The sequence below is a fragment of the Mercenaria mercenaria genome, chromosome 8 (genome assembly GCF_021730395.1).
Source record: "Mercenaria mercenaria strain notata chromosome 8, MADL_Memer_1, whole genome shotgun sequence".
Classification (NCBI taxonomy): Eukaryota; Metazoa; Mollusca; class Bivalvia; order Venerida; family Veneridae; genus Mercenaria; species Mercenaria mercenaria.
Genome location: NC_069368.1, coordinates 34,436,246 through 34,724,603, shown reverse-complemented (window position 1 = coordinate 34,724,603; position 288,358 = coordinate 34,436,246). Strand labels below are relative to the sequence as shown.

General features: G+C 32.9%; 1 protein-coding gene across 2 annotated transcripts; it reads left to right on the top strand.

The window, feature by feature from the left end:
* The first annotated feature begins 70,716 nt into the window (after window positions 1-70,716).
* On the top strand, window positions 70,717-234,599 carry LOC123566604 (collagen alpha-1(X) chain-like). Of its 2 annotated transcripts, none has more exons than XM_045360871.2 (13): window positions 70,717-71,752; window positions 189,480-189,518; window positions 217,929-218,127; window positions 219,537-219,617; window positions 222,960-223,040; window positions 223,393-223,575; window positions 224,234-224,305; window positions 224,524-224,550; window positions 225,382-225,462; window positions 231,941-231,991; window positions 232,507-232,596; window positions 232,933-233,038; window positions 233,623-234,599. In XM_045360871.2, the coding sequence occupies exons 1-13, from the start codon at window positions 71,204-71,206 to the stop codon at window positions 233,642-233,644; spliced, it is 1,581 nt and encodes a 526-aa protein (XP_045216806.2). In that variant the 5' UTR covers window positions 70,717-71,203; the 3' UTR covers window positions 233,645-234,599. The 2 variants fall into 2 exon arrangements, with proteins under 2 accessions (XP_045216806.2, XP_053405689.1); XM_053549714.1 differs by lacking the exon at window positions 70,717-71,752 and adding an exon at window positions 152,670-153,693.
* The last annotated feature ends 53,759 nt before the right edge of the window (window positions 234,600-288,358 follow it).

The window sequence follows — 288,358 nt, the reverse complement described above, 5'->3', positions numbered from 1 at the left end:
AATGATGATGTTACATTTTGTGTCCTGGGTAAATTGATATACCAATGATCAAAACATGATACTAGACACTTTAGAGAATTAACTAGTCCGCTAGAGACTCTCGAATATCACGAATATGGAAATGTTTCAACAAGAGTGTCTGTAACTCATAAATTACATTTATAAATATATGTATTACAGCTTGTTATTCAAAATATGTGAAACCTGTAAGTTAGTACTTATTATTTACCAATCATTTCCAGTCACGCTGGATGTTATAATTAGTTTGTATTTTTGTAATACATCCGGTTTCGGTTGTGTCCTTGCATGTCAATAAAAATACGGAATTTATCAACGTCTACATGTGGGTATGCAATGCATACACCGTATGTTAACTGGAATGTTTCTTTTAATAAACTGCAAGTAAAGGAAAAAACCATTGTCGGGTATATTACCATTACACGTACATCAGCACCATTGACTGTCGTAATTACTAAGTCCAATAAAAGTTAACAATGACCAAAATGAAATCCCATTAATTTATGATTTGATTTCTTGAACGATTAGTGAGATATAGTTTAAAAGGTATATCTAAGGAATTATAATCGTGTCTTAAAACAAGCATGTGTCAACCCCTTACCTTTAATCAATCGAACTACGGAAAGAATATAAAATCATTCGTTATTTTGTCTACCTTATGTTGGTTAAACAATTAATCTTTATAAGTAATTGGTCACATGGTGATTTTCCAGCTTTTGATAGTGGAGGAAGGTCTCCCAGGTGTCATTCTAGGCATTATTTCAGGCACAAGCTAGCACCTAGGTATACCATCTGCTTAGGAAGCAAACCCGAATGCTTTTTCACTGATAAGATTCCCTACACCTTTAACAGTGTCAACCCTATGCTGCGGCGGCAATATTTCAAGTCAGCAATACAAACACTGTCCACGGATGGCTCTATATCTACCTGAATCAGTTATCAAAGGCGCAGGCGCCGCATGAGAAACGGAAAAGAAACGCATGCGAACGGACACGAACGGATTGAAAATTTTGTTATACGTTGGGCGTCCGTTAACACTATACGGTATAGTGTGACTGAGACTTAACATGAAAGGCATTAGATGACGCGCCTTTATAAATTTAACGTAACGTTGTACATTGAACTACGGTTTTGATGAACAAGTTAACGACAGTTTTAGATATGGAGTCTATCTGCCGATAAATAAAGACAAAAGGCATTTTTTGTCGTAAGGGCACATATAAACACATGTTATAGTAGGCTATAAATGAGATTTTAGAGCAGAAGGACAAAAATACTAACAAATGTAGTATAATTTTGTTTTAGACATTTTATGTTGCTGACGTAGGTTTCTTCTTTACTAATTTTACTAAATTTATATATGCATTTCGAGTTGAGAACTATCAAGAAAACGTTCTTGACAATGCATGTACTTATTATTTCTTCTTCCATTAAAGACTGTTTCAGAATTATTCGCTGAAACGATTCATTTATAATTATGTTAAACAGCTTCTAATGTGTTTGTTATCATCAAGTCCAAACATCTCGCTGTTGTTCCATAATTATGTACACACAAGTAAACGGTTTATCTAAGTCAGAAACCACGCCCTATAAATTTTTTTTAGTTTCAACTTCAAGTACTGGAAAAGAAATGGTATCATTTTTAAAACACTTAACCAAAAGTAAGCTGATATAGTCTAAAACTAAGTAAAGTTTGAGCTAGAACAGTTCAGTGCTTCCAATATGTCCACCAAAACTAAAGTAATGGAACCGCTTCTACATTAGATATGCAAATGAAAAATAAAATCATGTTAAAAAAGTATGAACAAGTATACTTATGTCTGCCAACATTTTGTCCCAACTAAATACAAAGAGATGCGTATGTCAATGAATTAACGGAAATTACAATGTAGAATTGATCTTTTACTTCTTAATAAGAATATGTTCATACAGGTTATAATCAATTTTTCTAACAATAAAAGTCAATTTATAAATCACACAAAGGGTACCACTTCTTACCAGACCACATGTGCTAATAGCTGGATCAAAGGAATGAATTGTTGTTGTGAATAATAAACATTCTAACTGTTCAATATTCATCACCAGTAGAGTAATCAGCATTTCACTGGTCACTTTATGCTTTTTTATTATTACACTGTTGGTATTAACTATGAAGACGCCTTTTATGTTTGTCAAAGAATTCATATTAAACGATGTTTAAAGGCATAGAACGACAATCAAAACGACTTTTTATACTTTGCTTTATCAAATTTCATTACATCTAAATGGCAGAAATTGAATCCTGCTAACTTTTATATACATTTTAACATGAACATTTTACGCACAATATAGAACATCTTTTAACTGTGATACGGAGTGCTGCTTAGACCTTCTTCGTTTATAGTAAATAACTGTCTGTCTGTAATGACAGAGTGAATCTGATTAGCTGCTTGAAATGCCCTAACACTGCACAGACACAGACACTCCCCCACATGTCAACGCCGCGCAATTTGCTAAGAAAATTGCATATAAAAATGAATGTTTTATTCAGTTATAAATCACATGTTGATACGACTTCAGTTCCTTCTGAAATATCCTTTATTATAGTTTTCGTTTTGGTAGCAAAGCTTTGGACACTTGGAATCACTGATTCACTTTACAATTAAGTGTGTATGTTTGTTTATTTGAGATTTAACGCCGTTTTCCAGCAGTATCTGAGATATGAAACGGCGCGCATTTAACCTCACCAGTGCTACTGGATTCTCTGCCGGTAAAGACCAGTTCGTCAAACTTCCTTACATGAATCAGAGGTGGAGGACGAATGACTTCAGGCACAATGTATTTTATCAAATCGTCATGGAGAACATACGTCTCGCCCGGGGATCAAACTCACGACCCCGCGATCCGTAGATTTGCGTTTTCCCTATTAAGCAACCCGGGTGGGTTGTTGTTAAGACAATTAAGACTCAACTTCCAAAAGGAAATACTCTACGGAATATATAAGTGAATAAAAACAACTGCGTGCGTTTGTGTTGCAGCATACACTCAAACTTTCCGGTCTCTCTCTACGTCACTATCTGTGATAATAAAAGTAATATTGGTCTAACAGTGTTATAAGCTACTTTAAAGAATGGAACTATTGGTATTTATTAATTATTCATAGAATAAATAAAATACGTCTCCTTTTTGCAATTTAGAACAATAGTGTGAAACTTTGTAATTTGTGGTATTATATAGTTTGATAGACAATAGAAACACTTAAAATAAAAGCGAAACATTTTACGGCCCCAAACAAACATGCTACATTATGCAATGCCGGTGCATTTGCTACACGTCGACGTTAGATTACTAGTAATATACACAAACTATTTAATTATTAGGTGTAACAAGCCTTTGATGTCCTATATTAATTGGGACAATGTTCGAAGGAGAATACACATTTGAGTAAACGTTTAGATTGGACAAATATTTGGGAACAAGTTCCTTCATATTACACCCGCCCATGGTACATACTGCCCTCAACCGTAGTAACAACGTACTGCCCACCAGTATGGTAATGACATACTGCTTTTGCCGTGGTAAAAACATTTTACCTCATCCATGTTAATCTGACCCATGCTAAACACAAATTGTCGTCACCAATGGTTATATGTTTTCACATAAATTTTATTATTAAAGATACCCTTATCAAAAGAAAACCAGTGTGATATCTCGTAACTGCGTTGTTGTCGATTTTCAATGCTTGCTCCTACCATAATAATGGTAATAATTTGTACATGGTTTATCAATGTATAAGGTAGAATAATTGTCAACAACTATGGACCAGACATATTTCATTTTCCTTTCATTAAATGTCAAAATATGAAGGTCGAAGGTGGTTGAATTAGTCTTAACATAAACTCCGTGAAAAAGTGAAATCTGTACAATTGATAACAAATATTTATTTAAGAGACTACAGTGACTTTTAAAATCCGATCAAGGATAAGCCAATGATTTGTTAATGGAAAATTACTGAGGGATTTGACTTATTAATAGAAATATTTAATCATATGCAATCGTTGCTAAGCGTTACTGGCCATATTGTACATGTTGTCATACAGGAAACCTTCCACATTAGTCAACACATTTCTACAAGTTTCCATCCAACAAATATGAGAATAACTCCATGCATTTCACAAATTTCGTTTTTCCACATTTTATGCGTTAACACTAATTTAGCCTAAACAAGATAAATATATAGATAGAGGAACTTATTTTGTGACATTTAATTATATATACAATAACCCACACATACAGTTCATGTTGTGCATGTTGAAAAAATACACAAAAAATTCTTTAAATCAACAAATTGCTACCATTGACCACCGCCAACTATAACAATAAAGCTCAAATACACGCCATTATTTCCTGTGTGGTCTTTTGCAAAGGAAGTCACATATTTCAATATTTGGTAGGACAAAAATATCGTATATGTTTTATTCTTAGGGTCGTAAAACACTGCATCCAGTTTTAATATTGTGATAGGTTTTAATATCGTACAGGTTATTTATGCCTAATTAGACCAGACTTTAAGAAAGTTTTTGTCTATTTACGATCAAAATTGTTTAATTAAGAAAGCGGTGAAAGACAGATATATTCGTGAGTCGTTTATGAACTATTGAACTAGTGTCCTTCTAATTGCAAACATATTTTGATCTTAGCACAAATTCTTACGCTACTTACATGTAACATTTGTATCAATACTCAATGAAAGCCTAGTGACATATTCTATTCTTTATAGATTCACGGCGTTCACCAGTTATTTCAGATGATTAATTTGTAATGACATTAAATTAACACTGTAAAGGATACTTATCTGTACTCGCCGTTTTTCGTGAGACTTAATTATCGCAAGACGAAGATGGATATGCCGCATAGACAATATTCTGCTATAAGCACTAATGTGCGCTAGTGTTATAAAAGGGACTCTAGGATGAAACAAACACTAACAAATGTAACATGTCTAGACGTTTCAGTTTGCTTGCCAAGAGCAAGACTATAATAACTATAAATACTATTCTGTTAATAACTTTCACATTCAACCTTTATTAAGCGTATCTTGTTTTGGTGATTAACGTGTTTTCCTGATCGGCATTTAATCTAGTACGGCATTAACGTTAACTTCAGGCAACAAAGTGTCATATAAAGAGATATATGCACAACTGACTACAAAAATATTCCTTGTTTATAAACATACAAACATATAAAATAAAACATTTTTTTCTCGACATAGATTACTAATAATAACGATTGCAGTAACTTCGAATCTCTTGTCTGTGTATATACCGGTTTCATACTAATTTCTTACTTGCAGTGCCATTATGCAAGTGTTCTTTTGAAACATCAAGCTTGGCTGAAATTCACTTCGTATCTTCGTTCTTAACTTATTTTATGATCAATAATTAGAGACAACACCTGATCTTTAAAGGGTATTTCATCAGATTGTGGTAAAGTAACAGATTTTTTCGATACTTTGTGGATTCGCCAGGCAAGATCACACTCGGCGCAAGCACCTTGTCTGATCCATGCATGACAAAATCCACTCAAGCTGAATGCAACATTGCAGATCTAGATACCGTTAAATAAATCCTACATAACTTTAACTTGGTTGTCCCAAATCGTCTCCCTACACAGGAAAATATGTTCTTAATCCGATGTACATCTCTTCAGAGGTATAGACTAGAAATGCCAGCCGTAGTTTCCAAACAGAGATGTATCAGACCTTGTTATATCAAGTGTTATATGAGAAGAGCAAAACAAAAACAGACAGAATGATAAAATATACCAGTTGAAAAGACTTCTTAAACTGGAATGAACTGTGTTAACATATTTATAAAGAAGTTTTAAATCGGTTGGAAAGTGGAAATGTAACAGAAAATCTGGACTTCATTTGTACTGTTAATATGTTAATAAACACATGTTCAAATTAATGTGCAATTTACTGGATGTTGCTGATTGTATATTAAATGCCTCGAAATATTAATTTGTATTATTGAAAAACTTGTAATGACATTTGGTTATCTGATATCTGAAAAGCCAAAGGGAAGTTCTGCTAATACGTATAAATACTTCTATCACTCCCTGGGTATTAACTGTTGAAAACAGATTCATTTGACAGTTTGTAAATAATTTTTGAGGCAGTCTACACATACAACGTAGCTTGATTGAATTTATATCTGCTTAAATGCATAACAATTTTGATTGTCTTTACAATTCCAATACATAATACTGTTTATAATCAAATAACCCAGATATGAAATTTGTTTTCTAATACTCTTGTTTCTTGTAGAATGGTTACACACGCTTATGATTGCTTACTGTAGGACACCACAGTTTCGACTACGATACCATAAAACATAAAAGCTTATCAATGCTAACTGTAGAACACCAAAGTTTGGATACGCATAGGAAAGATACCTGTATGACACCAAAGTGTAGAGACGCATAATACTAAAATGAAACTATTTGCTGTAGGACACCACAGTTTTGATACGCTTATGTTACCTTAGACACAAAGTTAGGACCATGTAACTGCTTACTGTAGGAAACATAGTTTAATATGTTTATGATTGCTTAGTAGAAAACCACAGTTTTGATGCTCTTATGATTGCTCAGTAGAAATTCACATTTAAGCCACACTTATGAATGTTTACAGTAGGTCACCATAGTATGGCAAGTTAATAACAAAGATTAGCACGCTTATACTGCTTACGTTTACACAGATTTACAGCTTTCGATGCTACGTAATACAACACAGTTGAGACGCGCTTATGACTACTTACGGTAGGACACAACCTTTTGGACACTACAGTTTAGACACGCGTTTAAATGCTAACTGTAGGACACTGCAATTTAGATACGTTTATTGTCGCGTATTGTGTACACTACTGCATAACCTTAAGACATGCAAAATGATAAATTCTGTAATAATACATCGGATTAGCAAGATATATTATCTAACTTACTACAATCAAGAAAAACGGCTCAAGATAAGTTTTCTCAAAAAGTATGTATAAAGGTTTGTTTAGGCATGTATAATTATATTTTATATGTAGGGTATTTTATTTCCGATAATTTGGGATTTGTTACAGAAAAGTATACGCCTGGGACATGTTAAACTCTTTCTCTCTGTCCTTTATGAAAATAATGAAATGAAACATCATGACATGGTGCTTCCGTAACGTAATACAAAATTATTTTTATTCGATGAAATTTATTATAATGCATTGTTTGTTATAATGGATGCACGATGAAAATAGTTTAAGCACATTGCACTGCAGGACAGTTCACGAAAATAACAATAATCATATATGTTGATCATGAAGACCATTTATAAACGCTGTACGGAATGACGTTTAGCATTAAATAACCAATAGATTTTTCATATACAAATTCTGATCATGTCACAATGAAAAGGCTCATGCCATGCAAATAATGGCATATTCTGTCTAAAACTATAATAATGCGTTGTACCTAGCGTAATATAATCAATTAATATCTATAATTAATTTTCTAACATGCTAACATGTGACAATTAAATTCTGTTCTAGATTGTTATTATTTAATTTAATAAGCTGTTGTACATAACATGTTGTTCCGTCGGATAGCATGTCTTCAAGCATTTTGCTATATTGTATGTGTTTATGTATTCACCTTTGATATGTATTATTGTCCTTTTCGCAAGAAATGTTCCCTTGCTTCATTAATTATTAAGCTGTTACAGACCGAAAAGTCCTTTAGGTGAAAACTAAGCACAGAGCAATTCAGTTCAGTCCTTTTATATATTTCGCCTTTTAGAATTCGTGGCCTCGATGTTCATTTTTATGTGTTGTATTCATTAATAAATAGTTTTATCACGTGACAAATGGACATTTACTACCATCTGCATACTAGCAGGTACTCAGTACACTGTTGATTCTAGGTTCGTGAATTAAAATAGCTTCAAGTTTTTCCTCCATCTCATCATAAAAACTGAAACTCTTAACTGTTAGATATTACATATGATAAAAGAACGCATAACAATGAAAGCATTTTGAAGGCTGTACATTATAAATACTTACACATGTTCTGTTTTGATTGCACATTGCACAATTTTCTTAGCATGAAATTTAGTGAATAAAATGTGAAGTTAAAAAAGTTCAATGGAATGTAATCATGTTAATGTCGTTGTTTATATACAGCATAACAATACATCGTAGTCTTCATTTGTGTCGTTTTTGTCCAAGATGTGTCATTTAACACCCTAGTGTTACAGAGTCACACGAGGTCTGATACGTCTCTGTCTGGAATCTATTGCTAGATAGAAAGTAATAAGATTTCCATTATAATATAAGCTTGTCTCTAGGGGAGATGGGTTGGTGTAACAGGCAATTGTTCTCTAACATTTAATCACAATTTATGTCACAATCTTACAAGTTGATCTATGTGCTCATTTTGCTTACGAGGCACAGAACGTCTTTAGTCGATACAAAATAATTGCATAGCTGTTTGTCTAGATTTTAAAGCAGACTCAACTATGGCTTAGTTTTTCACCAGATTGTTGGCTGTTACCAAATGTAGAGAATTAGAAACATTATTCTAGTCGGCTACTTGTTACTTTCTGTGAAAGATAAAAATATAAATACAGAGAAGTTTGCCGTGTATTTCATATTGTAATAATCGTAGCAAATGACTTTTCTTTCAGTAGCAGGTAAGAAATAAGTATAAAACGGTTCTTATATGAACCGACACATATTTACTCTCTTCATATGTCTAAAAAATGACACCTTTGGAAATTAAAAGTCTGGCATATTTCTCCCCACCAAGATTTTCTCAAAACAATGAATGTAAATGTACATGAGTCTGCATATCGAATGGGAGCTTCCATATGACCTAATGTTCAATATGTTACAAACTGTTTCCAAACAATTCTAACTAATGAGTTCATATTTTACGTCTGTCACTGTAACCTTTTAAAAAAGATGCCTTATTGGAGGTAGTGCGACATTATTTTAGTTGCACAGACAACTTGTCATTGAACCCGGCATTGAACGAAATATGTCGTATCAAATAAATTGATCTATTTTGTTGGGTTTAACGTCGCATCGACACAACTATAGGTCATATGGCGACTATCCAGCTTTATTTTATGGAGGGGAAAACCCCAGGTGCCCCTCCGTGCATTATTTCATCATTAGCGGGCACCTGGGTAGAACCACCGACCTTTCGTAAGTCATCTGGATTGCCGTATCAAATACAGGACAGTACTGATCATTGATCAGAGTAATCAAAAAAAAACTGACATATGTATCTGCCTTCACTTCCTGCAGATGTAATACACATAACAGTGTTAGTTTCTTATTTCACGTAATCTTGCTTTTGGAAAAGAATGAAACGAAACATTTGCAAAGTTATCTTCATATGAAAGGAAATTTCAGTACTGATGTAAACAGTTAACACATACAAGACGTTATTTACATTTTTAGGCAATTAGGATTTATGTACATGTTAATTACTTCTCAAATACTCTCAATTCACATGATAACAGCCTTCCGTCAGGACGATTTTTCCACTTCTTCGCCTTCTAGTTGGTGCGCCAAGGCAAAAATTCGACAATGCGATGCAAACGCACGATAATACGATGCGAAAACGCAACAAGACGATGCAAAAGGGCGATATAAATATCACACTTTTGCAATAGAAATATTTGTCCTCGACGTAAAAAAAAAACAAAGAAAAAAATATCAAACAGGGAATGCCACGTACCAAAATCGCAGCCTCTTCAAAACGAAACTCGCGTACACCACAAACACACACACACACATACACGCGCACACACACAAAGCCAACACATTAGGACAAAACGAACAAAAAATGAACACAGTGGGGTACCGCCTTGGAACGGTCAGTGGCAAAAACACCACTGGGGAGCTTAAACCGGTTTATTGTGTGCACCCAACCTCACTCTTGCCCCCACCATGTTCCAAAGACACAGGACAGTGTAAATAAAAGTAATCCCCTCCAGGTGAATCTCTAACACAGGTAATGGAAACAAAAAGGCATGGCATGTAAAACACAAAAATGCTCGTGTATAAATATATAAAAAGCAAACCTTTAGAACCAAAAACGTATGTACTCAATGCCTTTTTCAGTAGACAGAGCAATAAAAGAAACACCCTTAAGGGCCCGACGAAACAGGCCAGAAGACAGATATCAAAACAGTTTAGTCCTGGTAGGATTTAAAAACTGCTTATTATAGAGTCCTCCCCCTCTTCCGTCAGACACAAGCTCAAAATAACGATATTCCAATGCGTAAATTGACACTATTAACCTCGCACTATCGTACTTAAAGTGGCGATTGTTGATTTATATTACTATGTATGCTATCATATTAAAATTGGTTATAATATCTTAAAGGTCCATTACTAAGGGAAAGTGAGTTGGCAATTGTTTTCATAGCCAGTGCATAGACTTCTGCAAGACACTAAATAATGAAGATTGGCAGGTCAAAATTTACAGAAGGTCTTTGGAACTCAAAGAAATGTATGTGTATTATGTTGAAATTTCAATGAATCGACAGAATGACCCCCAGGTCTTTTTAACTTTCTTCGTACTTCATAGAAAAATAATTGTACATATACTGCGATTTATTTCGAATTTCTACATACCAGCTTTCATTTTCCAATAAAATGAAATAGTTTCTGTGCTTTTTAAAAGAAATTAAAATGTTCACTTTCCTTAGTATTGGACCTTTAAAATAATACGGTAATATTTGTGACAATTTTCTACTGACGTTGTCTTGTAATCAATATAGTGATAACTGTGATGAAGACTGGTTAATATATTTACTACAATATGAAGAATGATAGAGGTTTTATCGTTTTAGTACATTATTTCTGAGCACAGTTATAGGCGGCATTTCAGCTAAACGGGCTTTTTCAGAATTTTATGTTTACATCTTACAAGAGTTGTTTCTGAATGTTTTATATTTATATAGAAAAAACTTGACCAAACATATATCGTAGGTCTGTAGGAAATACATTTATGAGTGACTTGGCTTGGCGTGAAAACAAATTAAACTTGTAGTTGTAATAGGCCAGATAATGTTCATCTGGCCGGGGGAATATTGCTATGCTTTTAAGTGTAACTATGTTCTTGTAATTTTGTCAATGTACATAACGAATATGCATCTTTTATATTTCGGTGAATTGATTGAAGTCTGTGGAATCAATTCAAGCTGACTCCGTTCTATTGAAATATTTAGATTTAACGTAGCAGTCAGTGGCCTTCGCATCATCAACTTCATCTCGAAAATCTGCAGTCAGTTTCCCTGACATTATTCTCAGAACTGTACAGATCTTATATGTTTAATATAACTGTGTCCTAATCTGCTTTGTTATATTAGGCTCGAGTAGATTTTGCCAGACCTGGATCCCACGAGTGTGATCCGGTATAGAAAAATCTACGAGCCTAAGAGCCGAATTCATGAGCAGATCAAGGTTACCTTAATACTTTAATGACCTTTTTATTAAATACAATATTCTATTTCTACCGTTTAATCAGTCACAACAATAGAGAGTTTGTATTGCATAAGGTACAGTTCTACGCGCTTGGACCACCGGCAGCGTACTTGTAACATTATTTTACCAGATAATTTAGCAATATCAGTTATAAAGAAACAAGATTAGATGAAACAGAAAATTACTTATTTTTGTTATCCATCTTTTGTGATACTATTAGTCTTTTTATGATTTTATATCTAGGAATTACATAAGTCTTTCATTATTTTTGTGATATTTCTTACCATGTCATACCATATTATATACCACACAAGGACCACAATTGAAATAAGAGTTGTTTTTCATCTCTTTTTTTGTCATCCTTTGTGTTATAATGTATATGACTTTATGAGTTTATTTTACATGCATACTTGTTGATTGTTATCTGTATTTTATTATATATATTGCCATGAATATGTACATTGTACACAAAAATAAATCTATCAATCTATAGATTCAGACAGATAAGCCGGAAAACTTGTTTGAAACGGTGAAATTTTTGATGCATGGAATGCCGCAACTAAACACGTAGTCCAGTCATTGGATTTATTTTCGTATCCAATGGGAGATGAATGAAGTGTTTTGTATCCATTGCTGAGATACACATTATATTTCAGACAAAAATTTGTAGGTAAACGATCTGCAAAATCAAATGCGACCTCATAGACAAGCATGGGTTAATCAAATACATGTATAAAACTTTTGATTTACATGTATCATTACCTATCAGTTTGCAAGACTTAATCAGTTAAAATAGGGGCAAAATGTAAGAAAGTTTTAACCGAAAAGATACTGCTGAAGGTGTTTATTTACCGTTATCATGATACAACAGCTGTCAAAGATATTACAACATTTAACAAATATATTTTCATTTTCATGACGTAAATTATTGGCTTTCATTTTGTATTTGAAATAATCAGCCTTGCCGTGACAAAAGAAAACTAGCGTTAACCAAATAAAGATGGTATTACAATCTACAACAGTTCTATACTTCTAATACCAGACTGATAACCAAGCAGTGGACGATCTAGACAATAATAATTATGTCAACTCCTATAGCAGCCATTGTCTAAATATATTAGTAGGGAATCAATAACTTAGAGCTGTTGAAGTCGCACTTAGATAGAAAATAACATTTTCTTCACACATTTGAAATGTGAAGCCCTGTTTTTCGAATTGATACTTTTTGATCATATATAGTAGGAATCAGATCTATATATTAAATTGAGAAATGAAAATATACTGGGAAACTTTTTGGCATTACTTTTGAATTTGAAAAAGTTCAATTTCACAGTTGTTGTTAAATGATGAACAACACAAGAGTTTATCATTAAAGCTTTTAATAGTAACAATGTAGATATTACTAAATAAATAAAATACGTTTTGCGTGAAGGCATTGTAGTAACAAAATACTATTGCCTACACTATTGACAGTTGTGTCATAGATTATTGGCGGATATTCCTTTCCATATTAAATGGATCTCTGCAAGTATGCAATGCCTGCTCCGACTGCTTTGCTACTATCTTTTTCGTTCTTTATCCCGAGACAAATACTGCTGGAAAATGAAACTATTTGGATCAACAATTCTTATAAAAGTAGTTTAATGTCTTAGAATTTATATACATCAAAACAATCGATAGTTTTAGGCTACAATTAAATATAAGTTATATTTAAAGTATGCATAATTATGCTATATGTAAGGCATTTTTCGCAAAATAGAATATGTCATATTATTATGACATATTTTATTTCGCAAAATAGTGTGTCTGCCAGATCGGTTTGTAAAACAAGTCTGGTTGATATGTCGTTTTGACTGATTTTTATTAATTCGAAGTCGTTAATGTCTTTTTACATTTTCATGGATATTAAATTCAATTATATTTGAGTTCTGCCAGTTTAAATATTGTTGTACTTTTACATTATGAAACTCCATTACGCTGTGTTTGTTTCAGTTTAGCAAATAACCATCTCTAGAAAACCAAAGCTAAATTAAATAGATGTGCAGACATACTTGCATATCGGCTGACAGTTTTGATTTGCAAATAGAAAATTACGTTGGAAGCCAATTTAGGCGCAGGTGCTTTTCCTGGCAAATGTAACACTTAGTACGCAGTAAATTGAAATAGCTTTTATTTATTTTAATACAAATTGTTGAAGTCTGAACTTACACCAGTTTGAGAGTATGTGACACGACGCACGTAGATGCAGGTTTTCCAATTACATTTTGAAACTCTAAGCATGATGGTTGAACTTACTAATTGACTATTACATTGTAATAAAAAGATATTGTTGAATGAAATGACATTTTAAATGCTTAAAAAATCATCATGTTTAGTTTATTCTAATTTATTTTAGCTCGATTGTGATGAAAGATTAAAGCTTATTTGAACAACTGTCGAGTCCGCTTCCTGGAAAAACCAGTACTAGTATCATATGAGAAGTCATGGTCGTGACCCCAGTAGGGCTCGAACACGCGACCCTCGGGTTGAGCGGCCGACACCTTAACCACTAGACCACCGCTCTCCTGAGGTGTATCATGTTTGAAGTATGTATCAACGGCAATTCTTCACTGCGAGATCAAATGCAGTAACCAATGCATTTACACATCATGAAAAATACACAACCATTTTTAATTAACTTCGATTGTTCCATATACTTTATTTTCTCCTTTGAAATCGTATCTGAAAATATTGGCATCGATTCTTGTCGTTTCTATTCCAAGATATGTCTCTGTAATACTATGTGGCTTTATTTGCTGGTCTTTTATCATTATAATGTTTGTCAACAAAACCCCTTAACAGTTACATGTGGTGTGAAATTATTTGGTTTTATGTAACAGTCTGCGGAAGGAGAGAAATGTTCAAAATTCTGAAAAAAAAAAGAACCACACACACACACACACGCAAACATGGTATATGTACTTTGTATCGAAGTGCAGGCCTTAAATTGCATGGTACCTTCCTCTTTCACAACTGCGTGCCTTTAATCTCAATGTCATTGATATATATTATTACAATAACTTCTCTCTTTTAAGATTTTAAAACTGCACGAACTTTATAACAAACCTGATGTAAAAAGCTTGCAAACAATATTTTTTTTTATTTTCTCTCTAAAACAATTGACAAACTGAAGTGAATATTCCACATAATCTGATTCTTAATTCGCTTTCAAAAACATGATTGTTTACAGGTACCGTTAAGAAATAAAATCTGGAAAGTAGATCCCTCGGAAGCACCGAGAACAAAGCAAACAGTGAAAATTGCAGACTCGGTTTGATTGCGTCTGTTCATGAGCAATAATGGAAAATGCAACACTGCCCACGCCCCCTAGCACCGGCTTATTAATAAGCAGTATTCAATCTTCAAATCTAAATGAGTTGAAATCAATGATCCCAAAGGACCAGAAAATATAACAACACTGAGATGAAGTCGGGGCGACTTTTTTACGGCCGCCACCCAGCACTTAACACCCGCTGTTGTGAAGTAAATACAATCTGGAAAATAGATCCCTCGGAATCACCGAGAACAAGGCAAACAGTGAAAGCCTCTTTAAAATGTGGAATAGTCAGCCTTTGGATTAGATACAGAACAGAGACATGGTACCTGTTGTGAAGTGATCTTAACACATTCAAACAAAACAGATTATTCCAAAAGCTTGAACCAGAAGAGATAAGCTGGGAGGTTGTTTCTTCTGACTTATTTTACGTAATTGACAGTACTTTGTATTCACATTTTGTTCTCTTGCATTTCCAGCCTTGGTTCTGCCTTTTTTATTGTTTCGAAAATGCGTATTAATCTCTCAAAAAGAAAAACAACATTATGAAAAAATAACAATTAAAAAATGAAAAATGTCTGATACATATTTGCAATAAATTCATGACAGATTGACAGAAAGTTAATCTATAAATTCGCTATTTTCAATATAAAGCACCAGGTCCTGTATATTGCCAAATGTACTTTAAGGTAGCATTAGAGTAAAAGTAAATGTGTGAAAGCGAAGACGTATAGACCATAATCAGCATATACACGTTGAAAAAACATTTAATTTACATAGTTTGGATAATGTACATTTAGTTCTATTGAGACAATGGCCAAAACCCCCATGATACGTTATGACTTGAATGGTTATGAATATTTCATGATAATACTGTTTTATTGCGAATGTGACCTTTCTGAAGAACTAGTATTTTGACCTATAGGAAGGTTTAAACAGAAAGGATGTTTCTCACTTCAGCTGACCTTTACTGATAACTGTAATACTGAACATTGCAGGCAAAAGAAAACATACAAGAAATGGTATGTGTTAAAAAGGAAACTTTCAAGCATGCAAACGAGTCTTGTCTAGTATTTCGAAGCATTATGGTTTTAACGCTCAAAGTAAAATTAAATATATCTTGATATAAAAAGCGATTGTGCAATATTTTCTTGCACTTACCCTATTCTCAACAAGTTAGACAACACAACGTAAGTAAAATCTGAGAAAGGCTCTAACATTAGTGAAAAAATACCAGATCATATTAAGTAAAACATAAAATCTTGGTAAATCTAAGGTAAAATTACACCAATGCAACTTGTCTGAAGTCAGAGCACCAAGAACCTAACTTTTAAGGGCACGACTAAGAAAGTTGCAAGACAATATTCCATTCCCTCCGTCCGTTTTATGTTGGATTTAGGAGAGAAGCATCAAGGAGTGTCTCACACTTTACCAGTCAACGCACCATCAAATAGGAAAGCATAGCGATTAACTGTAGAGGCGTCAGTCACTAAACATGCACTGTGCTTCACGATTTTCGCATTGTATCTTCTTTTGATAAACATTTTAACACAGTTTACAAATATATGATTTCTATCATTAAAATCCACTAACTTTGAGCAAGCTCTTGCAAAACGAAAATGTTATGAAATATAGACACAGTATGATGTTGCTCGAGGGACATCTCTATCAAGGTGGGGGAAGTTGACAATTTCAAAATTAAAACCGTCTCTTTTATCATATATTTTCGTTTCTAGATTATTTATCACAATTGTTAAATCGCATTCAAAAAGGATCGCATTCAAATTACACATAATAAATATTGTTACACCTTAAAGTGCTTTTATGGTAAAGGAACGAGTTTTGTTTTGACATGTTTAAATTAAAATCTTTAAAGTTTCCACTGTAAGACAAAGAGAGAGCACTATCAAACATTTTACGGCTGCATTAATGTTTAAATTGTGAGGGATGTTGAAGGAACAAAGAATTTTGAAAGGTAGCATTTTACGTTCAGACTTGTTTATCATTAATTTATTGTTACCTAAACGTGAATTGTTAATATTCAATTAGTCATACTAATATCAAAACAAACAAAATATCTAGCACAATGCAAAGTTTTAAAGACCAGATAAAAAACTAAAGCACAACTGTGAAAAATACAAACAAAATGGATAAATGTCCAAGAAGAAAAGCTAAATTCGAATAACGAAAGCCCCTCTTTAAGCATCCCCGCATGGAAATAGTGGCGTGTGTAAATGTATACACACCGATTGAGCACATGTATTCATACATGTTAACACATATGAAAGCAATAATGAAATCAGAATATCAGAAATACATAACATTGAATACAGACTTTGAACTGTTAGTTTGGTTACGCCACTACTGTGGAGTTTTAACTAGTCCGTGTACACGTAACGGTAAACACTATGTCCTGGAACATATAGTAAAACAAAAATATGCTAATGTAACAATTTAAAAATCAAGCCCTGTGGATAAGTAAACGACTGCAAGAGCAGGGCACCAAGTGAAACGCTATAAAGGGTCCATCGATACAGACCAGAGTAGAGTTATCAATTTGAAACACGTCCTTCCTTTAACGGTAACCAATTTTGTTGCATCATTCCAAAAACTTATTGCAAAAGATTCTTGTAAATAACAATAAATACCAGAATATGAGAGGCTGTATTCGATGTTTTCATTTCCCAGTTGCAGAATAAACAAATAAATGATTCCTACTAAGTCTTATCGAAGCATATTTGTTTGAAAACACCAAACGTGTAGAGAATCTAATGTTCAGTCTACTACAAGAAAAACATTTCAAGCGACATCTTGTAGGAATGCCTCAATTTTCTTCGTCTGATAAATTATTTGTGTGAATTATCCAGGAAACTTTCCACATCTAGTTATTAATCTTTTGTCTGCGTTAATACGGGGTAATCGTTGAGTAGAGAGATGACAATCATAATCCCTTTATCTTAATAATTTTCTGTCTGGCAAAACATCTTGTATCGGCGTTTTACTGTTTCTACCTTTTCCGTTTAACACATCTTTCATGTCAGGGCAATGGTTATTTCAAATGCAATATGAAAATCTGACTGTTTCAATGAATAGATCTTTCAACGTATTTCTATTGTTGTTGTATAATGTTAATATTGGGGTGAACGTCTTTAGAATATAGTTTTGATGAACATATCTGTCATTTTGTACAAATAGTGGGGTCCTAATTCTTGCAATCTAATTAGCTTTTTGCTGTCTTGCAAACAGTTGTCAGTAATGCTACATATGCAACTATGCATAGATGTCGCACGTTATGTGGCACAAGGTTTGTACCATTTGTCTTAAAACATAACAAGTATGACATATGCACATATACATTCACTAATTACAGTCTTGCACTTTGTAATTGCATGCTACATATACTTCAGATAATTAAATACATGTTGATAGTATTCTAAGCTTTGCCATTTTAAATGTTGATAATTGGGGAAAACTCATTTTACCATGAAAAAAAAAAAAACAACAACATTTTACATGAATAAATCATATGAAGTCACATCATTTTAGAGTTAACAATTGTATTTGTCTATCTTAGTTTTAATCGTTTGCATAATAAGCGTTGGTTGGACACTTTATCAAACTTACGAAATTCGACATTGTTAGACTATATACTAATACTACCAACACGCAGTTAGGAACTTTAAGTAGTATATACTTACATATATCCAATCTTTCCATCTTATTGTTTTCACCTCTTTAATCGATAATCGATCCAGGTGTTCTTTTCAAGGTATTTGTCATTTGACCAATTCATGTCATCCTACATGACAAACGCCGATCATACTAGTTGCAAAAATCATTTTCACGCGAGCATTTGAAGTAACTCTTGCTCCGGTGTACTCCTTTATGAGAATGCATCAAAATCAAATTTTATAAATCATGTATACAATTTGCAAGACTGGTGCACATCTGCGTTCTGTACAGAGCTGGGAAGCCACACGAACGCCTACCTGGCTGCTTGCAAAAGAAATAGCAAATACCGCAATGCTGAAACGAACTGGCTTTTTATCCTTTATTCTAAAATATTCGATTTTTATATAAAATTGAATTCGGGAATTGCATTTCTAAATGCGCGTATAGAATAAATAGATAGTTGAGGTAAAAAGTTTATTTAGAACCTTTTCCAGCTGTGGCATAAGAAGAACAATTTACATCCTAGTACAAACTATCAGACCATCAATAAAAGTTAAGTAAGATTACAATATGGATTCAATGTGCACATAGAGAAGAAGATATTGTTGAGACATTTCCATCTTAAGTTTATGTGTTTTTTCGTTACACTAATTATGCTTGTGGTATAATACAATACATTTGGCTGGCTCTGCCCGGACCTGTTCTCGCACTGCTGACACCTTTATTCCGTCCACTTCTTGATGAGAGTAGTCGTTCCACACAAAATGGAGATAAAACAAAATAGCCATATAATTGATTGGATTTGTTCAATTATATGTTCAAATGTATGTTAATTATTCTACTATACACCCACTGGGAGATGTGATGAAAGAATTGTTGAAAACTGTCATTATAGTAAAATGTTATAACTGGAATAAATGGTCGCATTTTAGAATACATCTATTGCACGGACTCACTTAACCTGTCTCAGTAAATTATGTCGATCTGAGAGATGTTTGTCTTGAGGGATTGGTCTATAAGAGTGTATTGCATAAGCTACAGGACATTTGTTTCAAATACGTTACATTTCTATAAGCCCCTACTGGTATCTAAATAGACGTTCTGTTTAAGATACACTGTACAATTTCCTAAAATCTCAATATCACCATAAATTCACTGATGAGTTCAGCTTTGCAGGCAGTTTGCTTTAATTTGAAAGTTATCTTTCCTTTATATAAAAAGAGATTTAAAGAATTTTTCCTTCCTGATCAGGGTCTTCCGCGACCGACCGGAGTAGTTATATAAATACCGCTTTTGGCCCTATTTCACCTAATTTAATATTTAGTCTTTGACCTAAACCAACCAATACCAACCAATTAAAAACCCACAGGTTTTAACTTTACTTTCGTTTTCTCATATTTTCAGAAAACCTGGTTATAAATAGCTGACATATTTTCTGAAAATGTTATATTGGAATTAACGTTGTATTTTCTGAAAATGACTATATGGAAAACCACAAATTCAACCAATCAAAAGCCTGCCATTTTTCTGCCAAGTTGACAGACACTGCCACATTCCTGCCACTTGGCAGAACTTTGGCAAACTTTTGGCAGATTATTTTTATTGATAAAATGTAAAGATATTTAAACTTATTTTGAATTAGTAAGTACATTATTAGTCTTTAAATAATTTTAAATACATTTGATATAGATGAGTTTACAGAATAAAATATATTGTTTGAAAGAAAGAAAATTTACTGATAATATAAACCCCCATTATATTATAACAAAAAATGGGAGAAAAATGATAAAAGCTACCTGTTCGTCTTGTGGAAAAACGAAATCAAAATTCGTTAAAAGTACTATCAAAGCAGGTAATTTAGATATTCACAAAGGAATGTTACCTTTATTACCTAAAAAAGGTTTAACACTTCCAGGATATAACTATTGTGGACCAGGAAATCCTTTAGATAATGGACCTCCTATCAACGAACTGGACGCAGTATGTAAGACCCACGACTTTTGCTATGACAGCGGTGTAAAAAAGGGTATATGCGACAAAAAATGCTTTCCAACTTAAATAACACTAAATCAAAAACATTTGGAGAAAAGATTGCAAAACATTTAGTTGTAAAACCCATAATCAAAACGAAATACAAACTTGGTCTCGGACAAAAACAAAAGTCAAAAAACGGGAAAAGGGGGTAGAGTATACCCCCGGAATCACTGCAGAGCCGGTAACTCTGAGCTACCGCTGGAGCGATGAATTAGCAGAAGAATTACACAAACCAATTAAAAGGAAATTTAGGAAACGAAGAGTGATAGTTAATGATATTGATGATACTTGGTCAGCTGATTTAGTTGACATGCAAGCTTTTTCAAAATATAATAAAGGAGTAAAATACTTGTTAACCGTTATTGATATATTTAGTAAATATGCTTGGGTTATTCCATTAAAGAATAAAACTGGAGAATCTGTTACTGAAGCATTTGAAAAAATAATTTTAGAAGGACGATTACCCCGTAAATTTATGGGTAGATGAAGGAAAAGAATTTTATAATAAAAAGTTTGAATCATTTTTGAATAAAAATAAGATTAATATGTATCATACATTTAATGAAGGAAAGGCTGTAGTAATAGAAAGATTTAATAGAAGTTTAAAAAGAATAATGTGGAAATATTTTACAGCAAATAATACTTATACTTATTTAAAATAATTTGCAGGATATGTTGATAAATATAACAAAACAAAACATTCTAGTATAAAAATGACACCAACCGAAGCTAGTAAAAACTTAAATAAAGGTACGGTTTACTTTAATTTATATGGTGATTTAAAGATACCAAAGAGTAAAGCAAAATTTAAAATTGGTGATCGAGTTCGCTTAAGTAAACTTAAAAGACATTTTGAAAAAGGATATACACCAAACTGGACAGAGGAAATATTTATAATTTATAAAATTAATAATACAAATCCCAGAACATACACTATTAAAGATTTAAATGATGAAATAATTCAAGGTTCATTTTATGAACAAGAACTTTTACCTACTACGCAAGAAGTTTTTAGAATAGAAAAAGTTATTAGACGAGACTATAAGAAAAAAACAAGCTTTAGTAAAATGGAAAGGTTACAATGAAAAATTTAATAGTTGGGTTCCGTTTAGCGATCTTGAACAAATTTAATTTAGAAAATAAAAAGTTTAATTATATAAATGAGTAATAAAAATCTTATTTCTAATAATAATGGAATAGAAACAATAGATCAATTAATTATTCACTTAACTAAACTAGCTGCTGCTTACAGAAAAAGTTATAAATTTTGCGGGAGAGTAAGTACTGGATTATATATTACAGCAGGTATTTTTGGTTGTTCAGCTGCATTAGTACTTGTTCCAGCTATTCCTATATTTGTAGCAGTTGCTGGTGCTGTTCCATCAGTAATTACCATATTTACTAACAGACTAAAACTTGACGACAAGAAATTTATTTTAAAAACACATCATCACAAAATAAAACAACTTATAACAAAAGCACGGATTGCAGCTTTAGCTGTTCATGACCCTAATGATCCTGGAAAAGTAAATAAAGAAGAAGATAAACAAGTTATTCAGGATATTTTTACAATACTATTAGAAATGCAGAAAGAAAAAAATTATTCAACACCTCTTGAAATGCATATGAAGGAATTTAAACTTAATGGATATAAAAGTAAAAAAGAAGAAGAGTTGTATTAACTTTAATTAAAGATTTTTTTCTATAAGTATATTATATATAGATGGTTAATAGAAAGGTAGATAGAATGATTATGTCAAAATTATCTAGCACTTTAGGAGAAATAATGAATCCAGATAAAAATTCATATAAGAAAGTTCTTAAAAGAAGAAATGTTATTAAATCAAAACTTGATCAAATAGTTAGCGATGAATATAAAAATCACGTTATTGATAAATTACAAAATGTTATAGATCCTTATCTTTTAAAAAAATAATTTATTTGAATGGGACTGTGGTTGTCTATTAACTGAAGAAGAAAAATGCTGAAAGATTATGTGATTGCCCCAGACCAAATAATTATCAAAACCCAACCCTAAAAAGTTATTTTCCGATTGTGATACTAATGAAAAAAAAAACATAAAAAAAAGCACTAACAAAGCATCTAAAAAATTTTGGGTTTTAAAATTTTTGCGGGGGTTAAAAAAAATTTTGTTGTGAAGGGAAAAACCGGGGTAAAATGTGGAATATAAAAAGTTTTTAAAAAAAAAGGATAAAAAATTTAAAATTATTTTTTTTTTTTAAAAAGAAAATTTTAAAAAACTTTTTTTAAATTTTATTACTTTTTTTAATTTTTTTTTTTAATTTTTTTTTAAACCCTTTTTTTTGCTTGAAGTTTTTTTTTCCCTAAATTTTAATTTATGGGTTGGAAATGGGAGGATCTAAAAAAAACAATTTTATAAGAAATTTAAAAATTTAAAATTAATATAGACAAGTCCAAAAAATAATTATATTTAATAAAAAGACTCTTATGAAATACTTAAATCTGAACTTAAAACTTTAAAAGGTATAAAAAATAAACGTTTTTTTTAAAAATAACTTTTGCAAAAATGGTTTAAAACTGATACAATATATAAATAAAGCTTTTTTTCCCAATTTAAAAGGGCTTTAAAAAAATTTTTTAACACATCCAAAAAATTAAAAAAAAACTTACATCAAGTTTTTGATGAAATATAAATAGAATTGGAAATTGGGAAATTTTAAAGGGAAGCGGCTGGGGGAAATAGAGTCATTTGATCCCTCATTATAAAAATAGATATAAGTATTTTCCTTTGGGTCCCTTCAAGTTTTTTGGGAATTAAAAAACCCTTTTAAAAACATCCAATGAAAGGTTTAATAAATTTTAAGAATAAATGAAAACGAATGTTTTAGAGGGTGTCTTTTGCTTAAAAATTTTCCCTGTTGAAAAAAATCCTCAAAAAAAATTTAAAAAATTTTAAAAAAAATATAAACGATCTTGTTTAACTGGAAAAAATTTTCCCCTTTTAAACATTAAAATCAATTTCCCCTAAAATTGAAGTTTTAAATGAAATATAAATTTAATATATTTGGATATGAAGAACCTACGGGAATTTTCCATTGTAATATCAAAATATCAATACGAAAACACTGGGGAATTTTTGCTAATTACAAATGATAAAAAAAATTGAAAAAATAAATGTTAAAATAAAGGATAAAATAAAAAATTTAAAAATAACTGATGATGACTGTAAGCCTCAAGAACTTTTAGAAAAACTTTATGGGGGGAAATAAAAGATTTTAAAAGGTTTAATGTTTAAAAAAACCCAATTTTTCCATAAAAAAACATTTTTTTTAAATCAGGTTAAAAATTTTTTTCCACAAGAAAGAATATTAAAAAACCCATTTCCAATTTTTTTTAGCTATTAATGGTACCCAAAGGGTTTGGTTAAAAATGCCAAAAGGGGGAAAAGTAAATTTAAATTTTAAAAAATTATCAAAAAAGGTTTGCGGGTACCTTTTGTAATTTATGTGTTTTTGGAATTTAAAATAACTAAAAAAGTTTTTAATGCTTTACCATCAATGAATCTTCATTTAAAAACCATTTTAAAAAACATAAATTGTGGTTACGGCTAAAAAGGGTTGTTTTTTTGGTTAGGGACGTAAATTTTCCAAAACCCAAACCCCGATTTATAGAGGTTTCTAATGCAGTTTATAATTTTATTAAAAAAATTGCTTGAGGAAGAGGAATTTGTAAAGAAAATATTTGTTTTTAACTTTAACAAAGAACAAAAAAATGTCTAAAAAAGATGAAATTTGGAATTTAAAAAAACAAAAGTTTTGTCATATCTGTGAAAAAAAAATTATTTTGAAGGTGAAGTGCCAGCCCGGGGGATCATTTTTCATTTAACGGGAAAATTCAGAGGAAGGAAAAACCAGAATGTAATTTTAATTTTAAACTAAACAAAAAAATTCCCTGTTATTTTCAAAATTTTAAACGGGGTTTTTGGGACGGTATTTTATTATGCAAAAAAATGGGGAAAATTAAAAAAAAAAGAAATTAATTTTTTCCCTAAAAATATGGAAAGATATAGGGCCCATTTATGATTTCGACTTGGTTTTTATTGATTTTTCCCAATTTATGTCTCAAATCATTGGAAAAACTTATTTAAAAAATTTTCCGAATTCAAATTTTTATCTCAAAATTTGTTTTACATAGAATTATTAAAAAAAAAAAAGGTGTTTATCCATTTGATTCCCTGGTTTCTTTTAAAAAAATTAAAAAAAAGAATTCCTTCTAAAGAAGGGGTTTTTTTCAATTTTTAATAAACATTATATCGACAACGAATATGGGCTTCCCAAAAAAATATCGGGAAAAAAATTTAAATAAAAACAAGGGGAGAATATAACGTCTATTTTAAAAACTGAGTTTTACTTTTAGTGGGGTATTGGGAAAATTTTAGAAAATTATGTTTAGAGTACTCCCAAATTAGATCCTTGTCTTTTTTTTTGTAGCCCTGGTTTAGTTGGGTTTGAAATTTTAAAAAATGACTGGAATTAAGTTAAAATTTAAAAAATTTTTATTGATATGTATTTTTTATTGAAAAGGGTTGAGAGGAGGAATAATTTATTTTTCCCAAACAGATACATTTAAAAAGCAAAAAATTTAAATATTTTAAAGGGGTTTATAATTAAAAAGAAGAAAGCTTTTTCATTATGTACCTCGACGCCAAAAACCCTTTTAAACGGTTGGGCTTTGTGTAAAACCTTTACCCTCGGGAAAAACTTTAAATTTATATCCGAAAAAAAAAATTTTAAAAAAATTAAATTGCAAAAGGAAAAAAGTAACTTTATAGTTGAATGGATTTTAAATTTCCCAAAAAAGAATTACAAAAAACCCACAATGATTACCCTTTTAAGCTCCTAAAAAAAATTAAAATACCAGTTCAAGGGGTTTCTGACTATAGTAAAACTATTAAAACAGAATTTAAAAATTGGAAAAAGTAAGAAAAAAAATTTATTTCCCAAATTTTTAAAGGGAAAAAAAAAAAATTATGTAGTTCTTTAAAAAATCTTAAAACTATATACAAAATTTGGGGTTTTAAAAGTAACAAAAAAAAAACAAAATATTAATTTTTGACGAAAGTCCGGGTTTTAAAAAAAAAATTTTGATTTTAATATTTCAAAAAAGATCTAAAGAAAAAAATTCATTTGAAAAGGCTTTTTTAATTTAATGAACAATTCTGTTTTCCCGGAAAGACGGTGGAAAATTTACGCAAGAGGTTTTAATTTTTAAATTTAAACTCATGATAAAAAATTTTTTTTTTAAAATACATACCCAAACCCTTTAAAAATTTTTTTTTGTTAAACAATGTTTAACTCTAACCTTTTTGGTATTATAGAAAAAAAAGAAAAAGTTTGTTTTTTAAACAGACCTTGTTTTTTTGGGAAAATTTTGAAAATTTTAGTTTTTTAAAAAATATTTAATGTATGGTTTTTTCTTTTAAAATTTAAATTTAAAAGAAAAGTACGGGGGTTTAATTTGTAAATTATATTCATAAACACTGATTCATTTATGTTTTAAAATTAAAAAACCCAAAAGGGAATGGCTTATGAGGATTTTTAAAAGGAAAAAGATTTATTTGTTTAATAGTGATTTCGATAGTAATTAAAAAATTTTATTTTGATAATAAAAAAAAAAATTTGGAAAAAATTTAAAAAAGGAAGCTGCCGGCTTTCCCCTTTTTTGAATTTGTCGGAAAAAAGAAGTAAAAATGTTTCATATTTATTTTTTTTGGGGGAAAAAAAATTTTTTCATAAAAATTAAAAAGGGTTACTTTGTTTAATTAAAACCCAAAGAATCACCCCTTTTAAAAAGGTTATTCGTTTGATAAGAAAATTTTTTCAGTTATGTTATAAAAAAAAAACATCTTTATCATTTTATGAGTAAAAAGTTTATATTCTTGATAATGGTATTGTTACATTAGCTTATTTTTAAAATTTAAACCCTTAAATTAACTTTTTAAATTTTTAAAACCAAAAATTTTTTAACTGAATTTTTTTTAATTTTTAAAAATTTAAATTTTAAAAGGGAAATCATTTTTTTTAAAATTTCTTTTGGGCATAATTAATAGAAATAGATTCATTTTTTCTATTATTTTTTACATGATAACTTTGAAAAAATTACCTTTTTTTATTTTTTTTTGTAATTTACCCTTCTCCTTTTTTCAAATTTAAAATTGCATCAACAAGAAAAATTTAAAAATTTGAAATTTAAAAAAAATTTGCCAAAATTTTACCCCCCGAAAAAAACCAGGATAGCATTTACATTTTTCCCATTGAAAAAATTTCCCACCATCGGTTTTTTGGGGTTTAAAACTTTTTAAAAAACAATGGAGGTTTTTTTTAAATTAAAATTGCCTTTTATTTTTTTTTCTATTTTATTTATTTTTTTATTTTTTTTAAGGGATTTTCCCCATTATATTAATTATTCCAGAAAAAATTTAAATTGTCCTTATTGGTTAAAGTTTTTTATAATAGTTTGTTCTTTTAATTTTTTGATTTTTAATTTTTATTTTTTTATACAAAAAATTTCATAAAAAAACCGGGTACTTTATCTTTTTAACTTTTTAAAAAATTTAAAAAAATAATATCCGCCAAAGCATACTTTTTTGGTCTTGTATTGAACTTGTTGTATTTTACTTTTTGGTATTTTAATTAATTACTTCTTTTGGTGGAGGAAGCCCAAAAGGGAAACGGAAAATAAAAAGAATTTCTCAAAAAACCTCGGGGTTTTTTTTAAAATTTTCATATTTTTAAAGTAAAAAACCCAATGTTTTCCAGGCCCAAAGGGATTTCGCCCAAAATTGATTATTCCCCCACTCGTCCTTTTTTTTTAATTTTTGGTAAATTTTTTTCTACAAAATTTAACCCCAAAAAGTTTTTTTTTTTTAATTTTTTTTCCCCTTTGTTAAATTTTTAAAAAGTTAAAATAGGTTTGTTTAAAAATTTTATTTTTTTTTTACTATAGGAATTCGTCTGAAAGGTTTCCCGTTGTGAATCAATCTGTAACCCTTTTCCCTCAAAAAAAGATGTAATCAAAGGTTTCCTGGATAGCACCCAACAAAACCTAAAAACCCCCCGTCTTGTTTTTGTTTTTGTTTTTAATTTAATCACCCCGGGTTTCCTACTAGTGCTTTCTTTGTTTGGGTGTAAGATATGGGGGATATCATATTTTTTTATCATTAGCTCCCGAAATCATCCCTTTCCCCAAGTAACTTATGACACCTTTCCCTGGTAGCCCAGACAAAAGCCCCAAATTCCCTAGAGGGGAATATTTTTAGTTTTTTTGCTCCCTTTGGAAGAATTTTTTTTCCTAAAAAAACCAGCTAAAGCCTTAAAAATCCCCCATTTTGACCTTGAGGACTTTTGTTTTTTTAAAAAATTGTAATTTCAAATCCCTTTTTATTTGCAACAGCTTTTTAATTTGTTTAAATTTTGTGTTTTTGTTAAAAGAAAAGGGAAAGTTTCCTGTAATTGTTAAAGTTTTTTTTCAAAAAGTATGGGGAAATTTTTTATTATTTTTTTAGTTGTGGCAAAATTTTTTCTTTTGTCCATCTGAAAGGGTTTAAATTTTTTAATATTAAATAAAATTTTGATGTGTGGTTTTTTAAAAAACCCCCAGTTTTTTTTAATACTCATTAATATAATTTTATTTTTATTTTTTTTAAAACAAAAAAATTTTCATTTCCTAAATTTATTTATTCAACGTTTTTCATACAATACAATTGCGTAAAATACGTATTTTGCGGCGGGATGGTTTTAAACTTAATTTTTAAAATTTTAATTGTTTGGAAATTTTTCTGTAGTTATTTCCCTTTTTATTTCCTTTTTTAAAAAATGAAAAAAATCCATAAAAAATATTAAAGTTTAAATTATTTAGCAGATTTCCCAGTAGTTTTTTTATTTTTTTTTAAAAATTTAATAATTAATTAATCTTTCTTATATTCTTAAATTTTTTTTGTGTTTTCGGTTTCTGGAAAAAAAAACCCCCTTTACCAATTTTCAAGACGCAAGAACTCAAAGTACAAGAACCCCCTACGCATTAATTTTAAATGTATCTAAAAAAGGGTGGTTTCATTTCTTGTTTTTAAATTTTATAAGGTCGTTGAAAAATAAAAAAATACTTGTTGTGGTTTTGTTACACCGGGCCGTTTTTCTAAAAGTTGTATTAAATTTTTTGGGTTTCATTTTGATTGCGTCATCTTTCCCTAAGGTATTTCCATCTTTGCTTTTGAAAATTCTTTCGAAATTAGTTAATTTCAAAATTCCCTTTAAAAAAACCAAACGGGAAACCCCATAGAATTTTTTTTTTTAAAATTTTAATCTCCCTGGATCGGGCAGCATTAGCTCAAAAAATTAATTCTTTTCATTTGTCAGCTGCAGTGTTATTTAAATTTTTGGCCCTTGGGGTAAAATTTTATTTCAAAAATTTTAAAAAAAAGGGAAAAATTTTTTTAAAAATGGATTTTAGCTTTAACCTCATTTTTTTTATTGATTAATTTCCTTTTCTTAGCAAAAACCCGAATTATCATCAGCAGCAGCGGGTAGCAGTAGTATCTAAATAGAAAAATTTTATTTTTTCCCATTTGATTTTGCATAATTTCGGTTTAGTTAAATTTAAATTTTTTAAATTTTAAATAATTTGTAAAAAAATTAAAACAATCATAAAAAATTTTTTTCCATTTTTTTTTTAAACCCCAAACCCTGATCAATTAATGGCTGCTTTTAATTAGAGCAATTGAGCCCCAAATATCCCAGCACCTCAGAAGTTTATTTTATTTTAAAATTTACTTAAAAAAACCCTTTTAAACAATCAAAATATAAAACTTTTTATCTTTAAATTGTAAAGTGATTTTCCTTTTTTTTTGTTGTTTAAATTTTTTTCCCGGACAGATATTAAAGTGTATCTAAATTTAATAGGAGGGTTTAATTTATTTCTTTAAAAAAATTCTTTTGTTCTAAACATGTATATATTATTTTTTTATTTTTTTTTTATTAAAGTTAAAAACTTTAGTTTTTAAATTTTTGTTTTTATTTTTTTATAAATTAAATTTTTTAATACGTTTTTGTTGAGCGAAGTTCCACACGGCATTATGTCCATAGGGAGCTAAAGCTCCAGATCCGACCCCAAAATTCTATTTTTCTCATTTGAAATCCTCCTCATTATCTTTATTTTTACTATTATTCTTTTTTGTTTAAATTTCCCTTTGGGAATTTTAAATTTTCCAACGCTGGGGAAATTTTTTTTTTAAATTTTTTTAAACCCCAAAAATTTGCTGCGCTAAATTTCCAACTTCTGTTCCACCTTTTTTTTTTTCACTTTCAAGTGCTGCTTTTCCCGCTGTTTCCAAAGCTTTTTTTCCAGCTGTGTAATTGAAGTGCAACTCGCTTGAAAACCCAAATTTTGTTTAAATTTTTTCAAAGATTTCCTGAGCCTTGTATATTTTTTTTTCCCCTGTGAGCTCAACATAAAAAAAATTTTCCTTTATTTTTTTCATTAAAAATTTTTTGTAAAATTTATAAAAAAAATAAAATTTTAAAAAAAAAGTTTTAATTAAAGTTTTAAAATTTTGTTTTAAAAATTTAATTCCTTTTTAAAATTAGTGTAAAAAAATTGTTTCAAACCCCAAATTTAAAAATTTAAATTTTTATACCCAAAAACATCTGTTAAAATATATTCTAAATTTAATTTATATTTTATTTTTTTGATTTCAGAAAATCCAACTTTTGGGGGTTTTTTTTGTAAAAAGGGTAAGCTTTGGTTTTTTAAACTGCATTACTTAAAAACTTGATAAAATTTTACTGAAAACCATCAACAAGTGAAAATTTCAATTTAAAATCCCCAAAAGAAGGGAAAATTGGGATCCCCAGAGTTTGGGTTTTATTTTGGTGTTTTGTTTCCCCCTTCAGTATTTCTTAAAAATTTTTTTTTCAAATCCAAGCAATGTATGAAAATTTGAAAATTTTTTAAAAACCAACCTAAAAATTTTTGTAATTGAAATCAAAATCTTTTAAAACTACTTAAATCAAAATTTCCAAAATTATTGGAGCAATTTTTTGATTTATAAAATTCTAATTTACCATTACTTTTTATTGGGTTTTCCCCAATATAATTTTTAATATCTGTGTAACTGTAAGAAAAAAATTTGGAAATTTGATAATTTTTTTTTTCCAAACCTTAAAATTTTTTTAAAAGAATTTTTTTATTATTTATATTATCACAATATTTTGCCAAGAATGGTCATAGGGGTTTTTATAAACCAAACCAAACCTAAGTTTTTTTTTTTATCTAAAATTTTAAGAACGACTAAATTGATTGTAAAATTTACCCCGGGTAATTTTTTATTATCTTTAACGTTTCAGAATTAAAAACATTTTTTGTTACCATTTATAATTAAAGAAAATAATTTTTTATAAAATTTTTATTTTTGTTCTGGTAAAAATTTTTTCTTTTTTAAATAGTTTTACAATTATTCTAATACCTTTTTTTTTTAGTTCTTCATTATTATTTCCGCATCAATTGAAACCCCAAATTTTAAATCCAAATCATCAACCAATTTTTTTGGATTACATGGCAAAAGTCATAACCTTGTCCCCCAATTACTTTTTTTAAAATTTTATAGATTTTTATTGATAAAGGGAAACCTGACTTTTCTGTTTTTTTTTTAAATATTTTTCTAGAAAGAATTGAATGCTTTTTATTTTTGTTTTATCTTTTTTTAATCAAATCAATTTAAAATCATCCCACCCTTTTGTGTAATGACTTCTTTTCAGTTTTTCTTCCCTTTGCAATTAATTTTTTTTGACCTTTAAAATTTTTTTAAGTTAATTATTAAATTACCATATTGTCCATTTTTTCGGAAAAATTTTTTATGGATTATGATGTTTATTCCTTTTTTCGTATGTAGGGGCCTTTCCAATAAATTTTTTTTTAAACCGGGGCTTTGTATTTTATGAGTTTTTTTTTCGAAAAAAATGTTTTTTTAAAATTTTTTTTGTTACTTTTTTTTTGTTTATTGGGGTTTTTTTGAATTTGATTTTCCCGCTACTGAAACCCTTTATTTTCTTAAAATCTTCAGTAACCTTTCTTTTTTTGCTTTAAGTTTGGTTTTTTTATCTATTTTATCTGGATTAGTTTTTATCTGCAGTAAAAAAGTTAAAAAAATTCAGACGGTTTGAAATATTTAATTCTTCTAAAAAATCATTATCAAAATAAACATCAAATCTTCCATTAATGTTTTTTTTCCTTTTTTTTTCCGGGGCTTGTCTCAAAAAATTTCAGGAAATTTTTTTGATTATTTAGGGGGGGATTTCCCCTTTTTCTCTTCCCTAATTTTTTAATCTTTTAAATTTTATCTTCAGGAAACCCTCCGTGGTTCAAAATTTCCCCAAACTTTGATGTTTAAGGAGTCCCGGTTTTTTAAAAATTTGGTTTTTTTTTTAAATTTCTTTTGATTCCTTTAGTTAATTCGTAAAACTTGTGTCAAATTTTTTCTTTATATACTTTTTGGAAAGTAACGCTAAATTTTTGTTTTTTTCCCCGGTAATGCTTTTAACTGACTTGATAATTTTTCTTTTTTACTTTCTATTTTTTTTAGTAATTTTGGGTTATAAATTTCAGTGTAAAATTTTCCCCCATTTGTAGCTTTTTTAAATTTTTTTTCTCATTATTTTTTTTCTTTTAAGAGCCCCTATCTTTTTCCGACTAAGTTTTTTCTTATTTTTATTTCATTAAATTTTGATTTATTTTATAAAAAAATGTAAGATAATGTAAAATAATGTAAGATAATGTAAAAAAAATGTAAAATAAAGTAAGATATTGTAAAATTTAAAGTAAAAAAATATAATATTTTAATGGAAAAAACCAAAAAATTTTGATACAAAAAATGTTTAAATTTCCAAAAAAACTTTTTAAAAAAATTTTATCCTTTTATGCCAGAATTTATGGGTTTTTGAATGTTAATATGTGGATCTTCTGGATATGGAAAAAAAAAAAAATTTTAAATTTAAAGATTTCTTTCGAAAAAAATCTTATTTAAAATTATGATAAATTTTAAATTTTATGTTTAAAAAAATTTAGAAAAATCTAAAATTTTCAAGATTTAAATTTAAACCCAAATTAAACCAATTTTCAAAAAAAAAATTTAAAATTAAAATCCAAATGAAATACTTGGGAAAATTCTGCTGATCCCAAAACCCAAAATTTAAACCTTTGTTGGAATCTTGAATCAGAAAAAAAAAAAAGTGTAATATTTGGGTGATTTTGTTGTGAAGATAAAAAAGTTCCCAAAAAGAAAATAACAAAATAAATTTATTCATGGACGTCACAAAAAAAAATGTTTTTTGGTTTTTTATTTAAGTCAGTCTTTTTATAAAACACCAAAAAATATTGAATTAAAAATGTTCCAAATTTTAATTTTTTTTTGAAAGTCCCGGGTAAATGGAAAAAAAATTTGGATTTGTTTCTGCACAAAATATAGTTTGTGATTCTTTTTTTAAAACAACAAAACAGAAGTATGATTTCTTTTTATATTGCAAACCAAAGGGGTTTTAAGAAAAAACCCTTTCTGGGAATATATAATAATTTAAAAAAATGGGATTTTTAATAAAATGGGCAAAAAATAAGTGAACCCGAAAGATAATTAAAAGTTTTAAAAATTTTATATTGATTTAAGTGATTATGTACTAAAAAACAATACAAAAAGTTTTGAAAGGGAAAATTTGGGGGATATTTCACAGAAAAAAAGGAACTTGATAACACAAGGAAAAAAGCATTAGAAAATGGGAGGTTTAAAAAAATAATAAAACCCAGGAAATCCAGATAAAATTACCCATGTAGTTTAAGACGATTTTTGTTTTAAAAAAATTCAAAGTGTAATAGAGACTATAATCTTGAAGACTTTAAAACTATAAAACAAACACTAGAAACAGAAGTAAAAAATATTTAAGAATTTTAAAAAAAGATTTTTTAAAAAAGAAATTTATTATTTAAATTTAAACAATTAAAAAGGTAAAATTGAAAAAAGAAATGAAAGCTATGGTTGTTCTTTAAAAAACTTGAAGAAATCTGATTTTTCAGATGAAAACATTTAAAAAAAATTATTTCGAGTTAAATTTTAAAAATTTTATTCACCCAAAATTTAAGAATTAAAGATTTAGGGTTAAAAATGAAAAACTAAAAGACAAGTTTTTTGAAGCTGAGAAAAAGTTACAAAAAAATTTTTATCAGTTAGAAATAAAAACGAAAAAATAAATAAATACTGAAACTGAAAAAAAAGGGATAAGATTTATTAGAATTATTTTCAAAAAAAAATTTTCAGAATTTTAAAATTTGAAATTTGGGAAAAAGGGAGTTCACAAAAAGGTGTTTATCATGACACAGCCCTTTGGAACTTTAAAAAAGGGGCTCAATTTTAATATAGATGATTTTTTAAAAAAAAAATTCGAAATTGGTTTTGTATTGTTGACAAAAAGTTCCCCAAAATTTTAAAATATGCAGATTTAAATAATTTTTACAAAAAAAAAACAAAATGATATTAATGAATTTAATGCTAAAGTTGAAGAACAAAAAGAAGGGAAATGGACTTTTTTAGTTGAAAAAAATTCCGGGTTTAAAAAAGGAGAGTTAATTTCTGCTAATAATGAAACCCAAAAAAGATAATTAAAAGATCAAATTTTTAAAAAAAAAAAATAAAAAGATTTAGAATCTGTAGTTAAAATTTTCAGGAATTTAAAAAAGGAGAATTTAATCACTGCTTTAAAATTTTAAAGGGATAACCCCTAATGTTAAAAAAATTAATAAAAATACCCAAAAAATTACCCAAAAATAAAAAAAAGTTTTCTTAAAAAAAGAAAACACAAAATTTGCTAGAACAAAGGGTGTGTTGACAATTTATTGCTTCTGAAGTTGTACAACAAAACGAAATTGATGATTTGCTGAAAATAATTCTTAAACTTAAAAAGGGAAAAACAGGAAAAAAGAAAAAAAAGGTGGGGGAAGTAAAAAAGTGGTGTTTCTTTTGAATACTATTATAATCATTCTTTTGATTATTACAAATGAAAAAGTATTTTTATCGTCGTGGTGCCTGGAAAATATTAAAAAATATAAAAATATGGGCGATTTTGACTATTTTAAAATATATTTGAAAAGACCTGGAATTATCTTAGATTTTAAAATTTTATACTCATAGACCAAAAAAATAAAAAAGATGTACTAGATATGCTTTTTGGGGTGGTGTGTTTATAGGGCAGAAAAACCGGAACTTAAATTAAAAGTTTTAAGATTTTATTAAAGGGGGCGAGTCCCATAGGTGAACCGGGAAAAAAACCCACTAAAAAGGCCCCCAAAAACATTTTTTTATTTAGGTTGGGGGAAAATTTTAAAAGGCCCCAGGATTTATGTTTTATTTTTTTTAAAATATTTGATAATGTAAATAAACCCGTTTAGGGGAGTGAGGACTTTGACACTGATAAAATTAATATTATGTATAAGAAAAAAAATTTAAATTTTATCTAAAAAAAGGGGGCCCCTGTTTTATTTTTTCCCCCCCCCCCCCCCCCCCACCCAATTTAGCATCTACAGGAAATAAATTTAGCTTTTTTTAAAAAGTTACTTTAGTTTTTACATTGGTTTAAACGTATCCCATGATAGAAACGACTTTTGGATTTTAAAGCTTTTTAAAGTTTTAATTACTTTGTTTCCCTTTAAAAATTTTACTTACTAATTTAAAAAAAAAATCAAAAAAAATTAATTTTATTAATAAAAAAAAATCTGGGCCCAAAAATTTTTCCCCAAAATTTTGCCAAGTGGCAGGAATTTGGCGTTGGGCTGTCAACTTGGGGAGAAAAAAGGCCCGCTTTTGAATTTGGGTTTTAAATTTTTGGTTTTCCATATAGTCATTTCAGAAAAAAACAACGTTAATTCCCCCCTTTAAAAATTTTTAGAAAAAATGTCAGTATTTTAACCAGGTTTTTTGGAAAAAATTTTAGGGGAAAACGAAAGTAAAATTAAAAACCGGGGGTTTTTTAATTTGGGTTTGGGTTTTTGGGGGGGGTTTGGTCAAAGACTAAATTTTAAAATTTGGTGAAATAGGGCCAAAAGCGGTTTTTTATAAAAAACTACTGACGGTTAAAGGGACTGACGTTTAAAAAGCCTCACCCCATTGGGTTCGAGCCTTACTTTGGGGGGGTAGAATTCTTCAATTAAATTTTTTGAAAAGCCATCCAGCTGGGCCCTTTCGAAAAGGGCGGTGGTTCTTTTCCAGATGCCGCCGTAATGAAAAAAATTTCCCGGAATGTCGCCATATAAACTATAAAATTTATCGGAGGGGACGTTGAATCCAAAAAATTCCCCCCAAAAACCCTAAGGGTCGTTGATCATTTTGAACATTGTGATTTAGGGAACTTTGTCATTTATATTTTGTGTTTTTTAAAAGTTAAAATGGCAGGTATAAACCTTGGCGCCAGAAAAGGTGAAGTTTAAAATGGAAATTACCCAAAATCAAAAGTTTTACTTAAATGATAACTTTTTTAAAAGAGTATGACGTTTGTAATCCCCAAATTTTTTCCCTTTGACCTGTTTTTTTTGATGTTGTCCACAAGAACAGCAGAAAAGTAATTTTCGAAAAGATATTAATCAAAAAATATTTACATTCGCCATATTCTTTTCCACTGAAATTATGACGTTCATTTCGTATGAACAGTAAAAGGAAAGGCGCGAAAGTTACGTCAACGCTGCTTAGTGATACAGGCCGCTGCTTTGACGACGTCCGCGTATTGCCAGGGAGTACGTTCCTTACATGACAGAATGGCCGGGAAGCTGATTTTAATGTTAAATGCAACAAGATATATGTTATTTATAATATAATCTTGTTTACAAATGGAAAGAAAATATTAAATGTAAATATAAGAAATGAAATATTTTTTCGGTGTTCATGCGAAATGAAAGACAGAATAGGATCGGTAAATCCATGAATTGCGCTAGTTTGAACACCGAAAAAATCATCTCTTAAATGCGAATTTAATATAATCCTAGTCTATTATTGTTTGGTTAAACGTCATACCGAAACAATTACAAGTGATATGGTGACTTTCCACTTGTTCGTGGTAGAGGAAGATCACAGGTGCCCCTGCATGTATTATTTCGGATACGGGGCTGAGGGCCTCTTGGTAGATCCATCGACTTCCCGCTAGAAAGGCTGATAGTTTTCTCACATTAAAGAACTTTACAAACATAGCACAATTTTAAAAATATTAACTGCCATAAGGGGTAAGTGACAAAAAGAAGCGTGGCCATGGAGGCCTCTGAATCAAATTTTAGTATTTAAACTAGGAACTATGAAAACTCCAAAATGTATCCGGCCTCTATAAGTAGTGATAAAGTAAACTCCTTTTAATATATTTTTTAAAAATACAATGTAAAAGTTTCAGCTTTATACGTGAAACGTGTGCGCCTGACAGAAATGTTTTATCATATATCATATTTCATTTCTAGTGTCAGTTTTCTCCCTATTTATCTTACTACTAAAATAAATATGTTAAACATACGAAGAGCTGGTCACAGACTAATGCAGTTCATTGCCTTTAATACAATGTTATGGTCGATATAAAATATGCATAGGAAGGAAAGTTCCTCATCATTCAGTGACGTTATAATATCTTGTATTGCTAATTTAGTTAACAATAGCGAGCAGAATTCAACCAAGTGTGCCATTTATTTGCCTGATTTTGTCCTGTGCTTTAAGAGTATCTTCGTACAGGTATTTTCCTCCAGATACTAAATTTATAATTAATATCACGAACTCTTGGTTTTCCTTTTGTTCTGGTTCTATCATTTAAGTTTTTTTTTTTACTTTTTCAATGCGTAAACTAAGTGTTGATAGTTTTAGGCATATTCTTGAACCTAACCTCTGTCGAAGAAAGATGTCTGACAGAAAATTGTAAATAATGTATTGAAAGCTAATGGATCAATGACGGTTTCTTTAAACATTGCAGCTGTTTTAGTAGCATCGTCTAGGGATTTGATGCTAATGCCTTGCATTTATTTAAGCTGTGTTATATCTTTAATTTAAGCTGTAGGTATCTTTAATTTAAGGTTGATAATGACTTTTACCTCTACATGCTCGTAAACCAAGATAGACTTTATCAACATAGAAAAATGATATAACGCTACTGTTGACAGTAATTAATGGGATACTTCCACACTGAGCAGAGGAAATTTATATGTTATTGTATCAGATAATGGACCTGAGAATTATGAAATTTATTCAGACAGAACGGCATATACATTTCATGAGATTTTAAGGTATGTACCATATTTCTCTTGGCATAACACTTAACCTGAATTTGCTTTCACATGGACGTTCTTTCGTGATAAATATATAGTTTGAATATCAAAATAAAGTTGATGATCTAGTTTACCAAACAGTAAAACAGAGCATATTTTCATTCTAACAAATCTCGTAGAGGGATTTCAAAAATAACAGGGCACATATATTAACCATAGCAAAACTATTTGTTGCGGCCAAAGAGCTCGAACGTAAAGGTAAAGGTGTTAGAGTGGTTTGTATATATATGATTCCTGCCACAGTGCTATTATTCATAAAACATAAACGCCTGTACATGTTTTCACATTGAAACTGCAATTACGCAGTAGGAGATTAAAATTTAAATGAATTCATAAACCGTTGCATGAAACCGCAAGTTTAAGCGTTGATATCAACCTTTTCCCAAGTAAGAATGCGATATACTTCAATTAAATCTACTGGAATGGTACGTATTATTTTTTAAACAGACAGTATTAACACCAATGATTGTTCAGTGAATTCACTCTACCTGAACGGTTAATTAATAGCTTTTAAAGCTGATTTTAATCCGTTTTTTATCGATACTCTAAAGGCTGGGTGCAGTAATCATTTCTGAGTCAAAATGTAAAAAACCTCTTCAATTTGAGTTTTATGACACATAAATATAAAGCAACAGATCTGAATTGTTTTAAGGCGAAGTCATGATGGAAACGGTCGCAACGAAACTAATAAAAACAATAATTCTGAGAATTGCCACAAATTGTGACAATAACAATTTCATTCAAATCCTTTTTCAAAAGTTCAGACAAAACAAAAATATTAAAGAATTGTTGCCAAACGATTATTTAAATCGTTCTGCAAATTTAGAAAATGCTTAAAAGATCCTGTGTTATTAATATTAATACTGAAATTTATGAAATTTACCATAAATTCTACGGGAAAACATTTTAATACATGTACCTCGACACTGATAAATGTAAGTTCATGAACGGATAGCACACACAAACAGATAGTAAGTGCTATCCAAAAGTTTGTTTTGTTTCGTTTAATATAGAAATGTGTTAGAAGCTTATAATTAAACAAGAACGAAATAAAACCCCGTCCGTCAAATGGCAACTTTTTCATTTCGACTCGTTTTAAAGGCAACAGTAGTTAATTATATTACATTTTGCGCTTGTGCTACATCATGTAGCAGATTAAAAAGATGCAGGCAAAGCCGTTATAGATTATTGTTCAATAAATTTCTCACAGGAATAGACAGAAGAGGTATTTATCGTATAAGAAACTTAATTAAAACGCAAAAAGCAGTTTTCTCCACACAAGAAAATAATTAAGAAACTATAGGAGATCATACAAATAATGAAGAGACTTTCGATTCCATCTCGGAGTCTTCCTCAGGACTGTGATGTCACGTGGCGGTGGTGTTCACGTTACACGACCTTCCGATAGACTGGCGGTAGGTCGTAGCCTGTAGTCTCTGTGGTGCTCTGTGCTTCCGTAAAATCTACCCTGACCTATTATCTTTTGTTCAGATCGGAATACACTGGAGTGACTGCCAGTAATTGAAGGGTACGGGTAAACGACCACATGAGTACAAAAAGAAACCGTTTGACCTCAGTGGGAAAACATTGCAAAGATACTGGGCACTCAATATCATTGGATAACATCCGGGTTGTCGGCCATGAATATAACACCGTGACACGAAAGATCAAAGAAGCGACTGAAATCATGGAGGGGGCCCCAATCTGAACGAGAATACTGGCTACGACCTACTGCCAGTCTATCGGAAGGTTGTGTCACGTGATCACGATCGTCACGTGACGTCACAGTCCTGATGGAGTCGAAAGTCTCGACTAGAAGTCAAATCAAGCCCCAGAGAGGTAACTATCTACGTTGATATGTTATATAATTTGATATGCATAAATAACGCTTCCGATTTCTTTCAGATACATATACCTGTTATTAGTGCAATATACCTGGTCCGTTAATTATTCATTTCATACAATATGTTGGTTAGTGACAAACACTTTCAATTGTAATACATGTATTTCAACATGATATGAATAATTGTCACTGGTGTGGGGTTGTGTCCCATTTTAATGTCATATGCAAATTTGATTTGTATCTTGATTTAATTTACGTACAAATTCCTTGTATAAAACCTCTCGTTGGAGTTTAGTTGTGTCCCATTTTAATATTCTATCTAATTGTGACATATCTTGATTTAGTTTACCTACAAATAACCTTTTTTTTTTTTTTGCTGTATTTACAGATTTTTGCTCGTAATGTATACCATAATTATTTTCGAATTTTACAATTTACAATTTTGAAAAAGACAAAAAAAAAAAAACAGTATGACAAAATGTCCAGAAAAAAATATATCAAAGACCTTTAAAAGAACGCCTACCATTAAATTGATTTTTACGACAACCATAACCATCGTCAGTCCTTTCATAACGTAGGTCTGTTTTAGTCGGATCCCTATAATTGCTTAAGGCACAGTAGTTTGAAAACGACTTACTTGTTTCAATAAACTGAGCAAAATTATAACAAGAAAGCAAGAAATATGTTTTAAAAAGATAAACGGTGTAGAGGTAGTGATGTTTGACTTATAAAAGTTTGCAATTAAACAGAGATTAACACAACAGTAAGTTGACGTTTGGATAGAAACGATGAACATCCATGAAGCAGTATAGTTATGACATTAAAAATATATTAATTTAAATATTTAAACTAAGCAGCAGATTTAAATGAACAATTGAATCATATTAGTGATAGTTAGTCAATCGTCCAGAGATGATTCCGGTTTTTGTCTTCTTCGGTTTGAATTCCATATAAATTAGCACAATGTCAATCCATGTATGATTAGCTAGACTACAGGACTGTGTAGCTTGTCACCACGAATCAGCTAATACTCTGTGGTCTCCGACCAGCTTAGGAACATTCCGTTTCTTGCAAGCGTTGTACGAAAGGTGCAACTAGTTTACTTTCGAAGTTTCTAGCGTCGGTAAATTATTTTTAAACACTTAAACTATTAAAATCATTTTATTTAAGATTTAAAGTAATTTATCAGATGTTTGATGTCGCGGGAATGAAATAAAGCCATTACATAAAAAGAATGATAATACACTAGTGTAATAAAGCTTTGATGTTGACGTCGTTTAAAGTATAGGAGGCGTTGGTCAAATTGACTCCTTTATAATAGTTAAAGAAAGTAGATTTTTTCCTGTTTCAGCAGAAAAAAGCTAACATGTGATAAAAAGAATATTACATTTGTGACTTTCCACATTGAATTTATTAAACTCGTTGAATAAAATTGATAAAATGCTCTTATTTTATAATTTTATTCAACTCGTTTAACAAATTCAGTATGAAAAGACACTCATGTAATATCCTCTATGTAAAAAATAATTTCTATTCGTGAATTCCTTATATTACAACATGTTAAGAGACTGCAGTATTTACCCAATAGAGGTTTCGATATTTATAACTTAATAATTCATGAAAATAGCACAAAAATCGCAAATGGTAATGTGTAGTGTGTGAAATACAAGAAAGAACTTATTACTTGTACACCAATGGCAGTAACTCTTCAGTTGATTATGAAATGCACGTTATTCACGTGTATGTGAACAAGAAAGCATTGTAATATACTAGAATATCACGGATTACGTTTTCTTAAATATGCAAAGTGTTAATTGATTTGTATCTGCCACAGTAGTTCATGGGCTGCATGTGGTCGGCGAAAACGTCGCTTTCTTAACAAATAAAGAGAGAATATCAATTGAAAATGGAGATACTCTTTAAAATGTATCGCTGGTAAATTAGTTATCACATTTTACAGGTCTGTTAATTTTTTTGCTTACCGAATTTTACTGAGAATTTGTTCAATTTTTCCTTTCTTAGAATTCGTTGCTGCATGATGATATAACAGCGATGCGCTGAGAAACCAATGCATCATGATAAATTTCATCAGAAACACATAATTTCCAATTACAGAGGAAGCATGCCATGTTTATTAGCTTTAGTAATGTAAGATATGAGAAGAGAGGGATATCTTACCAGATCAGTGGAAAAGTCACAAAACGTGTCTTCAAAATTAGATTACTTACGATTTGAGCGTTAAACAATATTCGTATATTCATTTGTAGTATTTCGTTTTCGCTCACTATAACATGCAGTAAATTTTATTAAATCTAATGCCGTGCTGACTATCTATATAAGTACTGGAATTTCAAAAATATGAAAAACTGAGCATTGAGCCGCAAAACAGGGCACTCACAAGTAGATACTGTAGTGAAAAGATACTGCAGTTGGAATGCTTAAAATACTCTTCAACAAAAAATACATTTTTATTAATATATAAAATGTATCTGAAAATGTCGGAAGTACTGCATATTCCCGTTTTTATGGAACAAGTTCAATAATTTACTCAAATGTAATATTCCTTTTATCACAAGTTTCCTTTTCCTGGTAAAACGTTGTTTTTTTTTTCACCAAGTTCTTTCTTTTATAGTTTTTTATATGGCTTCATTTGTTTTACTGCCCCACGTCAAATATAAGATATAAGATAAAAGCGTTACGAACGAGAATGAAGTTGAAAACATCAGAAAAATATGGATTGGTGTGTAACATTTGTACATTGCCTAACATGCATGATACTATTTTCCAGTCAAATGTAAAAATGTTTGTACCGCGACATACACCTCAACAGACTATAGCGAGAGGTAAAATATATTGAAAGCACCTTTAGACTGACTAAGCAACTGAGCCATGGTCCAAATTTAGGCATCCGATACCGCGGATGGGGTGGGGGTGGGTATTATGCGGTCTTTCGCTGGTTTTAACTGAAAGGTTTACAGGTCAAGAGCTAATCGGCAACGTAACACACTAATTTTGTCCATAACGCGAACAAGTTTGTACCGCGGCATAATTTTTCAGTATTTTATAAAATTCATCTCCATAGTATCAGACATTTGCAACACTAACCCAGTTTTAAGAATCTTTTAAGGATGTAAGGAAAATATTGTATGTTTTAAATGTTTGGACGATCTGTGATACTAGTTTGGGAAAGCCTGCCATAGTTTGTGATAGCAGTAAAATGCTGTAAAAGCTTATTGGTTATTTACTGAACTGTTCTTATTTCGAACATGACAAACGTATATTTTGTGATATGTATACCCCGTGAGATGTTGCATTGAATATGTTCTGGTAGTTCATAGATCGCCTCTTTAATCACACATTATTAATGCAAAGCCCTCTTGCATTTACGTCTTTTGGCAAACGATGACTTATGTTTATCAATTTACCACATATAATGATTTTGCATTCTATCTTCGATCAAATCATCCATGTCCCCATTGAACACTGACTATTAAATTTCTAACGCATTTCAATTTTAACAAACCACACAAACATAGATTATGGCTCGTCATTTGATAACATTTATCCATCGGGTTGATGTAAACATGTATTGTTTCTTCAGATAAAAATACCAGCTTGGTGTTCTTGATAAACTTTGAATATTGAAAAAAGAAGCATAGGTACCTATCATTTTTATTTTTTATTATAACTTGTGATACATCAATCTATAAATATGCAAAGTTAGAAAATTCTGTCCGCTAAAGAAAATTGTGAAAAACATCTTTGAGTAATCTTAGCCAAGTTATTTGTCCTTTGGCAGTCGTATTGGCCAAATGCCTTTGAACAAAACGGCAACCCTCGGACATGTTACAAGGCCGACATGAAACGCTTGATTAACATTTTAATATTGGTTTCTGAAAAATGTTAATTGTTATTGTTAGTGGTGTTTATAATCAACTTAAAACCATTGATGTGTGTACATAAATATTCGAAGATATATCAACAATACTTTTACAACATAAAACTACTGAAATTTAAAGGTTTGTTAGTTCTATTTGGTATGGTCTTTCATTTGAAAGATCTTTCGTAATGTAAGTAAAAGTTGCACCTTTGCTCCTTAGTGCTTTCTAACTGTTATAAAATCAATTGTCGGAAATAGCATTCGCTCGCCCCAAGACCTGGATTACATACAGATAGGTTATTTCATTCTAGGTAGATGGTACTGTATAAGTTTTGCAATTTACAATTTATATCATTCGATATTGAACTTTTACGTAGCAGCGTAAATCTGCGAATCATAGGGTAATTTGTTTTGTTATAATGAACCATATATAAATAATCAAAGATATTACTGTATATTATGTAATAAATAAAAATGAAATTAACTGTTCCGGCTAAGTCTGATTTTCACAAGTGTTATACAAGATTTGATTCAACAAATTCTCTCTAAATTAGTCTACACACGTACCGAATATTCCGCTTTAGATAGAAGGCTTAACCAGATTAATAAAAGAGTATATTACAAATTGATAAAAATTAAAGTATATTAAAAATTGATACAGTGCATCCGTACTGCTATGCCATTAGCGAAAACAAATGCACGCCACATGTAGCATTAAGCATTAATCGATCAAAACCCACAGAATTTCACAAGGTTAAATATGTTGAAAAAAGCTATTGCTGGAAAGAGAACAATCTCAACTACTCATACAGATCAGCTCACGGTTTCTCTAATTGCAGTAGGCTTTAAAAGCGAACAGCATGGATCCTGACCAGACTGCGGTCTGGTCCTGATCCATGCTGGTCGCAAACCCATTATGTTGGTTTTCTCATGGCACGGCTCATTTATCTTTTTCGTCCGTCAATGTCAAAGGTTCAAACAAACACAGATTAAGTTTTCATTGTATCCAAAGTGCAATACCAATATTATTATCTATAGAACAAGAAAATTGATTAGGCATTTGTCTTCAATCAAAATCCATTTCTATTTAAATATTCGTGTCGTAAATGCTATGGAAATCCCTCTACAATTTGCTTTAATGGATTTACTTTAAAATGTCAACACATGGAAGCTCATAGTAAGGAAACGGGCCTTAACGTTTTGGAGTGCCAGTCTTTCCTAACAAGGGAACGATATTTACATATATTCGATGCGTTTCCTTTTTCAGTGCACTGTGATGTTGCTGCTTTTTAATCAATGCCACTGCAAAACTCAAATCGAATTTCTCTACATTTATTTACATAAGTCAGTATGTATCTCAGATCAAATATAATATTCTATATCACGCGTCTAACGTTACTTGACCCAATCTTACCTAGTCTGCTATAATTATTCTTCTTGTTTTCATTGATCTTTTTACATATTTTATCAAAACTAAGAAGACTGTGATAATGATTGCGATGGGTTACATGTACTCTATTTGCCACAGACATGCGTTGTAGAGGATAGAAGGTGGGTCCGTCTATAAAAACAATCTAAGTATTTTTTAGAATATAATGATGTCTCATATAATATACATGTCAGTAGGACCTAGATCTTAGTCACACATATGACCTGCAAATACGAAAGTTTAGTTGACAGAAACAAGTTATCAAGTTATCGAAACATGTCCGATACATCTTGTATTCAGGGACATAAGTTTTCCAGTTTAAAGGTAGTTGGAAGACCGGAATAAGGCGATGCACAATGTCATTAAAAATGGACTGCCTCTTCGGTAAATTAGACTTCTAGTTTGAGTATTTGTGTCTTTTCGTATCCTAAAAATTAACCTTGATATGGTTATAAGAAAAATGTGCAGTTTTCTGGTAGTCCGGTACAAATGCCATTCAATATATTTGCTCATGTTCGAAAGCGTTCATTTAAAATAAACAATGTGAAGTCGATTACTTTTCCCATATACAATCTACACGCCAAACAAATACCCTACAAACGACATTTGACGTGATTATTAGGTTATTCTCAACTTTTTTTTTCTACAGAGCTACTGGTATGGAAATCGATACACATGAATGGGTGTTATGAAGTATATCAATGCATTATTACTCCCACAACGGCAAATAGGTTATGCGATACATATGAATGAGTGTTATGAAGTATATCAATGCATTATTACTCCCACAACGGCAAATAGGTTATGCGAGGTTAAACTAAACTCCCCTTCAATACACCGAAAATCAAAGCCTTGAATTGTCTGATGGTTGCGGGTTCTTGGTAGATTTATTTTCTCTTTAAATGCCAGTCTATGAATATACATGAATGAAAAACAAATACAAATTTAATGTGCCTCATATCTAAGATGAACCCTGCCTGACCTAGCTTGTAATGTAACCATGGGCTGGAATACCTTATTATTGATAGATCTCATATAATCTAAATGGTCAGTGTGAGTGGATACAGGTTGAATAAGAACTGCTTGTTCATTGATAATTCATCCGCACTGTTCATGAATGGGACTATTTTGTGTAGCACATGAACATCCTTTGGATGTGATTCGGAATAAAATAAAGATGCTATGATTGTCAGAAATACACTTTAACTTTGGTAGCGGGATAAACCCGCAACCAAAAACGAACACAGTATTTCAGTCATACGTTTTTATTAGAATTTATTGTTTAATTGTCTCACAACGATGGTGATTGCTTTATTTTTTATTTAAGGAATTAAACATCAAAGGACATTATTTGTTTTACATTTATCTCTACGTGCTATATCAAATGAGAAAGTTGGCACTCAGGTTAGGTAAGGTTGTATTTCAGTTTATTATCTCAATAAAAATATGTTAAGGTAAACAAACCGATAGATTATGACCTTACATATATTGATATTATACATCCACTAATCTCAACAGAATTTGGAGTAAATATTTATAAAAGTTTATGGTATAATTCGCTCAAGAGAGATCAAATTTCAAATTACTTGTGGTAAGTTAATAAATTTTCCTATTTCAAATTAAGTTTCAGACTAAGATAGATTGTTAGTGTGATACCTGAAAAAAGTAAAATATTTTGTGCGTTTTGGAACCCTCCACACAGACATATGTTGATGTCAAAACCACTGGGACAGTGTAATTGATTAGACTTGTGTTTTCAGCCGAGGAATAAAATAATTAAGGCAACGTAATCCGTCTAGTCTCTCGGGTTTTGATGTAATTAACAAAGTTATCAAGGCAATAAAGGAATGGATGAACTTTGCATGCGATGAGCTGTATAACTTGAGAGAATGTTTTTTTTATCTGTGATTACTATGTTACGCCTCAAATAGTTTCAGCTTACATTTATTCACTTCTAATCACTCTTTTCTTCAGGTGAATCGATTTCAGGACCTATCACATTCATAACGCACCAGTATGAGTGCTTAGCTAAATATATCGAGTTATGGATTTACATGTCAAGAATCAACTAACATTTTAGTAGATTTGTTGCAGAGCAGGGACCGTATTAAGAGCTAACGTGTATGGGGTTTCAATACTTGGCAAATGAGGGGTATCTATATCTCCTCCAGAGGATTTCTCTCATATCCGTAATCGGTAGTTTTATAAATTACCTCAGATACACAAATATTTATAACAAGTGTTGATTCTTGTATGCTTTCCAAGTGTGCATTAAATGTTAATTCTAGTAATAATATTTAACATATAATATGATAACAGAACCATATGTAAAAACATCGAAACAATACGAAGTGGTTATACGACTGCGGAAAAAATTCCCGAAGGCGTACCATGAGTGAATTATACACGTAGCATAAGATATATTTAAAAAAATGGTTCTACTGTATATAATTTCGATTCTTATATTTATGTTTACAAGTAGATTGAATGGGACGCACTATTTCACAGCGCATCTATGGCACCAAATCTAGTACGTCGACGTGGCATCAACGCGTACGCGTGTTTTAACAGTGTTAAAATACGGGAAGTGATACTTTCCGCGGAATATATTAGGAGTGCGTAGATGTCTAATGAGATATTTTTCGTGCCTAATAGCCTGTACAATTTGTGTGAATTAAAAGTCGTGATGACATTCAAATTTCCACGTTAACGGAAATATGCATGTTTTTTTAATACTAAAATATTATTGTTTATGTACTTAATATAAGTAAAATGAACTTGTTGATTAGTATTTGAAGCGACCCGTCAGTATGTCTTTACCTATTGTTAGAGTACTTTGCGATGTGTGGCTCTGTGTTTTCTGTGCTCCATGCTTCCAGGGAATCTAAACTTACCTATAATTTTTATAAGATCTTCTATTTGTCTTTCTCTCTTCATAAATTAAAATTTATTCCCATATTCACCAGTCTATCGAAGAAAATGTCTTCTAATCAGTCGTTGAGGTCTTAACCTAAATTATATTAAGAGTTGTGGGGTTTTAAGAATGTAGGTTTCTCAAGACATTGTGTAATTTAGATAATAGCAATTCCTGATTCAAATGACATTCAATGTTACAACCGTCGTACGCTTTATTTTCGAATAAAGACAATCATGTCATGTTGGTAGTATAGCCAAAAAGAAGAACCTTGTAGCTTATCTCCTAATAACTAGAATTTAGTTATAGATTTGTTTGGCCAGTAAAATTAGATCATGATACGAGAAAGACCGAAAATAACATCCACAGTATGTCAAGTACAATCCTTCGTACTTGCCAGAGGTAAGACATTTATCATTCAAATGAAAATATCAGAAATGTTAAATGAAAGTGTCAAATGCCATCTAAGTTTGATGATCTATGCGGTTTGGCACAATGTGAATTTCACAAGAACAAGTCAAACGGTTACTTAAAACAATAATGAATAGCATACTTCATATGATCATGCTTTTTACATTCGTCAGACAGACAATTTAAGTTGTTTTGAATATTTTGATAGATAAGAATATAGTACAGGATGCGTTTGTCTACCCGTCTAGGAAATGATTTTCAATTTAGGATCTGAAAGACTACTTCTTGTGTGTGTAAGTAAAGGGAGAAGCTATCAGACCAGAATTGACTTCATTACAAATACGAGTTATATCAATATCAATATTAAAATTTCACATACAACCGGAGTAAAATTCCTAGGTATCACAAGGTTCATTAAGTTCTATATTTATTTCAGTTGGTGAGTTTGTAAGGACAACAAATTAACAGCGTATACGATATTGATCCCCAGTCGCATATTCTCATGAGGGTGGATCGTGGACAGATAATGTTATATCGTTAACGCCAATATTCACGTTAGTTATTTATGAGACCTAAGGGAGAACAGCAACTGACTAGCTTAACATCTATTTTAGATATCCGAACGTTTATATTTTGCTTACATATTTTGCAGTTTTTAGACACGAATATTATTACATGTTTTACTGTAACTCTTAACTTTTGCGGAAACATGTACGTTTCTTAAATTGTGATCAGTTTGATTCAATTTTAAGGGAAGGAAACTGCCTGGGTCAATGTAATTGATTTAAAAATCATTTCAGATATTGGAAAAGAGCTGATAAAAAACGGCTAAGTTTGTACAGTATTTCGCCATTAACATTGGAACCATAAACAGGAAACAAAGTAGGATTCAGTAATTTATATTATAAACATATATTAAAGTAATAAAATAATATAATATTGGAATCATATTTTGTTCTATAATATTTCCCGGTCCAATAAATTTTAGCCTATGGCTACTGAATTGAAAGAACATAAAGGTACACCCCCATATCCAGAAACGTACATTTAACAATGGAAAGCAATTTGTAAATACCAGATTCCTTGCCAAGTAAAAATTTGAAGAGTAGACTAATAACTTTAAGTAAGACTACTTTAAAAATTTCGACTGATCAATATTTAACTAATAACCGGAATTTCGTTTCCATCTTTACTGCTGATATTGGCATGGAAGATGTATTCAGAAAAAAACGACGAATAAATGATTAAGAGAATAAATGATTAAAAGGTTTTGAACAAAACAGGCAACAAAACCTGTTTCTTTTACATGTATAATTCTAATTTAGCCTTAATTGGCGTATTTCATGAGATATCATCTACCTCTAGATTCTATCATTATATGTAGCTAGTTGTATTACATGTTTACTGGTATGCACGTATTGAATCGCTTGCCAGCCAAAACCTCGGGCCAATAGTTTTGACGATCTGTCGGCAAGTAATTCATTATGTGTTTCATTACTTGACATCAGAAATTGTATATTTTACAGTAACTGTTTTATTTTTAAACGTTTGACTTATTAGTCCATAAACATGTGCTGAATATGGACCGGTCCTATAGTACAAAATATGGACATGTGATTTACTGTATATAGAATTCATCTTATGATATGTAATTCAATGGTAATTGAGTAACGTGTATGCCAGCTACTTGGTCTGCTGAAATATGTGTGTAAAGTTTACTGATCAAAACCAAGAACATGTTTACTGAACAAAAATATTTATTTTCACTATCAAATGAAATATAAAATGTTTTAAATATTTATTAAGATTTGTAAAGAAAATATTTTAAGCATAGAATGTAATCAAGCAAAATAATAGCAGACTCAGTATAAAGGTAGTGGAACATCCCTAGCACCGGCTTTAGCGGAACACTATTACATGTACCCATGAACACCGAGTGGACTCCATGATCCTAAAAGACCAGAAAATATAACAACACTGAATCTAAGTACGGGGAGACTTTTTACGGCAGCCACACAACACTTGAAGAAGAACTTATTTCGCTTTAATATTTTTATAAAATATAAAGAGATGCTGAGGACCATAACAAAAAAGAAACGCGATAATCTTTTTGTACTAATCTTGTGACCGAACAGTCATCATACATTAAGATAGGGAAATCTTATATACAAGAGGGCCAAGATGGCCCTAGGTCGCTCACATAAGAAACACACCATAACAGTGTAAAACATGTTTGACCTAATGATTTCATGGAAACAAATATTCTGACCAATTTTCATTAAGACTGGACCAAAAAATTGGTCTCTTGAGATTAAACAAGCATTTTCTTAGATATGACCTAGTGACCTAGTTTTTGACCCTAGATGACCCATGTTCAAACTCGGCCTAGATTTTATCAAGTTAATCATTCTGACCAAATTTCATGAAGATCAATGGAAAAATACAGCCTCTTTCACATACACAAGTTTTTTCTTTGATTTGACCAAGTGACCTAGTTTTTGACCTCAGATGACCCATATTCAAACACGACCTAGATTTTATTAAGGCAATCATCCTGACCAAATTTCATAAAAATCAATTGAAAAATACAGTCTCTATCGCATACACAAGTTTTTTCTTTAATTTGACCTAGTGACCTAGTTTTTGACCCTAGATAACCCATGTTCAAACTCGACCTAGATTTTATCAAGGATATCATTCTGACCAAATTTAATAAAAATCAATTGAAAAATACAGTCTCTATGGCATACACAAGTTTTTTTAATAATTTGACCTAGTGACATAGGTCAGATAACCCATATTCAAATTCGACATATATTTCATCAAGGCAAACACTCTGACCAAATTTCATGAAGATCAATTGAAAAATACAGCCTCTATTGCATACACAATGTTTTTCTTTGATTTGACCTAGTGACCTAGTTTTTAACCCCAGATGACCCATTTTCAAACTCGGCCTAGATTTTATCAAGGTAATCATTCTAGCTAAATTTCATGAAGATCAGTTGAAAAATACAGCCTCTATCGCATACACAACGTTTTTCTTTGATTTGACATAGTGACCTAGTTTTTGACCCTAGATAACCCATGTTCAAACTCGACCTAGATTTTATCAAGGATATCATTCTGACCAAATTTAATAAAAATCAATTGAAAAATACAGTCTCTATGGCATACACAAGTTTTTTTAATAATTTGACCTAGTGACATAGGTCAGATAACCCATATTCAAATTCGACATAGATTTCATCAAGGCAAACACTCTGACCAAAATTCATGAAGATCAATTGAAAAATACAGCCCCTATCGCATACACAAGGTTTTTCCTTGATTTGACCTAGTGACTCAGTTTTTGACTCCAGATGACCCATTTTCGAACTCGACCTAGATTTCATTAAGATTATCATTCTGATCAAATTTCATAAAGATCAGTTGAAAAATACAGCCCCTATCGCATACACAATGTTTTTCCTTGATTTGACCTAGTTACCTAGTTTTTGACCACAGATAACCCATTTTCAAACTCGGCCTAGATTTTATCAAGGTAATCATTCTAGCTAAATTTCATGAAGATCAATTGAAAAATGCAGCCACTATCGCATACACAAGGTTTTTCCTTGATTTGACCTAGTGACCTAGTTTTTAACCCCAGATGACCCATTTTTGAACTCGGCCTAGATTTCATCAAGGTAATCATTCTGACCAAAATTCATGAAGATCAATTGAAAAATACAGCCCCTATCGCATACACAAGGTTTTTTCTTGATTTGACCTAGTGACCTAGTTTTTGATCCCAGATGACCCATTTTCAAACTCGGCCTAGCTTTTATCAAGGTTATCATTCTGACCAAATTTCATGAAGATCAAACGACAGACAGACGACGGACGCCGGACATCGAGCAATCAGAAAAACTCACCTGAGCAGGTGAGCTAAAAACTATAATTAGATATTTTTGTAATTTGTACAAACATAAACATGAATATTATCAATAATGACAAAATGTTTCCAAAGAGGTTTACTCATTTCATCTTTTCCACACATCCTATTATGTGATCTATCTACATAGGATAAATCAAAATTCATTTGAACTTTACTAGACTACAAAAACGGAAATGAAATTCGCTAAAAGTCATTCACGTTTTTAACAGTAGTTTAAATTAAGTGTGCCTGTTAGAGTGAATATCAGTGTAGTCAGTACATCCGGACCAACTAGTTTCGTTTAATCATCACCATGATAGAAAGTATTCTAAATCCAGCTTGTGGAGTGTTCATTTCATACATAGTTTGTTGCGATCACGACACAAACTGGTCATGTAGCTTAAAAATGCAGCTATCCAAAACGTTTGAGCAATATACCTATAAGTGCGTTAAGATCGAGACGTTATATTGACAAGACATATGAATTATAACTTGATAGTAATCAAATGCTACAGACGATAGTTTCATCTATTTAGGTATTTGATCTAGCTTACGTACAGATGTGGCCAAGCGTTATTTGAGAAGTACTGCAAAGGCATCGTAGATATGATGTACCTGCATGGAAGCTGAATGCTAGATATGAACACGTAGCATATATACTCAGTTCCAAAAGAAAGTGTGCACTTTTTAAGTTTAAATATTTCAAAAAAATCCCCGACGTTTTGTTTCATTTTTTCATACACTAGCTCTCAGGTATAACTCAAAATCTAAAATGCACACCAATTTGTTTACGAACTGATTTAAATTTTGGTACCAAACATTATAAGTTTTCATGAAAATAACCGAGAAAAAATAACAGAAAACAAAGAGCACACTTTCTTTTGGAACTGAGTGTATGTCTAAGCTATGCATCAAGTAGTCGAGGCAAATAAATGAAGTTGCAACTTTAATTAGGAAAACGTAGAACGAAAATCAAGACGATGGGGCTCGTATGCGGCTGAAAGACTCAAATACGTTGTCTGACAGAAACTTAAAACAAACAGGCCAATCAAGTAAACAGTTCCAGCCTATAGTAGAGTAAACTGAACAGCAATATTACTGAGCTTACAACCCAAGTCATTTGAAACTTATTGGTCTACGAATAATTAGGGAAACTTTAAGGTGACCAGAGGACGTGTTTTATATACAATTCAGCGATATATATAACTCTGTGGGGAACAGAAGACGTTAAGTCTAGTTTTGTCAGCTAATTTACGACACAGTCACTTTAGCGATTGGGTCAGTACCATTACCTGAGATGAAAAAGGCATTGGCATTCTCCTGGGTTATATAACTAAACCCTGACGCACTTCTTACGGATCCGTAAATTTAGTTTCTCGAGAAAAACTACGTACATGTTCTCAAAATCGCTAAACAAACGGGTAATTTCACGCCAATACCAGCAACACGAAAACCAAACTAACACGGTACTCTCACATAGACAAAAATGTTAATCACAGCAATTAAGAAGTTGAAGGTAAATTGTTTCTTCTAAAGATTGTCCCTTTGAAAAGCTTGATATTGTCATAACGTCTAAGGTTTTATTAATAAGTATGATGGTAGAGTTTTGCTATTTAAGTAACATCAGCTACACTGGAATATATTGTGCTTTCAAATTAATGACGCAGACAGCTTGTATGGAAATCGCTACTTACGATAGAGACTAAACTAGTGCATCAATGAATAATTACTTCCCAAAGGCCAAATTGTATTATGTAAAGTTAAATTACCAACAGTTTTTGTCATTCCAACTTCATTGTCAAAGAAATGTTCAATATTAGATGAAATAAACAACATGGGATTAAGATAATGTCGATTACTCTACTGTATGTCACACGGTAAAAAGAGTTTGCAGTCAACTCCGGGCTAGAACCCAGACCACTCGCTAACAGGGCGAGTGCACTACCAACTGAGCTAAGTGACATAACAAAACTTTGCTACCATCATTATCTTTTCTCATACACCATGGCTGCATTCCTAAGGATTGCGAATTTTAGGAAGTTTACCCTTATTTAATTTAATTCATTTGCAAGGACAATAAAATCAAATCATATAGGATGTTGACTTGATACTGCAGATTCTCATGAGAACTGACCATTGCAAAATAAGGAATAACATGTTGATAAAACTCTATTCTATTATTAGCACAAATAGTAACGCGCGCGCGCGCGCGCGCGCGTGTGTGTGTGTGTGTGTGTGTTAGGAAGACCAGTAAATGTCAAGTATGATAAAAATAACTGGAGAGCCAGACGAATATTAACTACAAAATTGCTGTTTAGGTTATGAATACAAATACTTGACTCTAAAAGCATATAACTTGACGCCTACCAAACTGCTACAAGGTATTTACTACTTATACCAGTTTCTCAGTTTTTATACTTGCTTACAACAAATTGTATTAAGAATGATGTAAACAATCTATAAAATAATCGTTTAGAAGCATAGAACGCTAGCAAGAAAAAGTAATAGACGCGATGTGATTGAGTCTGTTCATTAGAGGTAATGAAAAATGCAACATAGGACTGTTAAAGCGGACATATATTATAATAAAATTGAATGGAAGCCATGGTAAACAGCGTTAAACAAAGTTATATACTGGTGTTTTACATTCTATATATTATATTACATATATCAAAGGTACACTCACTAGAAACATTTAAAGAGTTTAGAAAATCAATATAGTTTCGCATTTACTCATTTTAATATTTTTATTGTCCAAAAACAAAGGCAGTTCTTATGTATTTGTATTACTTGATCTTTCATGTTACATCAATATGTTAGAATGTCAAATAATAAAACTGGATCTGATGATGGTTGTATTTTTGATATATCTCATATTATATTTTCTTCTAATGTCAAAATGTCAAGGTAAACAAACCGCAGATGACATTTATAGGTAGTCTTAACCAACTCAGCTCGGTACAGTTACGTTTACAGATAGTATTAATTGAGACGGATTCACTTTTTACTGACTTTCGCCGTTACTGGCAATGTTGTACGTACAACTTGCTATTTTAAAACGTTACTTTTAAAATCAGTTTAAAACATTCATTTATCCATACAGGAACGCAGCGAACTATTGCATCCAAGTCAACTTGTTCCACCATTCCACAATCTATGTTTTTATGATCATATTTAATTTGAATCTCGGAACAATAGTAAGTGTAAGTCAGATACTCTGTTACAGTTATAAGCATTCACATACGATAGGCCTTGACCAACAATAGATAAAAAGTAGAAACGTGTTAAAAATCGGTCGCTTTTTAAATCAATTGTCCATAGAAAAAGTGCCATAAAGTAAAAGGGAGGATGGTTAAAGAGCGGTGTTTCAGTCGCCGATGAATGAATTCATTAAGGTCAATTACGGGCATTGATGCAATAAACGGAGTTACCAAAACATACTATCACAGATGAATCTTCTGGCGATTATCTGTGTAATAAAGACATTTGATACTTCGTAATTCATTCGTCTATTGATACCGTATTAAGATCAAAATCCTTTCAAAGTATCTTGATTCACCGTGCATCAACAAGCTCTAATTGGAAACATCGATTTCAGGATGCATCAGACCTACAGAGTCCATCAATACGTACGCAACAGACAGATGAATAGACAATATTGTGTGAATTAATTAATTTGTATTACAGAGTCTTAAATATTCCACATTGCACTTATCGCACCTTCATCAGAGAGTAGGCACCCATTGTATTTCCAGTGCATTTACTGACATGAATACAACTGATCTCTGACCAAGTGGTGAGAGCCTATATTACGATACAAGTAAATGGATTTTCAAGCCCTCACTCATCCAAGTTGACCTACAGGAGAGCTTCAGATCACCTTAGTTCGAGGTCTTAGTAATGAGTCTCTACCCTTGGCAAAACAATTTATGGAATGTGGGAGGTTTGTGTCGTGCACTGTCGTCTTTTGAAGTCATTCGTATCAGTAACCAGTAGAAACTGTAAAAAGTCTCAGAAACACACATTTTATCATGATTCCTGTTGCTTTCTGATTAAGTTTCAAATATCCATTTATTATTTTTTGCTAAATGTTTATCTCTATTATTTGCAATTATTTGTTGTTGTTTTCCCAAGTTGCTTTGTCAATATATATCAATTGATAAGATATGCTTTTAGTTCTAAAAAATATATTTTTGATAACATGTTACATATGTAGTTAAATGAATATATAATATTTATCACTTGACGTTTTACTGTGGTCGGATTCAAACTGAAGTAAACAGTACACAGTCAATGAAAGTTTGCTTTAAAAACCTATTTTACTGCGTATGCTAGTTTAAAATGATAAGATATTATGTTAAAATGATTAAGAAAAAGAAAATGAAGATTATTTATACTTTTCTTATCAAAGTTGAAAAATTGAAAAGAAAAAAATGAATGTTATATGTTTTCATTGACAAAAGCTTTAATTTTCCGCTAATGATGGTATGGCAACTGTTTCTTCGGTAAAACAAGTGAATGAATAATAAAATCTGTAAAAATATCCTTCAGAAGCAAAGAATGCAACCATGAATATTAATAGCAGACTCGGATTGATTGAGTCTGTTCATGAGAGGTAATGCAATGTGCAACACCTCTCACGCCCCCTAGCACCGGCTTAAGCTGACCTCTATTATACATATGTTGAAAGGACTCCATGATCCCAAAATACGAGAAAATATAACAGCACTGAATGTGCAATACAAAGTCACCTTCTGGAAGGCAACTAATTTTCTCTACTGCGGTATTACATAATGATCTGATATCTGTCAATAATGTTTAAGCAATATTGTACTATATTTATACAATATGTAATAACACAACGTTTTTATTTAAATTTGCATATTGAACAAACATCTACAGTTGTTGATTGCTTATAACATCTAAAAAAAATCAGTTTGGTGGGAAAATATGAGAAAAAGTGTAAGAAATCATTATATCGAAGGGAAGTAATTCTGAAGAAAGTACATCAATATCTTTAATTGGGTGCATATAACAGACTGAACAGGAAAAGAGCAATGTTGACTTTTGAACTTCTTTGAGCTAGGGGTCCAGGTATCATATATGACCCACTGTCTCATTATGGAGAACATTTGTGTCAAGTAATCTTAAAATCCTTGAAAGGATGGCAGCGTTCAGAAACAGAAGGGTAAAAACAGCTACTGACATTCGACCTTTGACTGTGACCTTGCCCTTTGAGTTAAGGATGCGGGTGCTGCGTAAGACAATTATCTTATTATGGAAAACAATTGTGCCAAGTAATAATAAAATCCCTTCATGGATGACAGAGTTATGGACCATACCATCCCGATTGACTTTAGACCTCCAAGTGTGACCTTGACCTATGGGTCTAAGTGTTGCGAATGACACGTCTTCTTATGACGGGTACATTTGTGCCAAGAAATATTAGAATCCTTTCATGGATTGTTAAGTTACAGACCCGACAGGAAAGAAACCCTGTTGACTTTTGACCTCCAAGAGTGATTTTGACCTTTGAGCTAGGAGTCCGGGTTTTACGCATGACATGTCGTCTCATCATTGGTTTTGACAAGTAAAATTAAAATCCCTTGGTGAATGACAGAGTTATGGACCGGGCACGAAATTGCGGACAGACGGAAAAGCGCAATCCTGTTGTCCCCGAAACTGGTTTTCAACCGATGTGAAAGATATCATTAACCAATAAATTCGAGTATCATGAATCTGAGCCTTATTCGACAATAGTGTCTGTAACTCATAATGTAGTACTTCATCAATTTGTCACTATCTGTAAAATCTATGACCAGTTTCAAATTTTAACAATGTGATATTCTGTTAATTCAATCCCCGGGTGCTTTTTATCGGCATTTTTCGTATGTCGTGCAGACAAATCAATTATTTTAAGTGGTAGTTTAGGTTGATAACTTTTGGATGAATCTGATTTTTTCTGAGCCAATAAATCTCTTAAATATGAGCAAATATTTTTTATATTAACGTCAGAAATTAGTGTCAATAGCATGCATTTCCATAAATGTTGTGATATTTCTTACAACCCCAAATTTATTCATGGATAAAACCACTAGCAAGTACTATCCATCTTTTTCGTAAAGATTTTGCATCTTGCAATTATATAACAACTATTGTTAACATCCAACAATGTGTGCTCAGTTTTACAACCCTAAACAGTCATGTAACTTTTTATTTCACCAAAATAATTAATTCAAATTAGCATACATTATATGGCTCTGTTTTTTTTAACAGTTGCAAAACATATTATTTTATTTTAATATTAATCGGTTGAAAATCGTTTATAGTGATTTTTGAGGAAACCGATGTTATCTTAGAAATCGTTAAATACAGGTACAGGTCATTTCTGATTTATAACGTTATGCAATAAGCTTAATTGATTCATTTATAAGGGCGCCAAACTCGCACTTTATAGGTCATTGACTTGCTATCGCAATTTTGCTGATGAGATGTGACCAATGCAAAAGAAAGATGGATATGCCGGATAGACAAATTTCTGCCATCATTGTAATATCCACGTACGTTATTAAAGAGACTTGAGGGAGTACAATCAATTACAGGAATGACATATACGGAGAAAAATGGAGACTTTTTATTTTGCCAACAAATGTTTGCACCGCAGGGATATCTTTAATCATTTTTGTCATTGTTTAGTTTGCCTTTTAATTTTAACAATTCCATACTTAAAATATTAAATCTGCTCTACAAGGAATTGATCAATCGTTACATTTGTACAAGAATCTCTTTGACCTCCACATTCATAAGAAGGCTTTCCAAAGTCATCAATGTGGGTCAACGGTCTTTTTCTCTTGTCCATTTTTTAGTCCTGCGGTTATTCATTATATCTGCCAACTGCCATTTCTCATCAGTTTTGAGCTGTTTTCTGAGACATTACCCTGTCTGTGAAATCAATCAATTTCTGTTGCATTACACTTTGTGTGGACATAACCTTGTGGATTTCAAATCTAAATTATGCATTGAATTGCAGTATTGTGTGTATACACTACCGTTTATATGCATTTAAGAAGTCGACAGTTCTCATTTACAAGGGACGTGATTTTCAACTGCGTTGAATTTGGTCATACAGACTGTGTAAGAATATTCATAAGATATTTTGCTATTACATATTTGTTCTGTTGGGTTTAAATCACACCGCAATAGTCAAGTCGTATACGTGTAGCGACGTTTCGAGCTTTAGGAAGACCCAAAGTTGACTTCTGGGTATTATTCAGTACCTGGGTAGAACCGCAGACTTTCTGTAACCAAGATAAATGGTTTTCTCACAGGAAGACCTCTACAACCCAGGTGATATTTCGAACAAACCTCTGTGAAGGGCAAGTGATTTGAAGTTAGCGAGTCAAGGAGACCCCTAAAATGAGAAGTTTTACTTCAAGGATAATACTATTACATCTGGTTTTTCTTGCATATTTCCAGTAAGCTTCCAGTAAGTTTTTCATTCTATATGCCAATGCCGCCATCGAAATATCAGTGCAATTGCCAGAATAAGATAAACATTTATTTGCCAAAACTTGTTCTCACCATAAGATATACATATACACTGTTCTAGTTATTATTAATATTCATCGAGTTAGATAAGAAAAATATATATAGAAAAGAGATGAAAATTTGTTTTTAATTTCAATGCTTCTATTTCGAAACCGAAACCGTCGAAACCGTATTAACTTTTTAGCAACTTCCACTTTATATAATGATGATAACAAAATCAGTAAGTAGGTACGTTGAAAACACAGAACGTAACCAAGCAAAAATAATAGAAGATGGATTCAGCTTGATCGAGTCTGTGACGGAGAGGTAATTAAATGTGCAACACCCCTTTTTCCTCTTGAAACTTTATTATTCATTAACATTGGAGTCCTTCCCTCCCATTACCCCGACCAAGAAAAGAAGTATAAAAACATGGAGTCTAAGTACGAAGAGACATTTTCCAACCGCCACACACTTAACTCACTTGAAGACTGCTGTGTTGGTAGTTGATAAATTTATACAAAGATCCATTGAAAGCATAAACCTTAAACGATAGTAAATTAGTTGGTCTGTAACTAAAATCTAGTTTGTCGTTTGTATTAAGAAACGAGCAACAAAGCCGCCAGAATTAAAAACAATGACATAAGCTTAACATACTTTACGGGAAAATCAGAGTTGTACTCATGTAGAAACGTATGAGTAAAAGAAAATGATGATAACTCTTTTAGGCTAAAGAAGATATCTGAACTATGTGAAATTGTAATCAAATGTAAGCAAACAATAATTGAAGTATATACATGGAAAAGACAGTTACTCTACAAATATATTTTGATTTGTTTATGAAACACAATTTATGCGGCAAGATCGCATGCTATAACTATGTGTGTGTTTGCTGTCTGTTGTAGAACAATAAATCCTTATCTAAGACAGAATTTAGCTTTATTGTTTACATTTAAGACCACGTTGTGAAATTTCATTAACCTGTAGACACATAAATATGCAGAACATCTTCTATAAAACAATTTAATCTTCGGTCGTATAAAACAGATATCTACGTTTTAATTTTCGCAGCGAAAAACATTCATTCATTTTCTGCCAAACAAATTTAATAAAAATTCTAACACGATCCGCAGCAATTGCTATATAAACATATAGCAAAATCGCCTATACATGAATCTACGATAAAATATGGTTGGCTGTTACATTTCACCTCCTATGATTGTGGCATAAGAGATTCTACTTCAGTTCCATTACATACAAATTATTTCAGGGCTAAACGGTTGAAAACAGCATTTCAAAAACATAAATATGATAAAAAGTCATACTGACTTATGTGTAGGACCGTAATACAAAGTAAAACACGTTTCGATCGCTACGAGCGAATTCAATTAGCTTAATTAAGATTCAGCGGTGATGTCATAAATGTATGACATAAAGTATGACGTCATGAAGATGTGACGTCATATAAAGTTAAAATCGTAACTTGTAACACGGGGTCAACTCGCCTAATTTGATGATTCTCTTCATAATTAGTTTGCGAGCTGTTAGATTACTAAATTATAAATACTTCTCAAAATTCTGATAAAAAGAAAAAAATATCTATACTTTCCATTGGCTATGCAACTCTTTCTAACCATAGGGGGTAAATTGTAACAGCATATGACCCGAATGACGTATTACGCTGAAAATGTAGTACTGTAAAATGCGAATTATTTGCGATGTTAGAATCGAAATAATAAATATGTTCCAATAATTTTATCAATTAATAAAACATGGGCAGTCGTTTGGATGCGAATGATTAAATCACTCGTGCTACGCACTCGTGATTAAATTATTACGCATCCGAACTCCTGCCCATATTTTATTAACTGATAAAATATAGGAACAGATTTATTATTTCTTAAACAAAATTGGACCACGAACATGCATAAAGAATCAAGCAACCAAGCTGTCAAACTGATACGCACAAGCATATACAACAACAAACTTCAGCACGAGTAACTTATATATGTGCATAATAAAACTGCAATACTAACATGTATATTTTTTACAACGAAGCTTCAACACAAATTGGCAGAATATATCAAATTTAGCATGTAAGCAACTTTAACATATGTTCACAAGCAAACTGTAACACGAATATGCACACACGTGTACGACCACAGATCACAGAATCAAAAATGCTTGTATTACCGATCATATTAAGCCAAGACAGTGAACATGCCTATGAATATGCGGCCTTATGAATATGGGGCAAACACTTTAAACGGGAGAAGAAATGATCTTTTCTTCTCTTATTAGATCACTTTCTTTATATTATATCTATTTTCTTACATATGTCTCGACCTGCTAAATATCAATCTTCGCGTTGTAACTGTAAAATGAACTTTTGTTTCTCGATGGTATTGTTGCGATATTGTCTTAAATTAACTTAATTTAACATAACAAAACTGGATGTATGGGTTGGCTCTAATGGCTCAAAAAGACAGTTTTTCATTCTAAGGAGACTTCGTGAATCAAATTAGCAACTGTTTTGTGCTATTTTAAGTTGTTAACTACATTTGGAACACTGTTTTTCCATTCACAGTGTCTTTAGATAATTATTGCAAATCTTACAAGCAAATATGTATAATTTGAAACTATTTTTCTGTCAAACAATACTTCAATTTGTAAAAACGACAGTAATTGTGGGAACACTGATGTCACTTTTCCAGTTTTTTTTTATTTTCGCTAAGTTTACCAAGTTAGAGATTCATGACACAACAGTGTAAGATGCAAATAAATGTAATATATGAATATTTAGATTTCAATCAAGATCTCATTACTATTCTAATGAACGTAATATGATCATTTTACCTCAAGTAAATACTAGACAAAATTTCTGTTAACCGACAAAGAGTTATTTGAATACTACATACCAAACTATATGAAGGTAAGGACACCCGAGTTTACCATAAGGCGACTGAGTATGTACCTGCTTGAATCTTCTTTTTTGTTTACCAGCAATGGCAACAAGTTGTTCAGGCGACTGAGGCACACACTTTTCGTAACAAGAGGAGACTCATAAATAGCGTACGAATCCTACTTATATATTAGGTAGCATTCCCTTTCTAGGAGAAGAAATATCCCCTTTCTCGAAGAAACAAAACGTGACAGTATAATAAAAACAAGGTCAACAAGACTGCTCGGGTGATAACATAAATAACTACAATAACTTTTTGTGATAGAGAAATGGTTGAGCACTTGTTAGTAAGCTTATTGGTCCAAGGTTTTATTAGACAGATAGAATGATTTCATGCGACGTCAACATGATGTCAATGACGTCACTGATGATGTCACATGTTTTCAGTATTTCCAAGATGGCGGAAAATGCAGAAATTGTGAAAATATATTATGAATTAGGTAAATCTCAAAAACTTGTTGTACGCAAATTGAAAAAATGTACCGAGAAGCTTGCAAATAAGAAGATTAGTCTCAAAATCTGATGCAGAAAGAACTGTTAGAGACAGACGCAGTGAAAACACTGGTAGACCAGCAAGCAACTTTCGACGTCGTTTACAGCTCGTTTTGCAAAATCGATTGGCCATTTTGAACATCTATTGTAACTGATGAAAGTGACATATGAAAATGATGTTTTATTGTAAAAAAAAAATTACATGTGTATGCTAATATAATATATATTACAACACAGATTATTGTAAAAACTGATAATTTGTTATCATATATTATGGATCACACTGTATCATACTGTTCACCTTCTAAATTGTTTTATCCTCAGTATCTTATATCACGCTCACTAAGCGTTGCTTCTTTTAATTTAATTGGTATTCATTGATATGTCAAGGCAATGACCAAAGAATATCGCTTTTTCATACATACTTGAAAACATGATTTTAACTTGTAATATCCGACTTTTACCTTTTTTTCTTTCTACTTTTGTCTCAGTATGCTCTATCTAATCACGTATATTTCCAATTTTTGACAAATTAAAAAATTAATGACAAAACTTTTGAAATGTAAAATGAAGGACATAGGTGTTAATGTTTGCAATATTATGAAGACTCTTTGGAAGTACAAAATGCAAACATGCAAAATAACAGTTTCATTGAGGGTGTTCTTACTGCCACACTACTCACCGCCTGCTTTGTGTGCGGGAGGTCGTGGGTTCGATCCCTGGCCGTGTCATACCAAAGACGTAAACAATGGTACTAGTCGCTTCCTCGCTTGGCGCTCAGCATTAAGAGGATAGTGCTATGACTGGTCAGCCCGGTGTCAGTATAATGTGACTGGGTGGGATATCATGCCGCTTGTCTACGGAGTGATATTCGATTGATGGAGCACTATAAAGTTGGACATTGTGCTCACAGCTACAAGTAGACACCGTCGTTTATATGACCGACAAATTGTTGAAAAATACGTTAAACCCGAACACACGCACGCACGCACGCACGCACACACACACACTACTCACGCCCTTCATGTGTCTATCTGGCATTTTGCATACCTAAAATTCTAGAACGATTGTTTATACATACATGTACACATACATAATCAAAGGATATGAAATCTAGGTCTCTTTCAAAATCATCTACAAACTAAACAATTTTTTAACACAAACCTTCATTTGGCACAAATTTGTGCGTTATAATCGGTGACACTTTTCAAGAGGGATATAATATAAAACACTGTTGAAGAAACCATGATCAGAACCCAAATATCTACATGACTGTGCACATGATGTATTGCTGGAACGTCTGACCCATACTTCATAAAATATATATCGCTCAAAATGGTTTACAGTCAATTTGTTAGATGTTCATTGACATTTTTGTCTGCAAAGACACCTCTCTGTCTGTTTGTCTAATACGGTAATCCCTTATTTGCTATGCTATTATTCAACAGAATGTAATGACTTTCACGACCCAGGATGAGCAAAATGCACTTTAACAGTCACAAAAGGGAGAGTAATCAAATTAATGGATAGGCTGCGGGTACAAGGTTCTACGTTTGGCACCATCACATGAACGTTTAAAATTACGTAAGCGCCAAGTTTGCAAATAAAATCTGGAAAGTAGATCCCTCGGAAGCATCGAGAACAAGGCAAATAGTGAAAATTGCAGACTCGGTTTGATTGAGTCTGTTCAAAGACTAAATAGCAGATAAATAAATAAATAGATAAATGCAAAGTCGCATTTATCTTACATCGTAGGAAAAACCGATCAAATTATTTTCAGACAACGACAACCGAATCGATATTATCCGAATAAAACTAAACTTCAAAAGTGGTAGTCACGTTTCATTTAGCACATAAAATTACCACTGTAATATCTGTAATGCGTTTCAATAGATAAAAAGCATATGAATTCTGAAAAAGAAAAGATCGTATCAAATTGACCAAATTCCAAAATAAGTCCTTAAGTGTATGAAGGCCTTTTTTTCGAAATTTTGGGACAGCTATTTATTCTTCTGGGATAGGTAAACATTTCCCCCAGCCTTGTATGTCAATACATAATAATAAAAAGTAGGTGTACATGTGTTCAGTGTCGTTTATTATGAAACAATAGTTCATCACCTTACTGTATTTATAACAGAAATTTGGCCGGCAAGAACGTAAAATATATCTAACTATTGTCATTTATTTCTTCTGAAAACTATGCATTTTACAAATAACCTTACTTTTCACTTCAGAAATATGTAGAATGACTTTTATACTTTTTTGAACACATTTTTCATTTATGCATGTAACATCAGTTATAATTATCTGCAAGACATAGTAGTGGAAATTCTGTTTAAACTCAATTTGTACATTGCATGTTCGTGTGTTGTTCTGTCGTTCAATGTCATTAAACTACATGTATCTGCTAGCTTTGTTTTCATTCGAACATGTGACTCGTATATTCTGCCCTGAATTTACTTACCAATAGCTGATATACACACCATCTTATTTCCATAGAATGACATGCAATGTCATGCCAATATTAGGATTCGAACCTTGCTGTATCTTTATGTAGTGACGTCTGGTAGTATACACGTTTCTCATTTTCACACTAACTTGCATGAATTATTAAGTTCTAACAGATCAAAGAGCCACCTGGATGAAACAACTGCCGAAGGACGTCGTTAAGAATTCATGACTTCTGTTTTAATTTACGAATGTTGCTTTCATTGATAGATAGTTTTATCTCATGACGAATTGATATTTATTACCTTTAATTCGTATGGCGATACTCACTATTTTCCATGTTAGGGAATTTACATATTTTCCAGTTCTCCAGTTTATCATTCCCTAAAATACCATACATTTCACAGTGGGAATTGGAAGCAAGTACATGCAATTTTGATAGAATTAGAGCATACTTTTTCTTCAAAGTGCGTTTCTTTTTCTTGGTTGTTTTATGTAAGTACGGTGCAACTTTTATAACAAAATGGTACAGTAAACATAATTTGTTCTTAGAAACACAAAAGAAACCAAAAATGTGGTCTTTATGAAAGGTGTCTCTTAATAGGCACGCTTTCTCGAGTATGCAATTTTTGACACATTTGAAATAAATGAATCTTACATTAAACGTGCACAGGCAAACTATTAATTTAAAACTAGATTTACATGTAACAGTATTGTTTTCATACGAAAAATAAACACTTTATTTAAAAAAATACACATCTCGTTTATTTGACGTAGGCGCGATCACAGATTACCAAACTGTCATTAGAAAAACGATGAGTGCGTTATGCTGATAAAATAGTGGTCTTTAAGATATGGACATAAATTCATAAGGAGTGGCAACAGCCCGTTCCCATGAAACCATATCACAATATATGCATAGGTAAATGTGCATACAACTACACAGTCAACGTAATTGATAAAAAGAACAAATGAGCCGCACCATGAGAAAACCAACATAGTGTATTTGTGACCAGCATGGATCCAGACCAGCCTGCGTATTCGGTCAGGATTCATGCTGTTCGCTTTCAAAGCCTATTGCAATTAGAGAAACCGTTAGCGAACAGCATGGATCCTGACCAGACAGGCTGGTCTGGATCCTGCACTATGTTGGTTTTCTCATGGTGCAGCTCAAATGGAAAAAACTTTGGGTATCGCCTAGGAAAGATTAGGCAAACCATCACTCTTTTATTACATCAGAAATATAGTTACATATTTTTCTTCAAAATGTGACTTTATGATCATAGTTGTAGTTCCTCTTTTTTAGAATAATTCTGTCTCTGTCTGTTGTCTCTTTCTCTTTAGGGTATTTTTACACTGATATGTATATAGCTGATGCAGAATTTAATTTCAGATAAAAGATCTGCAAATATTACTACCTAATAGCAATTAGTTGACTAGTTTAGCTCTTGCAATAAACAATTCGACAAAATTAAATTGATAAGAAATATCGAAGGGCTCGAGAATCGTTTTTTTATTTTTCTGTAATAATTGATGTTCTTTGCAGGAAATGTCTACGCTCATAGACTGATGATATATCTCTATTATCAGTTGGAAGTTGAACAAAAATAAATGTTATTTTTACCCTCTTTTTCTTTTTTCTACTCTTACGTTGGGTTTCGTTTTTGTAATTGTCTTTCAAACAACCTAATAAAAGCAATCATTTTACTGATTACGATAAACTGTCTACGATTTATATGAACATTCAAATAACAATTTCTAAATAATGAGTATTTCTTTCGTAACAAATGCAGAAAAGACGTGTTTCTGTAGTGCCCTCTCATATGTTTATTTTCAAATATATGCGTTGTCCATAACCACAATGTCATTGCTCTTTCAGGTCACTATCCGAAGTTATATATTTACGTGCAACGTTTAAAGAATTCTTCTTTAATGTGATAGACTCCCAAGTGGTTTGATTTGTCTCTTTGTGAAAATTATTGCAGACATTCAGCTGGTAGAAAATAATAACACTAGCATTATCATATAATCTAGTCTCATTTCCCAAAGGGGACCGCTTGTTTTAGTGTTCTCTAACATTTAATCACAATTTCGGGCATCATCTCAAAAGTTGATATCTAGACATTTTGTCGCAGACGAGATATTTAAAGTCTTTAGTTCATACAGAAAACGTAAGCACAGTTTGATCAGATTATAAACAAGTTAACATTTCAGTCCAATACAAACAAAAAAAAAAAGAAGAACTAGAAACAGTGATTCGTTCCTAGTTTTTAATAGAAAGTTGGTTTGAAACCTACATTAAAGAGAAACCTGAAAAAATGACATATTCTGGTTTCTCTCTGAGATAACAAAATATAAACCCGAATAGACAAACATATTAAAATGTATTATCATCTATTTTTATATTACCTATAGCCAATATATTTTGTTCCTGGGTGTAGGGGCACAGTTGTAGATGTAACACTGACTACAAAACCAGAGGTCGTGAGTTCCCTGCCCCTCCAACTAGACATACTACTCACATATAAGAGTCCCGCGTGTTGGTACTTTACACCTGGCACACTAAAGGCCCACAGAAACTCTTGAATCGGAGTGGCTTACTGTATCTTGCACCATCTTCCAGCTTAAGTTAATAACAGCCTTCCGGACGTGTAACCCTTAAGACTTGTAAGCAGCTATTATAAGTTAGTCTAAATGCAAGTAATTACTATCAGTAATAGTCTTTGAGTGCTAAGCAAAGGGTACATAACTGTTGCTCCATATACGCATATATATTTTCTGTATTGGTATATATATAAAAAAATTGTCATTGTCCAGAGAAAATTACATGTTTTACAGAAGATATGTATCCTTCATTTCCTGTCAATCGTCTATTATTACCACAGCAGACGCAGCAGACGAGTTTCTTATTTCACTCCGGAAGTTTGTTTTGTTCTCGAGATCGCTCATACCAGTATTAATATTAGCTTTGGGAAAAACAACTTAAACATAACGAAATTAGCATCATAGCCTAAAAGTCAATGAACTGTATTTCATTAATAATGTAACCCGTTATAAAACTTGTGTTAGATTCACATATTTCGCTAAATGCGGTTTTATAGTGAACAATCTTCAATTGGAAAATATTGAAGCGTCTAACGTGAGTACTTCAGGCTACTTAGTTTTTGAAAAACTGGTATTTGGCAATTGCTAAATTTCGTGTTAATTAGCATAACAGTACCATATATATTCATGTTTTAATGAATTTATATATGAGCTGTGCCATGAGAAAACCAACATAGTGGCTTTGCGACCAGCATGGATCCAGACCAGCCTGCGCATCCGCGCAGTCTGGTCAGGCTCCATGCTGTTCGCTTTTAAAGCCTATTGGAATTGGAGACACTGTTAGCGAACAGCATGGATCCTGACCAGACTGCGCGGATGCGCAGGCTGGTCTGGATCCATGCTGGTCGCAAAGCCACTATGTTGGTTTTCTCATGGCGCGGCTCATATAAACTATGTAAAATATTGCACAATATATCTCTTCAAAACATTAGTTCTAGAAATAAATGATTCAAATATCCTTTCTTTAAAATTTTAGATACCTTTAAAGATTTCAGAGACCCACCATTACATTTACATAAACAGTGTTAAATTACCTAAAAGGAACATCCAAAATCTCCGATTGTGGTCATGTTGATATAACCTCTCAGTTGTTTACCCCTTGATAATGTCTACGTAAACACAATACATGTATTTCTACTGACAAAATCGTTTCTCGAAATATAGAAAATATACCCGTATTTAAATAAAACTCTGCTCAGTGTTTTTTTTTTTTTTTTTAAATTTCTGTATGAATTACACTGGATGTGTATAAAGTGTGTGCGGACCGAAGACAGCTTCCATTAAAGTACGAACTTCAAGTTTGTGGACACCGAAGACAGTTTTCATTAGAGTATGAATTATGCTGGCTATGATTAAAGTACGTGGATATCGTCGAAAGGCTGATTGGAATAACAGGCTAGGCACATTTCGCTAGTGAAGCAAAGCCTAGTCGATGTACAAATCTTTTAAAAGAAATCATAAATCATAAAAGACTCAAATGGTGACCAGGTACAGTGTGAAAGCGATTCCTTTTCTATGTCGAAGCTTTCTATTTGTCAAAAGACAGTATCATAATATAAATTACGCTGGCCATGATAGACGTTGGAATTATCACGCTTTCCTACGAAGGCGACGGCCTTGGTTCTATTCCTGGCTACTCCCATTGCGGTTTGTCCTTTGGCTAAGCAATTTATTACGATTGTCTCAGTCAACCCAGCTGTAAATGGGTACCAGCAAATTGGGGGAAAGGGTTAAGGTATAATTGGTTTTAACTGCTCTTAAAATGGGATCGCTTATAAAATCTACGGATCTTATGTTCATTGTTTCACAAAGCGATGGTAAATTAGTTTACCATTACCTTTTCCTTTATCTTTACCTTTACATTTTATATGAAATACGCATTTTGGGTAGAAAAGTTGCATATTATGAAAATGCAATCAAGAACATCGAGACATGGAAGAGAAATCGTTTTTACCTGTTCATTATTTGAGTATTTCATGGGTTTTTTGTTTGACTTTTAGCCCGGTCGGGCTTAAATACCCTGAACGGGCTAAATTAATCCATACTTACTGGAAGCTAATACGCTTACTATATCAGTTTAAGTGTCTGTGACTTTTAATATTTAAAACTACGTAAAAAAGCATAGCAGATCGAATTATGCAATAGAGAAATGTTGACTTTCTGAAATAGGCCATTCCATTAAGTCTTTGAAAAGAACTCTGGTGAACTGTAAACAAGCTATGCTTTCATCTTGCTATCAATTACTTCTATCAATCAATATTATCTCAGACCTTTAGTTCTTACAAATTGGTTACATCAAAAGCAACATATTTCACATTGATAAAATAAACAGATATTATTGCCTATAGAATCGCACAGTGTCCACTTAATTTCACAATCACCTTGCTCCGATGACTATTTTCAATACTATTTTGTAAGCGCTTCAGTAAACAGCACCGAGCTTTGCGTTGATATGTTTCCTATGACGGTGTGGGAGCTAACTATTGGATTATCACAGACTGAAGTAACGATGTCCGCTACGGGATGCAAGCTTTCATACTTCTTGTGAAGTGAAATGGAAAGGAGATATGTTACACTCTCATGGCGTTAAAGTTAATGAAATTAATTGATGATGAACTTAATTGCTTATAGATCCATGGCAAACGGTCATAAAAGGCCTTCCAGCGGATCCATATAGATATCAGAAGTAATAATAGATGCTTGGGGAATACGAAATTAATATATAGCAACTGCTTAACATCATGTGACGCTTAATGGAAATTTGTTTGAAAACACTGCAATCATTTTATCCATAATAATTAATTATCCCTTACGAATAAAATCATTGTCTGTACACTGAAAATAAAACGGAAAAGGTATGAATTCATGTAAGGTTTGTGTTAGTACCAAAGTTGAACAGAAGAAGTCTAGAGTGAAGACATCAAACGTGTCTTCCAGTAATGGAGTTAATACAAAATATAAAACAAATGAAAATAGTTCAAATGATGGAAATATGTCAGTTTTAACATCTGAGGAGAATAAAGATAAATGTTGTATCAGTGATGTTTGTTCAGCTGCAGTTAGAACTGGTGTAGGAGATAGCTTCATCTCAAATCAAAATGAAAAAGAAGCATTAGAAACCAAAGTAATTCTTTCAAAATTTCAAACAAGCATCAACCTTCTATATGGAATTATAACAACGCTTGTTTTTATCATTATTCTTGGAATTTTGATTCTTCAGAGCGAAGTAAATGTAATTCGAAACGAATGCTTGAATGCTGTACCAAGGAGAACGTTGGATATTCATAACTATGGATATATTTTTAATAAAAGTGATTTTCAAAATAAATTACTTTCAAGACGAAAACGTGATAGGAGAGGAAAAAGAGAAAGTCAGAATTATACACCGAGAACCCTAGAGAAAGAGGTAAGCGCTTTAAACGTAACTTTGATTTTGTTTGTACATATTCTAGTTGCCGTATCCAATTAAAATGAAATTATTCCCTTAAATTTCGAAAAATGCCACTCCAGTCCTCTTTAAAATGTGTTTAAAAGCTATTTTATCCAATGAATAGCGGCAAAAAACACCAACAACAACAAAAAACAACAACAAAAAACAACAACGTGAAAGATCAATTCAATTAAGGGTAAATCCGGTGTGCGAAATTTAATAAAGGGATGGGACAGACACATTTCTCTGTCATTTCTCTTATTTTGTAATATGTGCTCAAATATTCTCTCTAAACTTGGTATTAACCTTAACGGCCCTGTCATTTAACTGTCAATGGCACGTACTGTCGCTCCGATGAGATTTTTAATACTACCAAAGCTGTCTTGAAACTATTAATAAATTCGAATAGACTTTGCATTCTGGCTTACCGTAAAGGTTCTCCGTCTCTGGTCTATAACATGACGGGAATAATAAACTTTTTCCGTTTTATTTAACAAAATATGCGCATGCCAGTGACATAAAATGTGCTACGACCAGGTCAATGTAACGAGGAAATAATCATTTCTGGAGAAAGGTTCCAGTAATTATTGTGACAGTGTTTATTTTCGTAAAGCAATTTGCGAACAAGGCACGCAGTAAAACCAAATTAGACAATAAAGCAGCTAGACCTTTGTTTTTGCGGGTAGCATTTATTGTCACATTTGGAAGTATGCATGCATCGTCCCGTCATTTGAATATTTAAGGTTCAAGTTTTATACTAATACAGACCATTAATGGCCACTTTTTCATCAGTTTTTTTTTTTTAGAAACAAGAGCTGTCAGAATGAAACTCTATATTGCCAGAGTTGAAATCGGCTCGAAACTTGACTGGTAAAATAGCTATAAATTTGAAATGATCACCCATTCAAATACAAAATATTGCCAAGCCAAAATGAATCAAAATCAATCACCTTTTACTAAACAACAACAGTTGTATAGAGAAACATCTGCCTGAACCGACGTAAATTGGTTCCAGTTAAATGTGCCGGTTATGCACATTGTTGCATTTGCCATTTGTTTAGTTTTCTGTACCTGGCTGGCAATGTTATTATCTTTATTAATACTGACCAGCATTATTCCTTATTTGTCAGCCTATCACACACAAACACGTAACAATGTCAGCTGTTCTTTTCTGGTTACCTGCTCTTCTCTGTATGCTCGTCATTAAATTTACGATACATGTTGCAGTTTGTAGAAGCAAATGTGTTAGTGTTAGCCGTATGCAGGCTACAAATTAGTATATCAGTTATATGAAAGTTTATTCTAAATAGGTAGTTATAGTTCATGAATTATGTCAAAATTGCATATACAGTGTACTTAACATATAATTGTATGAAATAAAATAAAAAATATCTTTATTTTTTACTTTTGTCAAAATTGTATATTTTTTATACATTACTGTTGAAAATATCTCAATACTTTATAGTTTCAGGGACATCAGTCATTGCCAACACCTTTGGTTTTAGCTACAATTGTTTTATCTGGCAAATAGTCATAACGAAATGTCCAATTACGGAAAATGATATTGTTTTACAAATATATTAGCAATGTTTGTATATCTGTCTTTATATCTTTAGAGCTGAATGTATTAGTCATGTTATGTTTTTGAATGACGGCAAGCTAAACTTTTAGGAAGATTTCGATAAAATGATACATGGTAATGATACATGGTAACGCTTACATCGAAATTAAATGTTTTGACTGAATGAACTATTTTTTAAATGATCAATAAGTATTATCCGTAATTGTCTGAGAACTTCATGAGTAGTTTAAATTTCAACTTCTTGCTGTATGTGACATGAAAATTACAATTGATGCATGTGCTACATGTGCCCATTTTCAGGCAAAAAATAGAAGGAAGCGATAATACATTGGCTTATTAATTTTTGCTACAGCACTATGTGTCTTACTTTTGCTCATGAACAGACTGCCAAACAGAGTCTGCTGTTATTCTGTTTGGTTGCATTCTATGCTTCCAAAGTATATTCCTTCAGATAGTATTAACTATGACAACAGCAATTTTAAGTGCCGTGTGACGGCCCGTACTTGGATTCAGTGTTGTTATATTTTTTTACCTTTGGAATCATGGATTCCACAGATTCTTGGGGGTGGGGGATTCCGTGGCCAAGTGGTTTAGGTCGCTGACTTCTAAGCACTTGCCTCTCACCCTCACCAATCTGGGTTCGAGCCACACTCGGGGCGTTGAATTCTTCTTGTGAGCAAGCAATCAAGCCTGCTTACGGAAGGTTGGTGGTTCTTCCCAGGATTTGTCGGTGCGATGTTAAACCCAACAAAACAAACAAACTTCTTACAGATTTTGTTGTTCTACTGCTTATAAAATTGTTTTGAGTATTTCAATGTTTTCTTTTTGGTGAACGTTTTGGCGTATTAGTAGAACGGTGAGGAACCAACATAAATTTAAATTACGGAGATATAATGTCATGTTTATTAGTTTCAATGTTGTCAGTCTTGACAGACATGGAGGTTTACCTGACCTAGAGGAATACTTAAATGTAGTGCTTCCCAAATGATTGGTAATAAAACATGTCCTACATATCCATGTCAATATTTAACATACTCCTATGCATTTCTATGACGTTTTACTCTCAAAAGAGAGCTTACGTCAAATAATTTTAGATTTCAGTAAATTCGATTGAATTTTATGTCTTACTGATTTGATTTATACAATGTCACTTTCTCCTTGAACTAGGATCTTGGCGTAATGAGGATCGCTTTAAGAACTCCGCTCTTGGGAAGATTTCAACTTTGTGAACCATTGTGTATAACTAATGTATTGTTTTTGTCGTTAGGGATGTGGTATTCCTTGTCGTCTTAAAAGTTTCTGACTTCCGTCTTGGAACATGGCAAATCACAGCGATTCGTGTACATGTCAGTGTTGGATATACTTTTTTATCTGTCTTCGTCCCTTTTATTACAATTTCACTACGTGAATGGAACGTGATAACCATAGATACTTTGCATTGCAGTATGGAGAAAAACATGGATCTTTAATACACACTAAAAGCAAGGAAGAATATCCAACAGGGAAAGCCACGTTCTAAAAACGCAGCCTAAAAATTACGTACTAACATGTAACAGAAAAGTAATAAATACTTACTAAAATGTACAAAGTCAAGGCTGCCATCTACGTATTGTCTTATCTTTACTACTTCTTGCCAAATCTTACTCTATCTTTTGTTAAGTTTATGTGGGTATTCTTTGGCATTACTTAGTATTAGTACGTATTACTACGAGCAGCTACAGTAACTTGTATATCTACGTTTTCCGCATTTAGAATTTCGATAGGTATTGCTCGATATTACTAAAAAATCAAATCTGAAAAATAGATCCCTCAGAAGCACCGAGAAAAAGGCAAACAGTGAAAATTCAAACCCGGTTTGATTGAGTCTGTTCGTGAGCAGTAATGGAAAATGCAGCACTGCCCACGCCCCTAGCACCGGCTTAAGCAGTATTCAATCTTCAAATCTAAATTTGTTAAAATCAATGATCCCGGAGGACCAGATAATATAACAACACTTCGATGAAGTCGGGGCGATTTTTTACGGCCGCCACACAGCACTTAATACCCGCTGTTGTGAAGTAAATAAAATCTGAAAAATAGATCCGTCGGAAGCACCGAGAACAAGGCAAACAATGAAAATTGCAGACCCGGTTTGATTGAGTCTGTTCATGAGCAGTAATGGAAAATGCAGCACTGCCCACTCCCCTGGCACCGGCTTAAGCAGTATTCAATCTTCAAATCTAAATGAGTTGAACTCAATGATCCCGAAGGGCTAGATAATATAACAACACTGAGATGAAGTATTAGTATGTATTACTACGAGTAGCTACAGTAACCTTTATCTACGTTTTCCGCATTTGATTTTCGGTAGGTAGGTATTGCTCGATATTACTTAGCATTAGAATGTATTACTATAAGTACCTACACTACAGTAACTTTTTTCTACGTTTTCCGCATTTGGGTTTTCGGTGCGTATTGCTTGGTATTACTTAGTATTAGTATGTATTACTACAAGTACCTATAGTAACTTTTATCTACGTTTTCCGCATTTGATTTTCGGTAGGTATTGCTTGACATTACTTAGTATTAGTATGTATTACAACGGCCTGCGTTTAACTACTTTTTAGGTAATGGACTCTGCCTAGCAATTTGTTGTAAAAATGTACTGAACCATAGTTAAATGGAGCGAATCCTGACAGACACCTAGTAAAATCTGTTTATCCGTTATGGTAGTGAGCCACTTTGTAAACTGGGTTGTCGCATGTCAGAATGTACAAAGTGGAAACTTATTAGAAATCTAGATAAACCCAAATGTCCCCAAAACGGAGGGAAAACAAGTGAATGAAGTATTGCCATGCAATACAAATTCCCTTACTGGAAGGCACCTATTTTTTTCTATTGCAGTATAACATAATGAACTGATATCTGTCAATGATGTATAAACAATATGGTACCTGGTATCATATAAGTTATTTATAGTAACACCAAAGGAAATTAATCCTTCGAAAAAATAAATCTATTATAAGTCCACACAAAACTCTTTACCAGGTAGAGATAGGTAAAAATACACCTAAAAATTTGATGTAACATACATGTTGTACCACAGAAAAGTGGTCTCGATTTTTCCCTACGGCAAGTAATAAAAAAGTAACAATATAATATATTTATTATTAAACAAAGGGATGTAATACTATAAACAAGGTTGCCTCATGGTGATGAACATTTGTACCAAGTTACATCAAAATCCATGCATGAAAAAGAAATGTTCCAGACAAAGTCATTCTTAAATTTAACCTTTGACCTCTGAGTATGACCTTGACCTTAGACCTAGGGACCTGGTTCATGCACATGACAATCCGTCTCATAGTGGTGAACATTTGTGCCAAGTTACATCAAAATCCCTTCATGCGTGAAGAAGATATGCTCCGGACAAAGTCATTTTTGTATCTGACATTTGACCTCTAAGTGTGACCTTGACCTTAGACCTAGGGCCCGGGTTTAGCGCATGACAAGTTGTCTCATCCACGGGAATTTTTGTGCCTACTGATACTTTAATCCTGTCTTGCATGACAAAGTTCTGGACCGGACAGGAAAAAAACCATATTGACCTTTGATCTCAAAGTGTGACCTTGACCTTTGAGTTAGGGTTCTGGGTGTTGCTCATGACACGTCGTGTCATCATTGGAAACATTTATGCCAAATAATATTGTAATCCGTTGATGGATGACAGAGTTCTGGACCGGACAGGAAAAAAAGCTATTGACGTTTGACCTCCAAATGTGACCTTGACCTTTAAGCTAGGGGTCCGGGTTTTGCGCATGACACGTTGTCTCATCATGGGGAACATTTGTGCCAAGTAATATTAAAATATCTTCACGGACGGCTGAGTTATGGAACGGACAGGACAAAAACCCTGTTGACCTTTGACCCTCCAATTGTGACCTTGACCTTTGAGCCAGGGGTCCGGGTTTTGCGCATGACACATCACCTTATCATGGGGAACATTTGTGCCAAGTGATATTAAAATCCCTTAATGAATGTTAGAGTTATGGACCGGACACGAAACAGACCCTGTTCATGCCATGTTAATATTTGACTGCTAAGTGTGACCTTGACCTTTGAACTAGGGGTCTGAAAGTTGTGCATGACATATCGTCTTATTATAAGGTACATTTGTACCAAATGATATTAAAATCCCTTCATGTATGGGAAAGTTATGGATCGGACAGTAAAACAACCCTGTTGACCTTTGACCTCCAATTGTGACCTTGACCTTTGAGCTAGGGGTCCGCGGGTCTTGCGCATGACACGTTGTCTCATCATGGGGAACATATATGCCAAGTAATATTAAAATCCCTTCATGGATGACAAAGTTATGGACTGGGCACGAAATTGCGGACGGACGGAATGACAGAATGACGGAAAAGCGCATTCCTATAGTCCCCGAAACTGGTTTTCAACCAGTAGGGGACTAATAACAATCAGCGGAAGCGGGAACGTAGAAATACCTGACTATGTGACAGTTGATTAATGGCCAACTTAGTGAAACAAGTACTGACCAAAAAAGCTTATTGTTTCTAATGTAAGTCTAGTCCTCATGTGTAATCTTATAACGTAAATTAGTTAAAATGGGAATATTAGACACTTGCTGAATAAAACAGAAAAAAAAATCCATGTTTGCAAAATAATTCTGTTTGCAGTTTATTATTTCTTGGATACGACCCGCATGTCAAAGACGACAAGTGCACAGTTTTTTTTTTAGGTGGAAAAAATGTAGTCAACATCGTAATTGACTGACTCTATAAAACACAATCAACTATTTAAATGTTCTATAAAACATCGGTTCCATTAAACTGTCTTATTATGTTATAAAAACAAAGATTCCACTCAACAATTTCATTGTTCTATAAACAGACTTGATGGTTGTGCTATGAGATAGAATAAGATAAAAGCAGGGATAAGAAAAATATTTTTGAGTCGGCTAGAAGCTTTCTGAGCGGCTTATATAGCATTTAATCCGATATCGCATTCCATGCTGCTAATTAAGATAACGGCATTGCATGTTTTGAAGCATAAAATGCAAACCCCCAAAATGAATGTCCTAACGTAGTATTTCCTGATGAATATGTATAAAAATTTCCATTGCATATGTTGTAAAAGAGATATTTCTGTATGGCTATAAATTTGAAATGATCACCCATTCAAATACAAAACATTGTCAGGCCAAAATGACTTAAAAGCAATCACTTTTTCCTAAAAGTTGTATACTGAATAATGTGTCTGACCCGACATTAATTGGTTCCAGAACAATATGCCGATTATTGAACGTTGTCACTTGAAACACTTTATAAAGAATTTGCAAGTAGTAGTATTCTGTAATTGTGAGTGTTATCAAACATTGAATTTACTGTTCTGCAATTTATTGTTTGATTCAATAAAAATTATACATTGTTTTGTTTAGAATATACAGATTTTTTAAAGATAAGTTTAGATAATTTTGTAGCAATAAATATATGCGTTTAATTAAATTATTATTTAATACTAGATGTATGATTTAATCTCCAAAGTCTGTTACATTAGTTGTCAAATTAACATAAAAAAGGATGATACTGAGATACACTCGGAATTTTTTAAACGGCGGCCGTAAATTATGTGCATTACTTTTACTCATGAACAGACTCATGTCTGTTATTATTTGGCTTGGTTGCATTCTATGCTTCCAAAAGCTATAATAACTATCACATCAGCAGTCTTTAAATGTCGTTTGGTGCTGTAAAACGTTTGCGTGCATTTGGATTCAGTGTTGTTTTATGGACTTTCGGGATCATGGAAACCGTGCTTGAGCGATATTTTCATTACCTCTCATGAACAGACTCAGTTAAACCAAGTCTGCTATTTTTGAAATGGTTCATGGTTGCATGCTGTTTTTCCAAAGGATCTTTTTACAGATTTTATTGTTTTACTATTTATCAAAGTGTTTAATTTTTTCAACGGTTTTTTCTTGTGATTTTTTTGCCACATTAGCAATTCGGCGAGAAAACAATGTCATCGAGTGTACATAAATTGAAATTACGGAGACAAAATGCCATGTTTATTAGTTTCAGTATTGTCAGACATGACAGGCAGGAAGGTTTACCTGACTCAGGGGAAAACTTAACTGTAACAAGTCCCAAATGATTGAAAGCAAACAGGTCCTACATATCCAATTAGTAGAATGGTAGCGGGAATGTCAATATTCCACATACTTGCTTGCATGCATTTCTATGATGTTTTACTCTCAAGAGAGAGTTTACGTCGAATTATTCTTCTAGATTTTATAAATTGGATTAAATTTGATGTTTTGCTACTCTGATTTATACAACGTAACTTTTTCCATAAACTAGGATCTTGATGTAAAAGCACCACTTTCAGACCTGCGTGGTCGGGAAGACTTTAACTTTGTGAACCGTTATGTATACACATTTTTTCGTCGTTAGGGATTTATACCGAACTTAAATCAATGTATATGTTTATATAATTATAAAGAAGCCGCCCGGCTCGCTTTTTCGTGTAACGCATTTTCACCTTAAAGTTTTGTCTCTATCGTATCTCAATGGTTTTAGAAGTCAGGGCATTCGGGATGATTAAAACATAATATAAATTTCAGTTGTTCATAATTATTTTCTTAACAAATAAGAAATAATTTCACTACGCTTGTTTCATGAAGCTCAATAAAATTTATTTTTGAAAAAGATAATATATATATATATATATATATATATATTTTTTTTTTGATTTTCATTCGTCTGGACAAATATCAAAGTTCATAGTATTTGCAACAGGGTTCTTCGAATGACTTTTATATAGAGAATTGTTTTATATGTTTGCTTTCAATTATTATCTTCGTAAACGATTTTGAAGTACAGTTCAATATCGATAGCTCGATATCGGTCAGCTCGATACTCCGGTTAGCACGATGTGTTTTAGTCGGTCCCGATTTTTCCCTATATATTTCAATGTAAATATTTATCATTACCTCGATATGATTAGCTCGATATTTTGCTTAGCTCGATGAGATTTTTCAGTCCCGTCAACTTACCTGTACTGTTTTTACACCTGGTTTCGCCGATATCATAGCTTGTCAAAAAAATATCCATGTTATGTGTAAGGTGTGAAAATCAACCTATTGTTGTCCGGCGATGTATTAACCATAATCAAGTTGGTTTGTGTGTTTGTGTTGTTTGTTATTTAATCTTTAATCCAATTTAAATACCAGGAAGTTTGCATTTAATTCCCAATAATTAGTCTTATAAAACAGCATCCAATATAACAATTAATTTGGATGAAATATTTTTTTCTGTCTGACGGAGTAAAGATCTGCCATTTAGGGTTGTCAGTAACAATATGCGTATTTAACTGTCAAATTTAGTTATCGAAGCACAGTCAAAATGACTGCTCATCTAGGAACATTACCGCTACATTCAGACCTGTTTAGGGGAGGAATAAAAATGCTAATGTTTACACGTATTTTTTGAAAAATTAAAAAGTTGTATGTATGTATGTATGTACTATTTAAATAGGGTGTTTTATTTGTCAAAATTAAAATTGTATTTACGTTTTATATTATTTCTTTCCCCTTCCAAACCCTTTGAAAATGCATTGGATATAATGACAATATAGACGTCCGACACAAGTACAAAGTAGTCCCAGATAGTCGATATCGTTACGTCGAACTTCGGATACGCCGATGAAATTTTTACAGTCCCTTGAATATCGAGGTAACGGTATTCGACTGTAGTTAAGAAGCTATAACGTAAAAGGTTAGCATCAATGTCTTTGAATTTTTAACCCGTTTTCAGATACATTCGCGGGATTTGTTTTGAAGGAAACATTAACTCAGTTCACATTACCAGTATTTGTTTACATAAGTGCAGGCAAATATAGCATTATATAAAGAATATAAATAAAACAAAATTAATGTCAATGACAAAAGTAGACGATGTCTTAATAATCAAACACATATTTCATATTGAAAGGGAGGGTCATAATTAGTTTTCAGCCGACTACTTTTCATATTAAGTCAGTCATCAGTTGACTGTTTCATAAATTTCTCAGTACATTTCAAGAACATTAGATACAAATAGCTGAAACGTGTAAGGGAAGGTTCAAACCAAAGCATTTTAGTAAAATAGGGATGTTTGACGTTAACTTTAATGAATAATGAAAGTCTGAACAAAAGCACAAATTTTCAAATATAAACTATTAACTTAGACGTAACGTCACGACGTCGGTGACGCCACACTATGTCAATGGTATTTTGTAGCGTTCCTGTTTTTGAAACTATTTTAGAAAACAAACCAAAATAATGAAACCACCAGACATCAAAATGTGCAGATATTTTCATTAAAGAGCTGTCCGAAAAGATGTTCTTACATTTATTTTGTCGTAAACATGGGCCTCACTTCTCAATATCTCCTTTCTATTGGACGTTTGCAACTTAAAATTCTAGAGTATGCCAAAGCCTTAACTAGCAATAAGTAATATTTATTGAACAAATTAGTGATGTTTGATACAGACTTGCAGTTATATAAAAATATAACCTTAGGACATCTGGCACATATTTATGCAATCACATCTCGGAAGTAAAAGAATTGAAAATACACAGGTTAAAGCTGAAAACGAAAGTCGCATTTGTATTGGTCTGTATTCAGGGTTCACGCGCAGGGATTATAATTAGCCCGTCTAAAAGTACGCGCGTCGACTTAGTTTTGGCTAATTTGAAGCGAAGTTTTTTCAGTTTTATACGATTTGAAAATACTTGGGCTTTAGCACGACATGCAACTTTTCATCCACAAAAAAATATTTGCACGCGGAAAAATACAAATTCCAAAGGGGTCCGTAACGGAGAAAGCTTATATGAAGATTTTTGGAACTTCTTCAGATCGGTCAAAATACTCTTTTTAAGGTGTCTAAAAGTGTCAGTATATGTCAGATATTTCCACACTTGAGAGCTGCAGACCTAGACATTTCAGTCTTTTAGCTCAATTTTATTGCGAATTCTTTGACAAAGATGAAATATTTGTTCGTAATCAATAACAATAGAACAACAAACAGACATAAAGTGGCAAACTAAATGCCGATTACTCGACTTCTGTTGAATATTAAACAGCAAAAATGGTTCAGTCCTTTGATCTAGCTATCAATAAAAGAAGACTTACAAATGGATTGATACTTTGCCTGCTGTAGAAACTAGTTAATATTACTAGTTAGAAATCTCTGAATATAGGGATGTACATTGCTTGATTATGAAATATACAAACAGTTTTTTTGAATTCAGTGGTCATATAAATCTACATGTATTTGAAGAAGAGCAAAATGTTGTAATGCAAGAGCATATCATAATATTTAATTTAGCAAATATTTCAGCAACTTAAATCTATTCTGCCTATTTGAAATTAGATGACAAAGGGAAGGTACCATATTATTTAGAGTAACGCCGCTTAGTGATAAATACCGCATGTAGTGTTAGAGAGAGTGTTCCTTAGATGTCGTCGCAGATGCTCTGTCTGTTGAACTGAATGATCGGGAATCTTCTTCCAAAGGTAAATACAATAAAATGTGTAAAATGAAGGGAATTTAAAGGAAATATGAATTAAATATAACCAATGAATCTTTTCTTTTGAGTTCAAGCAATGTTCGGAAAATATGATCATTAAATCAGCCATAAGTTGATTGGGTAATTCATGGTTTTGTCCCCTTTCTAAATTCTAGTTTGTTTAGTTCTGCCCATTTTCTCGTTTAGGGCAAACCCATTATTTTAACTGGGGACAATACGCCGCTTTTCATGGAATTACACGCTAGTGTATCATTAAAAGTTCCATGTGCACCGCCGTATGAACATATCTGCGGATGTCTCTATATTGTTTTTTTTTGTACTTCTAGCATGTGTAAATGTTGAGTTCTGCTCAATCCGGGGCTAGAGGGCGTGGACGGTAGCATGTATTTCCACTACCGTCCTTGAACATGCTCAATCAAACCGAGCCTGAAACATTTTCGTTTTTATCGTGTTGAGTGACCTATGGAGTTTCCACTTTTGCCATTTGATGATGACAGTCTGTCGTTAATTTCGCAAGTTCGTATGAATTTATTTATATGCTCTGATTTATTTCACCAATCTTCCATCGATTAACATCATTGCACTTATGCTCAAAGTAGGTTAAGTTTTAAACTAGACTTATTAATTTTCTGTCAGGTTTTATTTTACACTTGCAACAGGTAGTAGCTGGAATGGAAGTTCAAAAAACAAAATTGGCTGGTTGGTGTTAGGGAGTTTAGATATGCTGCATTGTGTGTGAGTGAACAATTTACGGAATGTGACGGACACCATTAAAATTACCTTTATATTCTGTGAAAGCCTACTGCACAGTTTCATATGTTACTCGAACCGATACAATGAATAAATACAGTTAGCTTTAACAAATTTATCACAACCGTGTATATCTATCTAATCGAGTAATACTTGGCTTGAAAAAGGCATTCGGTTAAGTGCTCACACTTTTAGATTAATACATCTTTTTGTGTACATTTTGGGTATCTTGAATACAAATGATTGCAAAAAGCTTCTAGACATCTAGAAAAAGTTTTATTTGTTAGTGAATGTTCTAAGTTTAAGTCTCGTTTATACACGTACATATTGATTAATATCAATCTTAATTTTGCAATGGTCACTTATAAGGCAAGTGCAGGTCGTTTTTCTGTCAAGTATTACTTTTAAGCATATTAAAATGTCTTTAGAGAAGGTTCAGTTGAAATAAACTAGAACACAAACTACGGATTGTTTTGTGAAACTGATCTTGGAATCAATTTTTATGAACGTTAGTACTGGCTGCACGGTCAAACGTTGCTTTTTTAAGCTGATGTGTCTGCTCTTACAGTTCATGAACGAAACCCAAACAAAACAGGTGAGCTGAACGGTATGTTACATCGTACAGCTTAATTGTGTAAGTGATTTTCGTTCGTTAAAATGTTCAGAGCTGCAGCATTGGAAAAGGTTTCGTAGGGTTGCAATTTTGTTTCGTTTATCCTTAGACGAATAATTACAGCAATAGTTTGATGAAGATTCATGAAGCGGTTCATGAGAAGAGGTCATTAAACGTGTTTATATTTTTAGCTAAATTGGTCACTATCCACATTTGTAGCAAAATAGCAGGAGAACTTACGATATTGTTACACATCGAGTTTGATAAAAATCCATTACATTTTAGTGGTTAATGCGAAGAAAGGCATATCTACTTTTAGCTATAGTGGTCCCTAATAGGGCCCAAGTTCCTATATAAATAGATTTGGAAGAGGACCCTATAATGATGCTCCAGACAAAGTATGACAAAGATCCACTAAGCTGTTCATGAGACGCTGTATAAAGACATTTCTAGTTTTAGCTCTAGCAGCCCCTAAAAGGGGTCAAATGTCCCAGCTGAACAAAGTTGGCTGCGAGCCTAATAAAGATGCTACAAATCAAGTTTGATTAGAATACATGAGAAAAAATCAATTAAAGGATTTTTTTATTTATTATTTTTATTTATTTCTAAAATAGGCCAACTGATCCCGCTTTAACAAATGCATATTCGCTATTAAGAATCTTTGGACAATGACGTCACACCTATAAAAAGTGAAGGTCAAGCAAAACATACAAATGTAATTATTTCAATATTTCTGTTTCATAAACAAATGACAATGTTTGACCGTAGTCATATCACATAGATAAACTGTATGCAGCGTACCTTCATTTCAGTGTAATGCGATTCAGTCATTATATAGCATATATATAATAAAACAGATTTCAACTGAGTTCAATATTTGCATACCATACTAAAGAAAAATATTCATATATAATAAATCAGTTAAATAATTTATAACAAATATATCAAAGCAAACAAGTACTCATTTTAATATGCAATCTGGATAAGTCACAAAAGCAAGAAACCTTTTCATATACAGACGACAATTGTAACAAGGAAAATCTTTTAAAAAGCACTTCTCTACATAAAAGACTCTTATCACACCCTATTCATGTGATACGCAGACCGTATTCAGCTTTTTCTTTAATTTGATATATGTTGGTATTTGAACAGGTTTTTATCATGTTTATTAAACTTACTTATCTTTTACCGATATATCAATATTCTTGCTAAATATACTGAGCCAAAGTTAGCTTTAAAACTGTGAACAGCGTCGTTTAAGATAAACGCTTTGTCTACATTTCACTCAGCGTAGCACAATCAACAGAGTGAAAGAAATTGACACTCTCGTCCAATCAGGCAGAGTGTTGCATAAATCTTCCATTTTGATAAATTATCTATAATGCGTTATCAAGTAGTTTGATTTGCAAACTGAAGTCACGTGGCATAGGTAACGAAAACGAATTTAGACGGCGTTCGCCGAAAAACATTACCACTTACCAAGTTATCAGTATTTTGAAGAAGGAAGAGAGGACTTGAAATCGTATCTGTCATATTTAAAGTCAAAATTTCGAAAACCAAGATTTTTTCTGAGTTTGCAAAATGGTGAAATTAAATCTGCTTTCTTAAACTTATAGGTAGCTTATAGCATAGGATCGTTTAGTGTTGACGTAGATACCGTAACAGTTGTTGCGCCGAATGTCATTGTCTGCAACAGCTTGTATAAACCGTTTACTTGTGTGTGATATGAGTTTATTGGCCTCCACTGGAACACCCGATAATAGATGTATCAGAGAATTAAATAACATACATGACCAATGAACAAATTTGAATTGTAAATTACAAATATTTTAGTTAATTACTGGCGATAAATTACCGTATAATACGAGTGCCTGAATGCACGAGATATTATGATTAGAATTAAAATCCATATAGACAGTAACAAGCTGATTCATTTCTAGATTTGTTGAGTTACAGACGCTATTGTTGAAACTTTATCATACTGACAATGTTATACACGAGACACTCATGCGAATTAGTCAATTCTTGACATTAGACAGTAACATGTTTTGATGAAAACCATATCAATTTACTGGGGACACAAAATATAACATTATTATTACAGAACATGAATAGAAATTAATGAGCGAGCACGATGTATTGGAAAAGCCACACTTCTGCTATTATATTTTATATTCAACTTTGGCATCAGAACATTGGACATGATAAAAATTACTGTTGTCCCCTTTCTAAATTCTAGTTTGTTTAGTTCTGCCCATTTTCTCGTTTAGGGCAAACCCATTATTTTAACTGGGGACCATACGCCGCTTTTCATGGAATTACACGCTAGTGTATCATTAAAAGTTCCATGTGCACCGCCGTATGAACATATCTGCGGATGTCTCTATATTGTTTTTTTTTTTGTAGTTCTAGCATGTGTAAATGTTGAGTTCTGCTCAATCCGGGGCTAGAGGGCGTGGACGGTAGCATGTATTTCCACTACCGTCCATGAACATGCTCAATCAAACCGAGCCTGAAACATTTTCGATTTTATCGTGTTGAGTGACCTGTGGAGTTTCCACTTTTGCCATTTGATGATGACAGTCTGCCGTTAATTTCGCAAGTTCGTATGAATTTATTTATATGCTCTGACTTATTTCACCAATCTTCCATCGATTAACATCAATGCACTTATGCTCAAACTAGGTTAAGTTTTAAACAAGACTTATTATTTTTCTGTCAGGTTTTATTTTCACTTGCAACAGGTAGTAGCTGGAATGGAAGTTCAAAAAACAAAATTGGCTGGTTGGTGTTAGGGAGTTTAGATATGCTGCATTGTGTGTGAGTGAACAATTTACGGAATGTGACGGACACCATTACAATTACCTTTATATTCTGTGAAAGCCTACTGCACAGTTTCATATGTGACTCGAACCGATACAATGAATAAATACAGTTAGCTTTAACAAATTTATCACAACCGTGTATATCTATCAGATCGAGTAATACTTGGCTTGAAAAAGGCATTCGGTTAAGTGCTCACACTTTTAGATTAATACATCTTTTTGTGTACATTTTGGGTATCTTGAATACAAATGGTTGCAAAAAGCTTCTAGACATCTAGAAAAAGTTTTATTTGTTTGTGAATGTTTTTTGTTTAAGTCTCGTTTATACAAGTGCATATTGATTAATATCAATCTTAATTTTGCAATGGTCACCTATAAGGCAAGTGAAGGTTGTTTTTCTGTCAAGTATTACTTTTAAGCATATTAAAATGTCTTTAGAGAAGGTTCAGTTGAAATAAACTAGAACACAAACTACGGATTGTTTTGTGAAACTGATCTTTGCATCAATTTGTATGAACGTTAGTACAGGCTGCACGGTCAAACGTTGCTTTTTTTTAAGCTGATGTGTCTGCTCTTACAGTTCATGAACGAAACCCAAACAAAACAGGTGAACTGAACGGTATGTTACATCGTACAGGTTAATTGTGTACGTGATTTAGGTTCGTTAAAATGTTCAGAGCTGCAGCATTGGAAAACAAGAAATATCTTTAAAAATGATGGTCGGCGAATTGTAATAAGGAAAGAAGTTGATGAATTTTTTATCTAACATTCACCTTTCATCTAACATTTTTCAAATTGCAAAACTAAACACCGCACTTTAACAATTTAAATGGTTCTCTTTTAATTTTTCGCAAAGGTTTCGTAGGGTTGCAATTTTGTTTCGTTTATCCTTAGACGAATAATTACAGCAATAGTTTGATGAAGATTCATGAAGCGGTTCATGAGAAGAGGTCATTAAACGTGTTTATATTTTTAGCTAAATTGGTCACTATCCACATTTGTAGCAAAATAGCAGGAGAACTTACGATATTGTTACACATCGAGTTTGATAAAAATCCATTACATTTTAGTGGTTAATGCGAAGAAAGGCATATCTACTTTTAGCTATAGTGGTCCCTAATAGGGCCCAAGTTCCTATATAAATAAATTTGGAAGAGGACCCTATAATGATGCTCCAGACTAAGTATGACAAAGATCCACCAAGTTGTTCATGAGACGCTGTATAAAGGCATTTCTAGTTTTAGCTCTAGCAGCCCCTAAAAAGGGTCAAATGTCCCAGCTGAACAAAGTTGGCTGCGAGCCTAATAAAGATGCTACAAATCAGGTTTGATTAGAATACATGAGAAAAAATCAATTAAAGGATTTTTTTTATTTATTATTTGTATTTATTTCTAAAATAGGCCAACTGATCCCGCTTTAACAAATGCATATTTGCTATGAAGAATCTTTGGACAATGACGTCACACCTATAAAAAGTGAAGGTCAAGCAAAACATACAAATGTAATTATTTCAATATTTCTGTTTCATAAACAAAGTTTGACCGTAGTCATATCACATAGATAAACTGTATGCAGCGTACCTTCATTTAAGTGTAATGAGATTCAGTCATTATATAGCATATATATAATAAAACAGATTTCAACTGAGTTCAATATTTGCATACCATACTAAAGAAAAATATTCATATATAATAAATCAGTTAAATAATTTATAACAAATATATCAAAGCAAACAAGTACTCATTTTAATATGCAATCTGAATAAGTCACAAAAGCAAGAAACCTTTCCATATACAGACGACAATTGTAACAAGGAAAATCTTTTAAAAAGCACTTCTCTACATAAAAGACTCTTATCACACCCTATTCATGTGATACGCAGACCGTATTCAGCTTTTTCTTTAATTTGATATATGTTGGTATTTGAACAGGTTTTTATCATGTTTATTAAACTAACTTATCTTTTACCGATATATCAATATTCTTGCTAAATATACTGAGCCAAAGTTAGCTTTAAAACTGTGAACAGCGTCGTTTAAGATAAACGCTTTGTCTACATTTCACTCAGCGTAGCACAATCAACAGAGTGAAAGAAATTGACACTCTCGTCCAATCAGGCAGAGTGTTGCATAAATCTTCCATTTTGATAAATTATCTATAATGCGTTATCAAGTAGTTTGATTTGCAAACTGAAGTCACGTGGCATAGGTAACGAAAACGAATTTAGACGGCGTTCGCCGAAAAACTTTACCACTTACCAAGTTATCAGTATTTTGAAGAAGGAAGAGAGGACTTGAAATCGTATCTGTCATATTTAAAGTCAAAATTTCGAAAACCAAGATTTTTTTCTGAGTTTGCAAAATGGTGAAATTAAATCTGCTTTCTTAAACTTATAGGTAGCTTATAGCATAGACTGGATCGTTTAGTGTTGACGTAGATACCGTAACAGTTGTCGCACCGAATGTCATTGTCTGCAACAGCTTGTATAAACTATTTACTTGTGTGATATGAGTTTATTGGCCTCCACTGGAACACCCGATAATAGATGTATCCGAGAATTAAATAACATACATAACCAATGAACAAATTTGAATTGTAAATTACAAATATTTTAGTTAATTACTGGCGATAAATTACCGTATAATACGAGTGCCTGAATGTACGAGATATTATGATTAGAATTAAAATCCATATAGACAGTAACAAGCTGATTCATTTTTAGATTTGTTGAGTTACAGACGCTATTATTGAAACTTCATCATACTGACAATGTTATACACGAGACACTCATGCGAATTAGTCAATTCTTGACATTAGACAGTAACATGTTTTGATGAAAACCATATCAATTTACTGGGGACACAAAATATAACATTATTATTACAGAACATGAATAGAAGTTAATGAGCGAGCACGATGTATTGGAAAAGCCACACGTCTGCTATTATATTTCATATTCAACTTTGGCATCATAACATTGGACATGATAAAAATTACTGTTACGCACGCACTTTGAATGGACGTTTCCGTGCGATAAACAAAAGCATCTAACAAACAGACCGTAATGACTTTAGTATTGCTGTTTGTACATGTTATGGTGCATAAAAGATTATTCCGAAAATGTTTTGTTTTCCCAAAGGTTCATTAATTGGCATATAACATTTGAAGTCGTATAAGAAGTATGTCCAAAATTGCGTTTTGAATGTCAAATTAATGACTTGGTACTAAACAATTTCCTTTGGAGAAATGGAACCGGCTACGTGCTGTTCCGCCCATGTTTTTATAAACGCTTGTAACAGGTTTCATTCATATAATGGGCGCAATGTATTTTCTTGACATGAAGTAGACCGTATAAGCCTTTTGAACAGATGCATCTCATATTTCGGACCTAGTCTTGTGAACAACGTACAATGATGCTGTGGCTGAAACGTTTGATTAACCTGGACCCATCTTATATTTTCTGCAAATAATTTGTATAATATGTCGACTGCAAACAGATGAACACATTGCGAAAATACCCATCTTCTATTTAAATGTAAACCTATAAAAGACAAGTGATAAAGCTAAGGTTCGACACTATAAATAGTAAATAAAATTAGTAAAAAGATCCCTTAGAAGCATAAAACGCAACCAAAAAGGAATAATAGCAGACTCGGTTTGATTGAGTCTGTTCACGAGAGGTCATAAAATGCGCAACACCTCTCACGCCCCCCCCCACCCACTCCCCACTCCCGGCACCGGCTTAAGTGGAACTCTATAACACATCTATTGAATGTACTCCATGATCCCAAAGGACCAGAAAATATAACAGCACCTGTTTGATATTTAATAAACTAAGTAAATACCTAACAGAGGAATGTCCGCTTTTTTGCCGACAAAATGGATTTGATTGTTAAAGTATTGTAGCGGCATTGATAAAAAGGTAAACATAGATATCACAATGGAATCACAAAGGAAACGTGTTGAGTTGATGTAAATTATGTTCTCTTTGAACATTTGAATTTTGTATGAATAGGAAATGCCCGTTATTACTATACGTTAAGTGCAATGACAGAACCAGTGTTAGGTCAACAATAAACATACAGAACCACGATGCATTATATCTACTGGTATCACGTACTGATGCTCCTTTGATTATCATTTGAAACATACATAATATGAGCCGTGCCATGGGAAAACCAACATAGTGGCTTTGCGACCAGCATGGATCCAGACCAGCCTGCGCATCCGCGCAGTCTGGTCAGGCTCCATGCTGTTCGCTTTTAAAGCCTATTGGAATTGGAGAAACTGTTAGCGAACAGCATGGATCCTGACCAGACTGCGCGGATGCGCAGGCTGGTCTGGATCCATGCTGGTCGCAAAACCACTATGTTGGTTTTCCCATGGCACGGCTCATATAATGTGAAAAACGTGATATGTAGACATTTTATAACATATATAGTCTCTTGTATTTCAAATTTGAATGGCCATTTACTTGTGTTTTATTATGTATATATCATATTTATATTGTAAGCATGCAAATGGAAGGGAATAAACGAATAAATCTACTGAAATGTGACTTATTTCTCGTGCACGTACAATACCTACCCATCAGTCTGTGACTTATCTCTTTGTTTTCTCTAACTTACCTTTTTTATTGTTCGTTATTCAGCTTATTTTAATTGTGTATAAGTAAGATCTAACACATCAGCTTATTATTTTTGATAATTTGCAAGTAAACACATTTTTATTGTTTGTGAATCCGATACAATATTTTACGTTTTATATCTTAATGTATATATTTGACTTTAAACATCTATATTATAATTGTTTGTAAGTAAGATAAACTGTTCAGTCCATTTTTTTATTGTTCGTAAGATCAAATTCTTCAGCTTTTTTAAAATGTAAAAATTAGGTAAAAATACATAATGATTTTGTAATGTGAATGCAAGAAATAGATTATCAGTCTGAATTTGATTCGTCCAAAAATCTAAATATATAATGAGTATAAGTATATGAGAATAAAGCTAAATCAGAGATCCCATAGGATAATAAATTAAAGGGAAAGGACATTCATGAATGTATGTGTTACATATAGGACATTCGTGATGACTTTCCGATCTATCACTGGGAAATGTTACCGATACATCCATCCGTTTGGCTACAAATCTATCATAAATGTTTTAAGGAAACTTTAGTAAAATGTAAAAAAAAAGACCTGCAACATCTAAGAATTACTAAACTGTTAAACCATTAATTCATTTCCTTCCACAATGTATTTTCAAGTATAGTATGATAAAGAAATTGATTCAAACACAGTTTAAAGCTGACAGGAAATGTCAGACAATTAAATGCTATATTCCTTGCATGTTTGCATTTTTTCAATCTGAGGTACGTGTGTTGGAAAAGCACAGTTGATTTATTGATATATGTAGAGAAATTTTATACGTATCAGATTGATCGAAATGATATGATCCTGAGATATACTACTTGGATGAGCGAGTTATAGCAATGAGCTTTTTCAAGGCACATTGATCCCAAGCTAATACGTTTGTCTGCGTCAATTGTAGAAAATTGTTTGGTATAAGAGATTACATGGTCTGTTTTTGTCTATTTTTCTAGATAATGTTTCGTCTGGTAATCGCGCTGTAAAATGTTTTGACTGCGTTATCTGTTGAAAGCTTGTTTTCATTTGCAACGACCAACGCTTATTTTTTTTTAATACAAAGTGTAGGCCACTAATTCTTTCTCCATGAACAGAAAGATATGTTGGGCGTTATTTTAACATTTTATTGCTGTCACATAATGGAAGAGGAAGTTAAGGTCATAAATAAAATCAAAATGTGGTAACAAACAAAGTCACAGTCTAGGGGAAAGGTATCATTTATGAAAACGATAATCTAATTAAACTATAAACGAAATGACTGTAAACAAGACCATGATGAGACATGCCTAATAGGTTGATACTTAACACTTTAACCTTAAGCCTGCTGGAGGCATGCGACCAGTGCAGACCAATATCAGCCTGAACATCTGTGCAGTCTGATCATGGTCTGCACTGTTCGCTATTCAGTCAGTAAATTTTCGGTGAACAACCCTAGTAATAATAAATGGTATTGCTCAAATTGAATGATGGACCAGGCCATGTTAGTAATTAAGCAGGCTAAGGGTTAAAGAAATAAAGTTTCAAATGATACTGCAAGACTGTCGAGATAACTTTTGGTATCGCTGAAGAATGTTTTGGCTGCGTTATCTGTTTAAATCCCGTTTTCACGGGCAATGCAGGCTATTTGAAATACAAGCTGCCACACACATAATTATATATACCTGTTTTAGAGTTCAATTCCGAACCTCGTTTTGAAATATTATTCTAAAACTGCCATTGAACGAAGACATTCTGGATTGTTTTTTTTTTTAAACAGTAGAGAAGTTTTGATTTATGGATTTGTAGGGATATCTTCTAAACTATTATTCCTACCCAAATGTCAAAAATACATCTACTTTGGACCTCCTCTGTGGCCAGTCCAGTTGAAAAATTAATCTTCATGTTCTACTCTATTTGCCATTAGGCGAATAGAATAAATGCGCACCCCAACCCCGCACCCCCGCGATAGTTGTGTCAATAGGTTCCTGTTTAAATACACAAAATGTTCTAATTTAAATGGATTTATAATATCGTTGATCGAAATAATATACCAGTTTCTCTAATATAGGCCTACCCCTAAAACATAAATTGCCATTTCCGTGCATTGTAAACAATCACGAGAACATCTGTTTTGAAATAAGCTGTTTATCAGTTTATTACCACACAAATTAATCTTTCTATGCCCTTGGGATATGGCATTTGGAAATAAATCTTTATGAAGAGGTATGCATAATAAAATACTGTTTTCTTTCACCTATCTGCAAAATACAGATAAAGTATAAAAGTATATGAAAGCTTTAGACTATAAAAATAACATTTAATCTTATTCTGAGTTATTTAGTAAATCTGAACAAAGTCAAATACAAGTTGGCTTATTTCATCACGCAATGTCAACAATGTTCTAAATTGAGATAACATGTGCACGCACATTATCTAAGTATGAATATTTATTTGTTTACTCATATTCACCTATCAAGAAATATGACGCAAGAAAGATACAGTGTAGTAGTTTATATGAAAATCGCGCATTATTTTGGTCATTTCGATACTTTTTTCATTTCGCGATTTTTCTGCACAAATATAATGCATGGACAACTTTATATGTCTTTTCGATTTTCGTTTGCAATAAATAGATAAAATTCTCTTGTTTTTTTTTCCATTTATGTACGCAAAAAGTCTGCCAAAGATGAAAATGTTTCACCATCCATATCTTTGTCAGTTTTCTGTAAAATTATGATAGACTTTATGCTCAGCATATGTTCAGAGTTCACACATTCTCACTGTTCATACATGCATGTTCTTAAACAAGGTAATGGTAGACAAATAATGGGCTTAATATTTTCCTCAAAGGCTTTACAGAGGTAAACCAAGTTTTCGTCGTTTGCATTCAGCACTTTCTCCTGCTATAACAAAACAAATTCTGATAGTTTATGCGTCTCAAGAAAAAAAATAGAATGTAACGTTTGTGGTTTGTTTACTATAAGTAAACATTAACCACAGGAGGTTACAATGGTTTAAGCAAAATGCTCAAATTATGAAGTGTTTCCAAATATATAAAATATAAGGAAAACTGACTGGGATCGCATGTATTGTTCGAGCCAGGCACATTTAACAGTATCTCAGTTATCTCCGAGCAGTTTAGCAGAGTACAGTTTTTACTGTATGTCTCATCTCGAGACAAATAACTGCTTACACAAATACAAACTTTTAAGATTTTTGTTTTTGTTACAAGAGTAAATTAATGACTATAACTTTAGTGATTCCTGGTTTTTCATTTAAGCGCTTTTGTAGAAAGTTTCTTAACTCTTGAATATAAATGGATCCATGTAAAATTATATCAAATTTGATGCTGTTGTACGTACATTGTCTAGGGATTTTATTTCGTTACTATATATCTTTTTTAAGCTGGATATATTATGATATGAGCTTTTGATATTGTTTTGTTCCTCACAGAAATATGTTGATTTTTTGCTACGTGTGACAGCCAAGATTGCATGATATGTTTTAAAAAGAGAAAACATAATGTTATTACATTTGAGAATATCTGTTGTAGCAGGGATATAACAATGAGTACATTCCTTTAATTGAACAGTGCATGTAGACATTCCCCAAGATTGTTTAGTACAGCTCTCTCTCGACGTGATGATCAGTTTTCATTTCCTTTCAATGTATGTTTATTGCAGCATTGTTTATTTTTAGTTAAATCAGAACCTATATAAATGGGTGACATTTAATATTAAAGGTTAACAAGGAGGAAAACTTGTTTCCGTTTTAACAAGGTCATTCTGATATAAATCATAAAATATGGTAGTTCAAATTATGGATATTAATTTTCAATTTATTTCTTTTTGTTAATTAGATGTTAAAAACAAAATGTAGTAAAGAAATTTGAATTACTTGTTTTTTGTTTTTCATCTACAAAGAATTGCATGATTCTAAGGATTATCTGTACTGTCCTTGTGTAAAGGCACACCATATATTTATTGTTCTTTACCGACATAATAAAAATTGTAAAAAAAAATCTAAATAGATTTAAAGGCATCTGGATGTCTTTTGTTATTGCTTCTAACGTAATAGTAAGCTATGTGAGTATTATTCTACAGTTTTAGTGATATATATTTGCGGATCATTAAATACATATACTCAGCATGTTTGATAAACACAAATCTATTTTTACATAGTATTAATACAAACGTTTGTATATGAAAAGTATAGAAAATTATTTTTAACCAAATAAATTTATTTTATTTTGTTGGGTTTAACGTCGCACCGACACAGTTATAGGTCATATGGCGACTTCCCAGCTTTGCTGGTGGAGGAAGACCCCAGGTGCCCCTCCATGCATTATTTCATTACGAGCGGGCAAGATAATGAAAACAAATAGTGCAGTAAAGTCAATAAGCATCAGCTGGACATCAAAATTACCTGAAAAGTCAATGATTCTTTTTTATTTGTATTCTTTTCCTCCGTTTTAAGTTTAAAGGATACCTGTTTTTTATAATTCTGTCAGTGTTGAGTTTAGAGTCAGTTGACCTGATAATGCAGACAAATATCGAGAGGTGCCAGACGCATCAAACACTTCTTGTTTCCGGTAACCTAAGAAAGTATTTTAGATCATTATGACATTGTTATGAGTGTGAAGGGTAAATATGCCACTGTGCTTATTGGTAGGATCATCCAAAAGTAATAGCTTTTTTATTATATCTACAACGGTACAGATAACACAGACGGGAACCTACTAACTTCTTTTCTAAAAGTACAGCCATGTCTGTGAAGGACTAGGAGTGTTACCTTCCAACATATTCATTTCTATTCTTTGCAACAGTCTAGTCTTTCGAAGAGAGATAAGTGTAATTTTCTACTATATTATGTGATTTATCATGTTCTTTTATGATATCAGTCATGAAACTGCATTGACTCTGCGAACCGTAGTGGTAGACTTTACGAAATATTATACCGACATTGTCAAATGATTTATTTTCACGGGCTTTAACTTTAATGGTTTTGCTCTAAGGGGGCTATGCATTCGTAGTTTCAATAATTGAACGAAAAATAAAGTGGAATAATACTTGTTCCTGGCAATTAAGTTTCGTGGATTAACACCACCATGAAATCCACGAGAATCATTCCCCCTGAATATTAATGGTTTGACAGTAATGGTGTATTGGTAAGTAATATGTGTTTGATTTGGTTTCTATGCTGCAAAAGGCAGATTGTTAGATTCTGTGGTTACTATTTAACTGACGTTAATAGTACTCCTGTGCACAACTGCTTTAATAACAACTCCCTTGAACCCTCTGAGCTATTCTTGATATAATTCCAGTAATGATTGTTGCTGGTCTTCCGCCTAAAGCATAGGCGTTACCATGCCAACAGCAAAACGTTTCTGATATCAAATAGTTTAAAGAAATATTTGTCTGTTGAATTTCTTATGAATTAGCTAAATTGAATAAAAAGTTAATCCACTGAGGAACAAAACCATCTAGAGCAGACTGTACTTCAAACGGAAATAGATCAAAGCCTGTGGACGACTGTGGTAGTCTCTTCTGTTAAATTGTGAAGCAGAGAATACGAGAATTTACATTTTTGATGAAAATGCCATGACATTTGACAGAATACAAGTTAATACAATCTATCAGACGATAATTAATTTTTTTATCTAAAGAACGAAAAGACATAATCAGAATGTAAAAAGAAACAAATTGTTTCAAACTAAAACATGTACATTCTGCAGCTCAGCTTAATGAAGGTTGCACAATAAATTGTGCTATTACCACTGTGTTTGTATAAAATCAAATGACAAAAAAATATCTATATATTGCCAAAATCTACTTCTAATAAATAGTAAACAAATACACATGTACCTCAAATCCAAGCTGAACTATTTATGTCCTCACATGAATGAGGGAATTATATAATCTAAATAGGCAGCTGGAATGCAGTGCTGTAACCGAGGGCTGGACTGTTTATCGTTTTGTAATGAACTTCGGCCAGCTGTTTCTAATTGATTTTGCATCCATGATGTTTATGAAAGAAACATTTTTTGAAGTGCATGGCTAGCCTTTTGATGGGCTTATGAGTATATTACGGATCCTTTGATTTTCAGAAGTATGCGCCAAATGTTGTCCATCCAGTTCTATTTAACTTAGGATAATTTAAATCAGGGTTATGATATATCGGACCTGATAATCGTATTGTGATGGAATGTATAATTTCATCTTTAAACATTTTCGAAGACATGCAGTCAATACATTTATTCAGATTATGCTTTCTTAACCGAGTAGAGCATTTTACATAACTGTGCCTAAAATTTGTGTAAATTGGCGTATGTTTTTGGATCAGAACTTGCTATTGTAGCGTATTGGTTTAGCGTGCTGCTTGTATTGGCGTTAAATTAGCCGCTTATTTATTATTAATTTCTAACGAACTTTGATGAATGCGAGCGATTCCAATTGTTACATCTTTGTTTCGTATCTTTCCCAATAGTATAATTAATACTATAGAATTAAAAGAAATGCCCTCAAGACAAATAATATGATGAATACCAACACGATCTTGATTACTATAGTACGCTTTTTCCCTCTTTGTCCTTACACATATAGACGCATGACTTTATATACATAAAGTTATAAAGCAAGCTGTTTAACGTGCGTTTTATACTTAGTCTAGTAGCTCATTGTATTATTTTGTGTTTTCTTTTTTCATACCTTTTTGACACAACACTTCTTAGGAGACTGCAGGTAGAGACAAAAAGTCTATTTTTGATGCCGCATTGTGTGATAACAGTCATTCTAACCCTTTTTAATGACCCTTTTATTATATACCTCCATATTTTTGTTTGTTTATTTGTAATCGAACGAAATCTTAAATGTTTGTTGATGTTAAAATGAAATGAGTGATGTTTTTGTGTGCGCTACTTATATAACTGTGTCAGCTCATGCATATTAATGAAAGTAGTCCGGCATCATACAATACGGAAGGTGCAGTACGGGATTTTGGAAGGTACAATACGGTATTTTTTCAGCCTGTTCGTATTTCCTTGTGAAATACAAGCTGTATTTTTGACAGAATTTATAAAGGTATGTAATAAAAGACGATATCGTTCTTGTTGTTATTGTTAATTCCGTCCGCTATGATTTCTTAAATCAGTTACAGAAGTAAAGTAATTTTCAAATTCGGCATGAAAATGAGAAAAATACGGCCATTTCAATATTTGAAAAAATATCTTGTCACTTTGTTTCCTTAGCAACATGAAGCAAATGGCAAATTTGTTGAATTTTTAGGTGAGGTTTTGTGATCGCTCGATGTGTGGCGTCCGTCGTCTGTCTGTCTGTCGTCTGTCAACATTTAGCTTGTGTATGCGATAGAGGCTGTATTTTTCAACTGATCTTTATGAAATTTGGTCAGAATGATTAATAAAAATGCAATAAAAAATGTCAATGTAGAAACAACCTGCTGGAGTTACTTCCCTCTTAATGAATAAACTTATATAGGCCTTATATGTAAATAAGGACAAACATAGGGACGGGAGCCAGTCTAACATTAATATATCATGACGTAATTAACCGCACGTGTCTCAACAAATACAGCTATGGCAGTTTTGGAATAGTTTACGGCGTAATACTTCATAAAACTAATTAAGTACTCAAATCAGAGTGCTGAAACAGGTTTCTGATGAATCTGTTTTCGACAAAAATAAAAATAGAAAAAGCAAATACGAAAACAAGCAACGATTTCTGTTAAATGTTCGAAACCACAAAAATGACAATTAAAAAATGATAATTCTGGTTCCGCATTTAACAATATAGACAAATACTGTTTTACGTGTAAGTTTGCCTGATATGCATGTGTACATGTATCTTATGTTGTTTAGTCACAATTGTCATTTTTAATGACTCTATAGGGTGATGAAAGTATGAACTACATAACAGCTAGGTATAGTGCTCTGAATACATAGATATGTTTAACTTTAGTGTCTTTGTTCTGATAAATAACATAAATGACTCTTCAAAGTACGAGATATCGTACGCACGAATACAATGTACTGTACGTCATACGTACCTAAAAAAGTACAGGACGTTATACATACGTAGACAAGATAGTGAACGTCATACGTATATGTACCTCGAAAAAATACAGGACATCATACGTACGTAGATTTGTTTGTTTTGTGTTTAACGCCGTTTTTCAACAGTATTTCAGTCATGTAACGGCGGGCAGTTAACCTAACCAGTGTTCCTTGATTCTGTACCAGTACAAACCTGTTCTCCGCAAGTAACTGCCAACTTCCCCACATGAATTATCAGAGATGGAGGACGAAGGATTTCAGACACAATGTATTTTATCAAATCCTTACGGAGAACATACGCCCCGCCCGGGGATCGAACTCGCACAGGCTGGTCTTGATCCATGCTGATCGCAAACGCACTGTGTTGCACTGTGTTGGTAGCTCATGGTGCGGCTCAATATTATCAGGTATAAAATTCACATACACTTATTAAAGCTACTCGCACTTTGGGTGAAAGTTTTTAACGTCTTCATTTCCACCATGTTTGGCATAGAATGTACATTTGGCACTAAAATTGATAAAGTGGGTGAAAATATAAGTTAGATATTGGTAAAAATGCAAGAAGAATGTAAATTTTCTGCGTTATTCAAAAGGGTTGCAACGGTTAAGTACCTTCTGTACAATATTTTTGGTTATTTATAAGAATATCTTGCAACTGTCTTATATCAGTAAGTTTCTACCGCCAATCACTTTCAGAGTGCTCTCTTTTACCTGATGTTTGAGAGAAATCATTTTTCGCCTAAAATGTATGGGTTAGTCCCTTTAATGTGCACTTAAGTTATACACCTCGTTATCTTTTATATGGTATAATGTTTAGAGAATCACGCCTAAAATTTTATCTCATTCTTTTTCAAGACAATAGAAAGTAATAGTGCTACAAAGTAGCACTTGAGTAATTAAGCGATTTATTCACACAACAATCAGTTACGGTGTGAAATAAGTAAAACGCAATTTACTGTAAGGAATATCAATTCGGATAAAATAGATTGGTTTAAATGTATTAGTCGTCAGAAATAAACTCGATTGTTAAGTCATTGATGTACATATTAAAAAGGAGAGGGAACAGGACACAGCCTTGTCTTAAACCACAATGGACCTCAAACCAATCAGTTTTAAACGAATTTAGTCTTACACATGATGTTACAGACGAGTAAAGGGATTTAAGAGCCCTCATTATATTGCCAGAGACACCCATATCAATGAGCCTATTCCAGAGTTTTTCCCTATTAATCAGGTCATAAGCTTTTCGAAAATCAATAAAAGCACAAAATGTTGATTTTTTCAATGTTTTTCTTGTTTCAATTATGCTAGTTAAAGAAGATAGATGGTCTGTGGTACTGTGCTTTTTCCTAAAGCCATTTTGTTCATCTGCAACTTTACCATACCTTTCAACCCAAGAATTTAATCTGCTATTTAAAACATTACAATAAACTTTATACATAGCAGAGGCCAGCGAAATCCCTCTGTAAGACAAAGGATCTCTTGGATCTGTCGAAGACGATTTCGGTATAGGATTAATTATACATTTACCCCAAATGGAGGGGACAGTTCCAGTAGAAAAACAAATATTGAACAAACAATGCAAAAATACGATAGATATATCATTTTGTAACACTTCGCTAGGAATTCCGTCAACGCCACAGGCCTTACCACATTTTGCGTCGGTTATAGCCTTTTTAACTTCGTATATTGAAAAATGTTCATTTAAAATGGAATTATCATTTTCAGAATCATTCCATACATTAGATTCTTGTGATACATTGACAGATTTTGTTTTGTTATACAAAGAACTAAAGTCATTTTTCCATTTTAACAAAACATCTGACAAACAAGCAGATATGGACCCGTCACTTAATTTAACTTCTAACGGTATATTCCTTTTCTTACAATGACCGATACCAATTTTTCCAATAGACTTCCAAAATTTTGTCTGATCTGCGTTACACTCATTTAACAGTTCATTTTGTAAAGAATACCAATAAAAGCGTTTACATTTTTGCACTTCTCGATCAAACTGTTTGCGGACCTGTATAAAGTCTGTCTTAAATCTGCTTTTCTGATTCTTATCAATATGTCTACAATTTAACCAGTTACGTTCTGCTGTACAAACGTTATTCCAAAGGTCAGTTAAATCATTATTCCACCAGGGTTTACCAGGTCTGCGTTTTTTATTATTACTACAGGAGCGAATGGTTTTATGAGGAATGTATTGATACATATTACTTTTTAAAATGTTACACCAATCATCGTAAACTTTATCTATATCGGTTTGCGTTTTATGGCCCTGTTCTAAATTGAAAATAGTGTCGTTCACCTGATTAACAACATCACTATCATTTAAGAAAGTAGGAGGTATACTTTTTACATCAAACATATCAAATGTATTATGAGAATCACAGTAACTCTCTGTACCGGTATTCAAATGCGAAACTGTACTAATATCAATTTTCCATTTGATCAATGAATGGTCGGGTACGCTTGTAGGTGCTAGGACTCTAACATCTCCAGACTGGTTAATCAAATCTGAAGTGCGCGTGACAGAAAAATCAGAGAAAAGTGACATATCTTCATGGCCTATGATACAATAGTCTACGACTGATACTCCTTTCACAGAAACCGATGTATAATCGTTATTAATACAGTTACGCCCATTTAGCATACACATGTTGGTATTTATTAAAAAATCAATAAACAATTCGCCATAATGGTTAGTTTTAAAATCAACGACATTACGAATGGGTATATTATCTACGCCAGATATGAAGTCATCTAACTCTCCGCATCGACTATTAAAGTCTCCGCATACATACACAGTGCCATCATTTTGATATTTGTATATATCTGCCGACAAATTACCAAAAAAAGAGTTCACATCAACATATCTAGATGAGTTTCCGGGAGGAAGGTAGCAAACACAAGGTAATAGAGTAAACTTCTCAACTTTGTGTACCATCTTCAACCACAAAATACCTTCCACTGATTCTGGCAAGATAGAAATGTCAAATTCATTAAAAAGCTGATTTTTTATCAAAAAACCCACTCCTCCTGATCCATGTTTTGAATTGACATGCAGATGTTTTCTGTTAAAACCAAACCACTGAAAACCTTCAATATGTAAAACATTTTCATTTAATAGATGTGTTTCGGCTATGCCTGAAATGTCACAGTTACTGCTTAAAATACAAGATGACCTTAAAATATAATTGTCAGATTCAGGGTTGGGGTTCCAACCGCGGACATTCCAAAACCCGGCATTTAATCAGTTTCTGCCTCGACCTTGTTGGTACTGGCTACCACGCCTTCCGCCACTGCCGTTTCGTCCGCGCTCAACTCGATTCCAGTTGTTGCCACCGCCTCTGGATGACCCATGAGAAGTACCGCGATCTCTCGACTGATATCTATCACCTCGGTTGTTATAAGAGTTATCTGCCCGGTCTCTTGGATGATCCCTCGGTTCTTCATCCCGACCCTTTCGGACAATCCTGGATCCTCTCAACGTAAGGTCTTGCTGTTTTAACGCAGAAAGTATTGTCCGAAAATTACTACTCATCAACCTATCCGCTTGAGACATATCATGGTTGATGAAGATATTTGAGTTCTGTTTATCTGATTTAAGATCTTTCTTTTTCATCATAACTTTTCTTTTGTCTTCGTGAGATTTAAATCTCGCAATGACTACTCCAGGTCTTGCCCCGCTGTTTGTCGACTTTCGTTCAGCACTTACACATTTCACATCGTTCAGCTTCAAACCATTTTTAATGAGTGAGTTCACCTTGTTCAAAATATTCTCATTACTTGTTTCGGGCAATTCTCTAATGACCACGTTCAAAGCGATGTCTGGGAGATTTGAAGGGTTCGGCGTACTAACGTTCTGAATTTTACTTTTAACATCATCAAGTTCTGAGTCTATTTCCGCTTTAAAGGATTCCTTGAAGGCGTCAAGTCGTGTATCCATATCTTTCCGGATACGCACTAACTCTGAATTGACCCTTTTATCTAATAACTGAGCGACCTTATTAGCAATACGTTGCTCTAAGCCTGACTCGAGCTTATCCATTCTCTCTGTAAGGGCGTTAAACATCATATGCATATCTGCGGAAAGTTTGCCAAGTAGTTGCTCAACTGAAGGGTTTGAACTAACATGCACGTCTGCCTCAGTTACAACTACTTTCCGTGGCTGATCTGGCGATTCATACAAAGACCTTCTAGCCTTAACACTAACACGCGCTTTCTTTACAGATTCGTCAGAATTACAAGGTACAGATAGATGTCTTTTTCTACTGCTACCTCTAATAGGCGAATTAACTCTAGTTAGCCGTTGTATCCCCATAACAGAATCCACAAAGTCCTGGGCATCATCACGCGAGGCGTTGTTTTTGTCGTATGCGGCATCGCTTTTACCCGATGCCATCATCTACTGTTATACACTGTGGATAAAGGAGCGGTTTAGTCAAGCGTGACGAAGAAAAAGCCGTAGTGGAGGTGTAGCATTGGTGATTACTGATCAGAAAAATCCAATAGTCTATGTATCGATACTGTTACTATAAATAGCTACACAGGTGAGACCAGTTAGACAATAGTCAATCAAAATAAACTAATTCACCTTCAAATGTACAAGATATTCCATATATAATATCCCATTAACACCTCCAAATAGTCATTTACAAAATTGTCACACAAAAAGCTTATTAAATCACTGAAATCACTGAAATCAATCTCCGCAAAAAGTAAACAATTTTTCAATGATAGAGTTTAATATGACTAAAGTGTCGCGTGAAGTCTGGTGGGAAAGTATCAAATTATTTCGCTTGAAGAATTCTTCCTTGACGTGTGAATTAGCCATTAAACCTTCCATAGATCTTAATTAATGATCCTCAACTGATATGTTTGTCTGTGTCAATAGTAGACAATTGCTGGGTTTAGGCGATAACTTGATTGTCTTTGTCTACATAAGTTTCTTTCTGATGATAAGCCTCTAGTGTCAGGCAGAGTGTTGTGACTACATTTAGTTCTGTTTTTTTTTTTCTGTAGATTCATTACAACACGAGCATGTTATTTGCTTAAACAGATATGTCTGGGTATCTAGGCCACCCTACAAATTGAGATCTTTTCAAGATAATTTTAATCCAATTGTTAATTTCTTTGGTTAGAGTGATGTTGACGCTTCTGATTTACAACTACTAAAACAAAGGAGATAGCTCAGCCTGAGCATTCAGTAAGCTGTAATACCATGAGACAACAAACATAAATTGATTCAAGAAAAACACAAACACAGGTGCAATCAATTGTTCTGAGAATTGCCACATGTGATATAACAATATCTTTGAAAATCTCTCTCTCTCTCTCTCATAATTTAAGACTAAAACAGAGGATAAAAGATGGTGATTTATAGTCATTTTACAGTTTACTTAAGTACATAAAAAACAGATCAAAGACTTTGCAATTTAATATCGTTTCAAAATTATTTCGCAAAACCAATATTGTTAATAGCCATTTTCGCAAATCAGGTTTGTACCCGCAGATACAAAGGAGAAAACTTCAGCAAGGAAAACATGTATGATTAATGACACTGGAAGTTGAAAATCATGAAGTGTCGAAAGCCATCTTTATAAAATAAACTTGCCATAGTTACGTTCATTAAAATCATAATTTCACGAAGTAATAGTAATTATACTTGTTCTGTAAGCCTGATATATTAGTATTGCATAATTGCTGTTAAAATCTTTATTTTGTTGAATCAAAATTGTTATGTTGCATAATATTCAGATATATGAGATATGTAGAGCATACTAGTATATATAATGCATGAAAACGTCATAATGATACGGAAGTTTCCCAAAAACACCACGTGTACATAGTTAATTTTTGACATTATACCCTGATGGCAATATTTATAAATTACACCTTCGTCTTTAGAAGATCCCCTGTTGACATTGCTATTTACAAAAGGGATGAGGATTTAAGAGGAATCAGCAGAAAGTTTTCTAAACTATAAATCTATTAATCAAATAACTGCCATTATATTGGAGTCAAAAATGGAAAGGTTATAAAACAAGCAATTTATCAATTACTTTTAATTGTTATTTCGAAATAAAATGGATTAATTATGAACGCTTAACTTACAGTGTTTTTCTAAAAGTTTTGAACATCACTACGCCGCTATTAAAATTATATGTCATTTAAAACGGTTATTCATTTGAAAAAGATATTTGAATACGAAAATATGAAAATTGTAAGTATTTCAAAACTTTTTGAATTTTGAAAATCCATAAATGAGCGAAAAAGTTATTAAAAATTAAAAATTCCGATCCCATACACAAACGATGTAAAAACATTTGTTTTGCCCACCACCAGATAAACAGATGTTAATGCGTGACGTCACGGCGATTTCTCCTATTACATACATGTTATATGTTCCAGGAAGGTAGAGATGCAAAATTACATAACAAGATATTTTACTTACTTAGAGTCACATGGTATGACATTCTGTTCTATGTTTTTATTTCACTAGTCAGTGCATTCGCAAAGGTCTTTTCTTCCATATGGCTGATGAAATAAGCACGTTTGTTACAGATGCGCACTTAGCGGCTTTTGCTTGTATCTAATGTTGGAATGGGTTATATTGACAAGGAATTTGGATAATTCACAAAATTGTTCTTGTCTATCTTGGAATTGGTGTTTTCTTTATGATAAACGTCAAGGCCTGTATTTATCATACACTTTACAGAAATTATCATCACTCACAATTATCAGTAACCCTGAAAACCAGGCAGTACTTTTCCATTTATTCTTACTTTACGTAAAACTTTTTCATAAACTTATCCTTTTATATTATCCAAGTTGCTTTCTTAATATTTTGAGATATTCATAATGTTCTAAAAGTTCCGAAAGATAGCCTAATAGCCTAAAAGAGAAAATACAAAGGTAAACGCAGAAAAATACTACAGAAATGGTAATCTAAAAGGAACGTTGCTCTTTATACAATTTTCAATGTTTTGAGAAATCTATTCCACAGTTTATAATGTGCGTCTGTTTAAAAAAATTTCCCTGTGATTTAGTAAATTTTGATTGTATAAGAACTTGATAAAATTTAGTTTTCACTCTTTTGCAATCGCATTTTTACGTTAGAGACGGTGTTATTTTGGAAAAGTTGACAACATTTATTGAAGTTGTAGAGCTAACCATTTCTTGGAATCTTTTCAGTTGATGAAACTTTGCTTGGGGTGTAGGCTTAAGGAAGTTCAGAGTTTCTGAAAAGGTGCCCGACCATGTCTAAAATAATGCCCGTAGGGGCGCCAGGAGTATTTTTCGAAAGCTGAAAATGTTGCCCTATGTCCTTAATTAGATTGGTGTGACTTTTAACCGTGTAAATGCAAACAAAAGGATATCTTAAAAGTCAAAGAATGAAAATAATGTCTGTATGCAATATTGCCAAGTTCGAACATTATTTCTATTTAATAGTGTAAGGAGTTTCCTTTCTACAATATACATAAAAGTACAGCTCATCGGCAATTTTTATTTTAAACGATATATTTGCTTGTGCAAAGAAACGCCTGTGTTCAAATCAATTTTGCATTTTTAATAAAATCTGTCAAACATATTTTTGAAATATTATTAGTATTCTGTAACAAGATGACGTTTCACTGATAACATGGCGCCCTAAAATGAACATCTTGATTCTTCAGATTCCAACTGCATGTAAAAATAATTACATCTTGACGCCGAAAACGCATACATCGATGTCTAGAATGATACCATAATGGGTACAGAATATTTAAAGAAATATTGGCAGCCTGAAAAGTAGTATGGCCGATCAAACATTTTACTTAACTTTCATGTATAAAATATACAGGGAAAGGCGGCAATCACATATACTTATGTTTCTTTTTATTCCTTTGAAGTTTAGAATATTTGATGTTCAAGACAGGACGGGACAATACGTTTAAATATGTATTTGACAGAGATTGTTGGTAAACATTTTGTTCGTTTACCAGTAATTGTTAAATGTTAAACTTACGGTTCATTATATTTTTATGGAATAATCATGTCTGTTTCACGAGAGTCATTATGTTCATAATGAATGACAAGCTGTGATATATTGCATATTAAAGACAAGAAGAAATGTTACAGTCCTGAAATTATAAAAAAAATGTAAGTTTTTCGTTGGTTTACTTATTTTTTTCAACAAACGTATCTTAACAGATTGTCATTTGCAATCGTGTCTAAGGGAAACAACTATTGGAAGCAGAAGTACATAATGACTTACATGAAACGGACTTGATTAATCCATAAAAGGAGAATTACAAATCGTAAAACTGGATGTAACCGAGCAACATATTTACCGACTTTGTAGTTATTCAATATTTGTTTTTCGGTTTTGTCTCGTATTTAATATATTCTTAAAAAATTGCACCCCCACCCCCATTTGAAAAACAGTTCCACGAATTATAAAGAAATGAAAACAAACGATTCTCAAAATTCATGAAAACGATGCTTAGCCTAGTTATTCGATATCAAAACTAAGATTTGCAACATAATGGTGAGATTTTAAACACGCTTCACTGTCCAGAAGGGTGGACCCTTAATGTGGTCCCTTTTCGGGAATTCAAGCATAAATCAGATAATTTACAAGGTTTCTACAATAATATACATATTTAATTAGCTGTTCAATTCTCAAGTAAAACAATTCTTTCCTTCTATGATTTGGTGACGTTCATATTTTACTACGTCAAACATTAATCTATTCCTTAAGCGATTTATTCACACAACAATCAGCTACCAGTGGTTACGCTGTGAAATAAGTAAAATGCAATTTACTGCAAGGAATATCGATTCGGATAAAATAGATTGATGTAAATATACTAGTCTGCAAAAATAAACTTTCAATTATTTTATTAATGTTTTAAAAAAACAGTTCAGAAACTTAAGTGTCTTCTTTAAAAATATAAAAAGTGTAAATTACAGCTAAAGCATACCCCTTTAACGACTAGGAAAAATGATATAAATACAAGCAAAATAAGTTATATATTGGATATTTGAATTTCAATATGTCTAATACAGGAAAATATTACCTTAAGCTAAAACGACACCATGACAACAACCTTCTTTCTTTTTTCAAAGCATATTTCTTTGGAATATTAAGCTCGTCACTATCATATTTGAATATAAATGTTATTTCTGTATAATAAGTATGACTAAATTGTCGCGTGAAGTCTGATGGGAAAGTATCAAATTTATTTGCTTGGGGAATTCTTCCCTGACGTGTGAATTAGCCATTAAACCTTCTATAGATTTTTATTATTGATCCTCAACCAATATGTTTGTCTATGTCAATACTAGACAATTGCTGGGTATAGGCGATAACTTGTTTGTCTTTGTCTACATAAGTTTCTTTCTGATGATAAGCCTCTAGTGTCAAGCAGAGTGTTGTGACTACATTTATTTCCGTTTTTATTTCTTTCTTAAAAAAGCGTTCATTTATTACATCTTTAATCATGTTCTATGCTTAAATAGTTATGTGCGGGTATCTAGATCAACCAATAAGTTGAGATCTTTTCAAGATAATTTTAATCCATTTTATGTACTTTTATAGTACATTGACATAGTTCTGTAAAACCATAAGACAACAAACAGAAATTGATTTAAGACAAACACAAAAACAGGCACAATCAGTGGTTCTGAGAAATGCCACATGTGATATAACAATATCTTTGAAACTTCTCTCAGTCTCTCGCTTATAATTGTGGACTAAACCAAAGGATAACGGAATGGTGATGTATAATCGTTTTCCAGTTTACTCCCGTACATCAAAAACACAGATCAAAGACTTTGCATTTTGATACCGTTTCAAAATTATTTTGTAAAACCCATAATATTTAAAGCCATTTTCTCAAATCAGGTTTGTACCCGCAGATACAAGGGAAAAATATTAGCAAGACAAAATGTGATTAAAGACACTGGACATTCAAAATCAGGAAGCGTCAGAAGTCATCTTTATAAAATAAACTTGTCATAGTTACTTTCATCAAAATTTTCACGTAGTAATATTAATAGTAATACTTTTTCGGCTAGGCTGATATATTAGTATTGCATAATTGCTGTTAAAATTTTTATTTTGTCGAATACAATAGTTATGTTGCATAAAATTTAGAGATATGATATATGTAGAGCATACTAGTATATACAATGCATTAAAACGTCATAATGGTTCGAAAGTTTCCTAGAACACCACGTAGATAGTAAATTGTTGACAGTATATCCTGATGACAATATTTATACTTAAAAAGATCCCCAGTTGATATATTGCTATTTACAATGGGAAAGAGTATGTTAGTTGAATGAGCAGACGTTTTTCTAAATTATATAATCAAATAACTGCCATTAAATTGGAGTCAAAAATGAACATAACACAGAACTAATGACCAATAGGACTAATGTACAACATTTGCAAACCTAAGCTAGCTTTACTCTTAGGGATAATTGTTTCTTTGTCATTTTATTACATAGTATTACATGTTATTTGTTTAAGGATGGCAGAGATACAAAATTACATAACAAAAATATTTCAGTTACTTAGAGTGACATGGTATTACATTCTGTTCTATGTTTTTATTTCGTTATTTCAACGCATTCGCAGGGTCTTTTGTTCCATACGGATGATGAAATAAACAGGTTTGTTACTTATGCACACTTACCGGGTTCGCTTATATTTAATGTTGAAATGGGTTATATTTCACAAGGAATTTGGATATTTCACCAAATTGTTCATGTTTATCTTTGAATTTGGTGTTTTCTTTATGGTAAACGTCAAGGCCTCTGTTTATCGCACCTTTACAGAAAATTATCATCACTTACAATAATCAATAACCATGAAAACCAATTATACTTTTCCATTTACTCATGCTGTAAGTAAAACTTTTTCATAAACTTACCCTTTTATATTATATATTCAAATTGCCTTTTTAATATTTTGAGATATTCATAATGTTCCAAAAGTTTCGAAAGATAGCTAGCTTAATAGCCTAAAAAGAAAATACAAAGGTAAACGCAGAAAAATACTACAGAAATGGTAATCTAAAAGAAACGATGCTCTTTATACAATTTTAAAAAGTCTATACCACAGTTTAATGTGCGTCTGTTTGAAAGATTTTTCCCCGTGATTAGTAGATTTTTATTGTATTACTAAAAGGAACTTGATAAAATTTAGTTTTCACTCTTTTGCAATCGCAGTTTTACGTTAGAGACGGTGTTATTTTGGAAAAGTTGACAACATTTATTAAAGTTGTAGAGCTAATCATTTCATGGAATCTTTTCAAATGATGAAATGGTGTAGGCTTAAGAAAGATCAGAGATGCGCCGGGAGCATTTTCGAAAGCTGGAAATGTGGCCATATGTCTTTAATTAGATTGGTGTGACTTTTAACCGTGCAAATGCAAACAAAGGGGTATCTTAAAAGTAAAACAAAAACGAAAATAATGTCTATATGCAATATTGCCAAGTTCGAGCATTATCTTAAACGATATATTATTATTTCTTTGCACACGTCTGTGATTAAATTAACTTGGCGTTTTTAATAAAATCTGTCAAACATGTTTTGAAATATTATTAGTATTCTGTAATAAAAAGATGTTTCACTGATAACATGGCGCCCTAAAATGAACGTTTGCATTCTTCACATTCCCATTGCATGTAAAAAATAATTACATCTTGACGCCGAAAATGCATACATCGATGCCTAGAATGATACCATAATGGGTACAGAATATTTAAAGAAATAGTGACAGCCTGAAAAGTAGTATGGCCGATCAAACATTTTACTTAACTTTCATGTATAAAATATACCGGGAAAGGCGGCAATCACATATACTTATGTTTCTTTTTATTCGTTTGAATCGGGAAAAAGCATAAGTACCATCACTGTACCTTTTCGTACTTAAGTTGAGCACATTTTAAAACATATAAGACTAACTAAAATCCACTGAAATGATATCAATGTATCTCCTTTCGATCATTGATGACAACAAGAGATATTCAAATATGCACAAACATTTAACTCTGTTATGATTCTCAGGAGCATGCGTTCATTTTACAGTGAATTTGGAATATGGCATGAGAAAAATATTTATGCTGACGTTACTTTCAAACTCATGTTGCATATTGATGTGAAAATGAAGCGAACATACTTTTTCGTAAATATCGTTCAAATATAGTTAACAAACACAGAAAATAAACAGATGCATAAGAGGACCTGTGTACTAATATCTTTACTTTCTTAAAGGTGAACACAAAGTACTATAAATACAAAAAATATTATTGTACAACTTTCAAAACCTTTATTTCTTTGAGGCATGAAGTAATATATAAGTATCTAAAGGTTGTAAAAATTATTTTTTATGTTTGCATCAAACATGCTGAAAACATATAAGAACAACGTGAACTGTATTTATTCTCACAGACTTTTGTCAACGTCTTTGGATAAGCCAAAAGCATGCCATTAATCAACATCAATTTTGATGAAAATCCACAGCCAATATATATTTTCAAAATACATGGGAATCAGACGCAATTTTTCCTATAACATGAATAGCATTAAACAATGGTTGAAAACGAAACTCACTTTTAAAATGAATCTGGATATCTTATACTTTTGACTTTTAAAGAGAATATAGTTACGCTCTTAAAATCTCGTTTTTTTTCTATCTATTTTGTTCCTCACCATAATCAAGCAGTTTGAACATGTTAGAGTCATAGTAATCATGTTATATAATATCATAGTATGTTTATTTTTTTCGTTTCCATAAACAATTGACTATTTCAATACGATATTTTTATGCAACCGTATGTATTTATAACTCATTAAAATGATTGGCACATAATGAAAATGTAAGCATCTCCACTCGTAATTTCTGTGGCAACATTTGCACTGTAAGTAATGTTTAGTATTTTGTAGACCTGTCTACTTAGTTAGGTTCTTTGTAACAATTATAGGTATCATAAAATACAATCGCAAAGAAAAATTGTAAAGGTTGCATCTTTAAGAATATATACTATCCAATTAGTAGTGCCTCTTCGCATAAGAGTAATAGGCAATAACTATTGTGCGAAGTAACTTTGCTGTAAATATGTAGAACATACAACGTTTTTGTCATCCTTTAGACAAAGTTTCAATTTGATTAAAAGGACTAGATGAAAGTATTATTCTAAACTGAAGTTATAGGATTATATCATTATTTGTGGCAATAAACTGTTCTGGGATTGGGACATATAACATACCTGGAAATCTAGAAACTGGTTAAACGTAAATGAAAGATTATTTCCAGTGTGCCCACTTTAAATGAAAGACCGTCATGAATAATAAGTAGACTGAATGTGAAAGGGAAATGCCTGATCAATTGACTTTCATTGAAAGCTGAATTGTAGATAAAAATAATATGTGAAATTATCCTTTGGAAGCATAGAGCACAACTAAGAAGACATTGTTGATTGAGTCTGTTCATGAAAGGTAATGAAATGTGTAACACCCCTCATGCCCCATGCCAAATTGTGCGGACTCCATAATCTTAGAGGATCGGAAAATATATCAATTTTGTGTTCAAGAAGGAGAAGACACTTTACAGCTGCCACACTGCACTTAAAGACTGTTGAGATAGTTAATAAAATCTGTGAACAGATCCAAAGGAAATCGTTTGCTATAAACTACATTTGGTTTAAAACTGAATATAGTTATTGCTAAAACTATGAATAAAGCGGCTGACTCATCATTTGATGAACAGTTTTATTTTTATACATGCTCTATTAATTCAACTTGAGTTGTCACAGGGGTGACGAATTACACCCCCACAATACGGCCTTGTAACGTGACCTTTACCTACTGACCTCAAAATGTATAGGGATCATTTGCTGGTCATGATCAACCTCCATATTAAGTTTCGTTATCCTAGTCCCTAGCGTTCTCAAGTTATCGTCCTGATACTGTTTAACTGTTCCGGGTCACAGTGACCCTGACCTTTGACCTACTGATCTCAAAGTCGACCTTGTCCTGTATTTTTTAATGTTACACCTTTGTACCAAATTTTATGATCCTAAGCCTAAGCGTTCTTAAGTTATCATCCGGAAACCGTTTAACTGTTTTAGTCATTGCGACCTTGTCCTTTGAACTACTGACCTCAAGTCGAACTTTACCTGTATTTTATGATGTTAACCTATGTACCAAAATTTATGATCCTAGGCCCAAGCGTTCTTCAGTTAACTGATCCGGGTCATTGTGATCTTGACCTTTGACCTACTGACCTCAAAATCGAACTTGAGCTGTATTATATGATGTTACACATGAGTACCAATTTATTTTTTTTAAATCTGTCACGCCTTTCACAGACAGACCGACCGACAAGCTCACTCCTACACAGTCCCTTCCCCCCCCCTCCCCCCCACCCCCTCCCCCCAAAAAAGGTACTTCGTTTTGTGTGGGTATAATGAAGATTTATTTGTCTGTATTTTATATTATTTGATTTTTATCCATTTAATCTGTCTGACAGTGAGATTCATAAACGAGTCTAGCACGTTGCAGTCATATAAGTCATACTTTCTTTGTTAAGGCCTTTTTGACATAATGTCTTATCCCAGACGAAGAAAAACAACGATTATTTAAACTATGAAAAAAAAAGGAATTTCAAGTAGAACTTTGAAATTTTGAAATAATTTCTCACAGACAGTAAGTTATAAAAATGTCAATGTTTATATATAAAGTCAGGAGCAAAATATAGTTTGAATGTTATGATTCATAATTTTCACTGGAGTTACGACCCTCATTTTGTGACATTTTACGATTTTTCCCTGGTGCGCGGTGTGAAACATACGTTTTTCGTTAAAAAACAATCTCTACTTTGTATTGACTCTATACAGTTCTAATTAACTATTTCATTATTATGTAAAACACGTGTTCATGACTTCATTTTGGTGTTCTGTGATAGAATATGACAAGAATAGGGATAAAATAAGATATATATTTAATTCGGCCAAGCGGAAACTCTGATCAGCTTTCTATGAGCGGCTTATGTAGCATTTAATCCGATATCGCATTCCATGATTCTAATTAAGAGAACGGCATTGCATGTTTGGAAGCGTAAAATGAAAAATCCCATTGCAAGATGAACAGTCGAAATGTAGAATTTCTTGGTGTATATGTGGCGATCTTAACATACGAAGTTTGCCATCAGTTAAGTTGTTGTGTATGTGTGTTGTAAAAGAAATGTTTTGATAAAGCTATAAAAATTTAAATTGATCTCCCATTTAAATAATAACTATTTCTAGGCTAAAACGAATGGATCACCTTTCACATTTTTACGCTGATTTTCAAAAGATGTATAGAGGTAAAATATATCTGAAAAAGCACTTATTGGTTCTACCTGGATGTGCCGATCGTCAAATGATATAAAGAATATCAATGTATATTCTAACTCTTAAATTTGTTTTTAAGTATTTTGTAATTGGTAATGTTATCGTGCATTAGGTACGAAGGTAGTAAATCGCCGGATATGCCGAATGTAGTCAGTACATAGTGTCATTTACCCAACTGGTAAAGGTCATTTTCATGCAACATATAAGCTTTATTAAAGCTTGATTGTAAAGAAGAATGTCTGCGGATGATTTTAAAGCTACCTTATATGCATGCTTCAAAGATTAAATTTATGCTACTTGGTAAACTGAAAGTGAAAGTAGGTGTTTCTTGGTATCTACTGTACCTACATTTACGCAATATAAGCGTTTTCATCACGTGTCTCGGTAACATGATCATAGTTTCATTGCATTATGGTCAACCCCATCTTTGTTGGTGTTTTTATTGCCTAAATACAGACCTTGAAGTCAAAGGTAGTCTCACAAGAAGTGAACAGCTGAAAATGCTGTTAAAACAATGTTATAGAAAAACAGTAGCGGATTATTTTCTGTCTTCTAACCATTTAAGTTACAGTTCCGCCATTTATTAAATGATAAAAACTATAAAAGTCCATTACATTATTTTGTTAAGAATATACAATTATAAAAGAAATATGTATTTTGGCATATTAGCAATACGGTGAGAAATCCATGCCATCGAGTACACTTAGATTTAAATTATGGAGACATAATACCAAGTTTATTAGTTTCAGTATTGTCAGACATGACAGGAAGAGAGGTTAACCTGACCCAGAGGAATACTTAGATGTTGAAAGTCCCAAATGACCGGAAATAAAACACGCCCAGACATACATTTCCAATTAGTAGAGTAAATGTCGACATTTAAAATACTTTCATACATTTCTATGACGTTTTACTCTCAAGAGTGTGCTTACGTCATTTTATTCTTTTAGATTTTAGTAAATTTGATTAAAGTTTATATGTCTTACTACTCTGATTTATACAATTTCACTTTTTTCCTTGAACTAGGGTCATCGCTTTCAGACCTTTGCGTTCCTGAAGTTTGTACCTTTGTCAGTCATTGTGTATGATTATGTGTTTTTTCGTCGTTAAGGATGTAGTATACCTTGTCGACTTAGTAGTTTTAGATTTATTTGAACATGGCAAGTAATAGTGTTTCGTGTAATGCATTTTTTTTTATTTGTCAGTATTAGTTTTTTTTCAGTTCTATTCACCCCGTTTACTATAATTTCATCTAAGTTCATGGCACATATTCTCCAAAGATAATTTACATTACTGTACGGAGGAAAACATTGATATCTAACAATATTAGGATATGTCTGTCTTTTTATTGTCCGCAGATGTTTCAGTAGTTAAAAGTTTAATCAATGTATATAGTAGGTTGCATAGCGCATTCCTTCTTGTAACGTATTTTCCTCTGAATGGTATATCAGGTCTAATCCATTAAAACATGCTAAACACTTGAAGTCTTGACAATAGAGATGATTAAATATATATTATGTATTGCATCTGTTTATATGTTCTTAAACAAGTAAGAAATAATTTCACTTTACTTGCGTCATGAAGCTCCGTCGTAACATTTAATTTTGAAATATATACTATATTCAATTAATTTAAAGTTCACAGCACCTGCAACAGAACTCCTTGTCTTACAATTTATAGAGGAATCTTGAATGTGTGCTTGCAATATTAATCTTCAGGAAACTACAACTTGAAGGGAGAGCATCAATGTAAAACTATTATTAAATACCTACATCCCGAACTTTTTTCTGAATTTCTCAGAAAAGTAGATATAAGCAGGGAAATCTCAAGAAAAACATTTTAGAAAAAAATGTTTAAAGTTACCTAAAATAAAGAAACTCTTCATACAAAAACACCTAATTTCAGATAAAAGCTATTAACTGAGATATACCTTCATGACGTCATTTTAAGAGGATAATTTTTGGTATGTTTTTGTTTTGTTTTTGCATTATTTCAGCATGATCTAGTCATTTAACATCAAAATGTAAGTATGTTATTAAAAGCTGTCCTAAAATGTGTTTAGTTTGTCGTTAATGTTGCCGTCGATTCCAACTTGACTTGCGCAAATATGTATTCTAACACGATCTGCAGCAATTGCTATATAAACATATAGCGAAATCGCCTATACATGAATCTACGATAAATATGGTTGGCTGTTATATTTCACCCCCTATGATTGTGGCATAAGAGATTCTACTTCATTTCCATTACATACGAATTATTTAAGGGCCAAACGGTTGAAAACAGCATTTCAAAAACACAAATATGATAAAAAGTCATACTGACTTATGTGTAGGACCGTAAAACACGTTTTGATCTCTACGAGCGAATTCAATTAGCTTAATTAAGATTCAGCGGTGACGTCATAAATGTATGACATAAAGTATGACGTCATAATGATGTGACGTCATATAAAGTTTAGCTCGTAACTTGTAACACAGGGTCAACTCGACTAATTTGATGATTCTCTTCATAATTAGTTTTCGAGCTGTTAGATTGCTAATTCATAAATACTTCTCAAAATTCTGATAAAAAGAAACAAATATCTATACGTTCCATTGGCTATGCAACTCTTTCTAACCATAGGGGGTAAATTGTAACAGCATATGACCCGAATGACGTACTACGCTGAAAATGTAGTACTGTAAAATGCGAAGTATTTGCATTGTTAGAATCGAAATAATAAATCTGTTCCAATAATTTTATCAATTAATAAAACATGGTCAATCGTTTCGATGCGAATAATTAAATCACTCGTGCTACGCACTCGTGATTTAATTATTACGCATCCAAACTCCTGCCCATATTTTATTAACGGATAAAATATACGAACAGATTTATTATTTCTTAAATCTTGTAACATTCATCATGTATGTATCATGGTGAGAAATGCTATTTCTGCTTTAAGATATAACGTTTTGAGATAAATCATTAGATTGTTGTTCCATGTCTTTAAGCTCAGCTTTATTGCAAATGCTTTGATGAAGATGAAAGATATGTCCCAAATCAATAACAACAGTATAGTAAACAGACATAAAGTGGAAAGTCAAATGGCGATTACTCGGCATTTGTTGAATAGTAAGGAACAGAAGTGTTTCATTTCTTTGATCTAGTTATCAATAAAAGTTGTCTTGCAAATGGGTTAATACTTTGTCTGCTTTAGAAGCAAGCTTATATAGTTAGTTAAAATACCGCTGTGATATAATCCTTTCTTAGTTTTGTCCATTATATAGGGTATTGTACCGATACCGTTCTATACACACGATTATTTTACTATACCTGTCCATAATTAACGTGTACCTGTCCATTCTTAAAATAATGGATACTTAAAGAATGGACAGGTACAGGTTAATAATGGACAGGTATGTAACAACCTTGCACGTTGAGATGCACGGAGGGGCACCTTGGGTCTTCCTCCACCATTAAAGCTGGAAAGTCGCCATATGACCTATCATGTGTCGGTGCGACGTTAAATCCAACCAAAAAAAGGTGTGAGTACTCGAAAGTTTTGAAATATAAACTGCAACGTTTTACAGAACTTGTAGCTGCAATAAAAAAACCTGGAGGGGAACGTATGACTTTAACCCAAATCGCTCCACAAATTATCAGTCAAATGAAAATCAAACAATGTGCCAAAAGTAATTACAGAATGTTAGTCTAAATCTTCAACCGTTAGAAAGCAGTGAAGTCCTCTTTGTGTACTCCTAAATCGCAATAGAAAAGTATCGCAGATAAACATCTAGTATGGCATTTTTAGTCGAAAATAGATCAAAATAGGCAAAGTAATGTAAAAACAAGAGCTGTCGGAGGACAGCAACGTCCGACTATTCAACAGCCCAATTGAATTGAATGAATATTAAAGTCGAGAAGGGGGCATAATTTTGTAAAATTGCAAAAGGGTTATTGAACCTGTACAATGCATATCAGCTTATGACAATGGACAATTGTGCAAGTTTCAATCCATTCCCATTAGAGGGAACTGAGATACCAGCTTACATACAAAAATTTAAGCACGAAAAAATGGCATGATTTTGTTAAAGTGCAAAGTAGAGTTATGGAACATGAGCACTGCATATCAGATCATCACAGTGGACAAGTGTGTGACGTTTCAATCCATTTCTGCTAGTAGGTGCTGAAATACCAGCTTACACATAAAACCTTTATAAAACATTTCTCAATCGAAATAGGGGTTTAATTTTATACAAAAGCAAAATAGAGTTATGGAACTTCGGCAGTGTAAGTCAGTTTATCACAGTGAATAAGTGTGTGAAGTTTCACAAGTTTTCTGAGTGTTTACTGAGACAACAGCTTACATACAAAAAAACTTAACCAAATCGGGACGCATGGATGAAATAAAAAAAAGTGGAAACTCCAGAGGTCGCCCAACACGACATAAACGAAACTTTTGCAGGCTCGGTCCGATTGAGCCTGTTCATGGACGGTAGTGGTAATGCAAGCTACCGTCCTCGCAGTCTAGCCCCGGGTTTAGCAGAACTCAACATTTACACATGTTATAAGTACCAGAATGTAATTTTAAGACATACGGCGGTGCACATGTAACCTTCACTGGGCACAGAGTGCATTTCCATGAAAAGCGGCATATAGTTACCAGATAAAAAAAATGGTTGTGCCCTAAACGGGAAAACAGTGGGCAGAATTAAACCAACTGGGATCAAATAGCTCCAACTATTCTTTGAATAGTCGAGCTAAAAAGCATAATTTTCCTTTCTTTTTTAAATGCTGTAGACCTATATTTCTCATGCAATACTCGCGTAAAATTGGTTAAATTTTTGCCATAATTGACATCTGTAGCAGTCCTACCCAGAAATGTGCAATTTCACCTTTCTACTACAAAGACAAAAAAAAACAACAAAAAAACAACGTCGAGATCCCTGAAGTTTTACTGCACGTTTCGGTATTACCAGAAAATTTGTCCGTAATGATCTTAATTTAAGAATACAATTTTCTTGCAAAAACGATGTTATTTATTGTAATAACGAAATACATGTAGTTTCTCGTAAAAACGAGATGCGAGTCATAATGTAATTTTCTTCTAATACAACTGATAGAATATCAAACTACTATTTTGATGTCAACTGCCAACTCAGCACGAACAAAGCATGGACAACTATTGACAAATACATCATACGGCCAAGTTAAATTTTACTTTTTGTAAAGGTACTTCAAATCATTCATAAATGTGACAAAACGAGATATGTTCGAAACTTTCCTAAGAATCAGCACTGAATATTATTAGTTTTTAAAAACTTTTAATTGCAATAAATATTTATATGCAGTCTAATTTAAACTCCATTTGACATAGTACTTTTATTTAGCACAGATACACAAATCAATGAATTGTCTTTGCCCCAAGGAGACAATCTTGATTTTTTCGTGTTTTAAGTCAGCGTTGCGCCTCGATTTGTCCATTCTTTCACGTAATGGACAGTTTGAGGCTTTTCTCCTTTACTTAGATATCGCTGAAAATAGGGATGCGTACAAACACTTCTGTATTATCATGTTTTCTTTGAATTCAGTAATCAATGACATTTACCTGTATTTGAAGGAATATGAAATGTTGGTAGGCAAGGACATTTGCATTTTACGATCATAAAATCTAATTTATGAATAAGTAAATGTGTTCAAGGATTTTAATCATTGACTACTTTGGTTTTCATTCATTATCGCATATTTATATCTCCACGATTCCGCCCACTGAAAATTATGGCGTTAAGTTTCCTTGAACCGCCAAAGGAAATGAATCAAAGGTACGATAACGCTGCTTAGTGAAAATATTCCGCTGTTTTGACTTAGCCCACATGTAGCGGCTTAGATGACATCGCAGTTCTGTCTGATGAACTGAATTGCCTGGAAGCTGATTCAAAAGATGAAAACAGCAAAATATATGCAATGTATAGAAACAAACGGAAATGAAATGAAATGAAATGAAATGTAAATATAACAAATGAAGTTTTTATGGAGTTAATGCGAAATGATCGACTGGCTATGATCGGCAAATTAACGCAGTTTATGCCGATCTATAAAAAAGTAAATGTTCCAATAATTCTTGACTAGTTTCTGGAAACCCTCCACGACCAGTGCCGAAACCATTATGCTCAAGCCTAGTATCGTTTAAACTACACAAGTAAACTTTCATTGGGTATTATATACCTTGGTAGTTTGTGAAACACAATTTCATGTAACTATGTTTTTTTCGGAACCGATACAACGAATAACGTACGTAATTCTTGCACGATTGACCGCAACAGTGTAAGTTCAATGCATGTTTCCGCGCTAAATAAAGAGTTAACAGTTGCAGATTCGTATTTCTTCTGGCATGCGTTTTAAATACTTTGAATGCAGATGTATTCAAGGAAACTATACCGTCTAGACAGTTAGATAATGTTTTATTTGTTAATGACAGCGTCCCGTAGAGTATTTTACACCAAACGTGAATGTTGGCGCTATTTATTCAATATTGTCCTTCTGGCATATCAACATCAGTTTTGAAGTGGTCACAACTCACTAGAAAATGCGAGTGTTTGTCAGTATTCTGTAAAGTGTTAATTTGATGTCCTTAAAACTTAATCAGTTGGATTAAACATAGATCGCCAAACACGTTTAAATCCATATTAGATTTGTAAAACTGATATTGACAGTACGCAGTACAGACAAAGGGTCAAATTGTCAAATTAATTTTTCAACTAGCACTTTTATCTACTATAATACATAAATCCCCAACAAAACAAACTGATCGGTTAAAACGTACCAGTAAATGGTGTTAATGATTTCTTTGATTAATTCATTTATGGTCGACAGTTCTGATGACGATAACTGTTGATGTGTGTATGAGATTAAAAATTGTATAACATTTTCTAGCGGATAATAACGCCGGAAACTAGATTCATCAATGCAGGTTTTTATAACATCATTTGAAAACTACTGATACCTTCCCTTTATAAATATTCGTATTACATTATCGTGTAATACATGGTTTGCGATGAATAAACACACACTGCTTTTTTAACAAAATACAAGATGATTGATATGAAAGAGAAAATGCAAATTGCAGATAATAACAGAATAATTAATTACCATATTTTCTGAATAGAGTGCATTATTACATTCAAGATATTCTAGACTCTTTGGCGGATTATGTAATACCCAGGAATCGCCAGTATCGTTTATTAATGATAGTCCCATTAATTTACTAAAGATGCATAATGTTACACCATTAAATGAATAGCTTTCATTATACCAAAATGGATGAGTGCAATTTCTGCCTGTATGGTCATTATTAAGAATAATACGAACATTACAAACAAACAAACAAAATGTATGTTAAGTATGCATTAGACTGATAATTTCAAGTCTAGCAAATTTTCTGAATAAATGTGATAAATACTGTCCAATGCGTACCTTTAACTAAAATATTTTATTTTCTTGATACTTACTTATAATAAAATGAAATGTAAAAAAGACGCATTAAATGAATTAAAGAAATATATGAAATATGCCTGATGTAAATTTATGACCGTCCACAGTCACAATATTCCAACTTTCTCGTTTAATTTATACCGAAAATAGTGATTTGTATCTATTGATTGTACATGTATATATTCTAGTAATGATAAAAATGCAATGTATTTATATACTACAATTAATGCGAACTTGATGATGTATAATACTGAGTTTCTCTACTCGAAAAAGATTTTGTTATTTAAGGTATGTTGGAATGTTAAACAAGGCCAAATGCCCAGGTTAATAAGTTTCGCTTATCATAAATTTCTTAATTACCGTAGGGGAATCAATTGTCATTTGATACACTCAATAAGTATGTTGCAATGTCTATAAAAATTGTCTGTGTCAGTAATTTTACAGAACCAGGTATTCAAACATCAGCATTTTCTTCTTAGACATCAGTTTCAAAAATCAAATAAGTGGATTAAAGTTATTTTACTAAACAAAATAATTTTTTAATTTTGTTATTGGATCTTTCGATCTCACATAGGTTTCAGTCGAAGTAAATGATCAAATTTATATTCTTGTCAGAACAATGTTAAATATTTCGTTTGGCATTACATTATAACCATATTCACAGCATCTTTAAAACGACAGTAAAAATGATTTATTTCTAGATCTGTTGAATTAGAGATGTTATTGTTAAGGCATTATCATATTCATGATACACGAGACTCCCCTGCGGATTAGTTAATTCTTAAAATTAGCCAATAACGTGTTTCGATGTAATTCATATCAATTTACTGGAGACACAAAATATAACATAATTATTATATTGTCATTAGAATGAAATTAATGAGCACAATATATTGGTAAAGCCACACTTTTGCTAGTACAATTTATATTCAACTTTGCCCTCGGAACATTGGACATGATCAACATTTCTGTTATGCCCTTTGAATGGAAGTTTAGGTTTAGTAATCAAAAACATCAGACAAACTGACTGTTATGACATTAGAACATGTATCAACTATTTATACAAGTTATGGTATTTTGAAAACCATAATAGTCGTTGTAAATCAATGGTGCTATTTCTACACTGAACAATTTGCTTTAGCAACTGGCTATAGCTCTAAACCAACCTCGCGTCATTTGAGGTTTCCTTCTATGTCTATGTGACCGCATCCTACAAATACTCTGGACGTGTAAAAACAGTCCTATATTTATTTGTTATAATCTTGGCATTGTGTGAATGTGTGAGCAACTAAGGGCTACTGTAACAAGTTTTAAACAAAACAAAAACAAGCAGCAACGGCTTCTAGAATAATTATGAACTTTCACATTCGAAATATTCGGAATCACTCCACTCTATGGTTAGGGTTCGGGTAGGGTTAAACGGTAGGGTTGGGGTTAGCGTTTAAATTGGCCCCACCCTGGGGTAAACTTATATTATTTATAGTTTTACATAGAATTGTATAGGGAAAAACCTTTAAACATCTCCTAGTTTAAGAACCACAATGCACAGAGCTTTGATATTAGACATGTAGCATTGTCTAGTGGACCTCTACCGACATTGTTCAAATCATTACCGGTCTATGAACAATGAAATGTTGATTCTTCAGGTGTATCGGCTGAAATATCACTCAATAAGCATCAGTCCTTTCAGTGCTTTGATTGATCTGTCGTATCAATAAAGAAAACTGCATTTTGTACTTATTTCTATTTTATGACTTGTTTTATCGAGTAACTTGTCGTGAGTTCATTGATATTTATTCAAATGTCATGGTTCCGAAAATGACAGCACCCCCACTTCAGTATTCAGATGACCTGCATGTGCTTTCGTCGAAGAAATATGTATATTCGAGAAACTTATCTAACTGCTACTATGTGTACATTTAACAGTTTTTTTTTTTTTAATTTTAACATCAAATCAGAGAACATTTCAGGTAGAACTACTACTTTTTAATTCATTTCACTTGATGTCTTATTCGACTCAGTAATTTTTTGTCATAGAAAAAACGTTTGCATCGCGCAAAGACAAAGCAAGAATATTCAGAAAAAGATTATACTACACCGCTTATAACACACAAAGTTATTGCAATTTTGGAATAGCACGGTAACAGAATATAAAAAATTACCCCTTCGCCTTAATATTTCATCGATATCTTAATTGCCTTCAAGTTGATATAACACTATAAATTTCGTCTATACCCGAGAGTCTAACTGGGTTCTGTGGAATTTGCTATTTTTTTCCTCAGTTAATTAACAGAAATCTCATGGTGAAACAAACTGAATCTTATGATGAAACAAGCTGAACCATTCCCAGAGTTGCTCTCGATATCCTTCTAACAAACGTGAAATTTAGCCAATTGAGATGACAGGCTAGTAATAATTATATGCATGTATATTTAAATATAGTACATAAAGTAATTATTAGTACCCTTTGAACAGTCACACTACATGACATTTAAGGATGGTCTCTTCTTGATCCGACACTAAATTGTAGTCAGGTGAAATACTTCGGTGCAGGAGTTTATTTGTTGAGTTATTTACGGCATTTATATTGAGATTACATCAACTATTATTATTATTATTATCATTATTATATTATTATTATTATTATTGTTATTTCAGTACTTTAAAATATGATTCAATTAAGTTCTGTATAACCATACACAATAACCACATTTATAACTGTCTACATTGACAAAGCATGTAAAGATCCAATGTAAATAGTAATGTTTATGTTTCTTGTAAGGATAAAGTAATATAAAAATAAAACAATCACCTTTGTGAGGATAAAAATGCAATAAATACCGATTACAATATATTGATTTAGTTAATAATGTGTGAATGTTAAACGAGACCGAATGATTTGTTTGCATAATACATTATTCTGTAAGAAAAATTGTATCCACGGCTGCTCTGTATACTGCCTCACGTATTGAAAACACCATAAATTCTGGGGAATTATATATTTCAGTGCATGATATTTTAATTAAATAGGAAATGAAAACAAAACTAAATGCAATTTTTTGAAGATGCAGAATGGCATTGTCTGTGAAGAGCGTTCTTTATAAACATGAGAGGATTTTTATCTAACATTACGATGCCTTTGTGCATAAAACATATGGGCCAGAATTGAAGTTTTGCGCACTGACTGTTATGCGGTAAAGTTATTCGCTTATTTGTTATTCATGAGGAACGGATTGAATTTATTTGCTGATTCTATTTAACATGATAATGTGTGAAAATGTTTACATAACTGTTTAACACTACGATGCTTTTGTACATAAAACATATGGGTCAGAATTGAAGTTTTGCGCACTGCCTGCTACGCGGCAAAAATATCCGCTTATTTGTTATCCATGAGGAACTTGAATTTATTTGCTGATTCTATTAACATGATAATGTGTGAAAATTTTTACATAACTATCAGTGTTTATATTATTTTTTATAAAACAGTGGACGTTCAAATGGAAGACTGCATATGTATTTTTAGTATCTATGACTTTATGGATTAATTTACAGACTTATAATTCTTACAATTGGCAGAATGAGAGTTAAGTCCAAGCTGTTCCAGCGAATAGAAGTTATACTAGTATAATGAAAGTCGAATTCTATAGATGAAACAAAAACGTGAACATCGTACAGAAGGGACACACATAAAAAGTTCAAACAAAAATTCTTCCATAGCAAAGCATCTCGTGATGGTGAGCTATTAAGACAAAGTTCAATCTTAACAGAGGAATGAAAGCAAAAAGTAAAGAATCAAAGCAACTATTAGCTGTTGTACCTTTATGGCACAATTTACTTGAATGAAATAGATGCTTGCATATATAAACTGAGCATATGTGAGTTTCAGTTCTTAATTTCTATTTCGTAAAGAGGCCAAACTTCTTTAATGATGGACATCTTTACGACTGCCACGTGACACTGTGCTGCTATCTTAAAGACTAATTTAATCTAAAAAAAAAAGATCGTTTGAAAGAGCAACAAAACAAACAATATTGGGTTGAAACTGTTGATGACAGATAGCTAGCCACTGACTTATTACAAGGTGCTTTACATCAAATGTATATTTGTTCATAATTAGCAGGGATAATTTAGATAGTATATACAAAGTGTTATAGGCCAAATATTTTTTTCCACAAAGGTTTCAATATAATTTTCATATAACCTTTGAAAACATTGAGGCCAAACGTTATGAATTCATAGTACTTTCAAAATCTCCATCTTAAGTTATGATGTGGTACTGTGAAATAATCTGAATACTAGCTGTGTCGCCCATGTTTTGATAAACGTTTATGCCAGGTTTCATTTACCTCCGGTGCTCAGTTGTGGGCTCATTGTATTGACATGTTTACCCAGTAAAACTTTGAACTTTGGACCAGAGTATCTTGTGTACGAAGTATTATCATGCTATTGTTAGTGTTTAAATGTTTGATTAATATGGGCCAATTTTATGTTGTCTGCATAGATTTGAATCACAAGTCGACAGTAAATAGATGGACACATCGCAATTTTCTGTCTACAAATAAACCTATAAAACACAAATATTAAAGCTAAAGCTCTATGATAAAAATAAGTAGGAAAAATCATTTAATATTGATCAACTAAGTAAATGGCAAACAGAGGAGTGCCCGCGTATTTCGACAAAATGTGCTTGATTGTTAGCCTTTTGTTAGGTCATTGATTAAAAAAAGGCAGAGGTGTCACAGTGCACTCCAAGAAGGAAACGTATTAAGTTGATGTAAATATTGTTTCCTTTGAACTTAATATTTATATGAGTACGAAACTCCTATATACCGTGCGTCATATACGTTGATTACAGTGACAGAACAATGACAGGAGCCTGTGTAGGGTGAGCAATAAACACGCCGACAGTGCACGATAAATTGTGATCCTTGGTGTACTAACCAGTATCATGCGTTTAAAATATGACTAAATGATGCCTTCTCTAGCAAACACCAGTCTTTGGTTTAGTTGACTGGTTTATTGTTTGCAAGTAAGATCAAATAATTTTTTTTTTTTTTATTTTGTGACTTTGTATAAGTAAGGGTATTTTATTACTATTTATACGTACAAACAAACATCATAAAATGTTTACTAAAATGTAGAACAATTATAATTTAAAATGAAAAAGACTTTAAAAATTACGATATAATATCCAACCTACATAAATTCAATGATTTTTCAAGTACAGCATGATAATGATTTGATTAACTGATTGCAACACATTTTTAAGTGGACAGAGAACGTCAAACATTGTCATTCTTGTATGTTTCCATTTTATACTTATGGTTTAGATTAACTTGATCCCTACTACATTTGAATATCTGCGTTAGAAAAACAAAGTTCGAACATTCGTATCTACTACAAGAAGAAACTTGAAGAAAGTTGAACAAATATTAATCTTATTGTAAATATATGAGCTTGGATGAGTGAATTAGAAAGGTTCATTGGTCATATGCTTAATATACGTATGTCTGCGTCATTGATAGCAAATGATTGGGTATAGATGATTACATGATCTTTATTTGCTGTCTATTTGTGTCTGGTAATCGCGGTGTAGAATGTTTGTCACAAATTGACCTACGGGCCTTATTTTATCTGTAGTGTAAATGCAGGTATTGCATCATCTTTTTGTAAATTTTTGAGTTATTGAGGTAAATGTTAGATTTCACGCATGAAATACCTCTAATGTTTTTTCTGTATTTCATAACTTAAATTTCCATGTAAATTTCCTTAAATTCGGTTTAGTAATAAGAAAGTTGATATTTTATAAACTTCAGTAATTCATGTTTTTATCCCCAAAACCACTATAATGGGCCTCAAATTGTCAATTTCAATCCGCGCCAAAGTAGTTAGATTCCCCGGCTATATCGTGAATCCCGTGGAAATACAAATAGTCAAGAGTTTACGCATAGGCCGTATATCCCATGAAATTTAGTATTTGGCGGGACATTACCCTTTAAATAGACTGGACTAAATATACCTTGCGCACACCACCTTCCGACATTATAGACGAATCTATGTCTGAATTATTTTCTTGCTAGAAATTTATGCTCGATCGAGGTAAGAAATTTATTTGTTAGATTTTTGTATGATTTTTGCATTACGATTTTTATTTGGTAAATTTTTGTGCATTCTACAGAATTCTGTAACATTTACTTTTCGGCATATGATTTTGGCTAGTTTCGGTATATCAGGATAATTTATTAAATTTTTCAGACTTTTGTAAATTATTTCGAAAGAGGAATCTAAAATGTTTCGTTTATATAAAATGTAAAATTTGTACTGAAATTTGTAACATGATATTATAAAGTACTTTGTTTCAAAAACTTACGTCAAACATTTCGTTGTTATGGAACACCATTACTGCATTGTATTGTTATGTATAAATCTATTGGCAAGTTTAGTACCATGTATGTAATATATTATTGTAATTTGTAATTGTGTGCCAGTCTATAGTACATCTAATTAATGTCCGTTGTAGTGTATGGCATTAGATATTATATGGATGCCAACTATCATATAACGTTTGATTTAAATTGAATTTTGTTAATTTGTAGTTGTAAATAATGGCTGCAGTTTATCATTTCCATTACTTTAATGTTTCATCATATACTTTTCATATCATTTCATTCTTTAACTTTAGTCTTTGAAGTAAGTAATTTTTGTAATAATGGAAGTAATTAGTGACGTATTTTAATAACGTGACGTATGAACTTAGTAGCACATATTTTGTAAAAGTAGCACGTATTATTTATGGGAGCCTACGGAGGTATGGTGTACCCAAAGGAGCAGTTTTATGCCCTGACTTATTTGTTTTGCTATGGTGCTTACCATATGTTATATATTTTAGCTGCTTCCGCCAGACAATTTTACCTGGTGATGTCATAACCCGGAAGTACAATGCCCGAGGTTTACTTGTCTTCACTCGCCTGGATGTGATATTCCCAGCGCAGAGCTTTCGTCCCATGGTTGTGCCGTAAACCGCAAAGACGCTGATTTTTGTTATCCTCTGAAGTCAGCTCAGGGATGCAATCACCTACCACCATAGGGAGCCAATACGGAATCAACGTATTCACGGTTTAAAGGGACTCGATTTCAAGATACGTTTTGATATTGTTTGTGCCACTTAAAGTTCGCAATTAAATTAAAGAACTGTGACACGTCACTTTAGAATGGAACTGTAAGATCTTTTGTATCCGGAGATACTGAACTTTGATTTTTTTTCTTTCTTATAATCAGTTTTATTTTTCATATCATCTATGCATTGTTAATAATCATCTTATGTAAATAAATTTGTAAATATTGTAAAGGGTGTTGATTTGTTCTGGTGGTTACTGTCGCCGGTACGGCCTTTCCTGACACAATGTTTTGACTGTGTTTTCAGCTTAAAGCTCGTTTTCATTTATAACAGGCAATGCTGGTATTTTGAAAACGATGGGAAGGCCAATAATTCCATGAATGGAAAGATTTATTGATCACTGTTTAAACATTTTTGTTGTTGTAACATAATGGTGAATGGGTGAAAAAATCTACAAAATGCGTTAAGAACAAATGATCTTCTCCATAGTAGTCGTAACCAAATAGTTTTGAAAGTCTTGTGAACAGTGACATTTTGTCACCTAGTATGTAGATTGCCCTTGATTTTCTATATATTGTATACGTTTTTACTATAATTAATGACAGACAAGTAGCAGTGACAACACAAATGGACAGTGACATTTGTGTTTTTTATCCTGAAAGGACAGTGTCTCTATATAAAGCAAATTTCAGTGCATGAAACGTGAATAAAACTATAAGCAAATGTTATAATGTTACCAGCTCATGATATATGGTTGTCTGGCCATTATGGTTCCTTCCTTGTTATGATTTAAAAATGGCTGCATATGCATATTATTCAGTTTTAATTTACTACAAATCTGTGATTAAATTTACATATAAAATGTGCCTACATATTCTGAATATTAAATACTGACAACTGGCACAAATAATAGCAGTTAAAACACTGTAAGAGATTTGTTGTATAAGCAATAACACGTAAGCGACTATGTCTCCTCAGTCTATGTCTTAAAAAGAGGAAAACGGATACTCGCAGCAACTGAACTTTTAAACGGGTTGAAGGTAACATAAATATGTCACAGGGTAGTCAGGGCAGACTCTTTTATCCTAATTAATCAGAATTAAAGAACACGTAGCGATAAAACATATAGCAATAATTCTTATTAACTCTTCTTCTTAGATCGAAAGATCGAACAAATTGAGTTGAGGAAAACCTGCATTATTTATGAAATCAGTAAGTTAATTATAAACGAGGTTAATGTAATATGAAGATTTAAGACCATGATGAGACATGCCTCATAGGTTTCTATAAACTAGATGATATTGATCTCTTTCATGATTATGCTACAAGTTGTAAGTTCAAAATAAACGGGACAGAATAATTTGAAATAATCAGACAGAATTGTTTTGTATATCTACATAAAAGCAGCAGCTACTATAGTACAAGCTGCTTTATAAAACACACTTTATGAATATTTATTATATCTCAGCTATGATATTAGTTGGAAGTATGCGTGACTAATTCATAAAAACCGATAGATATGTAATCCTCTAGAAAATACAGAAAATAAATCGCGTCATTACTTAACATATTATACGTGTCATATCTAATTCATAATCGGCCTAACGGTCTGGGCTGTTCCAGTATTTACTCCGCGCCATGTCGATTCTCATGTTAATACTCCGTGCCGTCGCGTTCAGTTTTTGAGACATAGTGTAGTAGTTAAGAAAGTATTGAAAGTCGCATATATTGTACTACTTTCGATGTTTTACTTTTTTGTTTTTGTCATTTTGCGATTTTTTTAGAGAAAAAAAATGCCCGAACAACTTTGACTGGTTTCACTGCTATTTCTTTTGCAATAAATATATAAAATTCACATATTCCCTTTTTCGTCAATATGAGTTAATTGTTCGCAAATGACGAAAATGTCATATGTCCCACACTGTCTGTATAATTATGATACCAGATTTCTTCTCTTTTTTTATATGTTAAACACACCAAGAGCTCACAAGAGTGTTTTCACATACGATTAAATTCACTCGGACATTACATATATTTCTTACAAGTTTCATAATTTCCAGATTTCAGTGTATTTGGTTATCGTATCAAAATGAGTTCGCGATAAGAAAATGAAAATGATATATCTTTAACCAGTTTATACATTAAAACACCTGTCGCTCGAGGTCGTAAGGGTTTGAGTAAAATCCTCGTACTATTCTTTTTAGCGATCCAAACAGAGAATGTTAAGAACGCGGACGAGGACCTCATGTAGCCATTCCTCCGATTTATTCAGCAATCTAGAATTGTAATAACAGTTCAATTCTCATTCTTAGTCTCATCACGAGACAAATAACTTTGTTCAAAAATATGTTGATTTTCTTGTTGCAAGAATAAGTTAATGAGTATGCCTACAATGATGACTGGTTCTTGATTTAAGCTTCTAACAGAGGCAGCATTGTTGTCAGAAATGACGAGGGATCCATGCCAGGTTATATTAAATTTTATGTAGCTGTTCTACTACCACTGTCTAGGGATTTTCTTTTATTTCTTTATACCTTGTCAAGTTTGATATATTTTGTTTTAAGTTTTTGTATTGCTGTGTTCCCTCTGCGTGCTCATACATCAGCTCGCCTTCTGATCATAGCAGAAATAACTTTTGTGCTACTTGTGACATCCAAAATTGCGTGATACATTATGAAAAGAGAAGGCATAATATCATTATATCACTACGTTTTAGAATATCTGTTTTAACAAGGATATGACATTGATTGCATTCCTGAGATTGATGAGTGTAGAGATTCCGTAATTTTTTTTAGAACAACTCTCACTCGACGTGGCAATTAGTTTTGATTTGCTTGCAATGAATGTTTATCAATTATACATTGAGTTTATATTAGAACCCATAATAATGAGTGACATTAAATATTAAAGTCTAACAAGGGGAAACTTATTTCCGTTTAACAAGATTGTTTTGATACATGTTTTAGAATATAGTAATTTGAATTAGGGATATTATTTTTCAGTTTCTTCTTTACATGGTGATATAAATTAAATGTAACAGATTGGAAAATGTGGCGTTATAACGTACTTAAAACAGTGAACACTGTTAATAATGCAAACATTTGAGCCGTGCCATGAGAAAACCAACATAGTGGGTTTGCGCATCCGCGCAGTCTGGTCAGGATCCATGCTGTTCGCTTTCAAAGCCTATTGGAATTAGAGAAACTGTTAGCGAACAGCATGGATCCTGGCCAGACTGCGCGGATGCGCAGGCTGGTCTGGATCAATGCTGGTCGCAAACCCACTATGTTGGTTTTCTCATGGCACGGCTCATTTGTATATGAAATTTGAGTTGACCGTTAGTGTAAATACGTATTTTAAACATATTACAATTGTAACTTATATGGCTGTTAGGCTTTAAGAATGAGAAAAAGAAAGTTTAGTAAGGTCAATGAAATTTATTGAACTACACCAGCACCTTCCACAACACACCATCCTACCAAAAAAATAAAATGAGAAATTCCTTGATTTGTTTTTGACCTGATCATACAGACACATATCAAGATGTGCCATATGCATACACACTTCTTCGTTCCTATAACCTAAGAAAGTGTTTCGGATCATTTTGTTATGGATGTGAAGGGTAAATATGCCACTGTGCTGGTAGAATCATCCAAAAATAACAGATTTTCAATTATATCTACACACAGCATACTACACAACAGATTTCATAAACTGGAAAATAATTGCTTTTTGCATTAATTCCTACAGTGACCGTACTCCAGAAAGTGTTGCTGAATGTTTGTGCTAATGCTAGGAATGTATTTTTCCCACATATTCATTTCTTTTATGCAACTTCTATCTGTCTAGTCTTTCGAGGAAGTGCAATTTCCTATATTATATGATTCATTGTATCCTTTTATAATAACAATCATTGAACTGCATAGACTCTGCGAATCGTACCAGCTGAGTTTATGAAATATTACATTGACTCTGTCAAATCATTTGATTTAGTTGGCTGGAAAATTGATGTTTGTGTTCTAAAGAGCTATTTCATGGAGATATGCATTATTGATTTCAATCTTTTACAGTAAAATAAAGCGGAAGTTTACTTGTCTGTTGCGTTTAAAATTCGTAGAATAACACCACCGTGAAATCCACAAAAATTAGTCCCCGTAATATTAAAGATTATAAGTTTTGTAATATCTGTGTCTTTTTTTATTTCCATCCTTCCTAATTACTTTTTCACTGAGGTTGATAGTCTCTCCGTGCTCACTTGCTTTAAATAACAACTCCCTAGAAGCCACTGGGCTATTCTTGATAGAATTTCTTTGTAATGATTGTTGTTGGTCTTCCAATAAAGCAGAGCAGCTTCGTACAGAACTCTGGTTTCCATGTCAACAGAAAAACAATGTTTTTCAAAACCTTCTTTGACACGGATTGTCAGATTTCAGATAGCTCCACAGAAAAAAAAATCTGTTGTTTTCTAATGAAATAGCTAATATAAACTTAATCCGCTGATGAACATAGCCGCCCTAGGCAGATTGTACTTCAATTGAACACAGATCAAAGCCTTGAGAGGGTTTTGGTATTTTTTCGGTTTTGTTGTAAAGCAGAGAATACCAGAATTTACATTTTTTTTTGTAAAACACCAAATCACTTGTACATAATACAATTTGATTAAACATCTCATTCTGATGTTAAGAACATAAAATGATACTGAAACATTCTGCACATACACTTCGAACTAAATTGCCCTCGATAAATTTGCAACACACTGTTTGTATAAACGACATAATAACGAAGTCCGTTTCTAATAAATGGTAAAAAATACACATGCACCCAAAATCAAGGCTGAAATATCAGGACTAAATAGTCAGTTCGAATGCAGTGATCTAACAAAGGGCTTGACGGCCAGCTTCATGGTTAATTTTACTGTTTAATAACATGATGTTCATGAAAGGAACTATTTTTAAAATTGTGTCTGTATTTTAATGGGCTTAGGAATACAACAAGGATCTTTTGATTTTCAAAAGTATGCCTTTTACTCCAGAAGTGGGCAAACACGCCCCGAAATGGTCTTTTTAAATAGCGGCAATTTAAATATTTTGTTTTATATTCATGAAATTGGTAATTAAATTGTGATGAAATGTATAATTTCGACTTTCAACATTTTTGAAGACATGAAAAGCAATCAGTTTATTTATTCAGACTACCGTGTTTTATATAGAACATTCTCAACCAATTTTGCATTACAGCATCATAAATTTCTATGAACTGAAAATTGGCGTAACATGCGGATCAGAATTAGATACAACTGTAGCGTATTGGTTTAGCGTGCTGTTGGTATTGGCGTTAAATTAGTCGCTTATTTATTATTAATTTCAAACGAACTTTGATGAATGCGAGCGAATCCAATTGTCACATCTTTATTTGTATCATATCTTTCCCAGTAGTATAATTAATACTACAGAATTAAAGGAAAGGCCCCCAAGACAAATAACATGATGAAATATGTACAACGTATGATCTTAATTAGTTTTTGCCCTTCTCGCATTAATATACGTAGACATTTACATACACGCCTTTAGATAATATGTTGTTGAACAGATGAAACAGTTTTGTACCAGTAGAAAATTGCATTTTTATCTGTTGTTGTTTTTTCATATCCGAATGACGCAACACTTTTTAAGATACAGCTGCTAGAGTGATAATTATATAGAGATGCAACGTGTTATAATTATATCTATATTTATAGTCATTGTCATTGGTCTAAACACAGTCACATGATTATAGGTCGGAGCCAAAATCTAATTTTAACCTACATATATTACGTCATAAGGCAAAGTTTGCAACAATTTACACAAGTCACTTTCGGCCATTTTGATTTAAAAATAAAACCATTGTTGTTGACCTTAAGGTTTAGTCACATGAACATCTTTCGACCTCACTAAAAGAAAATAATTGTATATTTTTTATTTTTACGAAGTTTATGGTCATGTTGCCTAATAACTCACCATGCTAATTCAGCTTTACTTTAAGGAACGTGTCTTCAAAGGATTTTAAAGCATTACATTGAGAGCGTTATGTCCCTCTTGACATCTTATAACAGGAATGCTATTGTCTAAGGAAATGTAAAGCGATTTATATAACAGAAGATTCAACTAAATTTAATTTCTTCAATCAGCATTAAGGTGTTGTGTGACTTTGACAGAAAATGTCGATATTTGACACCTGCTTGAATGGTTTATGTAAAACCTTTAGTTTCTTCCATTAGCATTAAGATGCTGTGTAACTTTGACAGCAAAGTTCAATAATTATCACCAGCTTGAATTGTTTTTAAAGCAAAAATATTTAAAAAAAACTTTAATACAGACAGGATAAATGCAATGGCAGAAATGCAGTTTTATTTTGTTGCCGCGTTATATGATAACTTCATTAAAAGACAAGAATGGAGTTCCGAAGTGGTTGTACTTAAGTAAAAAAACTTAAATAAAACGCTTCTTTTTGGACAGATATTTAAAGGAGAAGGACAGCAGTTTTCAAGTTTTGAAACACTTGTGGCGCATAGTACTTGTACTTTATGTGTTATAAAGACAACATCCACTGGTGTTCATGAACAAACCATTAGCTCTTGAGTATATTGTTTTAGACAAGGCAACAATGTTCCAAAGTTAATTCCGTTTTATAGGAATTCTTTAATCATTTACGGGAATAAAGTAATTATCAAATTCAGGTTTTAAATGTGAAATACGGTAATTTCAATATTTGATCAAAATGTCAATGTGATTTTGTCCCCGTTACGCAAAAAAGCGAATTCATTGTATTTAGACATAAAAAATTGATTTTTTTTTCTAATTTCTGATCTTTTCGAACTATTACGAAATAAAATATAATAGTTTACATTCTTAGTTCTCGAAACATAAGGAGTTAAAATCTATTTAAAGGGTTATTTGCTGTGGGTTTATGACGCCATAAACAAACTAAAATAGTTGCATCCATGATCAACTATTTTCATAACTTACACACTTCCATATATTTTTCCAAATGGTCCGAATTTAAAATATTATTTCAGTGCTAATGCTAGAGAATGATTGCTTGTAAATACAATAAACTTATGGTCAGACATTCAGTGCCCTTTTAAAAAAGATTAACAAGTATTTTTGTTGTCCTATATGTATGTGCCAAAAAAAAGTAAAATTTCAAAGCTAATATCTGAATTGAAAATTATTGAAATCAGTTTTACCCAAGCAGCTTATGATAATAGAAATATGATCATTATATGAATTTGTTTAATCATATAGAGATATAATAATGAGGTTTTATAACAAAGTGAACAAGCATAGAATTATTTAACAGGAGTGGTTCATTTTATAGTATTATTTCAATTCATTTTAGAGTATTATTATGATAACAGAGACTATACATATTTTATGATTTTAATTAATACTTTACAAACATGGTTTCATTCATTTGATCATGCCGGACTATCTGTAACATATAAAAATAATTTATTTACAAGTCGTGTAATTATAGGTTATTAGCTTTGTATCGGGAAATATGCATGAGTTCTCAGCGGAAATATTGCGCGACTTTATAGGAGCGCAATATTCCTCCACTGAAGAACGAGTGCATATTTCCCGATGCAAAGATAATAACCTTTTTATTACATACACGTCTACACGTATATTTGTTCAATAGCCTGAATAGGATTGACAAAACTAAACTAAATAGAAAAAAATAGTGCAAGAACAAACACTGAATTAGTCACGCACCCGATATGTAATTCAGGCGTCAGTGTTTGGAAAAATATTGACGTTTCCGGTACCAGTGTAACTTAACGGGGGATAGAAACGTGTATGTAATAATGTCTTTTTATTGCCATAGAGTGATTTAAATCATATCTGTTTTCATGCATAAAGGAAACATTCAATTCGATGTATCTTGACATGATTAACAGTGAGGGTCTCAACAAACATATTTATGGCAGTTATGGAATAGTTTATGGCATAATATTTCATAAAACTAATTAAGTACTAAAATCCAGCAGAACGCTGAAACAGGCTTCTGTTGAATCTCTGTTCTGACATAAAAGGGATAACATGTAATGTTCAAAGCTTGAATCAATAGGACCTGAACAGTGTCAGTGTATGAGAGGAATTGGTAACTTCAACTTTTTCAACATAGAACGATAATTTCGGTGTCGCATTAAACATTATAGACAATACTGTTTGTAGGTAATATGATATGAGAACGTATGCATGTTATACATGTATCTTATGTTGGTTAGTCACTTTTGTCATTGTTTAATGAATATAAAGGGTTGTAATTATGAACTATATAACATCTGGGAAAATTATACTAGTTTCAAGTTTCTGTATTAACATAAGACAAACAATGAGTTTTCCAGTATTTTATACTATATATTTTTTTTTGCAATATTTATAACAGGTTTTCAGATAGAACGGCCCATTTGTTTGATAAGAAAAGTATAGCGGCATTTATTATAAAGGCCCAGATGTTAAATCATAATCAAAAAAAGAAACACGTTGCATTTAGTACATGTTAGAAGTATTGTGTTGAGCGACCTGTGGAGTTTCCACTTTTTCTATTTTATTATCACAGCAGCGATGTTTGTGCCATGTGGCGGCCGTAAAAAGTCTCCCTTCTGCACGACTTCTATGTCGTGTTATTGGTACTGTTTAGTTTCTCAGCATGAATATTTCGGCCTTCCGCTTTTATAGCTTTGGGTATTGTATAATTACCCTTTGGATATGGTGCCTGCTTTTTAATTTTGTCTTTTGGCAGTTCCTGTGATATGCAGGCTCAATAACCTCAGATCCCCTTTTAAATTCCATTTTATTTAGTTCTGCCCATTGTTTTCTCGTTTAGGGCAACCCCATTATTTTAACTGGGGACCATACGCCGCTTTTCATGGAATTTCACACCAGTGTAGCACTGAAGGTTCCATGTGCATCGCCGTATGAACACATCTGCGGATCTGCTCAACCCGGGGCTAGAGGGCGTGGACGGTAACATGCATTTCCACTACCGTCCATGAACAGGCTCAATCAAACCGAGCCTGCAATATTTTCGACCTGTGGAGATTCCACTTTTTCTATTGTATTTTTTTTTTCATCAGAAATAGCAATGAGGAAACTACAATAGCATTTTAACGACATGAATGTCTTATGACAAGGGGTTTGGTAGACAGGTTCCTCAACCTTTTTCTTGTTAAGTTGCATTTGACAAGTGGACAAATTTGTGTTATTCATCAACTTAGACGTCAACCTCAGATTTTACCTCGTCAAAAAAAAAAATGTAACAAACTTTGGTTTACTCATACGCTTTTAATACGACCTAAAATAGTACTTTATTATGATAATATGACAAAATTCTCATACGCTTACTTGCTTTTTATGCGCACATTGATAATTTATTCACCTTAGCTTATCTAAAAATAATATAACGATTAAGAGAAGCACAAAGCAAAATTCAGTATCACTTTTGTATAGTAAATGTGAAACATGTAGAAATGCAATTTACTGCAACAGGCAAGTAAAATTGATTCAGACAAAAATTAGCTCGTAACATGTATTGACTTTTAAATAATTGTATTAATGTTTTAAATACAATTAGGACGTTGTCAACTTTTAAACAATATTTTTTTATTTTTTTGTCTGAGGTGTATTAATAATGATTGAACTTAAAGATGTCTAATGCTGGAAAAAATCTAACTCCAGCTAAATTCATGGCATCACATTCTTTCTTAGTTCAAAGCATATTTATTTACAACATTCAGCCAGCACGGCAATTTCAAATTTCTATAGAAATGTTATTGCTGCGTCGTGTGGTGGGAAAATATCAAATTACTTCGCCTGACGAAGTCTTTTTTGACGTGTGAATTAGCCATTAAACCTTCCATAGATCTTAATTATTGATACTCGACTAATATGTTTGTCTGTGTCAATACTAGAAAATTGCTGGGTAAAGGAGATAACTTGTTTGTCTTTGTCTACATAGTTTTTGTCTGATAATAAGCGATGTATTCTGGTATCTGCTTAACGACCAAATGAGTTGCGCATGTTATTTGTTTAAACAGTAATACGTGGATAGCTAGGCCACCCAACAAATTCAAATCTTTTAAAGATATAATCATTTTGGGATGTTCTTAGGTCAGAGAGAGATGAAAATAAAGAAAACTTCCATTTGAGCATTACGAATGTAGGCTGTTACATCTTGTGACAACAAAAATAAATTGATTCCAAAACAGCAAATAATTTTTGACGAAAACAGAAACAATCACAATTAATTGTTATGAGAATTACCACATGTGATAAAACAATAACTTCCAAACTCTCTTCCTCTTTCATAATTTCAGACAAAAACAGAAGATAACGGAATGGTAATGTAAAATTATTTTCCATTCTTACACGACCAGCAAATAACCTACGTACACATTAAAGAAAATCAATCCACGGTTATTTTGCGATAACCAATGCTCGTGCAAAGAGTTGTTTTTGCTGTCGCGCACCGCGTGCAATTTTTTTTATGAATGAAAGTTACGTGACGTTTTAAATACTAGCGTAAAAATCGTAATATCCGCGTACAACAACAAAGTTCGGCTGCAAAATGGCACAAACAACTAAAATGTTGCGTACGGGAACAATCTGCGATATTCGCCGTGGTTTTGGGGACTGGAGAGTAATTGATGAAAGTTTTGATGACCATGTTACACAATATGTGCTGCAATCCTTAAGCAATGGGGAGAATACATGGAAGAAATTTCAACAGCCAAATCCAGGTGTGTAGTGCGAAGTGTAGTTTATGTCGTTAAAAATAGTTACGATTTTTCTAACACTGTTTTTGCAAGTATGTCGTGTTAGAATCGAAATATCAAGTTCCCATTCGTGGTTAATCGTAGAATAACCCGAGTTTTTAGTTCTTATACGAAACTATATATCACGTGATATATTCTTACGTTGTATATGCTTAGAATGACATGGTAGGATTGTTCCATATTTCTGATTTCATTGATTTCTAAAACTAGTCAGAGCATTCATGTGGTCTTGTGACCAGTACGAACGATAAAGTATTGACGTTAGTTGTTAATGCAAACATACTGGGAGTGCTCACATTTAACGTAGAAGACAGCTGCAACGGGCAACATCCGATTGGAAGTTGGATATAATTCAGACTGTTAATATAAATACGTTCTTCTTTATCATGGTCAATTTCAAAATCTCTGTTTATCATATTATCGTCACTGGCAATTACCTGTTGGCCTGAAAACCGGCAATTTTCCATTTATTCTTGTAAAAGTTAAATGTTCTCATGAACGAATACTTTTATATTATTCCAGTTGCGTTCTGAATATTCTATAATGCCAGAAGGTACCGACAGTTCCGAATAATCAACAGTCAAACAAAAGCAAGCAAAGAATTGGTCAAAGCAGTAAAACTACGGAAGTCGTTGTCTAAATGGAACGATCTTCTATCCACCATTTCCAATGTTTTGAAGAAGTTATTTCAAAGTTTGATACGCACCTATTATCTCTCGTTTCTAGACAAAAACAATATAAAACATCTCTTTTCTCAGTGATTTAATATATTTTGTCTGTCTATGTACAATTTGATACAATGTAACCTATAATTGTTATTTTTCTTTTTAACATTAAAGATCATGGTGTAATATACAATTTAATTGTTATTAGCTCACCTAAGCACGAAGCGCTCAAGGTGAGCTTTTGTGGTCGCCCTGTGTCCGTCGTCCGTCGTCAGTAGTCCGTTCGTCGTCCGTCCGTCGTCAACAATTTGACTGTTAACACTCTAGAGGTCACAATCTTCGCCTAATCTTAATGAAACTTGGTCAGAATGTTACCCTCAATAAAATCTTGGATGAGTTTAATATTGGGTCATCTGGGGTCAAAAACTAGGTCACCAGATCAAATCGAAGGAAAAGCTTGTTAACACACAGAGGTCACAATTTCGGCCCAATCTTAATAAAACTTGGTCAGATAGTTACCCTCAATAAAATCTTGGACGAGTCTGATATTGGGTCATCTGGGGTCAAAAACTAGGTCACCAGATCAAATCGAAGGAAAAGCTTGTTAACACTCTAGAGGTCACAATTTTGGCCCAATCTTAATGAAACTTGGTCAGGTAGTTACCCTCAATAAAATCTTAGACGAGATTGATATCAGAATGTTAATCGTGATGATCTCAGGGTCTAGTTTGAATCTGGGTCATGTAGGGTTAAAAACTAGGTGACCAGCTGAAATCAAAGGAAAAGTTAGTTAACACTGTAGAGGCCACATTTATGACCATATCTTAATGAAACTTGGTCAGAATGTTAATCTTTATGATTTATAGGTCAAGTTTAAATCTGGGTCAGGTGGGGTCCAAAACTAGGTCACTAGGTCAAATCAAACGAAAAACTTGTTAACACTGTAGAGGCCACATTTATGACTGTATCTTCACGAAACTTAGTCAGAATGTTAATCTTGATGACCTTTAGGTCAAGTTCGAATCTGGGTCATGTGGGGTCGAAAACTAGGTCACCGGGTCATATCAGAGGAAAATCTAGTTAACACTTTAGAGGCCACATTCATGACCATATCTTAATGAAACTTGGTCAGAATGTTAATCTTGATGATCTTTAGGTCAAAAGGTCTGGTGAGGGATACAGGGCCTTCATGGCCCTCTTGTTTTACTTTCTAACATTAGAGATCATGGTGCAATTTACAGCATTTATTTAAGGTGTAAAGCAAATCATCCCGAAAGACGTATTTGTTTATGTTTGCTTGCTAAAGGGCCATTAAAATCGTCAAGATGAACACCTCAATTGCAAATTTGGAAAAAGAGCACTGTAAGAATCACACGACGTAATGACAAAGGATTTTAGCACTGATCACCATGGATAAGTCTAAGTGATTAATGATTTAATTACAATTCATTTTCACTGGTTATTGCAACAGCATACAATTTATACTAATTATCTAAATACAATGTAGGGATAATACATGTTATATGTCTATTAACGTCTGCAGAAGCCTGTGAGAATATTTGTGACCGAGACCGAAGGTCGAGGTCACGGTCGAGATCACAAACAAATCGCAAGGGCTTCTACAGACGTTGATACACAAGACGAACATGCATTTTTGCTATTCTTGCATACAAAAACACGTAGACTAGATGTATTGTTGTCATGTGATGACTTTACGTTTCAGGTACAAATTCCAAGTCCCATTCTGTTTGTTCTTGGAAACGGTGGACATGTTTTAGATATCCATAACTGGAACCCACAAATAAACAACACTATCAAATGCATGTATAACTGAATGTTTTTAAATCATTTTTCTCGTTTTTTTATAATTACAAACATGAAATTACACATAATTTTGCATATCATTAAAAAATAGTTCAACAGGAACACAGTTTCAAGAATCGAGTTATTTGGAGTTCCGACTTATTAAGGGTGAGTACGACAAGCTTTCAAGATTTTTATGAATTCTGTGATAAAAACTAAAACATACCGACTGATACTTCCAAAAGGCTGTGACTAAAAATTACAGAGTTGGTGCACCCGTTATATATTTACCGGATTAACTAAATTTGAACAAAAATATCTTAAATGTATATATTTTGTAACCATGGTGATACTAACCTAATCTTTGGTCAATATAGTATGCATACTATACACTAAATGCGTGCGGACATGCAAAAAATGAGTAATTTTGCATGCGCTGCAATTGATAGTAATTCCGGGCATGCGTAAAAACAGCTGCACCAACTCTCACCATTGAGAAACATTCCTTCCAAAAGCATTGCTATGATTCCAAAATCCATACGATCACACAAGTTACAAATGTACGCGCAATTCAATATTGACAAAAACTGAACCGACGTTGAATTCAAAAGGGGATAAACAGAGGAAGAAACAGGTAATCGTTGACTCTGAAGGATGGGGGATGGGGTGGTGCGTTTGGGGTTAGTAACTGAGACAGCAAAACATATTATGTATTAGACTGCAAGTTTTATGATACAACAATCGGTTATTACGGAAGAAACAATACACAGATACATTTGTACTAGATGTCTATCTGCGCAGAAATACATATATGTCCCTAGCAAAGCACTTCAAAACTTAGTCATGTATTAACAGCACGCGAATTGCCTTGTTTGTACACTTTTTTCCCCCGTTAATACATTAGCGGACCCACCGAAAAAAAATAGCTTTTATGCAAGAATGTAAAACAATATACTTTCGGAGCACACTCAGCAAGTGTACTTACTTACAGATCAAAATTGTGTCTTGTACCTCTGTAATAAAAGGTCTGTAGAGGGGCCTCTATGGGGGAATGGTTAAGGTCATTTATTTAAATTCATTTACCCTTCACCGGTGTGGGTTCGAAACCTTGCTTTGACTTAGAATTCTTTGTAAGAAGAAATCATCCACATGCTTTAAAGATGGCTGCGATGGTTCTGATAACTGGAAACGTCGCCAAATAACCTATAATGTATCGGTTTGACTTTTAATCCTGTGAAAACGCAAGCAAAAGAATGTATGAAAAAGTTACAGAATGATAAATAATGTCTTTAATTTCATAATTAAATTCTTTAGCAGTTTACTGTCACGTGTATATATCATATACGCAGTTGCATTTGCAACTGCTGTCTTGAACAATATATTGATTTGCGAAATGTCTCAGTCTGATTTTTAAGTATTTTAGATGGAATATTTCAAACATATTTCAATTCAATATTAGTACTCTGCAAAAAAGCTGTCATTTAACAGATAACATGGCGCCCTAAAATGAATGGTTTGATTGTTCATACCGCCATTGCATGTAACAATAATTACCTCAAGACGCCGAAAACTCATGTATAATAACCAAAATAACACCATAATTGCTTTGTTCTGTCTGTAAACAGAGTATTCGAGAGCAACTCGAAAAGTGGATAATATCATGATTAGCGTTATTTCCATTAGAATTCCTTTTAGAAATTTGACCAAACCTCAAACTGGTTTAGTATGATTTATGTTTTTCGCCCACGAGGTCTGCTGCGGCGATAGAGATTGAAAATTCTATGTGAAGACATTAATCGCCATTTTGCCACATTTTATCATGTTTATTTGGGTATGAAATTTTAACAAAATACACACGATAAGACTAGTATCTATATCATTCAAAGGTGTACACGGACAACAGTCCATTTAAACTATAGCTTAAAAAGCAGATGATTGTCTCTCATTTCCCTGAGGTTACTTAAATATGTTATAAATGTCAATCATTTATTCGAACAAAGAAGACCCATATGGCAAATCAGATATTTTACTTAACTTTGATGTTTAAGGTACATGAGGTCCGGCGATAAACCATCAACTTTCGTTTCTTTCCAATTATTTCAACCTGGGAAAGGCGTTTGACTTAGTACAATAACTCTGTCTTGGATAGTTACAAAATCTCCTTTTTGTAGTTAAATAATTTGTAGTTCGCACATTTGTGACACATGTAACACAATGTAGCTTCATGCGATCACAGATGTGAAAAAAATGAAACTAAACATAAAACTATTGATTCTCCAGGCGATATGTACATTTTATAACGCACTTAGAATATTACCGTGTAATTTTGAATGGCAATAATATATGACGTTGTTACTTTCGCATTTATCTTGCATATTGCAGTATAAAACATACGTGCACTTCTGATCTTAAGAGCTGTTCAATAGTATTTGACAGTTGCAGTGTATAAACAATTGCAATATAAGAACGTCTCTTCATAAAGCATCCTCAATACAAACTAAAAGAGGAAAATATAAGTGCTAAGAGATAAAATATGGTCGTAAATAGAAAATGCTCATCAGCTTCGACTTTGTTAGAATTTCTGTATTTGTCTAATAAAAAAGCGAAAACATAGTATTAAAAATGTATTAAAGACAATTTACAATTGTTACATTCAAAGTTTCATAGACCTTCATTTCTTTAGTTTATACTAATTTGTTTTAGCCCGATTGTGATGATTTGAACCACTCTCGAGTCCGCTTCCTGAAAAAAAAGTACTGGTGTCATATGAGAAGTCTTGGTCGTGACCCCAGTGAGGCACGAACCCAAGACTCCCTGGTTGAGCGGCTGATACTTTAACCACCAGACCATCGCTCCCTTTCATATCTTTGAGACATAGAGTAAAATATATTTGGTATTATTCAAGTTGTGAAACTAATTTCATGTTTGCCCTTGGTTTGCTGGATAAAGAAATAATATAAGAGTTACGTGAGCTATATCTATAGTAATAAACTTTTGTCAAATTTCTTTGGATCAGACAAGAACATGTGATGAATCAACGTAAATTTGGGAGAAAATCTAAAACGAACCGGGTTACTCAAGCCTATATAGGTTCTAATAATCTCGATCGATCTATTTTGTTCCTCTCTCAAAAACCTCAGCAACCACTATCTGAACAATAGTGATGACGTGTACATTTGTAATTGAGTGGCTTGTTTTTTTATTTCACAATGTACTGTCACAATTTTAAATTGTACTGCAACCAGTTGTATTCAGCATTCCATTAATTCAAAAATGAGTTGCATATAAAGGGAATGTTAGGCTTGACATAGCGAATGAAGGCACATCTTCATTCCAGATTTCTAAGGCAATGTTCCAATCGAGTTAAGCCTCATTTGTCTCCGCAAATAATCTGTTTAGCGAGTTATTTTAATGTTTGTAGACTTTTGTCGAAATTCCTGTAAAGTTCTTTTAACAACTGTAGACTTTTAAAGAATTCAATCCTTGATCCGGCCGGGATCTAGGTCTGAATCGGGGGACCGGAGACCCGTAAGCCACCCCTCCCCAACCACCAAGTCGGCTAAGAATTGAACTACACTCATCAAAGTTTCACCCAATATTTTGGCAAAGGAATGATATTTTCTCACTAAAGAAAAAAAAATTCTATATGTCATATCAACATAGTACGGCTCAGTGTGTCTTAAATGCACCAGAGACCACCAATTAATACCTATATTTCAAACACGAAGGCGTTACCCCCTCCTGTACCTACCCGAACTAGGCGCTGATGTATTCGTTTTAAACTGGTGCCCCACTAAACTGGTGCCCCACTTTCCGTTTAAAATACTTTGTTCTAGCTGAAGATGAACTCAATATGTACTGAGAATACCTCCTTTTATCATACCACTCCCTCTAGTGAAGATTTTATCTATTATTTTTATGTATTCTGAGAAAGTAATGCATAATTTAGATGTGTGTATTTATGATGATATCAAAACACCTAGAAAGATGTAAATCTTGCATTACTGAGAATACCTACTACTCACCTACTGCTGTATGAGGTGTCTTTGCCGTATATACGCAAAACTTGCGAACGTTTTCGTCACCACAATGTAAAAGGTAAAATGGAAGTAATCCGATACAATGAAGTTACTGTGAAATAATCTGATTCCGTGGGCATACCATTTCGTCGTTTTGACCAAATAGGCGATTTCACGGGGGTATGAATTTGTGGATTTAAAATTTTGAAGATAAAGTTATAGGAAATTTAATTTGTTCGTTGGAATTTAATTTCTTGGTTTGACTAAACCACGAAACCTAAGAAATTATTCCCCAACACAAATTAATGATTTCAAAGTATTGGACTATATCGTTATTCGTCGTGATAAAATGTTCTGTCTTTGAAATAAAAAAAAGGTCCGACGAGGTAGAAACTAATCCAAATAATAGGACGTTTCGGGACAGCGTGAGAACTTTTGACTGTCGCTGTCTCCGTCACGTCTAAACTTATTCTGCATATTTCTGTTAGGAATTCCCCAATTAAAATCCGTTGTGAACGTTTTCATTTGCCATTACACCGAATTTTAATGAAAATTATTATTATATGAATTTCAAGTCCTCTTAAGTCGTAGAGAAAAATGCTTGATATACCAATTTTCATTTAAATACGAGTAGTAGCATAACATCATTTTAAGACAATTATTACATTCTTTTGATTTAGGTATCAACATGTATTTATTTGTTTTGTTGGATTTTACGTCGCATCAACACAAGTATAGGTTATATGGCGACTTTCCAGCTTTGATTGTTGCGGACGACCCCAGGTGTCCTTCCGTGCATTATTTCACCTCGAGCGGGCACCTGAGTAGAACCACCGACCTTGCGTTAGCCAGTTGGATGGCGCTTCCTCACATAAAGAATTCAACGCCCCGAGTGAGACTCGAACCCACATTGGTGAGGGACAAGTGATTCTAAGTCTGCGACCTTAACCACTCGGCCACGGAGCTATCAATAAAAAAAAAACCCATCTAAAAAATGGATGAACCGGTAAACTAAATGAACAGTTTATATTCTTTATCTTTTCATTCAATGAAATTGTATCTGTCTGGATTTACGGGTGAAGAAATACGTCCATTATCGATTTAAATTATCTAACAGTGAGGGTCACCAAAGAGTCCAGTGTAATAAGTGTAAGGTAACTGATTTTCTGTTAATGTCTTATCGAAGTGATGTCTCTTCTCAGATGAAGAAAAAACATAAGAAATATATAAAAATGTAAGTTGAGCATTGCACACTTTGTAGTGTAGCTAAACAGATCAGTACATCTGCTTAATTTTACACTATTCCCTAAATTAAAACCAGTTAACACCAAGGCTTTAACTGTCCGTTTTTATGAGATAAAACTTTATTTCAAGCAACTCAAAACGTATTACTATTACGGCTTTTGTTCGTATTTGTGGGCACATTACTACTGCAGTGCTGTATGAACTATTGTTCTGGCTAACATAACTTAACTATTCTGATGGTCTATTAAGTTATGTCGTAACCACATTTGGTTGCCTAACCAGTATCATCTGCGTACTGACTCTCGTGTGAAACTGATGACATCATGCAATGCTAATAGCATGGTTATTTTTGAAAATCAAGATCAACATTTTTTCTTTTTTAATTTTATTGAATAATAAGTATAACCATTTTCAACAATGTTCATGAAAAACATACCTTAGAAGGTTTAAAATCTCAGAAAAGAGCCATAATGACGATTCTATGCGGCCTATTTCTTCTCATAAAATGAATAGTACCTAGATCAGGCCACAACTGCTCTGGCGGGCAAAATATTGCAGACAGCCGTACCCATTCGAAACTTATGTGTATAATTTGTGTTCAGAACTTGTTGCATGGTTCACTTTATGTCAGATCAAAAGAAAAATAGATAAGAATTATTTTAAAGTAAAAGATGAGTCCATGGCAGCTAGTAACAAAATGAGTGTTATTTTCTTCGTATTTTCGTCGCATTTCGTGGCATTTTATTTGAGGAAGTTATAGCGTGACAGACGTCTGGCAAGATTTCTGGTTAGGTTTCAATACGAGATTCGTTCCAAGACCGCATATAAACATCTATGACCTGGATTATTTTAGTATATGAATTAAGAGTAATGAAGTTATATTGCGAATTCTGGTTAAGGTAGTTCTGCACGTTAGGATCTAAATTTTTTCTACAATGTAGAATTTGATTTAACTCTGATTTTTCAAAACTTCGGAATATACTAAGAAAATTCAGCAAATAAAAAAGATAGGGTCGTGTGCTTGATTTTTTGCTAAACTGATTTGAAAAATTTCGACCTCACGCAAGTTTTCATAATGCGAGTCTATGGGAAAAACGCAATTTTCAAAACATTTTCGCGAATAGAAATATTTCTACAATGTAGATTTTAATGAAACTTCTCACAGTCATAAATAAACATATGGCCTATAATATGGTGAAATAAAATGTATAGGTCCGTGTGCTTATTTTTGAGATATTTGACTACGATTAAAGAGAACCGCCTATTTCAAGCTAATTAATTTTAAGACATTATTTTGAATTACTTAACGTGTAAGATGTTTTAATATCATATTTTAACTTTAGAAAGATAGTAACAGTGCCATTTTGATACATTTATTCACAGGTTGCCCTTAATTCATAAATTGATTTTCGTTTCCGTACGCCGAATCCAGGCATTATTCTACGTTTTCCGGATAAGTGACGTTACGCCATCACTTCCGGTTTTTCAAACGTGCAGAACTACCTTAACACGTACCTTGTAGTGCTATCAATGTGTTGAGCATTTGTATTGAGCCATCTTGTTTTTCTTGATCATGATTTAGGACCAACTGACTAGAGTGTTTGTTAAGATGTATATCAATGAATTATGAACATGTTTGGACATTGCAACTAGAACTTCGATATTTAGAAAAATATCTCATGGACGTTTTGCAACAAAATGTCAGAGGAATAATGATCCCTTGAAAACACGATATTTACATTTTTTCTTCAAAATCATTTAATTACTTTTATCATTTGCGTGTTTCCGCTACAACACATTTAATCATTCCATGTAATGAAAAAAATTGTTGATGTAACGTCATGTGTTAATATTTGTTTTACAATACGCACATCATTTCGAAGAGAGCATTCGACAATTCGTGTTGTGTTCAAAAGATCCTTATAATTGCAAATCGGCATTCCATACCGATATTTGACATACATTTTCGATGCCAATTACCGACATGTCATTGTTATTTCAAGTAGCGTATAGTGTGAAAACACATCTCTTAGTCTTCATTCGTAACTTTGTTACATAGCATCATTTCTTCCGTAATGTTATAGACTCCCGTGTGTCTTGAAACGTCTTTGTGTGGAAACTATTTAGATGGGGGATGCTAGACAGTAATTAGGCCTTCATTACAATATAAGATCGTCTCAAATTGAATCGCCTGTTTCTATGTAGCTTTTGTTCTCTAACATTTATTAAGCTGACACAGATTATGCACCGTAGTTTGTTTAATTTATTATGGAGACTCAAATTAAGCTTAAGTTTCGAAACTTCTGGAATTTGATTAGGAATAGTATGCCATTTTTATATTGTCAGACTGGTGCTATTACATAAAGCCTTTATTCTGAAGACATTTGATATCAATTTGACCTATTTTGGCCGGTTCTGGTTGTAAATTTAAATAAATATGATAAACAGAGAAAAAACTATTTTTGGAATATTTTATTTTATATTAATTGTAGTTATTGTTTTTAAATATCTTCGAGCGATAAGTTAATCAATAAAAAGTAATTAATTAAACGAGTTCATATTGGCGTTGCTATATGGCCTTACACTACCATATTTGCCGAGGCCGTTAAAAAGACAATTTGTATTCACCTTACTAATAACTTTACAAAACAGAAACTATCATTAAGTATGATATCTGTCACCGTATTGCTTTCCTAATCTGTGTCCAATATTACGGACAACTAAGTCTGATTATGATAGAGATTAACAAAAATAATGCAATTTATTATATACCTATATAAATTCTGTAAAAAATCGGCTTGTATTTCACAACTGAATATGAACAGGCAGAAAAAAATCCGTATTGTACCTTTTGAATTCCGTATTGTACCTTCCGTCTTGCATGCTGTCTGACTACTTTCATTATTATGCATGACCTGACACAGTTCTATACATAGCGCACATAAAACTTCATTTAGTTCCATCATTTTAATATCGATAAACATTGAAGATTTCGTTCAATAACCAAACAACAAACAAAAAGGTAGAGGTATATAATAAAAGGGTCATAATAACAGCAGCTAAATCTGGGATTTTGTATCCGGCTCTCGTAGACTTTGTAAGGTCTCGGAGCACACGCGGTGCTTGCGTGCCTCGTGAGGTCCGATCTCGCAAAAATCCACTCGAGCCGAATACAGCATCCCAGATCGAGCTACTTTTATAATAACACTATTATATCAAAATGTCATTTACAGACAAAAAGTAAATACAGTTCTTGACAAAGGGCATTAATCTGAGAAATTAATTTTTATCTGACTTGTTTTAAAAGAGTTATAAAATATACACAATTTTCTTTTCGTTGATTTCGGGATTATTTAAGCCAGCAAGTATATATGTTATAGCATCCCCGTCTACAATAGTTTGCACACAAAGACGTTTCAAGACACACGGGAGTCTATAACATTAAGGAAGAAATGACGCTATGTAACAAAGTAACGAATGAAGACTAAGATTGGGTTTTTCACACGATAAGCTATTTGAAATAACAATGACATGTCGGTAAATGACATCGAGTGTGTATGTATGGAATGCCGATTCACAATGTTCATTCATCTTTTGAGAACACAACAATTTCCTAATTGTTAATTTTGAGCTAGTCATGGCTTCCGTCATTTATCTTGCAATAATGTATAACTAGTGACATGTTTTGGGATTTGCCTGTATATCTCCACTGATAAAATTGCTACCCAGGAAGGACAGGTACAAATGTATTCAAATATCAAGATTATTTGCAGCAAGGAGTTAAAATTCATTAGTGTAACGACCATAGAAAGGCAGTTTGTTTTCAATTGATAAAACTGAGATTTATGGTGTTTTTATCAATAATTTCATATATTTTTCTAAATTTTATTTGTTAAAAGTCCGTTTTAATGCACGTTCACTGGCAGCGAGTACATTTCTAGACTAAAATCAGTGTGAATTTCTTTTAAACACATTGATTAAACATGTCAAAAAGCAATTGTTATGATATTATAAGTAAGCAATATAAAATGTTGACTTTTGTCACTGGACTTCTGAAAAGAATGCCACTCCATTAAGTTATGGAAAGGAGCATCCGGTTCATAGTAAACAAGTTATACCTTCATCATCCTTTCTATTATTTCTGTAAATCAATATTTTCTCAGAACTTTAGTTCGTACAAATTGATTAGATCAAAAGCCACATATTTCATTTTGATAAAAAACAAATAGATATTATTGCCTATAGAATCGCACCGTGTTCACTTAATTTCACAATTACCTTGCTCTGCTGACTGTTTTCAATACTATTTAGTTCGCGCCTCTGATACTAGCACTGTGCTTTACGCGGATATATTTCCTATGACGGTGTTGAAGCTAACTATTGGATTATCATGGAAGTAACAATGTCTGCTACGGGATGCAAGCTTTCATACTTCCTGTGAAGTGAAATGGAAAAGAGATAAGTTACACTCGCACGACGTTAAAGTTAATGAAATCACTTGATGACGGAATAAATTGTTTATAGATCGTTTGCAAACTGTCATAAAAAGACCTTTACGAGAAACTATGTAGTTATCTGTAGTAACCATAAATTCTTAGGGAATAGGATATTAATAAACAGCAACAAGGTAACATCATGTTTTTCTTAATTGGAATAAAACTTGATTATTGTTTGAAACACATTACAGTAGTCCTTAAAATTTTATAATCAATAACGAAATTATCATGTCTTTTATACTTAAATAAAGGTTTTGATATAAAAAAATATAATTATAATAACGGTCATTTTTGAATTCGTTTGTGTGCTTCCGTGCAAATTCAAAAAGATGAAGTGCGGAGTAAACACATCAAACGTGTCGTCGAGAAATGAAGTTGATAGAGCTGTAACAGATAAAAATTGTTTCAGCGATAGAATTATGCCGGTTTTTAATTGTGACTGCTACGGAGAAAAGAAAGTTGGAAAATGCAGTAGTGGTGTAAATTCAGCTGCAGTAAGAACTAGTGTAGGGGGTAGCTTCGTGTCTCAAAACATTGAGAAGGAAGCGTTAAACACTCAAATTCTTCTCTCAAAGTTTAAAACAAGTATTAACATTCTTTATGGAGTTATAGCAATACTTATATTTATCATTATTCTTGGAATTTGGACTCTGCAGAACGAAGTAAATGCAATTCGAAACGAATGCTTGAATGCAGTACCAAGGCGAACGTTGGATATTTACAACTATGGATATATTTTTAATAAAAGTGAATCTAAAAATAAATTACTTTCAATTCCCCAACGTAATAGAAGAGTAAAAAGAGAAAGTCAGGATTATATACAGAAAACTTTAGAGAAAGAGGTGAGCGCTTTTTTTGATAATTCACTTTCATTTTTTTACATACTCCTATTGCAGCCTCTGTGAACGGTCTCCTCGTAGAGAAATAATATTTTAAGGTATTTCACAAAAAAGGACAAAAGTTGTAGCGTTTATGGAGGATGTCAAAAAATAATAAGATCTCCATTATAATATAAGCTTTATAATATAAGCTTGTTTTATTTCCTCAGAGTGGTAAAGTATAAAATTGTGTTGTTGTTGTTGTCTCAGTACAATATAATACATCAGCATTTTCTTTCTCTACGTATGTCGTGCTTGATTTTTTTATAAGTCAATACCTTTAACCCTTTGTTGTGACAATTGTATTTTTTACGCGGATGCTCTCCTCCCGGTGAAATAGTTCACGCGCAAGTTTTTTTATCCTTGTAATACGCAATTTCTTATATTTATTTATCAAAATTGCCCATTTAAAGGAACGTTGAAATATCACTAAAATGAACTTAATAGACCTAAATATGTTTCGTATTCAATCGCGCTATATTTCCTGCACAGCCTATCAGTTTCGGTCCTTCGGATACATGACACGCCGGGATTGATCAACATTTCCGTTTGTTTTAACAAACACCATACATGTCAGTGACATTGTTTAACAAATACCACACATGTCAGTGACATAAAGATCATATCAATGTAATAAGGAAATGATCATTTCTGGAGAACTGTTCCAGTAATTATTGTGGCAGTGTTTGTTTTCCTACGGTAATTTGCGTGGAAGGCTGGAGACTATGCATTGCACGCAATCGTGTTAATTTAGAAAGTATGACAGCTAGACAAGTGTCCGTTTCTGTCAAATTAAAACGTCCGTGATCGGAGTTTCAAGTTTTATTGAAAAAGTCAGGGCTATTTATATCGTATATTTATGAAATTTTGCCGAGTGTAAAAATAAGTTTGATGAGCTTTTAATAGGCCGTTTATAGAGCACTTCATTCGATTTTCAGCTAGCCATTTGGACAGCAAATATATTTTGTAATGAAACCATTATAAGAACAATAATGGACTATCGTACCAGCAAATGATTTAACGGGTGTAATCTTTACGAAATTAAAAAAAAAAACACAAAAAAGGTAGTATTAGAAATTCTACAAGATCTTCAGTTCTTGTTAAATCCTTAAGAGTTGTTAAGCAATTATGATGGCATTTTTACAAGAGTTTAAAATCGCAACATACATCTTCCTTTATTTCTCAGCATGTTGCTTCCATTTGTTCAAATGTGGTCAGTTACATCTAAGCAATATGCTTTTCAGAATTAAAAGTAATGTTCTTTGAGAATGTAAAAGGAACAAAACACTCGTAACATACGAAATGCATCAGGTATTACTTTTAAAAAATATAATAATAACTCCCTTTTGATATGGAGATTTTTTTAAAAAGCGGACTATTTTTTAATTCATTGACAATCTAATTTCTAGTTCTACATATGTATTTGATAATGTATCATGTTACTTCAACAATCTGACAAGTTTTAAAACAGCGTGACTGTACCTTCTGAGATATACATGTATCTATATTGCGCAACCAAGATAGACAACAGAAGGCAATAGTAGTTTCATAAACTTAACATTTCTGATGAATTTCGATTAATTTTTTTATTGCCAACGCAACTTTTTGATAAATATACATGTAATACAAGTTTAGCGAAGTTTGTTTAATACATTTATGTTATGCTTAAATAACTGGATTTTGTTTGGACAACCATGATAGGAAATAGACATGTATCGAGTTCTCAGCGAAAACGACAAAATGATCAGTTGTTACAAATTCAAAGAAGTCAATTACCTTTAACAGTTATTGTTGACTGGCAACTTGAACTATGTATCTTTGTTGCAGGTTATTTTGAACAGAACAAAAAATACAATATACATGGTCAACGTGGTTGGAAATGCTATGATATCATATGAAAATAAAGAGGTGGTAAACACGTTATTATACTTATACTATATAACATCACTAGTAATTTAGAAATAAAATATTACAGTCACATACTTAATTAGGAATTGCTACAATTATTGAAACAAATGTGTAAATTGTAAGCAGTAAATCTGCATACGCTTTACTTAATGTTAGATAAATATTATTCAGAATATATTTTTTTTTCTCATTTTGTGAAAATTGAATATAATCTACATGTTATTGTCTGCACAATATACAACAAATTCTCATTTTATTTCCAAATTAGATTTTCGAGCTAATTTATGTCTTTAATAAAGTTTGAATGAAACACTATAGACTGATGTCATTAGTTCTTTTTTATTCGTAAATTTATATAGTATCTTACTTTTCTGATTTAAATAGTGCTGGTGGCGAATAAATTTATGTTGTTTGCTAGCTACCACTTATGTACGCGAAAAAAAAAAAAAAAAAACATATCAAGTATTTCAAGTGCGACCTATGTAAAAGTCACGATGCCGTATAGTTTACAATGACAGCAAAGCCCGCATGAGAAGTCACCTAGCCATGCATCAAAAACTTATGTATTCATACATACAAAAATTAATTAACATCTCCCAATAGTTTTGATTCTATTCTGTGAATGTTGTCTACAGGGATTTTTATTAAGGCGTTAAAATATTCTTAAAAAGAAACGGTAAAGGTTATCACAGTGATGAATTTTCTTTAATTGTTGGAAGTATGATAGCTGTCTAAAATTTGAGAATAAAAACGGAAAGTAAATACAATGTACATTTCAAAGAGAATCCCAGGGTTCAATCAAACTGTTATTTGCTTACTTTGAGTAGGAATTATGATACTTACCATTTCACACTAAGTGTTTCAGCGTTCATATACCAAATCTCGTCGGTATGAAATACATAAATAAAATATTATCATTATTCTGTAACAGTACACTTATTTCGTCCATTAATATCGTTTATACCTTAAAAACGACAAAAAAAAAAACACAAACATTGTGCATGTACAATAACAAGTTGAATATGTTAAATAAAACAATCAACAAATTTCCTGAAATTCAATCAATAAACTTAATACAAATTTTTACAATGGTTTTGTTTTGTCTCAGTTTATTTCCTGGAAGTCCAAATAGCCAATTAATCAGCTCAGTTGATTTAAGTTCTAAGACCTTTTAGTACAGATCAGTGCCGCCAGACGTTTAAATCAAGGAAGCGCTGAAAACAAATATTCTATCTGTTTTAATATCTATTTGTACAGTTTTAATAGGCATTTGCAGACCTCATTCTCAGAATGCCTTTCTTTCGTATAGACATTGTTTTATCTATTGCAATTCAACGAACTCGTTTGTTTTTTGGCCGCCAAAGTGCAATTACGTAAAGTGAAACTGTTTTGAAAGAAGATTCCTGATAATTCAAATTGGAAGTTTGTATCTCAGAACAGAACAGAACAGAACAGTACCTTTGAAAACGTTATAAAGTGATATATGATAGTCACATGTACAACCAACCTAGAAGAATTTTCAAAATATAAAATATGGAAGAACATAATCATAGACTTTGGCAGAATAATTTCTCATTGCTTGGATCGCGGGAAGATTTGTTGAATTTTTTTTTTCAAATATGATGAATGAATGTAATTCATAATTTACTGAGAAGGTCATAATCAATTAAAGTTTCTTCTCTTACAGTACCTTACAATAAATTCCAGCTATTAACATGAAAATATGTTTTGAAATTGCCGTCATATAATACATGTTAGTAATCGTGAAGTGAAAGTGGCAATTAAGGTTATTGCTATGAAATAACATGATTGTTATCGTATTTTTTTTGCAACTCTTCTCTAACTGTTGTTCAATTTCTTACAATCATTTGTTAAAGTGAATCAGCGTTTCAACTTCCTTTTTTTTTGTTTTGGGTTTAACGCCGTTTTTCAACAGTATTTCAGTCATATAATGGCGGGCAGTTAACCTGACAAGTGTTCCAGGATTCTGTACCAGTACAAACCTGTTCACCGCAAGTAACTGCCAACTTCTCCACATGAATTATCAGAGGTGGAGGACGAATGATTTCAGGCGTATCATTTTGGCATATTCACAATACAATAGAAAAACAGTTAAACCTGTGTGCAGCAAAAACCTGTGTGTAAATATAGAAGCAGAATATTACATGTGTCAGACAAGGCAGTGATTTTCGTTTCGTTTTGGTTTTAACGCCGTTTTTCAACAGTATTTCAGTCATGTAACGGCGGGCAGTTAACCTAACCAGTGTTCCTGGATTCTGTACCAGTACAAACCTGTTCTCCGCAAGTAACTGCCAACTTCCCCACATGAATTATCAGAGGTGGAGGACTAATGATTTCAGACACAATGTCGTTTATCAAATAGTCACGGAGAACATACGCCCCGCCCGAGGATCGAACTCGCCACCCCGCGATCCGTAGACCAACGCTCTTACCTACTGAGCTAAGCGGGCGGGCGACAAGGCAGTGATAAAATGTTAAACTGTCGCAGAGGAATTCTTGACTTTTGCATGTATCACGTCTAACATGTGTTACATATTAAATTATTAGGGAGAATATCGATATTTTAACACAATTAACACGCAATTTTAAGTGTTTTTCTTACTCGGGAGATTGCTTTGGATTGTGCCTTTAGATCTCAATGAATTCGATTCGATTTTTTTTGTAAATATTTGCTGAATTTATTTACTGACTGTCACTTTTCTCTTGTATATAAATTACTAAGTGAAAGGTAAAAAGACCTACCCTCAGATGTGACCGCTCAAGATTTCAGTAGAAGTTAACAAAATAATGTACACAGATGAAGGCCTCCTGCAATGTAGTTAAACTTTCTAAATAATCGTGAACGAGAAAAATGTGGTAATATTTACATATCATCAAAGAAGAATTTGTCAGATGTATGACAAGTTGCAAAATACTTACTTGGCAATGCATCTTTTTGTTTAATAAATACTGGGCGCTTATGTAATCATCTGAAAACTTTTTCAATGATAATAATTCCAAGTAATTTTTCTGAAGAAATAATTGTTTACCAGTTAAGCTGAATTTAAAGATATAAAAACATTATTTTGTTTCATAGATTGGAAAAATAAGCAAAATAATAGTTATGGTATATCATAATTATGTGGAAAATAGCAAGGTTGATTTCATTGAAGTATAAGACTATCATGAATTGATTTTCACTTGAAAAATAAAAACAATAATGTACCTTTAACTAAACAAATGATTTTCTTACTGAAAATAGTTACACTGAAATACCATGAGCGATTAAGCCGATCAAAACAATTAAACTGGGAAGTGAAATATAATATTACGTTTACTTACACAAATGCATTCCAACATTCAAAGTATTGTCCCAATTCACTGCAGACGAGAAATATCACCACATATACAAGTCTATACATAACTGTCCGCAATATCTTGTAATGTCCTGGAAGACGATTTTTTTTCTCATTTACGTAGGCAATATATAAGAAAATAATAATGCTGGCAAATTCCGAGTAATTTTAAGTTTTTGCAATTGTTAAAAAAGGAAAACGTAACAGAAATCCGAAATTATCAGACTTTTCAACTGAGAAACAGGTAGCCGGATGAAAATTAGTGTTAGAAACAACATAGATATCTACACCTAGAAAATTTATATTATTAAAGACCCTTGTCATTGTTACAATGTAATCATAAGCTTAATGTCATTGTTATATTGCATTGTGAAAGGCAAAACATTTTCGTGTTCATTTGTCTCTCCCACAATAAGCAATTTCTGCGATTTTGATCCTTAGTGATTTTGGATGTTGTATTACCATCTTGCAATAATTTGGATATATTATACTGGATACTATTAGTTACACTGCTTGTTGGTGACAGGATACGGGATATACGCTGTCTCGAAAATCCATATCAGGCGCGAGCTGTCACCAACAAGTTGTGTAACGATTTTATCTTGCCGACTACCCTTTACTTACATGCTATAATCAACACATTTTGTAAATTAACAAAGCTATTTACAGTGCAGACTGGAATCTTACAATCGTTTGTTTGGTCATCATTTTTTGTTTATAGTTGATTTACACCAGCCATAAAATGCACAATGACCTGTGTTTTGGTTAAATCACAAAACACAAAAGCTCATTTAAAAACCAGTCTGCTTACAGGAAAAGCCATTCTTGCGAATCAGCACTGTTACGTCTTGTAAATGATTTACTGGATGCTATGGAGAAGAAAGAAGTTACGGCGCTAATTGCCATCGATCTCAGTGCCGCTTTTGATACTGTAGATCATGACATTCTTGTTAATGTGTTAAACAAGCAGTATGGCGTTCGTGGAACAGCACTGAGCTGGGTTGATTCCTATCTGCGCCCCAGAAGTTGTCGTGTAAGTGTCAGTTCAACCATGTAATCTCCACGCCAATTAAATTGTAGCGTTCCACAAGGGAGCTGCTTAGGACCTTGGCTATATTTGACATATGCGGGGACACCGTTTGATGTTATTCCGCCGTCGATTTCAGTTTACGGCTTTGCGGATGACCACACTGCTAATAAACGCTTTAAACCATCATCTCCAACAGTAGAATCCCGGGCAATACGAGAACTTGAACAATGTGCTAAAACAATCAACAACTGGATAAATGAAAATAAGCTGAAAATGAACACTTCCAAAACCGAGTTCATCATGTTTGGTAGTAGGCAACAGCTCTCTAAGTGTTCAACTGACAAAGTATGTATTGTAGGTGATGAAGTGAAATCAGTGAGCTTTATTCGATATCTAGGTGCATTCCTGGATGAAAACTTGAATCTAAAAGAGCATGTAAAACGAAAGTGTAGAACAGCAATGCTCAACTACTTCAGAATAAAATGTATCCGGAAATATCTTACCAAAGAGGCTACCGAAACCCTTGTACTGTCATTGGTGATATCCCATTTAGATTACTGTAATGTCATTCTATATGGTATTGCTCAAAGCGAAGTAAACAAAATGCAACGAATTCAGAACATGTGTGCAAAACTTGTCCTAAATCGAAGAAAATTTGACAGTTCCAAGCAAGCGCTGTATGACCTTCACTGGCTACCGATCAAAGCCAGAATCACATTCAAAATGCTCACCTACATGTATAATTGTTCAGTTGGAAACTCTCCAGAATATCTTTCTGAACTTCTCGTAAAACAAACACAGACAAGGAACTTGCGTTCTTCAAATTCCGTTACTGGGTGTTTCGTTGTTCCTTTCAACAAGCGCAAAACGTTCAGCGACAGAAGTTTTGGTACTGTTGGACCTAAACTCTGGAATGAATTGCCTCTCGAAATAAGGAACTCAGACACAATAGATGTTTTCAAAAAGAAGTTGAAAACTCATTATTTTGGAAATTACTATGCACTCTTTTAGAAACTGTGACTGTATTTTTTTAAGAGATTGAAGTAACGTGAACTGGATGATTTTATTGTGTAAATACATTCGAATTCTTACTTGATAACAAACAGCTGTCTTACCGTATCTTAATGTTCTGATATTTTATTAATCTTATCTGATGTCTGATCTTTTTTTTTTTTATGCATACTAAATAGTTTATTCACAATGATATTTATGCTCATTTATGTTATATGTCATTTAATATCTTAATTTTTTGTCGTATTTTTATGTATTTGTAAAACGCCATTGAATATGTTTTCCGTAAAAATAGGCGTTTAATCAAATAGAACAGTTTCAGTTTCAGTTTATTTACACAGGTTATGAACTGGTTTAGATCAGAAACACTAAAAAAACTTCTTGTTCCATCCGTGTATCACATACAGAGTTATTCTGCTTTTACGGCTAACTTTTGTCAAACTTCATGAGCCTCATCTTAAGTAGAATGAAATCGGCAAGAAAACACTAAATTTACTCTCGGAAACGATACTATCGCTGAAGCTAATGAATAATCTGACTTGATTCTATTACGCCAGCAGTGTGGCAGCCGTTTTAATCAAAATTCATATCTGAATATGGAATATATCTTGTCTCCACGTGACGTCTGTTGACCAATAGAAATGCAAGAAACTTGTAGGAGGCAAGATAAATGTACTTATCATGCTATGCTCACAGATTTTGTAAGATTTTATGCATAATAGAGGTTTTTCTTCTTCTTCTGTATAATTTTGCAGTCCTTGCTAGATTCTCCTTCGAGAGTCTTAAAGAATAGATTATACCCTAAATTAAGTTTAACATAAAATTGTAAAAGAGAGTGGGGAAATCTACGACATTAATTTCGTATAAATTACCAAAGCTTCATATTTTGTTAAAATTTTATATACATGAGTGTTATGTCATATTTTTTACACCAATACATTGCCTTTTCTGCTTTTAGATGTAATGAAATTGGATTGTGTAAAGTAATAAAACAACCGTTAGGAATGTTGTTCAATGCCATAAAGAGGAGTTTTATTCAAAATTCTTTGGCAAACATGAAATACATCTTACTTGTCAATATCAACTGTCAAATAAATGGATCTTAGGTTGCAAGCGAAATGCAGAATACTCCACATTGTTGAATGTGTTTATTATGCACAACAATATTTCATTTGTTTGAATTAGCTTTTAATAAATTTTTCAGTAGTCTTGCAAATGATTTAACATCAAATGTGCTTTACAAACCGGCTTACACTGTGGCTATAAATTGAATACGAGGATGATTTTAAGCAATACGTAATACATATGTAACTAAATCTGTTCTCTATATTGAAAGTAGAACAAAATATTGGTGGTTAATGCATATTGTAGGGTTAACGCACGTTTTGTCGTGTGACATCTGCAGAGTCCGGGATTTGTTATTGCACGAGCCCAGTTTTAATCAATAAAATATGAATGAAGTTATAATTAAGTTTTGAACCAAAAATAATTTTTTTATGAAATAAGATTGTATCAGATATGTTACCCTTGATATATTACATGATAAATAGAATAACAAGCAAGTGGTTTTTGACATCAGTTTCTATCTGGCAGGACAGATTTGGGCGTAAGGGACTGGACAAGACTAACCCCTTTCTGACCATATCTGTTTCTGTCATGTTGTTCCTCAGTCACAAGAGCCTGACAGTAATAAACGTAAATGTTGTTGTTGTTGTTGTTGCTTGATGAATGCTATATTAAAGCCAGTAATTAAGCAGTACTCCTGTAAACTATCCTCACTGTTAAGTTGTCTTTATAAGTCATTGTGGATTTGTTAAACATTGATCTTTTGACATAAACTTTAATGAAGTCATGAAATACGTTTGATCTTAAACCGCACATAATTATTCTACTTTTTACACTGATACACAATATAAAGGTAAACCATAGAGATCTTAATATCTATTATATTCATATAAAATATTTTGCTTATATCTTTTTTATTTCATGAGAACATTGATGAATGCGAATGTATGCATGAATGTTATAACCTGAGGACTATTTATATACAGTAATTTATAATTTGTCTTTATCAGTAGATCCAGTCTTCGACAAGTTCGACTTTTACCATGAAAACTGGTTACTATAGGAAAAGGAAAGTTTGAATGTTAGATACAATGAGAGCTCATGAACTTATGGATATTTGTTTGTTTGTTTGTTTTGGGTTTAACGCCGTTTTTCAACAGTATTTCAGTCATGTAACGGCGGGCAGTTAACCTAACCAGTGTTCCTGGATTCTGTACCAGTACAAACCTGTTCTCCGCATGTAACTGCCAACTTCCCCACATGAATCAGAGGTGGAGGACTAATGATTCAGACACAATGTCGTTTATCAAATAGTCACGGAGAACATACGCCCAGCCCGAGGATCGAACTCACGACCCTGCGATCCGTAGACCAACGCTCTTACCTACTGAGCTAAGCGGGCGGGCTATGGATATTTTTGTGGACATGATAGGATAAGATACTCATTTATTATATTAGATTTTATATTAGCAACAAATGTGTATTCTATATAATGTAAGATCCTTGAGACTTCTATTATCGACAATGTTTTTACGAAAAACGGAAGAAATATCATTACGAAAAACAAACGGAATGATTTTGATCTATCTTTAATGATGTATTGAACTGCTATTTCATCATGGAGTAAAGCATGATCAGTCAATGGTTTTAATATAATTTGATGTGTAGTATGTCACTGCAAATAATGTATGTAGAATAAAAACGTTGCCAAATGACAGTCTGTATAACAAATGAACAAAGTCTGCTTTGTACAAAGTTGTCTTCCTATACTGCTGTCTGTTCTTCTTATTTTTTTCAGGAATGATGTAGACGACTCAACACTGCAAAGTGTTTCTGAATCAGTTATTCAATAAACCCCTAAAAGCTTTGTTCCTCAATGTTGATATAATATAAAAATTTATCAGAAAAAAAAATCGTATCAACTGTGTCAGTCTCAATTTCAACATTCAAATACGACGGCCTAGAAATGCATCTACATCCTCAGTGTCTGTGGAGATATGTATGCAATTCAATTTTCAATTCATTTTACCCGCCAATGATAAATCCAGTGACATACCATCGATTGTTTAATTGATCGCGGACAGAAATTGCCATACATGCAATACACCTTGGAGACTTTGGCCCTACATATCCATTAAAATCATACATACATGTATATTGCACAAAAGGATAATGTCTTAATTTATTATCAATAAGGAAAGGGTGCTTTTAGATGTAATGAAATTGGATTGAACAAATCAGTATAACCGTAAGAATTTTGCATGATACCTTTAAGCACAGTTGTGTTGCAAATGCTTTGACAAATACGAAAGACATTTGCATACTACTAGTCAGTATAAACATACTAATAAATGGACATAAAATTGCAAGGGCAATGGTGATTTCTCCACTTTGGTTGAAAAATATTCATCATTGTGCTTTAGAAATTACAATGTTAGACTAATATTGCTGACAATAAAAGCACACCAGTCCTATATTGCAAATTCTTTTAGTTCACTTGTAATTCATATACATTTGTATCTCGAAGTTTTACATGTAGTAGAACAAACTCTTCGTTGGTCATTTTGCAATTCTAATATGATAACATATATTCATGTGTTGATACGTTTATACGATTTTAATAACCACCTTTTTGAAACAGTTTCAATGCTGAAAGAAATTATCACTTCTCTGCAAACGACTTTTTGACTTCATTAACTACTTTCGATTATAGATTTGATTTTAAAATATGGAATTAGCCAATGTAAAGTACTTTTTTTAGGCATTCCTTTACGTGTGTGAAATATTGGACAAAAACGAGTTGGGAGGTCACGGATACAAAAATAACATAAGCAAGCTGTGAAACAGACACGTTAAGTGAAAGTTTTCATTCGTAGTGCTGTTTTATTTCTAATCTAGTCTGCAGTATATTGTCAGCATTCTTTGAAAGATTTACCTAATCAAGGTATGTTTAATACAAAAAAAATAAAGAGATACATGGCTGGTAAGTTTGTGTATTGTTCAGCTTGAGGTTAGCGTATAGTCATGTCTCTGAATAGTAAACCTATGTTAGCAAAATTAATAAGACTGGACTAATAGATAATGTTATATTCTCCCCAAATGTCTCATAGCGCTTCCGACTATAAGACCATAGCTATTCCGCATGTTCATTTGTAGTGGTCACGTCTTAACAGAAAAGGCGATTTCAGATCGATATCACACTGTGTATGTACACTGTAGTGTGATTTTGATATCCTCACATGTCAAAATTAAGCATATCTGGTCGCATAATTACTACACGACTCCTAAACAATATTATTTGCGTGTACCCGCTCGTTCGTCCATCTGACTGTCTCTCCGTCAGTCACAAAAGCTTCATACTGCCATCACTTTGATAAATGACTGAGAAATACATTAAATTGTTATTTCATATGAAACCTCGTAGACGAATAGAAGACAAAATGCATTTTATTTTGGCCGTCCGTATGTACGATCGTCCGTTCGTTTGTATGTTTGTCTGTCAGTCACAAAATACGCGTAAGTTTAAAACCACAATTGTTTTTTTTTTGTTGTTGTTGTTTTTTGTTTTTGTTTTTTTTTCATGAATTGAATTTCGTAGATAGCAAGCAATTTCGAAAATGTAATGCTTCTTTTATTTAGTTTTATTACCAAGACTTTGGTTCCTACGGCAACTGTTATTCAATTATGTCCCTTCCCGTAAGAACAATATTCGTGTTGTATTTGCTTGTCGTCTTATCCAATGTTTTAAGGCATCACTTTTCGACGGTAATTTCAAATTCGATATCATGTAAAACTAATGTTATTATTTTTTATTTTATGGTGAAATTGGAGCGGTACATGATAAGTTTGAAGTTAGATAACCTGTATTTCATTCTGACGACTGGGAAAAAACGCTTAAAATCTATTTATCTGAAATGTTCTGATAACCATTGTTTGACCTCAATAAATATTTTACTAAAGTTAATTATATTTGAGTAACATTTAGCGTGTTGTTTTTGTACAATGTCGATTTTTTAAAACCATATTTTCTCAAAGCATCAATGAAAAGTCAGTCAGTGAAAGATAAAAAGATAGGAAAACCGATTTGAACATTATTATCCTGCTCAGTTTTACAGCGGACTTCTGTGGAAAGTGTAACTTTTGATGAAATTCCTGCGTAATATATACTACGCAAAACGTTCCACAATGTAGATTTTATGACATTTTTCTTAGCTGTAAATTTGCCTTTTTTCAATAAAATATTTAGGTCCTAATGTATGATGTTTTTCGCAATTTGCACATGATAAATTGGAGTCCAGTCCTTACTTTCCAGCTGCTTACTGTATGTTATCATTTTTAACTTTTTACTGGAAAACGAATGAATGAAGGACGGTAGCGCTGACTGTTTTATAGAATCAATGAGAAGATCTTTTGGAAGCATAAAATGGTACCAATCAAAATAATAGAAGACATGGTTTAACTGAGTCCGTTCATAAAAGGAAATGAAGTGTGATACACCCCTAACGGCCCCTTGAAAAAACCCTAGGTGAACTCATTATAGTTGAATGTTCTCCATGATAAAAAAGGACCAAAATATACAACATTTAGTCCAAGTACGGGGAGCTTTTTACAATGTAAATTGGATGTGATAGATTTATACTATTGTAACGGATATCAGGCATTGCACTTGGTGTTCTAGGTAAAGTTTCTCCATCACTAACGGTTAATCAGATGTGTAGAACTGCTTTAATAGATAAAACAAAAGCTTATGTTATTACTAGAATTTGAAACTAAATATACTAGTAAGTACATTGTAACGGCTTTATTTCTAGAGGCTACACAATGGGTTTCCCTATCTACCATAATGGCCTCAAGATATATATCTGTTGTAATAAATTGATTTATTAAGTAAAGTACATTTTCTGAATTATTGACAATATTGCCAAAGTGTCTCACACGTGATGTTCTAGCTGATTAGTTAATCATTCAACCTGGAAATTATCGTGTTTTGTCGACCGTCACGTTAATTTCCCGTATACATAAAAATGTAACACCATGATCAACGTGAAATTAATAGTAGTCATTTGGTCTTAATGAATAAAGGAATGTCTCGGTAAAACATAGCTCTTTATGTCTTCGCAATGTACTTATCTTAAGACTATTAAAAGTCATTTGCATAGGTATGTTGATGTGTTATATTTCAGTTATCACATTATTTCGCCTTTATATAGCTATTAGCCTGAAACTTTTATCAAGTTCCTTATTGCATTGTTGCCTCTGTTTATTGTATCCGTACCCAAGTGACTAATTGGATTTTATTACCAGAAATATTTTTCAGAAAATTCATATCTTTTCTGAAACTATACTATCGTTTTCATATCAAGATAATTCTACGTGAACGTTTATTTTAAAGTGTCTTTACATGCTTCTGGTCACAAAAGGTTTACTCAATGTCGGCACGAAATGCATTTTGCATAATATGAAATATAATGAGGTCTATTTTGGCACTATTCTTCATCAAATGTTTAACACAAAAAATATATTTTAAACACGAAACTCAATTACTGGCATGGATAAATTTGCTCGTGTTTTAAATTGAAACAAAATTAGAAGGTTTCTTGTTAGACAAGATTGTGCCAATGCTCAGTGCCGATGAAAAGCTAGTTTTATATCTAAATGTAACTATTGTTTGGTACCCTCTGAATAGTCCAAGTGACAAAAGTCTGGAAATTGATTCTCCTTAGACTAAATACAGTTAAAATGTCAGAGTATAGTAGTATGGTTGTTAAGGATAACTTATATTATATTTAGTCCTCATTGGATAAACCTCCATATCTACCTTTAAAAGTGAGGTTGCCTCGTGGTTAAGTAACTTTACTTCTGCTTATCAAATGAAAATAATTTTTTGTATACACTTTATAAATCGTAATCATATGTATACTTGTAATTCGTGAGAACTACATTTTTTTCAAACAGATAGTTTCTTTCATCTTTTTTCCAGCCGTTTATTACCCCTCACCCTTACATATCATTGCGAAGACTCAGTGCATAAGCAAAGTTTGTAATCAATGCATAATTGTCAAGTATAAAATGTTCTATACGTGCACTTGAGTGCAATCGGTTGATGTTATTGTTAAGTTTGCTTTAAGATGTATACGCATGTGTACCAAAGGATGATGTCATGTAATTTATTATCTGTAAGCAATTACCAGTACTGCTTTTAGATGTAATGAAATTGGATTGAGCAAAGTAATAAAACAACCGTTATGATTGTTGTTCGATGCCTTTAAGTACAGTTTTATCGCAAATTCTTTGACAAACATGAAAGGCATGTTCCAAGAGAATATAAATAGTCTAATAAATGGATATAAAGGAGCAAGGAAAATGTTAATTATTCGACCTTTTGAATGTTGAACAATCGGAATGTATTATTCCCAACAATATTTCATCACTTTATCATACTTTCGAAAAGTTGAGCACTGTGTGTTCCACTTATTTGTTTATAATGCCCTGTATTGTTGAACACATGGGTTGTTCTACACGTAATTGTTGAACGTAGGGGTGTACATGTTTTACTATCAATAATAGGAACAATTCTGGTGTTTTTTTTGTTGTTGTTTGTTTGTTTGTTTTGTCTTACACAGTTTCCTTAGTCTCATAAATATCTCTAATTTGACATTAGTACAAAATATTGTTTGGGCAAGATATCTTTGATATTACTATAACATTTTAAAGCAAAAGGCGGCGCACATTATTACAATAACCGTTGCACAATGTATGTTGTGAAGTAAAGACGTTACGTGACATCACCAATTTATATTTTTTCTCAGACAATGTGAATAATATCAGAATTCAGAAACCCGGTGCGTAAACTTTTCAGTAAACTACCGATTCGAGTTTTGACACGTTATATTTAATCAGAATGAATGATGCATCATGAACTCATGATGTCCAAATAAGGTTTTATGATACACAGTGAATACAGATATTTGAAATCAAAGCTTCGAAATAAGGATTTATGATACAGTTACTAAAGATATTTGAAATCAAATCTTCCAGATAAGTATTTATGATACACAGTAGAATAAGATATTTGAAATCAAAGCTTCCAAATAAGGAATGTGACATACAATGAATAAAAAAATGTTAAAGAGTTTTGGACGTAACAGAGTAATCACAGATAAAAGAGTATATGACTGTATGAATCTTTTTATACGGCTAATAGCAGGAATGGTTTTACCTTGGTTACTTAATATTTTTATCTCTGCTTGAAAGACTTGGTTGACTCTGTGACACACCTATTTTCTATTCCCCATTTGAAAGTACAAAGAGATAACATAAAATCATTCGTATTGATGAAAATAAATATAACATAAAGATAAAATATCACTTTTGTTGCCTGAAAACAAACAATAATTACTTATGACAACGTGTGGGATCAAATGCCAGTTAGTATTCTGCACTCATGAAACGCATCTGGTTCATAAAATATATCAGATATCGATAGAAGAATGTCGCTCTGGAGATCTACAATTGCGAAATTATTATTTATTGAATCAGATGTACTTGATAAGTGTTCATCGTATGTTATGATATTCATACAATTCTGGTGTTTTTTTTTTGTTGTTGTTTGTTTGTTTGTTTTGTCTTACACAGTTTCCTTAGTCTCATAAATATCTCTAATTTGACATTAGTACAAAATATTGTTTGGGCAAGATATCTTTGATATTACTATAACATTTTAAAGCAAAAGGCGGCGCACATTATTACAATAACCGTTGCACAATGTATGTTGTGAAGTAAAGACGTTACGTGACATCACCAATTTATATTTTTTCTCAGACAACATAAATATAACATAAAGATAAAATATCACTTTTGTTGCCTGAAAACAAACAATAATTACTTATGACAACGTGTGGGATCAAATGCCAGTTAGTATTCTGCACTCATGAAACGCATCTGGTTCATAAAATATATCTGATATCGATAGAAGAATGTCGCTCTGGAGATCTACAATTGCGAAATTATTATTTATTGAATCAGATGTACTTGATAAGTGTTCATCGTATGTTATGATATTCATACAAAAATCAGTCTGCATCAGTTATTCAAGAAAGCTATATGAGCCGCACCATGAGAAAACCAAGTGCGTTTGCGACCAGCATGAACAACATGGATGCGCAGTCTGGTCTCGATCCATGCTGGTCGCAAACGCAATATATTGGTTTTCTCATGGCGTGGCACATATGTTCCATTGTCTTAGTAATTGGAGAATGCAATAAAGACAACAACCCGTGATGACTCATTAACGTTGCAAAAACTGATATAAATACTAGTTAACATGAACATCGGTATCACTAAAAAGCAAACGTTTTATTAAATAAATTTCATTAAATTTAATTTTATTAAGATCTTTATTCCTCAACCGCTGATTAATATCTACAGCATGGCGAGACAAATTAATTTCAGATCAATATCCACTTTGGTGTAATTTTGATGCCTTCACACATTTATTGATTGTAATGGTCATTGTTGAACGCCATGAACTCGTACACCCTTGGAATATATCCAGGATGTATTAGAAAGGATATTTGGAGGTCAAATCATGTTTGCGCTTAGTACATATACCTGGTATATACACTACCCTCCAACACCTAAATGAAATTTTATGGCTTCCTTGATTAAATAAAGTTTATGTTTTTATGTTTAATTAAAAATAACTTCTTCAAAATTAAGAAGACCACTCTGTCCGATTATCTTACCTATCCCAACATTAAAGCCATTCTTCGCAATTTCTTATGCCAATGGTTAAAGAATAATATATATTTCATGACTGTGTTTGTGTGTAGGGGGGGGGGGGGGGGGGGGGGGGTGGGGATTTTTGTATTGATGCAACTGCAAATGGAAATTGAAACGATGCTCACATTAATGCAAACTGTTGTCAGTTTAATATCTTTTGGCTTAAGATATACTAAAATAGATTGAATCTGTCATTTTGAAAACTATGTGAATGTATTTTTACATAACACACATATTTGTTTTAGTAATGTTATACACATATAGCGAAATGTACCCTTTAATCTGTTAATAAAAATGATAAAAAGATCTGAAAAACGGGAGAAAGTATGAATTGTATAGCAAACGTATAATACCTATAGTTTGTTGAACGGCATTTTCTAGATTCATATCGAATATTAGTTCTAGAAATTTTGACGTGGACGTGGATGTGATACATTGAATGCTTATTTTCTTTAGCTAATCCGTCTGACCCCCAATATGCTTAGCTAGAGCTATTGTTATCTCTGCACGCCCGTCATTCAACGTCTATTAACCACTGTCTGTAAACAAGACCTCTTCAAAGACGGTATTTTAAACGTTCAAAGGAAAACATTACAATCATTTTAATGCTTGCGAATTTACACCAGTAATCATACATAGTATTTTACACCAGGTCAAGGCGACAATATCATTTTCTGTTAATCCGTTGCCTTTCTCATAATGACTTGCTAGTAGTATTTTGAATGTTATTGGTTTCAAGACGGGTTTTTAAACTCCTGGTTTTAAAGAGCTTACACTGAAAAAGAATTGGTATTTCATCTGACTGCTGTAAATATGAATGCCGGCTTAAAGACTTTTCTAAAACTGAACTTCTATATATCAATTTATTTGTGATTGAGCATGAATAAATATTTAGGTGTAAGAATATAACACAAATATGTAACAAAATAAACAACTAAAGATTATGGTTTTGGCGTAAAGAATTCTACGGGATTTAATGTGATCTGTATACATACGGGTTCGCTCGTGTTTCGATGATTTTTTGCCAGGTTTCATTTGCGCTCTTTGTTCAGGGCAGACTAATTGTCTCGGCACGAAGAAATAGTGAAAGTGCACCAATTTTTGGCATGACTTGTATGTGACACATGATCATGTTGCAGTTAAAGGTTTAAATTTCAAGCAGCACGGGCCCGTATGCTGTCTTCGGTAAATTGTAAACAAATATATTGCAAATCGATGACACGTTCTCATCTTCAGTTTAGTTTTAAATCCTATAAAGGGCATACATCTGGGATAGCGGTGAATAGCATACTTATTTGATCAAGTAAGTACATTACTAACATTGAAACGTTTGCCAGTTTGATTGTTAACAATTGTATTGTGTAACTACAATGATTTAGAAAAAGGCAGAGCACTCAGAAAGGAAATGCTTTGAGTCTATGCAAATGTTGTTCTCTTTGAAACGTTATACGGCAACTTACCAGTCCATATTTTTAATGACAATGTCTTTTAAAAGCTTTTATGGGGCGATATTTCGAAATAACCATTGTTTTCATAATAAAGGTAAAAAGGAGGCCTACCATTGCATTAATGACCTCAAAGATCTAAATGGAAAGATGAATGAAGACATGTCAAATGCCGTCGTTCTGACTTTCATGAATCAATATCAAAGGTAAACTTGTACAGTTTGATGAAATCGTTCAAAGCAATCTTCATATTGTATAGTGTCTTTGATCACATTGTAACATCTAGGCGGTACATCATTTTTCAAAGCATGTGATTAATGTCGCAGTCATTTTAAGAAATTTATCAATGTTAACATTCACATGAAACTACGGGCATAAAAGGGAAAATCTTCTATTGAATACAACTGTTTGGATGTTAAGTCGCATTCAAACATTCTCATATGCTAAAGGGCTTTTAAACGGCCATGTATGCAATTGGAAAATTTGATCCAAGAACATTTCTGAAATTCATATATTTGCGGAATATGCTTTATAAATAATGGTATAAAAATAGTAATGTCTGAGCTAAACAAAGCTTGAATGCCGTTAATTGAAACTCGAATTCGGATCAGATTTATTTGCATTTGTAGAGATTCGTTCAGTGACCTCGGAAAAGAATATCGTAGAATACACTGAAGTAATATAAAACGGTGACATAGTTGTGTCGAAAGTAGAACCGTAGAACCATTTTTTTTTTTTTTTTTTTTTTTTGCTAAAAGATTTTGAGAAATACTTACTTTTGAAAAGACTAGAAGACAATACTTGCTTTCATGAAACTTCAAATGCATACCTTGCACTGTGTGTCTTCTGGAACCTAGAGTTTTTGTTGGTTTCCTATCTAGTATTGATACAATGTTATCAGGATAGGAGTCATCTTCCATGTTGAGAGGGACATTCTATCATCCTAAGAGAAGACACTACACTTGTTTTTTTTTTATTTGTGAAATTAATTGTATGCAAGGTTATCATCTTATTTTTGATTGTTTGAAGATAAGGTCAAATAGTTCAGCATAGATGATTTATGGGATAGGTTTCGTTCTTCAGTTCATTTCTTATTGTTTGCAGACAAGGTCCAACCTTTCGCTTATTTATTTTGATATGTGTATACAAGATCAAATGATCCGGGTGATGTTTGATTGTATGTACATAAGGTCAAACACTTAAACGTATTTTTATCGTCTGCAAGTCGCGATGATTTCCATAAACAAAACGTATATATTAAATTGAATTTGATTTGTAAAATATGTTCAAACATAAATGTTCATAGAGCACTCACATTTTCGAGCTAACAGGAAGTGTCAAAAGATGAAAGATAGTTTACACTCCTCAGTTTCAGATAAATTTGTTTCCCTTTAAATGTGATCAAAGCATGTTTCTTTGCAAAACACAGTTTGACATTTTCAATCTAAATGTGTGGAGAAAATGTAATTTTCTGTCTTCTTCGAGGAAATAAATGTTAAGCAAAATCTTGCAGGAAAGAATCACTCTACTTCGCCTGAAGACTTTTTCTTTGGCGTGCGAATTAACCAAGAAACTTTTCACAGCTTTTTAGTAATTAATCCCCGACTAATATGTTTGTCCGTGTGAATACGGGACACTCGTTGGGTGCAGGAAATGACAAAATCAATTTTTCCTGAAGATTTTTCTGTCTGGTAATCATAGCGGTATCAGAAGTTGTGGAATATTTTGACTAATTTATTTGTTTAACGCTCGTTTTCATCTGTCAAGGGAACGTTTATTCTCTGAAATACAATGTAAAGGTGAATGGCTTTTTCCGTGAGTAGAAAAAAATGTATTTTTACTGTTTTAACAATCTTTATAGTTGTTATATCAACGAAATCAAAGTCGTATATTGGTCCAATGCAACATTCTGTGGAGCAAACTGCCTCCATAGCTTCTATTGGACTATTATAATGAAACTTTATACAGATAACCACCATGAAGTGTAGTGTTTCTTTGATAGACGCACTCAGGCAGCCATATCTTCTGAAGTTTGTAAACCGACGGCGAAGCAATCTTCTTCCATTGTTTTAAAGACAGCATTCAACTTTTATAAGGTAATCATCATGAAGTGGAGTACAGAGTGACGTAACATCATGTGAGTAGACGAAGGTGTAGGCACAGGGGTACCTATACATAATGTACAAGTTTGCAATTATTGTACAGCGAACTACCTAATATAGACTAGTGTTTTAAGTCTAAATACAGATAATTTCAATGAAATGTAGCTGTGCGTTGCATTTCACTTTCTTGGATGGATGAAATTGGCACTTGGCACATACTTCCAATGAAAAATGTAGCTTACAACAACTTATGTTTTAAACGGATTCCAGTGAATTTTAGTACAGGCAAGCACCAAAAATTGAAATATGTTTTATCGGGTTGACGGTGGGCTTACGTTTGGCGCACATACCTATTCAAATTCGTTTGTCGAAAAACATCCACGTTTTGAAGGATTTTTTATGACACTTAATATATTTGACCAATATGATGAGGGCATGCGGTTCCTTTTCTGATGAGGACGAAGGTGTTGGGACACACTGACACTACCTAATTCTTTAGGCATGTGGATAAAACTACTTTCACAGTTTTAAAGATACATACACGTTTCGCACATGTTCATCACGATGTGCAAACGTGTGTGACACATTTTTATTGGTGGACAAACTTTGGGATATGGTGCGGCGGGTGAAGCACACAAATTATTTAAAAAAAAAACCAGTCAAGGTCACTTGGGATGCAAAGAGATGTTCCTCTGACAAAAATGTATTCGTAGCAATCACATAATATTATAGCAATATATCTTGCTGTATAATAACAGTTGGAAGTGAACTTCTACAAAAAAAATCAACAACATTTTCCTTTAAAATAGTTCTCATTTAGAACAGTGATCTTGGACTTGATTATTTTTAAGTTTTTCATTTTGTCAGTCTTGCTTATAGGGATCGATAAACCAACATATTTTGCTTATAAATCCGATATGATGATGCAAAATATTTTACCAGTTATCAGTATTCAAATTGTATATGTAAAGATAAGGATTCCAATTCAAAAGGTTTGCCAGATAACGTTTCGTCTGTTGCATATCTTACTCTTCCTTGCAAAGTCCAAATGAAACACGAACCAAAATGATGTAATTATTAAAAGGATGATGTCGTATAAAAACATTATTGTAAATGTGATTTCATATTGTTATAGATAGGCTTTAGGAGGTATGATACAGACGTACAGACACGAAAGTGTAATTAATATGTCTCCACCGTCACTTGGAGTATGCATACAAAACTATAGTGCAATATATTCGTATCAAGTGGGAATAAAAGCAAACTGCGACTTACATGAATGTGTCCCAGAGAGTAAAGTGAAAATATGTTTAATAATTTTTTGACAACAGTTTCATATTTACATTTCAGATATAGGGATGCATATTGGAAAATGTACACTGAAGACATTAGTCGTCGTCTTTAATCCTGTTGTTTATGAAATAATATATCTCATCCAGTGATTTGTCGTTGAATTAATCATTGTTTGGAGTTCAGATGCGAAGGAATTAGGCCCTATATCAAGAGGGCGCAGCCCGAGTGATATAATAATACGCATCTGAACGACAAACAATGATTTATTCAAGAGCAAATCACTAAATGAGATATATTATTTCGATTCTAACACGTTACCAAGTATTTTTAAGTACATCCTTGACGACATTCATTAAATATTTGTCCGTTTTCAATTGGTTTCTTTTCCAGCGCGCCGCTAAGCCGTTTGACGCAATGACGTAATAATTGTGACGTCAGAACAGTGATTTGTTGTATAATAATTCACTGTTTTCAGCCTTCTTTGTTTAATAGGAAAATGAATCGGATCGTGTTAGAATGAATAATAATCAGCTTGTTGCTCTTAGAGGCCAATGTCAAGTAGGAATCAAATTTTTGCTGGCTTTGTCTCATGTTTCGAGTAAGATTATGATATTGACAGAACTAAACTGTAGCATCCTTATTTGGCCAATGTAGATCATATAAGTAGTTCATTGCCAATTATTGTCTGAACAGTTTCTAGACTTTATTGATGTGCCACATTATCATCAATGGATTTTTTTTTTAATCTTTAGATACGGCCCGTCTGAGGTTTTGAATATCGTGCCCGAGTTTGAAATCAATACTGATAGCAATAAACAGAATCACTGTACAGTAGTAAAATAAGACAGACAGATCAGACAGGGCCAGACAGTTCAAACAGGTCGTCCTAAACTAGGTCTTTTTGCAGCTTAGGTCTCCTAAAATATTTTCGACTAGCTGAAAAAAAAATATGATGAATGGCTTATGTTAATCGTCAGCGCTGCTGACAGCTTTGCATCTGAGATTTAACAGAAAACATTATTGTCTTTTAAAAAAAACAAGTGTTTCATCTTAGAACTTGTAGAACACTGAAATGTTTATTTTCAACTTAGCATTTGTTTAATATATCAGTAAAAATACTCAGCTATACCTTTTCATTTGTTAATAAAGTACACGTCGGACTTTTTGGCGAAATTATTTTAAACAGCGTAGAACTTTCAGGGAAGGAAAAAAAACTTCGGGTGATCATAACATGAAGCTAAGGCTCTAGGGAAAGTTTACAGAATCTGTATGTCGAAGTGTCAAGAATAGTGTGTTATACTACACCGAAAAAGATCGTGATTTAACATCCAGTGTATTTATAACTGTCACAACAAATCATGCTTCTGAATTGATCTTTATATTGACTACATTGCGTCACATTGCACAAAGAGGAAGATACGCAAATGCGGTATAATATATACATATCGTAATGTATTTCTGATATTTAAATTAAAAGAAAAGTGAGATTTATACCTCATATTTGCAAGCACGCATGCAGAATGTTGAATAAGTTAGTCGTTTCAAATTTGCACCCAAACGTCTTATTCCTTTTATTTTTGTAAATAATATTAAAAGTATACTTCATAAATAAATATGTAAGAAGATCTTTATATTTTACTTTTATTTAGACGTTTAAACCAAACCCGCCACAGACTTAGACGTTTTGAAATATTATTGGACCGTTCGGCCCTTTGCATAAAGGGGAGACATGTTACCAGCAACAGCCGGCTTTACCACTACAGCAGTATTTGTAAAGTCAATATAATAAAACTAAATAAAAATATTATACAAAAGAAAAAAATACTTATTCTTCCAAACCAAAATAAGAAATTGTGAGTGATAACGACATGATGATGTTAACGTGTCTAAAATATTTTGTATAAGGTAAAAGGTAAAGGTCGTATTTATTATAGTGTCACCCCTATTTAAAGGGCCAGCCAAGTTGGCTTATGAGACCCCATTATTGTGCGTTCCAATTACCTCCCAACTTCTACCACTATGCCAGGCGCCAGGTGGATAGAAGTCGGTAATCATTCAACTAGCTCGCGGATAACGAACCGGCCGTTTCGGAAAGAGTCCTATGACAAACATCCCCTGGACGAACGCTCCCCATGGGGCTCGAACCTTCGACCTCCCGATCCCCCCGATCCCGAGGCGGACGCCTCAACCACTGTGCCACGGTGACCGGCCGGTTTTGTATGTAACTGTTTTGTTTATTGGCCACTACATTATGAATCGAGCCATATTTTCTCATTTTAAGTTCAAACTTGATTATGTACAAGGATTTGATATACGGCGGATTCAATTCTAATAAACAAAAACAGTTATTCTTAATTTTGAATGTAGATTGTAAAACTTTCTGTACAAAGTTAATTCAGGAGATTTTTGGAAATTGAATAAATGATATTAAAACATCAAATATCTTCATTTTTATAAGCCCAATTAGGTAACAAAATAGGTAAAATGTGCACGTATTATACATATTGATGTATGATTTCTCTGGCTTCTTACTTGCGATTAAACGTGTCGAGGTCTTTCAGACATGTCAGTTTAAACGTTTTATTGTTACAGCTGTTGTAATTCCAAAATAATACAATACCCTTTGTGACTGTTGACAAGTAATCACGCATTGAACGTGGGATTGCGTACATCCCTAGTCCATTACGTCCACCCACAAGAATGGCTTCCAGACATTCGCCACTTCACGCCTATCTATTTTGAATAGATTGTAACCTACCAGTTTTTGATAAAACAGAAAAAAATATTTGTCTGACGTTTTATTAGGTGTATATACGCAAATTCAATGTTGTTTTTTTTTTCCAATAAAAACCTTGGGATATTGGGATATTTGATGATAGAAATGTTAAGAACACTTTACGTAATAGTATTTACCGGTATTAATGTTGTATTTTAGAATACAAAGAATACAACTATTGCATGAATACACTTAAAATGTCTCAGTGCATTATGTGAAACTAAGATATATTTGCCATAAGGAATTGATCAACTGCAATATATTGCACAATTTAGCTTTTGACCTTATCAGAGCACATGTCTTGAGAATAAAAGTAACGAGAAAGTATAAGGCTGTTTCTACTAATAATTGAAATATTGTCGATGTTATATAAGTTAAACCACAATAACATACCAGTTTCAGTAATAAACCTACAACATTTCCATGCAGAGTAAATAACCACGTCAATGTTTGTCTAAATATAAGTCGTCTGTCCTTTTCTAGAACCTTAATTACTCTGTAGTGTTTTCATGACCTTTATAAATAGATTTTTATAAGCGAACCCCCGTGATGTTAACAAATTAAAAATTAAGAAAAAAAGTTATCATCTTAAAATATAAAGAAAATATTAAGACTTATTAAAATTCTAGGCGTGGTTTTTACCTCTGCGTGCTCCAAGATTAGATTAGTTCTAACTAACACAAAAACATGTAACAGTACTCGTATTACAGTAAAGTCACGTAATGCATCCTGAATTACATTCTGAGAAGAGGAAACGTTTATGTTGTTGCACTGAACGGTTTTGAAAACGGACACCTAATGCAATAACTCATGTTTGACGAATATATTTTTGTTAAATTTCATGTGAGGACTTAGCTCAATTTGTCAAAATAATGACTCCAAATTTGTAAAGATATTGGCCGTAACCTTTTACAAGGGCATATCAGCAGAATCCCAAAGTCAAAGTATTTTTTCGCCTGTTAAAAGCTGTCGGCGCAGCTTATATTCGTGCATATTTACGTTTGAGTTCAGGTGTCAGTCAAAGAGCTCTGCTCTGTTCTGTCCTCATTTCATATCGAGGCTAGAATTATATCAGATTTCCTCTTATGTTTTAAAAATGGAAAGTATTTTTTTTCACTCCATCAGTTGTAAAAGGAGATGTTTCCTTCATTTTTCATCATATATTGCATAAAATTCGTCGCAGATTGAAAAGATGATTTTCTTGCTAAATTGTGCAATAATATAAAAATTAAGAATTACTTAGAGAAACTGTGTATAATAGGTATCAAACTATCTTTATTTATAGCAATCAACCAATCAGTCAACCTAAAATATTCCTAGTAAAATTTGGCAAAATCTAAAACACTAACAAGGTGGACAGGTTTATTGGAAACGATGTACATTAAATTTTGCTGACAGATGGGCGTTCATTACTCTGCATTTGCTGCCGAATGGACGTTCTTTACCTTTTTACAGATATAGTTTTAATTTGAACAAAACGTTAATGACCTTTAATATCAAAAGCTTTCACGCGGAAGAAGTTTCCATTTCCTACAAATTATTTATTATTTTGCTATTTTGGAGTAACAAAAATTTGATGTAGAGATTTTTTGCCATAAGTAAGCGTCTGAAGACTGAAAGATTCGTACAAGTTTTATAGTTTCTCATTCAGATTCAACAGTTTTCATCAGGTTCAACATTACGTTTTATATATTATATGATTCAGGTTATGCAGATGTTTTGTTTTGACAAAACTTTCACTTTCTAGAAGTATTCAAGTGCTCATTTGAAATGACTCAATTTGATTTCGTTTAACGTATTCCATACAGCTCTTACTTACTACATTTCAATTGTTTTTATGGCCATGCATTAAATAAATCAAACACACTTTAAATTCTTTACGTAGGTCTAATATTTTAGAAATATCGGTATTAGCTATTTCAAATGTTTGTAAATAAAATACCGGTGCTTATGCGAAAGGCAGAATATTGATATGTTTATGCCATCCGGCAATGATATATTGTGTTGTTATATATATCCTGTTTGATCATGAAATTTGTTGAACATATCGGGATTTCAGAAATAACTTGTACATATCGCCATCATAAGACAAAATGTCACGATCAAGATTCTTGACACCAGCTGAACGCTCACCGCTACGGCTGCACATATGTATATGTCATTTAATCTCCAACCTTTAGTGAAACCTATTTATTTCAGCACAATAACTATCACGATAAAAAGACAATATGTAATGTGCAAACTAAAACTTTCAAGAGCTCAAATGTCAAGGTCACAGTAAACGACTTAATATTGTTAATTTTTCGGCGACGCCGTCTAAATTCGTTTTCGTTACCTATGCCACGTGACTTCAAACTGCAAATCAAACTGCTTGATAACGCATTATAGATAATTTATCAAAATGGAAGATTTATGCAACACTCTGCCTGATTGGACGAGAGTGTCAATTTCTTTCACTCTGTTGATTGTGCTACGCTGAGTGAAATGTAGACAAAGCGTTTATCCTAAACGACGCTGTTCACAGTTTTAAAGCTAACTTTAGCTCAGTATATTTAGCAAGAATATAGATATATCAAAATGATAAGTAAGTTTAATAAATATGATAGAAACCTGTTCAAATACCAACATATATCAAATTAAAGAAAGAGCTGAATACGGTCTGCGTATCACATGAATAAGGGTGTGATAAGAGTCTTTTATGTAGAGAAGTGCTTTTTAAAAGATTCTGTTACAATTTCCTGTATATGAAGTTTCTGCTTTTGATTTCAGATGCAATTAAGTACTGTTTGCTTGAATATTTGTTATAATTTATGATTTATATGGTATTTTCTTTGTATGTGATGCAAATTGAACACAGATTGCATATTAAAATGAGTACTTGTTTGCTTTGACATATTTGTTATAAATTATTTAACTGATTTATTATATATGGATATTTTTCTTTAGTATGGTATGCAAATATTGAACTCAGTTGAAATCTGTTTCATTATATATATGCTATATAATGACTGAATCTAATTACACTGTAATGAAGGTACGCTTCATACAGTTTATCTATGTGATATGACTACGGTCAATTACAATTATACGTTCTGCTTGACCTTCACTTTTTTTATAGGTGTGACGTCATTGTCCAAAGATTCATGAATAGCGAATATGCATTTGTGAAAGCAGGGATCAGCTGGCCTATTTTAGAAATAAATAAAAATAATAAATAAAAAAATCCTTTAATTGGTTTTTTCTCATGTATTCTAATCAAACTTGATTTGTAGCATCTTTATTAGGCCCGCAGCCAACTTTGTTCAGCTGTAACATTTGACCCTTTTTAGGGGCTGCTAGAGCTAAAACTAGAAATGCCTTTATACAGCGTCTCATGGACAGCTTGGTGGATCTTTGTCATACTTGGTCTGGAGCATCATTATAAGGTCCTCTTCCAAATTTATTTATATAGGAACTTGGGCCCTATTAAGGACCACTATAGCTAAAAGTAGATATGCCTTTCTTCGCATTAACCACTAAAATTTCAATGGATTTTTATCAAACTCGATGTGTAACAATATCATAAGGTCTTCTGTTATTTTGTTACAAATGGGGATAGGGACCAATTTAGCTAAAAATATAAACACGTTTAATGACCTCTTCTCATGAACCGTTTCATGAATCTTCATCAAACTACTGCTGTAATTATTCGTCTAAGGATAAACGAAACAAAATTGCAGCCCTACGAAACCTTTTCGAAAAATTAAAAGAGAACCATTTAAATTGTTAAAGTGCGGTGTTTAGTTTTGCAATTTGAAAAATGTTAGATGAAAGATTAATGTTAGATTAAAAATTTCATAAACTTCTTTCCTTATTACAAATCGCCGACCATCATTTTTAAGGATATTTCTTGTTTTCGGTTAATTAACTGATGAAAGTATTCTTGTTATGTATATAACCTTGTAGTGCATAGCTGGATTTCAAACTTGTACTAAAGATATATTTCGCAAGCAATCATTTCGTCTTCTTAATTTTGTTTATTTTCCTGTATGAAGTAAAGTGAGGACGGTTTACCCTGTATTTTTGTAGTGCATTGACCCGCTCAAATGATTATAGCAATGAGTAATGAGAAGACTTCTTACTTGTAAGACCAATTCTGCCAGCGTTATTGTCAATGTAATTATATTACTATTTCTTAAATGCAGCCTCACTTTTCTGTGAATGTACTCGTACTCGCATGGCATGACATATACACCTGTATTTCTTTGGCTTTCGTGTTCTATAGGGAGAGCGCCAATCTAAGGATCGCGGGGTCTTGAGTTCGATCCTCGGGCGGGCCGTATGTCCTCCGTGACGATTTGATAAAAGACATTGTGTCTGAAATCATTCGTTCTCCACCCTTGATTCATCTGGGGAAGTTGACAGTTACTTGCGGAGAATAGGTGTGTACTAGTACAGAATCCAGGAACACTGGTTAGGTTAACTGCCCGCCGTTACATAACTGAAATACTGCTATTTTCGTTGAGAAATGCGATGTTTTATTGTACTTTTACAGCTAAATTCACAAACTCTGTCACCAAATACTAGCGTACAATGCCATTAGCTTAACAGATATTGAAGAAGCTCCCGTTATAGCTACGGTCAATGAGTGATTTAAGTCAAACGTATTATTTTTAAGTTGTCAGGTTTAAACATCAAGGATTCTTCACTCTTAACGGAAAGATACTTCATAACCATTTAAGTTCATTTCAATCTCTTTTCAATTCTCCATAGAGACTGCATTTGACACTTCTGCATTACAAATATGATGTGAAATTAAAACCAAAAACAGTATTGCCTAAAAAGTTTCCTGCTGACTGTTTACATGGGAATATTAGGTATGTTGATTCTAGACTCACACTGAAGGCACGGTAACACCGACACTAACATCAAAACACCCTTATTACGTTATACAATTTAAAACAGACAAAATAGTTTTTCTTTCTTCAAATCTTCTTATACGGTAAATCAAAAGTCTTTAGTTTGTTTGAAGCTTGCAATTAAATAAGATTGGTAAAGCCAGAGGGATAGGCTGAATGCTTGCGTGGAACTTATTGAATGTAAGACAGAAACTTGTCATGTGATCAACATCAATTTTGATAGAAATCACATCTAAATAAATCACTGGAATTAGATACAACTATTGCTAGATAACTGACACTTGTAGGCATCTGGATATCTGATGTTATTGACTTTAATGGAATAGTGTGTCTCAGGACTATGCGAGTATTCTCCCTCAACGGTGGTAAACATGAGAACATTATTGAAAACAGTTATCTCAAACTCCAAAAGCCTATTCTTCATAAGATATGTAAGTTAGAAGGGAACGATAGGACAGAGTCAAAAGCGTATAAAAATAGTGTTCAGTGCCAAGCATTGTCCGTAAACTTGTAAGTCTGTGTGTACAAAAATACATTAAATATTCTGATATTTTTTTTGGTTGGGTTTAAAGTCGCACCGACACATTTTAGATCATATGTCGACTTTCCAGCTTTGACGGTGGAGGAAGACCCCAGGTGCCCCTCCATGCATTATTTCATTACGAGCGGGCACCTGAGTAGAACCACCGACCTTCCGTAAGCCATCTTGATGGCTTCCTCACATGAAGAATTCAACGCCCAAAGTGAGGCGCGAACCCACATTGATGAAGGGCAAGTGATCGTCCTACCTGACAATAATATATATAAACGTTGAAGGTTTACATAGACAGACTAAAACAAGAAGAGAGTCTTTGAAAAGATGAATGTTCCCGATGTATACATTATTGTAAAGTATGTTGATTTAGAAATGTACCAATTGGATATTGATTCTGCAACACATTGAGACATGATATAGTTACTGTGCTTAATGTAAAGGGTGCTTCGAATTAACGTATAGTTTAATATCTCAATTTCTTTTGATGAATATTTTAGGAACAACCGTTAAAGAAAATACTCTACGAAAACATCTGAAATTAAAATAACAATATGTTCTAAATATGACTCGAGGCCTTTTTTAGAAGGTAGAAACGGTAATAACTGAAATAAAACAATGATGTATCTATAAAAGTTTACGCTTAATTTGCATTGTTAAAAATAAGACCAAATATATATCCAGTTTACTTTGTTGACAGAGTATAATGATGATACTATACCATGGTTCTCAGTCATAACATTACATGTATCTCGCTTTAAATAATTGTCTTCTTTAGAACAGACTACCTAATGCCCACCATAGGTGACCTTAACAAGTTTTAAACTCGTTAGTGATGCTAAAGTGCTAGTATTTCTATTTATATAGCGCTATCCGACATTTCGACATTAATAACATTTTTGCTTAATCACAATAAAAATTATTCAGACAAAAAATACACGAAGGCTTTAAAAATAGTCTACTGAGTACCGACAGTGCCAACAAAAAGTAATTATGTCCATTCGTCACGAAACCAAACCATCTATCAGAGAATGCAACATGCGAAAATGTACACAAAAGTCATGAATTCTTAAATGCTACATATGTAAAAATACTGACTGTACCGAGTGTCCTAAGGCAATTATTCACCAAATGACTCCTTGTCTAGTGTTGCTTAATAATTGATGAAACTAGAGAAAAGTATGTCAGGTTAAGCATCGCTGTTACCATGTAATAACTAGAAAGGGTCAAATTCGAAAACATGTTTAATTAAACCATGACTGTTAATTATATATACTAACAATAAAGTTATTTGAAGATATTATATATACACAAAATCACTTAAGTCTTCAGAATGGATATAATTGGTTGTCGAGTATTTGCGTTCTTCTGCTTCTAAAGGATTTATTATCCGATTTAATTTCCTTTCTGGTAGACTTATCATTTTGTTGATGCATGTTGACATAATATCAATACGCTGGGAAATAAATGCATAATGATCTATTTCATCGAATACACATAATTTATAATTACGGAGGCATCATGTCATGTTTATTACTTTCAGAATCGTCAGACAAGACGGAGAGAAATAGTTTACATGTCCCAGTTGGAATACTTTACTGTAACAAGTCCCAAATGATTTGAAATAGCAGATCCCTACAAATCAAATTACTAATGAAAAGATAGTAACAAATGTATTCTGTATTCTCATATACAGATGTAGGACTTGTTCTAACTCTAGAGAAATCTTACTTTGAACGTATCTCATAAATTGCTGTAAATTTCGTTCAGTTCATATTTTATTGATATTTAATAAACTTTAAAAGGCACTTTTAACGTGTATGTCTTTGACAAGTTATGACTGAACTAATTTGAAAATTACACGTGGTTTAAAGTTTTCCTGATAAAAAGTACTTGTAGCAGTCAATTACGATTTCTTATGTGGAAAACACGAGACGCGTGATTTATCTTTTGCCTAAAAAAACTAGACACGCGGTCTATCTAATTTAACAGGGAAACAATAACGGTTACCGTGGTCTGTTAAATGTTTATTAAAATACAGGAGACGCGGTCTGTTAAATTGATAATTCATTTCTTACCAAGAAAATAGGAGACTTGCTGTATTAAATTTATGATTTATTACCGAGAAAACAAGACACGTGGTCTGCTTAATTATACCAAGGAGACAATAACTGTGGTCTATTAAATCTACGTGTCATTGTTTATTAAAATAAGGAGACACGGTCTGTTAAATTGATGATTCATTTCTTACCAAGAATATAGGAGACTTATGATTTATGACACGCGGTCATTTTAATTATTCTAAAATAACAAAAACCGTGGTCCTTTAAAGGAAGCGCGGTATATAAAATATATTATATATTTCTTACCAAGAAAATAAAATATATTATATATTTCTTACCAAGAAAATAAAATATATTATATATTTCTTACCAAGAAAATAAAATATATTATATATTTCTTACCAAGAAAACAGAAGACGCTGTCTATTTTTTCAGTTCTGGTAAAGCAAATACGAGTAATGCTACAATGTGTTAAGCAAGACTGTTTCTTTTTTGGACCGTTTCCTTCAGTTTGATTGGCTAACAGAATTTTTTTACGAGTGTGTAACTGCCAGTACAGAGATTTAAATAATTTGACTTGACTTGAAAACAATTACTATAAAAAGAAACAAAAGTAATAAATGTCATATTTTTTTGTTTTACACACTTGTGAAACCCGAAACCTCGTACACATATCTATGATAACGGCGTTATCGGACATATGTACTTCGGTTTCGGGTTTTACAAGTGTGTTAAACAAACAAAAAATATGACATTCATTCCTTCATACAATGACCGATTACCATTAAAAGGAATTATAAAAGACATGAGCATATAATACATCATAGAAAAATAAAAGTTTAATCAGTTACGATTTGATAATAACAAAAAAATATGAATTTATTTTGCTTATAGGCATTTTAGTGACAAAATGTTTAAGATAGGAGTTTAAGATGCCTTTACACCAAACTCGACAATTTTGTTATCTCTCACTGTCAAGTACACTATAAATCAAACTGCGGATGAGATGACACTTTTTTTCAGACATTGAGACACAAAATAAACAATTGGATATTCCCTTCCTTACTATATATACACGGGTCTGCATCGAACTTTTTTCAAGTTTTGATGTTCTTGCCATGTAACTGTATTTAAACTTTGCATATTTTATACGAACGTCTCATCTCAGCCATTAGCGAGTACACGTGAAGAAATAGAAAACAATTGTTTCTGAAAACTGAAAAAATATACATTCATTCATAATTCTTACATAATTAATTTATCTTCTTAGAGTAGAAATGATATATCCCAGTATAAGCCATATTAGTAGACTGCAATTCAGTGTTGGTCACATTTCGAAAATAATGACTTGTACATCTTAGCTTTCGTTACATATTTTGTGTATACGTACTATGATTGGCTGCTTGCTTGCTTGCTTGCTTGCCTCTTGATTGATTGATTGATTGATTGATTGATTGATTAATTCATATATTGTTAAACGTCAATAATAAAAAATGATAAGAAATATGATTAGAAGCAATTATTTTTTAGAATTTGTTGCTAGACATTAGTAACTACAGTTAGACATACATGTAATTAGAGGGACAGCAGAGAGTTTCTTCCATCATATTATTCAAACACTGTTACGAGTATCAAAGACGGTGTTTTCGTGATGTTCTGATAGATTCCTTGCTACGTTTCCTTATAATCAGAATGTCAAAATTTATTACAGAATTTCTTTTATACTACGCTAAGAATTAACTAGTTTGTCACCTTTTATTTCTTAGGACAGATATTCAGTAATATGTAAATTCAATTGTGTTTGAGGTCACATCCGTCAGCGTAATTATAGGCTTGTTGTGTACGATACTGTTCCATTAAGGTACTCCATTACGCGATGCTGTCTGCCAGTCACACATTAACTAAGTGAGGGGTTTTCTGCCCGTAAACATTTGTAAGAAAATACGAAATAATGTCTATGGCCATTTATTACGTTTCAGAACAATTATTTAATAATATACTATCATAACACATTCTGGCTAGCGTTGATCCTTCCTTGTTAAATATATTCTCACATTGATTGTTACAGTAGATAAATGATAACTTTTTTACAGCTGAATGTTAATAAATACAGAGATCGAAATACCGAAGAAACAACACATGCAAAATCTGTTGAGCACCGTTGTAGGATATTTTCGTAAAAAGAGCATGTAATAAACACAGTCGTTTTCTTTCTATGCCATGCATTTTCATTTGTTTTTTCGTATACTTTCGGGTTCAAGAGTAGTGCGGTACCAGTGACTTATACTTGATAATTATTGAATATATTTCAGTCATCAACTGAAAAAACATGTCTGTAATAAATCAGTTTATTTTATACCGTACTATGAATAGTAACAAAACTGTATTGGACAAAGTCCTGTTACCCAAGTCATATAACTGATTATAAACTTGCCGTGGATGAGTGATGCACGTTTGACGTCATTTTACCCTGTGTCGTTGCGATATAAAATCATTTACGTTGATATTTTATATCTAGATAACTGATTCAAGCAATCGAGTAATCGTTATCGTGTTTAGGTATGTAATAAACAACAGACAAAATCCTCGTGCAATATAGGTTTAGTTGCGCAAATAACCACGTCAGCCCGCTCCCCCCCCCCCCCCCCCCCCCTTTGCCGTTTAACAAGAGTGTAAAATAGCATGAATATATCATCTGCGAGAAACACTTCTGTTCAATTTGAATAGTTTGCGGTCTTTTTCAAGAAAAACACATCAAAAAAATAAACAGACATACTAACATAAAAGCTGACAGTTCCAATTTGCAAATAGAAAACTACGTACGAAGCTAATATAGACCCAGGTGTTTTTGCTGACAAAAGTAGCACGAAGCACACAGTAAATTGAAATAAATCTAATCATCAGTAGCCATTTTGGAACTATGAAAGTGTTTGGTAGAGCCCCATGCATGTTCGTTTTCAATTAAATTTTGAACTTTAAACGATAAACCTTTCTGCGTAAGACTTGAAAGTATTGCTGTCTGGAACTTTGCCACATGCAAGAACGCCTCATGACAACTGTATTAATTTTGATCAGTAAAATGTAAACTGACCACTTTTGAGAGCGGGATTAAATGTTGTTATCTAGCAGTACAAATATATTTTCATAAAAAAGAGTGACTTATATCGTTTTTTTTTTCTTTCAAACTTTCGTGCAGGTAAACGTGTTTGTAAATACTCCAAAATGATTAAAAAAGACAGATCTTCATGCACAGCATATACTTGTTATTTCATGATGATTTAAGAGTAACAGTACATTAGAATAGTTGTAGATTTCTTATCTCTTAAAACAAGTCCTGTTATATTTCACAAAAGAAAAATTAGAAAGGTTTCTGTAGATGATATTTGAGTTTAGATCTAAGACAAAGCGACAAACTCGTTAACAATTTAATTCTGTTTTATTTCTATTGTCCTTAAAATTTTATTCTATAAATAGCTCTCTATTTTTTCAGATTTTTAAGCTACACAGGCGACATAAAAGATCTGATGTGGTATGTATACAAACAATTAATATAGGATGAACAAAACAGCTCAGCCGCCATTTATTATTTTGTCAAATTCAGTGAATATATATACTTTACCAAATCCTGGTGCATTTTGGAAATTTTGCGTACGATTCTACAAAATCAAGCTATATCATTATACGAAATTACTCATTTTTTTCCGGTTTTAGTCGCTAAATTTAAAATGTATAGAATCAACAAACAAGTGAATAAGTTATAAGGAAAGAAAATTGTATTAAAAGCAAAATTACATGATTTTCGTGCCCTGTCGAATAAGATCACTCATATTTCGGTAATATTTATCCAGTTTATAGTATAAACATAAAACCCCCGTATTCTAATAAAGGTTGATCAGCCGTAACGGTTGCTCTTTTTTAAAACAAAACGTTCTGGTGTATTGTTTACTTTCAAGTGTCGGGTGTGGAAGTAAAATGAATACAATTATATTTTTGCGTGACTTGACATTTTTTGAAAATTTTGATGTGTGAATATGTTTATCTCCTTCTATGTTTAATTATTATGTTTAATTATTAAACATGCAATGCTAAGAATAGCAATATATTGGTAACAATAGTCTTTAGTAGGTAAGGTGTTTTGTTCAGAATATATTATCATTTTTAGAATAGTGATTATAATTCTATTTCTTAATTCAGACGTTAACGAAGATGTTTCACGAACACGCCCCGTTTGGAATTTATACCTACACCACAAAATATAGACTGTTTCTGCATAAGTTAACTTTGCCTAACGCACCTTAGTTCGAGTATGAATCGTACAAAGTTCGAAAAGTTACTTCGAATGATATGGAGCAGTGGCTGTGAAAACAGTATCTTGTAATATATATAGATAAATATAACTATTAGTTTATGTTGTAGATGATCTTAACTTCAGAGAAATGTTAAATAATAGGTGAATGTCTGGCGAAACAAATATATAAAGTTTCGATGAGTAGAGAAACTTTTACTCTTGACTGAACTACAGTTAATGGATTTTTACTTAAAGTACAAATGTAACAGCAATCGGACATCGGCTCAAACAGTCAAAGAAATTTCAATATCTAATAATAAGTTTAATTGCTGCAAACTCATTAATTCGTGGATTGTTTCGTTCCTTAATATATTTTACAGATTAAAATGGCAGATGAAACATGTCTTGCGTAAAAAAAATATTGTTTGAACCCGCTTAACTAACATTTAAGAAAATTGAACATAATATTTAAAATTGCATAGTTATCTCATGAAGCAGTTTGATATCTTTAAGTTCCGGGGTGTTGAACTTCTTTTGCAGAAGTGGCATCAGTTTAGGATTAAAATTAGTTCAATTTACCCTGGTTTTCATTTTTAAGAGCTGGTTTAAATCAAGAGATGTTTACTCTAAGCTATGGCTGTTTTATAACGTATGTTCGGTATTTGCGTATTGTGTTTATCTATTAGTAATTAAAATGTGGTACCTTTCAAAACGCAAACATATGAATTTTAAAATTTGGATGACATTTTTTTTATGAACTGAATGGTATTTAAAACTAATTTTTGTCTGAATCCGGTTATGAAGTCATTAGCAAGGTAATTTACGTGCAGATGATATATAATTTCTTCTTCTTTTTTAAAATTCTATGACGTTGCCGAATATTTATTCTTACGAAGATATCTTTGTCTTATTTCCTTCATAAAACTTTTTATGTAACATACGAGTAGTAATGGGTGTTCGACTTTAAATTATTGCTTTGAAATGCATTCGTGTGCAAAAGTGCACTTAAATGAAAGTTGTATTTGAGAGACAGTTCATCTACCTAAATATTAGAAGGATGAAGTGATCTTTAAATGACAGATCCATCTAACCAAATGTAAAAAGGCCTTTAAATTGCGTTTCATCGAGTTTACAAGCTGATAGGAAAAGTTAAGATGACCATAAATAACTAAAATACAGTAAAAGCCAGGGAAACAACGAATGTATGTAGTTCCCTTGAGACTATGGCCAAACCCACAGTCGTAAAGGTTCGAAAAGGCATGCATATTTTATCACAGAGCTTTGTTATATAGCTGAAAGAACACCTTTTCTAGATAAACTCAAACTGGCTTCTCTGGAAATTTGACATTTTCGGTTAAAGGAGTGGTTGATAAGATATTTAAGAGTTCGACTGAACTTTACCGATAAATAATACAAAGTATCACATTTAAAGAATTCATGTATGAATTTAAAGTATTCTACACGTTTGGATCAAGCTGTAAAGGTCCACGGATCTAATATTTGGCCAGGTTTATGTACATTTGTTGAGGATTTTATACATTGGAATTCATGATAGGTTCTCCATGAAAGATGGACATAGTATATCTTTAATTGTTTGATTTAAATGAACATTTGTTTTCTGTTACCTTAAGAAATTTTGTTATGTTGTATTTATATTTGGTTTATATGCAAGCGAGGTCCCCTAATTATCCCCCGCCGAAGGCGGAGGGATATAGTTTTGGCGTTGTCCGTCCGTCCATCCGTCCGTTCGTCTTTCCGTCCGTCCGTCCGTCCGGGAAGTATCTGGGAAGTGGATGAGAATATTTACATAAAACTTCAGATACATGTTCAACACTATGGGGAAATGCGGCTTCTTAAGTTTCAATCAGATTGCTTGAGTAACATTAGGGTTATGGCCCTGAGAAATTTCTGGTGTTAACTATATAGGGTACTATAAATATGGCAATTTCTGCTTCATAACTTATGACATATTTGACCTAGAACTCTGAAACTAAAATTGAATTTAGATCACCATTATGTGGTTTCGTGATGATATTTTTGGTAAATTCGGAGTTATTTCCCTTTAATTGTTTAATTTAAAAAATAACATATTTGTACATAACAAACTAACCAATTGATAGATTTCATTAAACTTCTTTCATTTTTCCACGGACATTAATTATCAACATGTGAAGTTGTGTACCCACACCCGGTCACCGACACTGCCCTGGTCATCCCCCCCCCCCCCCCCCCCCAACTTTCCCCCAAAAAAGAAATAACACCCACGTTCCAGATTTCTTACTTGATCACGACAGAATTCCTACAACGATCGATCGCGTAAAACTTGACTGCCATTTTTTGAAAGCATCGATCGCATATTTTGATACAACGTTTTTAAATGGTATGTCATATATATGTTATAACTATGTTATGTAAGTGTTATGCCATTTAACTAGATTTGTGTGATAACGTAGAATTTAGATTTGTGTATTGTCAGTTAGTAACATGTAGATAAGTGTAACGCGATGTAATTAGATGTGTTTGATTTATTAAAATAATCCTAATATTTACGCACAAAAGCTATTAATTTTGTACCTGTATTTCTGTCAGTATGAAACACACTTTTAACAAATGATTTGAAAATCCCAGGGAAATCGGTATCTCGCCAATATATTTCATATTTTTCATTAGACTGTATTCATCCGCATTTAGGAGAACGCCAAAACATAAGGCTTGTCTAAAAATTCGCGGAGTCAAGAAAATCGTTCAAAAATAGGTCAGCTGAGATCAATCCGCTTTCAGCACGTTTTAGGATAATGTGTAAAAGCAACAGATGAAAGACAGAAATACTTCAATTATTCACAAGTATCTTTGTTTGTACGCGTTACTTTGATATTTTCTGTCCCTGTGGATTTGAACATTACCAGGTTTTTTCTTAGTTTGACCAGTATTGTGCTATGAAGACACTATAACCTGATTATACATACAATAATAAGATAGTGCTAGACCTATTATTTTTCTTCCCTCTAGTCCAAGTATTGCGGATAATTAAGTTATATTTAGGAACGGTAAGGAGGGCACTCTGCTTTCTTGTTTGTAAATCCTCCAAAATTGAAGCTTATATAAAGTTCTACACGGCAAACGCTCCTGAACGGTTTTCACGCGGCATATCCATAATAACATTAGCTGCTTCTGCTTCTGTTACTACAGCCTTGTCTATGAATAGAAAATACGCGTAAATAAAAACTATCACCTATTATATGTCTACATGGTACATTTGAGAAAGATTGTACTCCACAAAGCCCCGTTTATAACTTGTGCTAAATCACAAATGATAGAAAAGTATTTTCCCATATAGCCATATTTTTTAGCTGTTATGGTTTCATGGGAAATTGTTATTGCAGGTCAATTTTAATTTCATATAATTTATTGATAATGTGATTTATAAAAGCCTAAGGCTTCCGATATGATAACAGCAGTTATGAAACTTATGAAACTTTTCCGTGTAGTATTTTTTCTAGATGTTATGATATACTATCATGTTGATACTGACAGCATCTGGTGAGTTACTGGGATTACGCTTTGTTTGTGGTTCGTCATCAGTCCATCGTCTGTCAGTAAACAATGTCTTGAAATAACATCTTCCATGAAACCACTGTGCCATTTTTTACATAATTTCCAAGTAATGCATTTTATGTTGTTTTCTACCAACACTAAATGAAGTCCTTGTGGAACTGTTTTCTGAAACCGGTTGATTGTCAGTTTTTAAAATAAATAGTTTTACAGAGAACCTATCCGTTACAACATGACCGTGATTGGCGATGTTGTTTGCATAAAATTATATTAGTTTGTTTGTTAGAGAAATGTTCTTACAACATAATAAAGAACCTTCTCTGATATCGATGATAATAAAATATGTAAGAAGATCCTTTTGGAGCATCAAATACAACCAAGCAAAATAATAGCAAACTCGGTTTGAATTGAGTCTGTTCCAGAGAGATAATGGAAAGAGCAGCACTCCTAGCACCGGTTTAAGTGGAACTCTACTACACAGATATTGAACTTCCTCCATGATCCCAAAGGAGCCGAAAATATAACAAAATTTAGTTCAGGTTCAGAAAGGTTTTTACTTTTAAATTATCACTATTAACACTGAATCCAAGTACGGAGAGACATTTACAAAACAATTTAATATGAATTATCATCGTGCGTGTGATTCCATGAAGATAGCTAAACTGAAATGAATCCGTCTGCAAACATTGCGGACTTGTTTATTCTAAATAAAACTTCTCACAAACCCTCAAAGTTTCATATTCCTGAATGAGTATTTATCCCATGCGGTACACGATTAAATAAAATACGGATATTGCCATATAAACATTTCGACAAAATCAAGAAATACTATGGTTTCATTGTGTTCACTTTACGGTCTCTAGCTATTTTCAAACTATCACAAAAATACACTTGAATAAATTAATTTTGAATATACTACGTGTATTTATGAGGGTATGAGGTGTAGATATTGAATTTTCGCTAATATGTGGTCAAATAGCGAACCAAATTAAGGCGGGATAAAGAAATAGTTTTTGTTTTTGTCGAGATTTCATGCCTTGTAACGAATTCACTAATATGTACATGTATATGCCAGAGATGTATATGCAGTTCTGGGACTTATATTTATATGTCATAAAATTATAGATGAAAACAACAGTAGGCTAGCATCGCTTGATTTTGTTGAATTTGTTTATATCTTATTTCAATATGCATGCATGAGAAATGTTATCAATATGAAAAAAGTGTCAAAGTACCAAAAGGGGCGTTAAAAATTAAAAGTATATAAATCTTGAAACGTCTTCTCCTCTGAAATTGATAATCGGTAGAACATATACAAAAATACAACGACTGTTTCATATTAATATATTGTAAGTATAATTACATACATTGCATGTTAACTTGTAATTAATCAAATCCTCGGCGCAATTGTATTTGAGATTCAATTCGATTGCTGCAAAGAGGATAATTATGTTTGTCATATATCACGCCAGTTTGTCTCGTTATTCCATCAACTATAAAAGGTATTGTTGGTTAATTGTAAAATCTTTAAACGCGGAAAAGAGATCGTATACATTTAAAAAAATAATTCAAAATCAAAACATTTATTCAGACTTTTTTTTTCTGAACCGTGTCTTTAAGATGCAGACCTCTTTTTAGCTCACCAATGCTCAGGTGCGTTACTCGATGTCCGGCGTCTGTCAACATTTAGCTTTTGTATGCGATAGAGGCTGTATTTTTCAATTGATCTTCATGAAATTTGGTCAGAATGATTGCCTTGATGAATTCTAGGTCAAGTTTAAATACAGGTTATCTTGGATCAAAAACTAGGTCACTAGGTCAAATCAAAGAATAGAGGCTGTATTTTTTAATTTTTCTTCATGAAATTAAAGCAGAATGATTGTCTTATTACAATCTAAGTCAAGTTTGAATATGGGTCATCTGGAATCAAAAAGAAGGTCACTAGGTCAAATCAAAGAAAAAACTTGTGTAGGCGATAGAGGCTGGTTTTTTTAATTGATCTTCATGAATTTTGGTCGGAATAATTGTTTTGATGACATCTAGGTCAAGTTTGAATAGGGGTCATTTGGGATCAAAAACTAGCTCAATAGGTGAAATCAAAGGAAAACCTTGTGTATACGATAGAGGCTGTATTTTTCAATTGATCTTCATAAAGTTTGGTCAGAATGATTGCCTTGATAAAATCATAAAAGCTAGGTCGAGTTTGGATATGGGTTATCTGTGATTAAAAACTAGGTCACTAGGTCAAATCAAAGAAAACCCTTGTTTATGCGATAGAGGCTGTATTTTTCAATTGATCTTCATGACATTTGGTCAAAATAATTTTCCTGATGAAATCTAGGTCAGGTTTGAGTATTGGTCATCTCGGGTCAAAAAGTAGGTCACTAGTTCAAATCAAAGGAAATCATTGTGTATGCGATAGAGGCTGTATTTTTCAATTGATCTTCGTGAAATTAAATCAAAATGATTGCCTTGATGAAATCTAGGTCGAGTTTGAGTATGGGTCTTCTGGGAGTCAGAAACTAGGTCACGACGTCAAATTAAAGAAAAACCTAGTGTATGTAATAGAGGCTGTATTTTTCAATTATCTTCATGAACTTTGGTCAGAATGATTGCCTTGATGAAAACTAGATCGATTTTGAATATGGGTCATCTGGGGTCCAAAACTAGGTCGCTAGGTCAAGTTAAAGATAAACCTTGTGTATTTCAATTGATCTTTTGATCTTTATGAAATTTGGTCAGAATAATAGCCTTGATGTTTACACTGTTATGGCGTGTTTCTCAGGTGAGCGACCTAGGGCCATCTTGGCCATCTTGTATACTATACTGCTGAGACAACTTACACATAATCAAATAACGGATTTAAAATCAAATATGATTTGTACCAGCTTGGCGTGTTGTTGATAATGCGTTAAATTAGTTTCTTTTACATTATTAATTAAGATGAACATTTCATGAACGCGACCAAATCCAAATCTTCCATCTTCCATTTGTTTCATACCTCTCCCAGTAGTATAATCAAAACGATGGATTCTCTGAACAGACCTTTAAGACAAACAGCATTAAAAAACATACACAATACCATTATCCATGTTTAAGCTTTGTTCTTCCTACGTTTTACAATCTAGGTGTAACTTCAGAAATGAAGCTTTTAAACTAGTCAAATAGTTATGGTACTAGAAAAACGTGTGTTTTGTTCGTTTTTCATTATAAATTTACATACCAAATAGTGTGTTTGGTTTAGTTTATACTGTTTCATTTTAACTCGATGGTGATGAAAGCTTTAAGTTTATTAAAACCACTCTCGAATCCGCTTCCTTGCAAAACCAGTACTGGTGTTATATGAGAAGGCGTGACCAAAGTGGGGCTTGAACCCATGACCCCCTGGTTGAGAGGCCGACCCCTTAACCACCAGACCTCTGCTACCCTTTTGTGATACTGACAGATGCAAGGCATCGTTTTTGGAAACAAATAGTATCCTGATATTCCCAGATAAAGTAATTATTTTTACAGCAAATACTATTATACTGCTAGATATGTGTATCAATCTATGATATTGCACCTTGAGAAAACCAACATAGTGGCTTTGCGACCAGCATGGATCCAGACCAGCCTGCGCATCCGCGCAGTCTGGTCAGGATCCATGCTGTTCGCTTTCAAAACCTATTGCAATTAGAGAAACTGTTAGCGAACAGCATGAATCCTGACCAGACTGCGCTGATGCGCATGCTGGTCTGGATCCATGCTGGTCGCAAAGCCACTATGTTGGTTTTCTCATGGCGTGGCTCATATGATATTGCTATATGTAAGTAATTGCTTCCACAACAATTAGTGTGATACTGCTAGATGCAAGTAATAACCCCTTGCTAACTGAATTATGCACACCAAGCCATATAAAATGGGAATAAAAACGTGTAAATATAGAAAAAGATATTTCCTTGATTTTCAAGTAAGATGTCATAATTTAGCGTGACGGTATGCATTTTACGCGTAACGTTGTGCAGGTATAATTTTGTTTAAATCAGCAAAACATAATTCGAAAATAAATCAACGTTTGTTTAACGTGTTAATTTTAAGCGTTCTTCACTCATTTACTCTTAATAATAATAATTCACTTGTGGCTACGTCTGGTTTGAAATATTGCTTTGTGAAAGATATTTCATTTTTACACGGAAACAAAGGAATAAATTATATTTATTATCTTTCATTAATTCATGTTATGCATAATAAAGACATAGTGATAGAATGTGAATATTTGATTTGAATATTAATGATAAATTGTAATAGCAACAACTGTAGGCCTTTGTATAATTATAAGACAAAGCTATATTATTTTGAAGCAAAATAACAAAATAAGAAATATTTATAAGGAGTGGTCCATTTGGAGATTTAAAAAATGACTATCGTAAATATTTCTAGGATAGCGATAATGACAGTAGTTTCCCTCACATAAGTTTCGTTTAATTTTCCTACCCATCTGATATATTATTAAATAAGGGTGAATTTAAAAGAATGGCTCTGTATTCCAAGCAAATGTTATCGCAAACGATTTATGGGGTAATTCAAAACATATTTGTTTTCACACACACATTAAACTTACATGTATTTTGACATTAATGTTCACATGTGTCACGATAATTAAGTTTAAAACTATGATACCATGTTTTATGGCATAATATTTCATAAAACTAATTAATTTTTAAATTCAAACAGAAACACTGAATCAGCGTTTGCTGAAAATCATGATATGACAATTAACCAATCATTGTCGGCGCGCCTTTAACGAACGATTGAAATTAACATATAACCAGATCTGTGTCGGTGTCTGTATGATTCGTAAGGCGAATGAATGTAAGTCATTGAGTTTGGGTTGATTTTTGCAATTACAATACGAGGGAAATTCAGAAAATGTTGAGACTGTCCAGTGGAATATAAAACAAAGAAATACCTGTAAATAAGCATATAGCTTACACAAGTTCCTCAAAATATTCACCCTTAACATAAACGCATTTTTCAGTCCTGGCTGTACATGACCTGAAAGCCGCGGAGTAGTCTACACTTGGTATACTACACTACGCTACCAAGGGCGCTTCTTGAACTGCTGGCATTTTTTCAGCAAAGGAAAGGAATAACTCACAGGGACTTAGGTAGGGCAAATATAGAGGGTGTAGCAATTGCTTGGCCTGCTGGTTCTGAAAATGCTGCTGCAAAATATTTCTTTTGTATGCAGATACATTACCATGAATAAGCTCGTAAACGACTTTGTGGGCTACGTTTAACATAATGTTTTATAAATTATTTTAGAACTTTCTCTCTGTAAAACTTTCCAGTAACATAACTGCCGGGTCTACTAGGTATTTGCACAACAGGGCCTTTGGAATATGAGACAGTTATGTAAAGAACCGGTTTGTAACTTCTGAGTTCTTTTTAAGATACCTGGTCGCTCTTCCACTTTCCTAAGCCACTGAATTTCATGAACACCTCCAAACGAAATGCTCGCTTATGCACTGTATATCTCTAGTCTTCTGCTACAACGGCTGCTTCAGCAGCAATGTTATGAGAGGACTCTGATGTTATAGGGTGCCCTACACGAGACAGAACTTAAGCTCTAGGTCCTCCCTTATCACCTATCACCTATAAACAGTGGTTTTGAATGAGGTAGAATCTCCGTAAACAGTTTAAATTCTTGCAGAATCTGCTTAGTTGGTATATTCAGAAAACAACGCATTTTTATGTAGGACCTAATTTCATTCCTACCTGAAGCAGCATTGCTTAATATAAAACCACACCAGTGTATACGAGTGTGTGAAAACACATGAAGCTTAGCTATAAAAAGATATTTGTCAAAACTATTGAAACCACCTAGACGTCCATAAAGGAATTCTGCTCGTATCCGTAATATCTATGGTAGGTCGTTAGTCTTAACCTTTCTGAATTCCCCTAGTACAAATTATATATAACGTATATAGGTCTTTAAACATTTCTTACATACATATGTTGAACCTCTTATTGTATTTTTTTGGTAAATTCTCTAAATACTTTTCAAACATTGCCAACAAAACACATTTGACTGTTTAAAGTATTGTTTAAAACATTAATTGATTTTAAGAGCGGAGATGTAGGAACATACTCAAATTGAAAGCGGTTGTTATTTCTGTCAATATAGTTCTCTTTTAATGTTTCTTTTTTTTGTTAAGATGATCAACTAAATCTAAACCGGAAACTTAAAAAGTTAACTAAATATTGCTCAGCTCACATGACAAAATCTAACAAGATAGCATTTGCCCCTGGAAAAAGGGGAAACGCACTATGTATAAACATACAGATTTATAGTTTTGTAGAGCACAGCGTACTGATAATTAAACATTATCCTGAAACAAACCATATATGTGAAAGTTGAAATTCCTGTGTTCTTTGTTTGTTAAAATATTTCTCAATTCTTTATACACTGATCCCCTATTCTAATCAAAGAATATCAGTTTGAAGCACTCAAATCAGCATTTTCGAATTCAGATTGTTGAAGAAAATATTATTTCTGTATGTTATGAGTAGAAAGTTGTGATAAGCGAAGTCTTTTGGGAATGTTCCAATTTACTTTTCCTGACAATTTTTTCCTTGACGTGTGAACAAGCCATGAAACATTCTGCAGCTCTTAGGTATTGATCCGCTGCTAATATGTTTGTCTTTGCCAATACTAGACAATGGTTGGAAGTGGGAGAGGGCATGCTCTTTTTTGTCAGCAACATTTTCTTTCTGATAATCAGCCTGGCATCAAGCCAAATGTTTTGACTACTTTAGCCTTTAATTCTCGCTTTTAACGTTTTGACTGAAAGAAGTATTCAACCATTACGGCTTCAAACGGCGAACTATTACGTCGTGAAGAATCAATTTCAGACAATCATGTGTGAACAGCTATGTCACTGTATAACTTCAAAGCTTTAATAGTTGGCTTGCAGTCATTTTTGATGATCTTACGGCAGGGTGTAGTTGACACTTCTAATATAGGAACATGTAACAAAATTGAAATAAATACTGTCAATTGAGTAGTCAGTGAGTACTGAACAAGTGACAGCAACAATAAATTAATTCTAGCAGAACACCACAAGACATGGTGGTAAACACAGAAACAGGCACAATCAATTATTCTGAGGATTGCCACATGTTATAACTGTTACAATAACAGTATCTTTCAAATTGTCTCTCATGATTTCAGGGACAAACACGAACGAGTCACATTAAATTTTACTAAAGTACAAACATCAAGATAATAATTCAATCTATTGAATTTGAATGTCATTTTAAATAATGTAACATATTCCAATACGTAAGGAGTATTTTCTTGAAATGGAGAAATACTTCTCAAGCTTGAGGGGGGAAAACAATTGAAAAAGGTTGAAATGATTTCTGTATAATCATACTTTTGTTGTATGGATATTTATTGAAAGTACATGTATATCATTTAGGCTGAATAAAAATCGTGTTTACGCTATTGAAGTAGCAAATGCATGTGACAACCATTGTTTTTTTCAAATTATTTAGAAGGAGTTCTTATTCAAAGGAATTTATTCCTTTTTAATTTATTTTGTCAGGTTAGGATACTGGGTAAGCAAGTGTACAATATACACGGGCCGTTTCGTGACAAAACCTGTATTAGTGACAAAAAATCAAAATTGGGACGATAAAATATTCATGTAGAACATGCTTCTACCTTTTAAATCTAAAAATTTGAAGAAATTATCTTCACTATTCTAAGACTAATAATGCTTTAAGTATATCACCTAAGGCATTTAGAGACGTGACGTTAAGAATGTCATGAAAGCAGTATTCTAACATGATACGATTCATTTTCCTATGAAACAAAGAAGGCTGAAATTGTGAATTATTATTATAATACAACAATTCATTTTTCTGACGTCACAATTATCATGTCATAGCGTCAAACGGCATAGCGGCACGCTTGAACAGTAACCAACTGAAAACCAGCAAATATTTAAAGAATGTCGTCAAGGACGTGTTAGAATCGAAATAATATATTCCAGTTAGTGATTTGCTCTTGAATAAAATCATTGTTTGGAGTTCAGATGCGAAGGAATTATATCACGAGGGCGAGTGATATAATTCCTTCGCATCTGAACTCCAAACAATGATTTATTCAGCGAAAAATCACTAAATGAGATATATTATTTCTTAAATACGCATGTTTTACATGTCATTTATGCGACAAATTATGCGTATCACTGACTAAACATTATACATTCATGGTCAGCTTTTAACGAGAATTTGCAAGAATTCTCTCCCTTAATTATTGACTGTGTTAAAGCAATTCCCTTCAAACTGGATTGCCTCCCTTACATTAGCTAAAGTCTTGTCATTCATGACCCAAATCAATAATTCTTTGTCATGGATTTTGCATTGATATAAAATTTTTATTCTTGTAAATATTTAAAACATTTCTGTAAAAAAAGCATTATGTTAGCTTATGATACTACGAAATTCGTGTTGTCATGTAACAGAAAATAAAACATTTAAATAAATTTCTTTTCTTTTCTTTTGAAACTTTGAATCCCGCTAAACATTGAAATCCGAAAAAAATTTTTATAAACGAGCTTTCCCACAAAAGCATGTATAATAGTTTTCCTCGAGAAAAACGAAACTTGTGTGAAGATACATGTATTCCCATTTTGTCTGATTGTTCTTGTCCATATAACGGTACTTTTGTTTAACTTTCATGCCTAGAAGTTTACTCTTTAAAACATGATAAAATAAAGTAATAAAATAAGCAATACTGTATTTGACAGGCAATGGCAAAGAAAAATCCGAGCAATTTACCAAACTTAAAAAACATACATGTTACTAAAACACACACACACACACGTTTTATTATGTGGCCTTGATCAAAAGTTTTCCATAGAAATCAAAGAAAGAAAGAATCTATTTAATTATGAATAAAGTTTCTGATTTTTCTTATCAGCATTGGTGTATGTGTATCATAGAGATGCGAACTCATTTTTTTAACAATTAGCTCTGATTCACCTTGTCTACTTATTTATAGTGTTTAAGTTACTTGTATAAACAATGATATACATAAATCAAATATGCCATTCAGATATGCGTTTGTACATACTATACAATTCAATCATGAAATCAAATTTATCGTGTAAACCAAAGTCTTTAGCTGTAAAGGTGGCTGTTTTGCATGCTTTCCACGAACAAAACCGTGACAAAAATGTAGGTCGTACAATAGAGATAATCCTACCGTGCAAACTCATGGAAAGCATGTCAATTTTTTTTCAAGCTTGAATTTCATTTCTAAAATAGACATGATATTGCGCGTCTGTTAATTTCACTCTTTCTTTGCACATCGTGGACACCATGCTGTGTCTTTTGTTTAAATAAATGTACACATTCTCTCCCCACTCCTCCTTCCCCCCCCCCCCCCCCCCCCCACCCAACTATTCTCTCTAACCAGCTTTCAATGAGCGCCTAACTTGCAAATTACACTATTTCATAAGAAAATTATTCTTTAAAGTAGTTTTTTCCTGTCGTCGAATGTTTCAATATTCCAAAGATATTTAGTTTTCAGTCGGAAATTATGTAATTTATGTTGATGCATATTGTTCTCAAACAGTTTGGTGAAAAAAATCAAAGCTCTGTTCTATTCTGTTCTTTTCATTTTCTATTGTTTTGACTAATTAGACAATAATGAACGTTATTATTTCAAAAGTCTATATTGAATCGTACGTCAGTTGTTGGTATATGCAGTTCCGTTAATTAACACGGTTTAAGTTACATCAGAACTTTAAGAAATTCACAAGTTTTTTATTTCTTGATACACTTTGAAGTAAAATGGAAGCAAGAAGCTTTTACGCTATTACACTTATAATTATATTATTGTATTGCTGATAAAGTCAAGAATACCTACATATGTGATAATAAATTGTCATGCTTTGGGAAATATAATTTATTTGCGTCTAAAGTAAAAGAAATTGAAAAGTTTAGTGTTTTTCACTATATGTTCAATATAAGCGATGGTGATATTTTTAAAACAAAATTGGAAGCAAGAAGATGTCCAGTTAGAATAAATATTTTCACATTAAATTGAAGAGGAGAAATTGAAGTTTACTGTCATATCTGGTAAAATATTCACAAACTAAAAGACATATTTGAAATTAATCATTGAAAATAAATTTCCTATATAATCTATAGCTCAAAGTAATATCAGTAGGGAAACCAATATAGATTATCGGATAGTTTTCAAGGGGGACAACCTACTATGATAAGCCGGTCAAATATAATAAAAGCTGGGGATGTGAATATTCAGAAACAGTTTGAAATGACTTTACAGAAAAATAACTGTGTATTTTGGTTTCATCACGGGTCTTTTATTTATACACCTTCATATTCTTACGGTGCATGGGTGCTTTGGAATTTCGACTGCTATGACAACACAAATAACATTTATTTGTAAAAGATGATCGAATTTGATTTGCCTTAGGTAACTGAATTACAATATACTAGTTTCTGCATGAATATAAGAAAAATTATGAATTTTCAGTATTTTAACAACATGAAAAATACTACCCTATTATCCAAAAATCTTGCGTTTTATTTGTGCCCAAACATTCACATGAACATGAAACTAATTTCGCCTCACTGCATGGCTCCGATTGGTTTGATCGTTTGAATACCATACGACTTACTTTATGTTTACTTTTCACGTTTAACGATAGCAGGGACTAAAAAAGCAGAAATATTCTTTTTACAGAGAGTAACATGGTAGGACATGTTACTTTACTCATACATTTATTTCTAAAATAAGCCAGTTCATAAACATGCGTATGTGCCCGTTACGACATGTTGTGAAATATTGACGTCACACCGATCTAGTCAAATATTTAATTAACACGTGTGTGTATTAAAAAGTACCCTTCATACATGTATAGCACAGTATCAGTGTGCACCAGGAGGAAATGGGAAGTATTTTTACAAATCACTGTTTCAAATGTGACTTGAGCACTACCAGCATATTAAGTTTATATATTTAATCAAGTTAAATTCATTTGATGGTGTTCTTCTAGATTTAGATTTAGTATCATAAATTATCTTTTACTGAAAGATACCCTTCTGTTTACTTTAAAAAAAATATATTAATAATTAAACAAAAGAGCAGCACATATATAGTAGTTGTTGTTTCTCATAATTTCACTACATTTAAACTGACACCATCATGACGCCAGAGAACAGAACGAACGAACTAGAACGACTCCACAATTATTGAAAACTGAAAATAAAGCCATAATAATGTTTATTACATATTTGATTTCAGTTTTAGGAGAAAGGTTTATGCAAACCTATTAACTGAGATAATACTGTAACCAGTATTACCACCACCAGCTTCCTTTTAGTGAAACACACTACATGGGTACAATATGAGGAAAGCCTGTACTCATTTGGTATAATTTGTTACTGTCTATGATATTTACGATACTGGCCGCGGCGTTAGAAATCGAGAAATTCAGTTTCATATGAAATGATTATGCCGATGCACGAACAGAATGAATAGCAAAAAAGGCAAGAGCAAACAAACTCTTTATTTTAACGCATTAAAACAACCTTGAGCGGAATTGTGAAGGCTAACAGTGTATTCTACGTTTATATAACGCATCTCTTGACATGAAATATTAGTACAATGTAAAGACACGTTGCTTTTCTTCCAAGAAATCTAAAATAAAAATCAATCAAAATGTATGTTATACTTATTAAAGAAAATTGTTCTGAAGATTTTATTTTTATTGAGTTTAACGTCACACCGACACATTACTAAGTCATATAGCGACTTTACAGCTTTTGATGGTACAGGAAGACTCAAGGTATCCCCCGAGCATCATTTTTTCACGGGCGGGCATCAGGGTAGAACCACCGAAATTTCGTAAGCAGGTTGGATGGCTTCCTCACACGAAAAATTCTACATCTGCTCTATCTGATTTAAAAAAAAGAAGAAAGAAAAACGATTCAGTGTGTGAACAATTCGACAATATAGGACGCTTTTCCACAAATTGATTTAGAGTTTTGTTATTCCCTTTAAGGAAGAAATGAATTTTTACAAAGTATATTAGTTCATTTTATATCTATATACTTATCAAAAATCAGAATAGCAGTAAGTCTTGAAAGCTTTAATCAGCATTATCACCGTTGACATCCTCAAAACATTTCAATACTAATAAATTAATTTAATATTCTCAATGCAAATATATATGCAAAAATGTTCCTTTAACATCTATTTTAGTGGGCTTCTACACGAAAACTTTTAAAATGATAACCATAGTGACTAAGACAGTGCACTACTTCATCCATCTACAATATTCTGCACTATCACTGAAGCGTATAAAATACCCCTTTATATTTATTTCATATTCTTCATTTAATCATAGTTACATTTTTGGTACCAGTTTCCTATACTGAAAACATTGTGTAACAAAACTTAATATTAACACTGAAATGATAAATATTCTTGTCACAAACCAGGCTGAATTGATTGCCAAGACGACAAAGTTGTCATTTTCCACTAAAATTTGGGGGCATGTGTTAAATATCACGTCAAACGTTCCCAATCTCTTGTTGACATTCTTTATTCCGCAGCGGTTAAGAGTTTTTTTAGAAGATTTGGAGAAAGAAAAGATAAGCGTTCTATATACTTGTGCTGATGTAAAATAAAATGCCAACTTGTCTAAAGTTGCTACGCCGGATGGTATGTCTGTAACACTGAATAATTTGAAGATGAATACTGTTTTAATGTGTATATAAACATTAGATCTTTGTAATGTATATTCGTTACCAAATACCCCCGAATGACTTGATAAACCTCTCCCCCATTTTTTTACGTTTTCATTCACACTCTTTAACAAATAGTTTTATCGCAAGTGTTTGTAGTTGTTTTACAGTGTGCGCTAAATAATCAAACAGAACAGTTAAGACTATTTACTTTTTAAAGCAACGTCCATTCTGTAAACATTACCAAATCAATTTTACGAGGGCACAATTTGCAACGATATAATTATTTGTGACCATTATCAATTTCATATACCGTGGAAAGTATAATATACGTAAGCGATTCTATCTTAATTTCTCAAGGGTATGTAACACAAATCACTTTAAATTTTTCATTAATTTACGTATATCGTTATTTTCTCAGCGTTATCAGTTGGAGAGTGGCTTTCTCTGTTGAATAATCATACAGTCTTGTTTTCTTCTACTTTCCCAAACACTCACATCCCTTTCTCTACCCCTTACCCACTTTTGTATTTTGGATTTCTGAAGAAGCCCGTCTGTTGTATATTTTTACAACAGTACAAGCTGTACACTTTTGGATGCCTGCTCTCTGGCTGTGTTAAGGGGGCTTCGTGCTTCTAGCTTTCATTTTTTTACTTTTGAAACGTAGTGCGCTAGAGAAAGGGATGTGAGTGTTGGGGAAAGTAGAAGAAAACAAGACTGTATGAATATTCAACAGAGAAAGCCGTTCTCCAAAAATGCAGTCTCATTACAGTGCAAAGCAGAGCAATACCGTTACTTCACAGAAAAGGTAGAGAAAGAGTTTAAACTTTAGGGCATATCAGCTTCACTTACCGTATTTTCACTTGTTAGACAAACAGTTTAAATAAGATAACTGACAAAAGGTATTAAGTGAACTTTTGTCTTCTTACGTTTTAAACTTGATTCAGTTGCTCTCTGTCAATATGTATAAACTGATTTTGAGTTTTACACACAAACGTTTTTTCATTTCTATGTAATCCTTATGCTAAATCTGTCATTTGCAGCAAGCTGGTTTATAGTGTATAGAACTGTCGAACATATACCAAATATACTGACAGATGTCACTTTGAGGTGTATAGGAAAACAAGTATTAATTCATCTTAGTTCTGTGAATATTTCATCAGTTTCAGTATTGTCTTGGCAGCGATGTAACTTTTTTGAGTACCGTAGAGACTAGATGGATTATATGACTTAATTTTTTACGCCAGCTGAAATCTGTCTCATTTTCAATAAATGTTTTCAATACTATTAAGTGTAAAACAATTCTTTACGGACATATTTGATTGTATCCGAAGGAATTTATCTCGATTTTACAAAACATTTAGTTTTTATTTATGTCCTTTTCAATCGTTTTTTACTCATTACACCATTTTTACCTGCGCAAACACGCGAAACTAGGTTTTTTACAACGAGTCATGCGCACAGTGTTATCTGGAAAATGTATGTTATTCAGTTGATATCTAAAACTTCAAATTATTTCCATAGGAAATCCTTCTAAAAAGTAGCTAAAATAAAACTTGATTCGTATTTAACATACGTCATTTTCACAGGTAACCTTTTGTTTCAAATGAACACTTCAGCCGCTTCGTCACCATACCAAATGTCTCCATATGCTTTGTTACTTTCATAAACAAATAGAAAATTATGTAGAGGTAGCAAGGAAGTGTAGTGCAACCTTTTACTCTACTACTACAAAAGAAGACCCCCACCCCACTTGGCCAAGCATTTGTTATTGTTGTTAATTATGTTTCGTCTAGGATAAAACATACAATTATACATGATTTGTGCGATAGGTACTTAAAGAGTTTTCTTAAAGGCTTTTGCTAGGCAGATAGGTCAATGCTTCGTACAACAATACACAAGGTACATAAAATATCAACAACTTCAAATGTTTTGGTTATTCAGTTTTGTACAATATTTTACCGTTAACGGTTCAGTAATATGTTTTTATGTATACATACTAAACATTGCAATATCCGAACGACTTTTCTGCATAGGTACTCCATTAGCTCTGTATATTTCAATACATGACGTTACTTGAAACATTACTGTGTCATACAAAACAAATTAAAACTAAATTTTACTACACAGAATAAATCTGTGCTGTTGAAAAAGATCGAGGTTTCTTACAAGAAAACACTATTTGAGGTTATCCGTTGCAGCCAATTCAATTACTTCGGTAAGTCATTTTGTCTTGTCCTTAATATCATTTACGTCTAATATCGCTGAATAGCATATGGGTCAGAATTAAATATTTACAATGTTAGACGTTATGCTATTTATTTTATTTTTATTTTGGTACCAGTATGTGCTTATTTATTATTCATTTCAAATGAACTTTGATGAACGCGAGTGAATCCAAATGTAAAATTTTTGTTTCCAGCCTCTCCCGGTAGAATAATGAATGCGATAACATTTGAAGAAATGCCCCGAGGACAAAGAAAATATATAACTGTACATGCCAGCATGATTAACCATGTCAGTATTTGACCACATTTTAATCTAAAGACTTTATTATTAGATATGTAACTGAACTAATGAAATATTATACAATGTATGGAGAATGATATGTGTTTTTACTGTTGACATAGAATTTCATATTTGTAAATATAGGCCTTAAATAAATTGGAATATACCGCAGTTCTTACCGCATACCATTTTTAAAATTCATTTCAAAATGGTAAAACATTCAGTATTTGCATTCTATATCGATTTAGTCGCTACTTGTCAGCCTTGGGGGTTCGAATACTCCAGCATTTAGATTGGGCATAATTATTCTTTAGATATGGAACCTGCTTTACATTATGCCTTTTGACAGTTTCTGTGATACACAATCTCCATAACCTCAGATCTCCTCTCTAAATTTTAGTTTGTTTAGTTCTTTCATTTTTTTCCTCATTTAGAACTATCCATTCTTTTAACTTGAAACCATTTCAAATTTAGAACATGTCTTCTGTGTTTTACTGCTCTGAATTTACGTTTAGTGATGCCTTTCGGGAAGGTACCAGTTTACTATATTCCCGACAATGTTTCCCTCACACGTAAATTTGCCATGCATCTTTCTGCATATTTTGGTTATTTTTGTGTTGTATTGATATATTTGTCTGTGTCAGTAATGGAGAATTGTTGGATATAGAAGATGACATGAACACTTTTGTCTGATCATTTTCTGTCTGATATTCAGCCATGCTCCACTATGTCATTAGTCTAATATTATCTTATTCGTTTTGTATAGTCATCCTACAATTTCAAATATAAGGTTAATGTATATAAACGTGTTTAGGGTTTGCACTTTTGTTCCATAGGCATAACAAAACCTGCTCCGGTGAAAGTATCATTCTACTTTGTATAATTTTACTGGACAATATGATTTTAACCTACTAGTTTTGGCAGTTACAAAAAATACATGAGAAGAAAAATGCCACTTTTTCTCGGAAAATTGGTTTTGAACCATTGTGAAAATGTTCTGGCACACTCATAGACAATGGTTTAAAAATCACCAAGTAATAAACAAAGTTAACATCTGTTTATCTCAGTTTACACACCAACTCCTTTTCAGTATGAACGTCCCTTCTGACTAAGGCTGATTTCAAATTTGCATAATTATTTTGTTTTCTTTAAATTTTCTTGTTTCCAGCAGCAGCAGCAGCAGCAGCAGCAGCAGCAGCAGCAGCATTGATTTGAAAATTGTATAAAAGTTCCTGACCAAAAGCTCAATTATTGATTTTATTAAATTATTTACTCTAAGTTAAAATAATTTAATTCTCGTATTAGTTTTATTTCTAGCCTGGATTACATCAAACAGGTTCTGTTATATAAAACTCGAAGTGTTTATTCTGATTCTGCATAATACCTGCTCCCTAAATCCATTTTAAAATGTCAGGAGCATTTCTCCCTTGATTATTAGTGAGTTTGTTTAATTTGTGATTGTGTCGGCATTTTAACACATTTCTTGGTTAGATACTGATCACACAAGAGAGCTAAACTTTTCCCCAACAGGAAATAAATATAAGCTTCTGTATAAGCAAGTTAGTTATAATACCCGTAAAAGTCGTGAAACATACCGTGGAAAAGGGAATCAAGAGGTTGTTGTTTTTTTTTTTCTAGGTTTTCGATCTGCTTCTGCGTACGAATTTTCTATTTAGCCAAACTAATACTTTCAGCATTTCCTTTGTGGTGGATTTATCATTTACTTTATACATTGTGGCATAACATCAGTATGCTAGACAAAAATGCATCATGATAAATTTCACCGAATGAAAATAATTTCTATTCATTGAGGCAGCATGTCATGTCTGCTTGTATCACAATTGTCAGATAAGACAAGAAGGAAAAGTTTATCTAACCCATAGGAATGCCTAATTGTATGAAAGCCTAAACAGATTGGAAATAAAAGGTTCTAAACTAAAAAAGTAGGTGGAGGAACGTTATTCAATGTTCTTTCATGTATATATCTGACACATTTTAACTCTGAAGGGATTAACTTAGAATTGATGTTCTAGATTGTAGTCAATTTGATTAAGTGTTATGTTTTGATGATAACACATCATGACAGATATTTCTGAGATCTATTTTAAAATGTCACAAGCACTTTGGAATTGTTTTTAAGCGATTTTCAATTTTGTTTCTGTTGCTTTACTAAGATGTAATACATTGTGTTGTATCTTATTCTCAAGTAATAAGTAAATGCAACTGTATTTGGGTTGTTGCTTATCCGTCCTGCTTTAACATAAAATGGTATTCAGAATTAATACATTATCTCTGAAAAAGTTTATTAATAGTTATCGACCTTTTCTCAATTTGATTTATGTTTTACAAGTACATTACTTTCCTATAAACTAACGGTTAAGAAACATCATATATATGGAATGGAAACGTCTCAATTTAATTCACAAACTGACCAGTTCCTTAAGAAAATGCTTTTAGTATAATAATTGATCATTTAACGATGGAATGCAACGGCACTTTATGTGCATTTGCAAATTAAAAAAAAAAAAAAAAAAAAAGAACAAAAAAAACGCGCTGATTAAAACAGTCCCTTTAGGAAACAGATATATAACACACTAGAGCGCTATTACTTGCAATTCTAAAACTACAAAAAGAAAATAATGAATGCTTATATAAACACAGATGTCAGGCAGACGTCATCGAAGACAAGTACGGAAAACAATTAGGTCGCGAAAACATATGAAAAATCGCCAATTCTCAAGTCGATCAAAGTTTTATTAACATGTTTTATTGTTGTGTTTTACTATCAAGTAAATTATGAGATAACTTACAACAAGTTCAGTAAGTACATGTAAGTAATAACCATAATCCGACATTTGTAAGTTTAATATTCACAGGCAAGGATGAGACAATGAGAATTTAACATATTTTACCAAAGTTGGTTATTATGTTCAATAGCATGTTCATGTACAAATGTTATACCCCTATCTTGATAATCAGATAACGTGTCATGCACAATTTCCAGAACCCTAGCTCAAAGGTCAATATTACACTTGGAGATCAAAGGTCAATATGGTATTTTCCTGTCCGGTCCATAACTTTGTCATGCAAAAAAGGATTCAATTATTAGTTGTCACAAATATTTTCCTGTATGAGATAACATGTCATGAGCAAAATCCGAACCCTAAGCTCAAAGGCCAAGGTCACAATTGGAGGTCAGAAGCCAACGGGGCTTTTTTCTTGTCCAGTCTGTACCTCAGCAATCCTTAAAGGAATTTTAATATTAGTTGGCAAAACTGTACACCATATCAAGACGACATGTCATGCGCAACACCGAAAACCCCTAGCTCAAAGGTCAAAATCACAATTGGAGGTCAAATTTCAATAGTATTTTTTTCCTTTATAGTCAATGACTCTGTGATTCATGGAAGGATTTCAATATTACTTGGCACAAATGTTTTCAATAATAAGATAGTTATTATGTCCTACGTAACTGTCTTAACCTTAACTCAAATGTCAAAGTCACAGTCGGAGGTCAAAGTTCAATTTGTTATCCTTTCTAATCGGTTACTCTGTCATAGATTAATACTTTAATGAGTAATCTGACTTTACTCTTACTAAATTCAAATGTTCCGTCATAATGAGATAATGAATCATGTGCAATACCAAGACCCCAAGCTCAAAGGTCAAGGTCACGCATGAAGGTCAAAGTCAACATTAATCTTTTCCAGTCCAGTCTATAAAATATTTTATATAAGCTCATGTGTCTTATGGACCCAATTAAATAACTATGTTGGTGTATTGTTTTCAGAATAACTCCCCTTTAAAAGATGATTTCTTACATTTTGTTCTCATATTTTCCCATTAATTTCAAATTGAAATATTATAAAGACTGAAATTAAATACTTTTTATATTTATAGATGTTTTAAGCAATCAACAACTGTAGATTTTAGTTTTTGAAAATTATAATTCAAGTGTTGTGCTATATCATAGTGGATATATAGTAAATATTGTTTATACCAGATATATGTTATCAGATCATTTTGTTATACTGCAGTAGAGAAAATTATAGTTGCCTTCCAGTAGGGGCCATTTTATTGCATGGTGACATATAACGATATTTTTTTAAATTTTGCGAAACGAATTTCTGTTAACAATGTTACTTCTATTAGACTTAATGTTATTTTATAACAAAATTATTTCTTTTGGTAACATTCTCATGAATATTCATGAACATGTAAATTAGTTTATTATTCTAAGAATGAAAACATTGATGATAAAGGCTCGATTTTGATGGGCTTATTATCAGTATGGTTGCGACTCGAACAGCTTCAACTGTTTTATACACGATGCACTTAATGTCCCATATGTTTTACGTATGTTTTATTTTCATATAAAAGACCTGACCTATGGAAAAACAATGTGCTCTATAAATTTTGCCGCTATTAGACAACATGCAATTCGTGGACACATTATCAGATAAAAGACTGAACACAGAAACTGATATTTATACAATTTACGCATAATTAATGGTTATAATTAATCCGTATTTTAAGTAATGCTCTTAATTAACATAATAATGTCAGTTTGTCTCCAGATTTATTTCAAACTTTCCAAATTCATAAGTGCCTCCTTAATGTATTTATAGTAAGTAAGGCACAATTATAAAGTGATTGGATGAGTTATAAGCAGTATTTATTGATAAAAACATCCGCAGCATTCTGTAAACTATAGTGAAAATACGCACAGGGTAGAAATGAATTGTATTCAAGGACATTGGGTACACTTTATGTCACATTCATGAAGTTTTACTTGATTAAGGGTTTCCTCGCCAAAAAAAAAATCTTAAGTTTTCAATTATGTACGATTGTGAAGAGACTCTAAACAAAATGACAAAATAACATTACTGTCTGACTGAATTTATGACACTTCTCACAACGTTAGTGGAGTGCACTAAAGTTACATTCCTATGGTACATTTTTGTCGATCTTATTGACAGAAGCAAATAAACCAGATGCAATACTAGAATCTCAGAATTAGAACACAGGCAATCCTGTTTAAGAGAGAACTTGGGAATTATATCATGTGATTCTGTAGTAACTAAATCATCATTGTTTCTTGTAGGCCTAATGGAGATTTAGCATGCGTTAGGAACATCGATCTAGAGACTTTGTGGAAGATTCATGAGGGCTTCACGCAGTAATTAAAAAAATACCTATAACAAGTTACCATTAAGTCTTCAAAAGTGCCCATTTTTTTCTATCATAATTAACCGTACTTTACCAGCTTCACCATGTGTGTCATATAACTTAACTTACTATACAGAACAACTTCAAAACTGCTTAGTGTAATTAAGTTTCAAACTGCTTGTAAAATAAAATCGTGAAACTATTAAAATAATGAAAATTGATAGTTTACTAGACTACATTTCGGTCAAGGAACCCCTCGGGCAATGACAGATCCTAACAAAATGGCACTGAATGTCACGCGTTTTACAATATTACTTCTCTTATACATAAAGTATGGCACGATGAAAGGATTGTATTTAGTATATATCACTTAACGATGGAATGCTACGGCAATTTATGTGCATTTGCAATTTAAAAAAAAAAACGAAAAAAAAAACGCGCTGATTAAAACAGTCCCTTTAGGAAACAGATATATAACACACTAGAGCGCTATTACTAACAATTCTAAAACTACAAAAAGAAAATAATGAATGCTTATATAAACACAGATGTCAGGCAGACGTCATCGAAGACAAGTACGGAAAACAATTAGGTCGCGAAAACATATGAAAAATCGCCAATTCTCAAGTCGATCAAAGTTTTATTAACTTGTTTTATTGTTGTGTTTTACTATCAAATAAATTATGAGATAATTCACAACAAGTTCAGTAAGTACATGTAAGTAATAACCATAATCCGACATTTGTAAGTTTAATATTCACAGGCAAGAATGAGACAATGAGAATTTAACATATTTTACCAAAGTTGGTTATTATGTTCAATAGCATGTTCATGTACAAATGTTATACCCCTATCTTGATAATCAGATAACGTGTCATGCACAATTTCCAGAACCCTAGCTCAAAGGTCAATATTACACTTGGAGATCAAAGGTCAATATGGTATTTTCCTGTCCGGTCCATAACTTTGTCATGCAAGAAAGGATTCAATTATTAGTTGTCACAAATATTTTCCTGTATGAGATAACATGTCATGAGCAAAATCCGAACCCTAAGCTCAAAGGCCAAGGTCACAATTGGAGGTCAGAAGACAACGGGGCTTTTTTCTTGTCCAGTCTGTACCTCAGCAATCCTTAAAGGAATTTTAATATTAGTTGGCAAAACTGTACACCATAACAAGACGACATGTCATGCGCAACACCGAAAACCCCTAGCTCAAAGGTCAAAATCACAATTGGAGATCAAATTTCAATAGTATTTCTTTCCTTTATAGTCAATGACTCTGTGATTCATGGAAGGATTTCAATATTACTTGGCACAAATGTTTTCAATAATAAGATAATTATTATGTCCTACGTAACTGTCTTAACCTTAACTCAAATGTCAAAGTCACAGTCGGAGGTCAAAGTTCAATTTGTTATCCTTTCTAATCGGTAACTCTGTCATAGATTAATACTTTAATGAGTAATCTGACTTTACTCATACCAAATTCAAATGTTCCGTCATAATGAGATAATGAATCATGTGCAATACCAAGACCCCAAGCTCAAAGGTCAAGGTCACGCATGAAGGTCAAAGTCAACATTAATCTTTTCCAGTCCAGTCTATAAAATATTTTATATAAGCTCATGTGTCTTATGGACCCAATTAAATAACTTTGTTGGTGTATTGTCTTCAGAATAACTCCCCTTTAAAAGATGATTTCTCTCATTTTGTTCTCATATTTTCCCATTAATTTCAAATTGAAATATTATAAAGACTGAAATTAAATACTTTTTATATTTATAGATGTTTTAAGCAATCAACAACTGTAGATTTTAGTTTTTGAAAATTATAATTCAAGTGTTGTGCTGTATCATAGTGTATATATAGTAAATATTGTTTATACCAGATATATGTTATCAGATCATTTTGTTATACTGCAGTAGAGAAAATTGTAGTTGCCTTCCAGTAGGGGCCATTTTATTGCATGGTGACATATAACGATATTTTTTTTAAATTTTGCGAAACGAATTTCTGTTAACAATGTTACTTCTATTAGACTTAAGGTTATTTTATAACAAAATTACTTCTTTTGGTAACATTCTCATGAATATTCATGAACATGTAAATTAGTTTATTATTCTAAGAATGAAAACATTGATGATAAAGGCTCGATTTTGATGGGCTTATTATCTGTATGGTTGCGATTCGAACAACTTCAACTGTTTTATACACGATGCACTTAATGTCCCATATGTTTTACGTATGTTTTATTTTCATATAAAAGACCTGACCTATGGAAAAACAAAGTGCTCTATAAATTTTGCCGCTATTAGACAACATGCAATTCGTGGACACATTATCAGATAAAAGACTGAACACAGAAACTGATATTTATACAATTTACGCATAGTTAATGGTTATAATTAATCCGTATTTTAAGTAATGCTCTTAATTAACATAATAATGTCAGTATGTCTCCAGATTTATTTCAAACTTTCCAAATTCATAAGTGCCTCCTTAATGTATTTATAGTAAGTAAGGCACAATTATAAAGTGATTGGATGAGTTATAAGCAGTATTTATTGATAAAAACATCCGCAGCATTCTGTAAACTATAGTGAAATTACGCACAGTGTAGAAATGAATTGTATTCAAGGACATTGGGTACACTTTATGTCACATTCATGAAGTTTTACTTGATTAAGGGTTTCCTCACCAAAAAAAAGTCTTAAGTTTTCAATTATGTACGATTGTGAAGAGACTCTAAACAAAATGATAAAATAACATTACTGTCTGACTGAATTTATGACACTTCGCACAACGTTAGTGGAGTGCACTAAAGTTACATTCCTATGGTACATTTTTGTCCATCTTATTGACAAAAGCAAATAAACCAGATGCAATACTAGAATCTCAGAATTAGAACACAGGCAAATCTGTTTAAGAGAGAACTTGGGAATTATATCATGTGATTCTGTAGTAACTAAATCATCATTGTTTCTTGTAGGCCTAATGGAGATTTAGCATGCGTTAGGAACATCGATCTAGAGACTTTGTGGAAGATTCATGAGGGCTTAACGCAGTAATTGAAAAAATACCTATAACAAGTTACCATAAAGTCTTCAAAAGTGCCCATTTTTTTATCAGAATTAACCGAACTTTACCAGCTTCACCATGTGTGTCATATAACTTAACTTACTATACGGAACAACTTCAAAACTGCTTAGTGTAATTAAGTTTCAAACTGCTTGTAAAATAAAATCGTGAAACTATTAAAATAATGAAAATTGACAGTTTACTAGACTACATTTCGGTCAAGGAACCCCTCGGGCAATGACAGATCCTAACAAAATGGCACTGAATGTCACGCGTTTTACAATATTACTTTTCTTATACATAAAGTATGGCACGATGAGAGGATTGTATTTAGTATAATTTATTATATCTATTTACTTTGTAGTCACAAACACTACCATAAGTATTCAGTCATTCCCTAGTTGACGAAAGATAGAAGTAGTTTCAGAGAAGAATTGAAATTGCAATACATATTCTAAAGTTTCTCAGACAGTCAACTTTAATTTCATCATATATTCGACTGGCATATTTTTAGGAATCATAGGTAAATGAAATATAAATTGTGATGTCAGTTATTTTTCTCTCTTTTCAGGCCGCAACTATTCATGACTACTGTAGAAGTGTTTTCAACCTGTGTGATGCAAGAACTGCTCGAGGCCCACCTGGTCCTCCGGGGGTCCCAATCGCTGTAGGTCCCCCTGGGCCTCCAGGGCCTCAGGGTCCTAAAGGAGAACAGGGTCACCCTGGAGAGAGAGGTCCTCCAGGGAGGTTTGGCTTTGACGGCATTGCAGGTAAGTGCATGGGTCTGTTTCATTAAAAGTTAATAAGTTTTAACCTAAGTTCTGTCCTAAGTATTTCATTCATAGGATATCACTGATAACATTTCAAAAAGATGTTTTTAAATATAAAGTTGTGTTTCAACTGTCAGATTTTTATGATACCCTCACAAAACGAAGTTTCGGGGATATATGAGTGAGCTTGTCGGTCGGTCTGTCTGTCTGTCTGTCGGCGGTCGATCGGTCGGTCCGGGATCCGTCCGTTGGTTTTCATGGTTTCCGGACAATAACTCGTGAAAGGCTTGACAGATTTAAATAATTTTGATACACAGGTGTAACATTATAAAATACAGGTCAAGTTCGACTTTGATATCAGTAGGTCAAAAGTAAAGGTCACAATGACCCGGAACAGTTAAACGGTTTCCGGATGATAACTTGAAAACACTTGGGCCAATGAACATGCGTTTTGGTATACAGGTGTAACATTAAAAAAATAATGGTAAAGTTCAACTTTGAGATCAGTAGGTCAAAGGTCAAGGTCACAATGACCCGGAACAGTTAAACGGTTTCCGAACGATAACTTGAGAACGCCTGGGCCTATGACCATGAAAGTTGATAGGGAGGTTATGCTTAGACCTAGGGTAATAACTTTTGGTACACAGGTGTAACATCATAACATACAGGCCAAGTTCGACTTTGAGGTCAGTAGGTTAAGGGTCAAGGACACAATGACCCGGGACAATTAAACGGTTTCCGAATGATAACTTGAGAACGCTTGGGCCTAGGACCATGAAAGTTGATAGGGAGGTTGGTCATGACCAGCAGATGACACCTATTGATTTCGAGGTAAGTAGGTCAAGGTCACAGTGACCAGGAACAGTTAAATCGTTTCCGGGCGATAACTTGAGAACACACACGAAACTTAAAAGGGAGGTTGATTATGAACAGCAGATGACCCTTATTGATTTTGAAATTCGACTTTGACATTGGCTTACTTCTGTGACAAGGCCGTATTGTGGGGGTATAATTCGTCACACCTGTGACAGCTCTAGTTTTGCTCAAGTTCCGTGAATAACCGACTTTTTGAAATAAATCTACTTATAATGATTTTGAAGAAACACCGTACACCAAGGTTCTGACTTTTTCTTCAACGGGCCACAGATAATTGATGTATTTCTGGTTTGCAATTGAAATATTGACAAAACAAGGAGTAGTATTTTTGTGATGCTTTCCTATTTAAACATAAATCTGTTTATTTGCAAGCAACTTTTAACATAAACGTTGTTGTAGACTGTCGCCTAGGATTTAGTAATATATAAATCTACATTAGTCCAACTGTTGTTAGCTTATTTTCTTTTATCAGATTAGTTTCTGTAAATACCTGAAACACTTTTAAATTAGTAAAACTATTCTGTTGACATTAGGTACTCCCGGGGATAAAGGCGAACCTGGCGAAAAGGGGGACAGAGGGTTGATTGGGTTTAGCGGAGAAAAGGGCGATAAGGGTGAGTAGAATATTACGCACGTGTATTGTTAAGAGGAAGTTGAGATATCTCATAACTCTTACTTCTTTTTGATACAAGTTTGTCGCCTTTAAATTGTATTTAATTTTGGCATATTATTGATATTAAAGAGAATGACATTGAATCTACTAAAAGGAAGTAAATGTAACTTTGTGAAGAGGAACTGAAAGGCAAGATAACCATATCTGTGTCCTGAAGAACGATAATGTAATCCTTTATAAAACCTTTTTAATTCAAGGATTAACTTTGACTTTACTGAAGGGAATTTAGTATGACTTAACACCGTAAATGATAAGCGAACATAAGAAGTCCCGTAACTGATTTTCATACAGAACCGTCTCTAGTTTGTAGCTGTACTTAATTTTTCTCATTTTCGCTTGGAGAGAATGACATTACTTCTACTAAATGGATTTTGATATATTTTGATACAGTGGTACATGTCATTAAGAGGAATTGAAAGATACATTTACCATAAATCTGCTCTGGATAATGAACAAAGCTATCTGCACTTTTGCAATTTAGGCAATAAACTGAAAAGCGCAAGAATTTATTGTATGTAGATAAAATTGTCTCCCACAGACAATAATTGGGAAGAAAGGTGGAAGGAAGGAATAATAAATAATATGTTTGCTTGAAATGGTATTCATACAAGAGAATACATAGTTGGGATGACTGTGTCATGTAAATACAGCAGCACAATAGTTACTCCGTTAAGCAAGATTATCTTTTTTTTCAGATGATTTACCACTTTATTTAATTAAATTACTGTTCTGCTATATCATGTATTGACCTCTCTATGAATTTCAAATTATGAAGTTGTACAGGAATAGATAAAGCGAAGAACTAACTCCAGAAATATACTTTTTACTTCAAAACTAACATGTTTCGTCCATTGGACTTCATCAGAGTATAATAACAAAATAGTATGACGTCACAGGAAAGTACGACGTCAATGACGACGTCAAAAGACGTTACCCATTTTGGCGTAATATTCACATATAGTATAGGATCAAAAATAGATACTTATTCCCTGCAAAAATTGCAAAGTAAAAATAATATTAATACAGGCAAGGAAAACTAACTTATATGCAAAAATTCATTAGGAAGAATCTGTGTGAAAAAATGAAAGACTAAAATAATATTTTAGCATTCATGCCATGAGGCCAGGCTGTATTCAATGTATGAATCCAACGAGTCTCTTTCAAGAGCCTAAACCAGTCATTTTTTACCAAGTCGATTGGCATGAAAAAAAATCACTAACAGAGTGATTTTCAGAATTGAAATGTTCAGATATATTTGTAGGAGTATCAGGAAAATGTCTGATATCAAATTTATGGCTGTTCATTCTTTGAGAACATTTCTGATGTGTTTGTCCCACATATTGTAACTTACACTTTTTGCATGTGATTAAATAGATAACATTTTCAGACATGCAGTTAAGATTTTGTTTAACATCGTAAGTTTTTAAAGTTTGAGAGCTTGTAAACTGTACAGATTCAGTGATATTAGCGCAATGAGAACACCGTGTTCTATTACATTTAAGAACACCACCATTTACATCCGAAGACATCAGGCTACTGTGAACCAAGATATCACTAAGATTTGTAGGTCGCTTGTAAGCAATAATTGGTTTGCATTTAACCAGGTTGCGTACACTGCTTTTCTCAGATAGTTCAAAAAGCCCCCAATATTTATTAAGGATCTGACCAATGTTTGGTAGGGATGGGTTGTATACGCAAACAAAGGGGATAATATCATCTGTGTTCTGCCTGTGATTGGTCATGGCTTCTTCGGTTGACAATGCTGATGCTTTAGCTAAAGCATCATCAAGGATATGACTTTGATAATTACGATTTTGGAAATACGTTCGCAATTTCTCCAATTCATTTGTGAACAAATCATCATTAGAAGTGAGACGCCTGTATCGCTTAGCTTGGCTATACGGGATCCCTTTCTTGCATGAAAGAGGGTGACAGGATGAAAATTCAATGTATTGATGTGTATTGGTTGCTTTTTCATGAACAGAAAAATCAAAATTACCATCTCCTGTTCTACCAATATTAACATCAAGAAATGTAGCTGTATCTCTTGAATAACTGTGGGTGAATTTTATATTGGGATGGACATTGTTTAAACTGTCAATAAATTTAAGTAGGTCTGCTTCACTGTGTTCCCATATAAAAAAATGTCATCGAGGAAACGTTGTACAGGCTAAATGCAAGTACTTTGCCCTTGAAACTAGTGTACACAACGTATGCAGACATGTTGTTGTTGTTTTTTCTTCTAAGTTTAATTATGTTTACTACATCTCTTTATATTTTTTGTTATGTAAGTTGGCCTTATTATGGAAAACAAGACAAAATGATTTATGTGAACAAGATACATGCACAAAAACAATGTATATATATACAAAAGCTAAAGCTAATTTAGTTTACTGAGGTGATATTTTCTGTTAAATCCATTTATCATAGCAAATCTGATTTGATTATTGTTGTGAAATGGGGAGATTGAAAATATGCATGTTTCTTCGATTGTGTAAAGGTGCGTATAAGTGTGAGTGAGAAGTAGTTAACTGTAAGCAGATATGCAGGAAATGAACTAATATTTTGTGTAAAAACACGTGTTAGATATCTTTGTACAAAATGGTTTGTCACATTAATTTTTTTAATAAACTAAAGTTTAAATATTTAAATATTTTAATAATCTTGTGTTCCGTTATATTCCTGCATGCTTGAGTATGAATGTTTCTGACAAAGGGGAGCCTCCAAACTAGAATTGGTTTATTGATAATAATTATTGGTTCAAAATCTAGATGGACGGAGCTACTTCGACATTTTCTTTCTTTTCTGTATATGGTGATTTTGTGCTGTTTTGCTTTATTAAGCACAAGGGGTGTTTCTTTAGAAATTGTTTCTAGAAAAACTTGCTAGAAATCAAATTTAAATTGCTTTTGTTTCTTTACTTCCAAGTAGGCCCCTTTGTCTTTTCTACAATTTTTCAGTCGTTTAATCGTATTTCTGAATGTATTGTCATAGTCAGATTTAAAAATATGTAACATACCCTGATAAATAGTAGGTCCTACAGCTTCCGCTTATCACTTGCCTAAATATCTACAAGATAAATGATGTTTTAGTGTGGGAAGCATGGCGCCATGTCTGGTGAAGACAACACGGACATTTAAAAAACATCCTCAAGGCTCATTCAAAATTCATATGGTAACGTTGTAATGATTATATAAATCTATTATGGAAACTAAAACTTGTAAGTGACATTCTGATAGAAATATTGTTACGAATTTTTTTGTGTTCGTTTCTCTGCACACAGGTTATCCCGGTCTTAAAGGAGACACTGGCGGTCCTGGATCTCCTGGTGCTCGTGGCCCACTCGGTCCGCAAGGCCCACCAGGTCAGTATTTGACTTTTTCATAGATGAACATAGACTTGCATTTGCTTCTAATTCAAGTGAAAAACTCATAATTTTCTCACATTTAAATTGATGTCAAACCTATAGAAAAATATTTTAACTATAGAACTGGCAAATCGTTTAATTCTAATGGTGTCAGTGAATCTGATTATTACAATTATATTAATGAAAATACGTGAATGAATAAGGAATTTCAGCATTGTGTGCAAGACAATTTTAAACTCGGGTTCATTATTCTAACTGTTTACAAAGGCGTCAAAATTTTATGCCTTACATAAAGGCTGATGCTTGATGTTAAACACGCACTTGAACCATCATTGAATTGAATTTGTAGGTCCTAAGGGCCCTAAAGGTCAGAAAGGTGAAGAAGGAAGACGTGGGAAAATCGGCAAAGAGGGACCAAAGGGTGATAAAGGTGATAAAGGTGTGGACGGCATTCCAGGTGTACCAGGTTTCAAGGGGGAACTAGGTGATACGGGCGAACGTGGACCTCCAGGTTACGGCATCAATTGTATATGTAAGTTTAATTCAATGAAAGGCATCAAGCACTACTTGAAAAAGTTAGACCTTAACAATGCAATTAAAGAATATAGACAAACGCGTATGTCATAGGAAAGCACTATGACTTTAATAGTATTCAGTGGATTTAACGTAGTTTTCTATGTATTGTTTAGCACATTTAGGCAGGTTTTAAGTTCATATATTGCATGTGAATAATAAACATTGTTTGAGTTATTATTCATTCCGTTCAGTTTTTAACTCTGTATGAGACTTCACAGGAAAAAAGTTACATATAATACGTTCATATCATATTGAAACTGATTTAGTCTAGTCATTGATTTTGAAGGCCGGGAGTGTTTTTTTTTTTTACTGAAGTAATAAATCTATATTAAGTGTTTTGTGTTTTGTGTTTGACAGTTCTTATTATCTTATTATATATTTTAAAAAGATGAATATCATATAGTGCAAGAATTTTGAAATTCGCGTAAGAAGGCATATTTCTATCGCACGGTATAATTTTTAATTGTAAACAATGTTTGTCCTTAATACAGCTGACATCTGTCTTTACCTCCCTGCATTAGTAGACTTACAGTTAAGTATAGATGTTTAAACATATTTCTTCTTATAGATGTTATCCATATTAAATGTTAAATTATCTTCTACTCCATATTCAGGCGAGAAGGGTGATAAGGGAGAAAAGGGACAAAGAGGCCTGGTAGGATTCACTGGATACAAAGGGGACAAGGGTAATCAAAAGAGTTGTTAAAAGATAATATAGATGAAGTTGATTTGACATGATAGTGTTACAGTAATATGTCGAAGAAGAGTGAAATACTTCTTGCTAAAGTTATACTTCAACTTGTGTCGATTAGGCTTTTTTAACAAAGTAATTGTAATTGTTAGCGATTTTAACAGACATACCTAATTCAATACCGATATGTCAAGTTATCTATATTTATTTCAGGAATCACAGGACAGAAAGGTGATAGAGGTACGTTATTTTGTTATCCAACAATGCAATTTGATCTAAAGGCCATTTTATTAAAGTTTCCTTTTTCTTTTTTATTAATTACTCTAAGGCCGTGTGGTTAAGGTCGCTGACTTCAAATCACTTGTTCCTTACCGAAATGGGTTCAAGCCTCACTCAGGTCATTGCATTCTTCAGTTAGGAAGCCATCTAGATGGTTTACGGAAGGTCGGTGGTTCTACCCAGGTGGCAGCCCGAGAGGAAATATGCACGCACGGACACCTGAGGTCTTCCTCTACCATAAACGCTTGAGAGTCGCCATATGATCTATAATTGTGTCGGTCCCATGTTAAACCGAATAAAACAAAACACGACATAAACTTTTGCTTGATTCTAGTAATGTTTGCCAGTCTTTAATTGTTATATATCATATTAAATAGGTTCATTTATTACGTTTTATGCTACACCCTCAGTGTCAGTTTAAGTACTGTATTGATGTAAAAATACGTCGAAGAGGCAGTTTTTAAACGTGTTTATTGTATGCTATGCTATGAAATATTGTGCTACAAAACTCCATGTTTAAGAGGAAGCTTAGGATAAAACTTATGAAAGCCATGAATATCCGACATGAAAACCTATGTTTCAGGAATACAACTCCCTAAAACCGCTGCAAAATGTTTTGTGAAACAGACCACAGGTTTTCTGTTATTATCATGTTTACTATTTATTTCAGTCTGATTGCCTTATACACGTAAAATCAAGGACATATCCCGATGACATTTCTTAAACTCGATTTTGTCTAACATAAAATAAAATAAGCTTTGACTACATTATAATGTGTTAATTTCTTCATAGGGTTCGGATTGAAAGGTGAACAAGGGCCTGTTGGACCACCAGGACATACAGGTGCAAAAGGTCAAAAAGGTGATTGTGACGGTAAGAATGAATTTCTTTTATGTGGTCAGTCCTTTCCAAAGGCACGAGCAGGTCATGTTACTTAATGATATTTCTCTCAGATTTAAGAAATAAAAGAAAGTTTATTATTCATGCTTATTGTAGATCCTTTTATTTAAGACATTAAAAATGAGGAAACACTCTAATACCAAACTACTTCCTAATGTAACACTAGTAATGTATTGGTCGTTTATATTACTACATGTAACTTTTACTATAAATCACCAAGAGCTTTACAATTTCTATAGAGCTTTAGGTAGAATATCTCGCTAAATGTGTTTTAAATCCTATACTGTTTGTTCGACATGTCTATAAGATTACAAATGACAACCGTTTAAAAATAAATACAATGTTATCTTTGCGGCGCTTATTGGATAGCAAAGTCGATTGTTTCGATTACAGCAGTAAGCTATTATGAGTGATTGCAAACAGCAAATATTCTAGTCAAAATATGAATCAGGTTTTGATGTTTAAGTTAAATCAAGTTTGTTTCCTTTAAGTTGATAAATAGTACTTTTCATTGTCAATTACGCTTCTGTGTCATGCCTGACGGTAGGCGTAACTTTGATGAATGAGCATCTAACGCCTTCTTACGTTCATCTAATTTGTCCAGTAAACTATCCACCAAATTGTCAGATCTCTGCGCACACATGTCCCTCGGGAGAGGTCAGTTATCACTTGGAGAATACTCCGATAGTAGTATTGGTAATTTTGATGATTATAAACTTCCTTTACGCTATTTGTAGAACGAAAATGTTATTAGTTCGTAAAAAGTATTATGATTTCCCGGACGATGTAAAGATGTCTTTCGAGATATTTTGTTAAAACCGCATGGTACAAAGTTCATATGAATAATGAAATCTGTAAAAAGATCCTTTGGAAGCATAGAATGCAACCAAGAACAGTAATACAGACTCGGTTTCATTGAGTTTGTTCATGAGAGGTAATGAAACCTCTCACGCCCCACTAACATCGGCTTTAAGCGGAATTCTATTACATAACACCTAAACCTAATGCATATACTAATATGAAAAAATATAAAGGGTCTACTGTATCAAAATGAATGCCAATGATTGTAATTTGTAATCGGCTGATTTTATGCTAACAGAAGGAATTTGATGTTTCTTTATTCGTGTGTTAGTGTAAAAGACTGTAAACAATTATATTTTATTGGCATTTACGCCTTCGCGGTACTCGGCCATGAAGGTTACAAATGATAACTGAAATTGAAGAGACTCGATAGTTCTAAGGGCAAACAGATTATACAGAAATGATAATTATTGCCACACTAATAATTTCCTTTATATGTCTTTTGAAGTTTCTCTTCCTAAATTTGCGAACAGCAGGTGCATGTTTCGGGACAACAGTAGCAGTTTTATTGATGGAAACCTAATCTGCTTCATATACATCAATAACGCCATATATTGCAATAGTTATTAGTTTCATTCTGGTGTCTAAATGAAATTCGACACGCAGTTTTCTTCTAATAATTATAATTCATTATATGCAATTGGACTTCGTTTGCAAGGTTTCAAGTTATTTACGGTTCGACTGTCAAACATTGTACTGCTTTGACAAACTGAAAGGAACAAGTTATCAATATCGTAAATTAACAAAATAAAGACATAGTATATTGTTAACATTTTTGAACGCCGTGGGAGTGATATAAAGCATTGTCTTACTATGGTATTACACTAGCGTTGTTGCATTTTGACGTAAGATAGCTTCAAGTTAGTCGAATTGACATTTTCTTCAATAGATAAAGACGAAAGAAAAATTGTTTATCCAGCTTAAACGACGTACGTGATGGAACAAATGCTATAGCCTCGCATTTCATTAGCTCAAACGAGCATAAAGTGCTCAAGATGAGCTTTTATGATCAAATCAACGTCCGTCGTTTGTTCGTCTTTTGGCGTCAATATTCAGACTAATTTTATAAAAATATTCCTTGGGTTACCCTTCACAAGAACGTTTTGTTTGTTTGTTTTGGGTTGAATGTTTTTTTTCAACAGTATTTCTGACATGTAACGGCGGGCAGTTAACCTAACCAGTGTTCCTGGATTCTGTACCAGTAAAAACCTGTTCTCCGCAAGTAACTGCCAACTTCCCCCATATGAATTATCAGAGGTGGAGGACGAATGATTTTAGACACAATGTCTTTTTTCAAGTCGTCACGGAGAACATACGCCCCGCCCGGGGATCGAACTCTCGACCCCGCGATCCGTAGACCAACGCTCTCCCTACTGAGCTAAGCGGGCGGGCTATTCACAAGAACGTTTAATTCGTACCATTCCGTCAGATATATGTCCACTAGTGGGTATGTAAAAAGTGGGAACTTCCTTGTCAGAGCTAGACTGCACGCCACTTTGAAAAAAAATGCTACACGTATATGTTTTGGGTGACCCTTTACAAGTAGTTTTCCAATTATTTTGATTCATGAAAAACAAAATCTGTTCACCAGAGATAAGAATAAAAGCACCATTTTCTTATAACATCTCTTGCTAAACCATTGGCAACAAATACAGGAAAGTTCCTTTTATGACCAAACCAATAATATTCGCTGTATTCCAATTCGTTTAAAACATATAAAGAGCTCTGAAAAGTAAAACATTTCAAACGCAATTTCCACATAAACTTCTGGTCTATTTTCTAAATAATTTCACAGACGTTTATCTTTGGTGAATCGTTCTAAACTTATTCCACTTTATATGTCAAAATAAAACATAGCTGCCAGGGACTGGTGTGACTATTCCTATATGACTCAGTGGAAAATAACTTTGCCCAGTTTGTAAAAAATGTAGCAAAAACGTTTCATGTTATACCTATTTAAGCCATAACACTCCGGGGAGCTATATAGAGCCATAGTTTCACTTAAAGTCCCACCATAACCTAGTGATCCAGTTTTCCTCCCACAAAAACTTCATGATATTACAGGTAATATACAGCTATAGTACAAGTTACCAGGTGGACAATTTAGGTCCTTTCTAAATGAATACATGTGTTTTAAAACTTCATCAGACTTATTCAGTCAATCTCTTTTCAACATAGCATTTAAAACATAATATATGAGTAACTGTGTTACACAGTTACCACGGGGGAGGAACTGTTACACGAGACTCGGTTGTGGAGGATATCATGTTACAGATTTAGGATGCTACTGTTACAGTATTCCTGGATAACGTTACAGCATTCGGAGGATAAAAATCACTGTCGGTGTTTTGTTTGCTAAAAAATTAGTAAATATTTATCTCTTTTTTGCAAAAGTAAAAATTGTTTCTCTAGATCAATGGTATGTACGTCTGCTGAGACATGGTTTAACATGTGAAACACATTATATTGATGTCTATCAAGCGTTTAATGACAAAATCCGAAATTTTGACAGAAAATTATCTAAAAGAAGTTGATTAAAATATGTTTCAACCATATTTTATGCTCATTTGCATCGATAAAGACCCCCTTTAGGCATGCAGTTATAATACGAGGTAGAAAAATCAATGTGGGTCTAATTTTTCGTGGTGATATAGAATGTTACAGTTGTGGGGTGCTTCTTCTGGATGTGTTACAGATTTAGGATGATACTTTTTGGAATACATTTTGACAATATACAATACCAGGATAGCAAATAAAATTTAGATACCATGAATTATGCGGGATTTTTTGTAAGATGTAACAAAAATATTATACCAAGTGCATTTTTTTCTAATTTCGAAATTCTAAATCTGATTCAACAGCTATATATAATAAAATGATATATAAACATTTTCAATGGAAAGCTAGTGTTCTATATCTAATGTATATGATACCATAATCACCAATTCGCATTGAATCGTCGTTTGCACTTTAATAAGCTGTCCTTTCATAAACAGTACCTGTTTATGCTACATGTATTAAGCTAGCAAACGATGTGTCCTAGCTTCAGAAGAGCTTGGCAATGCGTGACTTTTAAAAACGATTTCAATTACTAATAAGCTTAAAAGAAAATATCCTCTCGGAATCGGTAATGAAGAACTTAAGAAATTAATTGGATTTTCTCACGACAACTCGCACATGTGCAATAAAAACTTCATTTCAAATAACAAAAGATTCTTTTTTGTTAAACATGTATACGTGTTTACTGTTGGAACAACCATCGAATCATAGTCTACCTGCAGGCGCGTAGCTGCCTACAAGCAGATATGCATCTGCGCAATGAAGATTTGGCAAGCATGCACAACCAAATAGGCTAATCTGAAGCATTGAATCTGTTTGGTCACAGTTAGGAGCCTAAATCATTTAACAGAGGATTTTATACGCAGTTCATAGTTAAAATGGATAATGTTTCAGGATTTTCATCTAAAAGTATATGCGTCTTTGTCTTTGTGTGTATGACGGTGGCAAGGGCTTTTCAGGACTGTGCGCCATTAGAAGGCATGTCTCAGGACTATAGGCATTGCGTAACGCGAGCACGAGCACATTAAATTGGGTTTGTTCAAAAATTAGGAGTTACCTTATAAACATAGTAACTCACTCTCTTTTTAGATTTGAACGAAAGTAACTAATCTATGTGAATATAAATAAATACACACTAAAAACATTTTTCTATTACGCTCCGCGATATCTTTGGTGATTTATTTAGAGGTTATGGAAAAACATTTAACAACCGATGTATTTAGAGATTGTTCAAACGATCGGTCAATTTGCATGAAAAAGGGATGGGAGATTTGCTCTGCATAACTTGTATCATCAACTGTTCATCATATGTGATTCTTGACATATCACAACCGACATCTTCTCCCGTTAGGTGGACTTTCCTGTGTTTTAAACATCGTTACAGCAACGCCACTCTAGTACATGTCTGACTGCCTCAAATGACAAAATAAATGTTGTTTAGCAGTATTTACATCTAACTACAGAATCCTGAAGAAGGAAAAAGTATCATCCTAAATCTGTAACACATTCAAAAGCAGTACCCCACAACTGTAACATATCCGGCTAAACTGCAACATTCTATAAAACCACGAAATATTAGATCAACAGTAATTTTTCTACCTCGTTTTATAAGTCCATGCCTGAAGAGGGTTTTAATCAATGCAAATTTGCATGAAATACGGTTGGAATATCTTTTAATCAATTTGTTTTAGATATTTTTCTATCAAAATTCGATTTTTTTCATAAAACGCTTGATTGACATCAATATACTGTGTTTCGCAGGTTAAGCCATGTCTCAACAGACGTGCATATCACTGATCTAGAAAAACAATTCTTATTTTTGGAAAAAAGAGATAAATCTTTACCACATCTTTGGCAAACAAAATACCGACAGCTATTATTATCCTCCGAATGCTGTAACGTTATCCAGGAATACTGCAACAGAAGCAGCCTAAATCTGTAACATGATATCCTCCACAACCGAGTCTCGTGTAACAGTTCCTCCCCCGTGGTTACTGTAGAAACAAAGTATGCTCAAATTTTAACTTAATGCATTGATTACAGTGCATATTGCTACATTCATTTAATAAAATGTTTATACATTAAACACATTATCTTGGCCTAATATATGTCACTATCCGTTTATACCTAAATACTTGTATGTCTCAATTTTTTCTTGCAAATCATGTATAATTACTGTCTTGGAATTACAAAAAAATACAATAATTCTGTGGCGTGTCCTTCACTCGTAAAACAAATTCAGTATGAAGATGCACTATTCATATCAATATATACCTGTATCCATCACTCGTTGACATTTCGAAACACTTCCTCTTAACAGCTATGGTTTCAAAGCCTTGCTTTGAGTGTAGAATTATTTCATGAAAGCAAACCAGGTAGCTGGGTTACTGGATGTCTTGGTTCCACCTAAATTCCCACTCAGGAACCTTAGGCTTTCCATTCATTGCCATGAAAATCTAGAAAGTCGCAATATGTTATATAACTGTGTTGGTGTGACGTTTAACCCAACAATAACAAAACAAATAAATATTTTTCAGAATATTTATAAACGTTCAAACATAAGTTCTTTTTAATATAATAATGATGACTTTGAAAGACATTGTTGACATCTATATCTCTTTGTAAATGGGATATATAGTTACCTTTAGAAATGCTGTATGCTCTCCTTAGCATGTTTGTTTTTCCTTAAAGAAATTGCTTCTGATATTAAAATTTAATAAATATAATGGTGAAGACTTATTACATAATTTAAATACAGAGTTTTTACAGATGAATACCCGCGTATATCCACCAGTTATACGCAGGATTTCTCAGTTAAAAGAATTCGACTCAAGGGAAGTTCGGAACTGTAAGGTCCAGTGACAAGAATATCTAGTCAAAAACATCAACTTCTTCGTTCTTGGATGTCTTTTATATGTGTTATTCACATGAAGCATGCTACATCTTAAGTATATTTGAAGTCATCAGTTTGTTAATGTATATACTATATATTTGGCAACTTGTTTTCTTTTATATTTTCTTTATATTTTAGTGTGGACTAAAGAGAGGAAAGAATGGCGAGTTGTTAACATCGATCCTAAAGGTATGTTTAGGTCTTTTAGTATTCATTCGTTCCCTGTAGTTTGCTCGAAAGTTTGTTTGGAATGTTATTTCTTTACAGGGTAAAACTAAGCTGTAGACAGAACATTCTAACACATTTCCAGTTCTATTTTGATTAAAGCATCAGGTCCATCGTAATGTAATTACCTAAATAGCCCGTCGGCACAACCGAAGTTAGAAATAACGGAATAACAGAAATTTTAAATAAATAGAAACTGTTCAATTTAAGCTATGGCTCTTTTAAGTATGAAAGGATTTATTGCGAGTAACTTACGAAATTACATGTACATTACGAAAATGATTTTACTACGCAAAGGTGAGTCACTAATACAGCATTGACGGAACTAAATAATCGTTCCATTGTGCACAAAAGTACAAAGACAGAATAGTCTCTAAAGAATGACAGCTTCGTAATTATTTGGCGCAGATTAAGTTTATTTGCTTTGAAATATTTTGTGGTTTTCTTTTGTATGTTTATTTTTCTTTTGGTTTTACAAGGCGACAGCAACGGACAACTCAGTGATATACCGCAGCAAGATTACCAAGCTGAAGATGGCACGAAACATACTTCCGGTCATGGATCACGTGGTTAGTAAATACTACAAGGACAATTTATATAGAATGTTATTGTTTTAAGTAGAGAGAGTGGTGTAAGAACTTCCCGTTTGTGTGACGTTTGTTCTTGGACTATTTTAATTCTTGAAGGCTGGGGTTAAGACTGTTGTCACAGAATGTAATTGGATGCTTTTAAGTTATAACTGTAAGTCAAAGTGAATTCATTTCAGGTATATCGAACTCTTTTAGAATTATTATATCTAGTTCTCTACCTGCAACAACCTTTGATAACAAAAACTGAAAATTGAATCATAACTTTAACTTAGCTATTTGATGAAATGATCTGTATATTAAGCATATTTCTTTCAGGCTCACGATCAAGTGGAACAAACTCTGTAAATCAGGCTTCTAAAACGATATCTTCATTTATATCATATATCATCATAATTCTTATACATTTGCCTTTAAATTCTAGGTAAGTTTGTGTTTGTTATTCCAGAATAATGAATCATATAGTTTTTTTTATACTTTGAAACTACTGATCTACTCAGATTCTTCTTTGTATTTTTGTTTTCAATGATATTTTTATTACTATTTGTAATTCACACCGTTCTGTGATAAATTTTCAGATGTTTACGAATTTGCCAATTAATGTACATTTTAATTAGACATATTGGGGTTTATTGATGCCAGAATAAAGAAGCAGCTGAGAAGATGTTGTTGTCAAAAGATGGCGGCACAAGAATATTTTTTCCAAATTTTCTTAATTTTGGAATATTATATGACAAAACTAACACATGTAAAGATATATATGTGGATATTTTTCAGTTTGAAAAAAGTATCATAGAAAATAATATAAAATATGTCATAAATGTTTTAGCTCCCTCGCATTATCTTGATAAAAGTATCGATGTTTGATAATAAAATGTGTGTTTTGCTGGCTGTCTACTAATGATTCAGCATACTCCCAAACATTGAAAGGATTCATAAAAAAATGGTTCCGAGTATTTCTCTTCCGAAATGAAGTTTTAGAATACGTCAAATTGTATCTACTTGCAGGAACTTTCGTTTCCATATCTGACAAGCTGCTTTTAATCTAATGACAAACCAAAGGAGCGCAACGACACTGAAAAAATTTGAAAAGAATTCAGAAATAAAGCTTGTGATGCTGAAAATAGATAACACTATCAAGGATGTGAATAAGAAAGTGCAGCGCGGCGGTGTTGGTGAACTAAGTATTTCAGTAAGTCTTGTGATACTCATTCGCGAAGTTTGTGGTACTGAAACTTAAAAGTTCGGTAGCATGTAAACGTTATATTTTGCTCATTTTAGCCGTTAATCATTTATATTAAAAATATGTAATGTTGAATTTGTTAACAATGCGAACAAAGCGTTTTCGTGTGGATACCAATGTTATATGTGAAACATTATGCAGCAGTCTGCATTTTTTTTTGTCAAAGGCATCATATTTTGTTTCATTCACCTGTCTCTTTGTAAAATGTAAACTGTACATATTTCACAAAAACCAAAGTAAAAATAATGATTTATATTTTTATATAGTGTCAGCATGACAAGTTTATTACTAAAAATAAAGAATCTATTGGGGGAGAACAATTAAGTTTTCATGAATAATCATAGACTGTTCAGTCTCACTTCGAATGGTAAGCAATTTCAAATCACATTATTATATAATAAACATAATAACAACAGGCAAAGTCTGAATCCAAAAGAAGATGAATGTTTTTGTTACAATTATGTTGCTCTTTAGAGGTATAAAAGTAAACAGATGCATAAATGCGTTATGTGTATACTATTGTTACATGTTATTTATATTGCTTGTTGCTTTCGTCGATGCTTCGGCTGTCTTGTTTGTATAGAAGGTAACTTACTAAGACTTTGCTAAGCAATTGTGATAAACCATTTTCATGGTTGTGAGTGAACATATGGTTGTCTCTGTTTATTTCGTTGTTTTTTTCTTGTTATTAAATTACTTTATATAAATGTACATATATTTCCTAAAATAAAAGTTAAAACTCTGTGTTTGTATCTTTCTTGTGGCTAACTACATCAAATGTTATCTTTTTTTGTTAGAAATAAGTTATACGTCTGACGTTATAATTCGCAGATTTGAAATTTGAAGTAGTTTTTAAGTAGGTAATAAAATCTGCATAATTTATTCCATACCATTAAGTTACATGATATAAAATAATTTAATACGCTGGAAGTATTTATATTAAGGAATATTGGCCGTTTACGATTCAATATTTATTACTTATATATCATATTGCAGATGTTATACACAGAATTCCGCTTTCAACATGTTGTCCTTTGACAAGGATCATGGCATGAAATTAGCAAGCCTCAGACCAGACGGCAAAAGTGGACTCGAGATTTCCTTCGAATGCTTGTTTGCATTTTGTTAATCTTTAAGTACATTGCAATTGAGACAACGAATCTGCATGCATTTATATAATAAATAAGGCCACTTTCATGCCTACATGTCATAAAAAGCCATTGTCGATATAATTGGTTTAATGTCGTCATTTATATCAAGTTCCGTTTGGTTCCTGCATTGCATATTACATTTAGAAGCTATGCCCGTGAGACCGTTGTTGTTTTCCTCATCCGGTGACACCTCTCTCTTTTCAGAAGCTGACAGACAAACATACTGTTGTTCACAATCCTACCCAATCCTTTATTCATACAGATTAGTCCAAAAACAAATCTTTGCTACTGCTTTTTAAAAAGGCAGTCAGACACCACGGTTTTCGATAGTTCTTCTAGGTCTTTGGAATGTTTTGCCTGTGAAATGGTATTAAAATGCACATTATGATAGCATTTTATCTAACGAGCGTTTGTTTCTATTGTTAGCAAGTCCGATATAATCGACAAATATTTGTACAGACTCTACAAAATTCTGTCATACATGTGCAGACAGCTTTAAGCAATGAGACACAGCACGCTAATGTTAATATAACGCATAAGATTGTCGTTCAGAAATACTTACTTTTCTGTACAGTACTAAAATAAATAACAGGATAATACGATTATCTCCATTTGATTTAAATGTAAACTGACTTCTGCAATTAGCATATAATATTTGATTTACATATTCATTTCAAATGCAACAATTGTTGTCCTTTTTCTCAACATTTGAAATATATATATTTGTAAGGGCTTCGTGTTAATAATGAGTTGTCAGGATTTTGAAGAAGATGTATTCGTCAGATCCGCTAAATTACATAGCCTAAAATGCCTTCATGGTTTTATTCTATAGTCATTCTATTGTAAATATCTTAGTAATACATGCATTCAAATAGATTTTTTGTTAAAATATCTATCTTTTTCATTGTTTTACTTTTTACGTCAATGTGACTTTGAAAACAATTCCTAAGATGCGACAGTCTCTATTCATTACTAAAATAACTGATCCATGTAAAACGCTTATCAGGGATGTTGGGCATAAACAAACTATGTCCTCAGATGTCACTGTTTCAGCTTTTTAGGAAAACAAGTGTTAATTTATCTTATTGTACGGCCAGTGGCCTGAATATTTCATCAGTTTCGCAATTGCCTCAGGAATGTTGTTAATATTCTTCATGCCTTAGGGAGTATGTGCTCTTAATCATTTAACACCCCGCTGAGAACAGAAGTTTCCTATCCATTTAAAACATCCAAGTCATGTTAATATCAGCGTAGTTCTGTGCTGACAATAATCTTTCTGCATATTTAATCATAATGTGTAATAGATAAGATCAGTTTTGTGTTTGCCCCATGTATCGACCAACTGTTGACTGTAAGGGTTCAATATTACCAATTAGGAAAGTTGGACTAGAAATGCTTTAACATAATGAAGAACGACCCCGAAGAAAAAGAACACGGATCAATAAACTTAACAATATTTCGTTGTATTTCAGTTTTAGTGTTCATTTAAATGTAGACCTATTGTAATAGGACGTAAACAGGCGAAATTAGACCTAATATCTAATCCAACGAATGTATCCAAAACAATTTGGCTCAGTATTAAAAATCTAACAAGTGTGACAAATTTAATACATTTAAAAAGTCTTTGGATAAAACATCACTTTACATTGTCTGACGAATTCTTCCTTAACGTGTGACTTAGCCATGAAACTTTCAATTGATCTTTGGCTAATGTGTTTGTCTGTGTTAATATTAGACAACTGTTGGGTATAGGAGGATATGCTCAATTTTGTCTATTATATATAATATTCTTTCAAGTAACAAATCAGGCGAAGTGTAAGACTATCTTATAGTAATTTAGTGTCCGCTTTCATCTGTTAAGGCAATGTTAATTATTCAAAATGCAAAGTTAATAAAAACCCACAACATACATTCCTCCGTCTTTATTACTTCAGTATTTTAACTGTTGTATACATTTTGTAATTATAACGGAAGGTAAAATATTTCGGACGAAACTATTTCACATTTGTTTAACTACTCTTAATTACATTACATGCTCTTTACTTAGTTGCTTTTGCAAACACTTCCTGTAAATTCTAAATTTGAGTATCTGCTGATTTGTGCGCAAGAGAGGCATTTGAGCTTACATGTGTTTTATACGGTTTGCGATAAATTGACAGGTAAAAAATTATTGCAGATGATAAGCAAAACATATCCACCCTCATTAAACATACTAGCAAAGTTTCTTTGGCATATTTTAATTGTGTTATTATTAAGTTTTATATTTTAAGTAATACAATTGAAGATACTGCTAGGAAGTCTTTTATCGGATATCTTCATTACTGCTATCCTTCTGTCAATATTGCGTAATCTTCTCAATGATCCACAAATCTACATGACATATGATGTGTCATATCAAAATGAAGATGTTTTAGCGTGATTAGGTGAAAAATTCTTTGAAAGTTTCATGCCTTCCGATGAGCACAAGTTTTTGGTCATGATATGGCTGTTTTTTATAAAAGATTTTATACATACAGGCAATTCAAGTCTGCCTGATTACAGGGGTTTATTCTTTTGTAATGAGTATTTACGCTTTCTTATACAGGTTTATTTAATACCCTTGTCACAGAAGCAGTGATAGCAATATATAACTCGACCAAATTGCCTGATATTTTATTTAAGCTATTTTATTTGTGATTTACACAACATGCTTGGTTGCTCTGACGAAAGGAGTATTATATCAGGCACAAAAACGTAGGATTTTAAGAATGTATGTCGTGTTTTCATTAGACTTACAAAGTCTGTTGAGATCAAGTTCTCTGTAATAAAGTTTATTCTTTTTTCATACTGACACCGATATTTTCTAAGAAAACCATTTTCCCTCTAGGCTCATCTCAATAGAGTCAGAGGTTAGAGATATTGTAAATTTTTTCAGAAAGTGCTATCAAAGAGGATTGATTTTATGGCCAAGTGCTTTACATTTATGACTCTAACGACTGATGCCAGTCTATGTTTTCATTAGCTTTTAGAGATAAACTTCTCGGCCTTGGGAACTTGAACGGTTATCTTATTTTAAAACAAGCTGTATTTTTATGTTGATCATTGACGTTTACAGTACAAACAAGGACACAGATTCCAGCTGGATAGCTGCGCTCCAAAAATGCAATCAACCTTAAAACAAAACATTATATTCATGCATGCATGAATGGTTGTGAACATAACGGATATATTCACAGATAACGTAAACAAATCAAATAAAACAAACAGGCAACAAAGACGGTATGCATGTAAAGGGTACATCCTTTGGTCTTTCAATTAATTTTGAAAACATATCCAGTTGAAATATGGACTGGTTATAGGTGCATCACATTTCAGTGTTTATCAGAATGTTCTCAACGTTCAGAGCATTGCTAATAGTTAATTCCTAATACAGGCAATGGTCACAATAATCGTCCTACCTTGCAGAGATATGCTCGTACAAATGTTCATTCTCATTCATCAGATGTTCGACATGGTACCTAAGAACCATGGTAAACATCTGGTATTCTTAGTCAATCTGACTAAAGAGTAAGAAAAAAGGGGTTAAATGTCCCAGCTGAACAAAGTTGGCTCCGGGCCTAAAAAATTCATGAATCTTTGGACAACGACGTCACACCTATAAAAAAGTGAAGGTCAAGCAAAACAAACAATTGTAATTATTTCAATATTTCTGTTTCATAAGCAAAGTTTGACCGTAGTCATATCACATAGATAAACTGTATGCAGCGTACCTTCATTTCAGAGTAATGAGATTCACTCATTATATAGCATATCATATTTATTAAACTTACTTATCATTTGGAGATATATCAGTATTCTTGCTAAATATACTGAGCAAAAGTTAGCTTTAAAACTGTGAACAGCGTCGTTTAGGATAAACGCTTTGTCTACATTTCACTCAGCGTAGCACAATCAACAGAGTGAAAGAAACTGACACTCTCGTCCAGTCAGACAGAGTGTTGCATAAATCTTTCATTTTGATAAATTATCTATAATGCGTTATCAAGTAGTTTGATTTTCAAACTGAAGTCACGTGGCATAGGTTTCGAAAACGAATTTAGACGGCGTCGCCGAAAAAATCTTTGCTACTGCTTTTTAAAATGGCAGGCAGACACCACGGTTTTAGATAGTTCTTCTAGGTCTTTGGGATGTTTTGCCTGTGAAATAGTATTAAAATGAACATTATGATAGCATTTTATCTAACGAGCATTTGTTTCTATTGTTAGCAAGTCCGATATAATCGACAAATATTTGTACAGACTCTACAAAATTCTGTCATACATGTGCAGACAGCTTTAAGCAATGAGACACAGCACGCTAATGTTAATATAACGCATAAGATTGTCGTTCAGAAATACTTACTTTTCTGTACAGTACTAAAATAAATTACAGGATAATACGATTATCTCCATTTGATTTAAATGTAAACTGACTTCTGCAATAAGCATATAATATTTGATTTACATATTCATTTCAAATGCAACAATTGTTGTCCTTTTTCTCAACATTTGAAATATATATATTTGTAAGGGCTTCGTGTTAATAATGAGTTGTCAGGATTTTGAAGAAGATGTATTCGTCAGATCCGCTAATTTACATAGCCTAAAATGCCTTCATGGTTTTATTCTATAGTCATTCTATTGTAAATATCTTAGTAATACATGCATTCAAACAGATTTTTTGTTAAAATATCTATCTTTTTCATTGTTTTACTTTTTACGTCAATGTGACTTTGAAAACAATTCCTAAGATGCGACAGTCTCTATTCATTACTAATAACTGATCCATGTAAAACGCTTATCAGGGATATTGGGCATAAACAAACTATGTCCTCAGATGTCACTGTTTCAGTTTATTAGGAAAACAAGTGTTAATTTATCTTATTGTACGACAAGTGGCCTGAATGTTTCATCAGTTTCGCAATTGCCTCAGGAATGCTGTTAATATTCTTCATGCCTTAGGGAGTATGTGCTCTTAATCATTTAACACCCCGCTGAGAACAGAAGTTTCCTATCCATTTAAAACATCCAAGTCATGTTAATATCAGCGTAGTTCTGTGCTGACAATAATCTTTCTGCATATTTAATCATAATGTGTAATAGATAAGATCAGTTTTGTGTTTGCCCCATGTATCGACCAACTGTTGACTGTAAGGGTTCAATATTACCAATTAGGAAAGTTGGACTAGAAATGATTTAACATAATGAAGAACGACCTCGCAGAAAAAGAACACGGATCAATAAACTTAACAATATTTCGTTGTATTTCAGTTTTAGTGTTCATTTAAATGTAGACCTATTGTAATAGGACGTAAACAGGCGAAATTAGACCTAATATCTAATCCAACGAATGTATCCAAAACAATTGGCTCAGTATTAAAAATCTAACAAGTGTGACAAATTTAATTACATTTAAAAAGTCTTTGGATATAAACATCACTTTACATTGTCTGACGATTCTTCTTAACGTGTGACTTAGCCATGAAACTTTCAATTGATCTTTGGCTAATGTGTTTGTCTGTGTTAATATTAGACAACTGTTGGGTATAGGAGGATATGCTCAATTTTGTCTATTATATATAATATTCTTTCAAGTAACAAATCAGGCGAAGTATAAGACTATCTTATAGTAATTTAGTGTCCGCTTTCATCTGTTAAGGCAATGTTAATTATTCAAATGCAAAGTTAATAAAAACCCAACATTCCTCCGTCTTTATTACTTCAGTATTTAAACTGTTGTATACATTTTGTAATTATAACGAAGGTAAAATATTTCGGACGAAACTATTTCACATTTGTTTAACTACTCTTAATTACATTACATGCTCTTTACTTAGTTGCTTTTGCAAAAACTTCCTGTAAATTCTAAATTTGAGTATCTGCTGATTTGTGCGCAAGAGAGGCATTTGAGCTTACATGTGTTTTATACGGTTGCGATAAATTGACAGGTAAAAATTATTGCAGATGATAAGCAAAATATATCCACCTCATTAAACATACTAGCAAAGTTTTTTGGCATATTTTAATTGTGTTATTATTAAGTTTTATATTTAAGTAATACAATTGAAGATACTGCTAGGAAGTCTTTTATCGGTATCTTCATTACTGCTATCCTTCTGTCAATATTGCTAATCTTCTCAATGATCCACAAATCTACATGACATATGATGTGTCATATCAAAATGAAGATGTTTTAGCGTGATTAGGTGAAAAATTCTTTGAAAGTTTCATGCCTTCCGATGAGCACAAGTTTTTGGTCATGATATGGCTGTTTTTTATAAAAGATTTTATACATACAGGCAATTCAAGTCTGCCTGATTACATGGGTTTATTCTTTTGTAATGAGTATTTACGCTTTCTTATACAGGTTTATTTAATACCCTTGTCACAGAAGCAGTGATAGCAATATATAACTCGACCAAATTGCCTGATATTTTATTTAAGCTATTTTATTTGTGATTTACACAACATGCTTGGTTGCTCTGACGAAAGGAGTATTATATCAGGCACAAAAACGTAGGATTTTAAGAATGTATGTCGTGTTTTCATTAGACTTACAAAGTCTGTTGAGATCAAGTTCTCTGTAATAAAGTTTATTCTTTTTTCATACTGACACCGATATTTTCTAAGAAAACCATTTTCCCTCTAGGCTCATCTCAATAGAGTCAGAAGTTAGAGATATTGTAAATTTTCTCAGAAAGTGCTATCAAAGAGGATTGATTTTATGGCCAAGTGCTTTACATTTATGACTCTAACGACTGATGCCAGTCTATGTTTTTATTAGCTTTTAGAGATAAACTTCTCGGCCTTGGGGACTTGAACGGTTATCTTATTTTAAAACAAGCTGTATTTTTATGTTGATCATTGACGTTTACAGTACAAACAAGGACACAGATTCCAGCTGGATAGCTGCGCTCCAAAAATGCAATCAACCTTAAAACAAAACATTATATTCATGCATGAATGGTTGTGAACATAACGGATATATTCACAGATAACGTAGACAAATCAAATAAAACAAACAGGCAACAAAGACGGTATGCATGTAAAGGGTACATCCTTTGGTCTTTCAATTAATTTTGAAAACATATCCAGTTGAAATATGGACTGGTTATAGGTGCATCACATTTCAGTGTTTATCAGAATGTTCTCAACGTTCAGAGCATTGCTAATAGTTAATTCCTAATACAGGCAATGGTCACAATAATCGTCCTACCTTGCAGAGATATGCTCATACAAATGTTCATTCTCATTCATCAGATGTTCGACATGGTACCTAAGAACCATGGTAAACATCTGGTATGTGAGACAAATGTCGTGTCATATAAGTTTTCTGCAAAAATATGTCACATTCTAGAATTCATTTATATTTACTGTTGCAATATCATACCGAACTGATCCGTTTGATTCATGATATTACTACAACATTATGTTTGTGATGATCCAACCACCTAAAAAACGCTGATTCGATACATTTTTTGTGTTACATATTTACGCAAGAGACTTGTATGAAAATATTATAGTAACATATAATATAAACATTTGTTGAGTTTTAAGAAAAATATGATTTTCGAAAACATGATGAATTAACGCTTTAAACTCAATTCCCATGTGGTGTATAAGACTGTCTCTAAATGATCCACTAACGCTAGAACTCAATTTGAAATTAGTCCAAGGTAATGGCTGTATCAATCTGACTAAAGTACTTGATCTTCTAAACGAAGATCTGAGAACGACCCATTCACATTCGTCTTCTGTATATTTTGGATTTCCATTATTGCTATTTTTATATTATCCAATCAGGCGACTTGTTCGATTGTCAAAGAGTAAGAAATATTTGCAGTTATTCCAGGACTCGAACAGGGACCCCTCGCTTACAAAGCAAGTGGCCTACCGACTGAGCTAACCGGCTATCTGATACATTACGACATAAGAATTGTAAATATCAAAAGTCAATGCTAGAGGTAGATTTGCAAGATGTTGTAAGCTAGGCTCTGATTGGCTAGTGAAAGGGCCGTCAGAACGAGGCAATGAATAGGTCGTTTTCAGATCCTATGCGTAGCGTAATAGGAGATGTACTTTAGTCAGATTGATGGCTGTATACATGTACATATACATGCCCGTTACGTGAAATTTTAGTGACTGACTTCGCATGTTCTACATGTGAATATGTTACATCTTTGCTTCATCCTTATCATTTGTTAGTAATGCTTTACAGTAATGCGGGACATTTTATTTATAAACTGGCACGAGAGCCTTCTGACAATAGCATTCTTGGTTAGCGGCCAGAATGAATCGAATATGAAATATTTGTAAACAATTTAAAAAAACGCAACTCTCTTAAGAATTGACACAATAACATTCAATTTGTAATTATTATAATGTCGTTCAAACTTTCTCAAGGTATTTTACAAAATGACAATGGTGTTAAATTGATCTCTGAAACAAACACAAAAAAATGTTAAAATATTGAAATTAACAAGCATTTCAACATATTGAAAGATGCGTCATTGCTTTTACTTTTACTTTAGTCTTGAACAGCGTTTGCTAATTAAAACACAATTTCAGTTATGGCTACTGATAATAGAAGATTGTAGTGTTTTATTTTGAATTAAATAGAATTTGAATAATTATAATAGCGTTACTATGCTTGCAGAATGCAAACGCGAAATCATTGTTTTAAATTAACAATATCAAAAAGTTGACCGAACAGTAATAATCTTAGTAAAATATTTGTATTTCATTTAAACCATATTGTATTCAGAACTAAGCCCATGCTTTGTCTTACACACACACACATTCTAAGGAGATATTGAAAGCGTAAAATCAGCGTTTGTGTTAAAATTGTTTTATCAACATAAATTCTGCAAGAAAATATTTGTTTTGCCGATTTACGGCATCCACAAACAGGCCAAAACAAACGTGTACAAACATTCTTAATGCTGTTCCGGGTCTAACCTTCACAAAATCTGAACACCGAAAGAGATTTGTCCAAGACATAAGGTGTTTTCATCCACCTTTTCGCCAAAATATTTTTTAAATTTGTTTACTAAAACTAGCAACAAGGGTTTGTTCTCTTGATACACGACTGCATTGGCGTTCTGTAGTATTGTAACATAACGCGTGCTGGCTCAAAGTAAGTTTACACGTGAAAATGATAAACAAACAACATTTAGAAAAATATAATTATTCAAATGAACTTGCATTCTAAACTGAATCTTACAATAGAGCTTTTAAAAATGGTTCTGTCTACGTAACGTATCTATGAAGCCTACTGTCAGTACTGATATGTAATGTTAAACATAAACATGACGAGACTGAAAGGGTTTGAGCTTGAAGCAGGTGAACAGGAGGTATTTATTTATATTTTTCAATGATTTGTAGTTCTCACCAACCATATGTGAGTTTATAAACCACAAAATGAGTTGATCTTATCGATGTTTGAATGTTTATCAAAATTTGATTGCCACAACGGGGTGCAAAATTTTCTAATTTGAGTTACAAAGTGCTGCTATTTCATTGTTAACGATACAAAGCACGTGCATGGGTGTCGATTTCTATTACATGATAAAAGTGTAAGGGAATGAATGAACTAGGCAGAATTATGGTCTGTTGGAACCTCACGGAACGTGTGTGTTGTGTAAAGGCAGCTAAAATTTTAATTGCATACCGATTATAAGGAAGAAAGGGGGAGTCACACTTGTTTACATAACTTTATTAAGAAACAATAAGACAATAAATGCTACATATACACTTATAAATGTCCATCTGACATGTACAAAATATGCACAGTTACGTAGCATAAATAAAATGTAGCATAAATAAAATACGTATCTGTAACAAGGCCTTGATCGGCTGTGGTCAGCTGAATAGTCTTGCATTTTAAATATTTCTATTTCCAGCACTTTGTTGTGTTTTATGTAGGAATAGCGATAGCACACGTTTGTTTCACGTAGCAACATTTGCGGATTTTTCAAGAAATAAAGACAATACACAATCACATTTCCTTTAATTATCAATCCTCGAAAATATTTATCAGATAAGTGATAGTCGAGACGATTTGGAGCCAGTAAATTAACGGAATGGTTCCTCATGAACTCAATGCATAAAACAAAAAATGCAGCATTTAGATTCCTCTTTCTGAAACATAATACATTTCGTAGTTTTAGTCAAGATGTCAGTTAGTTTTGTCTTAATGTGTAACATTAAGAAATATGGATAAAACATAAACGAAGAGATTATTTAATTCTTACTTTAATTGTTGCATTTTTATGCCCCCGAAGGGAGGCATATAGTTTTTGAACCGTCTGTCCGTCTGTCGGTCTGTCAGTCTGTCCGCAATTTTCGTGTCCGGTCCTTATCTTTGTCATCGATGGATGGATTTTCAAATAGCTTGGCATGAATGTGTACCACAGTAAGACGACGTGTCGCGCGCAAGACCCAGGTCCGTACCTCAAAGGTCAAGGTCACACTTAGACATTAAAGGATAGTGCATTGATGGGCGTGTCCGGTCCATATCTTTGTCAACCATGGATGGATTTTCAAATAACTTGGCATGAATGTGTACCACAGTAAGACGACGTGTCGCGCGCAAGACCCAGGTCCGTAGCTCAAAGGTCAAGGTCACACTTAGACGTTAAAGGTCATTTTTCATGATAGTGCATTGATGGGCGTGTCCGGTCCATATCTTTGTCATTCATGCATGGATTTTAAAATAACTACGCATGAATGTGTGACACAGTAAGACGACGTGTCGCGCGCAAGACCCAGCTCCGTAGGTCAAAGGTCCTAAACTCTAACATCGGCCATAACTACTCATTCAAAGTGCCATTGGGGGCATATGTCATCCTATGGAGACAGCTCTTGCTGTGTCTGTGCTAACTTACATGTATGTAACTTGAAAACATTTGCAAATATGATAAAATATATGGCATCGTAACTGTGATAGTTCTGCGCAATCTATGAGAAGAAGTTTTACTTACAACTACGACAATTGTGTTATCAGTTTCCTAATCCAGCTCTTTCTCGATATCTAGGTACCATAAAACACAGCCACAAGAATATATGATAAACCTTTGTAAAGGATATACATCATTCCTGCGGCAGGAGAAAGCAAAATGATTCAAATTTTTGCTTAATATATAGACTATACGTTCATAAATACATTTAATAATAGATGTTACAAGTAACATGACAAGGACAAAAGCGTTTAATCTTTCAATTTCACCAATGAAGTAAGTTAACGGCATAAATGATTACAGTAAGACACAGTTCCTTTGTAAGATGGAATTACATGTACTTGCTTTGAAACAGGAATTAATACCTTACCTTGAACAAACTATATTACCTTTGCTAATATCAGTGTTGTCCAGGACATATGTGATGATATGCGTCTGACGGTGTCATTAAATTTTCTATCACTGGTCATGTATACCTTTTAAATTTCGTGTTCAAGACATGTTATAATGTTTTTCTTAGTTGCGTTCTATTCTTCAAAAGGATAGATCTTCTTATATAGATTTAACGAAGTGTCATAGTTAAAGGTCCAATACTAAGGAAAGTGAACATTTTAATTTTTTTTAAAAAGCACAGAAACTATTTCATTTTATTGGAAAATGAAAGTTGGTATGTAGAAATTCGAAATAAATCGCAGTATATGTACAATTATTTTTCTATGAAGTATGAAGAAAGTTAAAAAGACCTGGGGGGTCATTCTGTCGATTCATTGAAATTTCAACATAATACACATTCATTTCTTTGAGTTCCAAAGACCTTCTGTAAATGTTGACCTGCCAATCTTCATTATTTAGTGTCTTGCAGAAGTCTATGCACTGGCTATGAAAAAAAATGCCAACTCACTTTCCCTTAGTAATGGACCTTTAAGCAGTGGGCCAGTTTGTTTCACTTTTGGCAACCGGCTTCAGGCACTACCCTGGTTTATTCGGCGCCGGTCTTACGAGATAGGCAAAGGGGCAAATCATATATTTTGCAATATAAATTTGGGAAAACATTTGAAAATTTGGGGTTAGTACCAGTAAAGGTAGAAACCTACAGCAAGAAATATTTTGCTTACTTATTTGGAACAGCTCAGAATAGAAAATCATAACAAATAAGAAATTTATATATTTTTTTTATTTGAAGCTCACATGGTCGGGGTACGCCCAAGCGTTCGTTTATTAAGCAACCGATGAGATGTTTTTCTTGCAACTCACGTGACCGCCTTATCTCGGGTTGAGTGAAATTATTTTTATACTTTCTTGTCTTTCTTGAGTATGTAGTCCATTCAGTGTATATGTATAAATAAATTCCGCCTAAAACGAGGAAGTTTGTTTCGGCGAATGCCGTTTAAGAACAAATTCGTGACCTTGACTGACCCATAGCACGTGACTGAAGTTTGCAAATCAGACTATTTGATAACGCATTATAGATAATTTATCAAAATGAAAGATTTATGCAAATCTCTGCCTGATTGGACAAGGATGTCTATATTTTGTTTTTCACTCTGCTGATTGTGCAACGCTAAATGACGCTGTTTATAGTTTTAAAGCTAGTTTCGCTCAGTATATTTAGAAGATTTTTGATATATCTAAAACTGATACTTTAAAGTAAGTTTAATAAATGTAATAAAAACTTGTACAAATAGCAACATGTATCAATTTAGAGAAAAGGCTGTATACGGTCTGCGTATCACATTAATAAGGGTGTGATTAGCCGATCGAGTAAAGTATTCTAGGTAGAGAAGTGTCTTCCAGAGCACTGCTGCACTACTCGGTCGTAGAATAAATGAAACAAAATTGCACCCCTATGAAACCTTTGTGGAAAATTAAAAGAGAACCATGATGTAAATTGTTAAAGTGCGGTGTTTAGTTTTGCTATTTGAAAAATGTTAGATAGATGATAGAATATGAAAACCTCATAAACTTCTTGTCTTATTACAATTCACCGACCATCTTTTTTTGAAGATATTTCATGTTTTATCATGAGTTCTGTTCTGCGAAAGAATCTTCTGAAATATTTTATTCAATATCTTATACTTGTACCAATGCATCCAGTTGTTACATAAATAATCATATGATATCTTACTTTTAATTTTCTGAAATACTACTCATAATCAAGCAGTTTGAAATAGTGTACTGAATACCAGCCATGACAGTAAAAGGCGATGATGGTCATTCGTCACCACATAGAACCATTTGTCAGTAAAATCTACATACGAAATGAACACATTAATTTATGAATTATGTATAACTTCGTATGTAACTAGACTAAACTGACATTATTTATCGAAGTGACTATTTGATTTGTTACAAACGCATAATTTATGATACTACAAAAAGATTATAGTACACATCTTACGACTGCATTTCGTTATAAAATCTGCGTAATAATACGAGCTTTAAGGTCAATAAACAATGACAAAAGTATAAATTTAGAAATATATTAGTTTTATAAACAATTGATACTATATAAATGTTTGTATCATTTTCCATAATAACCTGCTAAATAGTTTTAGCCATAATTTTCCACAAGAAAAAATAACAATTCCATTGGCAGGATGAGCACAGCAGTAAAAATATTACACAATAGGTGTCTATATTCCAGAATATCTATATATTGGGACCAGAAATAATGAAAACATAGAATGTAACCAAATGAAACAATTACAGACTCTGTTAGACTGTTCATGAAAATAATGAGATAATAGAATCATTCAGCATGCCCTCTCCCCGGCTACAGATACACTGTTTTTAGTATAGTACCCATTATCACAAAGTAATGGTTGATTTAACAATCAGTCTACCACCGTTTGAAGCATATTTCAGCTGTATCAATAAAGATGTTGAGACGTCGTGCCGAATAACGTATCAATGCCAAAAGGTAAAGTTAGCTTTATTTAATGTAAATAACATATTTAAAAAGCTCTTGTGCGACGGATACCTACCTGGGCTTATTTTACCTAATTATACAACCTTCTAAATACTTAGTGCTAATACCCTGGTCACAAGAACGCTACGAGCTCTGTACGAGTAGGTTTTCAGTCGAATTTCGGCAAACCCGTACGGCGTCCGTACCGACATCGTTGACTCGTAGAGGACTCGAGAACTCGGTGAAAATGTTTCACCGAGCTCCCGAGTTCTCTACGAGCTCGTAGAGATTTTCGAAGTCGGGAGCAGCTCGAAAGATCCCCGTACGGGAACCGCACGGGCCCCGGAAGAGCTCTATGGGCATCGCACGATGTCCATGCGGATTTGGAAAACTGCGAGGCTTGCCGATGCTCGTACGACTATCGCAGCGGACTCGCACGGTCAAAGTACGATGTCCGTACGATACACCACAAGAAAGCCTCGTTTATTTTCACTAAAATGCCCTTTGAAGTAATATGATGAAATCAAGCTAAACTTTATTCAGTCGAGTAATAATGAACGAGGCGTCATGCGGTATTTTGACGTCATAAGTTCATTGCAAAGCATAACGTGGCTGACTTCCAACCAATCAGATTCTGTTAAATATATTGGGTAAAATGCCAGTAAATCCGTTAAGTGTTGTGAAAAACGAAATGAATAACATTTGATTAATTTTAATTCAGCAGCACTTTGAGTCGAATTTTTTAAATTTCACGGCGCATCTATTGGACTAATCCTTAGTTTATATAGGATGAGAGAACATCGATTCAGTAAGATAAATTTCAATAAGCACACATAATTTCAAATTTGGCAGCATGTCATGTTTATTTCTCTCGAAATTGTCAGAGAAGACAATGAAGAAAGTTTACCAAACCCATGAGAACACTTTTGGATAACAAGTCTCAAACAGTTGAAACTAACAGGTCCAACAAATTAAATTACCAGAAAGAAGAGTGATATTAACGCTTTTACACTCCAGGGGGGAAATTATAAGAAATTGTCCTTCTCGACTGTCGCGAATTTGATTGAATTTAATGTGTTGTTGATAATACATATTACTAGATATTTCTTGAAGTTTCAAATTCCACGTTGTATAATAACACTTTAAAAGAAAGATTTAACAAAGGTGAATATTTGAGGGATGATATCCGTAATGACAATCGGCAATTTCCGTTCGGTTACGTCTCCTCCTTAAGTGATTTCGGTATCCTTCGGCCATTACTAAAACTAAAAGATACTGGAGAATGCCGAAACCGTATCCGGAGAATACGTTAAGCTACAATCACACTGCCCCGGATGGGCTTGCGGATGAGTTCCGGATAGCACCCGTAACGCATACGTAGAACTCCAAACTCATTCGTTAGTCATCCGGTGTATCCGTTCAGAAAACAGGGGCATCCTGGGGCAAGGGTGCAAAGTTTTGAACATGCTCAAAATTTTGCCACGGATAACATATCCGTAAGGAATCCGTGATAAATCCGTTACAGTTCTGAAAAGATCGTAACAGACCTTAAGATATCATAACAGTCCGGAAGACAATCACTGTGGTGAAATAATACGAGCTATTACGGTTTTATTCCGGTTCTAATAAGATTAATTATGGTTCTGTTACGACTGATTTAGAGATTTATAATGTAACAAATTCGCCAAACCTATTTCATTCCTTACACACCCGGAGCAATCCGGCGGATGGGAATCAGGAACTCATCCGCAAGCCCATCCGTGGCAGTGTGATTCTAGGTTTAACGAACGCAAATTGCCAATTACGGGTCAGTTACCTTAAACGTTGATGAATACGGTTCTTGCAATCCTAGACCTTGAGCTGACAATTGACCCTGCTCCCCCCCCCCCCCCACCCCACCCCCCCCAGGGGGAATTTTCAACACTATGATTTTCTTAAACCTTATGGTAGTTGGCATTCACAGACAAAAGTTTGCAAGTTTCCGTTGGGGCTTCAACGAGTTACGGAGATTTAAAATACGTTACCATGCAAATTTTCATTTAATTCACCATTTATGTTAGTTTAATATTATAAACATGCCTGTTGTACAATTAATCGTAATAAACAAGACGCTTAGATATGTTTATGTATTTAAAATAGAAATTATCATATGTTCATATCATTTTAGGTGAATAGATGTTATGTATTATCCGTAACTTACGTTACTTCTTTTGAAATTACTAGAACATAGAAATATATCAATAATGATGATTTTTTAAGTTGTAAAATACTGATAATGGCCAGTATACAGTTCAGTAATTAAATTTATATATAATAAAACTGTCCCTAGAGTTAACTTATTCAATATGTCACATATGATACGTTACCTTTCCGAAATATGTGTTAAAGAAAAAATATTTAAAATTTTGGTATTACCTATATGGTCAGGATTTTAAAAGAATTATACATTGGACTATAAATAAACATCACCAGACATGAACAACATTATCAAATAAATGTATATAGATTTTATAATTCATTAGAAATATTATTTAAATGTATATTAAGAATATATAGCTCTTTGAATGTACCAGTATGACTGCATATCATAATTATCATTAGTATAATTAAATAACATAGACTCCACAATGTAAAGCAATGTTAGTCTCAAGGTATGACCTCTGACGACTAAGTGTGACATTGAGCTTGAAGTGAAAAATGGTATTCACTATACACTCTTATTAGGGGTGGAAGAGGTTTCTAACGCTAAAAGGCAGATTGCCTTAGATTTCGGCTGTTGATGATGAATACAACTGCATTCAATAGAGTCTGGTCTAGAGGAGATACTCCTCGAAATCGATTGATCCTCCTAGCCATGTGATGTCGATCCTCCTCGCTGATTTGCTGTTTCTCCTGTGACTTCTGACAGTGACCTTGGTAACCATTAACAGCATTCTCACTACACTCCACCAGCCCTGTTCTATAAAGTGGGTCATAAGGGCTTGGGGGGCCACAAATGGATTCCTTGCAGAATCAGACATAACAGGGATACCCTGCAGGATAATTAACATGGAGGTTTTGCCAATAACAATCATACATCTAATGCGAAGCAGACCAGAAGTACTTCCTTCTTAAAACAGACGAGATTCCCCAATAGATGGTTAATTGCTATACTGAAGCAGTTATTCCACACATATCTTATAATAACAAAACTTAAGGTCATGGGATACCCTGACCCAAGTTCATAAACTTCCGGGATGCCTGGAAAAATACCAATTTATCAAGGCCCTGGGATACCCAGGGCAAGGACCATAATACTGACACTAATGTATGCCAGGTGATGCATATACTGCATAAGTTCATAAACTCTTAGGTTGCACGTAGAAATATACCAAATTATTACCGTGCTGGAATACCCATACTAATGTGTACTATGGGATACTCATTCTGACTTATATTTCTAAAACACAGTCAAGATACATAGCAAAACATACAAATCTGAGAAACTTGAGTTTTCTTGAAAGTTTGGCGGACGGATGGACATAGCTTCTGCATCTTTCACAAGGATAAACCTGGGATACCCAGGAAGCTGGGAAGACTTCAAACAGATGGACACAGTTTCTGCGTCTATTGCTGGACTGGGCTTTGCCTCTGCTGACACATATCTAAACGAGGGTCTCAAGTAAATGATCCATGACCCGAAGTCCCTTTCCTAGGCCTCCAGCCAAAGAATCTCTATTGCTTAAACCAGACAGGTCCCTCAAAAGGTCCCGAAATACCAATACCCATCTGGAAGGGACTCGTGTTTCAACCCAAGTACAAAGGATGTTGTGGTTAAATAAAGGCTGCACAGCCATATCTACCATCAGTTTTAGAGACTGCAGTCTCACACTGGAGATAAGTTGATCTTGCCGCCACTTAACCAAATCCACACGTCCGTTTACTGAGTAAGGGTAAGCAAGCCAAAACCAGACCAATAAGTGAGACTCTGGCACAATGTGCCCTTACTGGTCTATCCATCAGAACAGGAGACACGAACACATCCCACAGACCCAGCCCCTCCAAGTCGATGTTTCCATAATTGTGTAAAGCCATAGTTTCAGGAGCAAGGTCCATACAGTAATTGTTGTCATAACCCAACCCTTTCCCCCGAAATGTGCACAGTAAGGGTAGTGTAAACTACCAACCTCGGAATGAAGGAATTAGTAAAATAGACATGAAGGACACTGATCCCCAAACAACGACACTCCAGTTTGCGACGCAGGACAAGTATTGCTCAACAAATATTTGTTCCATAGTTGCTGTCATGGACTTGATGTACATGCACTTAGGTTAAATGCAGGAAGATGGAACCCTGTTAGAGAAGGTGGTACCGAATACAATAAGGTTTCTAGTGGTGGCAACCACCAGGCCTGTATGTCCTCATGACCTAGACAAATGCCCTCATGACCTAGACAAAACAATGATAGATTGACTGTTGGTACCCAACATTATTAAAAGGCAACTGCCCAGTATGATTGAAGGGCAGTACTCAAGCGGGCTTTTGATGTTCATGTTGAATAGGGTTGCTAGTATGAGGTACACAAACCTTTGGAAGAAAGTGGCCACCGAACTTCACACAAGTGGCTTCATGCCACAAGTAACAATATTCCCCAATAGTGTTATTTGTCTCTGACCTTAGGTTCTCTAGAAACCAGTTGATGTTCAAATGACTGGAAATCAAATAGGTCCTCTGTCTAGAATAAATCAATTGGTAACGGAATTCACCCATAAAAGTTTAAAGTCCCATATTTGCCATCAAAAGAGTTAGTTTTGTAAGAACTTGCCTTAAGAGTGGGCAATCAAATGCACTTTACTTTACCTACTAGAGTTACATTAATTTCACTTGCAGAATATCCTATTTTAAGGCAGTTCCTATAATTGTCTTATTGAACTACCATCAATATATACATACCGTATTAAAGAACGTCACAGTATTCCAGTCATGAGCATTACTGGATACCGGTTCCATAGAAGATACATGTACATGTACATGGTATATCTACTTAAGGATACAGTTGAGATTGACAACATGTTGGATGAAGTCTATGTTGATGAATGAATCTACTGTACATTCAATACAATCACAGTTACAACATACAGCAGTTAACAAAATGTAAAATGTGTGTGCATAAACATACACAAGATTTCTAAATATCGTGATATGCCTGTTTTAAATTTAGCATCTTTATAGAGCACTCTGTTGGGCAATGTCTGTATATATTAGAAGTATGTCACTTCAATGTGCTTAAATAGCTGAATATATATATATCAATTGTTTAAAAAATGTTTGGCTGCATAGTGTTCTCGTGAAGGTGTAATCATGGACCATGTAAATTAGGTTCTAGAATATGTTTAGAATTGAAAGCAAAATATTTAAAACAAAAAAGAATCATTGTCAGTTTGCTATTTTTCCAAGATAAAGTACTAGTATATGTTCACAATACAGAATACATGAAAATGTATTGCTTATATGTTAGGTAACGTACAACGTAAATTGTAACGTAGACTGTTTTTAAATACATGGGTTTAAAGTTAAAATGCAAAGCTATGTTAAAACGTATTTTGATTGAATTGTAGATATGCTTTTTCTAAATGCTACAGTATATTTAAGGTAACAGAACACAAGAGATATAGTTAGTTTGTTCGGTAACGTAAATTGTAACTTAATTTGATATATTTATACGTGTTTTAAGTTAAACCTTTAGTTTGAAATGCAAAACTATACTGTTGAGAACAGAATTATATTGTTGTTTTTTTTCAACTGATAAAGTGTGTTTAAAAGAAAATGAAGACATGCGATATAATTTTTATGTTTGGTAACGTAAAATGTAATGTAGAATTCAATGTAAGACATCTTACAAGTTAGAGGTTTGTTGATAAATAAGTATATAGTTGTATTACATGTAACTAAAGAATGTCAATATAAAATTGATAGAACATTTTTATGAAAAACATGTTTGAAGTAGGTATGATTGAAAATTAGCATATTTTGGAAGAATGACGTTACATTTTAAGAATCGCTAAAAGTATGCTTTCCCTTAACTTATACTAGCAATCTATATATCATTGTTTTTGCTGAACTTTGAACTTTTTAATAGTAACTTCAATTTCTAATTACCTGGTCATCTAAATTTGCAATAAAAACTTCATGCCAAAAATGTTGCTTTTTTAGGGTAACGTATCTTTTTCCGATATTTTTTATCTTTAACATCACATTTTAGATATTGAAATTTTATCAAATTGCAGCATCTAGTGTACACCTTGTAATAAAATATGCAAACTTGAAATGATTTACTAACATAATGGTACCATTTGTCTGTAAAAATTGATGAAAAATATTATTGGTTTTGAGGGTAACGTATTTTAAGGTGTTGTTACGGAGAAAAGCCCCACTCGCCAGTTGCAAACTTTATGCCAAAATGTTCACCACACATTGGAGTTTCAAAAAAATATGGTCCACAAAATTCCCCCTGGGGGGGGGGGGGGGGCGGGGGAGGGAGCAAAACCCCTTCTGGCTCATAGTCTATCCTTCTTTATAATCTAGGTTAGTCATTTCAGTTTTACAAGACGACAAATTACGTCGTACTGTCAGGTGTCAGGCCGGAAAGCATGAATACTATTTCATATTGTTACCTTTAAATCAAATAATTCAGTTTCTTTATGTTTTTCCTTTTTTCATGTTCTGTAGAAAGAATCCAATAAAGTTCCTTCACGGTCAACTACTTTGAATTGCCTTTGTCTTCCTACACAATATGCAGAAAGTGTTTATTATATTTTGTTATGTGTTTTAATGGCTGGTGTGAGTGATTGCTAACGGTGACACACTAAGTTTGTTTACTTGATTAAGGTTCTTTTGTTTGTCATTTCGTTTATGTGTCATGTCTGACGGTAGGCGTAACTTTGATGAATGAGTGCCTAACACCTTCTTACTTTCATCTAATTTTCCAAGCATATTATCTACCAAAATGTCTTAAGTCTTCGTGTGTTGTCCCCTCAAGAGTGGTCAATAAGCACTTCAAAGATACTATGACAGAAGCGGTATATTTAATATAAGGAGAGTGTTCTTAATGCTATTTCCGAATGAAATTATAAAAGGATAAACGTTTCCTGTACCTAGTGAGGGTAGAAGACGAATATCCCTATCTTGAATGGGTGTAAAACTTAAAAAACTTCATTAAAACTGAAATGCCCATAAGGCTTTAATTTTTTGTTAAAAACAGATGAAACAGCTATTCAAATAGATGCCATGCATGATTACACGGTTAGAAAAAAACGCTACAGTTAGAGCCATAAAGGCAGATAATCAAAAACAATAGATTCAATAAAACTTCCTACTATGTTCATTAATATTCAAATCTTTGAAAACTATTAGAGAAAACAATTAAAGATTTAACGTAGTGGACCCGTAATAGTGTACCTCCTTTTGAAGAGTATTCAATTTCTACCATAGACCTACTTTGACTAACTTTTCAGGAGGGCGTAGGTTCAAGCCGCGTTAGGACCAAACTTTTTTTTCTTTACTATATTTTTTTTTGCTAGTAAGTTAAACTGTTTTTCAAGACTTATTATTGATTTATTGTTCAAAAGAGAAACTTTTTCATTTGATAAAGCGGCAATTTCTCGCTGTTTAAAGTGAATTTTACCTCTGATACAGAAAGACGAAGGGTTAGATATCTTTGAAAATACTGAGTTAAATGCGGTAAAAGTTCTTTATTTCGCCTTTAGTTTACATATTGTAGAAGATATGTAGGTAGGTTTTACTTCTGTCTCATGATTTTTTGTAGAGAGCAAAATTTTAAACAGTCACACAGGACTCGGTCATAAGTTTTCAGTGTTGGAGCTAAATATCTGTCCGATTAAATCCTTTTACCTGAGGCTCTCTTGAAAAAATGTTCTCGACAGTAATTATTTTGTGTTTTATAATTATTGTTTACCATGACTTGAAGTTTATTTTTATCATAATTATTGGTTTACTGGATTCTTTGTAAACGTTTAGTACAGTGGTTATCACTTTGAAATTTGTCTGTATTTGACCTTGGGGAAATATCATAAATTATACAAATTGAAAAAAAAAAAGACACGGTTAAAGTTGTTTAAAAATGCAACAAAGTGCGAAACAATGTTAACTAAGTCTTAAAGACTTATCTTTAAAACATTACTATTACGGGTCAATTTCCTTAAGACAAAAAATAAATTGTATGTTCATTAAAAAATGCGGAAGCCACATTTTAAACAAAGGCATTATAAGCCTTTAAGGATAAATGTTATATCGTAAAATAGATACCTATTTTGATCCTTATATATCAACTATTATAGTAAATATTATATTATTTATCCCTAAATTCAATAAAGCTTTTTTGATAAAGACTTTACAGACTAAAAATAAACGTATCTATGAAAAGAACAAAAGACAAAGTTATGTTGAAAAGTCTAACACATTGTAACCTAAAGTGTATCAAACAGACATTTTATATTTTGCATCATAAACTAAATACATATAAGTTCGAGATACGACGTCGAATGCACGAGATTATATTACGAGCGCACGCCATTTTATCTCGTGCGCACGGGATAAGATGTCGTGCGCACGAGATGATTTAATGATAAAAAAATAAATGCATGTCCTTAACATACCACCGTATAAATGCACGACAACTCTGTATCATTAATGTGGGATTAACGCAAATGAAGCTAAATTCACATTTAGAAGATAAATCATCTTAACCAATTCATTACTCAGCAGTTTTGTGTAGGAGCACTTAATTTCGAAGTAAGATTAAGGATTTTGACAGCGAAAAGGATGGGAATGAAACTTTTAAGACATTTCTGACATCGTGAAGCCTTGTGTGTTTCATAAAGGAAGGAGCATAGGGATTTAAGTGTTTCTGTGTAGGACAACATGTTAGCCTGTATAAATAAGCTTTCGTGTTTTTTGATTTGGTCAAAATACAATTCATTGTGCATTATAGTGTAGGAGGTGATCAACTATAGACAAAACATTTTGTCATATACTAAACCTATGTTAGTTTACATAAATGTCTCCAAAATACCACTACCCCTAGCCCCGATTCCACACATGTTTGCTAGCATTTGGCCTGTATTATTTTGTGACCATTGCCGTTTGCTAGTCCAGTATTGATTGATTCAGTAAATACTGATGTATAGAGCAGAGACGTCGGCCTAAGACTGCATTAGTAATATCCAAGTTGAAGTTCAGAAAACATTGAATTTAAAGCGGCATGCCTCCAGATCGTTCGACAACCAAAAACGATATATTTTTAGATATCTTGAAATTAATGCTTTATTTCTTAAGAAGGCTTTAAAATTTAATTACTGACAAACTTTATGTTACGGAAACACATGAGAATTTGCTGTTTTTACTACTTTTTACGATGAAAATCGAAAAGCGTTTGTCACGCTTTTACTCCAAGTAAACTCTCTCGATTATAAATATCTATATTTTGAAGTCATTATTTAATACTTCAGCTATAGCGCTAGTGGTTACGACGATGGAAAAATGTCTTTATTGCCACGGCGGTCCGGGGTTCGATTCCCATCGTTTTTTCTTGATTTGGAAGTTTTAAAATATTTTAGAAACAAAAATTCATATTTTAATATTCATAATATGACAAAAACTTCAATTTGAAAGAAAGATTATTTTTAGCCAAATCTGGAGGCAAGCTGCTTTAAGGTTAGTCGGCAAGATAAAAGTAGGAAACTCATTATTAGGCGGGCTCAAGTTATCACTTCCTGCATGGGACATTACACCTCATTTTCAGGCTCAAATCAAAGCTATCATGGTTAACTGGCCCTTAATCAGTATATCAGTATAATTAAGGTCCACTAAAGCCGATGCCAGGGGGTGTGAGTGATACCGCTCATGTGAAGACTTCAGCCGTCAAGCCGAGTAAGCGATAGTTTTGCTTTATTTAGATATAAAGCATAAATGTTCTTAAAGATTTAAAACCCTATCACAATAACAGTCTTTAGGTGTCGTATGACGACCGTAGAAGGTCTTTCATACATTGACTCAGTGTTTTTATATCTTATGGGTATTAAGGATATAACGGTTCGCACAGTATATCTGTGTAATACAGTTATACAGTTCTACAGAGGTCAGTGCTAATGGACGTGAGGGCAGTTGCATATTTCAGTACATCCCAGTCAAGCAGAGTCTGTTATCATTTTGCCTGCCTGAGTTCTGTATTTAAGAGGAATCCTCTACTATATTGTATTATTATACAACTTTCTATCTCAAAGCTGAATTGTCTATCTGACAAAATTATGATAAAAGCTTAACCAATGTGTATACCACATACAGTAACATCACAAAAATATATTCTAATATATTTGAAGAATTTTACAACCATCGATATGTTCAATCAAGTTGAGAAGCTTTCTGACAACTTAAACGGAAGACCGTTAAGTTAAACCCAGACAAGATTTGAACCAAAAAGGTGAAGGGCGTAGATGCCATGTCTGGGAACTTAACCACTTTTATTTGGAGTCGTTTTAAGAGAATATAAAAGGTATGTTGTATTCTTCAAGTTGAAAGTTTGTTTGAATGGAGTTAACAGAGAAATAGTGCATGTAAATGCCTGAATAGTCTATGAGAAAAATACAGAACATATAAAAAACCCTTGACAAATAATTTTGTTAAATACTTTACACTAACTTGATTTGATAAAATATCCGGTCCAATGTAATGCAATTATCTTGTTAGCACCGCCAAGCACCCGAGGCTGTTCGATTCAAGTACAATGTCATTGTAGATTAATGAAAATTGGTGGAGTTAAATTTAACGCTTTTCCCAAACAACTTTTAGTATTAGTTAAAACAATTTATTTTGCCGCGAATGGAAATTGAGTTAAAAAGATGATGACCGATCAAAAGTCTAAATGGTGTTTACCTCTGAAGTTTGTTTTGATATAACGAAAGCCACTTTTTTCAAGATATTGTTACGTATTGTAAGTCGACAAAATATGGCTTCCGTATGATGATATTTTTATTGGTTCAAAGTCTCATTGACACAATTTAAGACATATGGCTACTTTTTTAGTGTTTCTTGGTAGAGGGAGATCCTAGGTATCCCTCTTGGCATTATTTAAGGTTTGCATGGACATCTTGGTAGAACCGCTACCTCAAATATTTGTTTACTCCAAAAAGTTTCGACTCCATATGGATGAGGGGCAAGTGATTCGAACTCAACGATCTTAACCACACGGCTCTGATCCTTTTTATTACATTTATTTTGTTTTGTGCAAATAAAAACTTGTACACATGTATATATTGCAAACATTTAAAAAAAAAAGTAAAACTATGCTTAAACTAATCACTTGGCCATGGAGATCCCCGTTTGATAGTAAAGTAACATAATTTATTTCAATTTTAAATGTTTAATTAAAGTTAGAAAACAATAAGCTGAAAAGTGTCCTTAAAAGGCATGTCAGCCGAAAAGTATTGCCCTATATCATATATGACAGGTTATAGCCGATACCACCGTTTATAGAAGTTTTAGAACTGAATTTCTTAAACACTTATTCTTCGCTAATTAAAAAAAAACCATTACAGAAACAACAAAACTATTTTTAAACTTTGAAACATTTTATTTTACGTTTGTACAAGTCTCAGGTGCTCAAAATAATGCAGAATGGGGCAGTTACAACGGAGGTAGGGTCATGTGACATTATTCCGCGTTACATGCGTTATATGGATACATTTTGTCAAATAAACTTTTACTTTTATCATTACTTCCTCTCGATGTTCTTAGAACGTAGCCGCCCATGTCTAAACCAACATTCATCCAGCCATAAGTTTGTGGTTGTTTAATTTCATTCTACTGCATCATCTTTGAGTTTTATATTCAAGATAATGAGTTCAGCTTCTTTAAACGCTATTTTGCGTGATGCTCTTACTGTGTGAAAATCACCATCTTGACAATGATTTATCACCTATCCTACGGATAAAAGAGATTATTGATAATGATTTCATTATTAATTTATGAATAGTTAATGAGCCCACCAGAAGGATTCACTTATTAATGACTATCAATAGGCAATACAGAAACAACTTTTGTCAAGTCTATATTTGGACGTTACCGACAAAAGTCAGCTCAGGGCATTTTGAAGAAGTCTGGTCACTGAATTGTCGTTAAATGCATGGTATTCGGTGTCATTTAATGTATCGCGTTAAACAGCTCGTTGTCAAGCCATGCAATTTGAAAACACCAAACTTAACTTGACTATGTACATTGTAAATTGAAAGTCTTATTCAGGTTGGCACAGCTTAATGTAAAATGTAGCAACTGTCTACAATCCCAGTCAACGCCTGATTCTTTGCAAATGGAAATTCATGAAATGCCTGGAAAACTCTTGTATTGGAATACTGCTGAACAATTCTCAAGTAAATCAAATTGCTTTTGCTGCTTATTTTGGGTTAAGTGCTGTGTTTTTCATCAGTATTTCAGTTATGTAACAGGCAGTTAAGGTAACGACAGTTTCTGGATTCTGTACCAGTGAAATCTGTTCTCAAGTTATTACCAACTCCTCCACATGAATCAAAGGTGGGGACAAAATGACTTTAGACAATAAGGTCTTTTATCACATGTTTCCTACAAGAGCACTTTTTAACGATGAGATTTTTTATGTTAACTATTGAAGAGCTGGATATGAACAGGGTGAATTTGTGAAGTTGTGACAAACTGAATACGATAAGAAATTATCATGTCCTAGCGGCAACATTTGAATTACATATTTCTAAATAATTCCTTTTGTATTGGTTATGTGTAACAGTTTCTAATTTCTTGAATGAACATAGTGTTTTATGACAGCACATCACGAGAGACGGATATACACTATATATATGATGAAATCATGTAATTTTATTATTTTATTTCAAAGATTGCATTATTTGACAATTCTAGCGCTTGAAAAAGCCTTTCGATGATTCAATTTAGTTAAAACCAATGTCAATAAAAATTTTAAACAAGATGCTCCCATGATGACAGACCTGTTAGTAATATAGAGTATGCGAGTACTGACATGTGTAGCTTGAAGTCATTTCATAAATGTTTTTGAAATTTTGAGCATTGAAACAAAAATCTGAACAAAAAATATTCATAGTTTGGTTGGGGTATTATTCAAATTCGATCTTCGTGCAATATTTAATACAGATACTAGTACGATACTTTAAACGTTTTTGTCGATATCGAAGGGCGTTATGTTATTTTACAGAATTTAAACGTCTATTCCGTAGAAATTTATCTTTTTAAGATTTTGATGTGTTAACACCCACACAAATGGATAATAATGAGATCTTTTCGTCTTTTTTATTGTTCTATAAAAATCTATTTAAACAGACATTGATGAAATTGTTTCTGTCTGATCTTGAAAAAAGTATTCTACAGACTTTAAGCTGACCTCTCTGCACTCAGTTTGATTTCAAGAAAAAAAAAGTTTCTTTGACAAGATGAGCTGAAAATATGCGTTGGCGAGCTCTGAGTGACGTTCTCTCTTTTTTCTTTCTTTTTAATGTCAAAAGCGACATATCGCGAAATAGTTGTAGTCATCGGGAATTGCTTTTGATATTACTTCTTTATCAACCGGTGGCATCAAGGTGGCAAACCCACGTGACTTTTGGATAGCGTACACACGGTAAAAACGTTCCGATTCAGGTATCATTTCTGCCTAAATTTTCCTTGACGGCTTTTTATGAGAGCACAAAAGACAGCAAATGAGTGCTTTCCTTTGGACAAGTGTTTAAAAATGACTTCTTTTTACTTTAGAGTGTGTACGGTATTTACACAGTTTTTCCACGAAACGATACAATCAATTTTAATCTACGTAGGCTACGATGTTTTGTATTGTCGTTGTCGGGTGAAGACTCGGACTTGTCATAGGACGTCCTTGAACGCCATATGATGCCATGTATATGTCATTGAGGACTTAGATTTCGACGCTGTTTATCTGCTTATTCCGGACTGGTTCAAAATGAATTTAATTAGCAATAAATATGAATATATTTTCAATTAAATCACCCACCGATTTTAAGTTAAACTTTAGGAGTTTAAGGCATTCTTCCCTAATCTGTTTCCGATAAGGTTTGGGACAGTAAAATTTTATTAGATGATTTTAAAATTAATTACACGTACGTTGTAAATGAGTATGCATAGCAGCTCCACTGTAGGCAATGTATATATGAGTGAGTTATGCATCTTTAACAAACTTTATCAATCATTGTTCTAGTATTATAATCTTACAGGCTGAATAATAAACATAATTTAATGAGCTGCAATAACTTTTGTCACTTGCGGCTATTCATTAATATCAAGACATAGCGGATGGTGGGAAAATGCGCATTAAAACTTATTTTGTGAAATTTATATTATTGAGTGGGATAAGACTTCCTTTTATCACAGTGAACGTATAGAAACTGCATTCTTCCATCAATGAAACTGTTAAAGTTTCTAATCATGTATTTTTTTAATTTCAGTTTATTTTGACTTTGATGGATTTAATTCATTCTGTCCTTTTTACGAGTTCTGCCTGGAACAAAGTAAAGGGGTCATTTGACCAAAGGTCTCTGTAAATCAGATGAAAATATTTTATAGCATATCAAACATAAAACATGATACTATCTCGAGTTATACTTTATCTAATATGAGTTACGGTATTATTACAAGTATGTAGTATGACATTGCAAGGAATGCTGGCTGTAAGTCGTTATTCTTAATCCTACGAGACACGTCTTTCATCTAAAATTTATGTCTAAATCCTACAAGATACGTCTTTCCTCAAAAGTCTACGTCTAAGTTCTACGAGATACGTCTTTCCTCTAAATTCTACGTCTAAATTAATTCTACGTCTAAATTCTACGAGACACGTCTTTCATCTAAATTCTACGTTTAAATTCGACGAGATAAATCTTTCCTCATCTTTCCTCTAAATTCTACAAGATTTAAAAATAAATCTCTCTTCATCTTTCCTCTAAATTCTACGATATAAATCTTTCCTATAAATTCAATGACAAAAATCTTTCATCCGAATACTATGATTTCATCTATTCAGCTTAATCCTACAAGGCAAAGTTTTTCATCTAAATTCTACGACAGACAACGATAGGTGAAAATTTATCATTTTCCGGAAATGTTATTTGAGCCGCAAATATGCTTGACTGGTAAATATTGGACAAAAATGGAGACAACTCTGCAAAAGCCTTTTATCTAAATCTGATTAGATTCAAACTAAGTGCATTCACTATTAAATATATGTACTGTATTTCATAACGTTTTCACACTGTTATGTATTATACAATAAAATTTACCGTGTGTCTGGATTTAGGCAAAAATAGATTTTTGTCTCAAGTTGAATGTCGAATCGGTTGCATTTCATCTCATCCTAACATTTATTTTAGATTTAGATATGAGATGCAGTCTTTACTTCAAATGTTAGGTTGTGAATCTAGCTACACCATTCAGCTTCACATTATTCTTTGTACCGAATCTGGCCTTTCAGTTTGCCAATTAATTTTATTTATCTTATTTATGTCGACGTGCAATATTAAGCTAGCCGGCAGCTCGACATTTGACTGTAAAGACGCCAGCTGCACTATGTCTACCACGAACATTACATGCACCAAGGCACGCAATTGACGATTATGAACGTTAGAGATCAATTATTTTATTGTGCCAAGCTACCCTCTGGGGAAAAATGAGACGAGTTTATATATTAATGAACGTTTGAATACTTTCTAGCAGCCGAATGTCTGTAATGGTCCATATAGAGACGTGTTAAACCACTTGGGGGTTTATAACATTAAGGAAGAAATGACGCTACGCTAAATAATTACATTATGCTATTACAACATTAGCTATTTGTTAGAAAGGTTTTGAAAATTTAGGTTTATAGGAAGCTTTGACATTATTTGTAAAACGCATCAGAAAGATACTTGTAACATATACGTTATACTAAAATATCCCATAAAACACAAATACAGCTGTATCTGTAGAAACTAGAAAGATAAATAAACTACAACTGTAGAAATTGTATAGGGGCAACTGATTATTAATCGAGGTTGTCTTATATTCTCGGCTGCCAACAGACAAGAAGTGGTAAAGAAACACCTAATTGCATTTTATAATCATAACTGACCATCGTTTGTTGAAACAATGTGTCACCATGTATCTTTTCCAGTTCATTCAGATGATTATGGTGTCTTCTCACGGTCTCAGTGCACAGTTATATCCTATAAAATATTGTATTACTAGAGAAAGCATAATTATGTTTTTAAGGACGATGCATCAATGTTTATCGTTGTAAAGTATTGTATTGGATTTACAAATTACGTTTTGTGCAGTATAAATATTAACTTGCATACTATAGACACATATATTATGGTCCAAGAAAAACCTGGTAAATTCATACATGTGTATTACATTAATCTTATCGATGGCACTTTACAGTTTGCTTGCAAATTTAATATAAGATCAGTAAATGTGCTGCTCAATATTCATCATAAAGTCAAATATTAGAACACATGATGCCCTATATCTTAGGGTGTTTTATAGATTATTACATACTATTTGTCTCAGTATATAATACGTGGTAAAGTCATGTATTAGACTAAATTTAATATATAAAGGTATCATTTTGCTCAGTAAACTTTATACAGTCATCTTTAAGATTTACATATATACTTTCGTCCAGTATTGTTGTTATTATTTCGTCCTTGGCATTTTACTGCTGCCTATTAACTTCCTGTGCTGTAACTTCCAGCAAATGTTATGAAGTCATATTTAGATTTACAGCTGAGTAAACAGTGATGTAACATATTATATTCACAGATGTCGTCAATTTTAAGTTTCATATAAATCATAATGTTAGTTTTCATAGAATATGTTGTAACGTGACAGATAAGATATAATATAAACGTGGTAATGCTAAGCATAACTTGAGAAGTTGTGGAGTTGTTAAGTCACGGATTAGATACAAATGTCATGCTTCAAGTCACCGATTGTTTTAGCACAATGCATATTCCTTATATGACAAAGTAATAAAGAAAAACCGATGTTTGTAACTTAGTATACGTCTAATGTCTTTCAAGGGAGAACCGTTTTTTTTTTTTTTTGGTCAATGCATCGATGTTAGTCGTGACAAAACTTATTTTCAAGAAAAACAGACATTTTACTCAGTGCATGTGTAATACATTTCTAGACAGAAAAATGTTTTAGCAAGAGGTGTCGATGTTTATCGTGTGTAGATGTACGCTTAATTTACTAAGACGTATATAACGGTGTTCGCTTATTTTATCAGGGCTTTTTTCTTGAAGGCAGAATCTCGTCTTAAGAATCTCTCCTCTTAAGTTCTTAGAAATGATTAAGTTCGATTCAAACAACGACAGGCAATCGCGTCGGTCTCTGCTCGGCATCAATCAAGTTAAGTCGTGTAACTGCCTTTCTGATGCATCGTGTTGTTCCACTTGAGGTGTTTAGCCAAAACACGTATATTTCAATAGACGAACTGCAGTCTGTTTAAACGATATTTTGCGTGATATGTGACATAGTGAGAAAATCAACATTCTTAAGTGATTTATTACATTTTCAAGCATCATTGAGATTAATGATAGCTTTGCCAGCTGAGAAACAACTTTTGATTTTTAAGTGCTTTAAAATTTAAGATTCTGAATTACAGAAAGTCTTTCGTAAGGTGACCAATATATCAATATCTATGTAACCATTTATGGAAATTTCATTTTTCACATATTATATTACAATTTTTTAATCCTTAGCCTGCTACATTTCTAAAATGGACTTGTCCATCATTCAGTTTGGACAATACCATTTGTTATTCGAAGGGATGTTCGCTGGAAAATTACTAACTAAATAGCGAACAGTGCAGACCATGATCAGCATCCATGCATGCCGATCTTGGTCTGCACTGATCGCAAAGGCAGAATCATTTGCCGCCAGCAGGTTAAAGGTTAAGAAAGATATAGAAGTGTATATTTCATGAGTTTTATGAGATTTTATAATATCATCCACCAATCTCTCCACAGATACATTAATATGAAAATATTTAGAAAACGAAATATTTCATTAGATTTCTATACAATTTCTTTCTATGCATTTTCTTTGGGTATGAACTTGGAATATTTTGAGAAGCAAAGGGGAAGTTTGCAAGCAGGTATAGCTTCTGAATAAGTTATTTCCAGTTCCAGTATTGACTGGGCAACCATGGAAGGTAATATCTATCTTATAAACTTGCACTTATCCTGAAGTTCAGTTTTAATATAAATTTTTGACAAATACAAATTGTATAATACAACAGTTCTTATATTTATGCCATTCCTTAGGCAAAGTTATACCTAAGCAAAAAACCTCTATCTTGGTCGAGCAACCAGGATATAAAAATCAAATTTCAAAAATACTTGCAGTGAAAATCAAAGATGCATTATTCAGTTATTGGACACTGGAAATAGTATACTCTTATTCTTAAGGTTTCAAACGAATCCATTTCCTGAAAAAGAATCTGATCACATGATTAACAAACATCAATTGGAACAATATCAAAATTACAATCTTTGCTGACAGAAATTAATCTGCGATGTATTTTCATTACGTTATTCACAGATGTATATAAATATTTTTCTGTCGTGTGAAATATCTATAATGATTCACCTATTTTTTGAGAAAGCTACCAAGGCTGACATTATTCACATTTCTTCTGGTGACAATATTTTCATTGAAAGAAATTTAATCTTTAGAAAGACATATTTAAAAGTTTTATCGCTTTATACATGAGTTTTCGTCAATCCGTGGCATTATTAACGTTTCTGTATACATGGTATAACGATTTAGGGTTCCATTCCGCTGTTTCTTTTGCGAAATATACACTCCTGTAGCCTTTTTCAAATTGACAAACTATTACTCGGTAACAATTACCAGCCTAAAAAACTGTCTGCCTACCCTTAATCATCCAACACAATGTTGAAGTACCTTAACAATTATAAGAAAAGTGTCTATAAATAAATATATTCTACCAAACACGAGTTCATTACGCCTTCCAGGTTTCATTAGAGTAAACAAATTGATAAACAGAAATAACGTAAGGGCATCTTACAGACACAGTGCTACCTTACTGTAGACCTTCTTCTGTGTATAGACGAATAGTCACTTTGAATACATATGTAGAGAGAATAAAGTTTCTTTTGAAAACGGCTTGAAAGAAAGCTTCATTATTTAACGGAAGCAAATTGGATTTTCAAAGGATATTTCAGTGTTAGTTTGTCATTAACATTTGATTAGCATTATCACTCATTTTAATCCATACTATGGGGATCCTTTGACTTGTGTATCTAGTAATTTTTTGTGGGCAGCGAAGCGTGACCACAGATTAACCATACCACAAATTTACAGTCAAAACGCTTATCCGAAACCGAAGAACAAGTAGTTCCATGTCCTCAATAAATTTACGTAATTAAAGTCTGTTTAACTTTCAGAAAACTTCTGAGATTCAACTTTATCAAAAAATGCACTGCTTAAGTACAAATTTGTCGTAATCTATATTTTATAACAAAAACAACGCGTATGAAAATGAGCATGCTTGCTTTGATCACATGACCAAAACAATTCTTCATCATGTGACCAAAATAAACTATATATAAATAACCTACAAAAATAGTATAGTACTTCAACACCATCCGCGCAGATCTATAATCGGTATTAAAACCAAATTGCGTCTTTTGCAAACGTTTTATTAAAACTCAGTTCCTGCTAGAAAAGTTAATCGAAATTTTATTATTATAACAACACCAAAGAGCTTGTTTCGGTCACATGATCATCAGAAAACATCTAACTAGCACGGCGTGCGTTCTATTTTCGGATAAAATTGCACCCGTGTATCCGTTGAACCTTGTAGCACAGAAATGGGTTTATGGAAAGATATAATATTGCATGAAATCAACAGAAGAGGTGTGAACCTATTTATTTTTCATAGCAAAAGGTACGATCCTTTCATAATATTTACGTAAATAATTTTTATTTGCACGACTTATAAAAATAATTGCAGCCGCCGTAACGGAGGGGGCGAAAAATTCGTACCTGTTTCCCGAAAATACGAGCGTATGCACTTCAGTTTGATTTAATATTACATTCTGGCTGGTGTTTGTGATTGACATATCATTAAAGGGTATAATTAATTCAAACAACGACAGGCAATCGCGTAATTAAGAAACATTATTTTTAACAAATTCGCCTTTTAATCGCCGGTAGATTTGCTGTGTTTTCGTCCCCAAATATTCACGTTCTGGCGTACGATTTCTTCTCGGATAATTATACAATTGCGGGATTCGGAATGCAACCAAGAAGGATAATAGCAGACTCGGTTTGATTGAGTCTGCTCATGAGAGGTAATGAAATGTGCAACCCCCCCCCCCCCCCCCCCCCCCCCCCCCATGCACCTGCTTAAGCAGAACTCTATTACACATGTGTTGAATGGACTCCATGATCCCAAAGGACCGGAAAATATAACAATACTAAAACATGCATATTGTCATGATTATGAGGCATGTTATATTAATCTACAGCTAAAAAATGACTGAATGCAACCCGCAGATCATGATGTGTGCTGATATTGGAGATAGTAGGAGTTGTTTTTGTTGTTTTAAAATTGGATGAAACATTTAATTTCATTGTAAATATTCTTTTATGGTTGCTTTTATTTTAAGAACTATTTTGAAGTGTCTTTTATCTATGTAATTTATGTATAATATATTCATAGCCTGATTTTACCAAGATGAGATATCGTTTGAAAAAGAATTAAATTAAAAAAAAATTACTTAACAATGTCACAGGGGCCAGAAAATGGAAACCCGTTTCTGATCAATAACTTGAGGATCACTTGACCCAGAATGTTGAAACTTCATAGGATGATTGGACATGTAGAGTAGATGACCCCTATTGATTTTTGAATCACTTGATCAAAATTTAAGGTCACAGGAACCAGAACTTTGAAAACAGTTTCCAACCAATAACTTTAGAATCATTTGACCCAGAACCTTCAGTCACGATGATAGGAATTACAAAGTCGATGACCCTTAATGTTCTGGGGTCACTTGACTTAAGGGAAAGGTCACAGAGGCATTAAGATGGAAAAAATCTTTCTGGATCAATAACTTAAGAATCACTTGACCCAGAATGTTGAAACTTTATAGGATGATTTGGCATGCAGTGTAGATGACCCCTTTTGATTTTGGACTTACTCGATCAAAGATCAAGGTCACAGGAACCTGAACATGGAAAACGGTTTACTTGAGAACAATTTGACCCAGAAATTTGTAACATCATAGGGTGATTGGACATGCCAAGTAGATTATCTCTATTGCAGCTAAGCATTAGTGTCTCTTTGTCTTTCGCTCCTACCCTCTACTGACTTCTGGCCTATTACGATAATGCATTGGGGGACTAGGGAGACATGGGCATCTTCTAATTTGAAATTTAATTGCCCTTATTCGATGGAGGAGGGGTATATTGTGAATAAGATTCGATGGAGGAGGGGTATATTGTGCATAAGAATGTTTGATGATGGATGTTGGTCGGTATGTAGACAAATCAGTTTCTGGATAATAACTTGAGAACGCTTGGGCCTAGGATCATGAGATCGGGAGATTTGTCATGACCAGCAACTGACCCATATTGCTTTTGAATTCAGTAGGTCAAAGGTCAATATCACATTGACAATAGAACTATTTTGCCAGAAAACTAGGATATGCTTTGGTCTAAGATCACATTTGATACGGAGGTCATTTAAGATTGGTAAATGACCCATGATTATTGATTTAAGATCAATACGTTAAATGTCCAATAGGCAGTGACAAAATAATTTCTGTTCCTTGTCAGTTAATTCATGCAAGTGTTCTACAAGCTCTTGTTATAACTAGAATCTCCAAACATCACATAATTATCAATTAGTCCATGACCTTTGCTCACATTTACTGTTATTTCCCTTGTTCCAGTAAAAGCAGGGTGTTTCCCATTGATTTGTTTAAAAAAAATGCTTATAATTCAAAAAAGATTTAGAGCAAAATTAACCAAACCTCACAAAATTTTCAATAAGCACATGAGCTTTGCTCATATATTATTTTTTTTACCCCTTGATCAGACTTAAGCTAACTGTTCATGCCCATTACCAGAAGCTGTCAACCGCTGCCCGCATCAGTCCTCTCAGTGCTTTGATTATATTATGCCTTCACTGCGAATGAATAACTTTCAATAAAAAGTCCATCAGTGAAACACAACAATAAAGTCTGAAGTAACCAAGAATACAGGTATCAGGTATCATGGAAAAATGGTGTAAAATAATACAAAAGAAAAATGTTGATACAAGGCATCAAAGACACCGTATTTGTGTAATAATGTGTTAAAAGATATTGGTTCACTATACTGTTTTTCATTGCCCAAGTCATAAAGCCGTTTTACCGAAAGGCGGTATTTCAGCAGTCAACGATAATTTTGTAGCCAGCATTTTCGTGGCAATCTGATGCAATGCTCAACATTTTACAGTGTGTAGATCAGGTTGGATATGTCTGCAAACAATATTCAAAATATTTCTAGCAAAAGTGATATCAAGGAGATCATATTGAGAAAGGTAACTGATTCGCATTGTGTGAGTGCAAAACTATTTCGCTGAATTAAATAAGGTTATTATAATAGTAGCTTGATCTGGGATGCTGTATTCGGCTCGAATGAATTTTGCTGGGTCTAATAACACGAGGCGCGCAACCGCCGAGTGTGATCATACCTTGCAAAATCCACAACAGTCGTATACCAAATCCCAATTCAAGCTACTGTTGTAATGATCCTTTTATTATACACCTCCACCTTTTAGTTTGTTGTTTTGTTATTTGAGCTGGCATAGTTCTATAAATAGCGCTCAAAAACTATTCTCAGTTCTATTTTAACATCTTTAACCATTGAAGATTTTGTTCAATAACAAAACGACAAACAAAAAGATGTAAGTATATAATAAAAGGGTCATTATAACAGTAGATAGATCTGGGATTTTGTATTCGGCTGTCATGAATTTTGCCAAGTCGGATCTGACTTGAAGAGTCCCAAATCAAGCTACAATTATGATAACCCTATTATAATTAACATCTACTAGAAATACCTTCGCAATATTTGTACTGCCAAACTGATACAGCATACATAGTTGTTGCACACTGTTTGGAGAAAATGCCACATTCGTAATTTCCGAAACGTTAGAAAAAAGACCACGTGGGTTCGTAACATTGGTCTGTTTTGCTTGTAATATTGACTATATTACATCCAACAGGCCCAATACAATTGAATTACGAAGCCTTGTGAAATACGACGGACTCTGATCTTAAATCTTAGCCAAATAGTGTAAACAGCAGGACTTCTTTCATTCCAGCTGCAACCGAGCTATTCTATTATGTTTTAGAGAGTACGTATATTAAACGGGAGAAATGATTTTTCTTTATGTCAACAGGGTATACTAGTATTCAAGGAAACATTTTAGTCTCCTATTCATTTAGATTTCCATATGAGTGAGATGCCATAAAATATGTTTCTGATATTTTCCTACATCAAGCAACGTCACAACATGAAACATCATAACCGTATCCCAAACCGACAAATATAATCAGGCTTGCTTCCAAAGGTTTATCCGCTTTCTTAAAGTTCAATTGAGCTTTGGATTTAGGGTAGAAAATATTACGTAAGCACAATGTCTGTTTTCTACTCGACATGTGAGAGGAAGATGGGGATGTAAAATACGTTTTGCACCAGGTTTGTTTCTCTCGGTCCATAACTCTGTCATCTTTTAAAGGATCTTTAATATTATTGACAAAAGTGTTCTTTATAATGAGACGACATGTCGTGCACAACAGCCAGACCCTTACCTCAAAGGTCAAGATCACATTTCAAGGTCAAATGTCAATAATGTTTTTACCTGTGCACAACAGCCAGACCGTTAGCTCAAAGGTCAAGGTCTTACTTTAAGGTCAAATATCAATAGGTTTTTTTTTCACTCCAGTCCGTAACGATGTCATCTTTTAAGGGATTTAGATATTACTTGGTACAAATAATGTCTATAATAAGACATCATGTCGTATGCAATACAGACCCTAGCACAAAGCTTAAGGCAACACCCGAAAGTCAGAAGTCAATAGCATTTTTACCTGTTCATAATTCTGCCATCGATCAAGGAAATTCAATTATATTTAGCACAAATGTTATCAACAGTGAGACGACATGTCGTGTGCAACACCCGGGCCATAATCTCAAAGGACAAGGTCATATTTTGAGGTAATAGGGTTTTTTTCAAGTTCTCTATCATTCTATCGTCCACCTAGGACTTTTAATTACTTAGCAAAAATGCTCCCTACAATGATATGACATGCCACAGACCCCTTGCTCAAAGGTCAAGGTCACACTTGGAGGTCAAATGTTAATTGTATCTTTATTTGCTGTCAGGTCCATAACTCTGCCATCCAGAGAAGGATTTTAATATTACTTTAAACAAATGTTTCTCATTATAATACAATGTGTCACGCACAACATCTATTTTCATAGCAAAAAGTTCAAGGCCACACTTGGAGTTCAAATGCCAACATTGATCTTTTCCTCTCCGACTAAATATTTAAGATCATTTTTCTTATAATTAAGTGATACTACAGTTGAGATAATTAGTCACCTTCCAGTAGGGTGCTTTCTCTTGCGATGCAATACTTCATTCTCTTCTTGTCTTGTTTTGTTTTCAGGTTTTAAATAATAACGTTAAGGTTTGACGAGCCATTTATAGTCTCTGTTACATATTACATATCTATTAAAGATTTTTTTCGCAGGAAAAAAGGTGTCTTAACAGTCAAATTACGTCACGCCACATGACAAATCTTACATACTGCCTCTATGAAGCATTTTTGTTCAAGCACCATAGTGGTATCAATAATATTGTCGAGAAATTCTTTATTTATTAAAAACAACCACGGCTACTTAGGCCCTACCTATTGCAATTAATTATTATAGGACAGAATTTCTTATCATCATATACAAAGTGATAGTGAAAACAGGTTCATTACTTGCTTTGGTTGGATATGTACAGAAATAATAATAATAATAATAAAAATAATACACTCTCATTAAGTACACCGTAAGAACAACTTTGCATACCTACAAAATATTCTGAAACTACTCATGCTTTGTCGCAGAGTTTAGTTGTAGATAAAAAGTTTTGTCTTTTTGTTTAAGATATTTTTAGATATCTTTATTATTGATTTATTAATACTGAAGATAGAATCCATATTATCACTTTGCATTTTACACTTTAAACACTTGTGGTAATATATTACCAAGCGGAAGTGGTAAATATTGAGATTCGCGTAAGAAAACTGAATTCGTAGCACTGGACTTAACTGACTACGAAATATCACATTCAATTTCCTATCATAAGATTCTAACAAAAATGAAGCTCTAAGATTAATGAATTAAATTTAAAGAAGATTCCATGAAGATCATAACGATATTTCATTTCCATTTCGTCCTTTTATATAAATAGGGGAAAATTTTGAAATAAAAGAGAGTGCAACAAGGCAAATTAACAGCAAACATCGTCTGTATATTATTATAGTTGTCTATTGCAGAGAACATACATGTTTATCAAAATTAAAATTTTAAAATTTCATCCAATATTTAATGCTTTTCAACTCATCCAATAAAATTTCAACTGAAATGAATGTTTTCATTGATATAATTATATGCACACAACAGCTCTGGAACGAATGCCAGATGTCTGTAAATAATCAGTGATTTGTGTATTGTTCATTATTGAAACTGATGGTCGTTTTTCCTTCAGTAATGTGTTTCCTCTCATTCGTCATTGACAATGCAATTCTGTTCAGGATTATATTTCAGTGGTGTTACATAAAACTGCGAATGATTCAACAATACATTATAATTCTGATTTTGAAGTTCATAAAATGTTTTATAGTTAAATGAGATTTTATATCTATTTCAAACAGATGTTGATCGATCGCTGTGAACTACTGAAAAAAATTTAAAAAATGCAAAAATATTGCCAAATTAACAACAATTGAATTGTTTGTATTCATAAGTAAAAACAAAATATATATAATTTATATAGATTGATATCATGGTAATTACTTTGTCCTTAACTGATGTCAGTTCTCATCACATTTGAAGTCTGCTGTAGCGACAACAAATACTCAGTTGTCTTGTTTGATAGTTAATCACAAACATTTTATACAATGTGACGAGCAAGGGCGGGCAACATTATTTTACAATATTTGTTTTTGTTCGTGATTGGTCTTCAATGCTTGTTTAAATGTTCACTTGGAGTATAAAATGTCTCGTGATGACGTTTGCTGAAATCTAAATATGGAACTGAAATTGGAAATGTGTCGGTCACATTGCATTGTGTGTCTGTTTTCTCTTAATTCCCATATGTGACTCTGCACTGCAGATTAATATGCTGAGCATGAGAAATAAACCCGGCATAGCAGTAAGCTGAGGTTTCTGGTCAGCATAACTTACAGACAAGATATTATCTTCTCAGGTACAAGTTTTACAAAGTCAGGTTATCTATATTTCTCTAGATTATCAGTAATTCGAGATAAAAGTTTGTTCAAAGTATCTTTTTTCTTTTGGAATGGAACAAAATTATAAAAAAAATTCAAACGCTTTTACGCGCCAACTCATCTCACGCCTCCACAACGCCAAGACTCTTTGAAGAGGTAGAAAGCTTATTAAAATCACATGTAGCAGTGAGCGCAATGTCTAACTTTATGGTTCTTCTCCACTTCAATAAAATATCACGCCGTAGACACGTTACATGATACCCCATCCAGTCACATTGTACTAACACCGGGCTGATCAGTCCTAGTACTATCCTCCTAATGCTGAACACCGAGCGAGAAGAAAGCTACCGTTCCATTGTTTTAAATCCTTGGTATGACACTGCCTGGGAGCATACGCACGAACTTCCACTTATTGCTGCAAGTAGATACCTTTGTTTATATGGCTGAAAAAAACTGTTTAAAAAAAACGCTAACCCGAACATACACACACACACAAATGGAATTTGAATATGGATATAGCCCAAAGGAAATAACCACTATATAATGCTGAACAAATTTGACAAAATTATCTTTGTTTGGCATTAGTAGTAAGTTTAGAGAAAACAAAATGTACTTTACGTCAATGCAATAGGAAATACGTTTTCTACGTCTTCAAAGAGTAATGACGGGGTGGGTCGGTAGTGGGTTTGGAACGTTAAAGCATCAACATTTTGTATCAATTCGTCCCAAATCCAGCAGAAAAGAGATACGTTGAATATGTGAATATCTTATGTTTTAACGGTTTTATTTAATATTTTACAAGTTGCCAAGATCATCATCATAAATAATACGATGTCCACAATTTATATAATATTATACTCTTAACAATAATAAAGGAATATATTCAAAAAGGTACAAGTTTCAAACACAATACAAATGACTATTTATTATCAACTTGTTATAATGCGACAATTTTCACTGGCAATCTTAAACATGTTTCATCCCACCAGACTGTATTTACCTACACTGGACAGTATTCAAGAGTTGTTGAGACATTTTCAGCCCCTATGGATTTTCGAAGCGGACACTTGATAATTTGTGGGATATATTATGTGGGAATGAGAACGGATACTGAAATCAATATTCAAATATTCGGTTTGCCATATTCGAATATATTCGAATATTCGGCTTGTTTAATGGAAGGTTTAAATACTTATTAAATGATTGGCCAATACACAATATATTCCTTCGTTTAAAATGTGATCTATCTTAATAAATATGGAATGTTGAATAAAATGACGGGTTGTTTTTTTCCAGTCAAGATACGGGAAAACAAATAAATAGATAAATAATGATAATTTTATTTACATGCATAAAGCAACGTGTCAACTTTTATTCAGTTGTAGCTTATAAAAGTATCACAATCATAAACATACGATGGTAATTACATATAGATCTACATGTATATAGTATCCGTCAATTTAGCAAAGCATCAAATCAACATTTTTTCTACAAAATTTGAAATTTTGTGTTTACCTGTCTTAGAAGTAAATGGATGCTGCCCATTTAGAAGGTTCAGCAAATTTGAAGTTCTGCCTTTGAATACGAATTGCTGATTGCATAGATTGCACGTTGCTTGTCTTTTATCAGCAGATCGCGTGAAATAAGTCCAGACACGCGAGGGAGCCATGTTAATTGATAGAGCGTAATTCAATATTGTGAAGCGAAGATTAAACTTAAAGTAAGGATGTTAAAATATTTTCAAACATATTCATTAGAGGAAAATATCTGAGTTATTCTGATTGGACAACGAAACAGTTATATCAATAGAGTTATAACCGTGATTCCGTAAAACATGACGTCAATCCTTGAATATTGTGAGACAAACAACTTTTAAAATGTGTTACAGAAAACAGGCGCTAATTAAAATTAACAAAAGATAAAAAGGTATCATATTTACGCCTGTTGCAAACTGTTTATCCGTAAAGATGACTTTTCCCAATTATGCATTGCAATTTTCTTGTTAAATGGACAATTTTTGACACGTGATAAACAAACACCGATACCTATTTTGATAAAAAAACTATGTTTACACTAATTTAAGAACATTCGAATTTGATTTTCGTATTCGAATATTCGACCGATTTTCGAATATTAGTTCCCATCCCTAAATATTATATTGAGACAAGGTGACAGGGTACACCTTTATCACGGAATAGTTCTCGACTGTTCTCTCAATGATTTCATGTTTATTCACAAATCTTTGATTTCGATAAACTACGTCGCATCTTTGAGTAAGTTTCAGTGTTGATAAAATATGTTTAAACCAAGTTTCAGTATTTATGATATAATTATGTTTATGGTATAATTATGTATCAAACAGAAAGTATCAGCTTGAAATTTCAGATCGCATGGTATACTTGTATGTTCCTTTAAAACCACATATTCTGTCAGAATCTGTTCCTATTCCTTATGGGCATATTGTATCATTTAACATTTTTCTTCAAGCGTCTAATGTTCCGTTGACATATAAGTTCCATGGGTAAACAGGAGAAAAGGTTATACAACTGAAATAAGCAGTCTATTGCTACTGGCTCGACAACAGTACATATTTTTGCAGGAAATGAAGGAAGATACACATCTCCTTAAAAACAGATCAGTTTAGTACATATTTCACTTTCAGACACTGGGCAGCGATTTGTGACAGTACTGCAATTTCCTTACAAAGAACATCGAGGGATTTTTGGTGACAGACATATCAAAATATGAGCAAGAGCTTACACACGTTTGATCCCTCACGATGGGCTGTCAATTCCGTGATCACTGTGACCTTGATATTTGACCTACTAACCACAAAATCAACAGGAGTATTCATAAGGCCAGCCATGCTATTAAGAATGAAAATACTGGGTCAAATATCTCTAAGATTATTGAGTGAAAACGATTTCAAGGTTCATGTCCCTGTGACCTTGACTTTTTAATTACTGACATTGAAATTAATAGGGGTCTTCCACTTTATTAAGCCCAATCATGCTATCACGTTTGAAAGTTCTTGCTCAAGTGATTTTCAAATTATCGAGCAGAAATGTTTTTCGATTTCAGGTCCCTGTGATCTTGAACTTTGGCCTTTTACCCAACAATATGGGTCATCAACTTCATAAGACTTATCACGCTTTCCAGTCTGAACTCTAGGTCGAGTGGTTCTCAAGTTATTAAGCAGACACTGTTTTGAAGGTTTAGGCCCCTGTGACCTTGACCTTTGACATACTGACCCTAAAACTATAGCGGTCATCTACTGTTAGCCTTATCAGGATTTTACGTTTAAAGGTTCTTGGTTAGGTGGTTCTCAAGTTATTATGTAGAAACCGTTTTTTTTTTAGGTTCAGGCCCCTGTGACTTTGATCTTTGACGTACTGACCTCCAAAACAGTAAGGTTCATTAACTTTATAAGTTCAATTATGCTGCTAAGTTTTAACGTTCTGAGTCAAATAGTTCTAAAGTTGTTGGGCGGAAACTGGATACAAGGTTCAGGGCCTGAACCTTCAAAACGATGTCCGGTCAATTACTTGAGAACCACTCGACCTGGAACTTTCAACTTTGTCTTATGAAAGTTATGTCCCCTATTCCCTTTAGGGTCTAAAGGTCAAAAGGACCAAGTCAGTAAGTCAAAAATCAAACTCACAGGGAAAACAAAGTTAACATTTTATAACCACCTTGAGAAACCAACATGAATATACTGTATTTACTTTCATTTGATAAGAGCTAGTATAAAAAAAAAAAAAATATATATATATATATATAATATAATATATTATATATATAACTTTTAGATATTTCAAATCTTACAGAAGACCTCTCGGTAGAACAATCAAGCAACAAAATTGTCGTGTATACAACATCAAACAACAAAATATTGCTTGTACCAAAATATTTTTGCAGTGGGAGGTTTTAGAAGTAGCAGATAAAAATATTAAATTAGAGTATAAATTTATGTATATGCACAAATCAATGAACATCTCGTGAAGAGTTCGTTCTGTACAGGAATTACATTTTCATGCACAGCTACAATTTTTTCGTCACCATAAACTGGTACTGTACCTTCGATAACTTTTTAACAAACATAGATATTAAATATATTAATTGAATTCTAACACGATGCAAACTATTCCTTTCAACATCATTGACGACATTGAATTTCACACATTGACTACTTTATGCTTACATGCTACTTTATAGCTTTTTGATGCTATGACATAATAATTATGACGTATAAATAGTGACTGTGTCGCATACTAACCTTAGAGTATCAACCATTTGTTAGAATTTGTGTTACAGATTTTTATGCAGATAAAACGTAATTTTACTGAACGAAAAAGCACTACGCATAAAACTCCATTGTCATTCGGTAAAGAAATGCTTCACATTACTGGCCGGTGGTAGTGATCACGAAATCATAAACTGTTTTAATAACTATTTGATGGTAAATTCAAAAGCATATTTATAAGAGGGTTTCAAGAGGGTTAATTGATGTTGCCAGATTTCAAAACATTTTGATTCACGAAACCGGCTTCAGAAGCCTCACGTATACACTTAAATATATTGATTCGACGTTGTCATACTTTTTAATTTATTTCATTCTTTTAGTTGCAGTAGTCACGGTGATACATCGTACAGCGGATATAGCTGGTCCAGTGAGTCAAAATAAACAAGAAGATCGGGGTATTTAAATTTCAAATCCGTATTTTATGCTTTTTTTCATAAAGGCCGTTTACATTTTTACTCCTGCAAATAGCTAGGGTGTACAGACAAATGCATTGGAACATTTATAGCACATAGCCAAAAACGAAATTAACTGTGTAAAGTTCGGATGCTCACCGCTGATTTGAGCACACCTGCAAAGTTTCTTTCTTTTAGAAACGTAATTGCATCAGTTATCAAAAAAGTGAATCGTACAATTTGTTCATTGTAACTTTAAATCACTCCATGCAAAATACTGGAACTTTCCGTGTTCACCGCGCAGAGAAATTCATCATGAATTACACGCATAGACTGTACAGGGTATAGTTCCTCTTGTCTGTATAATGTAAGGGGGATAGTTTTTATCTGTACGGAGTATAGATTAGAAGTACATATCTGTAACGGATGGGAATGTTAATTCTTACTCGAAGTTGCAAAAATTGTACCATAATTATAGTACATACCTATATACCAGTTGTTTCTTTTATGTTTGCTTTAGGCTAAAACGTTCTTACAAAAATGATACATTGAAAATGGAATTTAAATTAGAAATGAATTGTTCTATTTTTTCATTGGTTATGGTTTAACTTATAATTAGGTTAGATTTGGGCAAGAATTATTTAAGTTATTTTATTGAAAAAAAACTCCTTGCAGACAAATTCTAAAAGAGGTGCACTTCTAATCATAATTACAATGAAAAAGTTACACTGCTGTGATTTGTTACTAATATGTAATAAAGTTCTTAAGTTTTCTATTTTTACAGTTGCTGAAATAAACTTTTATTATACTATCATCCTTTGTCTTTTCTGGTGAAAAATATTCAGATGTTTCCTTAAAAGTGGGATAGAAGAGTCTTTTCAAATGTATTAACTTCTCTTGAAACAATATAGAATATAATAGAATATAATTTAAAGAATGTGTTTTACCTAATGGCAAGTTTACTTGAACACTCAGGAATTTGATGAGTTGTCATTGTTGTCAAGAGTTTCAGACTACTTTATTACATGATGATAAAACATTTTGATTATAATTTAGTAACTACATGTATTTCTATTGCCTATGGCATTGTGGAAGGTCTATGGTACAAAGCAAGAGCCTTAGTCATCACCCCTAAGTTATGTGTTTAAATATTTTCATGGAATAAAGCTGTTTTGCAATTTCTAAAATGTATGAGTTAGATGAGAATGATAGTCTGTAATATACTAGTATCCCTTAGTCATTGTGCAAGATTTAATTAGAGTAAATAGGATTCTTTCCAGCAAATGCAACACAACAGCTGCTTATTCCATGTAGACATTGATGAACCGGAATATTTTCTTCAAAAGAATGTTGTTAGGAATTTAAACCAGATTTTAGAAATAATCAAAAATACTAACTCAATGATCATAACTATTCTGCAAAAACAAAACTTCAAGTGGGTATCTTCACAAGCTGATTAACATGCAATATGAAATGTAATGCACAATCTGAAGAGCCATAATTGGACATCAAGTGCACATATTTACATGTTAACATGTCTACACAGTGCAAATCAAGGACAATTGTAAATGCATAATTCAAAAACAAAATTGATTTGATATCTAAAACATTTTCATTTTCATACGATCTATTTTTCAAAATGAATGCAGCAGAAAAGATATGAATGTAAGTACTAAAATTTTTAAGTACTTTTATCAGAAAAACCCCTAAATGTTTGCAGCATGCATCTTTTGACAATTCATTGTATAATGTATCACAATTTTATGCAGATATGCACACATGACTATTAATGAAAAAAAGAAGAATAAGCATATCAATAATACTTAGAAATGAAACGAGGTTTCATAAAATAATGTTCCATCGTTTTTTTCAAGCTTCATGTTTTGGCTCAACATTCTTAAAAGATAAAAAGATAAAAAATGGCCTTGATCTCTTGCAAAACCTATGAAATTTTAGACTCTAAGATTGATTGAGCAAACAACATGATCTCTGTATTTATCAGTATTGCTAATTTATTTAACAAGTTTGGTTAAGATAGTGTTTTAAGCTGACATACACTTATCAGAAACATAACACCTGTCCTACTTTAACCGACCATATGAGCTGCAATCAATGGTCTAAAAGTGACGACAAAATCCTGTAAAACATCAAGAAAGTGTATGGTTAAATACTGTGTTAACAGCATTAACTTTAAATAATCATATTGAATAAAACCCTCCGTACATCTCAACTTTTTTCGTCTATACACCGTACAGAATATTTCTGAAAACGGTCTATACCCCGTACTGCAAATGTCTATACCCCGTACACTCGTGTCAAAATTCATTTGGGTGATACAAAAAAGACTGTTATAGTCAAATATCCAGGATTTTTCATATGAACATTGAATAGAAAATAAAAGGGAATTGCCGATGACCTAATTTACTAAAATATGCACAAAAATAAAGATTCGACAGTGAGCAAACGGAACATCAGCCTATTTATAAACTCCCTTGTGCACGTTGCCATCTATATGGATGTATTTTGGGGCATAGGAATCATTCCACTTTTGATAAAATTCGCCGTTTACATCTTTCTTATTTTAAATGTGTTGAAATAGTGTTAAATCTTACCAGTGGTAATGCAGATTTTAAAAACACGCTATTATTTGCAGCTCAATAACTAGCTATATCCGCTGTACGATGCATCACCGTGGTAGTGAACGTTGTGAAGGTAGGTTAGCTGGTCAATATTTTTTATTTTAAATAATATATAATGATTCTTTTGTGTTTTCCAGGTGGTGTAACAGATTTTAATACAGATATTAATCATTTACCAATATTTCTAAGGGAAATTATGTGGTTCGTTTGAACATGAAGTCCATTTAATCTTAAGCCTGCTGGAGGGAAGTGATTCTGCCTTCTGGACCATTGCAGACCAAGATCAGCCTGGTCTGCACTGTTCGCTACCATTGAACACCCCTTCAAATAATACATGTAACTGGTTCTGTCCAAATTGAATGATGGACCAGACCATTTTAGAATTTTAGCAGGATATAGTACCTATCAAATAGAATTGAGGGTGAGGGTTGTTGCGCTATTCATTACCCAACATAAACAGACTATATAAGACCGAGTCTGCCAGATTCTTGCTTCATCGCATGTAATGCTTCCACGGATCTCCTGGAGGATTCTATTTAAAAAGCGCTTACAAGACAAGTCTCTTCAGGAACAGTCTTTGGCGATTAATTATATGTTTTAACTCGATCACTCTATGAGCATTTGGGAAATATGCCAATAGATATTTGTTAGAGTTTCTTTCGTTTGCTTTGATATTGTTTATGTGTCTTAGCCAGTTTTACCGATGAGCTGTTCAGAAAAAAGGACCTTAACTGATTACATTCAGAAATAAGAGACTTAGTTAAGGTAGTTATGCATGTTTGATAAACCGGAAGTGATGGCGTGACGCCATTTTTCCGGAAAACGTAGAATAAAGACTGGATTCGGCGTACGGAACAGAAAATCATTTTATGAATTAATTGCAATCTGTGAGTAAATTTATTACAATGGCACTGTTGCTATATTGTAAAGTCAAAATATGATATTAAAACATATCACATGTTACATAATTCAAAATAACGTCTTAAAATTAGCGTGAAATGTCCGGTTTACTTTAATCATGGTCAAATATCTCAAAAATAAGCACACGGACCTATATATTTTATTTCATCAAATTATAGGCCATGTCTTTATTTACAACTGTGAGAAGTTTCATCAAAATCTACATTGTAGAAAAATTTCTATTCGCGAAAATGTTAAGAAAGTTATGATTTTCCCATAGACTCTCATTATGAAATATTGCGTGAGGTCCCTATTTTTCAAATCAGTCTAGCAAAAAATCAAGCACACGACCCTTTTTTTTTTATTTGCTTAATTTTCTAGGTATATTCTGAAGTTTTGAAAAATCAGTGTTTAATCAAATTCTACATTGTAGAAATAATTTCGATCCAAACGTGCAGAACTACCTTAAAGCAATTAAATAAAGACTGTGACTCAATGCAGATCTGGAGCATTTGTATAAATTACAGACTCCGGTATATACAAGATTCACGCAATTTGAATGAAAAAAGCTTTAATATATATATTTTGTAACCATGCTAATACTTACACTAAGCATTGGTCAGTATTTTATACATATTGTACATTAAATTGTGCAGACATGCAATAATTTACGTAATTTGCGTATTTTTGCCATGCGCTCCAATTGATAATCACTTCCGGTCATGCACATGCAGACGACCGCTCCAGGCCTGCATTTACCAAGATCTCTTTTCTTTTGGTGCAGGTGGCGATTTATTTGACCAGTTCACAATTGATACCAATAGTGGACAACTCGCTACAAAAACTGTAGGTCTTCTAAGGAGTAAACAAAAGTATCACGTGTTAGCAATACAAGCAAAAGATGGAGGAACGCCTACGCGTGTTGATTCTGTTCACGTAATTGTGAATGTCACGCCTTTCCAAAATGGATCTTCGAATCAAAAGCTGTGTGTGATAATGTTTGCTATATTGTTACTGTGTTCATTGCAAATCTGTTTACCGTAAGCGTCATAGTCTTCAGTATTTGAACCTGATTAATTTGCAAATACCGTAAGCTTATGCACAGAACATTTTCGAATAACGTGAATGTAATACAAGTTAAAGCATAGCAAAAGTTCCTTCTAGGGCACATCTATATAAATATATAATGATCATCTTGTAATATTTTGGTTGCAATGTCTGTTTTAAATATTGGTCATCAGTGTGTGGAACCCCAGGATTGGACACAAGGACAAGACCATTCTACCTTATTGACATTCCGTATTCCCACGTTTAAGCGCCCTAGGGGGCTTTACATTTTGCACCAAGGGTGCGTTTATTTCTGTACAAAATACAAAAAAAGCAAGAATTTTGAAAAAGAACTATGTTGTTTTCTACTACCGAAAAATGTTAAGTCCGCTATTTTCAAAGTATTTACTCTAACATACATGTAAGTTGTTAAATCCAACAACAAAATAAATCCGTTGCCACTGTCAGCTGAGTAAATACGGCAATTAAGAGTAAATACGGCAATTAAGAAACACTGGCTATAAACATTGACCCGGTCAGTCAACATGTAGAGTTCCATTCGATGCGTGAATTTGTTCCGCACAATTAGAGTGTCGCAATGGGGTTTATTATCACATATTGACCATGCATTCGAAGGTAACGATGTATGTTAACCTTTGTGACAAATAAGATGTTTGGCAATGTTTAAAAAAAGCCACTTTTCCATCCTCGAGTTTAGTGATATGTAATCCGCGGAGCGCGTAAAGTCAGAGAGTCACCTCCATTAGAAAATGATAATTTTAACGTCAGAGGTTATTTCCAAGGTCACGAAGTTTGATTGGCCAGCTTGTATTTACATCAGCTTTCTAGGTCAGTTGCTCAGTCAAGTGTGACTTACCAAAGTGTTCCTTCCTCAAGAGAAGGAACAATAAATTCTTATCAACTATTTACCAGAAACTTTTGTTGATGTCTCAGACGATATAAGATGAGTGTAGTTTTAGTGCTCATTTTGTTAACAGGCTTTGATAATATCATTTATTGAAAGTATTTAGCATGGATATCATTGAGCTACTCAACAACATAAAGTGTTCAATATTTAATTCATTGAATGAGACGGATAAAATGATATGAGCCGCGCCATGAGAAAACCAACATAGTGGCTTTGCGACCAGCATGGATCCAGATCAGCCTGCGCATCCGTCTGGTCAGGATCCATGCTGTCCGCTTTCAAAGCCAATTGCAATTAGAGAAAACGTTAGCGGACAGCTGGATTCTGACATCCGCGCAGTCTGGTCTGGATCCATGCTGGTCGCAAAGCCACTATGTTGGTTTTCCCATTGTGCGGCTCATATGTAGTAATACTCTGGAAACTAAACTTTTTTATTCAACACGTTTAATATATTCAGAACATAGATGACATGGACTCTCTGTGACGCTGTAACTTGAACTTGGGAAAATAATTTGTTTTAACTATAGACGTTACCGTTGTTGTTGTCGTTTCTCTATATGTGAATATTACCAGTTTAAAGGAATTAATATTATCCTGTTTGTACCTTATGAGAATATGTGTCTTCAATATGAAGATATATGATATTTTTGTGATAATCTATATTTCTCTTCAAATGTATTTTACATGTAAATACTAGTACTGATGAAACAAAAACAAAATGGGTAAATATTCTGTATAAATAAATGACTTACATAAATTTGTATAAAAAATATTTATCCAAAATTACTGGGGAAGAGGGTGTTCTTTGCGCATGCTCACTGTCGAAACATGAAGGCCTGACATTTGGTAACTTTTCATTACTTGATCAGGAATGACTGTTGCACCTTTTTGGGGAAAGTTTCAATATAATAATACCAAGAAATTTTTGTAAATGACAAAGTGTTCGAATTTATCATCAGTCAACGTTCATACAGTCCCCATTTTACATACCCCTTTCAGGGCCTCTCTTCGTGTGAGTTTGTTTACTAAATGTAAATTTGAATTATGTAAAGTTTTCAGCAAAGGTTAAGCTTTATTTTGATACCAACCGTTGATTACAATTTGCAGAAATAAAAAAGTTTCAGGTAAAAAAACCCATTTTCTGTTCGGGTTTATCATCAGTACCAGTACACATTAGAATGTTATTAATTTTTCACATAAAACATTTTGATGGTAAGCTGCAAATAGATTTTTTTATAATTTGAAATTGAAATAAAAAAAGTTAGGTGACAGGGGTTTTTCTTAAATAAGCCATTTTATAACGGACACATTATCTTGATGTTATACAGTAAACTAACCTTATAATTGGCCAGTTTCAGTTCACAAATATGTAATAGACATATTAATTATTCCTTTTATTGGTGTTTTTAAATGGAGACAGCAGACCGATTCTTGCTTAATTAGCAATGAGCTTGTAATTTAAACCGTTAACATTGTTTGAATTTTCAGTGATTTAGTAACGCGTTTTACCCGGTATTGTGGACGTTGCTTAAACAGCAGTGAGTTTGTAATTAAAACTGTTTGAATTTTCAATTTCATCTCGAAGGTTATCTTTCTTTGAAATTATACGCATCTGGCTTAAGGTTATGCTTAAAATATAATTGTTTGTTTCCGGTAACATGATAAAAACATAGGGTAGGTAAGTCGGTAAATGATTGTTTATTTATTTGTTGTTTTTTTTATTAAGTGGGACTTTTCGGAAGTTATTTTTGGTGTCAAAAATGAATACACATAAGGGGGTTATGCCTTTAGAGCACCAATAAGTTTATTTCTAACATCATTAACCATGTTTAATTGATAAAAAGTGTAGTTTTGTAACGTTTTGTTAAAAAGTTTTGAAAATGTCTCCAAGGCCATTAAAACATTTAAGATCGGGCCAAAAATTTAGGATAGGTCAAGATACCGGAAACAAACAATTTGTTTGGCCTTATATGAAAATATTTTATGTATCTTCTTTCAAATCATATTAATCATATTTTCATATGTGTTACATCATTACGATGTATCGACGTTGTTTCCTTAGACTGTTTTAGCATATAAGACATATTCAATACGAATATGCTATAGAATTCATGATAAATACAAGTCTTTGGGTGTAGGCTGTTCAGCCGTTTTGACTCAATAACGCATTCTGGGTAACTCCATACAGTAAGCTTTCACTCAAAGAACACTGAGAATAAAAAGAAGGAGTTGACCCGAAAATACATTTACTACAACAAATGGTATATTTTGATCTATGTTCTATACAGTTATAACAAAACAACGCAGATACTGAATTTTGCGAGTCTGTTTAAAGAACTTGCATAAATACTTTTTTGTGTTATCACATTAAACAAAATGGTTATTACGTTGTTGTTGTTTTCTTACGTTGTAGCTTACATTCTACGTTCTGATTTTAAAAGGAACCCAAAATACACATAACTGTTTATATATTCTAAAAATGTTTGTTTCCTTACTGGAAAAAACGAAGACTTTATTTGTAATTGTCATCGCATGTTAGTCACGATGACACTGTCACAGATCAATCACAGCCTCTGCAAACAGTTAGTTATATTGAATGATTGCTAGAGAAGATTAACATGTACCTG

Bases quoted from the DNA above. Each gene is read 5' to 3' on its own strand.
- LOC123566604 (XM_045360871.2), top strand. From the start codon at position 71,204: ATGAATTCATGTAAGGTTTGTGTTAGTACCAAAGTTGAACAGAAGAAG. The intron at 71,753-189,479 runs GTAAGCGCTTTA...CTATTTTTTCAG, and splicing joins CGAGAACCCTAGAGAAAGAG to ATTTTTAAGCTACACAGGCG. The intron at 219,618-222,959 runs GTGAGTAGAATA...CTCTGCACACAG, and splicing joins CGGAGAAAAGGGCGATAAGG to GTTATCCCGGTCTTAAAGGA.